This window comes from Trachemys scripta, chromosome 15 (genome assembly GCF_013100865.1).
Source record: "Trachemys scripta elegans isolate TJP31775 chromosome 15, CAS_Tse_1.0, whole genome shotgun sequence".
NCBI classification, from domain to species: Eukaryota; Metazoa; Chordata; order Testudines; family Emydidae; genus Trachemys; species Trachemys scripta.
In genome coordinates, this window is record NC_048312.1 from 22314142 (window position 1) to 22602499 (window position 288358).

General features: G+C 42.4%; 4 protein-coding genes and 1 long non-coding RNA gene across 12 annotated transcripts in view; 3 read left to right on the plus strand and 2 right to left on the minus strand.

The window, feature by feature from the left end:
- The first annotated feature begins 720 nt into the window (after window positions 1–720).
- GCN1 (GCN1 activator of EIF2AK4) lies at window positions 721–61732 on the plus strand. The gene is made up of 58 exons (XM_034790860.1): window positions 721–738; window positions 4231–4333; window positions 6666–6729; window positions 7351–7482; window positions 9144–9252; window positions 9997–10095; window positions 10184–10318; window positions 10828–10896; window positions 10982–11090; window positions 11522–11596; window positions 12243–12371; window positions 12600–12650; window positions 13140–13238; window positions 13871–14044; window positions 15442–15594; window positions 16553–16645; window positions 18515–18590; window positions 18768–18927; window positions 19980–20169; window positions 20303–20427; window positions 20894–21072; window positions 21248–21341; window positions 23199–23312; window positions 23583–23781; window positions 24664–24819; window positions 27472–27650; window positions 28881–28961; window positions 29503–29646; window positions 32360–32487; window positions 32681–32870; window positions 33192–33262; window positions 34478–34643; window positions 35808–36002; window positions 36492–36738; window positions 37446–37567; window positions 37883–37997; window positions 38415–38594; window positions 38979–39199; window positions 39927–39995; window positions 40222–40360; window positions 40478–40674; window positions 41044–41186; window positions 42028–42145; window positions 42288–42503; window positions 43167–43331; window positions 43805–43966; window positions 44460–44552; window positions 44802–44945; window positions 49198–49467; window positions 49754–49867; window positions 50356–50586; window positions 50969–51162; window positions 51704–51818; window positions 53106–53202; window positions 54311–54459; window positions 55316–55423; window positions 57671–57889; window positions 61034–61732. The coding sequence occupies exons 1-58, from the start codon at window positions 721–723 to the stop codon at window positions 61157–61159; spliced, it is 8013 nt and encodes a 2670-aa protein (XP_034646751.1). The 3' UTR covers window positions 61160–61732.
- Window positions 61733–65221: 3489 nt separating this feature from the next.
- LOC117887899 lies at window positions 65222–66264 on the minus strand. The gene is made up of 3 exons (XR_004648225.1): window positions 66019–66264; window positions 65838–65927; window positions 65222–65354 (listed from the first exon to the last, which is right to left on the minus strand). It is a non-coding gene; the product is annotated as an uncharacterized LOC117887899 (long non-coding RNA).
- An 813-nt stretch (window positions 66265–67077) lies between these two features.
- RAB35 (RAB35, member RAS oncogene family) lies at window positions 67078–85179 on the plus strand. The gene is made up of 6 exons (XM_034791176.1): window positions 67078–67284; window positions 71342–71392; window positions 72200–72323; window positions 80111–80235; window positions 80333–80457; window positions 82550–85179. The coding sequence occupies exons 1-6, from the start codon at window positions 67233–67235 to the stop codon at window positions 82676–82678; spliced, it is 606 nt and encodes a 201-aa protein (XP_034647067.1). The 5' UTR covers window positions 67078–67232; the 3' UTR covers window positions 82679–85179.
- A 2216-nt stretch (window positions 85180–87395) lies between these two features.
- BICDL1 (BICD family like cargo adaptor 1) lies at window positions 87396–163587 on the minus strand. 2 transcript variants are annotated; one of them, XM_034791477.1, is made up of 11 exons: window positions 163174–163587; window positions 157458–157673; window positions 115563–115679; window positions 114183–114194; window positions 111882–112028; window positions 109010–109189; window positions 107846–108064; window positions 106280–106423; window positions 100821–100951; window positions 98320–98440; window positions 87396–89738 (listed from the first exon to the last, which is right to left on the minus strand). In XM_034791477.1, exons 1-11 carry the CDS (start codon window positions 163585–163587, stop codon window positions 89538–89540), a joined length of 1902 nt encoding a protein of 633 aa, XP_034647368.1. In that variant the 3' UTR covers window positions 87396–89537. The 2 variants fall into 2 exon arrangements, with proteins under 2 accessions (XP_034647368.1, XP_034647369.1); XM_034791478.1 differs by lacking the exon at window positions 114183–114194.
- A 41416-nt stretch (window positions 163588–205003) lies between these two features.
- CIT (citron rho-interacting serine/threonine kinase) overlaps window positions 205004–288358 on the plus strand; it is a 92199-nt gene continuing 8844 nt past the window's right edge. For 2 of the 7 annotated variants that reach the window (XM_034791198.1, XM_034791199.1), the window contains exons 1-43: window positions 205004–205075; window positions 207670–207794; window positions 208942–209083; window positions 210378–210553; window positions 211272–211373; window positions 212063–212205; window positions 213625–213718; window positions 218158–218361; window positions 218819–218972; window positions 228245–228425; window positions 236082–236187; window positions 237043–237186; window positions 238701–238820; window positions 242826–242996; window positions 243271–243324; window positions 243847–243900; window positions 245395–245535; window positions 245920–246045; window positions 250534–250629; window positions 255100–255216; window positions 255696–255805; window positions 259245–259419; window positions 261428–261625; window positions 263879–263932; window positions 272386–272583; window positions 273039–273232; window positions 273752–273887; window positions 274322–274426; window positions 275276–275416; window positions 275649–275756; window positions 276544–276706; window positions 276951–277115; window positions 278975–279112; window positions 279726–279906; window positions 280125–280216; window positions 280547–280651; window positions 281714–281883; window positions 283027–283107; window positions 283237–283372; window positions 285018–285157; window positions 286207–286299; window positions 287347–287455; window positions 287599–287727. In XM_034791198.1, coding sequence (XP_034647089.1) covers window positions 207699–207794; window positions 208942–209083; window positions 210378–210553; window positions 211272–211373; window positions 212063–212205; window positions 213625–213718; window positions 218158–218361; window positions 218819–218972; window positions 228245–228425; window positions 236082–236187; window positions 237043–237186; window positions 238701–238820; window positions 242826–242996; window positions 243271–243324; window positions 243847–243900; window positions 245395–245535; window positions 245920–246045; window positions 250534–250629; window positions 255100–255216; window positions 255696–255805; window positions 259245–259419; window positions 261428–261625; window positions 263879–263932; window positions 272386–272583; window positions 273039–273232; window positions 273752–273887; window positions 274322–274426; window positions 275276–275416; window positions 275649–275756; window positions 276544–276706; window positions 276951–277115; window positions 278975–279112; window positions 279726–279906; window positions 280125–280216; window positions 280547–280651; window positions 281714–281883; window positions 283027–283107; window positions 283237–283372; window positions 285018–285157; window positions 286207–286299; window positions 287347–287455; window positions 287599–287727 — 5542 coding nt within the window. In that variant the 5' untranslated portion in view covers window positions 205004–205075; window positions 207670–207698. Of the gene's footprint in view, window positions 205076–207669; window positions 207795–208941; window positions 209084–210377; window positions 210554–211271; window positions 211374–212062; window positions 212206–213624; window positions 213719–218157; window positions 218362–218818; window positions 218973–228140; window positions 228426–236081; window positions 236188–236272; window positions 236905–237042; window positions 237187–238700; window positions 238821–242825; window positions 242997–243270; window positions 243325–243846; window positions 243901–245394; window positions 245536–245919; window positions 246046–250533; window positions 250630–255099; window positions 255217–255695; window positions 255806–259244; window positions 259420–261427; window positions 261626–263878; window positions 263933–272385; window positions 272584–273038; window positions 273233–273751; window positions 273888–274321; window positions 274427–275275; window positions 275417–275648; window positions 275757–276543; window positions 276707–276950; window positions 277116–278974; window positions 279113–279725; window positions 279907–280124; window positions 280217–280546; window positions 280652–281713; window positions 281884–283026; window positions 283108–283236; window positions 283373–285017; window positions 285158–286206; window positions 286300–287346; window positions 287456–287598; window positions 287728–288358 lie in introns of those variants that run through there. The other 5 variants (XM_034791200.1, XM_034791202.1, XM_034791201.1 and 2 more) reach the window with 4 other exon arrangements.

The following is a 288358-nucleotide window of genomic DNA, read 5'->3' on the forward strand; positions in this document are numbered from 1 at the left end:
ATAATTGTTTCTTAATGGCCTAACCTACAATTGCTATTTGGGAAACTGTCCATTTTCCAAGTGTTATATCATCTTGGGACTGGCTATTTCCAGCGTGGCTCCCTGTACTGTTAATGACTTGCTTTCTAATCCAAAAATCTGCCCCCCCCCCCCCAATGGTGATTTTATAAAAACATTGCAACCTTCTGCAAAAAGAGCTGACCTTCACCCAGGCGCTGTGGAAATGGGATTAAACTCTTGGAGCAGGGACTGCCTTTTATGTTAGCACCGGCAGCACCTCGCACCATGGGACGCGGATCTATTACTAGGTGCAACTCTACCCCAGCAATTGAAGAGGGCTCGTAAATATCTGCCTTTGTCAGCCTCTGAAGAGCGGTGCCCGGAGGCAAGTGACCAGCAGCATCCCCGTGGATAGTGGAGGAACCATCCAGGGCAGGGAGTGGCTCGCCCGCTTGGGCTCGTTCACAGGGCCCGGGCTGCCCTGGTCAAACCCCTGCCAGGCCGGATGCCGTGTGCCCGGCGCTGCAGCTGGGGGAGAAGGGGCTGTCTTAGGGAAATGAGCAGCTCCTGAGGCCTCGCCGCGGCAGGACCTAGCCCCGCCCACTAAGGGTCAGGCCCCGACCTCCAGGCATCTCTATAGCCACGCGCCCCACGCCCTGGCCGGGTCTGCGCGTGACCCGGAACTGAACCGGGTAGTGCTTCCGGGGTCAGACCGGCGCGATGGCGGCCGACACGCAGGTGAGTGCGGGGGGCTGGGCCCGGCAGTGGCTCAGCGAGAGCCGCTCCCGCGGGCTGGCCGTGGGGCGGGCCGGCTCCGAGGCCCGGCTCCTTAGCTTGGCCCCTCTCAGGCGGCCGCGTCACGGGGAGGCGGCGGCGGTTGCCGGGATGCGGCCCCTGTCACGGGGAGAAGGGACGTGGCAGTCGCGTCAGCCCCATCCCTCGCCGGGCGCCGACACAGAGCCTGCTCCCCCCCCCCCCCCCCGCGCTCTTCCTGAGCGGCCGGCCCGGCCCCTTCTCCGGCCCGGGACAGGCTGAGCGAGGCCGCGCTTCCCAGGCCGGCTGCGCCCGCGCCAAGCTCGCCTGCCCCAGGCAGCCTCGTGTAGTGGTGCGAGCCCGGCCCTGTCGCGGAGTCCGGCCTGGCCGCGCAGGGGGTCGGAGCAGCCGCAGCGTCTCGCCCTGCGCGGGGGATGGGTTGGGACGGGAGGTGTTTGTAGAGCGTGACTGTCGCGTCTTCTGTGTCTGGGGGACAGGAGCTGTCTGAGCCTCCGAGCCGGCGGGATGAGCCTGTCTCTCCTGCTGGGCCAGGCTCAGGCAAAGGTCGGGGCTGGCCCAGCGTTTAACATCTGTGTCCTTATCAAGTTGAAACTTACTCAGTTTCCAGAAAAAACAACCAGCTCTGGGCACCATCCCAGCCACGGAGACCCTCTGTCTGTTTTTGTGGTTCTACAGTCACGTTGTTGTATCTTTTAAACAAATCTTTTTGTTGCCCTCTAAAACCTTCACACAAACAATAGAGGAAATTGACCCCTTCTGTAAGGGAACCAGTGAAACTGACTATATGGAAAGACCTATCAAAAGTATAAAGTGAAAAAATATTGATAAATATTTTCTTTAGTTTTCCAGTTTCTCTGATCTTGAGTGCTACTTGGAATATGACTAGGTTTAAAAAAATTCAGTAAATGTCCATTTAATGGCAAAAAAGGCTGTCCTTAATTCACTGAAAACAATTACGTACAGAATAAAAATGTATTCCAATTTAATCACATAGGATATTGCAATAAAACTTGCATGCTCAGCTATTTTTAGGTGGAATTGGAACTGCTCCAGGGTGTGTCAGATCCTATTATGTCTAACAGCTGATGAAGATTTATCAAGTGGTATGGGCTTAGGCTTTAGGAGCAGGAGAGTGAGTTCTGTCCCTCATATTGCAGTGAAATTATAAATAGTTGTGATGTGCAGAAGAGTGACAGCCATACAGTTCTTAGCTGATTTGTTACAATATTTTCCTCTTTTCTCTTTATGCTTGTGGTGATGCACTTTCCACTATTTTGTGGGGGTTGCTTCAGAGAGCCCCTCCAAAGTCAGGTCTTATCTGGCTTGATATGTATATGTTTAGACTTCACTTTTTCGTGGAACTTTTCTCTTGTATAATTTACTAACACATGTATGTCTATATAAATCTTAATAAAAAGAACAAGCAGGGGTGCATGAGACCTTTGCACAATGACTCCTCATCACTGAAGTTGCATGAATGGTAAAAACTGCCCATTCCGTAGATTAGTGGATCAATTGGGAACCACTAGATTATAATGCAGATTTAAAATTATCCCAAGTGTCTGAAAACTGAGGTGTATTCATTGTAAATGGCTGTCATACCTATATATGGTCCATCAGTACTTACTAGACATCTTGGGTTTGTCTTTAACAATGGAAGGTTTTTTTTAAAACAATTTCTCACATGTTCATACCTTAACTGGTAGGCTGACAAACAGTTAATATTGATGACTACCATCTCTCGACAAATTCTGCAGGTTGCTAGCCAGATTTACCCTACCTTTTGCCCATCCTTGGAGAGAAGCACAGGGATTAGGATGGCTGAGTTGGAGGAAAGGAGAGGTAGGAATTGCCTGGAAATTCCAGTCAGCAATTTTGAGGGGTCTCATGTACACAGACAAAAGCTTCAGTGAGATCAATGGAGGCAGTTCATACTTAAGAGCAAATCCTGCCATTTCCATGCATATGAAGGGACCTTTTATTACAAAACCAGTGGAGTTCTGCTTTGGAGGAGATGGATCAGGATTTGGGGAGTCCGTGGAGGGGATGTATGTGTTCCTTGGAGTGCAGGGCACAGTTCAATTGGGCTCCCTGTGTGCCCCAATATAACCAATGTTGTAGAGACGAGGCAGGCAGTATGGAGGCTATTTCAGCTTTGAAGCTGGAGTACTGTACATGAAGCATCTGAGGACTGCGTGCTGGGGTTGGGATTTTATATTTAGGTGGTTCTCATGCATCTACTGTCTCAGGCTGTCTGCAGATGCAGGAAATTGACACTACATCAATTGTTACTTGCCACCAGATGTGCCAAGCCCTGCTGTCAGCCTGAAACAAATTTTTGTTCATACATATTTTACAAAACTTTAATATTAAATGTTCTAATACATTTAAAAATTAAGGAAACAGGTTATTACTGGGATTGGGATTTAAACATTCTCCTGCAGTGTTTTCAGTCCAGACATCACAACGTGGTGCTAGTGCATGAAAACTGAAAAGTGAAACTGATTATACACCAAAGTGAAATTGAGTTCTCTAGTTCAACTTCTGAAGCTGGGTTAGGTGTAAAAAGTAAACAGACAGCATAAATGGTGAAAATTAAATTACTGAAACAAAAAAATTAACAATCTAATCTCCACTTGTGTGGTAACACAGGAAAGAGTTTTTTATAAATAGGATGTGACTTTTTAAACCTGATAGACATTTCAGTTTAAAAGGAGACGAACCCATACAAACTCCATGAACATGTGACAGGTGTCTGTTAAGGTACAATGAGAAACCTTTCACTTGTTGTTCCTCTTACGTAATTTCAGTACGAAGTCATAAGTGAAACACTCACTATATGAAATTAAGCCTGCAGCATAGACTGTCTCATGGTGGAAGCTCCCCTTAAATGAGTGAGTGAGTGCGGTCTAGGGGCTAAAGTGCACCACTGGAAAGCAAAAGATCTGCATTCTATTCTGGTGCAAATTTTTCAACCTTTAAAGGTCACATGTACTAAGGCAATTGATTTTACTGGTTCCTTAAGTGATTCACATGAGACACATTGCATTGTAAATATAGTCTGTCCACTTTATAAAAGGGTAATTGGAGTCTAATGGTACTGTATATTACTGAGTGAGGATGCACTATCACATAAGCAGGTTGAAAATCAGAGAAAGGTCATCCTACTGTATATATGAAAGAGATTTCGAATTATCAAACAAGTAGAGGAGCTTCACCTTGTATGAGACACTGATAATTCTTTCTTTTCATGGATACAGGCAGGAGTTGTTGATTTGCGTAGTACCATGGTGTTTTGGATGACTGTGTCTAACCACACCGGTCAGTTAGTAAGAGGAGTTGGCTGTCTGCAAAAGGGCACATTCTCCCTTCCTGGTGCTTCTGTTTGTTCTGGTTGTGCAGTCCAGTCCATATGTTGATGGTGACAACTTTTTTGTGTGTGAATGGTTGTTTTAGGTTTCTGATACACTGAAGAGGTTTGCTGTAAAAGTGACCACAGCCAGTGTGAAGGAGCGAAGAGAGATACTTAATGAACTGGGAAGATGTGTCACTGGGCAAGGTACTTGTATTTCATCTATTTAAAGCATTTGTATGCTATTTCTTTCACAGAGAGTGTGGAATGGGTTTAGGCATATACTAAACCAGTGGCTCCCAAACTTGATTGGTTCATATACCACCGTCTGAAAAAATTGTGGAGTGAATGGATGAAACATCAAGTTCATGTACCATCAGTGGTCCATTTACCACAGTTTGGGAACCCCTGCAGTGTACTTCATTTTAAAAGACTGAAATCTGTGGCCCTTTTTTGAGGCCGTAGGGCTGTAGGCATTGGAGTAGGTGCTTTCCCTTATAAGCAATTCTAACAATTATTTGTCTGTGTCTGTCTGTATGTATACACAAGTACTGAGGTTCATGTCTTCTTTAGCATGGCTTGCTGGCCCTGGAGATTTTGCCCCATTTTTCTGTTCTGCCCCTCTCCTCCTCCTAAACAGTTCTAAACACCAGCAGACCTCGATGTTACTCATAAGGAAAGACCACATGCTCTGTTCAGTGGCAAAGGCGCTTGGCCAGGTTTATTGCTGACAAAGCACAGTATTAACATAGGAGCTAGAGGTACATTAACACATGTATGCCTGCCACAAGGCAGCCACTCGGCAAGTACAAAGTTGCCCCTCCTATGCCTTCCCCTTTTATACATCGCTACCAACAGGTTACATATTACATTCCATATGTTTTTCGTTACTGCCCTGTACCTTGTGCCTGCTAGTTCAAACAAAACCTCCCCAACTGTTATCTTGTCATCTCATCCTTCTCTTACGAGAGGCCTGTGTGTTCCTGTACCATCTCCTAGGAATGTGTTTACTCCATTACTTGAGAACACTGTACCATCCTCTCAGGTCAGGAATGTGCTTACTTGGTGTGCTGCTATTTTGCCAAGGCCAGGCTACTCTGGTTCATAGCCTTTGGTTCACACTGTTAATTATGCCTCGGGCTCCAGCAAAGCCTAAAACAGGCATCTCGGATGAGAAGTGAAGATGTAAAGTGGGATTCCTGCTTATTACATATTCCCATTGTAGAGGTGTACTGGTAAATTTTTGTGAGATCAAATACATTTTGCTTAGATGAAATTGCAGGAGTGATTTAAATTTAGTTTTTCCACTTTGTTTTAACATGTTGTGTGGTGGTGTTGTGTACTTTTAAACAGCTGCTGTGAACCACCCCAAAGGTGGCTGTTTTTCAGTGTTGACTGACATGTTTCCTTTTTACATGAAGTTCATTGGGATCCTTCAAGGTGAAAGGTGTTCTGTAAATGTGATGATAGTATTACTGGGCATGATAGCATACCTCTTCTGAAAGGTGAATAAATCACTTCCAAAATGCTCCTGATCTAAGAGCAAGCAACCGATAGCTGATTACTCATCTGGGTCTATCCTGTGGCATAACTCTGCCCCACTGAGTCTGACCATAGTGAAAATTTAGTCTCTACATTTGGAAAAAGGTAACTAAGAGGGTGATGAGGAAACATGCAGCAGCAATTTGAGTATCTTGTTCAGCGTAGACATAAGAAAAGAGGAGGAATGAAAATATAAAGGTTAAATCCTTCAGCAGATACTCATAAAATATTTGTGGACACTGAGAAGCGGAGGGAGCCCTGTTTGATGCTGATGTCCAGTTGGTTTCACTCAAACTAGTGTTAACATATTTCATGTAGGAGGCTGGATCTTCTATTATGCTTCTTGATTACAAAGCAAGCCTAGAATTTTTAACTTGCTCTCTACAAATGATTAAGGACCTGATCCAAAGCTCATTGAAGTTGATGGAAAGACTTCCTTTGTGTCTGTGGATTCTAGATCAGGTCCCAAGGTTGTATGTCACAGCCATGGCTTTTAGGGTTTTTTGTATAAAATCATGTTCTTTATCACCCTGGCTAGTCTTTTATTAAATAAGACTCCTCCATGAATCATTAGTGCAAATATAGCTTTATATCTGTTCAGAGTAGCAGAGTATGGGATTTTCAAATGCTCTTAAATAATTTAAAATGCATTTAATGATTAAAAATGAGTTTTTTAAAAAAAAAAGATATTTATTTGACTTTTCTCATAATCTCCTATGACATACAATTTAATATTAAAGTATTGTGTGATCTGATTTTTTCCCAACTTCTAAAAATTGAAATTCTGATCCCCATTTTTTTTTGTCATGACAGTCAATCAGCCTTGGGCCCTGATCCTGCAAACACTTACACGCATGCTTAACTTCACTGCCATGAATAGTTTCACCGGAATCAGTGGGGCTACTCACAGTAGTAAAAGGAAGCATGTGCATGTTTGTGGGATTGAGGCCTTATTGATGATTCCCAAATAAGCGCTTTGGAATCCAATTTCTTGCAGATCTGCCAGAGAGTGCGGTTAAAGGCCTTTGCAAACTATTCTGCCTCACCCTGCATCGTTACAGGTGAGTACGTGGGGCAGGGAAGTTGAACTTGACTGTAGTATCTTCCATATGGAAATAGTGTTGATGTGGAGTGTGTAGTATGTAGCGAGATTTGTCATAAAAGAGTGCTGTCCAGTAAGGTAGGCCCAACATTTAGAATCTGTAGAAAAACAAGTTTTACAACACCAAATAACAAAAATTCATCTTTTCAATTAAAAACAAATTCAGATCTTGATCCTGCAAATCACTGTGCATGAGTGCATCCCTTTGCCCTTGCAGAGCTCCATGAGTTGCAGGATCGGGCTGTAACTGAGCAAGTTTGGGTTCGATTTAAACTGTGGTCTGTAGTAAAGAAATGGTTGAAACCCCCCCTTTGGGCCTGCCAGAATGAATTGTTAATCTTGTGTCATGGGATGAGAATTGTTGTGGTGGTCCTCTGGTCAGGTCAGACTGTCTGTTGAGGTAGGGAATGGGTCATTCTGCCATGAGTGTAGATGATGTAGACCCTTCTTCACCTGTTGGAATGGTAAAGAGATAATGGCTGTTGGCCAGACTGATGGTAAGAGGAGGCAGAACCCTCTGTGTGGAATCTAGAATTTAATATCTGAAACAGTCACAGAAAATGTTTCCTTTTCCCTATAGAGATGCAGCATCCCGCAGAGCCCTGCAGTCAGCTCTCCAGCAGCTTGCAGAGTCCCAGCCAGAAGCAACAGCTAAGAACCTTCTGCAATCCCTGCAGTCTTCAGGGATCAGTGGCAAGGCTGGAGTTCCAAGGTGAGGGCTGACTATTCCCATTGCTGTGCATGAAGCCATGTCGTGAAATCCTGCCAGTCAGCCTCTTGCATCCAGAATGGAAGCTTTACCACTGAGAGGGGGTAACTCTTAGTTTTCCAAGCAGAATTAGGGAAAATTGATGGATCGTATTTTATTCTCATTGACCACGTCGACCATCTTGCCATAGAAGCAACATAATTTCCAAGAGGGTGACTCAGAAACTTCTGCTGAAGCCTGTTTTGACTCTGATTGGAGAGTACTGCAGCTAGTACTTCTTTATGCAGACCTAGCACACTGAATGCCCATTGGGAAGGGAGAGGCTTACTTCTAGTGAAATTCAGATAGCAGGGTTGGGCTGGATTACAGTTTCCTTTCAGTAGCCTTCAAATACAGGACGACTTCTTTTAAGCTGCTTTATCAAGGAATGACCAGGAAAGGGACACTTGTTCAGCTGTTTAATTTCAAGACATTATTAGCTTTGGTGTTTTAATCTGCTTTGGGTTGATTCTCTGGTGCAGGGGTAGTCAATAGGTGGACCGTGGGCCAAATCCAGACCACCAGATGCTTTACAACAGACAGCGACATCTTTTTATTTACTTATTACCAGTATTGTTATTGGTTTTGTATTATTTTTCTCTGGAGTCTGGACCTTGACCAAGAAATTTGGACCTTGAAAAAAAATAATTGGTTACCCCTGCTGTGGTGTGTTCTTGAGATTCATTTCTAAAACACTTTATTGCTGTTGTATTACAGTAGCAACCAGAGATCCCAGTTAGGGAATGGGTCCAGAAGGCCAGAAGTGACCATTATGATTGAGCATGACCTCCAGCATAACACAGACCACAGCACTTTACCCGGTGATTCCCACATCAAGCCCAGTAACTAGGGATTTGAATTGGAGTATGTCTCTTAGAAAAAATGTCCAATCTCGATTTATCCATGCAATGTAGTATTTACTCCTCTAGTTACTGTCTGGTAGCAGCTGGTTCTTAAGGGATTCTGATCCTGTTGTTGTCTGTAAGGATGTTGGCTATGACATTGTACCTTGAAGGAGAGAGAGGTCAAATGGGGGTATGATTATTAGAGCTCTGACAGGCATGTGAAAGATCCATCTTCTGCCATCACCTTGGGAGAGAGCTGAGGATTACAACAGAGATAGAAAATAGATCTGGCACAAATCAGAAATAAGTGTGTTGCGCCAAAGTGGCTGAGGGTGAATGATAAGTGAGTAGTCATTCAGAAATCTGAGACAGTGCAGTCCAGTCAGCCTGTAGAAGAGAGCAACTGATGAGAGAACTGGGTTACTTGCAGCCCAGGGATTCAACTTGCAAAATGTTTGCCTCTCCCTTCTCTACTGGCCTTAGGGATCTCCACAGATCTTAGGGATCTTTCTCATATTGTGGTTTGACATCCCCAGAAGGCAAGGGTTGGCCTTTTGATGTGGTGTTCAGAGGATTCTGAATGTTTAACATGTGCTAATTAGTGGTGCTGAGAATTGATTTAAAATCTGAGACGTCAGCTGTTTTTCTCCAGTAAAGATGCTTCACTAACAAGGTGACAGATTCCAGTTGGGGCATAATAATGGGTGTGTCCTGGGTTAAGGCGGCTGAGCAATATCTCTGGAGCTCTAGACTCACTCCCTTTTCCCCGTTCTGTGACAGTAAGAGCAGTGGATCTGCAGCTTCGCTGGCTCTCTCCTGGATTTGTTTGCTTGTGCGCATAGTCTTCCCAACACGTGACAAGAGAGAAGGAGAAACATGGAAAAAGCTGGTAGGTACCTTTGTGCTCTGGAAAGGTATCTTGCCTCTCAGGGATAAGGAAGAGGCTTTGAAGTATTGCTGTGTATTTCCAGACTAATGTGGCAATGAAGAATCCTGAATGTGACTGTGGGCTTGGTAGTGGTGATTGTAACAGCTGGTGTTACATTAAAACCCACCTTCATAGGGCCTTTCTCTTCCCTTTGTTTACCCTATACACTTTGTATAGTTTTTGGTCTCCCTTATTCTGGTAAAAGAGGCAGGAGGTATTGAGATTAATAGCCTTGGCTAGAGCCAGGCAAACTTGCTCTGTACACTTCTGTCTGGAACTGCAACAAAATTGTTGTTCTCGTCTTGGATACCCCCCCAGATCTGTTAGTAATGCAGCTGAACCCCAACCCTGCAGTATCCTGTGCTGGTCTCATCTTGGGTGTCTCCTAAGCAGGTTGCCAATTATATCACATTTGGGATGGTGTTAAGAAGCTTTTCACTTTATTTTCTCTCGATTGGTTGGTCTGTCCTGTGGACCTTATTCCTGCCATCTTGGAACACAGTACCAATTGGAGATGTGAAACTGCTGTTCTCTTTACAGTGCTCACAGGAACATTTATTTGAAATCCTGTTTAAAGTCATTTGTGGTGAGGAAGTTGCTGATGAAGATCCTAGAAGCCTTACTCAGAGTTAGAGTGAACGTTATCTATTTCTATTTCTCAAGTGTTAAGTGTGTGAATGTGTCTTTTCCTATTTCTCTTGGCAGGTGGAAGTCCAGTGTTTGCTTCTGTTAGAAGTTCTGGGAGGTTCTCACAAGCATGCAGTGGCTGGAGCTGTGAAGAAATTGAACAGGCTCTGGAAAGAGGTGACATATGGTTTGACACAGTGTGACCTAATTCACTGACTTTTCTAGTGTCACTTGAGTTAATGTATCTTATGGTTCTTCTCAACAGAACCCAGGGCTGGTGGATCAGTACCTGTCTGTCATTCTCAGTCTAGAACCAAACCAGAGCTATGCTGCAATGCTGGGGTTTCTGGTGCAATTCTGCACAAGCCAGAAAGAGATGGATGTTATTAACAGACACAAGGTAAATAAGAACACTGGCTCCTTTTTCTCCTCCATAATAATCAGAATGATTTTCCATTGGGAAGGGGTAGAAATGTTACAGCAAGGCTGGTGCTTTACATCTGTCAGTCTGATAGTAAAGCGAGATTGATCTGATTAAAGCTCAGGTATCCTGATCTGAGTTGTGCGTAGGGAGACTGTTGGCACACCCAGCTCTTCAGTGTATCTCTTGCTTTTAGGGAGATGGCCAAGACACCTCCTTTCCCTATCTCTATATCCCCATTTCAGGAATGGAGCTGAGCACTTAGCTCTCTGTAGGTTTTTTATGTTCAGGCTGGCAGATAGGGCAAAGAACCATGCTTCCTAGTGGAGCTGTGTGTGGGGGAGAGGTAAGAGAACTGAAATTCAGCTTGAATGGGGCTTAGTGTTTTGGGGGGAAACAAGACGGGGCATGATCTTTGGCTCCCTGCTGGCATTCGGGGAGTGTGAGCAGGTTGTGACATGACTGTAACAGATGTTCTGGTTGTTCAGAGTGCCCTTCTGGATTTCTACATGAAGACCATCGTGATGAGTAAGACAAAACCTCAGAAGCACTTGCTGGTGAGACACATGGCACTGTTTTTACTTTTGTCCCATGTATAATGTTTGCTGCTGTGTTGGGTGCCTGACCGTGTTCTCTCTGCAGGATAACTGTGCCCCCCTTCTCCGATATGTGACTCACTCTGAATTCAAGGACCTGATCCTACCAACTCTGCAGAAATCCCTACTGCGGAGCCCTGAGAACGTGATTGAAAGTGAGTCTTCTCTAAAGCAACATGGGGTGGGGACATGAAGGGTTGTTCCTTGGAGTTCAGGAATTGGTGTGGGTAATAAGAGAATGCCACCCATTGGACTGTGCTCAGGCAGACTCTTTGCCTGTGAGCAGAGCTAGGGGGCAGGCTGGCTGGCTCCTACAGGGTGGATGTGGAGGGGTCACACTGGTGATGTGATCCCAAGTGGCTAGGTATGTGGTATCTACTGCTTGTGGGGAACAGACTTTCAGAGCTGAATGTGTAGAATAATTCTGACTAAATTTATCCATGGGAGGCAGTTTCTGTGGTTTTCTTTCCACTTCTTATGGCAACAACTCCTCTCTAATGGTCTCTGAGAGCTTGGACTGTGTGAGGTTACTGCCAGGATAAAAGCCAGTTGTTGTTTAATACCATAACTTCTTTTCTGTCCCCAGCAATCTCCTGCTTGCTAGCATCCGTGACCCTTGATCTCAGCCAGTATGCTCTGGACATCGTGAAGGGACTGGCCAGTAAGTGCCATGACCTCTGGATGGGTTGACAGATTCTTAGCAGGACTCCCTACAACTCTGACTGTGCCTGTGTGTTTATGATTGCCATATTGTTAGTGCTATTCTTGACTATGAAGATGTCCTTGTCGTGGGCGGGAGGCGATACTGTGTTACGGAATTGAAATATTGCACATTAAACTTCTGAAAAGAATTGGGGTTTCAGTTCTAGCAATCTTGTGGCTGCCTGAAGCCTGTTGTGCAAAGTGATTTAGTACCAGGAGGACGGCTGCTTTTGGGTAAGGCATGGAACAAGGAATTAAGAGACTTGGCTTCTGTTTCCAGCCTTGCTACAGACTAGCTTTGTGATGCTGGGCAATGCACTTAATTCCATGTGCCTCAGTATCTCCATTGGTAAAATAGTGAAGTATCATTCCAATCTCAAAGAGGAGTGGAGTGTAAATTTGTTAATGTCTGTAAAATGCTGTAGAACTGCGGCATTAATAGTAACAATATTGATTATATGCCCTGCCAAGATGGAAGGGAGGAAATTCTCACTTGGCCAGAAGCTAAGGCAGGCCGCATGGATTGCACAAAGATAACTTCACACCCTGTGGAGGAAATCTGCATAGCTCTTGAGTAACTCGTAGCTTGCACATTTCATTTTTAGGTCAACTGAAATCCAACAGTCCACAGCTGATGGATGAGGCAGTGGTGGCATTAAAGAATCTGGCTCGACAATGCAGTGATCCATCGGCTGTGGAGTCACTGGGGAGACACCTGTTTGCTATTCTGGGGGGTAAGTAACTTCTGAGTCAGGGCAGATCAGCTGAAGTTTGCTAGCTTTGAGGAGTGTTCCATATTGTATGTCGGCTGTAAAAGTTGAATAGAGCCAGCATGGTCTGGATCAGATGGAAGGCTGAACAGTTTTCTGGTAAAAATAGTCTGTCTCTCTCATGGATTTAATAAATGCCCCAGTTAGATTGCTTGCTACCAACTCTCTCACCACCGTGTTTTTTGTTCTCAGGTTCTGAGGGGAAACTGACGGTTGTGGCTCAGAAGATAAGTGTCCTTTCAGGTAAGGCTACTGGCAGAAAGTAGAGAGGTTTATTCTACAGTGGAACAGATTTAGCGGAAAGATGAGTATTTGAGGTGTCAGTGTCTGGGCTGAATGCTCCCAGCCCAGTAATTCTTAACCAGCCATGGCTGGAAGGTCTTGGATGACAGTACATATTATTGCCTGCAGGCTAATGGCCTTCTGCTCTTTAAGTAGGTTGATGGCTGTTGGTGGCCATTAGAGACCCGTGGAAATTCAGAAAGCTTTAAAATGTGTAGCCAAAGGAGGAGGATTAGGTGGTTGCAGCAATGATTGAAATTTAGAGAGAGGTCCACCAGGTTCTGTAGCTGCAGGACGGCTAAATCCAGAACTGGTGCAGCGATGGAGAGAAATTTGGACAGGCAGGGATGAATGGGACTGAGCTATGAGGTGTCGGTTGTAGCCTACATTGTTTGGTTTGCAGTAACTCTTGTAGTAGGGCACCAACCAGGGAGTGTTTTGTCATTTTAGGAATTGGTAGTTTTAGTCATCATGTGGTTTCTGGATCTTCAAGTCAAGATCTGAGTGGAACCATGGCTGAACTTTTCATCCCTTTCCTGCAACAAGAAGGTGAGGACACAGTTTTCTTTGTTCTGAATCCTGCCCAGCTTCATTCAAGCCGGAGTAGGATTTTCGTGCAGAGCATATTTTGCTGAAGATAACTCTGATACACAGCTATTGAGTTACGGGATCCTTTGTGTACACTAGGGGTTCTCAAACTTCATTGCACCACAGCCCCCTTCCGATAACAAAAATCATTACACGACCCCAGGAGCGGGGACTGAAGCCTGAGCTCGCCCACCTGGGCCCCACTGCCCTGGTGCGGGGTCCAAAGCCAAAGCTCAAGGGCTTCTGCCCCAGGTGGGGAGGCCTGTAACCCTTGGGCTTGGGCTTTGGCTTTAGCTTTGGCCCTGGGTGGTGGGGCTCGGGCTTTGGCTTTGTCCTCGGGCCCCAGCAAGTCTAATGCCAGCCCTGGCGACCCCATTAAAACAGAGTCCTAACCCACAGTTTGAGAACTGCTGGTGTAGACCCTCATTCTATAGTGATAAAGCAGCCTTGTAGAGAGAATATGCTATATAAGTTCAGTTTGAAGTGTAGTGATGGATATCCTTTCCATCACTCCTCAGCATCTTCCTGCTACCTTCTCAATGCATTCATGGGTTTGAGATAGCTGTGTTGACTTTCTCTGCATTTCTTCCCAGTCCACGAAGGCACTTTGGTACATGCTGTCTCTGTCCTTGCTCTTTGGTGTAATCGGTTCACCACAGAAGTTCCCAAGAAGCTTGTAGAGTGGTTAAAGAAAGCCTTTAGCCTTAAAACCTCTACTTCAACTGTGAGACATGCCTACCTGCAATGCATGCTAGCCTCTTTCAAAGGTAAACTTTATGATCATAACTCTTAGTTATGCAGGGTAACAGAAGGGTAATTGAATCTCATGCTTCTAGGTGTAAACTGATCATTGCAGGGATATAGATAGATTCTGTGTGACAAATTGTTTCTGAAGTAAAGGTCTTCTGAAAGCCCAAACTTTTGGTACTCCTTTGAGAATTGCTTCTACTGGCCCTCATCATTGTGGACCCAAAATTTGATCCCCATACTGTAGAGTAACAGGCTCTGTAGTCTAAATAAAATATATAATAGACGTTTAAATAAATCCACTGTTACTGAGACTGTATAAACCAAAGAGGTGATCAGTGTTGGTGTGGCTGAACAGTTAATGTAAATATTACACAGATACTGTGGAACTGCCTTCATTTTCTCATTGTGAGTGACTGAATTTGGACTTTCTAAGTGAACGCTGCATTTCTGTCTACCAGGAATCTGTCTATTGTTATGAGGGCAGAAGCAAATACTTTGAGAACTAAGTTAGTGGTGAGGGCCAGGATCCTGCATTGAGACCCTTGTAGCCAGACCCCTGACGTTGTTGGGGCTTCATCGGGGTGCATGGGTCTGCTTGTGTGCAGCTGCTCATGGGATCAGGGATCAAGGCATCAGTATTACAAAAATGAAAATTACCCATTCGTCTTGCTGATCGTGCCATTGGTTTGACCTACCTGGCAAACCTTGAGAAATTTTTTCCCCCAGCAACTGATAAATATGAAGAATATAAAGATATTTGATCTAATTCTTGGATTTTTTTATGGTTAAAATACTCTTTCTTGACTGACTTTGAAATTTGGTGATGTTACATATTTGGAAACATTTCTTTTTGTTTATGGTATTTTGTGTTACATCTTGTATTGGAAATGTAAAAAAGGTAGTTTTGAATGTTAATTTAAAGGATATTTAAATTTGAAAGCCAAAGGTAGAATCCTTTGACTTTTGATTATTTGAGATGAGAGAGGTGCTCACAGACCTTCCAATGAAGTCTGCTTTGCCTTATTTCAGAAAATGTACTCTGTTCAGGAAACATTCTCTGTCAAATGCAAGGAAACTGGGTGGAAGTTGGGTGGATGAGTAATTGTGTAGCATTGGATCGGAATCTTCTTTCATTCTGAACAGAAATTCAGAGAGAAGGCAGCATGTTACTGAGGAGGGAGGAGTGGGAAAGTGCCTCTGTTTGCCGTGGGTTAAAATTTAATTACAGTGGTGATGTAAGGAACTAGACTCCTTTTGGCAGATTGTCTGTTCTGGAGATGTAGGCCCTTCTGAATGGTCTCTGTAGTTCATTTCCATAACTGGATTCGTGACAACAGATGAGCTCTTAGAATTTTTCAGTGTAGATCCACGAAGTCCACCTTCTCTTGCCTCTTATCTCTTTCTTTTTCCTCAGGTGACACATTATTACAGGCAATGGACTTATTACCAATGCTCACCCAGACAGTGGAAAAGTCTGCATCTCAAAGTACGCAGGTTTCCATGGTAACGGAAGGCGTTGCTTCTGCTTTGCTGATCTGTAGGATGTCTTTGGCTGATGCCCTAGCTGGTAAGAGCCCACAAATGAACAAGTTACCAGCACACTGACAGTGGATTTGTGATAGTCTCATATTCTTAGTCTGTCTGTTGCTTCCTCATAGAGAATCCTTGTCTGTTTGTAAGCCAGTTAAAGTATAAACCATGGTAAGATTTATCCCATGTGGAGCAAGTGCAGGCAGATCTCATGTAAGTGAGACTAAGCAGAACTGTTACGGTGCCATAGCTGTGAAAATCTCAGACTCTAGTGCCTTAGGTTGGTGCAGCACGCCTTTTTAGTGGTCTCTCTCATTACAGAAAATCTTCACTTAGGTCTTAAATTCCCATAATTTTGACTGAGGCATTGGTTAAACTAGCATTAAGAACATCCTTTTTCTTTTGCAACACTTTTTCTCTTTCTTTGGAGCGTGGTGAGATTGGAAAATTGGGAAATGACCCTCTAAAGAAGCAGTTGGGGACCCCACCATCCACTAGAGTAGCAAAGGTGATATGCTTCCAATTAAATTCCACCACCAAAGCCTCCTTCCAAGAACTGTCCAAACTCAGGTATCTGCTAGGGTAAAACTCCTCTATACAGCTTGCTCCCTGTTTACCAAACATGACGTGCAAGTTCCCTCCTCCCCTTCAATGTTTGAATCACTTGGAAGACTTGTCCTAGGAAGGTCTGGATGAGACAGAGATGCAGGTGTAAATGGGGCTTTCTAATTATTGTAATCTCTTGGTTCATAAGTAAATGTCTGTAGTAGAAAGTGCTGTTGTAACAGGGCTGTGGGTGGGTGTGTAGGTGGTATACAGTCTGAATGCGATAGCGGGAAGTTGTGGAAGCTTTGTACCTGAAGAGCAGTGAAGGTAAAGAACCCCAATTTAAGAGACAGGATTGAACTATGTTTCAATGAAAGAAATAATTGCATGGTAAATCCTGGCTTATTTTGAATTACCTTGATGGAAAAATCTCTCCCCCTCTCTCTCAGAGTCCAAGCTGAGTGGCTTCTGGCAGCTGATTCTGGATGAGAAAAAGCAAATATTCACTTCTGAGAAGTTCTTGCAGTCTGCATCAGAGGAAGGTGAGTTGTTAAATGTGATCAGAGTTCATTGATACACATCCAGTTCCTGTTTAATCCTATTATTTGGGACTTTACAAGAGCTGCTGCTGCTTATTAGCCATATTGTCTGACACTAGGGTCAGATTTCAGACTAAAGTGAACAGATTGCTCTCTCAAAGGGCCTGTCTAGTCTACTCATGATCCTCTTTTAACATGAATTCGTTGATTACTTTGAGTTATCAAACACCTTGTTAAATGCTAATCTAGACACTTCACAAATGTTGTTCCGTGACAAAAATAATTGTGGAGCATCTACAGTCAGTAGATTATCACAAGTTTTAGTCTAGAGAAACCCAAAGAGTGAGGTCTGGTGGAGGAAAGAGAAAAAGGGGAGAAGTAATGATGTGTTGGGAAAGAAAATCAATGGGAGAAATAGAGAGATTTGTGGAGGAGGAATAATGGGGGAGACAGAAAATCTGTTGTGCTATGAATTATAGTGAGTGCTGTCTCCATTTTGTCCCCTCATGTTTAAAATGAATTCAAAAGATTTAAAGGAAAAATTAACAGAACGTGTCCAGAAAAACATGACCTTTTCAATCAAAATTTTTGAAAATGAGATGATTGATTAGTTCTCAAAGTGATTTTTATCTGTGCAGAGCTTTGAAGATGTAAATCTTTCTAAATTTGAAGTAATATTATTTCTCCTTTACTCACTGTGATCACAGTTCAGAAGTCAGAGTTCTCCTTTTCTCCTGATATTAGTATTGCTGAAAGGTGCTGTACTTGTTCCTGTTAAGAGCAGAGCTATGCGCACAACAACTCTTTGAACATGGCTGTCACGAACAAGGTGCTAGTGTTGTTTCCCTGACTAGTATGGACAGGGATTTTTTCCCCAAGACAATGATAGCAAAACAGTATTATAGAGATGTGATGATAGCCAGGGCGCATGTGTTCTGTGCTGCTGCAGAATCCACCCTTTACTATAGAATTATGCTTCAGAATCTGAGCTTTCATTTAAAAGAAGAAGTTTCCTGCTCTCACTGTTGTGAAGGAAACTTTGGAAACATGAACAGAGATCCTCCTGGGTCTGCAGACAACCTGAAATAATATCCCTCAGATACTTAACAGCCACTGTTAATTGCAATTACATTTCAACTCTGGAGCCTAATGCTGACCGTGTAAGTGACCAATTGTGAAATGTTTCACTACAGATTATGTAAGCAGAAATAGCGAACAAAGTTGCCTAACAATGCCAAACCATTTCTGATGACTTTCTGGTTGCCAAAAATCCCCACTTCCCCCTATCCAAATGCCAAAACCTCCAGCTTCTCTCAGCATCATCTATCATGCAGCTATATGTTGTTGAGACAAAAACCAGGGGCATGCGGAAACAGAGAATCCGAGAATGGCATAAATTAAGTAGCACAGCCTATTGTAGCAATAGTATTATATGCTCATTTTTGAATGAAGCTGCACCAGAATGCCACAGATACTAGGGCATTGCTGCGGAATTTAGGTCCATCATGTCTCGGGGTACACAAAGTCTTGTCTATAGCCCAGTTTCTATAACCTGTTATCAGATAAAAATTGTCCCCACTCACATTGCTCGGGGGAATCATACTAGAACCCTGCTAGTAAGAGTCCTGTTCAGTTACATTTGGTACTTCCAGTATGGACAAAATCTTAGTTGCTTGTGATACTGTTACCTCTTACACAGGATCAGTAGAGGATGTGTCTTGGCAGCTATGGAAGGATTGTTTTTTCAGATATGTTGTTCTGAAGTGTCCTGTGCGCTCTTTGTCTGCTCATAGGTTAAGATCCAGCCTCTTTAAACCCACAGCAAGTAAACCCTCACACTGTTTGTCTTACATGTCTTGTGTTTCTCTACAGCCATGTGCACGGTATTGCAGCTGACAGAGCGCCTCCTCTTGGATCATGCGCATCGGCTCCCTGAAAATAAAGTTCAGTACGTAGAAATTGTCTGTTTTAATCGGATGCAGTTAACTTGCTGAAGTACTAATGCAGGCAGTGGAGACGGGGGTCCTGGGACTTTACACAGAGAGGCTGGACTTTTTGATATCTACATGTCTGAATGTTCTGCCTGACTAGCTCCCTTGCTGAACTTGTTTCTCTCTGTTTTCAGACAGTACCACCGAGCCCTTGTTGCAGTACTGTTGAGCCGGAACTGGAATGTTCGTAGGCATGCCCAGAAGACGGTTAGGAAACTCTTGTCCTCACTTGGAGGGTACAAATTGGCCTATGGGATCTTGGAGGAGCTGAAAACAGTTCTCAAGTCTCATAAGGTGAATGATCACCAGGTCTATTCCCTTGCCACTAGTTCCTGGTGTCATGCGGATTCAGCCCCTGTAATTCCCTTGCTATTAATGTTGCTGCACAACATGATGTCAAAACCAGAATTTTGGCTTTATAAAGGCTGTTGTGTTAATGATCCCACATAACACCACTCCTTCCTTACTAGACTTCCATAAGTAACTGTACAGGTGTCCGGGTCATTTACCTTTCCTTGTGACCACAGTTGTCCTCACCATCCTTCCTGTGCCTCTGTTTGGGGAGGAAGACTTCCAGCTTCTATGTGCCTGTGTTCTTTTGTCTAAGTAGTTACCTATTATTTTCTCTGTCTCCTTTGTGAGGCCAGAGTACTCTGTTCCCTTTCTCGATGTGCCGGTTAGTAGCTGCCCTTAGCTAATAGTTCAGATGCACTGTTCAGGCTGTCTTTAAAAATTATGTATAATATGCACATTTTATTGGTAATTATTTAGAAATGAAAAAATAATAAAATAAGAGACCAAATTAAACACACTATTTGCTAGGCTGTGACTGTGTGTAATTATAAAGTAGATTGATTTGCAGTATCCAACCACCATAGGTGGGTTTTGCAAAAGCACCTACATGACTGTCAGTGAGACTTCTGCTCCTAAGTCACTTAGGTACTCCCTCCCAATGTCAGATGGATCCAAGATGCTTAGCAGAAGTTTTTTTGGTAAGGACGTTGCGGGGAATTACCCATTATACAGATTGGATGTATTTATTAGAGTGAACGTCCCCAAATCCATCCTCTAGGAGCGTGACTTATTTTATCCTGCCTTTCCCCACTGGTTGAGTTCAGAATAACCTTCCTTTCTCAGAGTTTCTCTTCCCTTTACATGGTTCTTAGTTCTGTGCTTCAACCACAGCCCCAGCCTTTATCTCTTCTTTCTTCCATAGTCTGCAGGTTCGCAATATTATCCGAGGCAGTTTGTTTGTTCCAATACAATTTTTTTTGTGCTGTGGAGAGAAGTGGCAAGGCCTTCAAAAATGTGCTCTGATGTGTTAATTGCAAGTTCTGTCTGTTCAGGTGCTGCCCGTTGAGGCTCTGGTGACAGAGACTGGAGAGCTGTCTGAGCTGGGGAAAACATACATACCCCCTCGTGTGCTTCAGGAGACACTGTGTGTGATCTCAGGTGTAGCAGGGCTGGAGGTGGACCGTACTGAGACAGAAAATCTAGCCCTGGAGATGCTGTTAGTGAGCCATCATCCTTCCTTGGGTGAGTGAAGGGACAAGACCATCCTACTGGCTACTAGGTGTTGGTGAGGGCTGCCTGGGGGGTTGCTTAGATTTCTTGGCAGTCCCTGCTCTGTATTTATTATGCCTATGTATTCCCATAAACATCTTTCCAGTGGAGGTGCAGTCTGGGCTTTGGCCAGTCCTCCTTATCAAGATGAAGATAGACCCCGAAGACTTCATTACCAAACAGCTGGATAAAATTCTACCCAGAATCACCACCCAGTCACCCATAAACCAGGTGACTAGCTTTTGCTTTTCCTGAACTATCTCCAAGGACATCTCAGTGGCAAAGGGTGGAGGTGATGAGAGAGGGAGAGTGGTCCATAGGGAGGGAGCTCTGTTCTGCCATGGGTGGGAGGGAAAGAGTGCAGGAATGAAAAAACCTTTTCCATAGGAGGTTGCAAGGGAAATGATGGGGCAGTGGCTGAGCTCTAGGCCTGGGTGAGGTGTCAGGAGCACCTTAGACAAGGAGCTCTTTGCTCGGAGAAAATGGCCTAGGGGAAAAATAGTTTGAGCCAACTCAGCAGGGACATAGTCTTGTGAATAACATGGTGAGACTGTTTCAGTGAACATGCATCCGACGAAGTGGGCATTCACCCACGAAAGCTTATGCTCCAATACATCTGTTAGTCTTAAAGGTGCCACAGGACTCTCTGTTGCTTTTTACTGACCACAGTGTGGTTTTTTTTTTTTTTTCTTGGCAGTCGTCCATGAATGCAGTGGGATCGCTCTCTGTACTTTCACCTCGCCGAGTGCTCCCTCTGCTGATCAGCACTATCTCAGCTTCTATGGAGAACCCAGCTCTGCGCCATGTGACTCGAGAAGAGTTTGCCATCATGCAGACACCAGAGGGGGAGCTGTTTGATAAATCCATCATACAGAGGTAAAGGCTTTTAATTCCCTGTGTAAATTGGAATGTGGAGGTCAGTTTCCAGTGGCTTCCAGTCTTAGGGTAAAGGGCTTCAGCAGCTGCTCATAGATGGGTGTTCCTGGGTTTTTAGCAGGAACCTTCTCCGTGTGCTTCATTGTGCTGATTCCTCTAAATACCTTTTTCTCAGTGCACAACAAGACAGCATGAAAAAGGCCAACATGAAGAGGGAGAATAAGGCTTATTCCTTCAAGGAGCAGATCATTGAGCTGGAGCTGAAGGAGGTGAGGCGATAGTAGCAGGACAACCCAACGCTGAAGGTTTTAATGACCAGCCTAGCTCATCTGTTTCATTGCATGGCTCTGTTGTGTGTGGGTGTGGGTATTGGTAGAAATGTAAATTTTTGGTGTCCAAATACCAGCTGTTAAAATTGATTTAAATGCATTCATATGCTGTGCAGTTTTAGTGATGTGAACGTGATTACAATGCAACCAGTATATAGTGCATGTGCAAGGGTCTCTTCTATCCTCATCTCTTATTTCATGCATCTTGTATAACAGTCGATTAATAGGTTCTCAGTAGGCGTTAACAGGACCTTGCGTTTTGGTAACAACTAGCAGATCCATTCAGTATGTACAGAATATGCTTCATGGGGAAAAGAACAGAGTAGAAGGAATTATGTCAGATTAATCAAAGGGCTCTTTTCGGACAGGTTGCCATATGTTTGATCGATGACCTGCCCAACCCTCATAGGAACAGGATGAGTATCGGTTCTGTCTACATGTGATGTTAATGTCTGGGAGAGTGCCTTTACAAATCTGACTGATGTACACAGTACATATAAGGATCACTTTATGGATTGAAATGTGTTGGCTTTAATAGCATCCAGCAATAATCAATCAATTCAGGTGACCCTAAAAGACCCGAGGTAACCCCTTCTCAACTTGTAAGAAAAAGGGCCTTTAACATTCTAGGGCTAACATATCAGCCTTCCAGAGCCCTCTTGCAGCTATCTGGCCTGACTTTGTGACAACGGGTAGTGCTGAGCTCAGGGCTGAGGTGGGGAGAGGACATCTCCTGCAAAGATCAGCATAGAACCAGTCCACATGCAACCTAAGACCAGAGCTCACACCGCCGTTGGGACTAAATGTGATAAACTGAAATCGTAGCAAGCAAATTAACACTTCTTGTGTCTGTATGAGAGACTAATTCCCATTATAAGAACAGGAATACTTGTGGCACCTTAGAGACTAACAAATTTATTATAAGCTTTCGTGGACTACAGCCTACTTATGCATCCGAAGAAGTGGGCTGTAGTCCACGAAAGCTTATGGTCTAATAAATTTGTTAGTCTCTAAGGTGCCACAAGTACTCCTGTTCTTTTTGCGGATACAGACTAACACGGCTGCTACTCTGAAACCCATCTAATTCCCATTATTGTATGGGACAAGTGGTAAATCCTGTTTAAATTGGGTAGCCTTATTCAAGTGTGAAAGTGTAATTTGCTGGAAAAAATCCCCCAGATTTATTTGGAGGCCTCTAATTTCCCTGATCTAGTCAGTGGAAATACTGCATACAGCTGTTGCCACTGAAAGGCAGTTCATTGAATAATTCCTTGCTGAACAAACGCTCGGCAAGACTGGTGCCTTGCTGCTGATGGGATGCTCTGTTGTGTTGTGAATTCATGGAGCTTCGTTCTGCATTTTAGGGCTTGTCTAGGTTTGAAATGCTGCAGCGCTTCAGTGTAGACACTACATATGCCAAAGGGAAGTGGTTTCCCATCAGCATAGGTAATCCACCTCCCCGAGAGTCGGTAGCTAGGTTGGCGGAAGAATTCTTCTGCTAATCTAGCGTTGTCTGTTTGGGGATTTAGGACAGTTTAAATACGTTAGGATTAGGAATGTGGCGCTTTCTCACCCCTGAGTGAGGAAGCTGGGTTGATCTAATTTTCAAGTGTAGACCAGCCCTTTGAGTAGGAGTTGTATGTCTTTGGAGCAGTGTTTTGATGTTGCCTTATGAGTAGCTAATTTTGAGTTGATTGCATTTTCTCTGTCTCCACCTCCTTCCCTCCCGCCCCACAGCCTGTGTGGAGAGGATAGTGGTGATAGTTCCTAAATAATGTCAATAACTCTCTCCTACAGGAAATAAAGAAGAAGAAAGGAATAAAGGAGGAGGTGCAGCTGACTACTAAACAGAAGGAGTTGCTGCATGCACAGCTGGAGAAGGAGTCTCAGATCAGAAAGCAACTGAAGGAGGCAAGTTACTGAATTTGCCTGAAATTGGACCTCTGCTCGCTCTAGGGTGGGGACAGGGGATGGTATTCGAATACTTTTGACTCAACACACTTCTGTCACCTCTGCAAACTGACATGAACAAATCATTTCAATTAAAAGAAAAGTTAATGAAAATGCAAGAACAACCAACAACAATCCATTTGCAGTTTTTCATCAGAAACAAAAGATTAAACCTCTTCCTTGATTTGCAGATAGTCTGTGGAGTAACCATTGCAATGATTTCTCTTGCAGCTTGATGGCGAACTGGAAGCAGCTCTAGGACTCCTGGATGCTGTTCTAAAGAGAAACCCTCTTGGTCTAACCCAGTACATCCCGGTTCTCATAGGCTCCTTCTTGCCACTGTTAAAATCCCCATTGGCTGCTCCCAGAATTAAAATCGCTTTCCTTTCCTTAGCTTCCTGTGTCATGCCTCCTCGACTGAAGACTTTCGGTTAGTGTCTGCAATTTGTTGTGTGTTTGTATCAAGATTTCTTGTTCAGGGAGTGCTTCTGTTATATGGGATTGTAATTGTTTTTTTTCTGGAACTCTTAAAGTGAATATAGAGTGTGTGAAATATGTTAGCTAGATAGCTCTGAAACCGCTTTGTTTTAGCAATAGAACAGATATGTCTGTCTGTCCTGGAATGGGCGTATCTGCCCCAGTATACTTCTTTCTCCGCACGCATTCATCGTTCAGTCCTTGGCTACCTTGTTGAGCTTGCCAAGCTGGGTACCAACTAATGTCAAACTTGATGTTTGTTCATTGGATGTGGAAATGGTCCGTAACTAGCAACTCATAGCAGGCCATCAGATGGCGCTAACAACTGACCTATGGCCCTTATGTGGAGAACTCTGAGAGAAACTTTGAATGCACAAGGCTTCTTTTCTTGGATTTCCTGATGGCTCTTGCAGAAACCAGCTCATTTCTGATCAGAGAATTAAACTAAATCTTCTTGGCTTAGCCTAAAATCTGATTGAAATGCACATAGATGGAGACATCTCTCATAAGCTGGAGAGCTTGTACTCTGTTCCCCCTACTCTCATCCAGCTGGTGTGAGAGCCCTTAGCTCTCTGGGTAGCAGTTCCTTCTCTCTGGAAGTTTGGTAACGGGTGCTGGAACGAGAGGTGCTGGGAGTGCGGCAGCATCCCCTGGCTGGAAGTGGTTTCCATCATATACAGGGCTTACAACTTTATTCAGTGGCTTTCAGCACCGCCACTATAAAAATTGCTCCAACGCCACTGGTTGATAATGTTTGGGGATTTATGTTTTACCTCTGGGGATGACTTTTATTGTTGGTATTTAGTCCACTCAAAGACTGTTTTATTATATTTAGGTACTTTAGTGAGTCATGTGACCTTACGCCTGATGAAACCGGCGTGTGAATTAGATGAATCCTGGTGCCAGGAAGAGTTGTCTACTGCCATTAACAGAGTTGTTAGCTTGCTGCATGCACACACCATCCCCAGCAGGACTGGCAAGGGAGAGCCAGGTGAGAGATGCTGGGGGGGTTTCCAGATGATTCTTTTTTAGATATTTGTACAGCCTCTTGTGAGCTAAAACTTCACATTTATTTCCCCCAGGTTAGATTGAAAAGCTCCTGTACTTACCAAAACCCCCAGTCTTACTCTTTAAGATTTTTCTGGTTGCAGTAATAGCAGTAACACATGTTGTCACAGGTACAATAAGTGCAAATATAAAATTGCTATCAATTATTCCTTTTTAGTTTTTCTTTAAAAAACACAACTAAAAACCCATAATACAAACAAATAATGCTACCCCAGAGTTCATACTAAGGCCCACATCCTGCAGAGGAATCTGTAAGCATGGTTCATAAATGTGTGCAAACATAGAATAATTCTTAGTATTCAGCACTGCTTAACAGAAGTGTTGACTAAGTGGCAAATATTAGACTAAGCAAAAAGAGGGAAAAAAAGGAGTGTTCATGATATCAAGGGCCTGAGTTGCCCCAGCTTGCTTGCCGTGTGAGCTGTGGCTGATCCTGGCTTCTAGGTTGTTCACCATCTAGCTTAACCTTTCTATTCCTGTCCCATTATGACCACTGTAATATCTTGGGATACAGCCTTACAGTTCTTTAGAGGAAATCTGGGATACAGCTTTATTAATATTTTTAAAGACCTTGTTACCCCAGTGCTTATAGTCCTTCACCCACCACGGTCAGCTTTTCTGTGGTTGCAGTACACTTACTCCTTACAGTTTAGTAAGCAATGGACCATGATGCTTTCCATTTCAATACATTGTTTAACATCTCAGTGATATTGCGACTCTGCGGTATATCATCTGTTTCAACTGTACTGTCTCATTAATATTTAGATCCATTTTAAAGTTTCTTTCCTGAAAGCGGCCATTACTGGATATAACCACGATACACATTTGTCCTCCCACTCAGCAGTTATTTGAACAAATGTCTGAGAACTTGCTCATTAGTAGATTGTTGTGCAAATCCTGTTGCATTGATAAATGCTTTCCCAGCTTTTCTGTTTGGAAATTGGATTTAACTCCTTTTCCCATTAGATTGAAGATTTTTAAACGCTGCAGTGCTTTAATGTCTCTTAATATCCAAAATATTTTTAATCTTTTAAATTCAGATTAATTTCTTGGTTTACCGTGAAATTACCCCTTCAAAAGTTGATGTAATCATCTGCTTCTGAAGCATCTGGGCATATTTTTACATACTTAAATACAGTAATTGTTGTTGTCTGCAACGAATGCAAAATAGCTTTCCTCCCTGATAAAGCCCCTTCCTTCTAACTGTAAAGAAATCAAGACCCCCTCCCCCCCCTTGCTTAAACCCATAGTCAAGCCAATGCTTGATCCATGATGAGATATGCCCTGAAGTTACCGTATTTTGGCTCTAGAGGGCTGCTAGAGAGAGCAAATTCCACAGCTGTGGCTTCGTCATCCGTGCTTCTTTTGTAGTAGTGTTAAATAATTAGCAGCTTCATAAGGAAAAAGGGTCATTAATAATTCTTCCTTGGAATGCTCTGACAGCTTGTGTGTCCTACATGAGAGAAACTGGCTTATAACACTGCAGTGCTGTCTCTGCACAGCTCTTTATTCTTCCATTTGATATTAAAATCTGCATTCACTGATAGAGCAAGTAGAAGGCAATCGTTTCTTCTGGGTATTCACGCTCTCTAACTGCTATCTGTTTTTAGCAATATTTGGAAAAGGACTGTAACTATGGTCCCATGGGAGGATTCTTATGAATACTGGTCCCTACCTAACCAGTGACTCTATTCATGCTGTACCCTGCAGTAAATAACACTTGACAGTATAGCCTGAAGCTGGGGATTAGGGTTATTTATTTTGCTAGCCTTTCTAATGCTTTATATTCTAATACCTCACTGTTTTGGACTGGCTGGGAGGAGTGTGTGTTTCACACTGTTCTAAAGCTGATTCACTATGAGAGAAAAAGACTCAGCTGCCAAACAACTGGAGTTCTAAATGGTTTATTTGTCAAGCCTCAAACCAGAGTTAACAGAGTCTTGTCCCCTGGAATCCATGTGACGGCTTTGAGGGGATGGTCTGGCTAGGATGCTTGGGTACTGTGTAAAAGCAGTACAGCTATTGATGCCGAGCTCAGCATCTCATCTTTTTGCCTCTGAATTTCAGTGATTCCTCTTACTCTTTTTGTGCTTTTTCTGCACGGTCCTAAGTGTCTGACATCATTTGAGCTCCTAATGTCACTCAATGAAAAGCCCAGCACACTAATATAAAATGCACCAGCACTGAGAGCAGGCATCTCAGACTTGCCCAATACTGGGGCCTGAATGCCACTGCTGTTGAAGTGAAACTACAGTGTGACGGTGGTTAGGCAGGTGGTAAGCTGTGATTGCTGCTTTAGAATAGCTAAGAATTGTGCACACTTTGCTACGTTTCTTACCCTGTCGCCCAAGTCCACTTGTTACATCTTGTCTCTTTTAGACTGTAAGCTCTTCGGGGCATTTATTGTGTTGCCTAGCACAATGGGGCCCAACTCGGTTGTGGCCTTTAGGCGATACCACAATATAAAAGTTAAAGAATAATAAATTAATCTCTTGCATATCTACAGAGTAAATGACGGCCCAAGAGACTGCTGTGCTCACAGGATTTCTTCTTTCTCTCTCCCTACCCATTGCAGGCACTGCATCGTTATCAGCCCCAGCATTTTCCTTAGTCTTTCCTCTCTTAAAGACAGTGCTGACTGAGACGCCCAATGATAGTGAAGAGAAGGAGGCACTCATGGTCAAGATCCTGCAGATCCTTACAGTCCATGCTCAGCTGAGATCAGCAAGTGGCCAAACGTCACTGGTGGATGAGGTCAGTGTTCATCCATTCCCCAGGCCTGGGAACTGGAGGAATGTGAGGAGATCACTTTGAAGATAATGGCATTAAAGATTAGAGAGTTGCCAAGGAGTGGTTAATGGGGGCACTGATACCTTCAGCGAGAAACCCTGGGATGAAGAGTTCTGTGCAGCTACTAAGTTGTTCCTTCAGCAAAGCTTGCTATTTATTGTATGTGAAAATATCAGTGATTGTATGCAGTTGTTGTGTCAGTCCCAGGATAGTAGAGGGACAAGGTGGGTGAGGTAATATCTTTTATTGGACCAACTTCTGTGGGTGAGAGTGTGTAAGCGCGAAAGCTTGTCTGAGCTCTTCCTCAGGCCTGGGAAGAGTATTCAGAAAGTCACAGCTAAACACAAGATAGAACAGATAGTTTAGTGTAAGTAGTTAGCACGTATCTATCGGTATTTAGCTGTCATACTCTGAGTGCCTTTCCCAGACCTGAAGAAGAGCTCTGTGTAGATCGAAAGCGTGTCTGTCTCTCTCTCTCCCCAACAGAAGTTGGTCCTGTAAAAGATACTCCCTTGCCCACCTTGCGTCTCGAATATCAGTGAAGCAGTTTCCCTAGCTCCCTGCTGCTGACTTGCTCTGTATCCCCTGTTCTTAGACAATCGGTCTGAGACTTGTTGTTTTGAGAGAATTCACAAGCTGGCAAGTTGATAAGGGTTTATAGGGAGTATCTGTTTCTTTTTCACAGCCTCTTAGGCTTTATGTGGTAGACTTTAGCACACATTTGGTGCTACACAAATAATCTGATTTCTCCTTGTTCAGATACGTTTTTCATTTGATGGTAGAGGACCTAACCATCACTACTTGCAAATAGCTTAGTCACATATTACTTTCCCTTCAGAAGCCCTTCAGTGTCTCTGTCGTAGATATTTTGAAGGTGTCTATCCTCTTGGTACTGAATTGCCTAGCTAAACTCACTATCCCAGCGTCTGCCAGCTGGCTATTTTGTATATGGATTAGTTTGAATTAATCCCTAGGAGTGTTATGGATAAAGCAAATTCCTACTGTGTGTCAGATGTAATGATTCAAGATCTTTTTCTCACTGGTGTAGGAGGAGTGCAGCTGGCATTGGAGTGGGTGTCCTTCCTGCCCAGCTAAATTGCTAGCACTGGATTTTCTCTGTCTCTTACCTTTTGGGGTTACATTTGAACAAATTAGAGTGGCAAGACGTTATTTTTTTTTTCTCCCCCTTCCTAGAATGGCCCTGAGTTACTGCCTCGCACAGATATGCTGCTGTTGCTGACCAGGGTGATTGGAACAGGTTCTCCGCGGTTACAGGTGAGCTGTCCACTTGGTCTAGCAGTATAGACCCAGCCTAAGCTGCATCAACAGCTAAACCTAAGAGATATATCCATCACTTCTAAATCTCTGAGGCTGGATGTTCACGTACCACCAGTTGTTTTATATGGTGTCAGTATCTGAGGATAACAAGCCTTTGTTTCTCCTCTATTGGACCAACTAGTTCTTCCCCATTTCCCCCTGAGTTTGTCCCTTTTATTTCCTCTCTAAGGCCTTGTGTGGTGGTCCTTGTCCCTCCAGCAAAGCAGTGTAGAAGTGGCTCCCTTCAGAGTCCAACTACACTGCTCATTCTGTATTGGCCAGGATGCTGATGGGGAGGAGAGGCAGAAAAGCCTTTCCCAGCTAGAAAGCAAAGCACCAAGTCTCTTCCTGGCTGCACATTGCACTGCCACTGGACTGTCTGTTAGATTTTTTTCCTTTGTTGCGGTGTAGTCAGATCCACCTATATTTTATTTATGATGAGTGCAATGGGACAGAAGGCTAGCAATAGGATCTCTAATGCTTTGTAATCGTGTTTCAGGTTCTGGCTTCCAATACACTGACAGCTCTGTGCACCAGCAGCAGTGGAGAGGATGGCTGTGCCTATGCAGAACAGGAAGAGATTGATGTGTTACTCCAGGCCCTGCAGTCTCCATGCATGAATGTTCGAGATGCCGCTCTCAGGGTAGGTGTGAAACATTTGTTCTGACTTCCCACTTAAACTCGGAGCTCTCTAAGTCCTTTGTGCAGGCTGCCAACCTCCTGATTGGGATAGTTGCCATCATTTGTTAAGCGGGTCTTTGGGCTAAGCTCTGTAGGGGGAGACTGTGACTACTAAATGTTCCAACTATGGACAGTCAGAACGTTATTAATTGCATTAAAGGGTCTGCACTGGGTTTGTGGTTCAAATAGCAGTTTTGGCTTATCCTTGTCTCCTTCCCCATACAGCTGTGTAACGCTTTAACGTTCTGATTGCCCTTAAATAATGATAGGAGGAGCTGGTAGCTCTGCCTATAGTAAAGGTTGCCTGATGCTTCACATTGGAAGACTTTATTTCTGGTTGCTTATAACTTTGCCAAACTTTGGGCCATTTGGGCTGAAATCTTCCTTGTCTGCCTCAGGCTGAATGTTTTTAGAAAGTTTCAGCAAAAATGGGTCAGCCATTTCTGAGACTGGGATAAGGGGACAAGAGGTTGTTTTGTCCAAGTTAAAAATTCTTACTGCAGATTTGCTGAGAAGCTTAAGCACCTCCATGCTTTGGAGCAGGGACTTGAAATTTGGCAGGAAGGGGGTCCCTCTGGTATCAGACATGTCTCGCTTACTGTTCCCATTTAAAAAAAAACAACAAAACCTGTCCAAATTTTGGCCAAGTTATGAGCATGTGCAAACAGTTTCTTCCAAGCTTAATAGAGACTGGTTAGCATTTTGGCAGCTAGTTTTCTGAAGAGTCTGTTTGCATGGGGCATGCTGCATCCCTGGGCTGCAGGAGCTCAGCAGGCCTTTCCATGCAATTGCTGCTCATCATTGTAGCACCAGACACAGGAACTGAGAGCAGAGAGACTTTTGTGCTCTCAGTGCTTTCCCTGCTGGCATCTGGGCAGCGTGGAGGAGGTGGCTTCCTGACTCAAATGCAGAAAGGACAAGAGCTGGACTGGGTGTGGGATGCAAAGGGTACAGAGGGAGTAGATTGGGATGAAGAGCATGAGGAGTGGGCACAGGACTGGATCTGGGAACTGGTGCAAGGAGTGGGTGGATACTGGGATTGGTCAGCCAAGGAGACAGGGTCTGGGAGAAGAGATGGCTGAGATTAGACAACGTTGGGAAATTTGGGATGAGGAGCCAGGATTGGGGGAAGACTGGGATTTGGAGGGAAAAGGAGACTTGGACTTGGATGAGGGAGGGGCAGAAAGAGTCAGTGTCAAGCTTGAGGATGAAAAGGGCAAAAGGGTCTGTAGTCACTAGAGCCGGGGTTCTGAAACTTCATTGCACTGCGACCCCCTTCTGACAACAAACATTTCTACATGACCCCAGGAGGGAGGACTGAAGCCTGAGCCCTGCTGCCCCGGGCCGGACAGCCAAAGCCGAAGCCCAAAGGCTTCAGCCCCAGGCGGGGGGCCTGTAACCTGAGCCTCACCACCCAGGGCTGAAGCCCTCGGGTCCCAGCAAGTCTAATGCCAGCCCTGGCAAACCCATTAAAATGGGGTCACAACCCACTTTGAGGTCCCGACCCACAGTTTGAGAACCGCTGTACTAGAAAGCGCTTCTCTCCAGAACTTGAAATGTAACTCCGTATTCCTGAGTTTTTGATATTTCTTTGTTGTCAGCAAGTATCTGTGAAACTCCACTGGCAAAGTGTATGTCTCAGGTTGCACACACCATCTTAATTCTGACACCTCTGAACTTTTGAGTGCTTGACTTTGCAATCCTAACATTGTTTTAATGAGGCTTTTTTGTGTAGTTTATGTTATGCTGGTGTTTCGTTATCCAGCTCGAGAGCACAAGTGTTCTGACGGAAGAAAGTCTAGTTGCCTTAGTGCTTTTATTCCCCTTGAATCCTGACATGGACTTACTTTGAAGAATAAATTTCCTCCTAGCATAGTATAAGAGTTGTCCCCAACCCTGGAGTCCTGTCCAGTGCTAGACACCTACTAGAACTCTACTTCTTGGTGCTCTATTGTGGAAAAGCAAGTTCAGGCGAGCATCTTCCTCCGAGTGTGCACAGCATTACTCGGATAATTCTTTCCCCTTTTATGGGATTTCTCACCATGGCAACAATTGCAAATGACTGTATATTGTCCTATTCAATGTAGGTGTGATTTCTGTCTTTTATTGGGCTCCTGATCTAGGCAATTACCTAGGCCTGGACTTCTAAGCAGCTGAGCGCTATTGCTTGGCTGCTGTACCTAATTACATTGGTTTTATGTTCTCCTAATCCCTCCTTCTTAGTCCTCAGTCACTATTTTACTGGTGATTATTGAGCAACTGGATGGCAATATAACTTCCCTGTTAAATTACAAAGTGTGTTCTTCAGAAAGGTGAATGTAACACTTCTTTTGTGTGAGAATGCTGAAATGGTTCTTTAATCAAGTGTTAGTCTCTTTGCATGGCTGTGAGATGGCACTCACACAGTAAAATTGAAATAGTTTCCCTCCGCTCCCCCCACACTATCCCCTTTGCCTATCTATTACCCTGTCTCTGGCACTCATTTTGTGCAATTTGCAGCAGCTTTTGGCAAAATGAAAGAAGTGTCAAGACGTTCTTCATTAGAAAGTTAATTTAATCGATCCCTAATTTTCCTTTACATGGAAGATTTCCTGTATTATGATTGAAGGTCATCTCTGCCAAGGATGGCGGTAGAGCCCAGACATTTGCACTGAATGTCCTATCATTTCATTCAGGGACTAATGGCGCTGCAGATGGTGCTACCAACACCTGACAGTGATGAGAAGAATGGATTGAATCTGCTGCGCCGGCTCTGGGTGGTCAAGTTTGATGTGGAAGATGAGATTAGAAGACTGGCAGAGAGGTGAGAACTGTACTCTATTTAGTGGATTGTAACAGTGATGCTTATTTGCCTTCCCACATGGGGTCTTACACCGAGGATCTGTGTAGGTCTTGCCCCCAAAAGGGTGCAACTTTAGATCTGTCTGGTGTTCTGTGTTTAGGGGGATCTCTAGTTGTCTGAAGAATGATCAATCACCTCTTTGTGTTACTTGCAGGCTGTGGGAATCTATGGGTCTGGAGTTGCAGCCTGATCTCTGTTCCCTGCTGATCAAAGATATTATCTACTACGAGGAAGCAGTGCGTCAAGCTGGTGCTGAGGCTCTTTCCAAAGCGGTAGAGCAGTATCGAAACCAAGCAGCTGAAGTCATGAGTAAACTTATGGAGATTTACCAGGAGAAGCTCTATGTAAGTAGCTGCTCTTGTGTGGAGTTACAGGCACAAATCACACATGCTCAGTGTTATGTCCTTTTCTTACTCAGTCTGTGCACTTACCACATTCTTCTGTTAGCACCGTCATATATGTCCTTTATTTTTTGTTAAATGTGGCATTGCAGATGTGGGAGGCATCATGGATCTAAATTCTGTAGGCTAAAGAGAGGAAACTAGACCAAGCTGCTAATAAACTTCTGCTATAAACTTTGTTTTTTTCCCTTCATGTTTTGTGTGTGTGTGTATATATCCTTGGAAAGGCATGCTGATTAAACGTATCCATTTCCCCACTCGCAGAGGCCACCTCCAGTTTTGGATGCTCTGGGACGGGTGATATCTGAGTCTCCACCTGACCAGTGGGAAGCAAGGTACTGTCTCTCTTCAGATTCTGCTCTTCACTTCCAGTGCTTCCTAAATGAGATGCTTCAGGCTTTTGCTCATGTTATTGTAGGTGAGAGGGCAGTGTATGGTCCAGGGAAGTGTTTGAGGAGTAAACTGCATTTGTACCAACTGGTGATTGTGGTCGTCTCCCCTATTGTGGGACACTTGTCCCTCTCAGAGCAAACTGTGCAGACCAATACAGCTTTGCATATTCTTCTGGAACATTTCTAGATCCATCAGACCATGGGTGGCATGTGGATCGCTGGCTGCGGGAGGCTAGCCCCCAGCTCTGCCCCTTCCAGCTGAGGCCCTGCCGCATCTCAGAGCCTCCCACCCCAGCCACCGGCCCCTGCCCCAGGCTAGCGGCCCCAGTCCCGGAGCGCCAGGCGGGCAGGCAGTGTGGCCCCAGAGCGCCAGGCGGGCGGCCGCGGCCCCAGTGCCATCCTGAGCTGGAGCCGCTCCACAGAGGAATTGTAAAGAGCAGGAAGTAGGAGGGGGCCTGGGGGCGGAACATGGGCAGAGCCACACATAGCTGTTTGGGAAGGCACAGCCTTCCCCAGCCTATGATACCTGCCACCCATGTATCAGACTGTTGGTCTTCACAAATTTATCCCTGTCAGTCTCATAAGAACAGAATCTTTTCCTGTCAAAATGGCTCGTTTGTGGTTTATGTCAACAGATTCTCAGTCTCTGTTCCATGCTCAATCATTTGTGTCAAGAATAACAGTGCTAGCCTTAGTGAACTGGATAAATTCCAACTTGGATACTTATATTCTGCCTACTTAAACGCTTTCTGTAGTTTTAATTGGATAGAGTATTAAACGAATCTGTTCTTTAGTGCTTATGTGCACTGTTATACGCCTACTGCCTGTCAGTGGTAGATTAAGTGATCCTTGTGTTTGGGTTTGGGTAAAGTGCTTGAGATCCTTCAGCTGAAAGTTTCTGTATGAATGCCAGATTATTGTTCCTTTGGGAACTTGCAGCAGGGAGCTGAAAGTGAAATGGTGGTTGCTGCTCTGGGATAATCACTTTGGGAAAATTGGCACAGCTGCTGAACTATCTGAAATGTTACGGTTCCATGACGTTCTCTCTGTTAACTGTTGGAATTGGAAGTGTGATAGCTGCAAAAAACAAGCGCTTACAAAAGTCACTGGTCTGAATCATGGAAGTCCAATTCATACATAATACATTTTTTTATACAGATGTGGCATAGCCTTGGCCTTGAACAAACTCTCTCAGTACCTGGATAGTTCTCAGGTGAAGCCCCTTTTTCAGTTCTTTGTACCTGATGCCCTCAATGACCGGAATACTGAGGTCCGGAAGTGCATGCTAGATGCAGCTCTTTCTACACTCAATACCCATGGCAAGGTAAGCTCAAATTCTCCTTCCCTTAAAGATGGGAATAAACATGAGTGGGACTTGGATACTGCGGTGAAGCCTCTATATTAGATAAAGCCATTGGTACAAAGTAACTGTTGAAAACCTTCATCTAATGAGAATTTCTTTCTCAAACAATTTTAAAATACATTACAGTAGTGACCAGTACAGACTAACAGCCTAAGATTCTCCTCTCACTTACACTATGATAAATCAGAAGTTTAAATGTAGTTGAAGTGACTGGAATTGAAATGGTGTAAAACTGGTGCAATAAAAGCAGAATTGGACTATACTATTAAACAAAGGTAAGTAGTAATAACTGCTGTGAAGATGTGGCAGTGAGCACCATCAGAGGCTGCCTGTGTCTGACAAGATGTCACGTGTATAACTTCAATCTCATGATGCCAGCATCTGAGAACTATATATATAACCCCTTATATATATAATGTAGGAGGCCTTGCATACAAACCTTAGACCCTTTGGCATTTTAAAAATGAATCAAATAAAAAAACCCAAAGTTAAAGAAAATACATGTTTAGTGTAGTAAAAATATATGGTATTTCACATGTAGCTGGTGTATGGATCTGTCAAAAAAAGATGAGTTGTCAAACCCAAAGCACTGCGCCCTGGATGGATTTGGGAGGGGAGAGTTGGAACTCCCTCATCCAGGCTTCAAGGGGTCTCTTTGTGATCACGCCGTTCCTGCAGTCAAGAAGAACTTGAGTATTGTCACCTAGCTAGTGCTCTTAGTCGCCAGATGAGCAATATGAGGTGCACTTTCCTCTTTCGCTCCCAGCTCCTACTAATTCAGGGAACAAGAGAATGGGTGCTGAAATCCAAACCAGCTCTCCCACATGGTAATGCCCACCATTTCACTGGGCTGGCAGGTTTGTGTATCTATTTTTTTTTTTTTTAATATTTAAGAACTAACTGCTCTTTCAGAGGAAATAGCCATAGCCTGTAGGATACCACATGGTCCTAAATGCTGTAGTGTATGTGATATCTCTGTATGGAAAACGAACTGTAAATTGAGACTCTCATAATTGCATAGTTTTAGCCTCTGATAAGGATAACGAGTTCTCGCTGAGCAGAGAAAACCTTGCTCTGAGAGTGGACTTTAGTAGCAGGTGACATGTTCTACATTTTATTTTTCAGGACAATGTTAACTCTCTCTTGCCGGTGTTTGAAGAATTCCTGAAAAATGCTCCAAATGATGCCAACTACGATGCCGTCAGACAGAGTGTGGTCATTCTGATGGGCTCCCTGGCAAAACATCTAGACAAGAGTGACCCTAAAGTGAAACCAATTGTTGCGAAATTGATAGCAGCCCTGTCTACTCCATCCCAACAGGTACCTCCTTTCAAAAGTTCTCAGGAGCCAAGCAGAAGCAGGTAATTCTCTTACACTTTCAGGGAATTCATCACTCGCTGTCATCCCTGTGCCTGGAAATATGGACTCCAGGCACAACAGGAGTAGTGAGTTACAGAGCAATGGCTTTAGAGTGTTATAAAGGGAATGTGTATTCTCTAAGCCAGTGGCTTTCAGCCTGTGCTCCACGGACCTCTGATGGTCTGTAGACTGTCTAAGATTTCCAAAGAGGTCCACACCTCCATTTGAGATGTTTTAGGGATCCAAAAATGAGAAAAGGTTGAAAATCATGGGTCTGAGCAGTTACACTCTGAAGTCAAACATGGGTTCAGATTCAGAAACATGAGAAGGCAGAAACCTGTCGCGGGGGACACATACCAGTGGCTCAGCAAGGTGAGTGGTGGGGACAGGTTATAGTGTTAGTGACATACACCTTGTGATATGTTGGATAACTAGTGGGTTTTTCCGTAGGTCCAGGAGTCTGTTGCCAGCTGTTTACCACCTCTTGTGCCTGCAATTAAAGACGATGCAGGAGGAATGATACAGAAGCTAATGCAGCTGCTTTTAGAGTCTGATAAGTATGCTGAGCGCAAAGGTGCAGCGTATGGACTGGCAGGCTTGGTGAAAGGCCTTGGCATCCTTTCTCTCAAACAGCAGAAGATGATGACCACGCTGACTGATGCCATTCAGGATAAGAAGAACTTCCGCCGGCGAGAAGGTGGGTGGCAGGCCCTCTCCTCTCCATCTTTTTGAAGTTTTCTATATTTGATCTGCTGACACTTGTACCAGACATACTGATACCTGTACTTCCTCCATGTACTTGGGACTGACTGACTTGCCTAGGAAATCCTGTATCTGGTTACTCTTTTCCCCTCAATTGATACTGTTAAAGTGGGGAATGTGGGTCTCCTGAAACCTTGATTTTTCTCTCGTACAGTATATTTTAAAACAAACAAAAAACCCCACCTCACAATGGAGTAGAGGAAGGGGTCTTAGTCTCTGGAATGTGTCCTCACTTTCATCTCAGAGAAGGGTGTTGCTAGGGAGGTTCTTGCTTCACTCAGGGCAGTAAGGATAGGTGTGTAAGTTGGTCCAGAGGTGGCGATGGGTTTTTAAAACCTCTTCATTGCATTTGCTGCTGAATGTTTTCCATCCTTATTTCTCTTTCCTTCACTCTGATCCTAACTTACACTGGGACTCAGAAGGCTGCCAAGCTTCATTTTTAATGCTATCAGCCTCTGCGCCTTCTTTGGGGAGCAGAAGTCCCCAACACAATCCTTCCCTCTGGTTTAAGGAGGGAGAATGAGATGCCCTGGAGGTTTCCGGATTCAAGTTTCCCACAAAAAATTACCTCTTAGCTCCTCAGGCAAATCTGATCCCACCTAGAGTGGTGTATTATTTCCTGATTATCCTGTCTTTTTCTAGGGGCTCTGTTTGCCTTTGAGATGCTCTGCACCATGCTTGGGAAGCTCTTTGAGCCCTATGTGGTTCATGTGTTACCCCATTTGCTGCTTTGTTTTGGAGATGGAAACCAGTATGTGCGAGAGGTGAGTAAAAGGTTTCTGAGAACCAGGAATGTGAGAGGTGGTAGCAAAAACTATTCTTATTCTGAATAACTATTTAAATTAAAAAAAAAAACAACCCTTGTACAAACCACAGGCTAGTAGAACTTGGTTTCATTGATAACCAATAGCATCGTATTCCACTGGGCATTAACTCTAGGTTGGGGCTGTCTTTTAACTAGCTATACTGTTGGACAGCCACACTATTTTACCCCAGGGCCATGTTCCCACTGGCTCTTTAAAGAAGTGGGAGAAACCAGCAGTGAGGCAGATTGTAAATGTCCTCTTTCCTCCTTCGAGGCTGCAGACGACTGTGCCAAGGCAGTGATGAGCAACCTCAGCGCTCATGGCGTGAAGCTGGTGCTACCATCACTTCTGGCGGCACTTGAAGAGGAGTCTTGGAGAACCAAAGCTGGTATGGACTAGTGTTTGACTCTGCTATAGTTCAGAGGAGCTTGAAGTTCACTGAAACACCACTTGTCTGGTTTATTCTTTCATCCCAGTGAATGCTGTGAGATCTTGTTCTCTTTGTTATGCTACAGCGGAGCATGTAGCTTTTGGAATGAATGCTTCATTTATCATCTGTCTCAGAACATATTTAAGCAGCATTTTCTTGTGACTGGATTCTAAGAAACGTTCTCTTGCAGATATAGAGGTAGCTGAAGAGCAGGAATCTTGCCCTGCCGCCCCTTTTTAAAACTTCCCATTATTTAAAAACCTCAGCAATGTGTGCGTTTTCTGGACTATTGCTCTGTGCGGGGCTGAGTTTGAGTTGAACACTGCCATTGCCAGTCTCTTCCGTTGCATTAATTTTCTCTTACTCTGTGTTCAGGGTCCGTGGAGTTGCTGGGGGCTATGGCATACTGTGCCCCAAAACAGCTCTCTTCCTGCCTGCCAAATATCGTGCCAAAGCTCACTGAAGTGCTCACGGACTCCCATGTAAAAGTGCAGAAGGCAGGACAGCAGGCTCTTAGGCAAATTGGCTCTGTTATCAGGAATCCAGAGATCCTGGGTAAGAACAGTGTGTGTATCTGTTGTTTGATTGCTCGAAGCATCCTGATATGAGACTCTAGTTCATAACCATGTCCTAGAGCCAGGACCCTTTTAGTTTATGTTCACATTGAATCATATAAACTTGAAACAAAATCCACTTTTAGAAAGGTATAACCTGAAAACTGCAACCCAAGTGTCTGTTTTTTATGCTTTCTAAATGTTCTCTGAATCTTCTCAGCTAATGTCAATAGGGCTCCCTTTGCCACTTCTCACTTTGTCATTCTTTAGAAGGATTAGCACTTCTTTGGGTGGGCGCGAGGACACCTGCTGTGGCTGAAGCTGTCTCACTTGTCTGTTCCATGTACAAACATAGCATTTTTCTCTCCCATTTTGAAATGTGTAGCAATTGCTCCAGTACTGTTGGATGCACTCACTGACCCATCCAGGAAGACCCAGGAGTGCCTGCAGACCCTGCTGGATACCAAGTTTGTCCATTTCATTGATGCGCCATCTCTGGCCCTCATTATGCCCATTGTTCAGAGAGCCTTTCAAGATCGTTCCACAGACACCAGGAAAATGGCTGCCCAGATCATTGGAAACATGTACTCCCTGACTGATCAGAAGGTATAGTGCTGGGGAGATCTTCGCTTACTGTGGAGAGGAGAAATAGACTAACAGAGCAAGAGACTGGGAATTTTTTATTGGTGCCTGGGGTTTTGTTCTTGGTAAGGGTAATAAGAGAGCTCTGAACAGTTCCACTGACTAAACATGGATAATATGTGAGCAAGTGACTTCTGCAAAGATAATGAAAATCCTAGCGTAGTTGAGACCATCAGCTTATAAACTTTCTCCTTTGATCTACTGTATAACTCTGGTGCCATATACATTCCCCAAACAAGTCTTGTAGAAGAATAGGTAAATATCAGTGCTCTAAGAGAGATGCCTCCATAAATCCACTACTTCTGAATGAACAGAGATTTTCAGTGTTGGTTCACAGAAGGAAAAGTTGAAATAGTGTAGAGTGAAGATCAGTGTTTGATTCCTTGATTGCTAGTTACTCTCTAAAATTAAACCTTGCATTGAGGGGAAGAGGCTGGATTTAATTTAGGAAACAAAAATTTAATTTATGAATCAGCATGAAAGGGTTTTGAGTGACCTGCCTAATGTGATAGTGCTCTGTAAGGAATGTGTGGGAAAACTGAGTCAATTTGTGTATTATCAGTGCTGTGGAGACAGTGTATTAAGCTCCCAGGGTACAGCTGTATCCAACTGTTACCAGATAAAGATTAGATTCTGATGGCTCAGTTTTCTTTTTGAACCCAGCACTTAAACACTGGGCTTTTTGTTTCAGGATCTGTCTCCTTACCTACCCAGTGTGACCCCTGGACTGAAAACCTCTCTGTTGGACCCTGTGCCTGAGGTAAGTCTTGGTAAAACTACAGTTCTACTCAAGTGTGAAGAGTTTCTGCCTGATAAATTAGGATTAATCCTAATCTTTCCACGAACTAGTTTGTGGTTGGAATAGTGAGAGAAGCTGTGAAAAGTGATCAGGGAGGGGAATTAAGACCTCCATATCGCTCTGTCTTGATGACTTTCATTATGACTGGATATCTTGCAACTCTACACTTCTCTCTCTTGCCCGTTAGGTGCGTACAGTATCTGCGAAGGCATTAGGAGCCATGGTGAAGGGCATGGGGGAGTCGTGCTTTGAGGATTTGCTTCCATGGCTGATGGAGACACTGACGTATGAGCAGAGTTCAGTGGATCGATCTGGTGCAGCGCAAGGTGAGTATAACAGGAGCTGAGCAATCGTGTTGGAGTTCCTTAGCTTGGACGAAATAGTAGTTTGCATGTGTCGTCATTGTGTGTATACCAGTTCTGAAATCAAGTGTTGTTTTTCAGGTCTGGCTGAAGTCATGGCAGGGTTGGGGGTAGAAAAGCTTGAGAAACTTATGCCAGAAATTGTAGCTACAGCCAGCAAAGTGGACATTGCACCCCATGTCCGGGATGGTTATATCATGATGTTCAACTACCTGCCCATCACCTTTGGAGACAAGTTCACCCCCTATGTTGGGCCAATCATACCGTGCATCCTTAAGGTAGGAAGCAGATGGCAGGAAGTTCATGTAGTAGGGAAGGAAAGTTCTCAGGTATTTCTAAATGCCTAATAAAGTAATTGATATTTGCATGGCATTGTCCATAGCGGATTCTATTCCTTGCTCTTCCAAGGTCCTTGATAGCATTGTTTGCTGGGTTTTATGTGTGGCTCTTAGTAAATCCTTGACTTTGGAGATTGTGGGAAATGGGAAGAGGTCTCCACTGGGCAGTCACTGCTTTGTAACTCATTACTTTCAATGGATGAGGGGGAGGAATGCACCATCTCACTGTGTGGAAATCAAGTGCCATCTATTTGGTATTTTCCTCCACATTGAAAACCACACTTTATTGTGATTTGTCTCTTGGTCTAGGCTCTGGCAGATGAGAATGAGTTTGTGCGAGACACTGCCCTTCGTGCTGGACAGAGAATCATCAGCATGTATGCAGAAACTGCTATTGCTCTTCTCCTGCCGCAGCTTGAGCAAGGCCTCTTTGATGACCTTTGGAGAATAAGGTAGGGAATAAGTTTTTAGCCCTGCAGTAACCATCCTTCCATCATTGGAAGATTGGATGGGTTTAGAGCCTCTCGGTGTTGCTCTTTAAAGAAATGTAGGAGCTGCTTTGAAATAAGAGGCTCTCCCTTCTGCACATGGACTAAGTGTGGTGCCTTCGTAGTAGTGCTCTCGGACTCAGAATATGGAGTGGAATATGGAACATGCAGTTTCTCCCAGGTGATAGTGCAAAACACTCCTACTGGATCACTTAGCCAGGTCACAATTTTAAAATGCTTTTCCACAGCGGTTTCTCTGGTAATATTTAGCACTCACATATGCATACTGCATTTCTTTTTTCAAAGTGCTGTCTCAACAATCATTCCACCTCGTGTGGAAACATGAAGTGGAAAGAACCCTGGTCATAGCTAATAATGATGTCTAAAAATTAGTTCTATAAAATGGCTACTGATAAGTGCAGTCATGTGGCATCCCGAGTGTGTATTCATATCAACACAGAAGCCAGTGGACAGACAGTGTGCAAATGATTTTACCCACAGGCTGTTTTGCTCCTTTTCATCGTTTAGATCAAGGCTTATTTGTCATTTTGCTGTCCTAACATGGGGGCTCTCTAATCTCTGTTTTAGTTTGGATTCCCTCCATCCCATCATCTTTATAGTGCTCTTTCTCACTCAGATTGACGGAACGATCTTTATGGCATCTCATATGACAGTTCACATTGACCTGGTTCTCTTCCTCCCCATTTTCTCCCATGGTAATGTCTAGGATAACAGTCAGTTCGGACAGGTATCCCTTGTTTTCTTTTTTTTCTGCATGTAACACTGATCTTACTCCCTTTGTCAGGTTTAGTTCAGTTCAGCTCCTTGGGGATCTTCTATTCCATATCTCAGGAGTCACTGGAAAAATGACAACAGAAACTGCCTCCGAGGATGACAACTTCGGAACAGCCCAGTCAAACAAGGTAAGTGCTGTTGTATGTTGCTGTGTTCCCATTTGTGGGGAGATCCTATGGGGGTGACCTTTATGATGGCAATACCTCTTCTAAGTTTCATGTGGTGAAAAGTGCAACGTGGGCTTCACTGGTTTCCTTTTATTTATTTCAGGCCATTATTAGTGCTCTTGGTGTGGAACGGCGGAACAGAGTTCTGGCAGGTCTGTACATGGGCCGATCAGACACCCAGCTCGTAGTTCGTCAGGCATCCTTGCACGTCTGGAAAATTGTGGTCTCAAACACACCTCGCACACTGCGTGAAATTTTGCCAACCCTCTTTAGTCTTCTGTTGGGGTTCTTGGCCAGTAATTGTGCAGACAAGAGAACGGTAAGGGTTCTGCACAGGTGGTACTGTGCTAACAAAGGTTACTCTGTTCATAACTGGTGTTTGATGAATGTGGTTACTCTTTGTATAAGCCACCCCAAAGCTGCCACTAACCTAACCTTCTTAAACACACATGCGTGTCTACTCTACGCAGTCCCTTTTTATTCAGAGCAGCTATGGTGAAATAAACATTTTTTTAAACCTCCCTTTTCATAGCTGTGTTCCCATCTCCACTGATCATTAACTGTGCTATGAGCACTTGCTTATGGATAAAATATGGCATATAAGAGTACAACAAATAGAGATTTAAAAAAAAAAAATCACCTCCGCCATTAAGTTTCATGCGACTAAGAAATGGAAGTGTTGGGTTTCAGATGTTTGCATTAAAATTTTAAAAGGAAGTGAAAATATGCACATGGTTTTATACTGTCTAGAGTGGCAGTATGGACTGTATTTAATGAATGTATACGTAGCATGTATACTGTATCTAGATGCAGTCTGTATTCGTCTGAAACACTCTGATGGACTGAGGTACATAGTGCTAACTGCCTTAGATCTCTTACTAGTTAGAATGAAATGTTCCAGTTCAGCTGGGGTTGACACGTTCTAACTAGTTGCTTGTGATAGCAATTCAGAGTGACCCTGTTGTATGATTGTCGGGGACAGGTTGCAGCACGGACGCTGGGGGATCTTGTTCGAAAGTTGGGAGAGAAGATCCTTCCAGAAATCATCCCTATCCTGGAAGAGGGTTTGAGGTCAGAGAAGAGCGATGAGAGACAAGGTGTCTGCATTGGTTTGAGTGAGATCATGAAGTCCACCAGCAGGGATGCAGTAAGTTAAATTCCAGAGGGTAAATTTAAAACTTCTTAGCCTGTGTGATATTATAAAATGATGAAAATGTAGAAAACTTGCTTTATGAACTGCCATAAAAGGAACTGAATTTCAGGACTTGTAACTAGTTGGAACTGCTGTCCAGATGAAAATGTGTGTGTGTGTGTATGTATATGTATAAAATATATATATAAATTTGTGTCTGCAATTGGCAGTCTTAAAACAGCGCAATCTGTCTTCAGATTATGAGGCATAAGAGTTGAAAACTTCTTTTACATTAATCTAGCTCATTGTGGATGTTACAGATTTTCACACAAATTAATCCGTCTAAATTTTCCATTAATTAATTTCAAGTAAAGAGCAATTTATTTTCTGTTGTGTAAGTCCTGAGTTCCCAGCTGTTGTGTTCAGGTGTAGCTATACTCCAGCTGTCATGGACAGATGTCCTGTAATTATATCTATATATCTCGTAGGTGCTGTTCTTCTCAGAGTCCCTAGTTCCTACAGTGAGAAAAGCTCTGTGCGATCCTCTGGAAGAAGTCCGAGAGGCTGCAGCCAAAACATTTGAACAACTGCACTCAACAATTGGATACCAGGCTCTTGAAGACATCCTGCCATTTTTGCTGAAGCAGCTGGTAAGTGTTTCAGACATGATCCAACACATTTAAAAAAAAAAAAATCTCACTGTAGGACAAGTTTTGAGATTCTCGATACAGGCTGAAGGAGGAGTTGGTCTGTAATGCTAGGTCTTTAGGGGAGGGTCACAAGTCTAATGATTTAATTTCTTCCCTGGATTCATTTCTTCTGCAAGAGGGGAAGGGAATGGTCTTGTAGCTAAAGTATAGGACTAAGAGTTGGAACATCTGAGTAATCGGGCTCTGCTACATGTCTCCACTGTCCTTTGGGAAGTTGCTTAAACTGTGTGCCTCACTATGGAGATTCTTCCCAACCTGGTAGGGAGGTTTGATTCAGTGTCTGAAAAAGGCTTTGAGAGCCCCAGGTAGAAGGACTTATATAGGTGCTGGTTGTATGATTATCCCAAAATTGTCACTTGAAACAAGGTCTAGGTTGCTATGGCAGAGATAATCTTGTAGGCAAGCTGGCTAACTCCCTGTACTATCTTTGTAGGATACTGAAGAGACATCCGACTTTGCTCTGGACGGTCTTAAGCAAGTTATGGCTGTTAAGAGCCGTGTGGTGCTGCCTTACTTGGTGCCAAAGGTATGTTTTGAAACACATCTAAACTTTGTAGAGTGTTTTATTTCTTCTTGCTTCAAATATTGTCTGCACTGATGTTCAAAAATTGGGAGCAAAATTTGAAAGTCTTCGCAGATTACTTCCCAGAAGCACTCGTAATTTCGGTTATGATGTACCCATGTTTAAGAATTGTTCATGCCTATGTATTATGTGAGATGCCTTCTGAAAAATCTTACTGGCGTAAAATACTGTTGCTTCTCCTGTTTCCTTTAGCTAATTTCTCCCCCTGTAAACACCAGAGTGCTAGCATTCCTCTCATCTGTGGCAGGCGATGCTCTGACACGGCATCTGGGTGTAATCCTACCTGCTATGATGTCTGCCCTGAAAGAGAAGCTGGGCACCCCTGATGAGCAACTGGTAAGTGGCATAGTTCATTTTTTGGTAAGTAAGGAAGACTAGTATTTTAAGTTTAGTTATAAACAATGTTTCGGGGTTTTTAGATAAATTGATGGTAAGTTTTAATTCATAGATTCATAGATTCATAGATTATAGGACTGGAAGGGACCTCGAGAGGTCATCGAGTCCAGTCCCCTGCCCGCATGGCAGGACCAAATACTGTCTAGACCATCCCTGATAGACATTTATCTAACCTACTCTTAAATATCTCCAGAGATGGAGATTCCACAACCTCCCTAGGCAATTTATTCCAGTGTTTAACCACCCTGACAGTTAGGAACTTTTTCCTAATGTCCAACCTAGACCTCCCTTGCTGCAGTTTAAACCCATTGTTTCTGGTTCTATCCTTAGAGGCTAAGGTGAACAAGTTCTCTCCCTCCTCCTTATGACACCCTTTTAGATACCTGAAAACTGCTATCATGTCCCCTCTCAGTCTTCTCTTTTCCAAACTAAACAAACCCAGTTCTTTCAGCCTTCCTTCATAGGTCATGTTCTCAAGACCTTTAATCATTCTTGTTGCTCTTCTTTGGACCCTTTCCAATTTCTCGACATCTTTTTTAAAATGCGGCGCGCAGAACTGGACACAATACTCCAGCTGAGGCCTAACCAGAGCAGAGTAGAGCGGAAGAATGACTTCTCGTGTCTTGCTCACAACACACCTGTTAATGCATCCCAGAATCATGTTTGCTTTTTTTGCAACAGCATCACACTGTTGACTCATATTTAGCTTGTGGTCCACTATAACCCTAGATCCCTTTCTGCCATACTCCTTCCTAGACAGTCTTTTCCCATTCTGTATGTGTGAAATTGATTTTTCCTTCCTAAGTGGAGCACTTTGCATTTGTCTTTGTTAAACTTCATCCTGTTTACCTCAGCCCATTTCTCCAATTTGTCCAGATCATTTTGAATTATGACCCTGTCCTCCAAAGTAGTTGCAATCCCTCCCAGTTTGGTATCATCCGCAAACTTAATAAGCATACTTTCTATGCCAATATCTAAGTCGTTGATGAAGATATTGAACAGAGCCGGTCCCAAAACAGACCCCTGCGGAACCCCACTCGTTACGCCTTTCCAGCAGGATTGGGAACCATTAATAACAACTCTCTGAGTACGGTTATCCAGCCAGTTATGCACCCACCTTATAGTAGCCCCATCTAATTTGTATTTGCCTAGTTTATCGATAAGAATATCATGCGAGACCGTATCAAATGCCTTACTAAAGTCTAGGTATACCACATCCACCGCTTCACCCTTATCCACAAGGCTCGTTATCCTATCAAAGAAAGCTATCAGAGTGGTTTGACATGATTTGTTCTTCACAAATCCATGCTGGCTGTTCCCTATCACCTTACCACCTTCCAAGTGTTTGCAGATGATTTCCTTAATTACTTGCTCCATTATCTTCCCTGGCACAGAAGTTAAACTAACTGGTCTGTAGTTACCTGGGTTGTTTTTATTTCCCTTTTTATAGATGGGCACTATATTTGCCCTTTTCCAGTCTTCTGGAATCTCTCCCGTCTCCCATGACTTTCCAAAGATAATAGCTAGAGGCTCAGATACCTCCTCTATTAGCTCCTTGAGTATTCTAGGATGCATTTCATCAGGCCCGGGTGACTTGCAGGCATCTAACTTTTCTAAGTGATTTTTAACTTGTTCTTTTTTTATTTTATCCGCTAAACCTACCCCCTTCCCATTAGCATTCACTATGTTAGGCATTCCTTCAGACTTCTCGGTGAAGACCGAAACAAAGAAGTCATTAAGCATCTCTGCCATTTCCAAGTTTCCTGTTACTGTTTCTCCCTCTTCACTAAGCAGTGGACCTACCCTGTCTTTGGTCTTCCTCTTGCTTCTAATGTATTGATAAAAAGTCTTCTTGTTTCCTTTTATTCCCGTAGCTAGTTTGAGCTCATTTTGTGCCTTTGCCTTTCTAATCTTGCCCCTGCATTCCTGTGTTGTTTGCCTATATTCATCCTTTGTAATCTGTCCTAGTTTCCATTTTTTATACGACTCCTTTTTATTTTTTAGATCGTGCAAGATCTCGTGGTTAAGCCAAGGTGGTCTTTTGCCACATTTTCTATCTTTCCTAACCAGTGGAATAGCTTGCTTTTGGGCCCTTAATAGTGTCCCTTTGAAAAACTGCCAACTCTCCTCAGTTGTTTTTCCCCTCAGTCTTGATTCCCATGGGACTTTACCCATCAGCTCTCTGAGCTTCCCAAAATCTGCCTTCCTGAAATCCATTGTCTCTATTTTGCTGTTCTCCCTTCTACCCTTCTTTAGAATTGCAAACTCTATGATTTCATGATCACTTTCACCCAGGCTGCCTTCTACTTTCACATTCTCAACGAGTTCCTCCCTATTTGTTAAAATCAAGTCTAGAACAGCTTCCCCCCTAGTAGCTTTTTCAACCTTCTGAAATAAAAAGTTGTCCCCAATGCAGTCCAAGAATTTGTTGGATAGTCTGTGCCCCGCTGTGTTATTCTCCCAACATATATCCGGATAGTTGAAGTCCCCCATCACCACCAAATCTTGGGCTTTGGATGATTTTGTTAGTTGCTTGAAAAAAGCCTCATCCACTTCTTCCACCTGGTTAGGTGGCCTGTAGTAGACTCCTAGCAGGACATCTCCCTTGTTTTTTGCCCCTTTAAGCCTAACCCAGAGACTCTCAACACTTCCGTCTCCTATGTCCATCTCTACCTCAGTCCAAGTGTGTACATTTTTAATATATAAGGCAACACCTCCTCCCTTTTTCCCCTGTCTATCCTTCCTGAGCAAGCTGTACCCATCCACACCAACATTCCAATCATGTGTATTATCCCACCAAGTTTCAGTGATGCCAACAATGTCATAGTTGTATTTATTTATTAGCACTTCCAGTTCTTTCTGCTTATTCCCCATACTTCTCGCATTTGTATATACGCATCTAAGATACTGGTTTGATCTTTCCTCCCGGTTTTGTCCTGACTCTCCTTTCTCTCTGCCAATATAGCCCACACTCCCTCTCGTTTCCGACCCATCTCCCCGGTCTCCATGTTCCCCACTTACCTGTGGGCTTTGCTCACCTGTCCCCGTCGAACCTAGTTTAAAGCCCCTTGATTCAATGATCTTTTTGCTGGTGGTATATCAGGAGTTGGGAAATTTAGACTACCTGAATTTAAATGGGTTTGGCCAACAGTGTGTCCAATTAACGAGATCTGTTTGTAGCATTAGAAACTGGGGCATTAGATGAGAGACTAAAAATACATATACACCTCTACCCCTACATAACACGAATTTGGATATAACGCGGTAAAGCAGCGCTCCAGGGGGGCGGGGCTGCGCATTCCGGCGGATCAAAGCAAGTTCAATATAACGTGGTTTCACCTATAACGCGGTAAGATGTTTTTTTTTTGTCTCCCGAGGACAGCGTTCTATCGAGATAGAGGTATATTTTCTTACAGTTCTTACTATGAGTGTGGTTCTATTTCTACACTGTTTCTTGATATTTCAAAAATATATAATATGCAAAGTCCAGAGTGTTTCTGTCCCCAAGAGTTGATTGTTTTTGTCTGTCTGTTTAGCCCGGTGTAACTAGAAATTAAAGTGATGGATTCATTTTCCATTCTTAGATGTCTGTTAGCTGATCTTTCAGTCTCCTAGCACAGAGATTCCCATGGAACTATCTAAAGTTGTCCATAGCTGACAGTCCCTATTGTGAAACAGACCATGGAACTGCTTGGATTAAGCTGAAGTATTGTGTGCTGGGGCCTGTGATTTCTAAACCTTTGCATTGAAGATGGAGCAAAATGCAACCACACTCATTTTATGTAAATTAAGTGCAGCCCTTTGACCTTTGGGAAGCTACCTATGCAGCTTCTCAGTTGGGCAAAGTTTGGGCAATTCTTAGGTTTAGAGAGAATCTATCATGTCCTCTCCTCTCCATTCTTCAAAAATGGTGTTCCAGCTTTAGTTTATGCCCTGGATTAGTCGTTAAATAAGGACGAACTACTGTTAAAATTAGTTAATAACCAATAAGAAATTGATTTGGGCTCTAGATGGACTACAAGAACAGAAGACCTGTAGGTGATGTGACTGGTTTCCATGAACAGAAATTGTACAATTGTTAGTTCATCCTGGAGGATAATGGTCTGTAGGGCAACAACATTAAGTAAGGCTTTGAGACGTGTGGCTTTTATTCTGGTTGAAAGTTAACATAAAGTTCATTCTGACTTTGTAGGAAATGGCTAACTGCCAGGCTGTAATCCTGTCTGTGGAAGATGATGTCGGGCAGAGAATTATCATTGAAGATCTCTTAGAAGCCACTCGCAGCCCTGAGGTGGGAATGAGGCAGGCAGCAGCTGTCATTCTAAACATTTACTGCTCCAAATCCAAAGCAGACTGCACTGCCCATCTCAGGAACTTGGTCTCAGGCTTGATCCGACTTTTTAATGATACCAATCCCGTCGTTCTGAATGAAAGCTGGGATGCTCTCAATTCCATCACCAAGGTGAGCTGTGGGCCAGGGTGGCTGCAGCAATACAGACTGGGAGGGAATGGACTTGGTCAAATACTCCTCCAAGAAGACACTCGATTTTCACTGGAAATGAGGTCTTTGCAAAGGTTGTAGTATTTTAAGGACTGCACGAGACTAGTAGTATGGGTGAAAGGCCAGACATTCAGAGAGAATGGGAATAGATAGCAGTGGCTTATCTCTTGGTAAACATGAGAGGAATTCAATAATTGTGGGGATTGATGCTGTTACACAGTCTTTGCCCGTTCTGTCACTCCTGCAGAAATTAGACGCTGGGAACCAGCTTGCCCTCATTGAGGATCTGCACAGGGATATTCGTATGGTAGGGAATGAGACCAAAGGAGAACACATGCCAGGATTCTGTATTCCAAAGAAGGTAAATAAGTGTGTAGTGTGGGGCTGGGATTTACCACAGTAATACTGTTGTGTCTTTCCAGTAACCTAGTTAATGTGATTTTTGTAGCTATCAGAATATTGTATTACTGGGGCATTCCAAACTTTTAGGTGTAGAGACTTTAGGTTACTGCTGTTACTTGATACCCCAATTTGGGTGTCTGTTGTAAATAAATATTTGACAACTGTATAATGCACATGAGTCATATTAGTTGTCTTTTTGGTGGAAGTGTGAAACTGGACTTTCCTGCCAGATCTTTCAGGAATGAAACTTACTAAGCAACAAGCAGTTTAGTGAGGCATAACTGCATGAAATCAAACTGAGCAAAAGTACTTCTAATGGAAAAGAACATCAGTAGGAAGTTAAAGTATTTCCAAGTTTGCACTTCCAATGGGAAGTGGGGGGAAAGTAGGTTAGGTGGTGGTGTCTGCATCGTTGGTTCTAGTTTTCTTGTTTGATTCCTGTGACAGGGAGTGACTTCTATTCTTCCGGTGCTGCGGGAGGGAGTTCTAACTGGTAACCCAGAGCAGAAAGAGGAAGCCGCAAAGGCCTTAGGACTAGTTATTAAACTGACCTCTGCCGAAGCCCTGAAACCCTCCGTCGTGAGCATTACTGGACCACTTATTCGGATCTTGGGAGATCGGTTCAGTTGGAATGTCAAGGTGGCTTTGCTTGAAACATTAAGCCTTCTGTTGGCCAAGGTAAGATTCCAAAACCCTGGTAAACGTCTTTGTTTTTCCTTTTTGTCAAGTCTGAACTCTCAAGATCTGTTAACCTTCTCTACATAACCAAGTTGCACTGGGCTTTTGCGTACCATGTTTAGTTACAAAGAATACTCATGTCATGGGTGTGAAAACCTTCAGTGCTTATTTCTCTGCTTTCTGACAACTGAATTCAGTCCTTGCATGGTTTTCCCATTTTTTTAGGGAGATTCTTTATCTGGATGGGCAAGTGCTGATTTTATCATTATATCTAAGTGCCGTTAGAAGCTACCACACTTTTTCAGATCTTTCCTTTCTAGTTTTTGTTTCACATTTGAGTACATGTGATTCCCTCCCACCACCTAAATCTCTGCCTGTACAGGTTGGGATTGCCCTGAAACCATTCCTGCCTCAGCTACAGACTACCTTCACCAAAGCACTACAAGATTCAAACCGTGCTGTCCGCCTTAAGGCTGCTGATGCACTCGGTAAATTGATTGCCATCCATAGTAAAGTGGATCCTCTTTTTACTGAGCTGTTGAATGGAATCCGTTCCAGTGGGGATTCTAGCATCAGGTAAGCTGTGGAAAATGGGTAGGGTATGAACTACTTGGCAGCAGTGGGAAGAAAGACAAGTTTAACTTTTTTTAAAACACTCAATTAACATCAGAGATTAGTTGACTGTAGAGCAGAAGCCAAGGTTATATATATGCTATGAAAGACTCCAATAGTGTGTTTCCTATTTAGCATTTGTTTCAGTCCATATGGACTTGGTATTTTTTCCTAGTTCCAAGAATAAGTCCACCTATCAGTAAAATGTCTAGCTCCCTAAGAAATGAGCCTCCTACTGGAGAAGATTTTCCCTCTGTGAATGGTCAAAGACCCTTCCCAGCAGTAAGAATGACAATCAGGTGTGAACCAATGCAGGCATTGTTTGGTGCTGATGGTTTCCTGCCATTAGAGAAGCTCCATCTCCTTCAAATTTAGGCACACCCACCTTTGTGCTATTCATTGTGTATGTGAATCTGTTGTTGGCAGCCAGCTTCTTGTACTTCGTTGACATTCTGTTTGGAGAAAACTGCAGTCTTGAATTGTAACCTGTGGTTGTTCACTGCAGAGACACCATGCTGCAAGCTCTGCGATTTGTAACACAAGGAGCTGGTGCTAAAGTGGACGCAACCATTAGGAAGACTATCACCACAGTGCTTCTAGGAATGCTGGGACATGATGAGGTATTGCTGCAAAGGGCCCGTGGGGGATGTCTCATGCACACTGTTTGTTTTTTAATTTAAACTCTGAGCTTTCTAACAGAATTGTTTCCTAAAATAACTTCCTGGAGGAGTTACACTGGAAAGAGAGCTTATATAAAAGCAGGCTGAAGCTATGCATTGCTCACTAAACTGAATTTAATCTGTAAAACTGAAATCGCTTCAACACCTTACAGTATGTTGACTGAGAAGCAAATTTTATCCAAGAATAAAATACTTCCCTGGTCAATCTATTGTAACTCTTAAATTTTGTGAAATTAGTGTTTCCTTGGTGAGAACTGGAAGGTCAAACACACAAAGAAACCAACATATTTGTTTAGGCAGCTAAGAACTATTCACTTACCATCAGCCGAAAGTAGAAAATATACCAGCTGCATTGTAAAAGCATATGTCTCCGTCAGTATAGATAACCTCAATGTGGTAATGCATTTCCCTTTTTTTGGAGGGGTTACGTTCTTACTGACAAAGAAATTATCCAGTTTTAAAAGGCATGTTCTGCATATGGCAGATTGCAACACTGACTCTGGAACCAACATAATATTGCACCCAAGATCAAAATTCACATTCTGTAGTGACTGCCCCCTTACTCTACATCTGTAAAATACAGGTTGCTGGCATGTCAGAGATGGAAAAATTCTCATTGCAGTGTAAATATCATAGAATCATAGAATATCAGGGTTGGAAGGGACCTCAGGAGGTCATCTAGTCCAACCCCCTGCTCAAAGCAGGACCAATCCAATCAATGTGTGGAGAACTGCAATGGTAAACTCATCATTTTGGCAAGCTAAAGTAACAAACTGGTGCTAAAAGTTTTGAAGCAGGACATCTTCACTAGCAAGAGGGTATTTTGCAGGCAGACAGCAGGCACCACTGCTCCGTTTCCCAGCCTGTAAATCAAGAACTTGACCTTTCCATGTCCACAAAAGGCCCTCTTAAATGACAAAAAGGTGAAAGCAAATGTGTTTTCCATGTGTATAACTCAATGCTTATGTCCAGTCAGTACTGTAGTGCTACATTCTGCCCTGAGCTGTGGGCTTGATTTTGAATTCTACTGCAGTGTACAAGAAAACTTGGAGCTGACTGAAATCAACAAATGGTGGGAGTGGGGAGCTGGTTGTGAAATCTTCATTTTCCTTTGTGGTTTTGTTTCAGAGCTTCTTTTGTCACTTGGCCTTCTCAGTGGAAATTGTCTGTGTATCAAACTCTTCTAATCTTTGCCTTTCTCCCACCCCTCCCCCCTTTCCTTTTTAGGATGCTACCCGCATGGCGTCAGCTGGCTGTCTAGCAGAGCTGTGTGCATTTCTGTCAGAAGAGGAGCTCAGCACTCTTCTGCAGCAACACTTACTGGGTATGTCTAGCAGATAGTTAGTTATAAATGTGTTCTGAAATAAATAGGGTGTTTTATTAATTATGAAATCTTAAACTGTGGAGCAGACCCTGAGTACTATAGAATAGCACTTTCAGCCACTGGTCCCAGAGGCTTTCCTGACCTGTGTTCTAGATTCTTAATGTTGAGCTTCTATTCTAGGGCCTCTATTGCACATTCCTCTGCTAGTGTCCCATTCATTAGTGTGTACTCTCATCCGCAGTGGAGCCTTGGATTACTCCTGTAATAGAGGCAGCCAATGCTCCATTACCCAGAGGGCATGCAGAGTTGAATTGGGGATACGTAGAACATGCAGAGTTGAATGGAGAAGCTATAGGCACTAACAGATACAGCTGAGGTCTTAGTGTAACAGACTGATACAGCAGACCAAAAAGGTTAGAAACCCGTGTACTGTAAAAATACGTTTTTATAGAAAGTTTTGAAACTGCTGCCATTTTTTGTGGTGTTTGGCTGCAACATTGAAAGATCATGGACTACTAATGCCCTAAGACTTCGAACTGCTTTTGGCGAATTAACTCCGTTGTCCTGGTTTCTGGCAAAAATATTAATTCTCCAGGAACGGTTAGTGGTTTAGGGGCATTACTATAGCATTCCACTCTGAGGAGTTAAAATGGGAATCTAGTGATTGGTTGCTATGAATCTATGAATTCCGGCAAATGTGTTTATTTCATTGAAGAGATGTAGCTTCATTAGTGATGACAAGATCCTTCACATTTTTAAATTGTTACATGTCAGAGAATAATACCTGATTGAGATCATCAGAGGCAATGGGATGAGCATGGGCCTGGGAACCAGGAACTGCTAAATTTAATCACAGCTATGCCACAAACTCATTTTATAGCCTTAAAATAAGTCACTTATTTGTTCCAGTTTCCATAGCTGCAGAATGGGTTTCACATGATAATTGTTGGGTTTAATTTTAATGTTTTGCATAGAGCTCTCTAAGCAAGGTATTATTGAAGTGTTTGTTTATTTTTATGAAAACAGAGATGAACGTCAGCCTGACACAACTCATTTATATCAGGTATACTCGGTAGCAAGGCTCAATATTGCTCTCTCCCTCTTGCAGCGGATGTCTCTGGGATTGATTGGATGGTGAGGCATGGACAGAGCCTTGCACTGTCTGTGGCGATAAAGGTAGCTCCCAGCAGACTCTGTGCCCCCAAATACTATAACAGCGTTCAGGAGAGGATCCTGAGCAACGCCACAGCAGACAGGGTAAGCACTATCTGAAGGCCATCCAGAGCATTTCCCAAGAGCTCTGTCTGTTGCGCTGTAAACAGTTTAAAGCTTTGCAGACTCTCAGTGCTACCTGGTAAAACTGGGACAACCCTCAAGCACACTCTGAAGAATGTACCATGAACAGAGAGACAGTTCTGCACTTGAGCTCGGTGATTATTCTGATTCTCATCTGATTTCCACTGTCCCTGTAAGTGTGTGTGTGTGTGTTGTTGAAAGTGTTCCTGATTGTCTACATTTTAAATTTCACACTACTGCAGTTCGTTTATGTGCTGAACCCAGAGCATGTTTGGATAGCACTTCAAATACAAGCTCATTCCTCTTTCCTCCGAACATACTGGAGTGAAAGTTGTTTACATTGCTGAAGCAGTTTTCAGCATGAACACAGAACTTTCTGATTCTCCTATGATAAGTGCTCAACTTAGGGCTAGCGTTACTAGGGAATGAAGGGGCTCTCTTATTATGAAGAAGGTCTCTATGTAGGCTGACCATCATGGTGTGGCTAATTAATACTCAGGAAAGATAAAGTAATAGTTGTGCATATTTAGCTTTGAGAAGCAGTGTAATCCTTAGCGATGGGACTCCGGATATATGGTTTCTATTCTCTGCTTTTCTGCTGACCTGCTGTGTGACCTTGGGCAAGTCATTTGACCTCTCTGTGCCTCTGTTTCCCCTCCTTTCATTTATCTGTCTTGTCTGTTAGGTTGTAAGCTCGTCAAGGCAGGGACTCTTTTTTACTCTGTGCATGTACAGTACCTAGCACACTGAGGCCTCTACACACTACTGTAATAATTATAATAATAACAAAAGTGTCCTGGTTCTCTTTGTGCTGCAGATCCCCATTGCAGCTAGTGGTATCAGAGGAATGGGCTTTCTTATGAAATACCACATAGAAACAGAAGGAGGAAGTCTGCCTCCCAAACTCGCCAACCTCTTTATTAAGGTGAGCCTAGGACTGTGTCATTTAAGTTTTGTGCTACCTGAACTATTCTACAATGACCTTAACCAATGGAATGTGGCCTGTATTTGGGTCAGCTGCAGAGGGTCATTGGCCAGTTGATGGCTTGGTCAATAAAATCTCAGTACTAGTTGTAACAGAAAGTGAAAGCAGTAAACTTGGACAGCTTGTATTTTAAATCTATGAACCCTGGGGTGCTTGAGCATCTAGATTTGTCTGCAACAAAGTACAAACAAAATGTTTTTTGATATTTTTAGAAGCCTTTGTAGGTTCAGATACAGTTAACACCACAAAAAAGAAAGAGGCTTTACATTCAAACTTTAGCCTACCTGGTTATGCTTTTACTAGTGCAGATAGATAGCAGGTACATAATATACATGTTGCAATAATGGTGACTTATAAAGGAATAAGTAAAAGAAAAATTGAACTTTTTGTAATTTTTTGCTGCTGCTTGCTGTATGAGGAAGACTTGAAAGTGCTTCTCCCACCACCCTTTAAATATTTCTGCCTTTTTACCTTGAAAATATCCAGAATGTCAATTCTCTCCTTCCCTGGTTTTGCTGCAGCACTTCCCATGTTTTGCAGCTTTCGCCTAATTCTTACTAGAGAGGCTGGGAGCTAACAAAGATGTATTTTCTCCACAGTGTTAGTCACTGAAGTTAAATAAATTCTAACAGAAAAACTCAAACCAGAGTTTTAAAAAATCTAAAAATCCCTTTCACTCTGTTACTCTGGTTTCAGTTTCTTAACGTGTCACCTTTTTACCAGGATAGACAGGAGCTGACTTTCTAATGTGAAAACCAAGTAGAAGCCCTCTTGTCCCTTTTTCATTAGAAAAAAACCCTCTCAGGACTTCTTTATACAACATAAAGAAGCAAAAAATGAAAAAAAGACACAAGACCAATTGTTTTCTTTGCCAGTCACCTTTAATTGTCAATAAAAGCATTTATTTTTGTTTTCAGGGTTTATTTTTTTCTTTTAATTTAAAAACTCTGAAGCACATGATTAGGGCCCTACCAAATTCCCGGTCTATTTTGGTCAATTTCATGGTCATAGGATTTTAAAAATCATAAGTTTCATGATTTCAGCTATTTAAATCTGAAATTTCATGGTGTTGTAATTGTAGGGGTCCTGATCCAAGAAAGACTTGTCAGGGGGTCGCAAGGTTATTATAGTAGGATCGCGGTACTGCTACCCTTACTTCTGCGCTGCTGCTGGCGGGGCGCCGCCTTCAGAGCTGGACGCCTGGCCAACAGCCACCGCTCTCCGGCCAGCCAGCTCTGACGGCAGCGCAGAAGTAAAAGTGGCAATACCACAACCCGCCTAAAATAACCTTGTGACCCCCCTGCAACTCTCTTTTGGGTCAGGATCCCCAGTTTGAGAAATGCTGGTCTCTCCTGTGAAATCTGTATAGTATCGGGTAAATGCACACAGAAGACCAGATTTCACAGGGGAAGACCAGATTTCACGGTCCATGACACGTTTTTCATGGCTGTGAATTTGGTAGACCCTACACATGATACAAAGCACAGTGGCTTCAAAGCAGCTCCTGTTATGTGAAAGCATATCAGAAAGTACTAGACATCCAACATTTGTAGCCCTTACATTTAATTGGTATGACATATTACCGAGTACTGTGGTATAAATGTGCTGTTAATACACATGAATATTGTGATTAAAAGCAGTGTGGTGCACACTAAATCATAAATTGGTTAAGGTTAAAAAGAACAGAAGGGCCAAGCTCATATTAAAAATGAGAGGTTGTAAAGCTCATTTAAAAAAGGCAAAGGTGTCCCATAGCCACTGCTCTGACATGTCAGGTTTCAGCCTGTCCCAGGCTTTTACTGGAAAACGAAAACGACCAAAAAAGGACATTTAATGGAAACACTAAAACTCTCAACAGTTGCTGTGCTAGTGGTCATTGTTGTTTCCTGAAATAGCTGCAGGGAAACCACATGACCTGCAGACAACCGCAAGCTGCAAAACTTTTTTTTTTAAAAAGGTGTATTGTTGTCAAGTTACAATCCTGACTTATTCTCATTTAACAGTTTGCTTAAACTTGTTGATAGATAATGAAAAACAGAAATGTATGTGGTGAGAATGAGGAGCATCTGCAGGTCTATCAGTGCTTGTATTCGTTAGATTAGTTTCACTATCAAAAAGGTAAATTGGCACTCTGAAAATTTGCCTGTGCTGTATCTGAAATTAAGGATGTCTTTGTGTTTCATTCAGTGTCTCCAGAATCCATCCAGTGACATCAAGTTAATTGCAGAAAAGATGATCTGGTGGGCGAATAAAAATCACCTCCCATCTATGGATCCGCAGACAATTAAACCAATTCTCAAAGCACTTCTGGACAATACAAAAGACAAAAACACCAGTGTGAGGGCCTACAGTGACCAAGCCATAGTTAACCTCCTGAAGATGAGAGAGGGCGAAGAAGTGCTTCAGGTATAAACAAGAAACACTTTGCTACCTAGTGGAAGGCCATATCATGCTGTCTTGCATACGAGTAACCTTAAATATTGTTGTTGTGGGTGGAGCCTTTTATCTTTGAATATGTAAATGAGTATCTTGCAGTATAAAATATTACAAATGATGGGTTGGGGGATGGAATGGGGACCGTTTCGTGGGTTAGCATCTAATTCTTCATCCTAGATCAATATTCTCATGCAAACGTCCATATTTCTCCACTTGGCTATCTTGGGTATACATGGTTACAATGCGGTAATATGTATTACTAAAATGCATCAAGCTAACTCCCCCTCTGTAGCCAACAATTAATAGCCATATCTTCAGAATGCTATGAGCCTTTGCCATGCTGTTGATTATAATAAGGGTCCTCAGTATATGAACATATTTCTGTAATAGTTGCACTAAGGGCTGTTGTAGGGTGGATGAAATACTCCTTTGCATGTCAATGTCCAGAATTCTTTTCCAGCTCTAAGCTATTTTTATTTAGTGCTTATGTCAGAATTTGTGGAACCAGCTGAAATGCTTTGAGTGTAAGAATTTTCTTTTGTGTGTTTCTTGTTTGAAATTCATAGACTTTAAGGCCAGAAGAGATCATCATAATAATTTAGTCCAGTGGTCCCCAAACTTTTGAGGGTCACCCACACACACACCCCTCGTCGGGGCTGGGAGCTGGGCTGTGGCTGGGGGGAGGGTTGGGGGGATGCAGATGGGTAAGGGGACTGAGGCTGGTGCTGGAGCGGAGCCGTGGCCAAGGCTGTGGGTAGGAGCAGAGCTGAGGATGGGGAGTGGCTGGGTGGCGCTCCCTCCCCGCCCCCCCTCCGCCCCCCCATGGGGGCTGGCTCAGGCCCCCCTGGACGGTCCTCCATGCTCCGCTAGGGGAGGCATGCCCCACACTTTGAGGACCTCTGATCTAGTCTGAACTCCTGCACATCACAGGCCACAGAACCACCCACTCACTCCTGTAATAGACTCCCATAACCTCTGGTTGAGTTACTGAAGTCCTCAAATGTTGATTTAAAGATTTCAAGTTAGAGAATCCACCATTTACTCTAATTCAAACCAGCCAATGACCTGTGTCCGATGCTGCAGAGGAAGGCCCCAAACACCTAAAGTCTCTGCCACTATGACCTGGGAGAAAATTCCTTCCTATCCCCAAATATGATAATCAGAGCATATGGTTGAGACCCACCAGCTAGCCCCCAGGGAAAGAATTCTCTGTAGTAACTCAGAGCCCTCCCCATCTAGTGTCCCATCTCTGGCAGTTGAGGATATTTGCTACTAGCAGTCACAGATGAAACTGCCTACAATGGTACATGGTCCATCAGACCATCCCCTCCATAAACTTATCAAAAGCTCAGTCTTGAAACCAGTTAGGTTTTTTCTGTCCCCTCTTCTTGCCTTGGAAGGCTGCTCCAAAACTGCACTCCTCTGATGGTTAGAAACTTGGTCTGATTTCTAGCCTAAATTGTTGGTAGCCAGTTTATATCCATTTGTTCTTGCATCAACATTGGCACCTAACTTAAATAACTCCTCTACCTCCCTGGTGTTTATCCCTCTGCTGTAGATCTAGAGAGCCTCCCCTCAGCCTTCCTTTGGTTAAGCTAAACAAGCCCAGCTCCTTAAGTCTCTTCTTGTTAGCTAGGTTCTCCTTTCCTCTGATCATACTAGTAGCCCTTCTCTACCCCTGTTACAGTTTGAATTCATCTTTCTTAAACATGGGAGACCAGAATTGCACATAGTATTCCAGATGAGGTCTCACCAGTACCCTTGTCCAATGATACTTCCTGGAAATACATCTGATACATCCTAGGACTGCATTGGCCTTTTTCACGGCTGCATGACATTGGCAGCCTATAGTCATCCTTTGATCAACCAATACACCCAGGTCTTCCTCCTCCTCTGTCACTTCCAATGCCCCAGTTTATAGCAAAAATTCTTGTTGTTGGCCCCTAAATGCATGACTTCGCACTATTAAATTTAATCCCATTTCTATTACTCCAGTTTTCAAAGTCATCCAAATCTTCTTACATAATATTCCAGGCGTCCTCTGTATTGACAATACATCCCAACTTTTTGTCATCCGCAAATTTATTAGTGTACACCCACTTTTTGTGCCAAGGTCATTAATGAAAATGTGAAATAAGATTGGTCCAAAGACTCATCCCTGAGAATCTCCACTAGTAACCTCCCTTCAGTCTGACAATTCACCTTTCAGCATGACCCACTGTAGTCTTCTCTTTAACCAGTTCCTTACCTATCTTTTAATTCTTTTTTAATCTCCATCGTCTCCAATTTAACTAATAATTTCTCATGTGGAACTGTATCAAATGCCTTACTGAAATCCAGATAGATTAGATCTGTATTTCCTTTGTCTAGAAAAATGGTTATCTTATCAAAGAAAGAGATCAGGGTAGTCTGGCACAATCTACCTTTTGTAAAACCATGTTGAATTTTATCCCAATTTCCATTTACCTGTATGTCCTTAACTAATTTCTCTTTCAAAATTTGTTCTAAGAACTTGCATACAATTGAAGTCAAATTAATGGGCCTGTAGTTTCCCAGAGCACTTTTGTTCTTTCTTAAATTATACAATATTCAATTGCAAAGGACTTTGTGTCCAGTGGTATTCTCATCTGTTCATATTAGACTTAACCAAAAGAATTTGTGGCAATGTTGAGTATTTCCAAAACAGGTTTTATTTAGTCTGTAACCCTGAATCTTGCTCTCCATACCAAGGATATCGTTAAACTCTGAACTCTAATCCTAAAGGTAAAAAAATTAAAAATGCACACCCTGTTTAATTATAAAGAGGGTAGAACCTTGAATGCAAGAAGCTAGACAGATTAGTTATGTATGAAAAGCAAGATTTTTATGTTTGACTCATAACTGAATTTTATTCATTAGATCTGTTTGGGAGAAGAATTACAAATGTTTTCTTCAATACAGCTGTAAATCTGGATATAAATTTAGCCAGTGTTTCTCTTTATGTTCTGACACATACCCTGTAAGATACTGAATTTTTTTAATGCTTTTTTTAGCATAGAATAAAATAGATAAGGGCTAATTTAGCATTAGGAGTGAATGCTTTTATTGGTATTTATCTTCTTCCTCTTTCCACAGTCTGTCTCCAAGATCCTAGATACTGCCAGTCTGGAACTGCTGAATGAGAGCTGCAGGAGATCTCTGAAGAAGCTGGCCAGCCAGGCTGATTCTGTAGAACAGATTGATGACACTATATTGACGTGATATTTAAGATCCAGAAGAAAAGAAAACATTGAACCAACGGCTGCATCAGCATTTCAACTCAAAAACCAATGTTAAATGTTTTCATTTTTGAAAATATATTAATTCTGATGGGGGCTTATGAAAAGGGCTCCCAGAGAGTATTTTAATATCAAAAATATACCAGAATAGCCTTAATTAGACCTACATTCACTAAAAATTGAAAATTTGGTCCCCTTTTTGAAACCGAATGCGCAAGAAACCAATCCGTATCAGTTAATTGTAGCTGATTGTGAGGTGTGTCTTGAGCATCAAGCCTGTGCGTGAAACCCGTTTCCTTCTCAGAAATGTGTAAAAGCTCTAGGAAAGGAGCTAACGCTGGTCTTTTCCACAGATCTTGTGCAGAGGAAATAGAAATCTGTGAAAGTTAAAACTTAATGTTTTTGTGTACTAACTTGCGGCTTGTGATGGTTCTGAAGACTGAAAATCCCTGTAAAACTACTATTTAAAATAGCCTTAGAAATTTCAAATGCAAAAGGGGGATTAAATGCAGATTGAAGATGGCACGTTTAATAAAGGCTTTGAATTTAATCTTGATGATGAAAGCACTTTTCTTTCTACAAAACTATATTGTTTAAATGTAGAGTCATCTTATGCCAGGTATATGGGAAAAGTTTTCCTATGACGTGTTTACTTTTTGATCCATTTTTTCAAGAGATATTTGGAGTACTCATTTTTTGTGTACATAACATTGCAATGAACAAAAGACCTTTCCAATATTGAAACAAGCTGGGGGGCTTTCAACCAAGGCAAGATTAACACAATTTAAAAAAAAAAAAACCTGACAAGGATTGGTTCCAACTCAACTACATTCCCTAACTCCCACAATTCTGTTGGTCAATGGCATCTTGAACATACCATCTTCAGTTGCCCAACTGTTGAACATAACAGGCCTCCACTTTTGTGACCTTTAACACTTCGTAGTGAATTAAGATTAGTATTAGTCTTAACAAGATTGGTTTTTTTTGTCATTTTTCTGGTCATTAAGCTCTGTTGATGTCAGAGTTATTTATCTGGCAAGACCACTTCAAGGTTTTATAGTTCACCAATACTATTCGGCCCCATATACAGAGAGACATCAGAAAGCTCTGGTAGCAGGAAGCTGAGGTATTTTTTGGAAGGTAAAGTGAGATTTTTGTGTCCTCTAAGATTGTTAAACCATATCTATTTTATCAGATAAACTGGCGAAGCCTAAGAAATGCAGAACACTAATAATTTTTATTTGAAATATGAAAAGAGACTGCTTTGACTCCTCAAAAAGCAATGAAATTTATGGGCTCAAATCAGGATGAAGGGAGAAGTGTGTTTAGTCCCATACATTGAAGTTATTTATCTGAGCATACAATCTGGAGTAATCCCATGGGGTTATTAATGCTGATCTTCTGTAGCTGCCATTATGATGGGAGTAAGTAGGAAAGGGCTTGATCTGGGCCATACCAATACTGAAACTTAATCAGGAATTAAAAACAGATACTCCAAATAGAAAGAAATATCCTCTAGGGTGGCCTTTTTGGAGGGTTGGGTTTTTCTGTTCGAGTGTGTTGCTTCAAAATCTGACAAAATGATCTTACTCTCCCCTCAAGTGTCCATAATATGATTTGTGATCCTGCAGAATGAGATGTGTGCTATGTAATTTAATTATCTGACTCACCTATGGTGACTTTATTCTATATCCTGTTTCTACTTTGTTTTGGTAGAAGTTGGTGAATTGTATGTTTCTCGAATGAACAGAAATTTAATGGACAAGACTAAACATTAACATAGTCATAAAAGGGTGAAATTCACCCTAGTGCTGTGAAGGGCCTAAGTGATAAGGTCTTTTGCTGGCTCACTGCTTTAAAGTGAATTTCACCCATTATGCATGGAGTTGTATTTTGTTAGAAGATGTCATGCACTGAAACAGACTTTAAAAAGTTAATATAATCCAAAAGGTACAAAACAGCAGACAGCAAACAATGGATGTACTGAAAGTGCACCTATGTCATTCTAGTAGAGAGGCAGAAAAGGGAGGAGAATGCAGCAGATTCCTTAAGGAGGGTTGTTAGATCATTCAGTAATTGAGGGCACTGGTCCTACACACACTCTTCATGATTTATAAGTTAGTCTCCACTTGCAAAAACAACTAAAAGAAAATTATACTTATTTAAAAATTACTGTTGCCATGTGAGTAAAAGTTGGACATGGTCAATGAAGAACAGCTATGAATATTCTCATTAAGTTATAGCTTGTAAATTAAGGGATAAAATTTTTATTGGCTGAATTAAATATTAAATTGTAAAGCCACTACACACACTTTTCACCTTGTATAGTGTCAAGTGAAAAAATATGGTGAATGACTACAATCTCATTTCAGGAAAGAATATATTAATTCAATTGTATTTTTAAGAAGATTAAGTCAACTTTCAATATTCTATTTAACTGTTTAAAACAAAGTTTAAAGCTGGCTTTAGTGATCTTGATTTGTCTTTCTGACAGTGTATAATATATTGTGATGAATAAACAGATCATGTATAGTCAACCAGAAATAAAAATACTCTCAAATTTTACCATAACACACAAATTAAATCTGATCAGTGGGTAAACCTGATGCGAACTGGAAATGAGAGAACCATTTATTTCACATCCGACTTAGATGTCTTGCAAAAATCAGTCTTCAATGGAAGAGAAGATATTCCTACCACTGACTAAACTAACAGCCTTGAACTGCCAAGTTACTGTCACTTAGTGGCAGCTGAACTATATGCAGCTCAAGACAAGCACACAGGAATGTATGGGAGAGATATTTAAACTTGCAAGATACTTAATCTTTCTTCAATGGAAAAAAGAAAAAAAGTGGTGGTAGTGTGAAATCTTCAAATGTTTGGATTTCTAAATAATTGAGTCTCATTTTATGGAAAAGCTGTTCTGTAAAACTGATACTGTTGTGAAATGTCTGTGTTGCAGTAGTAATGGTATTAACAAGCCCCAAGCATTCAAAAGCATGAGGCAGGCTCTATGAGATTAAAAATAAATACATTGGGGAGGCTTTATTTGCCTCTTGGTGTTTGAGCATTTGGGATGTATGTTGGTCATGTTTTCAAGCTTTTCTCCACAACTATAAGGTCTTGAAATTTAATTTAAAAAAATTAAAGCTGAGATTCTCAAGACTCTGGGAACTGGGGCTTTACGAAAAACTCCAAATAGGGCAAAATTTGTAATTATAATCACAAGCATTGATGACACTGCTAAAGAGAAATATCTAGTGGGAGCTGTTTTTGTGTGTCAAAAACCTCCACTACTGGAGCTGCCTTTCTGGTTCTTGATGGGCATGGTTAATCCAGTAGTCCTTTCCAGAGTAATTGATTAACTGCATATCAATAGGAAAATACTGGCAGTGCCATTATAATATCTGTCTCATATAGGTGATAGGAAAAGAATCCTAAAGGTGCAATGTATAATAAAGGCAACAAGATTCTGATCCTTCATGATCTGAGCTGCTTCATACTAGTGTGATAGAATAAATTTAAACCTCTCAAGTGAGCATTTTGAGAAGCAAGCATAGAAACAGCTATATTTTCAGTAAATGTCATTTGTAGAAACATCTTATTGATCTGATTTCAGAGATATTGAAATCAGTGGGAACTGCAGGTGCTCAGCACCTCTACAACTCAGATCTTGTTTCTTTTAGGCCATTAAGTGTGGTATGGTCCTACTACAAAAAATCCTCAAAGGTAATACAATCCTGTTCCCTAAGTGACACAAGTAGAAGACTGATTCAACTATATTCTGTTTCTCACAAATGTTATGAGTCATACCATTTTTCAGTTTAATTCTCCTTGTTTGCCAGGCCCTCTAGGTCTTGTCAAGCTGTAGATACTTACAACCCATGTGTCACTGAGAGGTTTTTTTCAGTGCTAATTATACTTGTTCCAATTTTAAATAGTATACATAAGTAATGTACTTGTGAGGGTTAATAAATTGTAAACATGGGGTTAAATCCAGTAAAATCAGCTCAGTTTATTGAAATAATAACTTGTGTCAATATTTTGGCTTGAATCTGTGCTAAACAAAATTTGACATTCCTGTAATTGCTTTGAAGACGCATGCAGTACCTAGGACATTGGTTGTAGCTGTTTCTTCATCTCCTGCTAGTGCATCTTTGCAGTGTATGTCTAAAAATCTAGAAGTGAAAAAAATCTGGAATAAACGCTAAGCCAAGACACAGGCTCACAGACTTTAAGGTCTGACGGGACCATCATGATCATCTAGTCTGCCCTCTTGCACATTGCAGGCCACAGAATCTCACCCATTCACTCTTATAATAGACCCCTAACCTCTAGCTGAGTTACTGAAGTTCTCAAATCGTGATTTGAAGACTTCAGGTTATAAGGAATCCACCATTAACACTAGTTTTGGCTCGAACACCAACAAGAACAATATTTCTATAGAAAAGTAACTTGGGAAAATACTGTTAAAGCTAAGGCTTCTGTGAATAATTTTTAAATTTTTGTTAGGCTTTGTCAGTTCTCTGTCCCAGCTCTACCTGAAAGTTTTAGGGCATGTGTGAACCTTATTTTGCAAGTGCAATAGTCATGACAAGTGTGTTCATACAGAAGCCTCATTGTGAGTTACACTAGCAGAAAAGACCGAATACCCCAGTGACCTGCGTCTCTGAAAAAAGAAGGTGGCTGCAGGACAGATGGAACTCCGTCTTGTATACCTCTCCATGGAAGATGGATGACTCATTGTACAGCTGCATACAAAAAAATGACAGCTGTCAGCCTTATTGGACCATATCTCCATACAAGAGTAGGCATAGCCTTGCACTTTACCATAGGCCCCACCTGTTTAGCAAAAAAAGGAGCAGTCCCTGGCCTCCACCTGCATATTGGATTATTGCAGAGGTGGGTCTTCTTCATGCTCAGTGGATTTCAGCTGTAGATTTCAGTTGATGGAAAATGAGGTATCCGCAGGCATAGTTGCAGAGCTATGCAGGAGCCAAGCGTTGTCTCAACTGTACAGAGATGCATCTTTCTATTAAGAATGAGAACTTCATTCCAGAGCTGCCAGGGACCCCTTCACCATATGACACATGAGGGCATTCCAGAAGCTGTCGGGGGCTACGCTGCCTGAGAGAGAAGGGTAGGAGCAGGCTTTGGTGTGGCCTGCCTGGGAGGGAGGCTATTCCAGCATATGGAATGCAATGGCAGCTGCAGGGCTGCCAACTCTTTCAATAGTTGGTGTGTCTTTTCTTAAATCCTCAGCTCCTGGAGTCATGTGACTGGTACTCTCAGCCCTCATGGCTGCTTGAAAACGTGACCCTCCCCCCCCCCCCTCCCCAGGCTGGGAAGCCAGATGGCAAATAGAGCCCAACATTCAGTATTGTTAAAAATCCCACCGTTTTTTAGCCTCTCTCATGTTTGACTGGGGCCCTGTCTCAAGGCCTGGTGAGGCAGGTGGGAGCCATGGGCCTTGCCCTCTGCAACCTGTCATTGGGCAGCCCACGCATCAGAGCGGAGGGGTCCTTTGGGGTGGCTCCCTGCTCTGAGGCAAAGATGGGTAGGGGCCCTGGCACAGCAGGTCCAAGGGCTGGGGGCCTGTCTGAGGAAGACAGAGGGATTCCTGGGGGGGCGCTGTCCCCTGACTGTGAAATGGGCGCCAAAACTACTGAGGGGACTTGCGCCCCTCACTACACATGCGCAGGAACACAGCGGCGTTGGGCGTCAGAAAGCGCATGCGCCCCATAGCCCCTCGCTAGCCTCGGAGTGACACGGGCGTAAGCGCCCAGGTAGAGGGAGGAAGTGAGCGTTGGGCCCGGGGGCCGAGAGGACGGGGAGGTATTGCGCATGTGCAGTGCGATAGTCGAGCGGCTGGCGGTCTCCAGCTGCAGAGCGCGGCCGAGGCGGTGCGCGTGCGCAGTGGGAGCCCTCGGGGTGTTGCTGCCGCCGCTGTCAGTTCCGGCTGTTTGTTCGGGAAGTGGATCCGGCCCGGAGCCGCTGCCGCCGCCTGAGGAGACCCCACCTCTCCCGCCGCCCGGAGCTTCCGCTCCCCACCGGCCATGGCTAGAGACTACGATCACCTCTTCAAGCTGCTCATCATCGGCGACAGCGGTGAGGAGGGGAGCGAGGCCGGGCCTCGGGGCGGCGGGGCTAGGCCTCTCCCCGGGGCAGGAGCCCCCGCGCCCCTGCCGGCGTCTGACTGGGCGAGAGGCCTGTGGGGCCTCGCGGGGGGGGTTCGGCGGGTAGCGCCGGGCCGGGGGGCTGGTCGGTGCAGGGGCGCTGCTGCCGGGCGAGGGCACGGCCGGGGGGCGGGGAGTGGGCGGCTGGCGTGGGGGGGCCGGTCTGGCTTGTACCTGGCCGACCAGGCCGAACGCGGGGTCAGAGAGCGCCTGGGAGGGCGACGCTCATTCAGCACAGGCTTGATGCAGAAACTCCTATAGCCGGAGCGGCTGCCCGGCCGCCTCCTGATCCTGCCTGAGCTGTGCGGGGCTGCGTGTCCGCCAGCGAGCGTTAAAACACACCCTCTGGGTGGACTCCTGCAGGCTCGCCCTCACTCGGTGGGGCTCATCGCATCTCCCCACTGGCCCACGAAGCGGCCTGCTGCCGCTGGAAGGAAAGGGTCGGTTGTCTCCTTTGCTTTTAGAGTATCTGTTTAACCTGTGGAACTTGCAGTCCCAGAGTGTTGAGGCAAATAATGGAACAAGCTTCAAAAAAGGATTAAACACCTGGATAAGTAAGGATAACATCAGCATTTACACCCGCTAGGATAGACTTTACAAGGGCAATCAAACCTCATGTTTTCGGGGCATATGCTGTTATCTAGCTGGGATCAGGAAGGAATTCCCTCATAACAACATACAGTTAAGTACAGTCTAGAGGGTTTGGTCTGGGCTCAGAATGCCCTAAGGACTGTTGTTTCCAATGTGTCAATTCCTGTGTTTTTAACATTTAAAATAAAAATGTTCTTTAATATTGGTCAAGATATGCCCTGTTGAAGCTTTGTGTATGTGTTCATCAACTTAGAAATAACTTTGGGTCTTGTTTAGATCTTTAAAATGGAGGAGGAGTATGTGTTGGATGTATATGTTCCATCTACTAATCATGGATGCCCGAAATACTTAACCTGTTGGTTGAAGATAGGGAAAATGTCTGATCTTTGAATTTAAAAGGCTTTGCAGAGCTTGAAACACTTTTGAAAGGCAAATAATTGAATTTACCATCTGTCATGTCAGTTGATCTATTTTGAAGTGCACCAGAAATGCAGGTGGGGTATGTCTACTTTTATATAGGGGTCCCCAAACTTCACCTAGTCAAGTTCCATAGTCGCAACCCTTCAAGATCCTGCAACTTAATTTAAATAAAATGGAGTATATGTTATCCACCTCCTCTTTTAACAGAGGTGTGACCTGTAAAGACAGCAGGTCCCAGTATGCAATGTGGGATGACTATTTGAATATAAATGGAACGCTGCATGATCCTAGGAACTGTCATCTCAATAGGCTTGCAGCTCCCTATCAAAAGTGGTTGAATGTGTACTACACTGTGTCCCCCTCGTTGTTGCAAGAAAGATGGGGCTTGTGTTTTCGGAGTCCCTATTTTAAATAAGGTCAATTTTTTTTTTAAAAGGGAAATTATTCTAAAACCCAAGGAGAGAAGGGCACATGTGGTAGCTTACTGATCGCTTTACTAGAGTAGAGTTTAAATACTGTCTTCCTTGCCTGCCAGTAGGTTTCAAAACAATTTAGGCAAGATTGGTAATTTAGAGAGAGCCCTCTATTAGAGAGGAAGATTTTTCTTTTGATCAGTTAAATCCCTTTGCTGGCATTTCTTAACTTGGGCAAAGCCTCTAATCACTGAACAGTGTCCAGTGCGTGATCTGATTGTGAGAGGACTGGATGCCTGCAGCTTGGGGTTCTAACAGTTAAATCCACTGTAGAGCTACAAGTATTGATAGTTAATGTTTTCTCTTTAATCCCAAGAGGAAGGCTTTGTCCCAATTTCCAGAAACATTTCATTTGCATTGTTTATTGATCCTTACAGAAAAGCCCAGTGTTAGGAAATGCAATGTTGTTGGATGGATTGTTACATTTCATCTGCTTTTCCCAATATGGAATTGTGACAGTAGATTTTTCGTGTTTAAAACAGGTCATTTTGAAAAGATGATTGTAGTCTTAGCTGTCCAAGTTGTGCCAAAAATTTTAAAAATGAAATATACAGATAGTTAGTCTATCACTTGCATGCCTATGTCTGTTCTTTCATTCAGCTAGAGCTGGGCTTGTTTTGAAAGCTGTGATAGGGAAATTTATGCACTACTAGATTTCACAATTAGAAGACAAGGCAGTGCTTTTGAATTCTTACTTTTACATGAGTGGAAGAAGTTCTACTGACTCTCTGTCTCTTCTCCCTTCCCCCCGCCCCCCAAACTTAAAATGTACTTGCATAGGAGGTGGGGGCCATGGGGAGTGTGGTTTCTCTGTATATGAGCAGTGTGCTTTATAGACAGTGTTCATTCAGTGAGATCTGTCATCTGGAACAGCTAGAACTTCCTGAATTCTGGAGGCTTGGCTTCTCTTTACAAGCCTTTTGGTGATTGCCCGTGGTCAAGACATTGTCCACCACTGAAGTAGATCCTCCTGACAACATGCAAGTCATTTGCTCGCCATGGAGTTCTACAGTGTTGTTTGCAGCTGGTTTTGTCTTAAACATAGAGATGCAGTCTAACAAGACTATAAGACCCAACATGTGGTGTTGAGGCCACTTGGATCGAGATGACAAGCTGCTCGCTGGGATCTGTAGACTTAGCAAGCTGCATCTTTTTGAAAGTTGGCAGTGGTTGCAACAGCGTTGGTTATATAAATTATATGAAGCCTTTGGGCTCTTGGCATGTTGCTAGTGCAGCCCTCTCTGAAGTTTGGGCAACTGTTATCAACCACCTTCTCGGAGCTTGGGGTGTTCAGCATTTGGCTACTGTAACCTGGTTGTCAATATTGCCTTCTGTATAACACTCATCTTCTGTGAGAGGCTACCTTTTCTGCTCTTGATGTTTAGGCAAATGCTGGCTAGGCTTATGCTTTAGGCCTATGAGACATGGATTTTTGGGATGGCAGGGAAGATAGATACTCTGTTTAGTGTTATGGGAGGTTGGGGGAATCTGAAAAGACTGTGAAGAACTATAGGAACTCTGTGCAGTCATCATACAGAAATCCTTGCAGATTTGTTAATAGTGACTGTGTTAACCAGTTTCTCAATGAGCAGGCAACTTAACACGAGTAAGCGCTGACCTGACAGACCCTAGTTTTAAATGAGGAAATAACATTGGTCAGTTACTGTGATCAGGTGAGCAAACTGGAGCTAAGGGTCTCTTCTAAGAAGCAACAAAAATGACTACCTGGGGTTTCCTCATGCCAAAACCCAGTGGGTTTGTTGTGAAGGAGTCAGTTATTTGTGATGGATTTTATTGGAAGCAGGTGTGTGCAAGATGTTCCCATGAAACTGGAAATGCTGGAATGTGACTGCAGATTGTTTAAGGAAAACCTGAATGAAGTACTGTTCAAAGCATTCAAAATTGTTACATGAAACATCTCATGCAAAGGGTGCAATTTCAGCGTGATCCTGCAGTATGGAATACTTGCTGCTTCCTATTAGATGACAATATAGAGCAATGGTTCCCAACCTTCTTGAGCAATTGCACTAGTTTACCTTGGCTGTATTAGTCAGTGCTTGCTGTCTTCCATTAAATAATGCCCATTCTAACCCCAGCTTGGCAGCACCAAACCCTGATCTCAAGGCCCAAGTAGCCCAAATTTCACCGTGGGTTCAAGTGTACATGATTGAATGGGAGATAGGCAGTGGTGTTCAGGCATGGCACAAAAGCTCATAGAGATGGGATGTTTTTAGAATATCTGCTGGGGATGCCTGCTGGGTCATTATTGGTCCAAGAACTGAAAGTTGGGGGGGGGGGGGATTGCAGTGGATCCCTTGAGATCTGACCTGCAGTTCTGTTCATGCCAGTTTTCTCCTCTGAGGCTTTGGTCAGGAACTGATAGAACTAGATTATCTTCCAGAAGAAGGAATTAAATGGGATTCAGAAAATACAGTGAATGAAAGACAAAATACCACCATCTGTTACTTCTATTCCAACAGAACTCAGCATTTTTTTCTCTCTCAGGTGTTGGCAAAAGCAGTTTGCTGTTACGCTTCGCAGATAACACTTTCTCAGGTGAGTGTTCCTTTTTCTCCAGTGGTGAATTGGCCGAGGGCTTTCCTAGCACTGCCCCATTGCTACAGAACTCTCATCCTGGGAGTTCACTTAACCTGGCGCTGCTAGCCATATTAGAAATCTGTTCTCTTCCCAGCTCCATTTCTCTTGGCATGCCCACACAAAATCCTTCCATTTTGATTGTGAAAATCCCATTGTGTCTAGATCAGCATAAATCCTGTGGAAGAGTTCAATTTGTTAAATGTCTGTTGCACCATGCAAACTTCTGCCCATTGTAAAACCTCCCATTCATCCTGTGGGATTAGGATTGATGGAGGACTATAGTTAAATCATGATAATTTAATTCTTTGTAACATGATTCAGAGTTACCAGGAGGAGATTAATAGAATAGATTGTAGCCAAAGGGAAGAGAGATTCCACTAGCAGTTAAGATAAATTTTGCCCTGCAAACTCTCAAAAATAAAATATTTGTGTATTTGTTACCCCTCTTTTGATGAATTTGGTGCTTATTCTCAACCATTGGTATAGTGTTGGAATAGCTTTCTTGAAATAGATTTTTTTGCCACTGGATTTGATTTTTGGCATCAGTGGTGGAAAATAGCCTGGACTCATGAATAATTATTATTCAGATAAAAATGGGGCTTGAGATACCTGTCTAAAAGGAGTCCAAATAGATTGGGCAAAGTGACAGAGTCCTCCTGCGGCTACCGCCAGCTGCAGCCTAGACACATGTCCTAGTGAATGTCGATAAGTCTAAAGGGAACAAGGTTTGGTGTTCTCACTTGCATACACACTTCCTCTCTGTAGGCAGCTACATTACCACAATTGGAGTGGATTTTAAAATCCGGACAGTTGAGATTAATGGAGAGAAGGTGAAGCTACAGATATGGGACACAGCTGGACAAGAGCGTTTCCGGACTATCACATCAACGTGAGTATAGTTGGGCTCCTTTGAATGTGGCTCCAAGCTTAGATATTATGGGCTTCTTGGAATGTAGCTTAGCTATTATAGCACGGGAGTTTCTCAAATATGTGGTCTATCTGTGTTTGTGGGGATTCTTTTCCAAGCTTTCCCATGACAATTAGGGATAAAGGATTTATGGTTAAGGCCCAGGACTGGGAAGCAGGACTCCTGGATTCTTGGCTATGCAACAGATTTTCTGTATGATCTTGGGCAAGTCTCTTAATTCCTCTACCTCTAGTTTCCCAACTGTAAAACTGGGAATGTTTCTCTATTTTTTTATACATCAGTAAATGTAGCCTCTCAACCTTCTGCAAAATGTGCTACAGAAGTCCAACGTATTAATCCTCTATCAGTTTTGTAGTTTTAATGATTCGTTTGAGGTTTAAGAATTCAATGTCAAATATATGGATTCTTTTTGGAATTGCTAATGGTGAAGGGACATTCTGATGGTTAGATTAAAGTACATAGTGTTCTGTTGAAAGGGACACCAACAGAAGGTTAACCTTCTTCTTGGTCTGAGGTCAGTTCAAGCTCATTGTCCTTTGAACAACTGCAGTGCTTTTCCTGTTCCTGAAGAAACCACACCCTGAGCTGCAGCTGCAGCACTGAAAGCTCAGGAGAATGAAATGTTTTTGCTTTAACTGGTTACAGTGGATTTGGGGCTGCTCAGAGGGTGTTGGGGGAAGAGGAAGGAAGACATTTGGAAATGGATCCTTTGTTTCCTTTCTGTATAAAATACATTTGTACTGGGAGGACCCAAGTGCCTGTTTTCTCATACACTTTAAGGCCAGAAAGGCCTAGATTGTGATCATCTAGTCCTGTCCTCCTGCACGTTGCAGGCCACAGAACCTTGCCCACCCATTTCTGTAATAGACCCATAATCACTGGCCGAGTTACTGAAGTCCTCAAATCATGATTTAAAGACTTCCAGTTACTGAGAAGCCACCATTTACTCTAGTTTAAACCTGCAAGTGACCCATTCTGCAGAGGATGGTGAAAACCCCCCAGGGTCTCTGCCAATCTAACCTGAGGGAAAATTCCTTCTTGACCCCAAATATAGTGATCAGTTGGACCCTGAGCATATGGGTGAGACCCACCAGCCAGACACTGGGGAAAGAATTCTCTGTAGTAACGCAGAGCCCTCCCCATCTAGTGTCCCATCTCTGGTAGTTGAGGATATTTGCTATTAGCAGTTACAGATGAGCTGCATGCCATTGTAGGTAGTAGAATCATACTGTCCCCTCCACAAAACTTACCAAGCTCAGTCTTGAAGCCAATTAGATTTTTTTGCCTCCACTGCTTCCCTTGGAAGGCTGTTCAGAACTTCACTCCTGGATGGTTAGAAACCTTTGTCTCATTTCAAGCCTAAACTTGTTGATGTCCAGTTTATAGCCATTTGTTCTTGCGTCAATATTGGCACTTAACTTAAATAACTCCTCTCCCTTCCTGGTATTTATCCTTCTGATGTATTTATAGAGGGCAATCATATCGCCCCGCCTCCTTCATTTGGTTAGTCATTCATAACTGACTTCTCCTTTGGCTTCTGTCAATTAACTTAGGCAGATCATTTTTCATATAACATCAGGTAACTACCCCAAATTAAAAAGCCGAATGGGGTTGGCTGCCTTTGGGAGAGGTTTAGATGTTTAGAAATCGGTGAATAGTGCTCCATCCTTTTCCTTTGCATTTCTTCACTGATACTGCTGGAGACTTGTTTCATAAAAGCATTGCAGACTTAGTGTTCCTGTGCCTGACATCACTTCTTGTTTCAATGCTGTGGCAAGCTTCAGAAAGGAAGTGGTGAGGGGGGAGGCAGTAAGACACTGCTGAAGTTCTTATCAGCTGTGCATATGGGCCACTTGTTGTGGCTGAATTTGTGCTGAGTCAGCAAGGCACCTTCCTGTTTTCAGAATTCACAGCCACACTGCAGCTCTGAGTTAATGAGCCTTGGTTCACAAGCTGTGGGGGCTGATGCGAGCTAGATCCGAAAACCACAATGCCCAGCAATTAAAGGGGAATTCCAGGAAATGAGACTTACTTTTGAGGACAGGAATAGCTGCAGAAGTGACTGTCTAATGTAATGTGTAAACCTTCTGCTTCTCCTTCCACTCTCAATCATTTAAAAACAAGAACTTTTGAGACTCATAGAGGATCCTTTCTACATGAAGGTTTTTGGACTTCCTGATGCATGTAATGCTGCTGCTGTTACAACTTCTCTGAGAGAGCTGAAGACAAATGGTAATGTGCGGGGGAGTAACAGACCCCCATGTTTTCCCATATTGTGGAGTTTTCAGGGCAGTTACTAGCCTGCCACAGAACCTTCTGCAGAGAAGCAATAAATATGTTCAGCTTTACACGCAACTGAATGGGCATTTTTGCTTTCAGCCCCTCTGGGACATTGATGGCAAATACTTAGGGAAGAAGTGAAAAAGCTGCTCCAACGTCCTGTATTGTAGTAGAGAAACTTTTTCCTCCAGCTAGGTGGGCTGGCTGTGGCTTCTGGAGTACGCTGCTACTTCTTCTTTAGATGGCCAGTAGGCGTGAGGCAGCCTCCTCTGGCGTGGACCATATTCCATATGTAGATAATAAACTACAAGATGGTGGATTCAGAATTTTATTGTCAAGCGAGTAACTGATTTGCTTAGACCAAGACATTGAGTAGCAGATCAAATTACCAGGTTATAGAGTGTACAGAAGGGCTTGGCCAAACAAAGCGTGGGTAGGGTGCCAATACATTGTCAACGGAATGGTTGAAACTTTAGGTTGCTGTAGCAGTGATTGTTTGGATTGAAAGGGAAAAGGTGATCCTTGGCTATTGCTATAGACCAGTAAATCTTTTTTGCAGATAAAGATAGTCTACAGGTAGATGTCAAGTCAAGTATGGTAAACCAGCTTGAAGTCTGTCGTAATCGTAATGGGTTTGAAGTGCTGCTGGGAAGACTTAGAATTGCAACATGACTGAACTGAGTGCAAGTCTGTAGTAGAAAATGGGAAGACATAAGCTGCAGTAAAGTCATCTCTGTGTAAAAGCCCAACATACTTAAGTTACAGAAGCTGAATAAGACACAGAAGCTGTTGAGGAACGTAAAGGAAGCTGAGCAGGAGAATTATTTTTTATAAAGTCAGGAAAAGTAAAATAGACTGAACAAATCCTGCAGTAAATAGCAAAATGTCAAAGGCAGCAAGACTGTGTACATATGAAATAATCAGGGGTCTTGGGGTTATTGGTGTCTAGGTGGAGCAGTGACTAGTGCACTAGCCCCTTAACTTTAGAGAGCTGGGTTGACTTTCTCCTAAATCCAAACAGAATTTTAGTTTTGATCAAATAATCCCATATGTGCACATCACAAACCCTCTGGGGATATTGCAGGTCACGAATAAGATGTGAGAGTTGCATGCGCTGCATCTTTCCATGCTTGGTCTGCTCAAGTACCTTTGTGAACATAGAACAGTTTTTAACGGGGATGGTAGTTTATATCCAGTCTCCTTAAGGACAGTGTGGCCTTAACTCAAGGGTGAGGTAATTATAGAGTGATTAGCTACCATGCATTTGTAGAAGAACAGGGTGGAGAAATGTCCAAGTCAGGGATCAATTTTCCAGGGACAACAGAAGTAGAGTTATGGTGTACTGAACACCAGATATGGTTATTAAAAGGTTAGATGTACTTAGTCAACAAAATTCTGATTGCAGATGATACGCATTCGTGCATCTGACAAGAAATAAGCAAGGAAATGGCGAACTTTAACAAATGTTGAATTCACTACAGTCCGGTGAGATTCCAGAGGACTGGAAAAGGCAAACATGTAAACTATAAACCAGTGAACTTACAATATCCGCTTTAGAGATGCCATATTGGACTAGATCAACAGCCCACCTAGTTGGGTGTCCTATCTTTGACAGTGGCAAGTTTTGGATGCTAGAGGAAGGTGTTAAGCTCCAGGCTGTATCTAAGTGTATGGTACAAAACCAGCAATTAGAGAGAGGGAGATTTTTTTTTTCCTGATCTCGGGTGGTGATCCGCTTATATCCTGAAGCATGAGATCTGCTTCTGCTCGTAATATAAAACAGACTACTGTAACTGCAGGTGCTATTGATAAATGTCTAATCCCTTTCTAAAAAATGTATTAAGCTTTCTGACTCAATAGTATCCTGTAGCAGAAAGTCCCACATGCTAATTCTAAAATGTTTCCTCTTTTTATAGGCGTAGCCTTGGAAGAGATGTAGTGGGAAGGTGTAGCGGGTTGATTTAAGGATATCATTGTTTAAACAACCAGCCCTGGAGTTTTGTGAAGATTTATTACTCTGTTGTGTAATGATTCAATAATAATGTACTTACAGCTTAAGATTTTACAAAGTTTTGTAGAAAAGATCAGGGTAATGTTTATAATGCATTTGTGCAGCTGTATAAACTGCAGGATTCTCATTCTTTTATTTGAATTTCTTATGATGCAACTCCAGAATTTAAGCTTTTGTACATTTAAAGTCTCTAGTTTTGTGGTTGAAAGATAACCCAATAATCTTTGTCTGCGGACATTTTGAAATAATAATTTGGAGGTGTGAGTAGCCCCATTCATCTCAATAGGACATTAAATTGGAAAACCAGTGATGCTTTAAACATCAACAGCTATTTGATGACTGCTCTTTTTAGGAAAAACACCAAGTTACTATGCTTCTCCATTGTTGGATGTTGTGGCAGATATTGAGTTGCAGGGGGTAGCTAGTTGTCAATATTTGCAAGGATGGGGAATGAGGATTTCATTCCTCCTTCCTTCAGTTTAAAATGGCCTCTATCCTACCCAAAATAGGGGGGGGGGGGGAAGGAGATGCATCTGCTCCTTGGTATCAAAAGCCTCGACTGCCTCTTAATTGTCAAAAACACAAAACTGACTCCCACTCCTTCCCGGGTGCCAAAAGCCCCGTCTGTCCCCTACCCATCTGCCAAAGCCAACAACTTCCCCCAGGCAATTTCTATAAAGCAGTTATGTGTGTTTAGTGCAGCACATGGAAAATTGCAAGTATGACCACAGTGTAAATCAATATCAAAATGAGATCATATAGTCACAGTATGTGTTGCACTTGGGCGGCATGAGTTATGTCTGATGTGCCACTTAAGACACAAGGCCTTGGATGAGATTCATGGATAGTGTAAAGCGGGGCGACAAGCTTTATAAAAAAAAGAAAAAGAAAAGGGGAGGGGGGAGGGAATTAGTATCCGGAAGTAAAGGTAGTGATAGATTAAACTGTCAGGTTAGTCCAATGTTGAGTGAGATCTCAGACAATGAAGAAAATTGCAGTTTAGCATAGACAAATGTAACATTGCGGGGGGAGAAATGGGTCAACCAAAGAACATCTGTTACATGAAAGAGTCTTCCAGTTCAGAATCAAGAAGAGGATTTAGATCTGTCCATTGCTCAGCCCCAGCAAAACCAAACCAGATACAGTACTAGGTTTGTGAGCAGGATGAGAGAGCACAAAACGGGAGCTGCTGGGCCTATGTAAATTAGGCCCCAATCTGGAGCAGAGCTTGTCTACAAGTCACGTTTCACGTGGAAGAATATTTTTGATGTGGACTGCAGGCCCTGAGGATAAAGATGTTATGTAGTCTAAAGAATCTAAATTATAAAGGGAATTTCATATTTTTTTCTGGTTGAGGAAAAGATGAATTGGCCTAACAAGTTTCAAAATCATGAAAGGATTGGTTGAGAGAACTGGTTAAAGGGTTTAAAAGTACAGCATAATCTAGAAAAACCAGTCTGGGATTAAATATTCTTGGTCTAAGCTATTTCATGCCAAGGGACTTGAACGTATGGCATATGTTTCTGAAAAAGCAATGCAAGAAAATTATGATATGCCTGGGTTTCTTTCTGGAGAACGTAAGAGTAGAGATGGGAACACATAGATAGGCAGACAGGTTCGCATGGTGACCTTCCATACTTCTGAATTGTGATGATCCTATGCTAAAAAGTTGCTCAACATCTAGTTGCTGCCTCCACCACTACCTGGTGATGTGAAACAGAGGCTAAGACAGAGCAATTAGTGGGGAAAAGCATAGCTGAAAAGCCTTCTAGAGATAGCAGCACTTTGCACTTCAGTGGGTGAAAAGCATCATTAATTCTAGTCTTACAGATGAGGAGACTGAGGTAGCAATGTTAAGTGACTTGCTCAAGCTGTTACAGTGAGTCAGTGGCAGAGACGAAAATATAAATCGGAACTAGTCTGAAGTGTAGCCCAGTTGGTCTTGCTCAGTGTCACAGTGCACAGATGGATTGGGGTGAGTTCTGTCTGGGGAAGGATTGATTCAGCAAAGGGAGAACTAGATTCAAAGTGTTGGTCGCAGCTGTCATCTCTGATGAGCAGAGGGAGGAAGAGCCCTTGTGGAAATGCTGATAACAAGAGATTGGTCTCTGGAAATCTTGAAACCTATTTCTAAGGGAACTGCCTCAGTTTGGCTGCTGTGAACTTCTGCATTTGCATTCGTAAAAGCTAATCCTAGTCAGACATAAGAAAAGGAGGAGGAGGGGAAAGACAGGTAAACGTGAAAAGTGCATCTCGTAAAATAATTCTTGGAGTGATTCAACAAAGAAAACCATTTAAAAAACAAAAATGCCAAACCGTTGGGAGGGATCAGTGTTAATTGTCTCAATGATTTACAGAGCAAGTTTGCTCAATTCAAAAGTGAAAGGTTTCTTTCTGAACTGCCAGCCCTGCAAACTCAACTGGGATCTGAATATTAAACTGAACATAAAGGTTCTTTCCTTCATGCACATCATTGTACTAAAGATTTTGCAGGCCATAAAAGGTCTTCATTGATACCTGCACTGCTCTATTTTTTTTCCAGAGTTTGCACAGGTGGAACAAATTGGAACATAGTGAACAATTCTGATGCACAAAAAGAAACTGAATCCATCTCTTTTTCTTAGCTGTGTTGGTTCTGCAGGACTAACGAGCTTTGACTGCATTTCACTTATTTTTAATCACTAAAGGTAGCAGATATGACTCTGAATGCACATATGGAGCAGATCTGTTGAGTAGGAAGGTGCCATCAGTACACAGTTGCTTTTCAGAGTAGAATGAGACTTTAATGCAAAAGGAGTAACCGGGGGCTAAATAGCAAAGCAGACAGATCTCTGACTAGTTTATATCTGGAGAGCTGATCACAAATTAGACTTGTTCACATGTTAGACCCTAATGAGCATTTTTCACATCTCAAAACTACTGCACAGTTTGGCATGATTTAACGATCTTTGCTGGAAGGCGTATGGCTGGAATAGTGGGTGCCGTTGCCAGAGAGGAACTGGAGGCACCTAATGATGGAGAGGAGCTTGCAAAATTCCTTTCCTGACTGCAACCATTGATCGGTCTTTAATTTGTGCAGGAACCAAGATTCACATGAAATGGGCAGTGGAGGATGGCTTGCCACTGTCTGCTCCCACAGCTGGAAGCTCATGCTTATCCTTGTTTGGGTCCCAGGCAGCCCGGCAGGACCTGTAGGAGGTTTATCAATATAGAGGCTCTGAAACTTGTTCATATGGGCCAACTGAGCAGAGAACTGTGCATGTTTAGGGGCAGAGCATGAGCTGACAGTTGCACATTAAATGACTCCCAGTGGGGCGAGGGGGATGGGGACATGTTTGTTCAGGTTTGGAGATTTATATCTAAATGATCTAGAGGCCCATTCCAAAGGAAGGTGTTAGGATAAGGCCAAGCAGCCTGAAGTTTGAACTAGCATCTGTGTCCTTTTCCCACCCCATAGGTATTACAGAGGGACACATGGAGTCATTGTTGTCTATGATGTCACCAGTGCAGAATCCTTTGTGAATGTAAAGCGGTGGTTACATGAAATTAACCAAAACTGTGATGATGTCTGCCGGATACTGGGTAAGCTCCTACTCCGCGGCTGCTTGTTCTGGGAAGCCTTTGCTAGGGCAGCCTGGCCAGCGTAGGACGTGGAGCACTGACCTTTTTTCCTTTTTAGTGGGAAATAAGAATGATGACCCAGAGCGGAAAGTGGTGGAGACGGAAGATGCCTATAAATTTGCCGGGCAGATGGGGATCCAACTGTTTGAGACCAGCGCCAAAGAAAACATTAATGTGGAAGAGGTAATACCCTGAAGCAGTGGTCCCCAACCTTTTTGTGGCCAGTGGCACATTCATGTTTTCAGAAGAGTGTGGCGGGCGCCAACAATTTTTCAAGGTTTATTTTGTATTTGTACATTAAATAATACGAAAAACATCATATTTAATATTACATAATATATGAATCCGGAGAGAAGCCGCAAGGAAAGAGAACACCAGTGCCTGCAGCCCCGGAGTACTCTGTTCCCAGCAGGCGCGGGGCCTCAGGTTCTCTCCCCTGCTGGGCACTAGGTGGGCCCCGCCTCTGCCGGGGCAGGGCTGGCTCTAGGTTTTTTGCCGCCCTAAGCAAAAAAATTTTTGGCTGCCCCCCACCTCAGCCCTGGGCTCTTCCCCCTCCTCCCCGCCCCCCCAGCACCCAAATGCACGTGGAAGGCATAGGGACTAACCCTCAAACCTTGTATCCGGAAAGGGATGGGGATCTAGTAAAGAGGGTTCAGGCAGAGGAGTGGGTGTAGGGTGCTTGGGGGCTCTACACTGGCAGAGAAGTGGGGCGTGATGTCCTCGTGGAGGAGGAGAGGGGTATCAGGAGAGGTGCAGGGGAAGAGGGGAGGTGCGGGAGGAGAGGGCTGGGGGAGGGTACAAGGGGAGAGATGCAGGTGAAGGGAGAGTACAAGGGGAAGGGGTGCAGCGAAGGAGCGATGGGGGGGAGGTACAAATGAAAAACCTGCGAACTGGATGGGGGGGTGCAAGGGCTGAGAGGGGCAGGCGCTGACAGCTGCTTCCCCAGCCCCGTGCAGGCAGAGCCGAGAAGATAGACACTAACCCCCAGGTGCTAGAGCCGCGGGGGTCCCCCGGTGGGGCAGTATCCCCTGCTGCCCCGCTCGGAGCCGGGCTTTGCCTCTCCCCACCCATGCGCTGTGGGGGCCCAGGGCAAGCAGTGCGGGGCTGAGGCAGGGGAGGTACGCGGTGGGCTGGGTCCGAGGGCAGCTCCCTGGCAGCTCGAGCTGCCCAGCCACTTGCCCCATCAGCGTGCGAGCCGGGATCCGCGCCCCCTGCGCAGCCCACTCAGGCGGGGAAATGCCGCACCACCCTGGGGAGACTCAGAGCAGAGCAGTGGTGGTAGCGGTGGCGGCAGCAGGACCCATCCTCCCTCCCTGCATCCCAGGCCCCACTTCTCTCCCTCCCCGGCTCCTCACGCACTCCAGGAGCCCCTCTCGCCGCCACAGCCTGGGCTCGGCTTCAGGGGACGATGCTCTGGCTCTCCAGCGGCAGGGCTCTGGCCGGGGCCGGCTCCCGGCTTTTTGCCGCCCCAGACAGCCCTGGAGTTCTCTGTCCCCAGCAGGTGCGGGGCCGCGGCTTCTCTCCCCTGCTGGGCACTAGGCGGGTGCACATAAATGCCCCGGCGGGCGCCATGGCACCCACGGGCACCGCGTTGGGGACCACTGCCCTGAAGGGAATAAGAATATGGCTACTTTTCAGAAGTAATAGGCTAGGAATGGCAAAATATTGCATCTGTTAAAGGGAGACGCAACTTCTACTGTTAGGAGGCCACATACCAACAAAAGTAGGAGGGGTTTTCATTGCCATTAGCATTGATTCTGCCTCCGTATATGCAGACTGCAGCTGAGCAGTTGCAGTGGGAAGGAGAGAGACAGGGTCAGGTGGAGAGGTACTGCAGATAAGATGACTTTTCTTCAGTGCAATAAAGGTTAAAGCTGGAGGTGAAATTAATAAAAATGCTTCAGCCTTTAGATCTTTTCCCAACAGCTCTTTTTCCACTGGAAGTGCCAGCCTCAGTGGCAGGGAATGCTAGACCCTGAGTCATTGGCCTTGGTGGTGCTGCGGGCAAGTGAGGGTTATGCCAAAGCCTGACTTGCTGCGCTAGACCCTGACTCACTGGGTTTAGTGGGGGAGGGAAATGTGGGGCTGGAGGATGCTGGACCCCAATTCACTGGCCTTTGGAGGGGTTGGGAGAGAATTTGCTGAAATCTGACTTGCTGGTCTTAGTGGCATCATGGGCTGCTTTTGACGTTTCATCTACTTCTCTGGAGGGTACCCCCTCAGCAGCCAGCCTGCACTCCCAGATGGGCTGAACTTGATTGTGTTTCTCTTGCAGATGTTTAATTGCATTACAGAGCTGGTTCTGCGAGCAAAGAAAGAAAACTTAGCAAAGCAGCAACAGCAACAACAGAACGACGTGGTGAAGCTAACTAAGAACAGTAAAAGGAAGAAGCGGTGCTGCTAATGCCATTTCCCTATTGCAGAGACTCTGCTCTGACAGATCAGCCCCTCCTAGACTTGGGCTACTTCACTGGGGCAGGCTTGGGGAGGACTTTCTCAGTTTTGTGCCGTTATTTAAAGATTTTCTCCATGTTTTCTATCAAGAGGCGCTGGCACCTTACCATGTTAGTGCCAAGAAAGTATCGGATGGACTCTTGCCCCTTCTCTCCTCCCCTGCTCATTCCAGTGCGCCTTGTAGACAAGAAAGGACGTTGCCTACCAAGTGGACTGATTAACCCAAGAGTTTGTACATAATGTATATTGCTTTAACCATCCGCACCTCCCTCTTGTCACTTTGGCTTATGCCTTCTTAATGTCAACCAATCATGAACTGCAGTTATCTTTTTAAAGATAGAATACAAAGTTCTTAACTCGAGCAGGCTCCAGGCTGGCAGCGATTGCTGCTGGGGCCTTGGGCTTCATTTTGTTTGGGCTCCAGGCTGGCAACTGGTGCCCCTGGGGCCTTTGGCTTCACTCTGAGTTCCAGACTGTTACTGGGGCTTCAGCTTCATTTTTCTAGGTTCCAGGGTTGCTGCTGGAGCCTGGGGTTTCACTTTACCAGCCCTGGGCTAGCAGCTGGTGCTGGGTTTCACTTTGCCATACTCCAGGTTTGTGGCCAGGGCCTTGGGTTTTACATTTGCTTTGTGGTGCAGCCCAGCTGTACCTGTGCTCTTTAGTTTGTATCGAGATATTTAAAAACAAACCTGCAAAAAATGGGATTTATTTGGATTTAAACTTAAAAAAACAAACAAAATGAAACTAAACTCCTGTGACTTCTGCTTCTGGGTCTGCTGGTTGTTCCAGGCGAGGGTCCAGACACTTCTTGAGAGCAACAAAACCGTGTGAATCTGCCAAAAAAAACTCTTCATGTTGCCCTGTCCACAAGTAGATCTGAATTCAAATGTGAATGCTGGTGGCAGAGCATTGCTTTCGAGAGATGGAACATGTGGAAGTGAATCCAGCTCTTTTGGTTGGTGTCTGGATCCGACAGTTGCTGCAGGATCATTCCCAGGACTCTCCTGTCCGAGAGGAGGACTGCTCTCTCTAATGGAAAGCGATTGCTTGTATTATGTGGTGATGGTTGTGGGGAGGGGTTCTCTTTGGTAACGTACTCTGGTCTCACTATGCTGAACAAACAGCATTCCCCTGGCCTTCATTGGCTTTTGTGGGAAAATAAGGGCTCAGTTCATTAGTCCCTGAATAGATATGCTCAGGGACTGAGACTGTCGTAGCAGGAGCAGGATGTCTTTGGGCTGCTGAGTAACGTGTTCATCAACTGATTCGCTAAGTAAAAAAGAAATTCTCGTGAAATACTGACTGGAAAGGGGTGGGGGTTTTGGCTTCTGGCTTCATACTTGACCCTGAAGATGACACAGCACTTGGGTGTCAGCACATGGTCCTCCGGAATCACTGGCCTTAGGTTTGGTAGGGCATGTCCCACTGACATCCGTGAGCTTGGAATCCTCCCAATCACACCCAGGAAAGGCTAAATTGAAATCACTTATTTATTTTGCCGGCCTTTTTAGAGTCTTATGGTTTGTGGTAAAAGCCCTGATCGTACAATCACATCACAGATCAGTCTGACTTGAAAGATTTTTTTTTTTCATGCAAACCATGAATGTGTGACAGGTTTTTAACCAGTGCAAGTGTTGGGAGTGTATAGCAGCTGCCTTTTCCCATCCCCCATCTCTCTTCTGCACATATCTGTCCATGTTTCAATGGTAACCCAAGAGTAAAAATGACTGGGGATAGTGGGGTGATACTGCTAGAGTGAGCACTGCATGAATGCCAAGACGTGCATTGGTTGCTTCTGCAGGTGGCAGCAGAAATTACACCAGGCAGCCACCAGATGTGCTTCCAATGTGGAATGTAGCATATGTACCAGGAAGGAGCTCTGTCAACCTTCTCTATCCTTTCCCATTGAAATGGAGCTGGCTTGTGCCACAGTTCCCGCTCTGTGGGCTCAACTTGAATTACATTGATGGGGCTCGTGTGCTGAAGAGTTTGTAGACCTACGTAGGGGTAAAGGGTATAGGCAAAAGTAAAGGGGAAAACTGAATTTGTTGGAACTGATGCAATAAGGTGAGGAAATGGTGCACCTGATCTGGAGTGTTTTGATGTGGAAAGGTGAGTTCTCATTGAGTCCAGGTATTTGTGGCTGCAGGTGTGAGCTTTGCCAATCCAGCTGTCCAATTTCCTGGCTTGAAGTGGGATGTTTTTTTTTTAGTGCTGCCTCTACTGGCCGTAGAGGAGCAGCCGTCTACCTGCTGCTGCCACTAAAAGTATTAAACTGAAAGAGGGTGGGGGATGGGGACTGCGTCTCTAGTGGTGCTGATGTGAAGTTTCCTAATGTTAAGCGATGGGATGTCTAACTGGTTTGCTAGGATTATTTCTGTATTGACAGTTTCTAATTATGCTTTTTAAATAATTTTAAAAAACTAAAAATAAAGGTTACAAGCTGCCAAATCTTCCTTTTGAAGGTCTGTTTCCTCTGCTGTCCAGCATCTGGAGCTGGGTTCTCCCCCGACTTGCCTCCATCCTCGTTATATGTGCCACTTTTCGGGGGGGAGGGGTGTTTGGCAAGGGGCAATGGCTGCCTTCAGTCATCTTGCTGCCCTGGGATCTTTCACTCTGTTTAGTGGAGCTGTGTATTAAATCTTTCTTTATGGGTTGAAAATTGGTGATTTGCGCTTTATTCCTTCATTCCTGTCCCAAGGTAAAGCTTTGAAGACTTCATTTGCAATTACACAGGGTAGAGCTGGAGACTCCAGCAGAGTTTGGAGCTCTTTGTTAGAGGCAGGAGAGGACAAATATTAATTAATAAAATAAGAGGCTGATTTCCCTCCCCACCCCCACTGCAATTTTTTACATTGTGGGTCTGCCTCCAGTTACTGTCCATTTCCCTCTCCCCCCGCCCCCTGTAGTGACTCATGGCCATGGCTGTACTTGTTGCCCTTGGTATTTAGTTTCTCCCCGTGTAGACAGTGTTACATTGACGAGAGAGCTTCTCCCGTTGACATTGCTACCGCTCCTCGGGGAGGTGGATTAACTGTGCTGATGGGAGAAGCTCTCCCGTCAGGCTAGGAGCGTCTTAAGCACTGCAACTGCGCCAATGCACCGTTTTAAGTGTTGACCTTCCCTTAGGTTCCCAGGCAGCTGAAGGTGTGAATACTCCAAATAGATGGGTTACCACTGCTTCTCTGCCCTATTCACCTGGAAGTGTGCACGTGGCTGAATTGCTTGAGATTGTGAGAGGTACCGAGTATGCAGTCAGGGTGAGGTGGCTCTCTAGGGTCGCAGAATAATCAGGGATCAAAGCCCAGAGACAGTACTGTAGAAATGATCCATTTTATTCTGAAGAGAACTATTTACAAAAGAAGCTGTGGAGCATTGTTTTTACTAAAAATATGCCTTTATAGATTTATATAATACGTATCTTATAAAAACCATACACTTATTTACATTACTTCTACGTACAAAAATTACAGCACTGTGGTATGTACATATCTATAGATACATTCTTTCAGTTTGTCCCTGCTGTGTGCTTTTTCACTTTCAGTCTATGGGGACTGTCACTTCACTGTCTTACCCAGGCACGTCCCTTGTACCTCTAAGCTTTTGGTTAAAACAATTTGCTTTGCAGTGGTTGAAGTAGGAATGGTAAAGAGGGTTTGCTCTATGTCCAGAATCCACCATCAATCCTAGATAGGGTAAGGCCCACACACATCACCTGAAGTCCTTGTGCATGCACTGTTGCCTGTAAGCCCACTTTATTGCTGCTCTGCACAAATTGTGCCATAGACTTCACTCCTTAGTTTCTTTTCTTAAATTGATCTCATTTTCTTGTTGAATGGTACCTTGCTGATCTAAGTGTGTGTTAAGATAGTAAAGTGCTAGTGACTTGACTTGCATCTACATTTATTTGTATTTATTTTCTGTACTATGCTCGAATCTCATATATAACAGTAGGTCCCAGCTGTAGACTTTGCTAAAGGGAGCTTCCCCTTAGCTAGCAAAAAAATTTGCTTGTTTTCCCACAGCGGCAGTGAGATTGCTTTGTAATTGTCGTGCAGTTGTGTGAAATGTGCAGCCTCCATCCTTGAGCTGTGCAACTGTTGTACCAGGGGCAAGTCTCATCCCTGCCATATTGCCTGGAACTACCCCTTAAGTACTGTCGGGTGAAAATATTTTGTACTGGCGTTGACTGCTGCAGATCCAACTCCTGTGCAGTATAATCCCTGTATGCTGATGCTTGCCTGGGATACGGAATCTACTCTGCTGGGCTGCTGGGCTTCCTCCAGTTAGCGTTCTCCCTCCCCGTGACCTTTTCCAATAGGTTTGTAAGTGTCAGCTGCCCTCAGGGGAGGGGCGCTGGCATGTTGAACCCCTTATAGTGGATTAATTCCAGGCTCCTATCAGCTGTGCTGTCTTTGATGGTGAGTGCTCAATGACAGTTTGAGGCAGTGGTGGGCAACCTGTGGCCTGTAGGTTTGTTTACATTCACTGTCGGCAGGCACGGCCGCCCACAGCTCCCAGTGGCCGTGGTTTGCTGTTCCTGGCCAATGGGAGCTGTGGGAAACGTTGCGGGCTGCAGGGACATGCTGGCTGCTGCTTCCCACAGTGCCCGTTGGTCGGGAACGGCAAACCGCGGCCACTGGGAGCTGCGGGCGGCCGTGCCTGTGGACGGTCAATGTAAACAAACTGTCTCGCGGACCGCCAGTGGATTACCCTGACAGACCGCCCACGGGCCGCAGGTTTCCCACTACTGGTTTAAGGGACGACTAAACATTTAGGACACTTAAAGCACAGCATTAACGACGTGACATTTTGGGAACGTCTTGCTGCGAGATTGTCCTGAGACACTGCTTTATGTATCTGGTGTTAAGGTAGTTTTGTTGCAGTTGAGCAACAGCAGCTCAGCACAAGGACAGTTTCCTCTGACCTGGTCCCTGGTTCACAAGCTCTGTTCTGCACATTTTGTGGGCTGAATAGCTCCCATGCCCAGATGGAGTTGCACTTTAAGTCCAAGAGAACTATATCCCAACTGTCAGCTCGAAATACGCTTGCTTTCCTTTCCCAACAGCTATCAACCTTCCCCCTGAAAAAGATATTGCAAAGAGTTTAAGGACTTGCTCCTTCCTTAAATGAAGAGACTTGTGAATTTCAATTACTGGCCTACACAGCTGTGACTCACGTCCACTCTCCCAGCAAACATGCAACAAAAGGCACCTTTCTTATCACTGCATCTTCATTGCATAACTTAAGCCCCTTTCCTTAGGATGGCATATATACACTACATCATGGCTATAGGTTTCCCCTCCTCACCCACACATGTGCTGGGTATGCAGCTTGGAGAGGACTGTAGGAGACTGGCAGTTGGGAAATGAAAAGGTGACAGCAGCATAAAACCCTTCTAGAACAGGCTGTTGCTTAAACATGCCAGCGGCCGCTTTCTCTAAAGGGGAAATGCTTATTTTATTGGTGGTAAAGTAGTTGTAAAGGAAGAGCTCTAAGTGGTAGTAATATGGCCTGCAGAAGGTACCAACCCTACTAATAATCTCATACGTACTGCAGGACTTCTAGCACCAAAGTGTGTGCGTATATGTAGAGCAGCAGCATGTCCATACTCCTCACCCCAAGGGGAGGGGTCTACCACCACACTGAGCATAAGGGGATCCGACCTTCTACCATCAAGGCCTGAGTAGCAGAAAACATATACACAGGAGCTATGGGTTGGCCCTGAAGATCAGCCCTATAACTAAAGCTACTGCAGCAATGCTGAGCAGTGGAAGAGCTACACCTAGGACCTGATTTTCAGACACACAACAACCCATTTCTATTAAAATCCATCCGTTTTAGGTGCTCAGGACTTCGAGATGGCAGGTCATCGGAGCCCAGTCCTTAGTCCCATTGAAGCGACTTAGATTTTTGGCTATTGATTTCACGAGGAAGATGCACAAGGCCTTTGGCCCTAAGGCTGAGCTACACTGAACTTCCACAGCTAGGCGAAGGGAAGAGTCGGTACCTGAGGAGCACTGAACATTCACAACTCCCATTCCCTGCAAGTTGAGTTGTTGTGCTCAGGCTCCCCGAGGATCAAATCCTCAATATTCCGGGGTCTGAAACTGACCAACGGGGACCTATATTCACCTCCTAGCATTAGCAGATTTATAACGGTACTGAGCTGGAAGGGATCTGGATTCCTGATGCGGTATGAGTAGCTATGGAGAGCACCGGGGGAACAAAGACTTCCAGTCGTAAGCAGAGGACAATAAGGACTTCCCCCACAGAGTAAGCTACAGCCATGTAAACATGTTACGTTCCCAGGACCAGTGCAACTACAGCCTGTGTGATCTGCAGGACAGCCCAGCTGCCAGGACTGGAGGTTGTATGAAGGCCACAACTTACCCCTACTCTTACTGTGACACTAGTAGTCAGTCCCCTGTATTGCCTTGTCCTGGGGTTGCTTATTTCCTTCTCCAGCATGAGAGAATGAGTTTAAGACAATTGGATTATTCTTCATAGCAGAAACTGAGTGGCCTGTGTCAAAGCGCCTAAAACGTACCCTGAAGTTTATCACTTTGCTTAAGGAATAAGAAAAGTTGCTCTCAGTTGGTATCACATTGTCAAACTGCAAATCTCCAGTTCATGTAAACTTTTTGTTCAGACCAGGTGGATTGTAAATAGTGCAGTCTCAAGGGTTAACTCCTTCACCCTTTGGGTTTTTCCTTTTGGATCAGATTCGGGTCCATTAGGAAGCTGGACAGTTGCCCCCAGCTTCTCAGCTCTAAGCAGGAATCATTGGAAAGATTTCTCCTTTCACATTAATTTTTCTTGAAAAAGGAAAAGAGACGGTTCCTTTCTGCCCCAATGGGCTCATCCCCCTGCTGCTCCGGCCTGAACACGGGGGAGGGTCTTGCAGACCGCTTTGCTCTGTAGCCATTGGAGAAGGAATAAGCAGGCTGGCTCCATTCCTTCAGATGTTTGTCCATCAGCTGCTGGTCAATGACCCTGTGCATGTCGTCCTGTAACAGAAGGGGAAAAGGATGTTCAGTCAGAAGCACAGCCAGCGTGTCAGCAGAGTTTACTCATGGACATGGCTAAAATGGGATTATAGAATGGCCATGATGAAAGGAGGAAGGGTACAAGGACCTCATTTAGCCACACAGCACGGGCCTTCATCAGCATCACTCCTCAAACACCAGGCCCTTAAAGAGACAACGCCCCACCATTATTCAAATGGAAATCAGGCCATTCACAGTTTAATATAGTTTAAGGGGTGGCTGTTTTCCAAGGTTTTTGCTGATGCCTGTGAAATGGAGCATCGCTTCTGGTACCCTTCTCCCAGGTCCCTGGCTAGTCTTTTCAGAGCTGGCTTGCTGCCATCTCCCCTCTCTCTGTCCAGGAAGCCGCACAGATGAGGCATGTGACTGAAGCAGAGGCCAGGAAGGGACAGGACTGTAGTACTGAACCTAGAGTAGCTCTGTACTGAAGAGTAGGCAGGCCAGATGGCAGAGAGAAGGTGAGGGTGGCCACACACATGAGAACCTCTTCAAGAGGGAACTAAGGAGGTAAGGCTTCTATTCATAATCAAAGAGAAACTACTGTCCTGGGTTGTGCTATGGATGAGTTATGCGGCATTAGTACAATTTAGTGAGGAGTATTACGGTGTCTTTCTTTCCGATCAGTTTTCAAATAACATGGCACAGACCATCTGCAGCTGCCTGATCAGCAGGAGATCATAATTCGCCACTGGATCATCCAGCACTTTTAAAGGATAAGAAACCTTCCTTCCCCCAAGTAACGTTCACAGCATTGTAGCCAACAGGACTGCCATATGCAAAAGGATTCAAGTCAACCGCCAACTCTGACATCATCCAGCAAGACATGACATGACAACAGGGAAATCGTAAGTTTAATAACCCCAAACCCAGTTCTGCTGCAATTGGCCCTAATGTCGTATACAAGCAGGAGGCCATCTTGTACATGTTTTACAACAAAACAGGATCAGAATTATCTTGTTTGAAATTTTAAGTATGTCAAATCCGCCCAACTGGCTGAGGCTCCTTGCCTCTCAAAGGGGTTGCTCACCCTTGCAATGTCCACGGGGGTCAATAGAACTTGAGGCTCTGACTAGTTAAACACAGCACTACAAATACACAGCACTTCTGATGCACAGCTCTTCGAACAAACACTAGTTCCTCAGATAGACACCCTGCTGGAGGCAGGTGCAATCAGAATCCCCAGTTCACGGCTGGGGAAATGGAGGCTGTGTGGTGATGTGGCCTGCCAATCTCAGAGCAAATATTCTGTTCATGCCTGTCTCCTACTGCACATCAGCTGACTCAGCCCCCACATCCTTCAGAATTCAAAACCAAACACAAACAGCTACCCATCACTCATGGGAATGACGGTCTGAAAAGCCAGGACAGTCAGGGTTGAGCTTTCACATCTGGCCTCTGTTCAGCCTACTGTGTCCAGGCATCGGGGGCTCTGTCTTCTGATAGCTGCTCTCACTCCAGCCTGCTGTCTGATGGTCTCTGCCAGCAGCAGGCAGCATTAGGCGTCCTCACGCTAAAAGTCCTATTTTTGCGACACACCTGAATTCAGGCTCTGCTGGGTTAATCCCGGAATGAGGTAATGTGGCGGCTGACGACCTCACGGCCCTCAAAGCCTACTGTTTAGAGGAAGCCCACTGAGTGGTGGGGTCTGATTATGCAGAATGACTTATTAGCCAGATGGCTACATAGTTTAACAAAGATTCGGCACTAGTCAGACTCAGGGTTGCGTAAATCCAGAAGATGACAATTTCCAACCCACACACATTCTATGCAGCATAACACTCTAATGGGGGTTGGTTGCTATGGGCGACCATCAAATGCCAGTGGACACAGATGGCACATGCTCCATCACCCACCATCACAGCAGGTGCAAGTGCCAGCTCTGATTTGGGATGTTCAGGCAGTTCATGGCTCCGGAGATGTGTAACGTGGTCAGTGATTCAGTGAAGGCACTGGGCTCCTCAGACTCAGGTAAACAGCCTGCAGACACTTAGGGCGCCATTCACTTTTACAGTGTCTTAAAATAAGCCCATTATTTCCAGGATAATAGGCGGTGATGTCCCACTTTACAAGGTGATCTAGTTGGTTGCCTGCTAGGTAAGCAGGAGTGGGTACGTTCAATAATTTAGCCTGAAGCGATTAGCTTGTTTTCAGGAGGGAAAATACCTGCCTTTCTAACTATTCTAGTTCATGTAATATAGCAATGTTCATTTTAAATTCCTTCTGACCCCAAAATATTCCCCCGCCACCTCTTCCTAACTCTTTTCAGGCCAGTTTTAGAAATATAAATTAACCTAGGATGTGCCGTACACGAACCCGCTGCAGTTCCAGTTAGTCCACTAGGTTGCCTCTGCCCTACATATCTGATGGGTTTAGAGGCAGATGATCAACTTCCAACCAACACACAAAACAACACACCTGGGAATCTGCAATGCTAGCTCCTGGTGTGTGGGAGAAGGGGGAGGATTGCCCCTTGTGGTCTATTCACCCAATATCTGGAGGTGGATGGACTGATATCCCTTGTGATGTACTTACCCAAAGCCCAGCCCTGTTATCTGCGCTCTTTAGGAAGCAGATGCAGTGAGCTGGAAGTAGCAGGAAGAGTGACAGGGCTGTTAGGGGGCCTGAAGCAAGGTTAGACTGCAGAGTTCATATTTTTTTAAATTAGGGCTGAAAAAAAGGAGGCTGTGATGGAAGAAAGTGAAGGGCAAAGGGGTCAAGATGAACTTCAGTATTAACTAAAACAGACTCCAGCACCTTAACATACTTTAGGTTTATATACCCAGCTTTTCAAAGGGCATCTTCCCCCGAGCAGATGAGAAAGGCACTTAGCCATCTCACTGGCAGATCTGTGCCCTCCTTTAACTGGGGGGTACCATTATATATAATGCAGCGCAAAGGATAAAAATAGGGCAGCTGGCTAAAGAGCCCTTTAAAAGTCTGTCCCAGGAGACTTTACATCTTGAGGTCGCTGACTAGACAATACGGTAGGTCAGAGGTTAGAAGTTCAGTGACTTGCCCAGGCTCTCACAGAGAGGCCATGTCTGCGCTGGCATTAGAAGTCAGGAATCTGTGGCTCCTAGTAGTTTGCAGCAAGGGATACACAGGGATGGAGGGAGTGGAGAAACTGGGTGAAGGGAGCGGTGATGTATCAGTTTCATTCAGTAAACCAGAGAATACAGAGATAATTTGACAGTGCTTGTGTATTCTGATTGGCTGAGCGGGAGCCTCCATTTTTAGAGTACACTGTTACAAAGAAGATGTATCGTTTGGGGCGTGATGTCTATGGACTAGAACACTGCGCCAGGACAATATCCCACTGCTAGAGACAAGCCCCAGGGAAAGCACACGCATTTATCAAAGCTGACCAGCAAACCTAGTTAGACTCCCTATTATCCAGACAATCTATTCCATTGACTAGCTCTCATGTACAGATGATTAATGGCATTTGCCTAGTGCAGTCGTGACAGTTGTTCACCACAGCATTGTTGGACAGCTGCATTTGGATGTCTTAGAGCTCATGAGGCTGATTCTTTGCTGCCTTTCACCTAGTGGAGTCACTTACATCTGTGCAAAGTGGCTGTAACATGCTACTCTAGCAGAGTTTTGCTCTCCCTCCTGCCAGCTGTAACATTTCAGCGCCAGCTTGCAGGGGAGTAAAAGCCTTCACACGGTGCAAGGCACCAGAGAATCAGGCCCCGGCTTTCTTTCAGCCCAGGTGTTGTGGGCTTCTCCTACTCTACTGGGGTTTCATGCAGCTTGCCAACAGCCAGGCATGTCTTATTTAATAGTGAAAGTTAAAGGGAAGCTGTTGCATCTCTATTTGAATAAGCAACACAAAAGCCCCTTTCATTATCTAAATTTTTCCCCATTTGCTTTTGGGGGCACCACTGCTGCTCCTTATTCAGATAATGGTAGGCACGGGTAAAATCAGTGACAATATCTAGTGACCCATAGAGTAAGAAATGGCACTTATTCTCACCAATGTCATATTTTCCCATGATATGTGTTCAGTGGCAGGTCCTGGGCTCTCCCGTGCAGAGATGTATGAATAAAAGACCAACTGGAGCGTTTAATTCCACTAAGATCTGCTGTTTCCATCCCCAAACTGAGATGAGAATGGTTTACCTTGATTGCATGCATGTGTCTGTATAAATGCACATACCGTAAATAAGCTATCCCCAGCACTAGGAAGCTATGACATATGGCTATTTTTGTTGAGGGCCATTGATTAAAATGGAGACTACGAGAGCAAACATGTAGTTTGGACCCCTCACCAGCACCAAGATACAATTATGAATTAAACACAGCTAGAGTAGTGGGAGAGTTAATTTAATTTTCTAAAAATACTTGGGGTCTTGGAGGAAAAAACCCCAACCCCCTCCCAATACTTAAACTTCATTTATATTAGATGGTTATCAGACATAAATGACTTTTTTTAAAATCTTTCAGTAAATCAGGCGGCTTGGCAAAAACTTACTGCAGTATAGGAATATATATTTTTTTAAAATGTGGAGTTCCATTTCTGATATAACCTTCTGTAGTGGGCCGCATTCTGCTGCCATTAAAGTCAATGGGAGCAGGATTGGTCCCGCTATATTTCTGCTGTTTGACATTATATACTATAAAATATAAAAGAGCAAATGCCTGTTTATAAAACTACAATTTAGCAAAGTACTACACATGGTAACTAAGAGTGGTTGACAACATCAGTCCAAGTTCCAGTAGAAACCAGGGATGTCCATATAAGCCTTATCTGCAGCCTTTGATATCTGTTGGACTGTCAGCAGTCAAAAGATAAGACTACAAATTAAAAAAAACAATTTTTATTTCAATTACTCTTCTAGGTATGCGAATGAGACTGAACGCATTTTTAGCTATTAGCGGCAAGAATTTCTAGTGTGGGCATACGAGGTCAGAGTCCCACTGCCTTCCACTTTTTGAAGTCACATGCATGCAGAGTGGGTACAAAACGCTACCCAATTGGAAATCTCCACTCACAGGGGTGGTGGAGCTTAATATTCGCTTTGCACCAATTTAAATGACTGCACAATGGGAGAATGGGCTCATGGTCCTTACCAGAGGCAGGGACACCTTGAATAGTCCAGTTTTTCCATGTAGCTTTTGAAAGATTCCTATCCACTAGTGTGCGGAGTTTAAGTTCACTTGATATAGGGCATGTCTTCAGCTTTAACATGGCTGTGTAGTCACGGCCAACCTCCACAAGGGGCACAGCTCCCACTGTCTACACTGGCACTTTACAGCGCTGAAACTTGCAGTGCTCAGGAGGGTGTTTTTTCACACCCCTGAGCGAGAAAGTTGCAGTGCTGTAAAGTGCCAATGTAGACAAGCCCTAAGGGGTTTAGTCTTTGTGAGTTTGGGTCTGTACCTAGGGGGCGTCTCAGTTCTCAGTGAAAAGCAGCAATTTTTTTTACTCCCAGGTCAGTAGCTGTTCTCATCTAGAGCCCGTTTGGTGGTCCGTGTAAAGTAAGTCTCCGTCCAGGCTTTACTGGGTAGATACCCCAGCGCTAAACCAACCACCACCTTGACCATTTTAGAGATGACAAGGACTGAATGGATCACGGAGACTGAACTCCCTTCAACCCTAGAGAGGATCCCTCTAGGGCAGGATTGGGATGCACTGATCGGGCAGCGTCCAGGAGTTTGCTCTATCCAAGCCTGTGCTACCTGCTCTGTGAATAGCCAGAAGTTTTCAGTTGCAAGAGCTATCAATGCAGCATCCTCCACTACTAAAAACAGAGGTAAGTTATCTACTGTGTCATCCCATCTAGGCAAGATTCCCTGGTAACATCCATGGAATAGGAATTTTTTTTTAAACTAACTAAATTTGGGATTTTTTTAATGTATCTTCTAAATTTTGTGTATGCAATTGGAGGAGTGTGATGTGTGTTCTCAGCCTAGAAGGAGAGAAAAGCAGTTTCCTTCATTCTCAGGCTTGGTCTACACTTCAAAATTTATATCTGCAGAGCTGTGAATGCTGACTAAACTCCCAGTGTAGCCACAGCTATGCCAACAGAAGAGGACTTCTGAGAGCACACGTAATGTTGTTTGGAGAGGTCATGTTCCTACACTGGCAGAAAAACCCCTGTTGGTGTCGGTTGTGTCTACACTAAGGGGCTGTCAACATTGCTATGGCGGCATAAGCTTTGTAGTGTAGACACAGCCTGAGTGGGTCGTGTTATGGCTTTAAAGGTTGAGTCCTTGCCCAGCTGTCACTAACTTTGGATTGGCTTCCCAAATGACTGCTTCAATGTCAGATGGGCAAGTGTTGTAGTGGCTTGGAAAGCTAGTTCTAGATGTTCTGATCAGGAAGAGAGAGGGCAATGCCTGCAATGGCTTTTCTTGCCAAAAAGTTTTACACGCTAAGGGCCAAATTGTGCTCAGTTACACTACTGTAAGTCTCTATGGAGCAGTTCTGGGTTGACTCTGGCATAACCAAGAGCAAAGTTGGCCCTACGATGTAAAAAGGTTTTGCTTTAACTTTAAAACCCCTACCATGAAGCAATGTTTTGGCTTTACAAAGTTTTTCAAAAGGCTGTTTGTTCTCGTTCATTATTATTCTACAAAATTAACTCAGTTTTATAGGCCAAATTCATGCCTGCTGTAACTCCTGAAATCAATGAAGTTACACCAGGAGTTACAATAATTCTGATTATTTAAAATGGTAATTACCTGCTATGTTTTCTTGTTCACAGCCAGTTGTCCTAACACACATCAAACTCAGTGAAGTTTTCAAAGCAAAAGGACGTCAGGATTGGACAAATGACAACATACTATTCAGAAAAGACTATTTCCTGGACAGACTCTATTAGCTTCACGAAAATAGACCCTTTCCATTCATAGAGCTGTTCACATCCTCAGAAAGGAACAGCTCATTTCACCTGTTTAATAAGATTTGTGCACATGCCAAGAGACATTTGTCATCAGTTTACCTGTGCAACCTCACTGAAGTCAATGGGTTGTGCAGGTGTAAGTGAAGGTAGAATTTTACCTTTATAGACCTGTTCTTGCTCCTGTTAAAGCCAATGACAAGACTCCCACTAGCTTCAGTGGATAATCATACCCTAGCTTTGGAGAGGAAAACCGGTGTTAAAAGGAAACAGCTATAGGAGACAGACAGTGGATTCCAATGGGCACCTTGCACTGTGTGGAAATGATCATGGAGGACGCCATGTGTAATGAAAGTAGTGAATGGAACAGAGGCTAGTGTAGTCTGTGAGACACACTTTCCTTCAGCAGAGAATGAAACACCACTGGACTTGGATGTGATGGGAGAGTGAATGAGGTGGGTGGGATGGAGCGTGGGAGCTCACCTCAAAGGCAGGAGGGGTGTACGACAAAAGCTGTTGGTACGGGAACTGAGAAAGGCCACTAGATCAGAAACCAAAGGAGCCAGATAGTAAAAAGCCCTGAGGAAGCAAACTGTAAGCAGGAGAAAAAAGAGAAACGAGAACACAATGGAGTTGAAATAGGAGAAAGGTTGCATGGGAGAGGTTTCTACTGGTCAGGTTGGATAGTCAGTGCAGTCATCATCGTACTAGTTCTGTAACAACCTACAACAAACCAGGGATCCATCAATCTCTGCCTTGAGCTTTGTCTCTCCTTCCATTTGTTTGTATCTTTTTTCACACATCCCTCCCTCCATATTATTTGTCCAAATAACTACTGTATCTTATTTCTCTCAAGCGATCTCTGGCTTTGTGTGACTTTGGTGCTAGTGGCTCCCAAACTGGAAGAACCCAGGTTAGCCATTTTACCCATAATTTGGAGTGGGACTGAGTTTTCACCTTTCCATCTAGCTAGATTTTCTGATGAAAAAGAAAGCATTTACATCTGTGTCCTGAAATGGTAGAGCCCAAATGATAAGTAATGGCTTCATTGCCTCTGTTCCCTATCTGAAAAGGAGGCACAGGAGACTGACTGAAGTTTTTAGAAGATTTAGTGCTGCTACATGTGGGTGTCTTCAGTCAGTATGTTACTCGGATAGTAATCTGATCTGAGATGGTCAATGTCTCTGATCTATGGACATAGGAAATCTAGAGAAAGGAACCTTTGTCCCGCCACAGCAAAACTTTTCCACGTCCACATCCCAGAGACTGAGCCAGGTCGCAGCTGTTAGAAAGAAGGAGCTGAGTTTTGAAAAGGAGGTGTCCCTGTCACCAGGGCTATGTGCAGCTGTGAAATTACAGTTGGTTCCTTTAGTTGCTCTGTCCCCATATTAAATAGTTTTTTCTTTATAGTACACTGTCTGCAAGGGTCCAAGTCCAGAGATCACTCCCCTGCTTTAACCCTGGGGCTCTCTGTGGCTTGTGCCCTTCACACTAGTGTTTTATTACTTGAGAAACAACAACTTTTGTATTCCAGATATATTCCAGCTTCATGTGTGATATGAGCTTACAGACAAGAAGGAGTCAACCTGTGGAACTTTCCCTTCCTCAACCAGTATACCCCTTGCCTTGAGCCCATGATCTGTAAGTGCTTCCCACCAATGCTCCACTTTGCACCGATGTTGGGCATCACCTACCTGCCATGCCTCAAGCTGCTGTGAGAGGTTCAGTTTCTGTTGAATAGCATCCAGCAGCTGACTGTTCAGAGACATCATGTCGATCTTGCACTTGGCTAGTTCCATTTCCACGGCATTCTTCCTGGGGGGAAAAAGAGAGACATGGACAATCTCAGAGCACAATTCAATTTTATCTAGATCAATTCCTGCAGGTCTTCAAAACCACCTCACCGGTGTTCACTGATTTCCATTGAGCAAAATCAGGATATGGAACCTGAGATCAGATCTGCCAAAGGACTCTGAATATTGAGTGGGTGACTAGCTCCAGCTTCTACTGGGACAATGAAAAGGAGATGTATCCTGCCACCAGGTGAGCAGAGCCCTTATCATATGGAGAATACTTCTCTGTAGAGGGGGGATGGAAAGCGGGACATACTCTGATAAATTGTTGTGTAGGCTTCCACTGTTAAGACCCTGCCCAAACAATTTACACTTGTAAGTCTTTATTCAACCATTTCCTGTGCCTCATATGCTCAAGAAATAATATAAACTGGTAGGGAATATCCTGGCTGCTAATTTTAGCTGCAAGTTTGTTCTGATATTTGTATTAACCATATCTGATTCATCCGCTACCCTGCAATAACAACTTTCCCCTGCTTTTCTGCAGAAGAGTGGTCTAGGAATTAGTTTTTATGTTATAGGCAGAGCTAGTTGCACCGCCTACGTTTAATGATGCTCAACACCTCTCATTAAAACACTGTTCTCAGTTGCTTATAACTTTGCCAAATTAACTGTTCAGGCTGAAATTTTCCATGCGGGGTGTCTGCCTGAGGCTGAATTGTTTTGGAAAGTTTCAGCAAAAATGGCTTGAGATAGGAGGGAAATACATTTTGCCCATGTTAATAATAATCTTGCAACTGCTCCTCTGAGACGGTCCAATACCTCCAGTCTTTGGAGCAGGGTTTTGCAGTTTGGCAGGGGATGTCACCCTGGTGCTTGGGATGTGCCTTTTACTGTTTTTTATATCTGTCTGTGCGCGCACAAACACTCTTACCTAAAGCACCATCCCACCCTTCCCTTGTCTGCAATCAGTCACAGTCACTGTATACCCTCTCTCCAGTAATAGGTCACACACCCAGTTCCACAAACCATAAATATTAATGGCTTGTCCCACGTGAACTACTAAGGTCACCTGAACAGCAAAAAATCTGCAGATCTCCAGTGAAAGGCCCCAGGTCTGAGTGTTTCAGAAAAATATGCTTCTATTGTAAAACAGCCCATCACTGCTAGATATTAACAGTGGAATTTATGTATCCCCCGAGTGGCATAGTTGCCATAGAGACAGCAGAACTGGCAACCCATACTGCTATTAAATGTCAAAGCAAGCCTTTTGCACCAAACATCAGTAGCAGGGATATTCCCTACTTCTGCCAACAGATGGAGCTGTTACAATGGCATTCTGAAGGGATTTGGTACCTTTTGGGACACTGTAAAGAACACTTGACAGATCATGTAATTAAAAAAAAAAATTGAGCCGTTGTGTATGCCTGCTTATCTGCCCTCCCTCCTCATATGCATGCATGATTTGATGTGCTCTGCTCCTCTTGCCAACCCAGCAAGGATTAGGCGTTGCTGTAAGGAAGTGGGCTGCATTGTGTTCTGTCCTGTCTCACTTCACCGGAGGTCAGAGAGTCTCCTCTGATCTAGAGTAAGCAGAATATAAGTGCTTTTGCCCTTCTCCCCTTCCTCCAGAGCCTGGTGTCCTGCACTTCATGTTCCTCCTCAGGCTGCCTAAAACTGAGCCCGCAACGATGGGGAGGGAAGGGGCAGACTGGGAAGGTAAAAAAATGAAAAAATGTGGCATAAAGACTGGATCGAAGTCATGGGAGGGGAAGGACAGAGGGATGTGGTAAGAGGGTTGCACAGAGAAAGTAAAGCAGGAGAAAGGGAGAGCAGAGGGAAGGTGGAGCACAGAGGCTAAGGGCAGAGGAACAGGATAGAGAAGCATAATTGAAGGACCAGAGGATTGCAATAACAGAGATTCACAGAGGCACCAGAGCAAAATGGAAGAGGGGGGCTGGAAGAGCTATGGAACAGGTTAGAGAAGGTGCAGTAGCAGAGATACGCAGAGGAACTGGAAGGGAGGCTAGAAGAGCAAAAGAAAATAGGAGGAGGAGGAAGGGACCAGTTCCAATATTTGTATTCCCTTCCCAAATGGGGCAATAGCCATCCCTTGGCTTGATGAAAAGATCTGTCCCCCAGAGTTGCTAAAAATAGACTGTATGGAGTTTCTTTTAAATGAGAGCAGAACTGCTGGTTCCAGCAACTTCCCGGGATCAGGACCCCTGTCACAGGCACTTAGCAGGACTCCTCAGCACTCAGAAGTGGGAAGATCTATCACTTTACTGGCAGCAGCCTGGCAAGAAAGCTGCCCCCAAAGTGTCTGCTTTGAACAAACTGATGGGTAAATTCTGAGACCACAACCCAAACCCATCTCTGTTTTTCAATAGAATTCTAGTTACTTGGCAATGGCCTCATCTCGATCCCTGATGGCCTTCAGAAGCTGTTCATTTGTCTCCTTATCTTCAGCTGACCCTCGGAGCCTGTCCCTTTCTTCTTTCAGCGCAGTCATCTCCACACTCAGCAGCGTCACCTGTCAGGAACAGGAAGAGCACTGACAAACATTTCTCCTCTCAGGGTAATAATTAGTACTGGTGGAAGGTGCCCGACTGGCAGCCTTGAAGAGAGAAGTCCTCTAATCAGAGCACTTAGCATGAGCAGTGACTGGCTACCACTGGACATGTGCCTCAGCTCTCATCTGAATGAACCACCTTGTAAGGGTGAGAGTTTCCAGTCTCCGGGCCCATCAAACCTTGACCTTTACAGAGGCTGCCAACAATGGTGATAACTGAAGTGGTGGCTCCTACCTGCAAGGCCTAAGCTTTGCCAACTCACTTGTCATGGGCTGCCAAACAGCCATCAGATGGCAATGACTCCATTCCATTCCATTTAATGATCACCATGGATAATGTTAAAGGCCATTTTAAAGGCTCCACTGCAGCCCCTATGATCCACCATAAAGGAGATGAGTTGTGATCCCGCTATCTCAGCTACATTACAGCCACTGAAGGTTCACTGTCAAAATGTTACTTCCTCACCAAGAGACAGTCCTCTATTGATCCAATGTCCTTTCAGTCTGCACTCTGGTCTCTGATCTTTCCTTGACATCACTTGGGTTCATAAATTTTCAAGTGCCTCCCACCCCACCTCAATAAGTTTAAAAAACTAAAAAAAAATAAAAAAACTCATTTTCCTGACTGTCTTTTCTTTAGAAGTAGTGAGCCGTTAAAAACAAACCTATGCAAGAGTGATGATGTGAAAAAGGCCACTCAGCTCTAAGGTTACTGGCACTCATCAGAATTTTAATTAGACTTTAAAATACATGTAAAATATTTAATAATCTGAGAATCTACTTACCCTTTATCCCAGTCCAAAGTGAATTAATAGCTTATGAAATCATGAGGGACTCACTCTATCACAGCTCTGCAAACCTCCATAGGTATTTGGTGTCTAGGTCTGCTATATGCAGGAATTCCATTACCAACATACTGCACTACCACCTTGGAAATCTTTCTGAGATGCAACAAACTGCCCTTCTCTAAATCTCACTGGTGGTGGGAAGACAGCTAAGAAGTTATCCACCACATCGATATTTCCAGTGACAGGAGAAAAGTATCTGCCATGGATCTGCTTCTGGGCATGGACCGATTGTGGGAGATGAATGTACACAGAGAAACTGCTTTTGAAGATGGAGTTCTGATGCCAGGTTAAAATACAGTACTGGCTGGCAAGTCTTTCTGGGAGGCTGAAGGAGAGGGTGAGATATGTTCACTAGGCTGAAGTTCTACACAGCATTGGACTCTCCGTGTCCAAGTAAAAAATACAGAACCATAGAAATGTAGGGTTGAAAGGGACCTCAAGAGGTCATCTAGTCCACCCCGTATGCTGTGGCAGAACCAAGTAAACTTAGACCATCCCTGACAAGTGTTTGTCTGACCTGTTCTCAAAAACTTCCAATGGTGGGGATTTCCAAAACCTCCCATGGAAGACTATTCCAGAGCTTAACTACCCTTATAGTTAGAATTTTTTCCTAATATCTGACCTACATTTCCCTGGCTGCAGATTAAGCTGATTACTACTTGTCCTACCTATCATTTTTGCTGCTCTCCTATGGATTCTCCCCCATTTTATCCACATCTTTCTTGCAGCATGGCACTCAGAACTGTGTGGCACCCAGAACTGGATACAGTACTCCAGCTGAGGCCTCACCAATGCTGATCAGAGTGTGACAATTACCTCCCAGCTTTGAGAGGTGAGGTAGTGGGTTGTAATGGAATTAACTGCAAGAAGCTACCCAATACTTTGTTTGAAGTATTGCTGGGAGCATCTCTAGGAAAGGCTCTGGCTTTAACTTGAATCTTCTCCGTGTTAGCATATTCCTAAGAACGAAAGAGCTGTTCCCTGTGAGATTGCCACACAAGCACTAGGGATCCCTTCGAAGATATTTCTGTGTATTAATCATTCATACAGCTCCTCATTTGTGTTTGTTCAACTGGCCCTGATTGGGAAAGCCACCACGCTTATTCCCAGGAAGGGGAGGGTTATACAGTCCCAATACCTTCCTCCAAGTGGCAGTGGTCAGAAGTCCTAAATGAGCTGTAAGACACTGCATTAGTTGTTCTCCCCCTCACCCCCCATAGGAGCGGAACACAGTTCAGAGCAGGTGGCTGGGGAGTCCACGCTATTTCATCCATCTAAAGCAGATGAGCTTCCAAGCAGAGGTTTGAACAGTCTTTCAGCAAGGGACAGTCTATAAGAATTGATTGGTTTCTTTGCTCACAGATTGCACTGCATGGCAAGCCCTGTAAATATGCCAGTTAAACATATCCAGAGGTGTGTTAGAAGGCACTGTGCTGTAATAATATCTATAGCTGTGGATGTACAGAGGGGTGTACAGCATAAAATACACCACTTGGTGGGAGTAGAATGGAGCAGTCATTCCCCTGCCCGGCAATTTTTTTTAGCATTAAACAAGATTTTCTGATTGTTTCTCCCATGTGGTTACTTACCCTGTGGGAACTGTGGTTCTTTGAGTAGTCAATGTGGACCCACTCTAGATGTGTGCATGGGCCTGATCAGTGAGAGAGTGGATTTATTTTTTAATAGCAGTGTTCACTGGGCAACATATTCATGCTGTGCTGCCTCATGCTCCCATATGGGGGCACAAAGAGTGGGGTGGCTGTGACGCCTCTCAGTTCCTGTGTTGCTGAGGATTCTGAAAAGCGGTGACAGAGGATGGGTTGTGGGATCGGCACTGACAACAACAGCATCCTGAAGAACCACAGTTACTATAGAATGGTGACTTAGTCTTTCTTCTTTGAGGTTGTCAGTGTGGATCCCACTGTAGGTGACCGGCCACCACTACCCTCCCTGAATGGTGGGAGTGAGGGTTTTAACTGTATCAGTCAAACAATGATTGAAGTACCGCTCTCCTGAATTTGGCATCCGACCAGGCTTCCTTATCAAGTGCATGAAGTTAGTGGGTTGCTCTGTGTAGCCTTATAGATTTCAGAGATCACCATGTTCCTGAAGCAGGTGGAAGATGCCGGCTGTATTCTGGAGAAGTGTGCTTTAATGTCTGGAGGGAGATGCTTGCCAACAATGTGCTAGCAGGTGGATCCCGTGTGATGAGATAGCTTACCCTTTTGATGTGCTGGATATGGCCTGAAAGCCTTGCTTCTGGTGAGGTAATAGATAGAACAACGCACTAGAGAGATCTAAGTAGGCTCTTCCTTTCTCCTGGCACTGAGCGTGGCTTTGGGAAGAAGGCTAGTCAAGCAATCCATTGGTTTAGGTGGAATTCTGAGACCACCGTAGGGATGAACTTGGGATATAGTATCAGTACCACCTTGTCCCTATGAAAGGGTGTGTAAGGCAGTCTGGCCATAAGGGCTCGGAGTTCATTAACTCTCTGTGCTGAGATAATGGCCACACCAAAGATGATGTTAAGGTGGTAATCAAAGCACTCGGACAGTGATTCAAAGGGGGGATCCAAGCTTTAGAAGGAGGCATTGAGGTCCCAGATGGGAGTTGGGTCTTTGACTGGAAGGCAAGCCCTGTAAGGGAGGCCTTTGAGGAATTTTGATACTGTAGGGCATGCGAAGACCAGCTATGAGTGTACTGGAGTGCGACAAGCAGATATTGCAGCAAGATGAACCCTGGGAGAGTTGAATCCTAACTCTGCATGATCTTGGATATTATTCAGGGGATCAAGTCATGCCAAGACCACGTGCCTTGCATCTGCAGGTGGTTCAGGTGGGTGCCCCAGCTTGTCCTTAAAGCGTCCGTAATAAGTGTTATCAGGAGGGAAAGGACAGAAAATGGCACCCCTTTTCTTATGTTCACTAGGTCTAGCCACCAAGTGAACTCTTGCATGACCTGAGGCACTGAACAGCTTTCTGAGATGTCTGGACAGGAAGTATACAGATGTCAGCCACAACTGTAAGGGCTATACGTGAAGTCTGGCAAGTGGCATATGCATGGACACTGACATGTAGTCTAAAAGTCTCAGACACGTATGCACTGTCTGAGGTAGGTTCTTGCCAATCTGGAGTCAATTAAAGCTCCTCTGAACTCATCTGCAGTGGCTTGAGAAACAATGTCTCATAGTTCATAAGGAGTCCTATTTAAGAGAATAGGGAAAGGAAGTATTCCAAGACTTAGAAATCTCATGTTGGAACATGCCTCAGCCAGTCATCCAGGAATTGGTGGACATGGATTCCCTACCTCCTTAAATGCTCTCCCACCACTGCTAGGCATTTGGTTAATATTCTTGGTGTTGTGGAGAGTCCAAAGGGCAGAACCTTGCATTTTTAATGGTTGGGCCCCACTGTGAATAAGCCATACATCTGTCCCACAAGAAGTACGCATCCTACAAGTTGAGAGCTGTGAGCCAGTCTTAAGCGTAGAACGAAGGAATGATGGAGGCATGCTGAACCAAAGACAACATATGTATTTGTTGAGTTTCCTCAGATCTAGGATAGGCCAAGACCCCCTTTCTTTTTCAGAATGAGGAAATACTGGGAGTAGAAGCCTCTTGCCTTAAGATCTGGTGGAACCCGCTTCATCTAGGAGCCACAGAGGAAAGAGGCCACTTCTGTTAGTAGTTGGCTGTCGTGAGAAGGATCCCTGAAGAGCAAGGCAGAGGGCAAAGAGTGGAACTCAGTGGGGTGGCTATGGGACCAGTGACTTGATCTCCAAAGTCTCGGCAATCCTCACAAGGAACTCCTAGAATGTTTTAGTCATCCTTTGCAGGTGCCGTTGCCGTTGGATACCACTTCATCTAGCAGCGAAGAGTGAAGACCATTTAGTGGTGAGATGAGGCACTGACATTGCTCAGCTCCTGGATCTGTCTCTTCCTAGTATTCACGCATCAGTGGTTTGGCTGGGGATGCTTCTGGGGAGAGAGATCTCTTCCTTTTCCTCAGTTCTGGAAGGCTTTGAAGAAGTGTTTAGGTTGAGCTGAAAATTAGTGTGTTGGATACTTGCCGGGTTCTGTCTTGCTGCCACGGCCAGTAAGAGGGAATCAAGACAAAGTTGCAGCCATCCCACCTTTATGCTCTCGGATGAGGCCGCACAGGGTGCATACATGGATCCTGCCACTCCAGTTCCAATCTTGCATGTGCCTGAGGCACATGCACACCTACAGAGGGATCCACACTGAGATATACTTGAAGAACATTGTGTTAGCAAAAATGGACTCATACAGGACTCTGAAAGGTGTTGCCAACAGGTCTTCTCAGGATATGACTAGATGACCTCTTCCAAATAAGCAGAGCGCCTTGTGGGAATGTGCCACAATCCTGTCTTACAAAGCAACATGCATTTCAGAAGGTCCAGGGAATCTGCATGGATTGCTCACCTGGCTGTGAAGTCTCTGCAGTTCCTCCAGGCTCTGCCTCAGTTTCCCTCTTTCTCCCTCCATTAACTCCCTCAGGGCCCTTGAGTCCTCACTTGTTTGCCTGATCTGTTCTTCTAAGGCATCATCATCACTTCTCCGAGAACTCTGGCAGCAAGAGAGAAACATCTTGCTCAGCTTTCATTTATACGTTACAGTTTGCATTAATTTTGTACTGATTTGGGGCCAGCTCTAAGAAAGTACGAGCAAAGTGGGAATGTCACTCTGCAAGAGCTCTGATGTTACAGTACACGTTCACATACATTTATAGTGTCCAGGGGGCTCACAAAGCAGCCAGTCACAAATACATCAACTAAGACGAACACACACACAGCCCCTAAGCCTGGGTAGAAAGAACACACACAGGTTACTTACCTTAGCAGAAAGAGATACAGACACGCTCCCCACTCTGTAATACTCTACCCGCATCTCTGACTACAACCCAGCTCTGATATTACCTCTTCATACACTTATTCCTAACCAGCTTTTCATGTTTAGGCCTTTATATGTTATCTCCATTCTCCCTTGAACAAATACAATCTTGTATTCTTTCTCAACCTTTTATGATTCAATCCCAACTCCTACAGGCATTGAAACTGGTTGGGTCAGGGTTCCCATTCATGTCTGAGGTTTGCAGGTACACATAGCCTGCTGGCTTATTTCTGGAGGTGCCATTCCAGAATGGAGCTGCCTTCAGGTTGGCTGTTTCCTTGTGGGGAACACACAAGTCTTGAGGATGAAGCAAATGGAGGGCCAAGATGTGACTTTTGAGTCTTTGTGAAAGGCTACACATTTCCCCACTACTTTACTCTGTCATGGAGGTTGTCCCAGTTCTCCAAAGAGAGGATCTGCAGGTCACCTCCAGAATGATTCTATTCAATCACCTATTATGTTAAGTTTCTGAGCTTTGCTTCTATCCTCAGTACTCCAAGGCAAAAATACGTGATATGTTGCTGCAGGAGATTCTCTCTCCCATGCATAGGGGCCACCTCTGGTGGCTTATCACAGGAGGGTTTGTGTCTATACTCTATAGGACCCCAATTCTCATGATAACTCTTACCTTGCTTTTCACTCTCGCTGATCTCTTTATATCACTGCAGTTTAAAACAGGGTTGGGAGACTTTAATCAGAAATGATGGTGAAAGAACCAAAATACCATGAGAAAGTTTGCAATATTTTCAAGCTGGCTGAAACTAACACTAACTAGAACTCTTGCATGAAACCCTGATGAGTTCTCCAGAGTGATTTCCAGACTGGAGAGATTTGGATAAGTATCTGAACAGAACCTTGATACCTTTTGAGGTCATAAGCTTAAATCCCTTGGGTTGGCATGTCTAAATACTGGCCTACTTGTGATATGTGAGATTGCTGGAAATGGGTTGTGCACCCTGATGTCCCATCTTCAAAGCCACAAAAGAATTCTGAAAGCCCACAGAATTAAGGATCTAAAATAACTCATCCATACCAGACTCTTCCTTGCCTAGCACCAACACTGACACCAAAAATCCTTCTCTGTGTCCAGCTACCTACCGGGGAGTCCGTGCCATCTAGAACACTTTGTATCAACCTCTTCAGCTCATTGAGACCGGCACGTAGACTGCCAGCGGGGACATCTTTGGCTGATGAGGTTTCTGAAGACTCATCCATGGAGGAGTCTGTGGAGACTGCAGAGTCTGCGCTGTCATTTCCTCTGAGATGAGAGCAGAGATATCTGACTTGGCAATAGGCCTCCCAGAGCTGCAGTCTCAGCTGGAACAAGACAGCATTATATTAGTCCGTGGCTTCAGGGACCCATGAGATTCTATTGCCTGTAGACTTCCAGGATGTGACCATGCCCTGTTAGCTAGAAAAGTCCTTTGATGCACCCTATCCTAGATATAATATTAATGAAAAACAAAAAGTACTTATATAGTGCTTTTCATCTAGAGGTCTCAAAGTATCATTACCTGCATTGCATATATAGGGAAACTGACACAGAGAGGTTACTTGGTTTGCCTAATGCTACATGGTGAGTCAGCGTGGGAAATTGAGATAGATTTCCTGACTTACAGCCCAGTGCCATGTCCACTGGATCATACTGTCTCCTTGAACAACCAGGACTTGTGTGGCCCTTGCTCTTTTCATCTGTGTGCACGCGCACATGGATTTTAAGTGTACTTTACAATATTGTCTCGTTAGACTGACCTCACACTTGGTAAGGCAACTCCCATCCTTTCATGTATTTATACCTGCTCCTGCATCTGATGAAGTGGGTTCTAGCCCACGAAAGCTTATGCCCAAATAAATTTGTTAGTCTATAAGGTGCCACAAGGACTCCTCCTTGTTTTTGCTGATACAGACTAACACAGCTACCACTCTGAAACCTTTACAATATGTGTTAGCAGTGCAGCCCTTTCTCTCTCTCCTAACTGGTGTGGTTTTGTACCCCTAGGTAAGTTCACACCAGCATGTGCACATGTATTAATGCAGTGCTATATCAGATAAAAAAAAGTGTTGGATGACTACGGTGTGGTTTGCAATAGACTGTGACTGTGGGTTTCTTAACTGATATCAATAGCAGCTTTGTGGAATGTGTGGTGTGATTCATTGCTGTTTGCACTAGTCTGCTATGCTTTCCTAGTCTGCTGTGTGCGTTCATATGGTGCACATTTACAAAGGTTCATACACTTCCCCAGTGTGCAAGGATGATCATACCTGCTCTCTCTCTTGTTCCAGTTCTTCTGCCTCCATGCTCTGCTCAATCTCAGATAGCAGGGATGTGCTGGTTGTGTTGAAACTTTGGAGACTTCTCTCCTCGCTAAGCTCTTCTACCTTTCCCTGGAGCTGCCGACAGGACAGCCGAACCTCCTGGAGCTCCAGCTGACTTTGATGCAGCTTCCAAAGGAAATCAAAGGAAAAAACAAAACTAGTGAATATGACTGAAGACTAGATGAATCTCTCAGCTCATGAAGGACCTTGGTGGGAGCCCTGAAAAGAGGGTTTCCCCGCATGTGGGAGGAACGGTCTTTGCTGCTTGTCTAATTTCTAAAGCTTAACAGTCTAAGACATTATTACCAAAACTTTACTTGCAGCTAAAACTAGACATGGGCTGGGATCTAAAATATGTTGAAGACTCAAAATCACTAGGTTAGTTATGGCTAAGATGTATTTTGAAGAATTCCAGAAGGAGCTAAGGAAAAATTAGCTAATTGGACAACAAAGCAACAACTGAATTAAAAAAAATCACACAACCATTTGTGTTTCAAAGAGATGTAGTTAAACCCTGGTCATTCAAACCCCAGTTAACCAAGATTCACATATCCACCGCATCTAAAATTCACAGAGAACCATTTCATTAATTTGAAACTCCAGTTATCTGAATGTTTCAGATATCCCTCAAGGCATTTAAATCAGGGCAGCATATCTGTAGTGAGAGGGTACACAACTGAGTAAATGATTATTTACAAAAATATATGTGACGATATACTTGTAAGTGATGTAAACGGAAAGTAACACAAATATATTAGGTCTCTTGTTACACTGCTGGTACAAAGTCAAAGCAGTAAACCCTAGTATTGGGTGCAATCACTTTCTTCACAAATAACAGGCAGACCAAAATTCAGTGGACACAAGATAATGGGGAGATAATGTACATGAAAAGGAACAGTTTAATCCATCTGTTTACACTGGCAGGTTCTGAATTAGTGATAGCCTCTAAGGAAAAAGATCTAGGCATCATTGTGGATGGCTTCGTGTACAGAGGTGTTCAAAAAATCTAAGATGCTAGTGTGTACTAAGTAGGGAATAGAGAGAAGTATGAAAAAAATACTATGACACAACGATGGTAAGTCCTCACCTTGAATACCGCATTCTGCAATGGTTCCCTCATCTTAAGAAAGACAGCAGAAAAGGTCCAGTGGAGGGCACCAAAATTAGTTAGAGGCATGCTGTGGTGGGGGCGGGGTCCAGATGTGGCAAGATGAAAAAAGACTAGGAGTATGTAGTTTGGAAAGGAGAAGAGTTCTGATAGATATTTTTATAAATACTGTATACTACAAAAAAAGCAGTTGGGAGCTCCTATTTAACTCTCTCCCATTACATGAGAACTAGAGGACACTTGCTGAAATTAAGAAGTGGAAAAATAAATGAATAAAGGAAATATTTTAATGCAATGTACAATTAGTCTATGAAACTTACTTGTGCAAATTGAGGCACATAGCTTAGTAAATTTTAAAATCTGATTAGAATAAATTACATTAATTAGAATAAAATTATAGAGGCTGGTGAAATGGACAGCTCAGGATGTTAGTAATGGCAGAAAAAGTCTTTCACTTCTAGGTCACCAGTTCAAATCCACACCAGGCTGGTAGCAGATTACTGAGTAGGGCTCAGATTGTAATGACTTTCATCTGCATAAAATGAATTGGTGGGTTTCAGTCCAGTTCCCGGTGGACAGGTGTCCAAGTCAAAAACCCACCCTCACAGCTCACATTAACTGGCCCCCAAAATGGCAGTCTCACAGCAGAGAGGCCAAGGAGACTGAGCTCCCGGGATGGAGTTCCTCCAAGCCCGGATTGAGGAACAGTGGTAGGGCAGAGTGAGAAACTTTCAGTTTCCAGGACTGTTGACCCTGAGTTCAGGAAGAAATTCTTCCCCTAATCTACTATGGTAAATCAGGATTCTAGTTAAGTGCATTATAGGGGATTTTGCACCTCCTGCTGAAGGAGCAGCCAAAGTCAGACAGAAAATACCAGTCTGTTTGTGTAGCAGTTCCTATATTCTTGTATTCCACAGACTGGCAGAGAAAACAGGGAGCTAATTGCCAAAGAATAAAATAGTCGGTAGAGCCACAAACCTGCATTGGGTAGGGTGAATTGAGAAAAGAAACCATAACAGATCACTCACCACCCAGAAACAGGCCCTATAACACTGACATAGCAACTTGTTCAACATCATTCCAGGAGTAATGTTTACTAAGGTGAGCATTGGCCTGCTAAACTCAGGGTTGTGAGTTCAATCCTTGAGGGGGCTAGTTGGGGATTGGTCCTGCTTTGAGCAGGGGGTGGGACTAGATGACCTCCTGAGGTCCCTTCCAACCCTGATATTCTATCAAGAGATGCTGAGAACTCCATGGGTGTGTCATGAACCTTTTGAATAGTGACAGATCTGAGGCTGGCTACCATGCTCTGGACCTCTGGCCAAAATAACCATAAGCGGACCTTATTGGAGTTAGTCCCAGTAAGAAATCAGCAGATATGCAACCAGATTCCTCAACCTCCATTGAAGTACCTGTTTTCCTTGATCAAATGTTCTCACTCCTTGTTCTAATAGTTCATTTTCTCTTCCTTTAGTCTCCTCTGTGAGAGTTCCCATTCTCTGCAGGCCATATCTAGGCTCTACCCACTCTGTTGTTCCTCTGTCATCATAAGAGTCATTTTACTCTTCCCTTTGGTCTCCTATCTCCAAATTCCCATTCTCTTAATTGTAGGTCCTATCCCAGAACCCCTCCTTTATCCCTTCTTAGCTTTCAGAGTTCCATTTTCTCTTTCATTTGAGACTCTCTCTCTCCACCTCCTGTTCTCCTCACCTGCAGATCCTTATCATGGCTTTGTCTTTCCAGGACCAGCACTCGCTCCTGCAGTTCCTCCACGGTTCCCTGAAGCAGATCGTTTTCCTCCATCATGGCACTAAGGCGACACTCCAGCTCCCGCTTCCTATCTGTAAGCATCTTAATCTGAAAGGGAAAGAGAGCTCGAGGTGGGCTCCAGGCTTTGGGAATTTTTTTTTCTTTTACAATGTGGTAAGAGAAAAGCAGCAGGAACCAGAGAACGTCTGTGTCTGCACCTGTATGAGAGAGACTGTGCCTCTTTATGCAACTCAGAGCTTAGGAAGAGGCTGAAAGAAAACGCCTCCCACCAGAAAACTCTGTGGAGCAGAGTGGGAGTGCAGCTCCTGAGACGCTGGAATGTGCGTTGCCAGGCAAACGTAGAGGGAGGGAAGGGGAGAAAACATTGTGTACCTTGGAATTTCCTAAGAGCTACAGTAAAGCATGACCCTGCCCTACCCCCCTCCTAAGGATTCACCCAGACCATAAAATCTGCAAGAATGTGAAAAGCTAGTTACTCAGCCCAGCTTTATTATGACTCTGTTCCTGGTGTGAGCAAATGTTGGAGTTCCCAGGAAGGGAACTCTCCTGCGTTTTTACAGGGCCACTTACTGGAATCCCCAGGAGAGAAGGGTGTGTGTGTGTGTGTGTGTGTGTGTGTGTGTGTGTGTGGCGTTGTGATCGTACACCTTGTTCTTTGCTTATGTTTGGTTTGATGATTTCTCAACACGATATAATTTTATGCTTTAAAAAACAGCCTGATAGTTTTATGCAACAATTACTGATATCTCCCCAACAATTACTTGCTTTAAAATAGATTCAGGCCTTTCAATTGTCCAGTGCAGCAAGCGCAGGTGATGAGGGGCAATGTGCCAAGTCCATTCCCTTAGCAAGAAGCTGTATATAGGATGATTCAGCACTAATAAAGGCCACTCTTTATTTAACCAGGAAAGAGAATACATTTTCCCATCTAGCTATCTATCCAGGTTCTTCTACGGTGCCTACCACTATGATACCTGAGTGCTGAGGGGTATGTTTTGTACACTGTCCAATGCCATCAGCTGTTCTTCAACTATGCTCACAGACCTTTGATGCTCCCAGTACTTCCTGGTCAGTTCCTACACCATCTCACATGGCTTGGTCCAGCAACTCATGTTCCCTAGGCCTATCTGATACCCACTCTCTTAGCTGCTCCCTAGTAGTGTCCGGGGTCCTTTCAGACCTCTCCGATAGCTTGGGGAATATGCGCAAAGGTCTCTTCAAATCTCTTTTGCAGCTCCTTGAATAACCTGCTGGTTCTCTCCAGGTTGCCCTCCCACCTGTTCTGGATGCACTCCTAGCCCCCATTAACACATGCCCTAGATGCCTTAAACCATCTCAGATATTGGTCTAGCCATTCTATGGTTGCCTTCTAGACTCTCCTCTAATCCCCTCTGCCTTACTGTTCTCTAGGTCTTCTCCAGTACACCCATGTTAGTTGCTAACTGTCCTCCAGGCTGTCTCTGATATTCTTCCACCTGGCTGCCTTCCAAGCCCTATGTTTATGGTTATGTACCTAGTGTACAGATGGTACCTGGACACAGATTAACTAGACAGTCAGCTGTCCTGGAGAAAGGGGGAATGCTGTATTCATCCAGGGGAATCAAGTGTTTGGAAAGATGATATAATAATAATAATTAATTATTATTAATGGAGATATCCTATCTCTTAGAACTGGAAGGGACCTTGAAAGGTCATCGAGTCCAGCCCCTTGCCTTCACTAGCAGGACCAAGTACTGATTTTGCCCCAGATCCCCAAGTGGCCCCCTCAAGGACTGAACTCACAACCCTGGGTTTAGTAGGCCAATGCTCAAACCACTGAGCTATCCCTCCCCCCATAAGGAATATTATGTCAATTTTGTATATCTGCATTTCTCTATTTATAGAACACCTCCTGTACATATTAGGACATTATTCTTCTATGAGTAATGATTGCTGAGAAGTCTCTTCCCCTACAAGCATGACTTCAATGTAATGGAGAGAAGGGATGCAATAGAGAGAAACACAGAACAAACAGAAGGACTGCATTTTACATTAGTACTTGTTATAAAACTCAGTAATGAACACCCTGTGAATAAGTAAAAAAACAACCCACAACTGTCCTGCAGGCCTTGGGCCAAGGCAAGGGGGTGAGGGGAAAAAATGGGCTGAAAGCGCAAGACAGGAAGGACCTTAACAGGTGGGGCATGCACAGTGATGGTAACAGACATGCATTCAAAACTCAATCAAAGCATCTGTACTTACTTCAAGGACCTGCTGCTCCACACCAAGGGGAAGAGGACAGGAAGGGAAAAGGAAAAAAGGGGGTAGGGAGGGGAAGAGAAGCAGAAATTTAGGAAAAACTCTTCTAATCAGTTAAAAAGTAGTAGGATTGTACAATAGGGTTTTTCCCCACTCCTCCAGGTCCTTCATATTCAAATCTCCCATCCTCCCCAGATCACAGAAGGAAAAGGAAACAAACAACATACTGGCCAAGATATCCAGAGCTAAAATAAATATAAAGGACGGCCTCATGTTTCCACATCCATCTCAAATGCAGGAGAGGATTTCTGCTTTCTTCTCAGCCATTCAGAACAGCTCCCTCCTCAGAAGTGGAGTGTGTGTTTGGATGTGGCCCACTGGAACATACCCACATTTTGTCTCTAAAAGCTCCCCCTTGCTGTCTCCCCTGCTTTACATCTTCCTGACAGGATTATCTTTTAGACAGGGGCTAAAACAAACTGAAACAGGATGAGGCGCTCTCACTGCACCAGTCAGGAAGAAGGAGCTCTGTATATACCCCTGCCTTTACAACATTATCCATACTCAGAGTTGAATGGCAGGGAATGTCTTCCACTGAGCTCTCAGAGAGACTCATAGACTCATAGACTTTAAGGTCAGAAGGGACCATTATGGTCTGCTTCTTCCAAAACATTCTTTCATGACAGTAGCTGTGCCTGTATGACAGTCACCACCTTAAAGAGGGTAAACTTAAAGGCCTTTAGGTGACTAACACACTTTTGTACATGCAGTGTTGTTGTAGCTATGTCAGTCCCAGGATATTAGAGAGACAAGGTGGGTGAGGTAATATCTTCTATTGAACCCACTTCTGTTGGTGAGAGACGCACGCTTTTGAGCTTACACAGAGCTCTTCTTCAGGTGACCTGAACATACCCACGTTTTGGCTCCTCAGAGATCCACCTCACTGTCTCCCCTGCTTTCCATCTTCCTGATAGGATTAAGTGACCTGAAGAAGAGCTCTGCGTCAGCTCAAAAAGCGTGTCTCTCTCACCCACAGAAGTTGATCCAATAAAAGGTATTACTTCACCTACCGGGTCACACTTGGGTACACTAACTCAGGCTGTTTTCAAAACAGGGGACAACTCTGCTACTTATATACAGGAGTCCTGTTGGTGTGAACGAGGAGCATCAGTTGAGAGAGAAACACAGGTGGCCAACTAAATTAATTAGCTCCTTCTGCCCTCTAGCTAGCATCCCTTTTTCTTGCTGGCACAAACTATCACGATTAGGAATTTGGTTTTGTTTACCCAGTTCAGAGGGGTTCATTACATAAGATTAAAATATCACTGAGTACCTTGAGAGACGTATCAAACCTTAAACCACCATGATCAGAAGGCCACTTACCTCAGCCTGGAGACTTTCGAGTCGTACTATATGTTGACTGGTTGATGAGTTCTTCTCCCGGAAGTCCTCTCGAAGGGTATGGACCTGCATTGAGAGTTGTCTCTCCACCTCTGATGCCTGCAGATAGGAGGCCACACACAATTACCTCGAAATGAGAAACAGGGGCAGGAAAAAGTCCAGAAAGTGATTAGCTTCTCCCACCCAAGGTGGATTTTATAAATGTGAAGGAAACCCCTAAATTGATGTTATTTCCCAACAAAGTCTGGAATCACTAAAAATTCAGAAAAGGGGAGGCACACTGTGAGCTGGCTAACCCTCCATACACAGCTGCTGAAGATGCTTGAGTTGCATAGGGTTATAAATCAGTGCAGAAGTCTTCCCACCCAGCCTCCTAGAACCACTGCAATTAGCAACCAGCTCAAGGATGGGGACAACCGAAGAACACAGCCCACAGCTTTCCTCCATTTCACTTCGCACACTCCTACGGCATCCAGGGGCTGTGCTGAGCCTCAGCATTAGTAGACCAAATTTACCTCATTTGCATCTATTTATCTATGGCACGAGAAGAGGAATAACTTGACAGTGAGGGTAGCCGGAAGTTGATTTCTCTGGGTCAATCATGTTGTTTCATTAAAAGATTTAAAGTGATCTCCGGCACCCCACACTAAGCCCTGGGCCATCTCTCTACTGGTATGGTTCTAATAATCTTTGCCTTAGGTCTATGGCCTGATAAAGGGGGAGATGCTTCAGGTGCATCTCTGAATGGGGTTTGTTATGCTCTTCCCTTTGGTTTTGTCAGCAAAGATGGCTCCCAGGTTGGTATGATGAGGCTTGAGAATAGTTCCAGAACATTCAACCAGCCATTCCTCAGAGACTACTGCAGACTTTCAGCTGTAGTAATAGCCACAGAACAACCCTACTGCCACTCAGAAATTCAAAACGATCCCTGAACATAGCCTACTAAAATCATTAACGAGGAAAAAGAGCAAAGCCACTTTTTCCAGATTGGAAAAAAATGGTGGTAAATCGGAAAAAGCTGGTTTAATTGGTTCTCTCAGGATTTCCTGCCTCCCTGTATGTCAAACCTAATTCAAAGAAGCCACTCCCTGACCCCTATTAATAAGAACCATAGCACCCAAAGGTCATGCCTATATCTGTCAATAAAAAAAGCTCTGTTGTGGGCTACTAACTGATTTTAGCGTCCATCCTGGTCCATTTCCAGCTTGGAAAAGAGGAGACTAAGGGGGGATATGATAGAGGTATATAAAATCATGAGTGATGTGGAGAAAGTGGATAAGGAAAAGTTATTTACTTATTCCCATAATACAAGAACTAGGGGTCACCAAATGAAATTAATAGGCAGCAGGTTTAAAACAAATACAAGGAAGTTCTTCTTCACGCAGCACACAGTCAACTTGTGGAACTCCTTACCTGAGGAGGTTGTGACGGCTAAGACTATAACAGCATTTAAAAGAGAACTGGATAATTTCATGGTGGTTAAGTCCATTAATGGCTATTAGCCAGGATGGGTAAGGAATGGTGTCCCTAGCCTCTGTTTGTCAGAGGATGGAGATGGATGGCAGGAGAGAGATCACTTGATCATGGCTTGTTGGTACACTCCCTCTGGGGCACCTGGCATTGGCCAGTTGGTAGACAGGATACTGGGCTAGATGGACTTTTGGTCTGACCCAGTATGGCCGTTCTTATGTTCTTATCCTACCCTGTACCAATATATTGTGTTTCTGGCTCTTGCTTCAATTGTCACTCCTGAATGACACTGCAAATCCCCCATTTTATTTGTCTTTAACCATTGTTGTTACAGGTGCAGCACGTACCCACTACAATAAAAACATAGCGATATGGAAGACAGCTTTAAGAAGCAGATGCAATGATCTCAGCATCTTGATCAGTTATCAGATTAACCCTAAACAGGGTCAATGAATTGCAGGTTTTGTATATGATTAATTAGCCTTGTAAAGATGCTTTGGAATACTTCAACATGAAACACCGTATACATATAAGACAACCATCCTCCTCAGATGAAGGATGCTATAAAGGTCTTTTTCTGTGAGTATGACACACTCAACTTCCACTGATGTCAACAGGAATTGAAGAGACTAATAGGTACAATTGGTGCTACACAGGATGGGGCTTTAAAAGAGCAATATATTATGATGCTGTTATCTGAGGGCCAACAATAGTATTAAGCAATGTAAACTCAAGTTGTGCATAGAGATAATTAATTCAACATTAACTCAGTCTGATTTTCCATGCGTATCAGCTGACTCAAGACATGGTTTTGTATGTGTGTATGCAGGTACCCACACCCAAGTTATGCAAGCACTCAGAACTCCAGGAACAACAGTGTTTCAGAAGATATGCATAGGACTTGATGTTGCAGAGTCTAGTCTAGCTGTAGGATGATGAACTATACAGAAAAATAACCTGGTACTAATACAGAGAAGAAGAAATAATGCAGGAAAAAGTAATTCAGGTAAGAAAAAAAGAACTTGTTGCAATACACACAGCTGGTTTGGGTAAACCCATTAGAGACCTCAGGAGTCCACACATTTTAATTACCTTTACATCATGAACTTGTAAAAATTTGAAATGCAATAAAAAATGCTTTGGCATGAGCCCCTTCGCCATGCTGTTTCCTAGAAAATAATGTTTGATTTCCAGCAAGTGATTTTTGTTAACGAGAAACAAATCTCTATGCCATTCAGCTATGCAGATGTCATCTCAACCAGGAATCTTTTATTACTTATTATTATTATTTTTAAAAATTTAATATGGAATATTATGTGATGAGTGATGGTTTAGCATGAAATCTACATGGAAAATGGCAAAGTTTTTTGTTTTTCTCAAAACAGAAGACAAGTTGTCTTGCTGAAAAACCTGATGGATGAAGTGTTCTGCTTTAGCAGATAGTTATGATTGAAGTGGGGTTGTGGTTGACTCAATTTTACATTTCAAGGAGGGAGGTGAGAAAAGTGGTTCTTGGGATTGTGTGATTTCAGTGGCTACAATTTAAAGGGGAGTTTACTGCACCGCAAATATTACTAGCATAGTATGCTTTCCCCTCCACCCACCCCATCCCAGAACAAGTTCCACCAGGACTCATGCATCCGATGAAGTGGGTTTTAGCCCACGAAAGCTTATGCCCAAATAAATGTTAGTCTCTAAGGTGCCACAAGTACTCCTCGTTCTTTCTGCTGATACAGACTACACAGCTACCACTCTGAAACCTGTCACCAGGACTTTGTGATTCTTTTAGCTTTGTGGTAAGCTTGGACGTGGAAAAGAAAAGCATATCCACTTTGACTATCTGCTCAGTGGTAAATTATGTCTCTACCACTATTCTTTGAAAATGTAAAAGGTAAGGCAGAGTAGGCTATTTATCTGCTGAGGCCTCAAGCTGGCTGATATGCTTGACTGGGCTGAATCATCAGTGCAACACAATCCAACACTTACACAACAGAGACACAGACTGATATATGCCACGTTGGGCTTTTTGGGGGGTTAATATGATTACTATATTAACATAGCTCACAAGACTGAAACATAGTTTTAAATCACCTGCTAAGAATTTTTTTTTTTTACTACTTTGTGATGAGAGAGAACACAAATTCACTGTTGTCATGGGGCATGTCTACACTAGTAAAAACAGGTGTATTTGTACAATGTGATAGCTAACACACAAAATCTTAATGTAGACATGGCAAGTTGTAGTTTTAGCTCGATTCACCTGACTAAGGTCATCTCGTGGAGGTGAGTAAAATAACACCTTCCTGAGCCACATAAAGTGTGGGAAACGTAATCACCCACCAATAGCCTAGTGGAGATAAAAAGCAAGTGACCACATCACATGTTTCTTTATTTCTCTCCTCAACAGCATGGAGAGAAATGGTTCCAATCCAGAGTCACCCTTAGCTAATCAAATAATTTATTTTTACATTCCCAAATTTTCCAGCATTCACAGATCCAAGAAGATCACTTCTCAGCTGGTCGCTGTGTATTGAGATCCACTTGTCACTGTTGAATTTTCGTGCCAGCTTGGTTCTGGAGGTTATTAATGCTGCTGCCAAATTCACTTCTCCAGATATGGATTGAAAAGGACTGAATTTTCCTCCTACATTTAAATTATTTTATAGAAAAAAATCTCAATAGAATCAAATGCTCTAAAGGTTACAGAGCAACACAAGTTTCAGTTAAACAATAAGTAGAATCAGAAAACCTAAATATTTATTATTTTGATGTATAAAGTCCCCAAATTGCTCAGCTCATGTTCTGCCTAACATTTAACAATGTCTGATTTTAATATGTCCATTTACCTTTAGTGTTCTCAAAGATCTTGTCTTTGCTCTACCTTTTCCTTCAGAGGTGGATTAAGGTTTCCTGGGGCCCTGGGCCAGAGTAAGTGGGGGGCCTCCCCCACCCCTTCCATCTGTGGCCTCACACCTGTTCCGCCCCTTCCGCCTGTGGTCCTGCCCACAGCCCCACCCCTTTCTGTCCCTTCCACCCAGGGTCCCCTGCTCACTGCAGCCCTTTTGCTCCTTTCTGCCCACCCCGCCACTGTGGCCCCAAGACCAGAGAAGCTCTGTCCCTGTACCATGGCCCCGTGATGTGCAGTGGGGAGTGAGAGCTCCTCCAGTCCCAGGGCTGCAGCAGGGGTCCAGGTGCTAGAGTTTTCCCCTGCTGCCCCCAGTGCTTCTGCAGGGGATCAGGGTCAGGGCGCTGGGGCTTCTTGCGTCCCACCTGCCCAGTGCTTCTGCCGGACAGCGGGGTCAGGCATGGCGGCTTCCCCTGCCTCCCTGTGGCTTCTGCTGGGGATGGGTGGAGGTGCTGCGGCTTCCCCCGCCCAGGGAATTCTGCCGGGGATGGGGTCAGGGGCTGCTGGGGGAGGGGCTTCCTCTGTTCCACCCACCCAGCACTGCTGTCGCAGAGTGGGCTTGGGGTATGGGGGCTTCCCCGCCCGGCACTGCTGCTGGAGAGCGGATCATTCTGAGATCTGTTAGCAGGAGTGTTGTAAGCAAGACACAAGAAGTAATTCTTCCACTCTACTCAGGACTGATAAGTCCTCAGTTGGAGTGTCCAGTTCTGGGCCATCATACTTTGGGAAAGATGTGGACAAACTGGAGAAAGTCCAGAGGACAGCAACAAAAATGATTAAAGGTCTAGAAAACCTGACCTATGGGGGAAGAGTGAAAAAACTGGGTTTGTTTCAGCTGGAAAAGAGAAGATTGAGGGGGGACATCAGCTGGAAAAGAGAAGATTGAGGGGGGACATAACAGTCTTCAAGTATGTAAAATATTGTTATAAAGAGGAGGTGATACATTATTTTCCTTAACCACAAAGACAGGACAAGAAATAATGGGCTTAAATTGCAGCAAGGGAGATTTAGGTTAGACATTAGGAAAAACTTCCTAACTGTAAAGGTAGCTAAGCACTGGAACAACTGGGAGGTTTTTAAAAACAGGTTAGAAAACACCTGTCAAGGGATGGTCTACATAACACTTAGTCCTGCCTCACTGAGGGGACTGTACTAGGCGATCTACTGAGGTCCCTTTCAGTCCTATATTTCTATGATTTTGGCCTCAAGTGTTTAAGTAAAGACTTCCTTTTTTTGCTAGATGCTTTCTACTGGAGCCCTGATGAATGTCTCCGTTTTTTTCTTTTTAACTGCTAAGAAATAAAACCAAGCAGATAATGTAGCAGAAAAATGTGGTTTATGAGATAAAATAATCCCAAGAGCTTTAATATTGGAATTTATGAGAACTGCCAGGCTCAGAGGAAGATACAAACTTTCCTAATGTTTGGGGAAATTTTGGATCAAATTTTCAAAGGACCATTTCTGAAAATAAGTCCTATATAGAAAGCTAACAAGACTGTAAGAAGCCAGCCTCTCTACCTAATGTACTTTTATAAGGAAGACAATATAAATTTAATGAAGACTATTCAAGACAAATGTTAGTTTACTAAATCATATATAAAAGGAGAGACAGCTCTTAATTAATGGCAAAGCGAAAAAAAAATGGAAGTGACTGAGTTACTCATTTACTAATTTGCCAATAGCTGAGTTCAAGAGCTCTCCTTTCCTCTGTCACTGCTCCTGGATCATTAACACTTACAGTTCAGCAGTTTCATGCACTGCCTCCATGGCTTTAAGGTACCTGCAATATCTCCAATTTTTAAAGGGGACGGCAGAGGAACCATGAATGTGGGTCTTGAAAGGTAAGTAGAAAAGGAAATTATTAAATATTTTGTTTTAAAATATATTTCTCCATAATAATAAAGTTTTTAATATATGTCCAGTTATTGCTTTGGGAGCTTAAAAATTTTTACCAATGCTTCCAATTCATGTCAATTCATTTATTCAGGTCCACTCTGAACAGTGACTCTAAGAGCAATATCATGGAGTTCCTTGTTTATGGCCTCTCAATAACTCCAGATTAAATGTGCTCATTTTATAAGTGAAATGAAGCCTTTCCTAATTGCCAGCCACTGCAACTCAAACTGTTAACAACTGCGTTGACTAGTTAGCAGTTATGACTTTGAACACACAAAGAGAAACCTTTCCACGCTTTCTCTGTAGCACCTGTTATCGTAGTTTCTAAGTGCTATATAGTTAATTTAGAGCTGTGAAGTGTTTCTTATCAGAATCCTTGCGTGGATTCTGTCCTTTGCCTCTCCAAGGGTACTTCTACACTACCTGCCGAATCGGTGGGCAGCGATCGATCCAGCGGGGATCGATTTTATCGCGTCTAGTCTAGACGCGATAAATCAACCCCTGAGTGCTCTCCCGTCGACTCCTGTACTCCAGCTCGGCGAGAGGCAAAGGCGGAGTCGACGGGTGAGCGTCAGCCGTCGACTTACTGCAGTGAAGACACCGTGGTAAGTAGATCTAAGTATGTCGACTTCAGCTACGTTATTCACATAGCTGAAGTTGCTTAACTTAGATCGATCCCCGCCCCCGCTAGTGTAGACCAGGGCCAAGATTACAGAATTCAGGGGCCAGATCAGCTCTTTCTCCCCCCCTGCCCCCATAGTAAGAAAGTGCCATTTCTACATAGAGAACACGGTGGGTGAGGTAATATCTTTTATTGGACCAACATCTGTTGGTGAGAGAGACGACCTTTTGAGCTTACACAGAGCTCATAATTATCTCTCTCACCCACAGAAGTTAGTCCAATAAAAGACCACCATTTCTACATAGTCACTTTGCAGTGCAAAACCACCATGAGTAAAAGGTTAATCTCTATTACATAGTTCAATATAAATTATACACTATCTTGTGCTAGATATTGTGGCTTTCTATGTTAAAAAAATTACACTGGAAAAATTAGAACTTCTGTCTGTATCACATGATGGAAGCAAAAAAATTCCTAACACTATTTGAAAACTCTTCTATGGTAAAGGCTTTAAGAAGGGATTTTTTCACACAGTTGAAGGGCTGTTAGCATTGCATAGCAGGTTTAATATCCTAGGATATTTTTAGAACATTGGCATTTTCAGTGTCCGTGAAAGTGTATGTTTGTCTTTCTATCCACAGTTGGGTTGTTGCACTGTTGCAGGTATATTTCATACAGGAGCAATGGGTGAATATGCCCTATCTGCTTAGCTAATGTGTGGAAGTATTTCATTTTCTGAAAGAGGTTTCTTTCTACCCAGTATCAACTCCCTTAATGTCTGCAAGCAACGCCTGCAAATACGGAGCATCACCCACTCACCTACAGCTGCTCTTTCCTCACCTGCAATTTGAGTCAAGCTGACAGGTTCAGGACTCCTCTAGCCTGGCAGGGAGTCTTAAATCTTGAAGTTCTGTCTTCTGGTCTATGGGTATGATCAGAAGCCAAGTACTTAACCTAGACAGACCTAAGGGAAGCCCAATTGACAGAAGTTCCAGAAAGAATAGCCGTGGATCCTGTGCTTGGAGACAGAGGCACTTGGTAAGTGGTGTGTTTAGTCCATCTGTTTGCTTTGTTTTCCAAGAGGGTCATGTGACTGGGCTGTGGGCTCTGAATAAGCCAGGTAAGACAGGTTTGTTTGTTTATGTCTTCGTGAGAACCATGTGGCTGTCATCCTGGGGTCTTTGATCAGCTCCAGTGTCTGAAGTATGAGTGAGTAATTCCTCCCTGTTATTTAGGGGGTGGGTTTAAGTAGTGAGGTTTAGTATATGTCAGTTACCTGGCAAACAGGAGCAGCAAATGGGAGTTTCAGCGGGAGTTTAGACAGGGAATATGCTAGGCTTTCATTCTATATGAAGTTCTATGCTCAGTAGCGTGATGGAACAGTGCTGACCTGCAACAGATATACCACGTTTTCTTTCCTGCCTGAAACCAGAATGAACTTCCTCTGTATGAAGTGTGAAATTATGACTGGGTTGGAAGAAAAAGAACACACACTGGATCATCAGAGAGGGTGAGGAGATTTTGGATAATCTGATTTGGGAAATATCACCACACCAGATTCAAGAAAGAAAGGCGCTGACCGCCAAGGAGCCAGAGTGTGTGGAAACCAGAAAGGAGGCTGGGCAGTTTGTAACCATCAGAGACAAGAGGACCAGGCAGCATTCTATATGTGTGGCGACAGATGAGGATGGGCAGGCTGTGACTATGAGAAAAGAGGACCAGGAGGACTTACTCATAGCGAGAAGTATTTAATCGTTGTGTTCTTAGCATGGAAACTGCAGAAAATATCTCTGAAGATCCAGTTGGTTGAGTGGAATGCAGAGATGTATGGGACACTCCTGTGGATGGCTACTCAGCCTAACTCACAAGACAATCAAGCAAGTCTGCAAAGAGATCTCCAACTATCAAAGGAGATTCTATACGAAGGAGATTGAAAGAAAGTTCTGTAACGGACAGGTGGGCATCAGATGGTGTGCTCTGTTCCTGGAGGCAAGACGTGAGATCTCACTGAAGATTTGATAGGCTTCTGAAGTCAGCGGACAATGATCCACTGGTGGATATCCAGTGCATATCTGCACTAATGACATTGTTTCATGGGATACTTCACAGACTTCAGGAACTCTGTAGGGTGCTAAAGGAGAAGAATGTCCTTGTGATTTTTTTGGAGATACTTCCTGTCCAATGAACAAAGGAAGATAGAAGGCGGAAGATTCTGGAAATGAATCACTGGCTAGGTAAGTAGTGTTAGGATTGAGAGTTTTCATTTTGAGGAACGTAGGTCCAGCTTCTATGAGTAGAGGGGGCTGTACAGTTTGGATGGCCTCCTCCTCAGTAGAATGGGAACCAATCTTCTAGGGAACAGACTGGCTAGACTAGTCATGAGGGCTTTAATCTAACAACAAAAAAGTAAAGATGAAAATTGGAAACAAATGAGCATTCATTTAGCACAAAATCAAGATGTTGAAAACAAAATTAATCAGGCATCAAGGGTCATGAGGAGAAGAAATTCTTTAATTGCCTATATGTCAATGCTGGGAGCCCAAGTAATAAACAAGAGGAATTAGCATTGCTCATTTATGAGAATAAATTTGACCTAGTTGGTATTATTGAAACCTGGTGGGAAAATTCACATGACTGGAATTTTAAAATATACGGTTATAGGGAAGGGATGAATGGGCAAAAGATAGGGGAGTGGCATTCTATATAAAAATGGCATTAATGGTTTTTGAGTCACGGACACCTCAAAAGCAAATCATTTTCAATGTTTATGGATCAATATTCTAACAGATGCATAAGATAAAGCACTAGTTGGTGTCTGTTACAGGTCACCAAATCGCTCGAGAGAATATGATAACCGGCTTTTAAAGCACCTGGATACAATGTGTGTATGTGTGGGGGAAAACTGCCTTACCATGGGAGATTTCAATCTGAGTGATATATGCTGGAGACCTCCTGCTGCCAGTGCTAAAATGTCCTTGGAATTTCTAAAAACCTAGATGACAATTTCCTAACTGAAAAAGTGCTGCATCCAATGTGGGGGAATTCTATATTAAACCTCATCCTGACAGATAAAGAGGAATTGATCACAGAACTAATAATTAGTGGATGCCTATGTACAAGTGATCATGACTTGATTACATTTGTTATGTGCAAACAGAATAAAGTCCAAAACAGTAATATAGTTAAATGTGATGATTTAAAGGGGCCAATTTCACAAAGCTGAAAACAATTATTTGCCAAATCAGGTGGAAGAAGGAATTTAAACTGAAAATTGAGAATGATAATTAGGATCCGTTTAAGAACATTTTATTAGATGCCCAAAAAGACACAATCAAGAAAGAAGATTACACTGATTAAAAATCCAACCTAGCTTAGCGGGAAGTGAAAGCAGCTATAAAAAAAAATGGAAAAAAGAGAAGTTGATAGCAATGAATATAAACTGGATGCTATGAAATGTAGAAAATTGATAAGGGAAGCAGAAGGACACAAGGTGAACTCTTTGGCCAACGGAGACAAGGACAATAAGACGGAGTTAAGTATATTACCAAGAAAAGGAATCCTAATAATGTTGTTGGTCCATTACTAGATGGAAATGGTAGGACTGTCAACAATAATACAGAAAAGGCAGAAGAGATCAATGAATACTTCTGTTCTATATTTGGGAAAAGGTTGGATAAAGTAGTGCTATCCAGTGATGATAAAACACTTTCCATTCTAACAGTAATTCAGGAGGATGTTGAACAGCAGCTACTAAAGTTAGACATTTTAAAATCAGTAGGTCTGGATAACTAGCATCCAAGAGTTTTGAAAGAGCTGGTTGAGGAGCTCTCTGGACCATTAATATAGATTTTCAATATGTCTTGAAACACTGGAAAAGTTACAGGGTACTTGAAGGAAGCTAATATTGGGACAATATTTAAAAAGAATAAATGGGATGACCTGAGTAATTATAGGCCTGTCAGCCTGACATAGATCCAGAGCAAAATAAAGGAATGGCTGATACAGGACTCTATAAATAAAGAATTAAAGGAGAGTAATACAATTAATGTCTAATGAGTTTATGGAAAATAGATCTTGTCAAACTCGATACCTTTTTTGATGAGATTACAAGTTTGGTTGATAAAGGTAACAGTGTTGATGTAATATTCTTAGACTTCTACAAGGCATTTGAGTTGGTACCAGATGACATTTTGATTAAGAAACTAGAGAAATACAAAATCAAGGTCACACACATTAAATGGATTAAAAGCTGGCTAAATGATAGGTCTCAAAATGTAATAATCATCTGGTTGGAGTGTTTCTAGAGGGGTCCCACCAGGGTTAGTTCTTGGCCCTAGTATTCAGTCATATAGGTTTAAAAGCAACAAATGCAACTACAACAAAATACAACACATCAGTACTTGCTAATGTGCTCTTGTGTATGACCTTTTTAATAGTAATGATGGATTTTCCCTGTGCCACTAAACACTACAACATTGGAGAATGGATGGGTTAGGAAATCAGTAATAAGGGGGAGGCTAGGGGAATTAAAAACAAAAAGTGTTTTGATCTTCTCAGGCCTTTCACCTTTTCTTTGGACTCTACAAAGCGTCCATAATTTTCTTTGTAAAGGTGAGACACATGCAAGGACTAGTTTGCAAGGCAAATCTCTGCATTTTTTTAAGTGAACTCTCAGAAACCAGATGCAAAGCAGCAGCCTTCATCTTGTGCAAAACTGCATTAAAGAGGGCCCAAATCCTTCTCCTATTAAAATCAATACCCCCATTTTGGACCTACAATAGGTTGACATTAGAAGTCCAGATAGAGGACAAAAATATGATAAGAAACAAAGCACTGTAGTGCTTGGAGGATATCCAAAACTACTTAGTGCACAGTATTGCACGTTTTGCTCTTGTTCTGCATGCATAGGTTCCACTCATGAAAGAAATGCAGAAAATCAAATATAGGGCTCAAGGGCAGCAAACTTATTCCCGGTTATTAGAAAGGAATAAGACTCTACTACTGTTATACTTTAACTATATTAAAGATTATTTTAATTGACTTGACAGCATTGTCAGTCTTCATATGTGACCTTGCGCAAGTCATTTAATTTCTCCTTGCCTCATAACTCTACCTGTAAAATGGGAATGGATACCACCAACCGCACAGGAGGATTGAGAGGCTGAATTCATTAAAGGTCAGGTCTAGTTTCACTGAAGTCAATGGGAGCTGATTTCAACGGGACCAGAATTTGGCACCAATTGTTTGTAAAGAACTTTGGGATCCTTAGCTAGAACGTGTATTATATCTTACTGCAAGGATGTCAAAGATAGATCCCAAATGTCCTCAGCTTTATCATCTGGGCTTGACTTTAAATGAAATACCTGAATGATACACACCAAGTCAGTAGAGGTCAAGTTCATTGTTAAAAGATCAGTGTGCAGTGTTTTATACTATGGAAAAATGAGCCTCTCTCTAACAAGGAAGGCAAATCTGTACCTTTCCAAGGAATGAGAAATCTGGGAAAGGAGACTATCATAAACCTAATATTTCAAACTCTAGGATAAGTGGAATTTTAACATTTAAAGCTTCTACAAATAACTACTGTTTCCCCAAATAGGGGCACGCTTGGAGTTCTTAAAATGGACTGTGGCAAAAATCAGCTTGTATGTGGCCTCTCTAGTGTAAAATCCAAAAGTCAAAGACATTCCTTATAGCAGAACCACGAATAAATCATGAGCATAGACCAAAAGATACTCTAACGGAAATACACAACATTTGAACTCCTTTTTAGGGTACCTCTACGCTGCAATAAAAAAACCTCATGGCAGTGAGTCTCAGAGCCCAGGTCAATCAACTCAGGCTTGCGGGGCTAAAAACAGCAGTGTAGATATTTGGGCTGGAGCCTGGGATCTGAGACCCTCCCGCAAGGTGTCAGAGCCCAAGGCTCCAGCCCAAGCCTGAATATCTACACTGTTATTTTCAGCCCCGGAGCCTGAGTCCCGTGAGCCCAAAAGCTGTGCTGTGGGTCTTTTACTGCTGTGTTGATGTACCCTAGTGACTAGCTGGGGACATAGGACCTTCCAAATATCTTCAAGAGTGTTTATTTTTAAATGAGGAATAGATATCAGTGTGGGCACAAACATGAAATACTTCTTCAGAAAGAGAGAGGCTCCAAGCTCCTAGCTGGCAATTGGAACCCAGGGGACTCCAGCCTCTATTCTCAAAGTCAGTACTGAAGGAAGTATCTTAGGCTGAAGTCTAGCTGAGAGACTGGCCATCCAGGTTCAAAAATATGATTTCTATCCTCTCTCTTAAGATGTATCTATGCCTAAAAGTGGGTCACAATGAGAGGCCCAAAATGCGGGACTGCTGGAAGCTTAAAATGATTTGACATCCATTTCTTTAACATAAATAATAAAGGGGAGAACACACCAGAGTTATTTGGGTCACATTTAATGTGTGACAATCAAGGCAGAGTTGTGAAGGATGGGAAATGAATTCTAACATTTTCACGCATAAAGTGCAGAGATGCAATTTCTACGTTTAAGGTAAACTCTATTCTAGATCTTAACATGCATTAATCAGAAAACAAAAGGAAATCCATTAGATGGCCCAAGCTTTCAAAAGCGTTTTTACACCATGTTTAAATTTGTGCCTGCAAACAGACTGTTGACCTCCATCTATATGATCTGTAGGTGTTAATATGTCAGTGCTTGCAAACTGAATAGGTGGATGTCAAAAGTATATTCTTTGCACCTGCAAATAGATGTGTGCCAAGAAATGCAAACACAAATTCAGTGGCTGTTTTAGAAAACTTGGCCCATAACTTTTAAGAAACTGGCAAGTAAAATCTGAAAAAACTCCTCCTCACCCCACCCCCAACTGAAGAGAGAACAGTCTCTAAAACAGAAAAGGGAAGGAAGAAAATAACTTTTTCTTAGTTTGCAGAACAAATCAATATATCTAAACAAAGGATCAGGAAGGAATTTTCCTCCAAGCCAAACTGTGGTATGACCTTGGTTTTATTTTTCCCTCCTCTGCAGTATGTGGTGCAGGTCACATACCAGGATTATCTGAGTATATCTCACTTAATCAATTCCCTGCCTTTGCAGAGGCCTCAGGCATTGGTGCATGTCGGTCCCTCCTGTTCTCTGCCTGTGGCACATAATAGTTTAGTCTCCTGTGGGTGTAATACTTTGGTGGTCTAATTTTGTTTGTTGGGTTTAGCGTGCAGGTGCTGGGTGGTGTTGGTGGCTTGTGCTATACAGGAGGTCATACTTGATGATCTGATGGTCCCTTCTGGCTTTAAACTCTACATATGACTCTCTGAGACAGATTTAAATCAGATCTTAGGGTTACTAAGCCAACCATTCATTAGGCTCAATTTCTGTCTTGTCACTTACATCACAGTTCAGTTCTAGAATAAAATGTTCAGTTGACACTCATGCTGATTTTGTTAGCTTCTCAAGTGTTTTTTTTCTCAAATCTTGAAGCCCCAGAGCTGATGAAATTTTCCTTGGACTTGAGCACAGACTGTTGCTGGATAGTGAACAAAGTCTCCACCCCAATCACTGTAAAAGTTCACTTTAGTAGCAGGAGTTTCATTTTAACTCCCACAATAAAACTAATTTTTGGCTGCATACATAACAAGCCGTGGTCATAAACTTAAAATTAATACTTTGGCACAGGGAATCCAACTCGGGACTATGCACTCAATAAATACACAAACTCCTCTTTGGGCTAATGGGGAATCTCTGCCCACTGACAGTCACATGAGGACAGAATGTTTTTGTAGGCCAGCCACTAAAAGGTGAAAATCCTAAAAACAGCTCCGATTCCATCACACGAAGAAGTGCAGTAGTACACACACCAGTACAGTACAATTGTAGGTTCACGTTAAAAAAAACACCCACCCCCCCAAAAAAAAGTGTCTCTCCTTTGAAGGAAAGCATCATCATGCTTTCTAACTGTGCTGGTGGACAAGCCTTTGCCTACCAGCAATACTCCCTGGTCAGTCAGTGTCCTTTTTATTCTCCCAACAACCTAGAATATTGCTGACCATAGAACTGGGCTGTTAGACATCCAGATGAAAAGCTTTTAGATGTCTATTAGGTCTGTCTCCTCCATGCATGTAACCTAGCATCCGAATACTTTTCCTTCTATATTTTCATCAGCCTCCAGACACAATCCTAAACTGTTGTTCTCCTTCATGATAGCAAAAAATGGTCTGTCTGTCTTTTAGATTGGAAGCTCCTTGGGGCAGGGTCTGTGATGTCTCCGTTTTTGGTTGGTTAGTTGGTTTTTTAAATGATTAACTCTAAAGGTGAGTGCATTATGGAGATCCTGGAGGCTGCATCATCATGTCTTTTCCTTTATCCTCCCCACCCAACCTCCTTTCTATGTCGTCTCCCCCTGTGCTTGACTTAACTTAGCGTTGAACACTGCGAACATTTTACAGTAATGCATAATTTTACACAGGTGCATAGTCCCATTGATGTACGTGTTTACAGGATCCGGCTCTTAGACTGTAAGCTCTTCAGGGCAGGGACTTGGCCTTTGTTTTTTGAAGTGCCATGCATCGCTATAGCGTCATTTAAGTAATTAACAAAGAAATAATAGCAGCAATAAACTCTAATTGTGGCTAAAGCTGCTGCATTTGACTGCATTAGGTTACTCTATAATGAAGACTCTCTTAATAGCTACTTATACAACTTAGGGTACGCCTACACAGCAAAAAAGACTGGTAGCAACAAGTCTCAGAGCCTGGGTGAACTGACTTGGGCTTGTGCAGCAGAGCTAAAAATAGCAGTGCAGACATTTGGGTTTGGGTTTGGGCTGGAGACCTGGCTCTGAAACTCAGCGAAGAGGGAAGGGTCTCAGAGCCCGGGCTCCAGCCAAGCTTGAACGTCTACACTGATATTTTTAGCCCTGCAGCACGAGCCCCGCAAACCTGAGTCAGTTGACACAGGGTCCGAGATTCACTGCGGTGGATTTTTGTGTGCGCACGCTATATAGACATACCCTCTGAGTCTAATGGGCCAGATTTTTGAAAGTGCTCAGCACCCAGGACTGGGGCTGCTGAGTGATGAACACTTTTGAAAATCTGGTTGCTTATTTAGGTGCCAATGTGAGAGGAGTTGGGTGAGGAACTGTTTTGAAAATCTGGCCTTAGTGTTCCTATGACTGGGTTGAGCTCATCAGGTTTTTAGTCAATTTTCTTGAGACGCAATTGCATAAATTCTTCAGAAGATGTGGGAGACTGGAGGCAAGAGCATGGAACCTTTTTTGGAAGCTTGTCCTCCCACAATGCGATTTTAAACAGTTTCTTAGAGCAATTATTTTTAAAAATCAGCTTTCGGCATATTTTCCTGTGTTTCTGCTCTCAAGCTATGTCCTACAAAAATATGTGCTTGGAAAGACCAAAAATAAAATCAGTAAATTAGCAGAAAGGACAATGTGTATGAAAAATAAAAAGAACAAAGCTTATTTTAAAGGTGCACCATCCCACGATGTTTTTACTCACAGTCTGAAATCATACACACGTTTCAGAGCATGTGATCACTGCTTGAAAAGAGGTTTTTACTCATTTTTTCAATTTAGGTTACAGGATGTTGGGCACCAAATTAGGGACATCCCTTCATATGCTGCATGAGTGGTCACCTGTGCTGGAACAAACCACTTTCGGGTCATATACAGATAATTGAAGCTTTTGTTGGAGGAGTGGGGAGGGAAATAAAATTCTGGCAGGAGAAAAGAAAGGGCTACTGAGGTGATGTCACTGCCAAAGGTTGGGGATAGTGTAACTACATGTGTAAATCAGAATGCACTGAAAGGATATTGTAATCACAGACATTTTTGTGCCTAGCTTTGTACTCTGAATTTGGGGCACCAATGTCCTAATTAGATTTATGAGGGCAGCCACGGTTTTGAAAATGTAGGTCAGCCTCTGTTATTGTTTAATGTAAAAACCTCCCCGGAATGGTTCAGTAGGAGCAGAGATCTGCTCTAGAAGGATACATTGTAATTGTTTTTAAACTGTTTTTTCTTTGGCACTAAATTTGCTGCTTCTTGACAACACTGAGCGCAGACATATTGAGTGTTTTCAGTAGTCACAGACCAAACAGGTTCAGTTTGGAGTGGGTGAAAGCGGCACAAATGCTCAAAGCAGCATGACCGTCACCTGCACTCTAGCTTTCTGTGTAATTATCAGCAGTGAAGTCATTCCTATCAAGGCAAATCCAAGTCAATTGGGTAGAGAGGAAGCTGAGGACACTGTCCAGATCTCAGATTAAAAATATTACCAACCCAAGCACAGTGGGGATTATACACAGAGGCGTCTCTGTTTTATGTCACCCTATCTGCCCACTTCAAAAAGGATGGTCTCCATCACTCTATTGCTGCTAACATACTGTCCTTTCCCAGCAGATGAAGATTTGATAGCACGTGCTCCAGTCCCTGACCAAGACAGCTTCCTGGCACAGCTGGCAAGATCAGACTGAGGAATATGATTTATATTCCAAGAGCTCCACCTACTTGGACTCTGTCCTGAGGTGGGGACCTCAGAGTACATCTACCCTTTGAGCTGGGGGTGTAATTCCCAGTTTGAGGTCTGATTGAGCTAGTGTACTAAAGGTAGGGTAGTTGTGGTGCTGCAAGTGATTGGAGGGCTAGTCGCCTCAGGTATGGGCTTGTAGGCTACAGAATTTTTAGCACACTGAGTCAGAGCTTGCATGGGAATTTCTCCTCCCACTGGGAATTACACTCCAGTGCAAAGTGTAGAGATACCCTATGAGTGCCACTCAGGCGAGAGTTTTTATTGATGCTGTCACTACCAAAGCCTTGTGGAAGGGAGTAAGAGTAAACATATAAACACCCTCTCCTGCACCTGATACAGCTGGTCTGTCCATTTGGAGATGGGAGTGGAGTTAGTTAAGCAGAGGTCCTGTTGAGTGAGGTCCCTTCTAGTGTTTATAGGGATGGCATGTTGGTGATCTATATCGGCTCCCCGTGGATTTCTGGGAGGATTTTAAGATATTAAGTTTGACTTACAAAGCCCTAAATGGCTTGGGATCTGCCTATCTGAGAGACCACCTCTCTGCCTGAGCCATACTGCTGCTGTTGAGATTAGCAAAGGCACCTGAGCTAGAATTCCCTCCGTATAAAAGAGCAGGAATGGCTGGCAGGTAACGCACTCTTCCCCTTGGTCTGAAGTAGTTCAGTCCTGTTGCTCTCCAGGGCATACTGCAAGGTTCCTCATTCCATGGTGGCTTTTGGGGAGTAGGATGTTGTTCAAGGGGCATTGGGTATTTAGAGGGAGTATGGGGCATTTTCCTCATTTATTCCTTTGCTGCAAGGTTTAACCGTTTGCTGTTGTAGATAAAATCAGCAGCAGCTTCCTCTATCTTTGTGTAGTTGTGCTTTTAAAGAATTGTCAAGGCTGCCTGGAGCTTAGGATAGGCACCTCGTGCCTGTTTCTACAAATCAAAATAAATAAAAAGAAATATTTCAAGAGGACAACAACTGAAATGAGCGCTGAATAAAACAGACAAAGTAATTGTGTGGCTGTGTCAGCTCCTCTTAACTGGGAGCAGGGAGATTTCATGCTCACATACAGTTAGAATCAGATTTAGTTTTGGGAAGTTTTTTTTTTTTTTTAATTCTGGCAATTTGCATTTTCTTTGTCTCCTTTTCCAGGCAAGTTCATTTATGGTTACTATTTTTATTTAAATGGAGAAACAAGGCTAACCTCATAGGGGAGCATGCAGATTATTCCACGTTTTGAGAGCACACTGATCCAGTACAGTAATTCTTAAGAAACTACAACAGGCTTTTAAACTGGGATCTGACATAGCAATGCTGCATTTAAATTAATATTTTTCTTTTCCTCTCATACTGTATATCTCCTGTTAGTGAAAAGCAAGATTAATGTGATCAGTGTCAGAAGAGAAAACTTTATTCTGCATCCCAGGCTGGGATGTGGCTGATATTTCTCTTGTACATGCATGAGTTTTTGGTAGGAAGAATAAGTGTATCGTAGCACTGCGTGCCCAAATATGGGGTTGAATGAAGGAATGCATCTAAGATGGTGTAACTTACTCTTTCTTCCAGCCCTTCAGCATGCTGGTTACAACAATATAGGCCCAAGCTACATTAACAATTCTAAAAGCACCAGTGTGTAGTTGTTTGTCACAGTTAGGTGCATCCATGTTCTAGCACAGCTGATTTTTGGAGTGTGAACGGGACAACAGGCTTATAGAACCACGCTAGGAAATAGAATTACAGCTCCCTTACACTCAGACTCAGCCTCTTTTATGCCTACTCACATGTCCCACTTATCAATATGCTGCTTACGTCACATTACACGGCAGCCCCATGGTTCTGGCCCCTGACTGGACTGTTTTTCTGGCCTGGGGCAAACCTGGAGTCCTCTCTCTCACTAGCTCAGAAATTTGCTCTTGGGGGAGATTTAAATGGGCATAGGCTTCCCTTACCATGGCCATCCAGGCATATCTGTGTAATGTGTGGCTATGTATAACCTTGCTACCTAAGGGGAGGCTTATTTTTAACAAACCATATTACTCCTAGAAAACTGGAGTAAATAATAGGTCTCAGTGTATAGACTCTCTGTTATGGTACTTCTTTATGGGTACAATCTGTATTTTCAAAACTTTGTCTGGTTTCAGTTGCTTTAACTCTTCTCTATGTTCCCTCACACACTTTGGTTTCTCCGCTCTGTTCCTCCCTCTTTTTTTTTTTTTTTTGCCTTCCTCCCCGTTTAATTCTTTTTTATCCCTATCCCCTCAGATAATCCTCTTTCTGATCTCCTAGTTTTCACAGGCATTTCAGGTGCCATCATTCCATCTATTTTCATTCTCTTTAATTTTAAAGGAACAGCACCAACACCACTTTTTTGGGCCCAGTACAACCAAGCTGCATTCAATGAATAGGGTGACCAGATGTTCCGATTTTATAGGGACAGTCCCGATATTTGGGTCTTTCTGTTATATAGGCTCCTATTACCACCCACCCCCTGTGCCGATTTTTCACACTTGCAGTCTGGTCACCCTATCAATGAAGGACCTGAGGTGGAGGCAGAAAGGTAGCTTTATGCCCCTTTTGCATTTCCTGGGACAACCAGGCCTGGTTTGGCCCCTACTGCAAGTTTCAGAGCTGCTTTATCTTACATTGCCATTAATGGCTGAGGATTGCTTTCGCACAGCATGCGCCAGTGATGCCCCCTATGTCATGGGCATGATAGTGGCAGACAGACAGCTACTCCAACTTAACACCACCCAAAGATTCCCCCAGGCTGGGGAAGACCCTGACCATGGTAGCGTTCTGGTCCTTTTGTGCCACCAGACCTGTGGGAAGCGTCTGCATGGGGGTCAAGTATATGGTCTATTTTGTTTATCTAGGTTTTTACATGACTCATCATCTTGGGAGCTGAAGAGCAAGAGAAGGAAAAGGAATATTATCCATACTATAGTTCTTTATAGGAAGATAGATACTGACTAGACAGACCATGGGTCTGATTTGGTATGGGAATGCCTATCTCCAACATTGGCCAGTACCATATACTTGAAAGGAAGGTGCAAGAAAACCTGCAATAGGCAATTACGGTATTACTTGCTGTGATGGGGTGCCTACTGCACACAGGTGGTGAAAGAGTTAATATGGGCTGGAGAGGCCAATTAACTCACTCGGTTGCACCCGGAGGGTTGGCCAGACCTAATTAATGATGAAACAGAGCTGCTGAGAAGCTGGGTGGTTACTATAAAGAGAGAAAATGTGGCACAGATTGGGGTAATAGGGAGAATCTTTGCAGTCAGCTTCCTGGTAGGGAATAGGAAAGCTCTTGCAGGGTGAGGAGAAAGGCGTGATAGGTAGATGTCCAGCGAGGTGGCAGCAAGGAGTCTGCTGGAGTGAACCTGGGCTGCCTGTGCTAGGGTTCCTGAGCTGCAATCTAGTGTTGTAAGTGGGCCTGGGTTCCTACCAGCCAGCAGTATGGTGGCGTGAGCCCCCTTAGAAAGGACTATAGACTACTGGAAGCTCTGAGAAAAGCATGTACAGACCCCTGGGTCCAGAACTGAGGGTGGCAGACCAGTGGAGAAATTAGAAATTTGTTTTTGTTGAACTTTTAGATATCCCTGGACTAAATGTGACCTGGCTGGAGGACTGAGTCATGAGAGGAGACAGACCAATGCAGGACCAGAGTGACTGTTGGCCGAGGGTGCCAAACAGGAAAGAGTTGCTATGCCCAGCTGTGAGGGGTATACTAGCAGTGAGTTCCCCCTTCTATATTTGCCCACAGAGACCGTTTCTAAGCCGCATCGGTTAGAGGCTGGTTTATGGCCTTAGAGGTGAGGGCTTACATCCTTTTCTAAGTACTGAAGAAAAAAATCTTTCCTATTGTAACTTTGGACATTTGAATCATCAGTATCAAAGTCCAATTCTCTTTAGAATCCTGGTAAACTCTGGCCCTCAAAGATATCTGGGTGGCAATAAGTTCCATAGGCCAACTATGCATTGAATGAAAAAGTAATTCCTTTTTATTAGTTTTAATGTTAGGGCCTCTCATTGTCATTGGTGGTTTCCTTTTTCCTGTATATGGAAGTGTGTGTACTCCCACCAGGGCAAGTGTGTAAGAGGTCTCACATTGAAGGGGTGTGTGGGAGAAACCTCTCACTCCTCCTTCAGCTATGGACCTTTGTACCCATGAAGACCAAAGCTTTACCCTGAAGAATATCAAACCCTGTCTTTCTTTCCTTTCCCCCTGCTCCACCCATAGTAGATCGCTTAGAAGTTAGAACATTGTGTCTGGTCTCAGGGTCAAGATGGGTGATGTTAAAATAAAATCACCCTGATAATAAAGTGTGCATACAACAGCACTTTAACTTTTCAAAGTGTTGTCCTACTTTAATTCCCTCTCACCTGGGAGGCTGACTAGATATTATGGCCATTTTACAGATTAGAGAACAGACAGAGGTTAAGGGACCATGAGACTTTAGTGGAGAGGGAAGCATTACAAGATCTTCCACACACACACACACCCGTTCCCTGGAGTGTTCCAGCAGGTCACTCTAGGGCAGTAGTTGGAGACAGCAAGCAGCTGGCTGGGATTAGTTAGGCTATTCCTAGAAGATGATTTCATTGCCATGATGGCCTGGGCATGGGCACCAGGTTTGTATAATTTTTGGTAGTGCCCAGAATAGTCCAAGCAGAATCGTCCCGTCCATAGGACGGACCAGGGTAACTTCCCCAGGCCCCGTGCTTTGGGGGGCCCACGCTTCACGGGGACGCTGGGTCCAGGGTGGTCTGGAGGGTTAGCTGGGGGCCTGGCCTCAGCCCGCCCCACTCTGCTCTGCCCTCCTGGCTCCCGGCATCGCTTGGGGGAGGGGATGTAAGTCAGAAAGAGGTGGGGCAGGGACTTGGGGTAAGGGGTGGAATGGGACGGGGAGGGGTCAGAGCAGGGGAGGGAAGAGGTGGGGTGGGGGCGGAACAGGGGCCAGGATGCTCGCTGCTGCTGGCACCAGGTACCCTGCTAACCCCTCAGGCCGCCCTGGACCCCGTGTCCCCCTGAAGCACGGGGCCCCCCAAAGTTCAGGGCCTGGGTCGGCTGCCTTGGTCCATCCTATGGACGGGATGGCTCTGAAAATATAAGCCCAAATATTGGTGGAGCCAGTCTCACGGTCCTGAATATTGTGGAGCACAGGCATCACGGGCCCATATAACTCACCACCCATGGGTCTGGGGTCCAGGCAATGAATCTCAACAAAGTCTAAGGCTGTCTGCAGCAACTCTGCTGAAATCAGAACATGAATAGCACATTGCTACTCTTGTGCTTAGACTTAACATTTAAACCACTTAATGCAGGAAGTGCCAGAGAGGTCCTTCACTGTGAATGAGGGACCTTTCAATATATGTTTCTTGGATATTATTAGCTGGATCTGAACCATCCTAAAACCAAACACCCCAGAAATATAGTTCAATCACTGAACAAACAAAAACGTCATCGGTTCCTGTTGTTGCAATAAAGCCATCCCTGCCCAGGGCCAACTCAGAAATGCACTCTTCTATTGTCAAGGATACTAAGTACACTTCTACCCCAATATAATGCAGCCCGATATAACACGAATTCGGATATAACGCGGTAAAGCAGTGCTCCGGGGGGGTGGGGCTGCACGCTCCGGCGGATCAAAGCAAGTTCAATATAACATGGTTTCACCTATAACGCGGTAAGATTTTTTGGCTCCTGAGGACAGCGTTATATCGGGGTAGAGGTGTATGTCCAGAAAAGGAGAACAAAGACACATATGCCACGTAGGAAGACATGTCTGTCTGGTGGAGTTGAGCACTCCACAGTTATCTTGAGGGATGTCCCAGAAACGTGCTTCTTCAATATGGGACATAGTATTGGAAACTCACTTTGTTCCATTATTTTAAAATGGTTTAGAACACGAAGTGCCAAATAGCAGCAACAGACAATGGTTTAAAGAGCCTCTCACTTCTAGGTCAGGTCAAATGGTCACCAATAATATAGAGTTATTGTTGTCTAGCTGTTTGATGCCCTATATGAAATTAGTTTGGTGGTTTCAGTCCAGTACCCAATGGCCAAGTGTTCACATGTTTCTACCATAAATTGTCCAACATTGTTGGTAATGTCAGCAGAGAGAGACTGATGAGGCTACAGAAACTGAACAACATACTCTCAGACTTAAAGCTGGTCCATTCAGGTCAGGATTTATGAATGTTGGTAAAACAGTGGGGGAGGAGGAAGGGAAACTTGCACTGCTACTGCCCGTTCTATTGATAAACGGGGGCTAGCCATTTCCAGCAATGTCAATCCAGCATCAAATTCCCATGTGCGAACAAAGCTACATAGGAACTCCTCAACTGGTGCTTAAATTATAAAGACACTTCTTTTAACATTGCCAAGGGAAAGTATTTTTGATGAAACCAAGGTGTTCTTTCACTTGTCCTTGTTCAAAGAGTTTGTAGTTATGTCAAATTATAGTGAATATCTCCAAGCTGAAACATTACAAATGAAGACACAAATAATACTGAACAAAAGGGGAATAGATTGTGAAGAGGAGACAACTAGTTTAAATACTTGTGCACCACAAGCCATGTTTGCTGTCACATTATGTATTTAATAAAGGCTGAGATGCCTATATAATATTTTAATTCTTGGTTTGCTTACCAAGCTGTTTTTCCAATAAGAAAAATTCAAGAGCTTCATATTTGAGCAATGTTAACCTACAGTATGTATACTAGAGGTGTGTGGAAAGCGGACTCTTGGCTGAATTCACTGGTCTGCTAAAGTCACTTTGCTCTACTTATTATGCATCTCAAAGAGTCCTTGAAACTGGCTGGTCATAGCCAATGAAGAAATCCTCCTAGGCACAGGAACTCTCTGCTGGTGCAAAGCTGGCAGAGGAAGTTCTGTCATCTTCTGTACCAGCCCCTCCCTTCCTTGGTGTAAGGAAAAGGAGGGGGCACATCAGGAAGGGGTCGTTGTGGAGTGGAACTCTGCTATGCCTGATCTTCCACTGGTGTAAGGTCCCAGAAGGACTTTACACAAATAGTATCAGTCAAGGCTGCTCCTGTGCGCGTATTACCGAGGAGTGATCCAAACCCAGACTGAACAGTATTCAGAAATTAACAGGTTAAGGGGGGAGGTGGGGAGAAAGGCGCATCCGTTCATTAAGCCCTTGTTGTGGGGATTTGGAACTTCCCAGCATGATACCCATTGGCACCAAGGGACTAAGGAGATAAAGATATTAAAGTCCAACTTTTCAGCACAAGCCTTTTGTAAAGTGCTGGTTCAAAATACACCTTTACCAGTCAAGCTGTGAGGCACTAAGTATATCCACACAGCTCGAGCCTGATAACTTGGAGGGCAGGTGCAAACCCTAGTTTTTGGAAACAGAATACTGGCTTTCCCCTCTTTCATTAAGTTTACAGAGCTTTGGAGTTGGTGGTAGTAATAATCTCACTGCAGCATTTTTTAACATAACCTGGTGTAGTGAGGAGACACGGCCTCCCACCCTGTCAGAAGGGGAAAAACCTGAGATCGCCCCCTAGTGGGCAGAACCAGGCCACCTGTGGCCACCCCACCGGAAGCAGAGGGGCGGGACAGGAAGCTGGACTATAAAAGGCCAGCCTTCTAGCTCACTAAGAGAGGGCTGCCAGAAGAGCAGGATGTCCTTTCCTTGCTGCCGGGGCCACGAGCTAAAGGAGCTAGCTGCCTGACCAGAGGAGTTACCTGAATTGCTGAAGACCAGCATTGCCGATAGACTGCTGGGGCTGCCATTGGCTGTTTATCCCGGAGAGACTGAGGATGACCCTGGAACCCAGGTGCCCCAAACTGGGGAGGGTAGAAAGGAGCCCAGGGATACTGAATAGGGTTTGGCTGTGGAATTATTGTGAACTGGCCAGCATGTTGTGGGTGGATCCTCTGCTGACCTAGTGGTGAACTACCCTGCCACTAACAGGGCCCTGGGCTGGGATGCAGTGGAGTAGGAGGGCCTGTGTCCCCCTACCCTGGGCACCCCACCAGTGGAGGGTGGCCACTTCCCCACTTGGAGGCCTGAATGGGTTAGGCACCTGCATGAGCTAGGACACGAGGCACACTTGCTGTTGCTCCCAGTTGAGAGCTAATTTCCCCACCCTGAACTGCTGGGCTGTATTGCTCGGACTTAGCCTGAGCTATAAACTGTGAATTGCCCGGACTGGGGTGGAAAGACTAATTAAGGCCTGGGCTGATTGTTGGCCAGGCCCACTAACTGATCACTGCCCTGATTGGGCAGAGGGATTAACTGCTACTTGGATTAATTGCCAGTGGACTCACCAGCTGGGAGCTGCCTCCTGCTTGAGAAACGAGGAGGCATGGCCTCCTGCCCTGTCAAAAGGGGAGAGAGATGTGTCCCTCCTTACACCTGGTCAATGCTCTTCTTTTCCAGTAACTTCACAGAGCAGGAATTTACACCAGGTTATAAGGCTCATTGGGGCTAATCCCTGCTAGTATTACACTTGTGTCCATGGTAACTGTCAGATGAGGCATAATCTTAGTGTGATGAGATGTGAGAAGGGTATTTATGGATAGTTGCCTGATGATGCTGGTTTAAATATACCCCAAATAGATGATGTGAACAGCTTTTACTTAGATGTCTCTCCTCCATGGTGAATTTTGGAAGGTGTATTTCAGATTGAGTCCAAATCACTCATCTGCCATGTAAAACAGCAGCTAGTTGGGGGGAAACCATCCCTGTCATTTCCAAGTTGCCCTTCGTTGCCTTATCCACTGTAATGCAGCTTGGGGGGGACAAAGCATCGGTGTCATGAGATCAGTGACCATCTGTTTGCTCTTTGTATAGTACCGAGAGAGAGTTTGTGTGTGTGTGCACCTATGTAAACATATACACACAGCTAAATTAAATCAGGCATAGCACTGACATGGATTTTTATTAAATCCATCTACCATATGTACCTGCATATTTTATGAGAAAGTGTGGCCACTGTTTCAAGGCAGGTTTTTTTGGGGTGGGGAGTGCATATGAATGTTGGTTTGGAATCTCTTTAGGAAGCAGTTTATCAGCTACTATATTTCTCCCACCTACCTGTGAGCTGGGCAGCTCTGGGCACTAACTTTGCAATTTCCCCCCACCAAGGTATGTGGGAGGAGTTAACTTTTATAATGGGTGGGTGGCTTGCATGCAAGTATGTCCAGTCAAACTAAGCTACCCACTCTCCTGACTTGAATAGTCTCTACTAGCACAAAGCTCACTATGGCTATAAAGTGAGCCAGTCCCCAGGCTGGTAGTTGGTGGGAGTGCCCAGGAGACAGAGCTTTCAGGCTCCGGCAAGACAAGAATGCATCCTGTCAGGCAAATGCAATTTCTCTGGTTGATTAAGGAGAAATGCTGGTGAACAACAAAGAATTCACTTGTTTTCCTCAGCCCGTGATAGAGGGCCTTGAGTATGGATTGTAAAGCAGGAAAGAAATAGGGAGGGGATTCCCCAAGTTTAAGACTCGATACAAATTACTCTCCTGGAAGGGGGTGGCGGGTAGGAGGAATGTGTCACTAGCAGCTGGTCCATCACAGACAATCTCTCTGTCACTGCTAATCTCAGTAAGCAGCAGTGATGAGCTGGTGGGCTGGATAACACCTTCTATTGTGGGAGGCTTCAAAGTAAATCAGCTGGTTTATCCCTGTACTTGGGTTAGGAGGAGCTTTTCAGAAGGCTCATAGCAGCAGCTGCTAATCTCAGTTCCACGGTCTACAGCTGCCCCCTCACTCCTTCCATTTTAAGGGGGTTCAAACAAGGGGGCTAGACCCAAAGTCCGCTTTACACAGTAGTTTAAACACTAGGCAGTGTCACTGGACTCAGCTGACATTGAGCAGGGTTCCCATCTATTCCTCAATTCTTCTTTCACGTCCTAGAAAACAAGTCCTTTTCCGTTCACCTCTTTGGAATTCATGTCCAATAAAGGTCCATTATTCTGAACAAACAATGCATCCCTTGGATGCATCACCTTTTGTGAAGGGCCATAAAATCTGATCCACAATGTGGAGGCAAGAGTGAAGGGTCTTGAGGTAGGTTATTTTGAATCTTTAACTTCAGATATTTAATCTCAGCCGGTGTGCCTAGAAGCTGGCTTCTAAAGGTTGAAAAACATAATTTTCCTTTTGTGTGTGTGGGCATCCTTTTAGCCAAAATGTCTCTCAGCATCTCTGGTGCAGGCTTTATGGGCACCCATTGCGTCAGCTACAAGTGCCCTAAAGATGGATAGGTTTTTTTTTTTTGCTCTGAAACTGAATGAGGAAAAGAAGCCAGAGTTGCAGATGGAGAGTCTAGCAATAGACCTTACTGGGTCTAGAAGGAGCTTCAAAACAACAAGCAGGCAGAATCTGTTTTGCATCTCTTCCAAAAGATCTACTTAAAGTAGATATGTCCCCATTGTGAGGTGCTCAGATCCTCTGATAATCTTGAATATATTATCCTTTCAACACTCCCTTGAGGCAGGGCAGTGCTATTATCCCCATTTTACAAATGGGCAACAGAGGTGCAAGAAAGACTAAATGACTCACCCATGGTTATATAGGAAGTTGGTGGCAAAGCAAGGACTTGAACCCAGGTCTCTCAAGTCCTAGGTTAGTGACCTAACCATTGGACTAGCCTCCCTCAAAAAGCTTGAGGGTTTTTTATTTTTAAATCTCACTTACCACTTCCTAAGAGGTCCCAAGGAGGGGTGGTACAGCTGCAACAATCATTTTCTTTAGTAACCAGCCTCCATAAACTAATATCTCAAACCTATAAAGCCAAGGACAGCTAATCTGGTATTTAAATCAGAACCATTTAGCTAACTGTTTATTTTTTTGGCCATCCATGCTAAGGGGAAGAGAAGACGGGAGTGTGTGACAGGCAGCAAGGAACAAACACTTAGCCCATGAAGTACAACAGTCAATAGAAATCTACATTTTTCTAGACAAAGGCAGACTGACACTATTGACTGCAGTGAATGTAGTAACACTCTGCACCTTTATAAAAGGTCAATGAAAGCTACTTAATAAACATTGTGTTAAAGAGAATCAACCTGTTAACTTTTAGAATAACTGCCATTTTAGGAACATTTTTCTTGTCGCTTCATGTAAATGAGTCAGAAGCAAAATGAAGCTGCTACAGAGGGCTTATAATATTCCTCAAGAGCTGGTGGAACAATCTGCCTTGGAACCTTTCCCTGCGTTTCCATTCACTTTTACATCCCAGGAAAGAGATGCTTTATGCCTGCGTACTTTAGTCTCAGCTTGGCTGGACAAAATATTTCCAAAGCGCATGTCCTTTTAAAGGAATAGAGTTGTGTGTGGATTAAAATTTTTTTTTTTAAAGGTGTCTTTATGACAGGGCTGATTGGTTTTTTGTTTCCACCCCGCTACCCCGATTTCTTTTTGTATCTTGGAACTTTCTGGAATGTCAACTCTGGCGATCTGTGGTTTTGCTGAAGGATCAGATTGATATTTCAGATGAAGTCTATTGTTAAGCTTTCACAAGATGACTAATGGAACAAGGGGGTTGTATCTTTGACAATGGACCGCCTTTCTCCAAAATGTTAGTTGTAATTAACTACATGTTCACAAAACAAAGAATTTTGTCTAAAGGCCATCCTCAATTACTAGTCTTTCATGCACAATTCTTGTGAGGTCATTTCACTAGTTCTCCACTCATCACAGAATCTTCCAAGGTAAAAGGACCTGAGTTTCAAATAAAGAAAACAAACCTTGTTTTGAAGAAATATCCCAATATCTTTTAGACCCTATGGTATGTTATGAAACAAAAGGGCACAATTGCAATGCCCTTTCTTTTCAGGGCACTTTTAGACAGATTCTGCTGGTCCAAAGAATACTAAACTTATCACAATGTCCATGTTGTATATAAAAATACTAGTTTCTTTGTGACTTCATTAAGAGATGTCTGTCTTAGTCTATAGGCTGTCTCTTCATTGCACCCTGTGTAATATCTTTGGTGTAAAGGTTTAAAAAAAAAAAAATCTTCCTCCTGGATTGGCCGGCATGCCTGGAGGTGTACCCTGGAGCTATGCGCCTGGTTTTCTAATATCTCTGATTTAAAGGCAAGGGTGTCATTAATAGTTGTATGTTAAAAATCCAGCAAGATGTGTAACTTCTGTGTTCTTTAATCCTATTACTAACTCAATCACAAACCTAGGCCAAGTTGTCCCTGTAATTTCCCACTGCAATAATGATGGGTGTCAGTCTATGCATAAATCATCTTTGTATTGTGTTCTTCCATTAATTCTTCAATACTGTCTTGAAGCTACACTGATCAGGAAGGGTGATGGGTCACTAGGTTTTCTAAACTGAAGTTTCAAAATGGCTTATCCATAGCCTTTTCTCCTAGTGTTCATAGGTTAAGGAATTTATGTGTGTTTTTATATATCTATCTATCCAGGAGATCAAGAGGAGAATTTAAAAAATTGTTTGAAACCAATACTTCCTCTTGGTCTCCCAATGCATCATCTTATTGGTGTTGTACTAGGATCTATATAAGATTCTAATCTATGGCAAAATGTATCAAGTACTTATAAGGCCCTCATCGGATGAGTATATGACCCCATTACCAAAGTATCCGAGCACCTCACAACCTTAAAATATATTAATCTTGTGAGATAGGGAAGTGCTATTATCCCCATCGGAGTTTGTGGGCTACCACCCTTAGGTGGTGGTGCATTTTGGAAAAGAATAGGCAAACAACTTAAACTAAATATGGTGCTAAACAAAACCAGTTTCCTGAAAGTGGCTGCCCCTAATAACCTACAAAAATGGATATGAATTTTGGAAGGAGATTCATGCTGGGAAAACTTTCCCTGACTAAAATGACTGACACATGGGGCCAAACTCTCCCCTCAATTGCACCCTGAAATCTGATGTCCACCTCACTGACTCAGCCAGGTCACACCAAAGTAAATGAGTAGAGAACATGGTCTTCTGTCTGATTACGGATAAACAAATCAGTTAGGTAAGGTTAATTAACAATCAGCCCCAGGCTAATATAATCTAATTCTGAAATTAGCCATTTTGGGAGGGGAAAACTGAGGTGGTTTTGGGCATACTGGGGAAAAATAAGCCTTTGAGGGGCAAGAGAAAAATGCATAGCACCTTGAATGTTCAGAATAGCTGAGTCCAGAATAGGTTTTAGAGAACTTGGATGAAAGTGATAAGGTAGGAAGGGATGTATGTCCAGGACAAGAAGATTATGTAATGGCTAGGAAGCTAAGGGCAACCAGTGATTGGCTCACAACACCTGCTTCAGAGCAAACTACCGTACTACTGTTAGTGATCTTCCAAATGGATCCACTAATTGCTATATGAAGGGCAAGTTCAGATGTGAATGGCACATTTTAAGTGCCTGTTTATTGGGGGAGAAAATTCCTGCACCAGATGTATAAACAGTTTTCTTGTGACTTCTCTTCATATACATCATGATCTGTGCAAAAGATGGAAAATTCCATAATTTTTTCTTAAATGTTTAAATGAAAAACATTTAAGATAGACAATTAGTGTTTTAGGGAGTAGTTACCAAAGCATTAGAACTTTGCTCCCACTGGGGGTTCTCCTCCTAGTTTTGATCTCTTCCATCCCCCTTCTCTGGACCTTGCATCATGGCAATCCTCCTAGCCATCAAGGAGGGCTGGATGCAACTCCCACCAGAGTTAGTACATGAAGCTCATGTCAGCAGCACTTCCACATGGAGGTGAGCAAAACTGCCTTTGCAACATTTTCTACTGGCTGGGTTGTGAGCTCTGGTATCATAAAGAAATTGCACCAGGTCAGTTTTTGTCATTAGCTTGAAAAGTTCTCTTTTCTATATTCAGATTCCAGGGCTGGTTCTAGGCACCAGCAAACCAAGCACGTGTTTGGGGTGGCACAAGTTCAGGGGTGGCATTCTGGCCACCATTTTTATTTATTTATTTATTTGTTTGCTTCTGCAGTTGCGCTCCCAGAGGGGTGTGTGTGTTGTTTGTTTGTTTGGTTTTTTGTTTTGGTTTTTTTTGCTTGGGGCAGCAAAAGACCTAGAGCCGGCCCTGCCAGATTCTACTCCTATGCCACCACAATCCATGCAAGTTACTTGTGTCCCCACGCATTTCATTTTGTTCTATAAAATCTGTGTCTGACTCCTTTCCCACCCCATCTTCCTCTGCATGCAGTTAGTCTCTCAGATGCACAATAGAAACCTGTCAGATTGCAATACTAGTAACACCTAAAGAAAAATTAGCCTCACAACCCACCCATTCCCAAATTGCACCACTCAAAAGTGACAGCGCCTTGCACTTTCAGTCAAGTGTACGCTGGCAGTCTTATCCAGCAACTGTCTGGTCTTATTGGCAACACTAATTGTGGCACAGAATGTTGGTCTAACTGAGCTCAATCCAGTTCTATAGTTAAATAGTTGTGGAACATGTATCAAAGGTCTGAAAGAAGCTCCAGTTAATCCTATAAGAGTGTTTCAAATAAGCTGTATTGCTAAACATGATTCTATACAAACGATTGATTAAAGGTTTGGTCTTCGTGCAAGACGACTCTCTTGTTTCATAAGTAACTAGAACACTAGAAGTGCACTCAATAAAGCCAATGGAAAGGAGACCTCACTCTACTCTTGAACTTTTGTGTAGTAAGCTATTTTAAAAATTACTTTTTTATTAAACTAGCCATTTAAAAGGCCTTTACTCTCTATATAGGCTCTTTTAAGAGGTCAAATGCTTTAAGTAGGCTCTTCCATAGAGCTGTTGGCAAAGAGGAGTTTTGAATAGCCCTGGTTTCAGCTCAACACGGTCAGTTTTCTAGAATCTGCTGGAGCAGATTTACAGCTGCAAGTGTGAATAAGCAAAAATAATATTTTAAAGATTTCCTTTCCTACCCACATCTGATATGCTGCACAAGACAATCCCTATAAACATTAAAATTAGACACTGATTCAAATGAGAACTGCTGAATTGGTTTGGAATGAGAAGGCCAGTAGGAAATTATTTCAGGTCAAAAACCAATTCAATTTTGGTACCAGGTCAGATTCCAAAAGGGCCTATTTTCCAGATGTGTCTCAAGGGGGTAGAAATCTGAAAGCCAGCTCATCCTATGCAACTTCCATCATATTGGGGCAAAAACTCACAAAAACTAGCTGAGATTTCAGCACTAAACCCAAACTCTAAGCCCAGATCCAGATTTAGCCTCTCCAAACACTATCTAAAGTATAAGAAAGGTCAGTGAGCTCCAGTTACGGCCATTTATCAGTGAACTACCATACAAATTATGTATGTGATATATCTGCTACTTTGGAAACTAGCACTCAGATGGGGCATACCCCAAAAGAGGCAATGGCTGTGCTCAAGGCAGGGGAGTGGGAATCAGGAGTCCTAGGTCCATCACCAGTTCTGAAAATGTTGTGCTGTGACAGTGAGGGCAAGTCCCTGTCACCATTTTGTGTCTTGGTTTTCCCCAATCTACAAAATAGGGAATATAGAAATGCTGTGAGGCTTGTTGGCTCAGCACTGATTCTTGGAGCAAAGGCACTTATATATAAGTGAGATACGAGACCAAATTCAGCCTGATATAACCAGGTGCAGCTGTCACTTAAGTGAAAGAATTTGCACCTTCTTATCCCAGGCTTAATAGATTTATTATATATAAACAGAAATTCACCACCTTCTTTGTTGTGGGTGGGGAAAAATGCACTTTATCAACGTATTTCAGTAAGGTGAGCCTTGCTAAATTCTACTTGGCCACTTGCCTGGAGCAAATAATTATTTTTGACAGGTGAATAAATTTTTTTCCCCCCATCACCTGTTACAATAAGGTATGGGCTTTCGATCTTGGGATGGTAAATCTCCATGACAATTTTTGGAAGCCGAAAGCAAATCAAGGAGAACCTGTTTTCAGATGCAGCCCTACAACATGCACACATCTAATTCAGGAGAGGGGGATGTGCCACTTCCCTGCAGTTATTCATTTAATAGGGATGTCAGACAGTTCCTGACTGACCAGCTTAGACGTCACAACTGCGTCTTCCATGCACTTGCAGCCTGACCGCAGCGGACTCACAAGTGGAATAACAACCTTGTCACCATGGCAACATCACCAGACTGGGACAATGTAATATGCTGTAGCCTAGCAACTGGTGACGGGGCTGCTGTGAGCAGCTCTGGAAATGGCAAATAGACAGCGTAGAGTGAGATTGATCATCCCTAGGCAAAAGCTGGGATGACGCGGAGCTGAGTACCCTCTCACCCCCGTAAAGCCTTGCTGCAGGAATCCGATGGGAAAACACCAACATTCCCCCACCCCGCTGGTGCCCAGTGGAGGGTTGAGGATGGAAAACACACCTACTACAATCAGCAAACACTCAACACTCCTCCCCTTAGAATGTCATCCTGTAAAATCTGCCGATCTCCCTCTCCTTTGCCACAAGGCAGGGTGCAGCATTTGCCTAGTTACTATCATGCCTAGGGATTATCATGAAAATAATAGCACCTTATAGTTACATAGGCTGAAAGGTACTGAAACACTTCACCCAACCTCAAGCCATACATGCTATACCCCTGAAATTCAGCTACAGCTGGGATGAAGGGAGTAGCTATCTGTGCACACAGGCCAGGGAGGACTGCTCCTCCTACCCCCTGTTAAATTTGTTAACAAAATAATTTCTCCACTCTGACATTGAGCGCTTTCCCCAAGTATATTTCAATGGAGTTAAAAGATGTGCCCCTGGGGGCTCCGAGAGAGAAAAATCACTCGTTGCTGACAAATATGGAGGCAAGTAACACTTTGATTAAGAAAACTAGGACAAAACCATAAATTTACATCAAGGGCCATGGGATCCTGAATGCCCAGAATGAACAGACAGGACCTCACTTTAAAGGTCTGAGCTGAAATTCATCCTATGCAGTTTACTGAATTTATTTATTTACCTCAAAACAGAGGGCTAACCTGACCCTCCTGGAATTCAAACCTGTGGTTGCAAGCAGTCTCAATACTTCAAACTAGAAGTTAAGATAATTAAGCCATCCCCCATGTAACCAACAGCAAGCCTTTGTTAAGCACACCAATAGGGAGAGATCTACAGTGATCTTAAAAAGAACAGGAGTACTTGTGGCACTTTAAAGACTAACATTTATTTGAGCATAAGTCTCTAAAGTGCCACAAGTACTCCTGTTCTTTTTGCGGATACAGACTAACACGGCTGCTACTCTGAAAAGTGATCTTAAAGTGTCATTAAAGCAGTTTATAACCTTAAAACTTCTCTGCATCTCTCTATGAACACCATTGACTTTCTGGACAGACAAGTGCACAATTTTCACTTACAAATGATTTGAATGTTTCTTAGCATCCATCTATGGCACTGAATCAGCTTGGGGAAGGGCTTTCCAGGAAAGCACACAACTGTGGCAATGTCCCCCAGTTACAGCTTTAGTATAGACAAGTCCCAATAGTCTGGTCATGATCTGGCATGAAGCTGGATTATTATCTTGGAGTCTTTGCCATGGTGTTAATCAGAAGCCTTTCCTGGCATGGTGAATTCTGCAGAAAATTCCATGTGCATGGAATAAATAGGGTCCTGTAAATGATGTGGGGATTTTTAGCTATTGGGGAATAGTGGGGCAGCCAAACAGTCCCATACAATTCATAAAGGGCTCGAGCCAAAGCTCAATGAAGTCAATGGGAGTCTCAGTGGCCTTGGATCAGGCCCTTTGACAATGAATATTTTTACTTTTGCAATCTTACCTCCGCCCCCATGTCTAGGCAGAAGTGTGTCCCTTATTGCATATGCAGTATATCAGAACAAGACTTGTCAAGATACACTGACTCAGGTCAGGTGACCTTCAGCCTCTGAACCCAACTTCACATCAATTACAGGCAATGTATACCTGTAGATCAGAGGTGGGCAAACTTTTGGGCCCGAGGGCCACATCTGGGTATGGAAATTGTATGGCGGGCCATAAATGCTCACGAAATTGGGGGTTGGGGTGTGGAAGGTGGTGAGGGTTCTAGGTTGGGGTGCAGGTTCTGGAGTGGGGCCAGACATGAGGAGTTGGGGGGTGCAGGAGGGTTCTCTGGACTGAGGGGTTCAACAGGTGGGAGAGAGAATCGGGGCAGGGGATTAGGATGCAGCATGGGGTCAGGGGTGCAGACTCCAGGTGACGCTTACCTCAATCAGCTCCAGAAGCAGCGGCATATCCCCCCTCTGGCTTCTAGGCAGAGGTGCAGCCAGGCAGCTCTGTGCACTGCCCTGTCCACAGGCACTGCCCCTGCAGCTCCTATTGGCCACAGTTCCCAGCCAATGGGAGCTGCGGTGGTGTTGCTTGGGGCGGGGGCAGCATGCAGAGCCTAATGGCTGCCTCTACACATAGGAGACGGAGTGGCAACATGCCACTGCTTCTGGGAGCCGAGTGGGGCAAGTCCCCAACCCCACTCCCTGTTTACAGCTCGAGGGCCACATTAAAACGTCTAGAGGGCTGGATGTGGCCCCCGAGCCATAGTTTGCCCACCCCGGCTGTAGCGCTTCCTGTGCGAAGATTCAATACAAAATCTTCAGTAGCAGGCAGCTGATTACTGCTTCATTAAAACAATTCTAGCCACAACAAAATTAAAATGGTTCTTTAAAAAACAAATCAATGATTAACTTGCAAGCCCCAGGATGCAGAACTGGTAATTCACAGGAAGATCCTTCCAGGGCTGAGGCAACAGAAGTTTGCTCTCCTGTTTTCAAAAAGCTGTGCTAGTCTGAGCTGCCTTACTAACAGAGGGTAGGTGCCACATCTCCAGATATGTTCTGTCAGGTGATTTGAAACAACTTCAAACACAAGACCTAAGAGGCTTCTATTAAACATGTGTTTATGGAATAAATCATTAGAACACTATGGATCAAATTCATTCCTGGTGTAATGTCTCCATAACTTAATGGAGTTACACCAGGCCCAACCTGTTTCCCCTAATAATTAGCAACAATGCCAAAAAATGGAAATGCACTCCACAAAGCCAACTTAATATGTATACATGAACCTAGATGAATTACCTAAAACTTGTATAGTTCCTATACTGCCAGAACCAATAGAAACAAACATTTAAAAAACCCTTCAGCTTACTAAGTGCAAACAGAAAACTCCATGCTGCTCTGAGTAGGGCAAGGGTAGCCAGAAAAGGTACTCAACGTTATCCTTTCTCAACCGCTTCTATTATCTGGCCTGCAACTCTGGAATAAAAGCATTTCGCTCCAAGCAAAGGGAAGGCAAAGGGCAAGAAGAGACCTTCACTTCTACTCAAAGATGAAAGTGGGCTGGTACAGACCGGTGCAGTGTACCGGTAAGAAGTGACCGCCGGTACGGGCCCGTACACTGCCAATGATAAAGACTGCCACGGCAGTGCTTTAACACTGCTGCCCCTTTTGCCCCCCAGCTGCCCCGGAGCCCTGCAATTTAAAAGGTCCTGGGACTCCTGGCTGCTGCCGTCGCTACCATGGCAGCGGCCGGAGCCCTGGCTCTTTTAAATCGCAGCCAGAGCCCTGGGCAGCACGGGCCGGGCAGCACTAGCTGGGGGAGGCTGACCCCCCCCCAGCCCCGCCCCTTCTGCCAGAGGTTCCGCCCCTTTCGGGGGCCTGGAGCCAGGCCTCCGTACCGGTAAGACTTAAGTTACTTTCACCCCTGCTTCCACTCTTATGAAGCTTCCATCTCTTAATACAGAATCTGAAGAGGAAACACCCATTTAAAAATTGAGACAGATTAGTCACCGAAAGGATGGCATGTGGCTAGTAACTAAAACCTCCTCTGGAGACTTGTACCTGAAGCTGATCTTTCCCAAGTTTTTTCTCTCTACCCTAGAGGGATTGATTGAAATAGCTCATTCATTATAACACCATGTCAGCAGCAAATGTTGTCAGAATATAAAAGCTACAGTGACTCTACTGAAGAACTATCCTAGAGGGAAACCAAGGCAACTTAAGACTTAGCTTTCAGTGTTTAGAGAAAGTGATTCCAGCAACACAAGATAATACACGCTTCTTCCTGCCCCAGAGAACAGATTTTCATTGCAAAAACTACTGGAGCTTGATGTTGTTAAATTACTACTTAATGCTCCGTGTACTGTAAAAGAAGCTTAACTAAACTGGGAATGATGCATCCTCATCCAAACTGTAGATGCAGCAACAGGCTACAGCAGTCCATTGCTTGGTAGCAGGAAGTATGTGGGAAAGCCATCTGGTAAAATCTATTTCCGAAACAACACAAAGATTCCTTCAATCACTTCCTGACAGAGGAAGAAGCTAATACTTTCATTCTAAGTAGAAGGTCCTTTTATTATTATTTATATTACAGAAGCAATTACAGGCCTGAGCAGAGATTGGGGTCTGTGTGTTGTTTGCTTTAGATGCACATAGGAAGAGATAGCCTACCGTCTGAATAGACAAGATAGGAAGTGGAGGAGAAAGGAATCTGTTCACAGATAGGGAACTGAGAGCGATTAAGCACCTTCCCCAAGATCACAGAGAGAACCTGCAGTGGACCTGAACTTGGATGTAATGAGCCTGTACCTTAACCATAAGACCATCCTTTGTCTCCTACACTTCATATTTAAACAAACAAATGTTATAATGAATTTCTGAGTCATATTTATGCATACCACTCCCCTGCATTTAGGCAGAATCAGAACTAATCAACTATGTGTCAGACATTTTACTCCTAACAGATATTCTCCTTTACCTCATGTTGGGGCCTGTACCAGATGTATTTCACACATATAAAGTATTATTGTATTAATCCAACATACAACTGAGATTTTAATCCCAAATCAGGAAATTCAGAGGCAAGGTTGCTGTGAAAACCTTAAACTTTCACTTTTTTAATGTATGTATCACAATAGTCTTTCATTATGATCTCAATACTGCCCACCTAAATTCTCCATGAATTTCAAATGGATACAATATGCTTTTTCATTTCCCATTTTAAGCTGCTGAGTAGTGTTGCTCTGTTTTGTAACAAACAGCTACGGCATCCCCCAAGGAGCTACATTTCAAGGGTAGGTTAAGTGCCCGTAATATAATAATATTAACTGTTATTAGTAGAACTTTACACACCTATACCACTTTCTCATCTGAATATCTCAGATCACTTTACAAACATTAATTTACCCTCTCATCACCCCTGTGAGGAAAGAAAATATTTTCTTTAGTTTTACAGATGCGGGAAAACTGATGTACAGAGAGCTAAAGTCTACAGCAAAACTACGAACAGATCTTCTGACTTGCAGTCCTGTGTTTTAGCCATAAGACCATCCTTCCTATGTCCTTTAGCTACTCCAGAGTCAGTGTAAGACTCAGTTAATGTTGAAATCTCAGGATAAAAGCAATACAAAGTAATGTAATGCTTGGCACCAAGATGCTATTTAGTAAATGAAATATATAATCTTTCATTCCTATATCTTTAGATGCACATAAAATATGTACAATTTTGTATTGCAATGCAACATTTTATTTTGTTATTTTCTAATTAAAGACCCTAATGGGATAGAAATAGTCAAGGGGGCAGAGTTAAGGCTTCTGTGGAAAACTTTGCTCTGAATTTCCTGATTATTATGCAATTAAAGATTCCACCTTATTGTTGCATTAACATTCTTGTATACGAATCTCTTTTGGACGAAGAAATTATTAAACACACAGAATAAAAAGGCATGTGAAAACCTACAACCAGCCCTGCAGTAAGACTTTATATAGTACTTGCGCTCAAGATCGCAAAGGACACACCTCTTCCTAGAATCTTTTTTCACTGGATGTCTTCCAGTTGACCAGACCTAAGCTTGCTTGGCTCATGAGAGCCCATAGCACTATGGCTCCTGCAGGCTAGTGTTTTTTTGTTATAGTCACTGAAAGCCTAGGAAATAACATGAACAGGAATCAAAACCAGGTCACTCACAACACTGCAAAGCACTTCTCCCAGGTCAGATATCAGATAGATAGATTATCTATCTATCTATCTTCAGAATAAGAGACAGGATCATTAAGAGCAACAGTTAGATTACAAAGGAACAACAAATGTAGAACACTAAGCATTCTTAGGTAGTCACTCATCCCTATACTAATCAGGCTTAGATTAAAAAACAGAAATTGGATAAGATGAGAAACAATCTGATTTCAGGCTATTAGACCCTGGCACTTCAACTGCAATTTACCAAGACTCCCATGGCTTCATCCCAGTAAAAACTTATAACAAAAGATGATGATCTAAGATGTATATTAAATGTCAGGAACCGTTGCACAGGTGCCAAACTGAAATGCTGAGAACTACATTGCTTATTAATATCTGAAGTTCACCCAATAAGTTCTCCCCATAAATCCACATTCTTTATCTCTAAGAAGGGGGCTGATTGTCACTGCATATGTGAAGTTCAGCACCAAGACTGACATTCTAAAGAGATGAGTGGCCCCTCCTCTTCCAGTGTCTTTGTGGGACACACAGGTTCTGTAGAAATGGGTAAGGAGGGACACCGAGCATAGATCTCTGGAAGTAGCAGGGATTTAAAGGACCAAAAAGACCAGTTAGGACTTGGATGGTGGTGGAACACTGTGACCCTTTAGGAAAGGAACTGCCATATGCTATGTTTGTACAGTGCAATGGGGCCCTGACGTAGTGGAGGCCTCTAGGTGTTCCTATGCTATAAATGCTATATAATTATCATCCTGTGTGGCCCAAAGCCCAAGGAAAAGATTTGTCCTTTCCTGAATTGTCTTTCAGCTTGTTTTGATGCCTGCAAGTTACAATCCTTTATGTAATTGTCTTAATGACTGGCTGTGAAAAGAGCATGGCAGTGGAAAAGTGATCCTGAAGCTGACAGAAATCTGATTGGGACTAAGTTGACAGCCTGACTCATGTGAAGTCCTAAGCCTCTACCCCCTGCAATATCAAACCTACCCTCCAGAATGTCTCTCTAGTCCTAGATGAAGATCTCAGCCATGGATTCATACCTCTCCTTGACAGAACTGTTAGTGTATGAGCTACAAAGAGCAGATTCTAGATCACTAGGTTCTTCTATAGCCCTATCAGTGTGATATGAGAGTACTTCACAAACATGAATGAATTTCTCCCCTACACCCAAGGAGCTAGGGAAGGATTATTATACCAATTAAAAATAAACACCACAGACGGGGAAATCAAACCGATTAAGTGACTTGCCCAATGCCACACAGAATCTGTGGCAGAGCTGGGAACAAAACCCATAATTTCCCATGTTGCAATCCAATGCCTTAACCACAAGCTCATCTTTTCTCTCGTACAGAGACCTTGCAGAAGCTACATACACAAAAAGACAAAGTAAATGCACAGCTGCAGCCGGAGCCCCTGTGTGCAGCTACTGATATTCTCCTGGTGCCAGCGCTGTGGCTCATGCCTTATTTTTCCCTTTACCAACTACTGTGTTCCTATCAGATCTAGACAACGACATCCTGGTCCAAGCCTACACTTTGAGCTGCTGCTTCCCTACTGACCCCAGTTCTGGATCTTTAGCCTGAATCTACACAGTACACTGTACTGCTCCAAGTACTGCACTTGATATGCTGGAGTAATTTATCACATTCACATGAGACATTCTTGCAAGGGTACTACCATACAGACTATTAGATTTCTATTGGTTCTCTGGGAGTACCATGGAATAAAGGAGGACAAAAGATACAGATTCTTAATTTTCTAAGACAGGTTAGTTTTTGGGCCTGACAACCTTAATCATCCTTTAAATTATTGAAGGTATGCATTCAATCTAGAAAAATTTCTCATCCTAGTTTTCAATTTTCAATCCTCCTTCATGCAGCGGGCCAAATTATGTATTTAGTAAAAATCATGCAACCCCAATGATGTTAGGAGGGTTTTGTATGTTTACCCCTGGACAGAATTTGCCTCAGTGAGGGCATGATCTCAGGGTGACCAATTCTGCCCTCAGTTCTAACAGTATAGATACCATTTAGCTCAATAACTGTCACACCTGGATAACTGGAGGCAGGATTGGGCCTTTGGTGTCATCATTAAATTGACAGTAGATTAGTCTTGCCCGGCATATAGTAAAATATTAATGACACTTCAAGCTGATAGCTGTTTAGAAGTCTGATTTAAGTTCCTGGAGAGGAAAAGAGAAGTTGGATGAAAAATATCCATAAAATAAATAGAAAACAGCCTTGATTGCACAACTAACAATATGTGATTGTGTTGTGGATCACCTTGAAGAGCCCATTTTCAGGGTATGAAGTGCAGTTTAAGGACAGTACATCTTGTTAGGGGCACTGATGTAATTTGACTAGAGACATGGAATAGATTTTTTTTTTTTTTAAGGGAAGGGTCTCACTCATTTGTGTAAAAGGTTGATTACAGAAGAGTTCAAGACTTTTCTGAATGACAGAGTTGACTAACGATGTGGGGACTTCCACCTCCCCTGCCCCTGTCCCTGCTAGAAGGCCTCACCTTGCTGAGCTGATCCAAGAGTCTTTGGTTCTGTTCAGATAATTCCTGGACGGCTCGTGTTTTCTCTCGATCTGCTTCACGAAGGTGAACCTGCTGCTTCTCCAACTCATCCTGTAGCTGTTTCACATCGCTCTCCAACTCAGACACCCTTCCTTCCCATTCCCCTTCTCTGTTCTCAAACCGTCGCCTTAATTCGTGTTTCTCTTGCTCTAGATGCTAGGTAATAGAAAGAAAGAAAAAGATTATGAAAGCAGAAAAAAAATCAAAGGATGCTGCATGTTCCTACCAGATTCTCCATTCCCAGATATCCCTCATGTTTTCATCAGCTCCTCCCTGTACGTTCATGCAGCAAACACAATATAAGAATTTGCTACTTCTATATGACTTGCAAATCTATATTAGAGTCAAGAAACAGGTACTGAAATCTCTCCCTATTCCAATAATAAATCTGTCCATGTGCTTTGTGGATAAATGGAGGAAGTCAAAAATGCCAAATTTTGTTTTGAGTACAAAGAAACAGCAAAGCAGACTCTGAATGTCAATAAGCAGAAAATTTAGGTCACACAGACCAATTAATAATTTAGACAAACATGAGTCAACTCAAACAATTTTTTTGGGGGGGTCAATCTAGTACCATCCTGTCATTCTTATTCTGCTCTCACAATCAGAGATCTTTAAAACCAGTTCTTTAGGCACCCTGCAGTAAAATATGCTTTGTGTCAAGTGGCTCTTACTGTCCTAACTAGGTACATAGTATTACTGCGTGCTGTAAAACAGCTATTGTTTTCCACACCAAGGGGGGCGGGGTGGGTGGGTGGTGTATCAGTGGCTGGTGATGTGACTTCTGTACCTAATATATGTATACATATATTTAGGACTAGATTTTCAGAAATTGACTTGACATTTGCAGGCACAATTTTGCATCCACAATTAACTGTTTGTAAAAATCAGGTAGTTAGAAGTCTATTAGAATTTGGACGTTTTGCAGTGCCAGTTAACTGAAGGTCTAAAAATGGAAGCTCAGCTAAAGTAGAGCTGAAAATTAGGTCAAACTCCTTCCATAGTATACCCTTTTGCAGAAAAATCCAGGAGGGCTAAAGTTGCTTGGAAAACTCAAGTTCTGAGTGTTTCTGGGGTAACAGAGGCCACATTTGCTTGCCTGCAGACTGGTTCACAGAGTGAAGCCCTTTCCTTTTGATGCTCCAAGATTCTTGGGGAAATCTTGGGTATCCTGAAGAGTGACAGCCTCTTCTTGCTACTCCCTGGGTCCCTTTGTCCCACATGGCAAGCTGGCTCCATCAGAAGCCATGTTGCCAATGCCTCCTCTCCTGAATGTGGTCCTCCTTTCAAGAAAATGTGACAGCATGGGACAAGAGGCCACTGGGATTAATACAGACAGCAATTCCCCATTTTTCCCAGGACACAATCCCACAGCGAACAGGTCACTATCGCCCCATCCCTTCATGTCCATACACCTATGGGGAGAAAAATCACACAGTATATATGTGGAGTGGCTTCTTTGGTGTCTTTAATTCTTTCATTATCTGTACCATGTTAGCACCTGAGTCTCAGTCATGGATCAGCCCCATTGTTCCAGGAACTGTACAACCGAATAAAGAAAGACAGTCCCTGCTCTGAAGGCTGCCATCTCGATTTTAGAAAAATCTCATGAGGAAAAGTGTTTCCGACTATTTTAACGGTGCTACAGTTGCTGCAGTCTATGGGATATATTCTAATTTTAGCAGGTGAGGGGGAGTTATGCATATATATACCCACACATCAAGCCAAAAATATCCTCCTTTATAGTTCAATATCTCATTCATTGCTAAGCACTGTTCAGAAGGATATGGGTGTGTGTGTTGTGGATAGAAGACTGAACCTCAGCATGGTGAGTATAAGTAGTGCAAACAGATTACAATCAAAATTCTCAGGTGTATAAAGAAAGATATTGAACATAATTCAGAAGCAAACTGTAAGCCTATATACAGGACCAAAATGACTATTTTAAAATATTGTGCTGATTTGCTACAAAAAGATTAAATAAATGGAAGAGGTGTACAGCAAATGGGAATCATATTGATTCGGGGAAGGTAGTTAGTAGGAAGACCTAATAGCTCTAGCCTAGTTGTCTGGTGAAGGAGATACAATAAAAGGTATTGTGGGATACCACTGCAGAGTCAAAAGAGTGGAATCCACCAAGATGGGCTGATTAGATTTGTGTTTGCCCCTATCATTTTTTTTTTTCATTTTTTTTGTCTCAATAACAGGCTCTTCCTCTAATCAATCCTTCCCCAAACCTGGAGTCCTGTAAGTTGGATGGAGATCTCCAGTGCATTTCCATGCTATTTTGTACTGACAGGAGTGAAAGAACAGACTGTTCTAATTGATATTTCTTTTCTAGCATTTATTTCTACTCAGAACTGAATTCTAGAAGACATTCTATTCTGAAAGTGTGCTTCCTCATCCAATTAACTGAGTTGGGTCTGTCCTGACTTAAAAAGACAGGAGTAAGTGTGGGGGTTGCCTTATTGACAATGAGTAGCTGCACTGCAAAATGCTGGAAAAAGGACACAGAACAGGAACAGAGGCATTAATTAATTGTTTTAACCCCTTGCAGAGGATAACAATGAGATTCAGAGAACATCCCAACTATAAGAAGATCTGGATTCCATATTTGGAAATGAATGTAAACTCTGACTCAGCACTGAGGTCTGTCAAAGTAGGTGTGCTTGGTACCAAATGCAGAACCTTAGTAAACTAGGCCATCAAACACACAGAGAACACTTTGTTATCTCCAAAAGAGCTAATTGTGCATTGTGTGTGTGTGTGTGTGTGTTTTCAGAGAAAAACAAACGTATGAATCTGTAAAGAATCGAGAGAGAGAGAGCGTATATAGATTTATAGCTGTTTTGGTGACGCCAGAAGAGCAGACCAGTGCATTGTTAGCTGGGAAATGGATACACTTGAGAAACTGCACTAAATTCTCAGCATTAGCTCTAAACAGTTAACTTGGGAGGAAAGGAGGAAATGTTTCTTGAAACTTGCTATTTAACAGCAGTAAATCTGGGTGAAATTTAACTAGGGTGATTCAGCTAACAGCTCAGTTTCAAAAGCAGCAATAATAAATTCTACAAAGGGAGAGAGAAAATGCAATATAGGGAAATGGATAAAATAAGCACAGATCTTTTCCTTTCCCTGCCCCCCAGTCTGCTCCTGCTCCCATTGAAGCGAATGGAAGTTTTTCAATAGACTAACTTTTAGCTTGATGAACACAGGATTATCAATGTTTTTTGCAGTATTGTGTAGCCACGTTGGTCCCAGGATATGACATAGTCAAGATATTACCTCAAAATACCCTGTCTCTCAGGTTAAAACAAAAGCAAATCTAACTATTAAACAATGCACTGGGAGTGAAAAGGGCTAAATATTAAAAACACGTACTTGGGGGAACATGAAAGTAATAAATAGTGTAATTAAACAACATTTTGAACAAATGTCACCTTCACTACTGTTGCTATCAGAAGAGTAAAATTACTGAAGTTTTACTATGGAGATAAAGTTATTGGCTATAGTAAAGTATTGGGTTTAATAACAAAAAGACAGATATCCCTTTAGGATGAAAAAGCTCACAGAACAAAGGACTTTGGTACTTACAGTAAATTCACAAATCCTCTTGAATTTGCAAAGATATATGACTCCACAAGGAAGACAGGAATGTGCTGAAGTGTACACACAGGGTCAGGGGCGGGTAATGGTTTAAATTAGAATGTTGATCTGTCACTGTTCAAACTAGCTCTAAAATGGTGTTCCCTGGGTTTAGTATTTTCAACAATATTCACTGGTGGAATTAGAAACTTCTAGTGTAAATCTCTAAGCAAAGAACTGGTGTAATAGTAATACTTTATAGAGTTGTGTAATAGAATTGGTCCAAGAGCAGCTGCCGGCACAAGCCCTTTCATTTATAATCACTCCATTTCAACCTAAAAATCAATACATAGCTCAATCCACTGAGTTCCTAGCAAACAGCTTTTCCCAGCTATTTATAGGTATTTTCAAAGCAGACAGTTCACACACACATATACCATTAAGGTTATCTGCTGGCATACGTTATCCATAATAGCCAATTGCTAAGGCACAAAGATTATGTACACAGTACCTTCTACTTTAAGTTTCAATTCTGAAATATTCCTGAATCTAGACTTAAAAAAAAAAAAAAAAGTGTGTGTGTCCACAGTTAAAATGTACCTACTGTTCTACCTCCTTATGCAGGGTCAGCACCTACTTCACAGACCTTTAAGCACATTATGTTGTAGTCTGAATTGGTACAAATTATTCAAAGTTCTACACCATAAACAAAATTGAAAGGAGGACTAATTTTCCCTTTATTGCATAATTAATTTTTTCCCAAATAGGTTTTTTCCTATCATCAGCATGGGGGATTTTCAGTTGATGCCTTGTTGAAGGCCTTTCCAGGTCTGTCTTGGGTTCTCCCTATATAATAACCATGTGCCTCATCTCCAGTAAACACAAGAAAGGAAGGTACCCATATAAAGAATTACTGTTTCCTAGAAGACCAACTACACCAGAGAAATGTTTTAAAGACAGCAGGTGGGCATAATTTGTAACTGAAATGCCTTCATGCAGTTCCATATGTTCCAGTAGACTATCCAGGTGTTCAATTAGATACAGGTTATACAAAACCGCTACAAAATTAACCTCAGATGATTTCATTTCCATTAACTATAGTTCCCATGTCAGGTTCTGGTAGGGCTGTAGACGGATTTTTGCAATGCTGTATACCTTATCTTTAGGCAATCAAAGGTTTTCATGGTTTCCTCCCATCCTCCATAGCCCTAAGACAGGAGGTCAAAGCCAGAGCATCTCTAGGTTTCAATATAGAAATCTTCTTTTAGAAATAACTAACCCTTGTACTATAGAGTTTATATGTATACATATTCTACACACTAACAGCACAGTACATGTTCAAAGTAAATTAGATAAAAAGGACTTGTGCCTGAAACCTACAACCAAGTCCCCAAAGTTACCTTTAAAGAAAAAGTAATCTGGGTGAAGATGGAAAAGGGAGGACGTTCTTTACTTGTGCCTTTACAATACAATAATCTAGCGGTGCCCCTGAATTTAGCATTGCCAGCTTGTGGCCAATGAGCAGCTGAGACACACAAAAACTTGCTGCGAAGAAAGGCCTCCTCCATGCTTTTTAAAGGAGCTCAAGTCTCCCTGCTCCTCCTACCTCCCGCTGTCTCTCTCTCTCTAGTCCTTGGAGCCGGGGTACTTCCCACCCCGAGTGCCAATGCATCTCCTTCCTTTCACCAGCCAGGGCCTGCAACTTAGGTGAAACGCTCGTCGTTATCCCTGGAACCCAGGTTTCTCCCCCTCCCGCCTCCTCTTACAGAGTCCCTCAAGGGCAGGTTTCCAGAACCAAGTTCTCACTTGCTCCCACATTACTGTCACTGGAGACTAGGGCTTCTCGCCCCACCCGGCACGCGGCTCCGAAGCTCACATCTTCTGCCCACCCCCACCCTAGACAGTCAGTGAGGCTGGAGTCACCCCAGCTCACCCCCCTGCTTGTCCCTGGAGCACAGCTCGCCACCTACCCTGCCTTGTCCCGCATGCGAGTGTCCCTGAGGCCGGCTCTTCCCCTAGCCCAGCTCGTCCAGCGCCCAGGTCCTGCTCCCCCCCGGTCCCAGCCCCTCACCTCCAGCTTGTCGGTGAGCTCCTGGTGCATCCGCTCGTACTGCCGGCTGATGTCCTGGTTCCTCTCCAGCAGCGCCTTCCCGAGCCGGGCGGCCAGCACCAAGTCCTTCTCCTTCTGCCTGATCAGCGAGAGCAGCTCGGGCTGCTGCCCGGCCGGGGCAGGCCCCGCGTCCTGCTCTCCGGCTTGCTGCTGCTGCCGTTGCTCCCCGGCGGCGGCCAGGAGAGCCAGCTCCTCCTCCAGCGCCAGCTCCAGCTCCCCCGGGCCGCCCTGGAGCGGAGCTAAGGCGGCCGCGGCGGCTGCGGGGCTCCGGGCGGCTCCTGCTCCCGCGGCCCCCTGCAGCTCCATGCAGCAGGCGCTGTCCAGCTCCGCTGGTGCTGAAGCGGCGCCCGCCAAGCCCAGGCAGTACGCGGCCATGGCCCGCCCCTCGTGCGCTCCAGGCTGCGGGGGCAGGCGAGCCCGGCCCCCGCCGCTGGGGCTGCCTCTGCCCCTTCTCCTCCCGCACGCTGGGCTGCGCCAGGAGCCTGCCCCGCGCTCCGTGCCCGCGCCGAGCCGCCGCCGCGCCGCGCGCGCCGCCTCCCGGGAGGACGCGGGGAGCCGCCTTAGCCGCCCTGCTGCCGGAGCCGGGCTGTCTCAGCGCGCGCGGGGCGCCCCGCTGCTGCTGCTGCTGCCGCCGGCCGCGCTCCGCAGCGCCGCTGCCCGCGCCCCATCTCCGCCGCGGCGCCTGCAAAACATCGCGCTGCAGCAGCGGCTGCAGGAGCCTCGGAAGCCGGCGGCGCGGCCACCCCCCTCCCAACCCCGAGCCCTGACGACAGCAAACACCTGTTCTCCGAGGGGCTCTGATTCGCCGAGCCGGGTAGCTCCATAGGCCGGCACCCAGGTGCTGCCCTGATTAACCCCTCCGTGCCCCGAGCCTCGCCGCACTGCTCAGCACATTCCCTCCCGCAGACACACGCAGGCGCCGGGGCCCCTTCCAGACAGCCCACCTTGGACTGACACCCAGGCACAGGCTGCCCTCGGGGTGGGGCCGGAGTACTCGGCCCTTACCCTGTATTTAGTGCGCTAGGTCTTCTCCAGCCAGCCCATAACGAACAGCACAGCACAGCCCTATGATGGGGCCCCCTAGCGCCCCTCGCAGTGCCCGGGGCTGTGCTGTCTCACTGCAGGGCCTTCAGCTCCGGAGTGCCTAGGGGAAGAGATGAGGCTGAGCCTAAACCTGCCACTTCATACTACATAGGAAGCTATTAGTGAGCAAAAACAGACAAAAGCAAAGAGTTCAAGCCAGCCCAAGGCAAACCTTACTGGCAGTATTTGCCATCTAAGATGCCATGACGTCAGGTGCCCTCAAAATTACCTCAGATTAGTCTTTAAAATGCCCTACAGATATTTCTTTATAATAATGCTACTCACTTTAACAGGGGTAACATCTCCAAAGCACTTTACCAATGTTACCTAATCCTAATACTCTGTATTTACATAGCAGCTTCCATCTGAGGACTCAAAGCACTATATTACCATTGGTAAATTAAACCTCACAGGCCCCCTGGCCTAAATGTTATTCCCATTTTACAGACAATGAAACAGGCAGAAAGCATTTAATTTACTTGCCCAATACCACACAGCAAGTCTAAAACAGAGTCAAAATTCGTTCTCAAGGAGTACTTCACTCCCAGGCTTGCTCAGTCCACTAAACACCACTACTTCTATTGTTATAAACCACAATCCTCTTAAAACCTGCCAGATTCCAATAACAGCCCTAATGTTGAATTTCATCCTGCCTAAGATTGGTTCCTGAAAATAAGAATCTTTATGGTTCTCAAATCATTCAGAACTCATCTTTGGATGAATCATAATCTAAAATATTTTTCTTAGACATGGTTCTTAAAGCTCAGGCAGTATGGTTTACTGGTCAAAGCAGGGGACTGGGATTCAGCAGGACTCCTGGGTTCTATTTCCAATTTACCAGTGACTTGCTCGTTATGCTGAAGCAAACTACAGAGGTCCTCATTTTCAAAAGTGGCCTCTAGTTTTGGATTCCCAACTTTGGACAGATACGGCTCAACTGGAATTGTACCTACTCAGCCTTCCAAAAAAACACATTTTATGTGTCTAAAGTTGAGCAACAAAAAGCGAGGCACCTAAAGCTAGAGGCTACGTTTGAAAATGTGGCGCTTATTCTCTCAGTTTATCATTGTATTGATCTGGAAAATGAATGACTTAACAATGTCTACTTTGTAGGCATGTTGTGAGAATTACTGTAAGAGTGTCTCTGATTTAGGATACTAATGACACAATCAAAACACTAATCTGTTAGTAGAACTGCTGTGATGGGGCATCTGCCCCACACTGGCATGGAAGGGGTTAATAGACCCCTAAGGAGGCTGTGCAGGAAGCAGCCAATAGGGAGAGGCTGTGAGAAGTAGCCAATCAGGGCCCAGCAAGCCCATATAAAAATAGGGCAGGGCAGAGTAGAATTAGTTACTCTCTAGGGCCTGGTCTACACTAGGCGTTTATGTCGAAGTTAGCGCCGTTACATCGAATTAACCCTGCACCCGTCCACACCGCGAAGGTATTTAGTTCGACATAGAGGTCTCTTAAATTCGACTTCTGTACTCCTCCCCGACGAGGGGAGTAGCGCTAAATTCGACATGGCCATGTCGAATTAGGCTAGGTGTGGATGGAAATCGACGCTAATAGCTCCAGGAGCTATCCCACAGTGCACCACTCTGTTGACGCTCTGGACAGCAGTAAGAGCTCGGATGTTCTGAACTGCCACACAGGAAAAGCCCCGGGAAAATTTGAATTTGAATTCCTTTTCCTGTCTGGCCAGTTTGAATCTCATTTCCTGTCTGGACATCGTGGCGAGCTCAGCAGCACTGGCAACGATGCAGAGCTCTCCAGCACTGATGGCAGTGCAATCTCAGAATAGAAAGGGGGCCCCAGCATGGACTGATCGGGAAGTCTTGGATCTCATCGCTGTGTGGGGCGATGAGTCCGTGCTTTCCGAGCTGCGATCCAAAAGACGGAATGCAAAGATCTATGAGAAGATCTCTAAAGACATGGCAGAGAGAGGATACAGCCGGGATGTAACGCAGTGCCGCGTGAAAATCAAGGAGCTGAGGCAAGGCTACCAGAAGACCAAAGAGGCAAACGGACGCTCCGGATCCCATCCCCAGACATCCCGTTTCTACGAGGCACTGCATTCCATCCTCGGTGCGGCCGCCACCACTACCCCACCACTGACTGTGGACTCTGAGGATGGGATAGTGTCCACGGCCGGATCCTCGGACATGTTAGCGGACGGGGAAGATGAGGAAGGAGATGAGGAGGACGAGGCAGTCGACAGCGCTCACAACGCTGATTTCCCCGACAGCCAGGATCTCTTCATCACCCTTACAGAGATCCCCTACCAACCCTCCCCAGCCGTTACCCCGGACACAGAATCTGGTGAAGGATCATCCAGTAAGTGTTGTAAACATCTAAACATTTATTTGTAACAGAACATGATTATTAACAATTTAAAAAATGGGTTTCTCATGATTAGTTTGATTAACTTAACGGTTCAGTCATGGGCAGTGCAACTATTTGAAAAAAATCTAGCAATGTCCGGTTTTGCATGATTGTCCTGCCCAAGCCGCTCTACTGTTTAGTCCCTGCTACTGCAGCTACAGTAAGATGCGGTCTATATGTCCGGGGATGGAGCAGAAATCCTCCTGGGACATCTCAAGGAAGCTCTCCTGCAGGTAATTTGAAATCCGCTGCATTAGGTTCTTGGGGAGAGCGGCCTTATTGGGTCCTCCGTAGTAGGACACGTTGCCGCGCCACGAGACTAGCAAGTACTCCGGAATCATTGCTTGGCACAGCATGGCGGCATACGGCCCTGGTCTTTGAAGGCTTTCCCGGAGCATTCTCTGTCTGTCGCTCTCAGAGATCCTCATGAGGGTGATGTCGCTCATGATGACCTGCTTTGAATGAGGTAGGGGAATGTTAGTGTTGGGACTGCTTTACCGTTCCTTTACAGAACTGTAACCGCTGGTTTGCAGCCACGCGGTGGAGGCGGGAGAGGGTCAGCCGAAAGGGATCGTTCCCGGGGACAGCCGCGAGGGTGTGGGACAGGAGCAGACTTCCTGCTTGCCGGATTGCTGGCAGCAGGGACCGACATTGATTTCAATGTGAAATGAGGCCATTGCTAATATTAAAGTTTTAAGCTGCCACGAATCTACGGCTTACCATGTCTGCGTGCAAGAGCAATTCCGTTGTCCTGACAGGGTTCTCAAAAGTGCTCTGCAAAACCCCAGACACTGAATGCGAAGGCCGAGAATTCGACCTTGTGCTGAGTGCGCATGTGATAGGTGCTGTGCATGGTCCTGTTCACAGAGAAAGACTATGTTCTTTGTTCACAACTACATTTATCTTTCTGAGGAATTCACTCCCTTTTTCCCATTCCCACAGCCCCATCTGCGACTGTCTCACAACCTAGCCTGTCATCACACTCCCAGAGGCTAGGGAGGATTAGGCATAAGAAGAAGAGGACACGGGAGGACATGTTCTCAGAGCTTATAGCCTGCTCCCGAGCCCAGGCAGCACAGCAGACCCAGTGGCGGGAGAACTTGTCCCAAATGCACCAAGCCAACATGGATCGGGAGGAGAGGTGGCGTCAGGAAGACCAGCAGGCGACTCAAACCCTGCTTGGACTACTGAGGGAGCAAACGGACACGCTCCGGCGCCTTGTGGATGTTCTGCAGGAACGGAGGCAGGAGGACAGAGCCCCGCTGCAGTCCATCTCTAACCGCCCTCCCCCGCCACCAAGTCCCATACTCCCTTCACCCAAAGTGCACAGAAGGAGAGGCGGCAGAGTCCCTGCTAACTCTCACTCCACCCCTGCAGAGAGCTCGAGCAGCAGAAGGCTCTCATTCCCCAAAGTTTGACAAGTTCTTTCCTTCCCGCCTGACACAAGCCCCCGTCCAAGTTTCACTTCCCAGTCCCATGTGTAGTTGATAATAAAAAATATGTTTCTGTTAACTACTGTTTCCATCATGTTCTTTTGGAGGAGGGGGGGGAAAGGGGGTTGGTAATTGGACAGGACAGTCACCTTTGGCAGGGTACATAGTCGGGGGCAGGCACAGCAGCAGGGCACATACATAGTGCAGTGATGCAGTGACTACTTACCCTGGTTAGTCTGGGAGGTTCTTTTCATGTTATGTGGTGGGGGGTGGGTTGCTCTGTGACTTTGTGTCAGGGGAGGGCAGTTAGAGATCTTAAGCGGCGGTCCTTAGGCAGGATCACAGAGCCACACAGCAGGGGATCTGTAACCGTCCCACCCCTGCCACAAACTCACATAGACCCCCCATACACACAGTCCGTATCAGGAGGGGTGACAGGCTCCGTTGAAAGAACCATCCCACCGCAGCGGAGCCTGTCAGTCCTTGAGTTTAGAAGCTGCATTCGCGCGACTACACTACACCCGCTCCGCACCACAGTCTGCGTCCCAGTTTTAAAAAATTCCCGCGAAAACAGTATTAAAGAAAACGGTGTGCTTTAACAAAGTAGAACTATTTTTATTTTGAAACGTGTGTTGGAAGTGGGGTGAAGGCTTCTCTGTACACAAAATTTGAAAGTCACAGGTTACCCTGCTCACTCAGGAACTTTGCTTTCAAAGCCTCCCGGATGCACAGCGCTTCCCGCTGGTCTCTTCTAATCGCCCGGCTGTCTGGCTGTGAGTAATCAGCAGCCAGGCTAATTTCCTCAACCTCCCACCCCGCCATAAAGGTCTCCCCCTTGCTCTCACAGAGATTGTGGAGCACACAGCAAGCTGCTATAACAATGGGGATATTGGTTTCGCTGAGATCACAGCGAGTCAGCAAGCTTCTCCATCTCCCCTTGAGACGTCCAAAAGCACACTCCACCACCATTCTGCACTTGCTCAGCCGGTAGTTGAAGAGTTCTTTTTCAGTGTCCAGGGCACCTGTATAGGGCTTCATGAGCCAGGGCATTAGCGGGTAGGCTGGGTCCCCGAGGATGACTATAGGCATCTCCACATCCCCAACAGTTATTTTGTGGTCCGGGAAGTAAATACCTTGCTGCAGCCGTCTAAACAGACCAGAGTTCCTGAAAACACGAGCGTCATGAACCTTGCCCGGCCATCCGACATTGATGTTGGTAAAACGTCCCCTGTGGTCCACCAGTGCTTGCAGCACCATGGAAAAGTAGCCCTTTCTGTTAATGTACTGGCTGGCCTGGTGGTCCGGTGCCAGGATAGGGATGTGAGTTCCATCTATGGCCCCACCGCAGTTTGGGAATCCCATCGCTGCGAAGCCATCTATGATCGCCTCCAAGTTTCCCAGGGTCACTACCTTTGGCAGCAGTACATCAACGATTGCCTTGGCTACTTGCATCACAACAACCCCCACGGTAGATTTGCCCACCCCAAACTGGCTCGCGACTGACCGGTAGCTGTCAGGCGTTGCAAGCTTCCAGAGGGCTATGGCCACTCGCTTCTGGACAGTCAGGGCTGGTCGCATCCGGGTGTCATTGCGCTTCAGGGCAGGGGACAGCAACTCACAAAGTTCAAGGAAAGTTCCCTTCCGCATGCGGAAGTTTCGCAGCCACTGTGATTCATCCCAGACCTGCAGCACTATGCGGTCCCACCACTCAGTGCTTGTTTCCCGTGCCCAGAATCGCCGTTTCACAGCATCAACATGACCCATTGCCACCGTGATGTCCTCGGCGCTGGGTCCCCTGCTTTCTGAGAGGTCTGTGCTACTCTCAGACTTCAGGCCATCACCGCGTTGACGTAGCCTCCTCGCCTGACTTTTCTGCATCTGCCTCAGGGCAACCTGTATGATAAGCTGCGAGGCGTTGAGAGCGGCCACAACTGCAGCGATGGTTGCAGCGGGCTCCATGCTCATAGTGCTGTGGCGTCCGCGCTGTCAATGACTTGAAAAGTGCGCGAAATGATTTCCCGCCGGCGCTTTCAGGGAGGGAGGGAGGGCGGGAGTGATGGACGGATGACGACAGTTACCCAAAAGCACCCTGGCCCCTTTTTTTTTTACCCAGAAGGCATTTGCGGCTCCACCCAGAATTCCAATGGGCGGCGGGGACTCCGGGAACTGTGGGATAGCTGCCCTCAGTGCACCGCTTCCAATGTCGACGCTTTCCCCGTTAGTGTGGACTCACAAAGTCGAATTACTGTCCTTAGTGTGGACACACACGTTCGACTTTGCAATATCGATTCCAAATATTCGATTTAAGTAAAATCGAACTACTCTCGTAGTGTAGACAAGGCCTAGATCTCCAGGAGGGAGGATTGGGGGCCTTGTTTGAGTGAGCATGTAATCCGGACAGAGTAGTGCTAGGCAGGAACAGGGGAGTGGGAGGGAGCTCCTGCCTGCTAGGAGTGGTATGCTGTGCCCCTGGAGTAAGGGTGAAGAAGATGCTGGTGCTATGGGGGAAGTGGCCCAGGAAAATGTACTGAGGAGTTGGAGGGGATGTGACATGTGGCTGCTGTCTACAGGGTCCTTAGGTGGGCCTGGGACCTGCCACTCACCACTGGGGAAGTGGCAGGACAATTGACTGCACTTGCCACTGGTGAAGTGGCTGGACAGTTGACTGCAGGGCCCCTGGAAGGGGGGAAGCACAGATTGTGATGTGGCTGGAGGGCTGTGTCATGAAGAGGACACTGCAGTCCTGGGAGTGACATGGATCCAAGAGCAGATGTGATGGTGGGCCAGGCACCATTGGGTGAGGGTGTACTGACTGGCAGAGCTAATCCCCAAGATGGCCAGCAGGCAGCACCAGCATGGTGAGTGAAGCCCTGCCACAATTGCCTTTAATGAATTAGGGGTGAGAAAGGCATTTCAAAAAAGCTTCTAATTGTAAAATATAACATTCATTAACTGAATACTAGAATTTCTTTAAAGAATTAAAACAAATGTTTGGAGAATCCCATTTCATCATCTTAATAAGTGTGTGTGAAAAACTAACACTATTGGCTAAACCAGTGGGGCATCACACATGTACAAATTCACCAAAATGTGGTTGACATTCATTTTTTAATGCTGAAAGGAAGAGTTCACAAGTAGAAACAGACTTTTTTACACCCACAAATCCTCTTCCATATCTGGCATAAAACTGAGATCTGATCCTTGTAGGTCCCCAAGCCAAGGAAAATACCATCCTACCCAAATATCTCTAAGAGAGCCTTGCACCCCTTAGAGTGCCATTATGTTATCCTAAGCCCTTTTGGAGGCCTTGGTTAGGCTTGCTAGGCTAATGAGGTGCCCCTCAGCATCTTTATGGCCAGCAGTTTAGTTTGGATACCTGACTACAACTCCCAACAGCCACTGGGGCTTGCTATCAATTGAAGATTATTACTTTTGTACTAGGATAAAGTTCATTTTAAAGGCAGCCTCAGTGACTGCTGGGAGTAGTAGTCAACTCTAGGATTAAGTTTCCTCTCTGGAAGGAGACACCGCAGAGGAGTCGGGAACCATCAAATAGCCAAACACCCTAATAAAGATCTCAAGGGAATTTTGCTAAGGGCCCAGGCCTCACCCTTTTTGGTGGGGGAGGGGAAGAAGGAAAGTGGTGCTGAGATTTCAAATTATCACCATTTAAAAAAATGGTGTCATTTTAGCTGTGGTTGAATTGAGACCCCTTTAAGGAAGACTACACTCCTGTAGGAAACAGGAATTTTACACAGCTTTATCCCGTTAAAGGTTGCCTCTAAATTCCCAACCCCTCCAGGGGACTCACTTGAATTCAGTCTATCTCTATACATAACTGCATATATATGAATACTAGGACATAGAATTAGCCCCACCCTCCAACTAATTACATCTCACAATTGAGCTATATCTCTTCCTAGTGCTCATGAAGGTGTCAGATTGGGAGCCCTAAAAATCTTCTGTTTATCCACAGATAGGATATAGCATGAGTTGTGGAAATGCAAACTTCCCTCTAGCTTTCTGCCAATGGCCCTTAACTCTGCATTAGGAGAGTAACTTTGAAGGTAACTTACCCAGCATGCCTACTCAGTCCTTGGGCTTTTTCCTAACAATGTCAGTTAATGTGAACTGTGGTGGAGTTTGTGATATGAATACCTGTTCACTAAGAACTAGACTGAGATGCTTTAATTCATTTCATACAGGCCGCCAAGAGCCATCAAATGGTATTAACTGTTGGTCATTATTACCCAGAACTATATTCGAACCAGTAATTTAGAGGTGAAAGGCTCTGTATCCCATTATCAATTTTCAGTCATCCAGTTCCTAAGACCTGTTTTTTAATCAACAGAAGTTTGATTGGCAACCAGGGCTCACTTTACTGCAAAATGATCCTGTACAATATTATATTCCTTAAAAGAACCTCTCCCCAGAACAGAAACCATACCATTACTAGGTAGGCTAGGTTTCTTCTTAACTAGGGGAGGTAATTTAAAATCCAAACCGATGATGTGCGCCTTCTGCTGGAATAGCCTATTATAACAAAGCAAGCCTTCTGGTGTGGTTAATGAAATCCATTGTGGCATTCGTTTTCATCTCTAATGCCTCCTTCAGTGTATAAAATAAAGAGATTATACTGAGAAGATATTAATCCCCCCAAAAAGCCTCAAACAAAACTCTTAGCTCTAGCAGTTGGATGCGTGGGAGAGATGACTGCCTGGGAGGAGAAATAGACACACCTAAACAGCATTTATTACAGATAGGTTAACGCCATACTCGTACATCCTAGTTCAACATGCTCAGCTTTCATTTGTGCCCAGCTAACCGCACAATGTTCTATGTAATACATTTGACTCAGTTTATATTAATGCTTTAACTGCTTGGCTATCTATTAATCTCCATGTCAGAAAATCCATCACTGCCCTCAGAATTTAATTATTGATTGCCATTATTAGAAGTAGATTACTGAATTGCTTGAACTCCTTTATTCATTACCCTTCCTTTATTGTATCATGCACACTGTTTTAATGGAGTAAAAATATTTACATAAAAAGCAGTTAAAGATAATTTATCTTATATTGTTATAGTGGCTTTCATCCAGAAGGATACCAAAGTACTTAACAATCTAGAGCTGGGATTTTTCAAAAGTCTATGGGAGTTAGGCACTCAACTCCCACTGACATTCAAAGGGAGTTGGTCCCTAACATTCTTAGTTCCTCTGAAAAATCCTAGCCTAGAAAAACAAGAAGCATTTAATGGAAGCAAGTAAAAACATTTTGGGAGCCATCAATGCCCATGTAGTGAGAATTCAAGAAAATTGGTAAACTGGAGATTTTGATCCAAGGATTTCTTCAGTGTCCAGAAGAAACATGAAGTGTGCCTGCACATAAAAATGCAAATATTTTTAAACATGGACATTATTACACGGGTGCTAGTAGCAGGCAGCCACGTTCCCTGAAGAGACAGAATGGGTTGGCCCATTTAACTATGCAGAGTTGATGCCAAAGAGAGAAAGGGGAAATTATTTGCCAGTTAATTTTGTCTGCTGTAAATGACATCTTCCTCATCATACAGCTATATAATTTTTTTTGGTCCAGAGAGTAGTAAGTCTCAACCTATGGTATAAGTAAACAAGGATGAAAATATGACATCTGTCAGTTGGTGTGTAAGCAACAGGATATTCACATCCTTCTTAGTCAGAAACTTCCACTGGTGTAAAATTGGAACAAGCAACAAGGTAGGCTAACCTGGAGGGGGTGGGGGAGAAGAGAACCACAAACATGGTTAGTAATCAGGAATTTCATCTCCTTTTCTCCCTGGGATAGATATTGCAACCCCATGCAGTGTCTTTTGAGACCACTGCATTACATTTATTAATGTTTTCTGTATGATCCAGGAACTGAAAATAGTAGGGGGTGGGGAGGGTTGATTATCCCTGGAGTTCTTTACAATCCCAGAGAAGCACCACCCCCTGTGGTGGTTTGCATATAGTGGTTCAGACTGGATTTTTCCAGAGACTAGGAAACAAAGGGTTTTTGATATAAAAGAATAAGTATTAGAGTGTATAAAAAAGTGTACTACCCCCTTCAGGGATAGGCTGGAGCCTGCAGCCTTGGGATAGTCAAGGAGGAGATCCCTGTGCCCTGCCCTAGGGGCTGAGCCATAAAAACAGAAATGGGAAGTAGAGCAGTGGATGGGAAGGGGGAGTAGAAGTTGAGTTTCCTGAAGCAGGTGGTAGTTGTGCTTGCCTGTATTAGGAGACAAACTGAACCTGACACAGGGACTTTGGTGTAGACTGTAAGTTTGAGAGCCCCGTATTGGAGTCCTGATGAACTGTTTGTTGCCAGGATTTCTGTTCTGAAACCTGATTATTATATGTTAATGTGTTGGCTTTTCCTTGCCCTGGGTGGTTAAAGTGAATCCACTGTTGCTCCACATGGGGAAGCAAAGGTGAGGCACACCTGAAGTGCCACACTGTTAGGCAGAGGTCTGATTAGCAGTTGTCTACGTCTTTCCACTGAGCTTCAACTGACTCGTGAGTCTTCCTGTTGAGTCCCACAATGGACAAGCCTGCGGGTCCTAGGGGGAAGACCACAACCTTTGCTGAAGGGTTGGAAAGACTGGCACATCCTACTCCTCTGTGCTGGAGTTGGGAGTGACCTCTGGTAAACTTTCAGTAAACATATTGGAACTTGTGTTGTCTTTTGTTTTCTTGGTTTTTTTTTTGTTTTTTTAAAATAAATGTACTCTGTCGAGAGCTGTGGGATCACTGGTAAAAATGCTCTTTGTCCATGGAGAGAGATCACAGATGGGCTGTAGGAAGCCTGGCTTGATGGAAACATTTAAACCTCTCTCACTCTTCAGAAGGAGTGGGATGAGGGTCCACAGCCAGAGACGAGTGGTGGCTGAAGACCTGAGGAAACCCCTTGAGTGAAAATATATGTACAATTACCCTGAAACTGTGATACTCCATCCTACAGTAATACAATTCTGTAATTAAATGGGACGTTTAGGGAGCATGGGGGGCGGGGGGCTTAGGGCTGGGAGTCTTTCTGGCTGGGCTGATGCTGAAACTCACTTCTGACAGCCACTTCTGAAGGAAGCAAATCTGGAAGTGGGCAACCTAGCCTAGGACACTGGTATATAACAATGTTCTCTAGAGGGGTCAAGGAGAAATAAACTCCAAGCCACAGAGGCTCTTGAAGGCTGATGTCAACCCTTCCATTAAGGCATGTTTTGAAATTAATATTGTCCTGCCCTATTCACAGGAGAAATGAAGTGGTAGAGTGATCCTACACCCAATTTATTAAATAGTGAAGCAAGCAGAAAGGGTTCTGGCTTACCTAGTATCTGACACGCTTCTTTGCCTCTCTACTTCCTAGCAGCTAGATCACAGCTTTCTGTATACAGGATTGTATGATTCAGAAGGGGTCAAGACAGACCTACTAAAAACAAGTATCAGAGGGGTAGCCGTGTTAGTCTGGATCTGTAAAAAGCAAGAGTCCTGTGGTACCTTTAAGACTAACAGAAGTATTGGAGCATAAGCTTTTGTGGGTGTATCCGACGAAGTGGGTATTCACCCACGAAAGCTTATGCTCCAATACATCTGTTAATCTTAAAGGTGTCCCAGGACTCTCTGTTGCTTTATACTAAAAAAACAGTCTCACTGTTCTAAATTTTTAACCAGGACATTTATCTTTACTATTAAAACAAGCACTCGTACGTGTCAACCTGAAGTGAATGGGTAAAATATTCTTTAAACATCAAGAAAAAACTGAAAATTCAGTAGGCACTTTTGCTTCAGTCAATACCTCCTCCTCAGACATAAGAGGACAACACTCAGAAATTAAAACTATAAGTGAACACCTCCTCTCCTCCAGAGGAAGAAAGGACACGTGGGAGTCTAGAATCTAGAAAGCCTTAGCCACATCAGTGAAAATGTACTTTTGTTCCATAATTTGAACTTTAATGTCACTGGGATGAAAGGAAAATTTTCTTAGCAACCCTCAGCCTCCTTTTAATATGGTGAAAAAGCCCTGCTGTGGGGGTAGCAGACTTCTGTTGCAGCTCTGCCTCTGGTCTTCTAAAAATGTTAATTGCTGTATTTTTTTCATCCACTTATCACATTTTAGAATTTCTGCTTCTAATATGCCTCAGAGCAAAGCTGAACTGGTATAATATGCCACTCTTCTCCTGAAGGTGGAGAGACTAAGGTAGAGGTGGTCAAGTGCAGGTCCTTGAGTTCAACGTGGCTGCTCAAAAGACCAATTCAAGCATATGAGTTTCCTTTACATACTGGGCCTTAGCTGTGAGGACCAAGGTTCAATGTGTTCTCCCTCACAACTGTTCCAAATTTCTATGCTCTTCCAGTTGCAGATATGTGTGTATTGCTATTGGATGGGAGAAGTAGGTAGTATACACATTAGGAATGTATATTTATGAAGGCAGGTAGGGGAATAGAGGATGGAGAATTCCTATTAAACAGGAGGCATCTGCTATATGCCCCAGCCAAAGCTAAAATAAAAAGGCAGACAATCCAGATTCTCCACAAGGCTCAAATGATCACCACAGTGATCTTTGCAAGCAAGGAGAAGCTCGTAGTCCACACTGCACAGCCCAGAAGCATAAAACAAACATGATGTCAACACTGGTGAGTACTTTGCAGCTACTTGTTTGCAGCATTGTCTGAAGTGGCCTTGGTGGCCCACTGTTACCCTCATTTAATACACAAGTTATAGGTCCCAGCATGCTTGAATCAAGATGTAGCTACCATTGCCTGTAGTTTCTGCAGGCTGTACTGCCATGTTGAAGATGAGGATCAGTGATGATCTATTCTACTCCATTTTATGCAAATAAGGTGTGATGGGCTTTGGACCAGTTATCAATAGAGCTGGGCAAAGTTTGGGCATCCCTGATCTAGGCATAGTTCCCCATCAGAATGGTGGCTAGCATCTCTTCAGTGAGTTGAGAGTCCATGATGGTCAAGACTGGCCTTTGGTTGTCCAGGTCCCTATGTTGAATAATATACAGGGCCTCTTGGGCATCTCTTAGGTTATGCCAGACCATGGGAGAATTAAAAATGGATCCAGCTCCACGATTTAAAAAGCACAGGTCCCTTGATGCAGGATTTCCAAGGCTTTATAGATGATCCATTAGGAGGGGTGATTGTTACTTCAATTTGGCATATATGCTGACTGTGGGGACCCAAAAGTCTTGGGCGTCTCCAGACTTGACTAGAGGCAGCCACACCTGTTGCCCCTGCATAGAGACAGCTCTAAAAGCTTTGGCCTAGTAAAAAAGGAACTGGATTTTTCTGCAAAATGCATTGATAGAAATAATTAAATGGATATCTTTAGGTGCAAGGCCCTGAAATAGAAATTGTGCAACAACATGCTTGCTACATCAGCAATGTTACCATTGTTAACCTAAGAATAGCCACACTGCATCAGACCAATAGTCCATCTAGCCCAGTATCCTGTTTTTTGACCTGTGCCAGATGCTTCAGAGGGAATGAACAGATAGGGCAATTATTGAGTGATCTGTCCTCTGTCAGCCAGTCACACTTCTAGCAGTCAGAGGGCTAGGGGCACCCGGAGCATGGGTTGTGTCCCTGATCATCTTGGCTACTAACGATATCTTCCATGAACTTATCTAATTCTTCTTTGAACCCAGTTATGTGTCTGGCCTTCATAACATCCCCTGGCAATAAGTTGCACATGTTGATTGTGCATTGTGTGAAGAAGTACTTCCTTATATTAGTTTAAACCTGCTGCCTATTAATTTCATTGGGTGACCCTGGGTTCTTGTGTTATGTGAAGGGGTAAATAACAGTTTCCCTATTCCCTTTCTGATAGCTGTCTCTTTTCTAAGCTGAACAGTCCCAGTTTTTTAATCCCTCCTCATATGGAAGCTATTCCATACCCCTGATCATTTTTGTTGCCCTTCTCTGTACCTTTTCCAATTCTAATATATCTTTATATAAAATGGGGTGACGAGAACTGCAAGCAGTATTCAAGGTGTGCGCATGGATTTATATGGTGCCATTATGATATTTTCTGTTATACTATATATCCCTTTCCTAACATTTGCTAACATTCTGTTTGCTTTTTTGACTGCTGCTGCACACTAAGCAGATGTTTTCAGAGAACTATCCACGATTCCATGATCTTTCTTGAGTGGTAACAGCTAATTTAGAACCCATCACTAAGTATAATTGGGATTATTATTTCCAATGTGCATTACTTTGTACTTATCAACACTAAATTTCATCAGCCATTTTGTTGCTTAATCACCCAGTTTTGTGAAATCCCTTTGTAATTCTTCCCAGTCAGTTTTGGACTTAAATATCTTGAGTAATTTAGTATCGTCTGCAAACTTTGTCACCTCACTGTTTAAACCCTTTACAACTCATGTATGAATATGTTGAACAGTACAGATTGCAGTGTAGATCCTTGGGGGCAGGAGCGGCGCCAGGGTTTTTGGCGCCCTAGGCGGGGGTCCTTCCGCGCTGCCGGTTGTCGTCGGCAATTCTGCGGCGGGGGGTCCTTCCGTGCTCCCGGTCTTCGGGGCACTTCGGCAGTGGGTCCCGGAGTGAGTGAAGGACCCGCCGCAGAATTGCCGCCGAAGACCTGGAGTGCGGAAGGACCCACGCTGCTGAATTGTCGCCCCCCCAAATCCTGGTGCCCTAGGCAATCGCCTAGGTCGCCTAAATGGAAGCGCCGGCCCTGCTTGGGGGACCCCTCTATTTACCTCTTTCCATTGTGAAAACTGATAATTTATTCCTACCCTTTGTTTCCTATCTTTTAAAATCCTTTATTAAAAATAAGCACTATTAAAATCCTTTATTAAAAATAAGCACTAATCCATAAAGCAGATGAAACAGAAATCTGAGAAAAGGTAAAAATGTCTAGACAGTTGGCTTTACATATGGTCTGAACTGGGTAACTCAGCAATGTTTTTCATAAGTGGCTCTCAGGTATCCTGAATTTCTGACCCTGATATTAGAATGCTCTTAGCCCATTGACTAAATCCAGCTCTGAAAAACAAGTGATGAAAGTGGAAAGGATATTATGTTAATGATTACAAATAAGACATAGAATATCACGGTTGGAAGGGACCACAGCAGGTCATCTAGTCCAACCCCCTGCTCAAAGCAGGACCAATCCCCAACTAAATCATCCCAGCCAGGGCTTTGTCAAGCCTGACCTTAAAAACCTCTAAGGAAGGAGATTCCACCACCTCCCTAGGTAACCCATTCCAGTGCTTCACCACCCTCCTAGTGAAAAAGTTTTTCCTAATATCCAACCTAAACCTCCACCACTGCAACTTGAGACCATTACTCCTTGTTCTGTCATCTGGTAACACTGAGAACAGTCTAGATCCATCCTCTCTGGAACCCCCTTTCAGGTAGTTGAAAGCAGCTATCAAATCCCCCCTCATTCTTCTCTTCCGTAGACTAAACAATCCCAGTTCCCTCAGCCTCTCCTCATAAGTCATGTGCTCCAACCCCCTAATAATTTTTGTTGCCCTCTGCTGAACTCTTCCCAATTTTCCCACATCCTTCTTGTAGTGTGGGGCCCAAAACTGGACACAGTACTCCAGATCCCTCACCAATGCCAAATAGAGGGGAATGATCATGTCCCTCGATCTGCTGGCAATGCCCCTACTTATAGAGCCCAAAATGCCATTAGCCTTCTTGGGAACAAGGACACACTATTGATCATATCCAGCTTCTCGTCCACTGTAACCCCTAGGTCCTTTTCTGCAGAACTGCTGCCTAGCCACTCGGTCCCTAGTCTGTAGCAGTGCATGGGATTCTTCCATCCTAAGTGCAGGACTCTGCACTTATCCTTGTTGAACCTCATCAGATTTCTTTTGGCCGAATCCTCTAATTAATCTACTGAGCGTGTTCATCCTATTTATCAGAGGGGTAGCCGTGTTAGTCTGAATCTGTAAAAAGCAACAGAGGGTCCTGTGGCACCTTTGAGACTAACAGAAGTATTGGGAGCATAAGCTTTCGTGGGTAAGAACCTCTTGCATCTGAAGAAGTGAGGTTCTTACCCACGAAAGCTTATGCTTCCAATACTTCTGTTAGTCTCAAAGGTGCCACAGGACCCTCTGTTGCTTTTTACAGATTCAGACTAACACGGCTACCCCTCTGATAAATAGGATGAACACGCTCAGTAGATTAATTAGAGGATTCGGCCAAAAGAAATCTGATGAGGTTCNCCAATACTTCTGTTAGTCTCAAAGGTGCCACAGGACCCTCTGTTGCTTTCATCCTATTTGTATGTATGTATCATTCTTGTATCTGAAGCTAGAAATATGAAGTATAACTTAAGTCCTATTGTAATTATGCAAAGTGTGGGCCATTAATGATGGTTCGGAAGCTTGATGGCTCCCATTGACTAGGACAATTGGTTGTAAATGGCTCTGTTTACTTGCAAACCACCCTGGGTACGTGTGGGCCAGCTCTGGAAGAAAGAAGAATGAGGTCTCACAGGACATGTGACCATGTTGCTTGATGCTGAAATCCATCTTAAATCTGTTACTTTTCCATTTAGAAGGAGGGGTAGGGACCCAGAGAGACAAAAGACTCCTGCCTTAGGCCAGAGCTATAAAAAGGGGTGGAACAGAACAAAGGGGGCTGCCAATCATGATAAATCCCCTGGCTATCACCTGAGCTGGAACTAACAAGGACTGTACCCGTGGAAAGGATTGGGCCCAGACTAGGAAGGAGTGTAGTCTGTGAAAAACGCTTATTGGAACATCTTTGAGGGTAAGATTTATCTGTAAACAGTTTCTTAATGTATTAGGCTTAGATGTGCGTGTTTTGTTTTACTTTGCTTCGTAACTTACTTTGTTCTGTCTGGTTTCAGAGTAGCAGCCATGTTAGTCTGTATCCGCAAAAAGAACAGGAATACTTGTGGCACCTTAGAGACTAACAAATTTATTAGAGCATAAGCTTTCGTGGACTACAGCCCACTTCTTCGGATGCATATAGAGTGAAACATATATTGAGGAGATATATATACACACATACAGAGAGCATGAACAGGTGGGAGTTGTCTTACCAACTCTGAGAGGCCAATTAAGTAAGAGAGGAAAAAAAAAAACTTTTGAAGTGATAATCAAGATAGCCCAGTACAGACAGTTTGATAAGAAGTGTGAGAATACTTACAAGGGGAGATAGATTCAATGTTTGTAATGGCTCAGCCATTCCCAGTCCTTATTCAATCCTGAGTTGATTGTATCTAGTTTGCATATCAATTCCAGCTCAGCAGTCTCTCGTTGGAGTCTGTTTTTGAAGTTTTTCTGTTGTAAGATAGCCACCCGCAGGTCTGTCATTGAATGGCCAGAGAGGTTAAAGTGTTCTCCCACTGTTTTTTGAGTATTATGATTCCTGATGTCAGATTTGTGTCCATTAATTCTTTTGCGTAGAGACTGTCCGGTTTGGCCAATGTACATGGCAGAGGGGCATTGCTGGCACATGATGGCATATTGGTAGATGTGCAAGTGAACGAGCCCCTGATGGTATGGCTGATGTGATTAGGTCCTATGATGATGTCACTTGAATAGATATGTGGACAGAGTTAGCATGAGAATGCATAATGAGACTCAGTGGAATAAGCATTCTAAAAATGTAGTCCATTCTCTCTCAGAACTTTTTGTTATGTGGTCAAGTGGAAGACAGAGCAAGTAGCATTTTCTTCTGTCTTGTGGTTTATTTATATGAAACAGTTATGCCCTAACTTTCTGGGCTGCTGTATTAACCTGGTTAGAATTGTTCTGCGGTCATTAAATGCCGAGACATGACTTTATGCGTTGTTGTGGGGGAGGGAGAAGGAGGAGAAAAGTTTTGTTTTTAGTGTCTGTCTGCTTGCTTATGCATATACTGCAATTTGTAATCACACACTGCTGTTGCTACTGTGAGTCATCTATCATTATTGTGTTATAAGTGACCATGCTGACATGAAGCAATCTTGATTTTTATTGCAGCTCCTTCAGGAAGGACCACTATTGAGGTCAATTATTTCATGATAATGGCAACTCTGCCAGGTATTTGTGCTTCATTGAACAATCATGTTGTTATGGCAACTAGGGTTCTATAAATTATCTGAAAACCAGCCTGATTCACAAGTGTTGGGTGCAGCAAGTGGAAAATACTGTTTTTCTTTTTAAAATTTCATTTGTATTCACAAATTGCAGCCATATTCACTTGCACAGTAACTGCTCTTTGGGGCAAATCCTCTTTGCTATTGATCACAAGTACACAGGCTTGACACTGGAGGCCCAACAGAAGGGAGAAGGGATCCTCCTTGAGTGGCAGCTGAGCTACATTGGCCATTATTTTAGCTTCATCAGCGTTTGGTCAGTTGGTACCCCATCTTCTGAAGCGATATATGACCAGTACTTCAAGATCCACTGGCTCCTGCCTTTCGCTTCCTTGAGGCCCCATCCGTAGCCATGCACTGGTAATTCCGAGGCAGCTGAGCTCTGCAACATGCGGGCATCATACACCAGGCTCCTAAACTCTTGTCCTGTCTATGCAATTGAACCAGACTGGCTGTGCTGTGGGCCAAGGCTGTCTGTGGCTGTGGAGAAGCAGGAAGGATGTGCTCCTTTAATGTTGAGAGATGGGGGACTGGAGAGCTCAAGGGATTGGTTATAAGGTACAGAACGTTTCTCTTCTACATAGCTAGTTAAAATCATGGTGGCCTTTGTGAAATGAATTGATAGCCTTGATTTTTTTTGTCCACAGTACAAAAGCACCTTCACCTGCTGGCTTGAGGAGACTTTACACCATCAGTACATCTTTCGATACTATCTCTGTGGGTTAGAAGTTCATTTATTCACTGCCTCTCCCAGATAAACTCCTCTAGGAAAGGATATAAAACATATACAAGCCCTTTAACCCTCAGATGCTCTGCTTATTAACCAGCTCATAGGAAATAACATGCTTTGGGCTAAAATCAGTTTTCAAAAGTTACTGAATATTATTCAAAGCTGAGAACTCAACTTAGTCTCTGAATAGAATAGGGAAAAGGGGTTTAAAATAGTCTTTTGTCTGAGCAGTGTCAACTTCAAAAAGTCAGATCAGACAGTCTTGGGCTTAAAGGGTCAGTATACAGCCAACTACTGCTGGCTTTAGGATCAGAAAGCTCTCAGTATTTTTCGTGTATTAAAACTACTTTTGAAATAATATGTTTAACCTGATATCTTGTGCAAACTATGGAACTGAAACACTATATATTGCTTAATATGCTATCTTTTAAAAATAGAAAGAATAGTCCCTTTATGCAAAAGTGTAATACTATTGAATAAATTGAATCCATGATGGTTTTAAGCAATTTTGAATGCTAAAGGTAGTTGGCCTGATTTATTTATATATAAATACAGTTAGATATGTCTGTAATGGCTCAGTCCTGCTCTTATTGACGTCAACAGCAAAATCCCCTATTATTTTTAATGGGGTAGAACATGGGCCTTTAAAGTCATAGAGGCTGGGGCCAGCCAACTTTAGTTACTAAGTAGGCACACCTGAGCAAGGATCAGGTGATTCCCCTATAAACAGCAGCAGATATCTGCTGAGTTAGAGTCCCAAAAGTTCCAACCTGTCACATGTTCCAGGGGCCAGAAATCCTCTATACAATCCACAAAATGCCCACCACAGGGATCACCTCTTAACACTGAATGCTGTTTAGTCCCCAAGGTATTGAACACTGGGGGATGAACTAGTGTCCTTTGGGGATAAGACATCACTGTTAAGAATGTAGTCCTGATATGTAGCCTACTTTTTTCGTTTGTTCAGCGCCTTCCTATTGTCCCATTATACCCTTTTGTACAATTCTAAATTGTTCCCCTCTCTACTGTGGAACCACCTATAGGAACTTGAAGAAAGTCAATCATGCTCACCTGCCCCCTGGCCTTCATTTAGACAAGCCATATGTATTTGGTTCTTTTAATCTTTCCTTGGAAGCAAAAACCCTCCATGTCATTCTTGTTGCTCTTCCCTTAATTCCTCCAATTTATCAACACCTTTCTGGTTTCATCAAATGAATAGTTGCCACTGGCAACTTTCCAGGCTGTTGGATCATATTCCTTGGGCCTGATGCCTGAATCACAGTCCCTGTGGCTTTATCAGAGTCAAAATACCCAGCTTTTAGGGGAGCAATCCGCTTCTGCCCAAGGTAAAAGTATATTGTTTATTAAAAAATAAATTGGAGAGCAACAAGAGGATGTTTCACCATAAAATAAGATTTATAATTGTCTTCAGTTTAAGCCAATATTTACATATATAAAAGTTTGTAGGGAGAAAACCAAGTATTGCTAAATAATGCATTACAGGGACATTGCCAACTTAATTTCATTGGGTTTGCTGGTGTTTACTATCCATTGTTTGTAATATTCTCTTAGAGATGTGAACACACAAGATTTTTACACTATGATTCTGGCTCTTCCATTTGGCAAAGGTTGCTTTTTTGGGGACAAGGCAAAAACCTGAATATATAATGATTGAAATAAACCTACATTTTCCTTGACACCTTTACTCTTTATTTAGGTACCAGCATGACTAATAACATCAGCACAACCTGGAAAGATTTGTTTGTGATATTGCTGCAGAACTAGGTAAAGGAGAACAAGGGAAAACTATTAATTTGTGTAGAATCTACCCAGTGACTATTCTTTTATAAAATGTTTCGGTTAGACCAGAACTTTTCATGAAGAGATACAACTGTAAGATTTCAGTTAAAGATTTTTTTAATCACAAAATTGGTGTTTTGTGAGCAGCCCTATTCAGTTGTCTCAGACCAATTCAGTACATTGCTGTATAGCAAAGTCATAAAACAAATATTTGTTATAAAATATGCTGTGTTCTCTTAAGGCCTGAACTTGTCAAGTGCTAAGTTGATGGTGCTCAGCACCTCATCTGATCAAGCCCAGTGAGATTTGAGGGCACTTGGCATGGTGCAATACAGGCAATAGTCATACATGATCTTATACCATTTTTAAATTAATGACCCCAAATAAGCACAACACTGAAGCATTCAAGTGGGGAGGTATTTAATTATCTTTAGATGTCAATTTGAAAATGAATTTTCTATCATGCAGCCTAGATTTTCAAAGTGTTATATGCTAATCAGGACTTTAGGTAGAGCATCTGCACTAAAAGAACAGGAGTACTTGTGGCACCTTAGAGACTAACAAATTTATTAGAGCATAAGCGTATGCATCCGAAGAAGTGGGCTGTAGTCCACGAAAGCTTATGCTCTAATAAATTTGTTAGTCTCTAAGGTGCCACAAGTACTCCTGTTCTTTTTGCGGATACAGACTAACACGGCTGCTACTCTGAAACCATCTGCACTAAGCACTCTTTCCCGCAGGTAGTTCCCCACAATGGGTACTTCAAATGATCACTCCCCTTCAGATGGAAGTCTATTGAAAATGAATGTTGGAAATGGGAGTGCAAATAGGTACTGCAAAAATGAGGCATATCCTACATTTTATGAGACCACCTCAGAAGTAGAAAGACAATATTTCAAGACTGCCACTGCCTCAAATGATACAGATATGAGGGGGATTGTTTTCTCTGACTGCAATGGGTGCCTTTAAGACAGGTAAATTGGAGTCATCTAGGCTTTTGCTAGAATGGGGAAACTTTCATACCAAGCCCCAAACTGATTATTCCTGCCTGATTTCATTTCCCCCAACCCAATCTTCTGCTCTAATGATTAGAACACACTTTCTCTTCAAGTCAAGTAGCTGTAAGGGACAAAATACTTATTGTTTGCTTCCTCCTATTAGAAATATTAGACTTTTGAGACTGCATATTAAAGGTTAAAGCATAATTATTCTATACTATTTCATAGCTGACACAGATGGATACAGGTTATCCTATAAAAGCCTGAAGAGAACAGAAGGACACTGACTCAGCTTCAAAGAGCTTGCAATCAAAATTTAAGACAAATCACAAAAAGTGTGCTAAATAGCAAGAAAGAGAGAGGAAGGACAAAGGTTATAGTAATCTTACCTGGTGAGATTTTAAAATTTAAGAGCCAAATCTGCTCTCCATTGGAAATGGGGACATACCAACTTTTTTTTTTTTTTTTTTTTTAAAGTCCAAAGTCTTTCTTTGCTCAGGTTAGGTGGATCCAGTCCAGAAAAATTGGCTATAAATATGGCAGCTTAGTAGGGAAAATACATGTCTGTTGCAAGACACTCTCAGAATATCAACTCCTCCTGTACTACTAATTCAGTGATGGATCATAATAGATCAAATTTACTGGCCATGTTACATAAAAACAAAATCAGAGAAAAAGTATGGTATTCTGGGATAATGAAATCTTTGTTCTAGGACAGGTTTGTTGGAGTTGTTCTGTATAAAGTTCATACTTTCTTTCAAAAAATGACAAAAAATAAATCTTAAGATAAAAAGCTCCCTTTGTTTTTCTGCCTCTCCTACTAACCCTTAATACTGCATTGTACACTTCTAGATATTTTAGGAAATGTGCAGACCATATTTGTCATTAATATATTCTGTCTCAATTATCTACTTGCACACAGCTCCTGCGTGGGTGAATTTCAGATTCAAGACTTTCCTCAGTAAAGTAGATTCTGCCCTTGTTGCCCTCTTTAAATTCACTTTAATTATTCTGTATAAAAAGTGGCAGGCTCTCTCTCATACCAAATGAGGGTTATGAGAAAACTGCTGCAGTCTTCTATACTATGTATAGTATAGCCAGCAGGTAGTATTCATTGCAGCATCTTTTTGTTTATACCTAGCCGACTAACCTCCACATAAATAATGGAAACAGCTATGTGTTTGCACTACGGTATTGTTTATTTCGGATTTCAGAAGTGACTTTGCAGCAAAAAAGACAGTGTCTAACCTAACTAGTGAGAGTCTGCAATCTGCATTGGCAATGCTGTTGTACCACCTTGAAGCTTATTCCTGCATTTCTCATGCCCTGAAAAGCACCCATGGATGTCCTCATGGGAGTTGTGTGTGCATGTGAAAAGTAGGGTTGGACCCTTGTGATTTTCATTACCTTGGCACATGCTTCTGTATATGTTGTTTACCCAGAGCTGCACTGCTCTCTCCTGGTGACTTACTGCCTCAATGAAAAGGTACAGTCGAAACAAACCACAGTACTCTAAAACATGGAAGTGATGAGACTTTCATAGGTATATTAATTAAATAAGCCTAAATCTATGCTCATTTTGTGCTGATCTTTAGATGAGATCATTCATATCTATTGAGGGTAACCTCAGTGGTTTCCAACCCTTTTATTGTGGGCATTCTACGTCTGTCTACTTATTTTTCCATCTCTAGAAATCAATGAAGCATTTTCTTTATATCGTGTTAGAGGACTATTCTATCAACACGTGAGGATTTATGGAAGCTATTAACTGCTGTCAATGGGAGTTATGTATATGAAATGCCTCAAGTTTGGATTTTTGGGGAAAAAGACCCCTCAATTTCTGACTCCAAAGATTGTAAAGGGCATGATTTACAGGTCATATGTGAAAAGCAACAGCGGGTCCGGTCCTGTGGCACCTTTAAGACTAACAGAAGTATTGGGAGCATAAGTTTTCGTGGGTAAGAACCTCACTTCTTCAGATGCAAGGTCATATGTGAACACTGAAAGCCTATCAAAGTGTATTATATTGAATCTTGGCATAAGTTCTTTGCTTCTCAGGTCAGAAATGGTTGAAGTATTGTGGATATGGCTTGCTCAGTTCTAGATGGAAGAGAGGATGGAGTGCATTGTGCCACTCCAATGGTACCCTGTACTAGATAACTTGTGTACAAAAGGGCAGTATGAAGGAGGTCTGGATTCTTTACTTGCCAGCAAGACACTGCTATAGGTTGGCTTGGTTCAAGGGAAAATCCTCCAGGGAGAACACAATAATATCATCTTATCTATGGTCATAGAACCCATAAGATTATTTTTCCTTCTTCTGGGTTTTGTCAAAAACTTCTGTTGGTCCTGGCCACCTCCAGGTTCTCTCTTTTTTGTTTGTTTTGTTTTTTGTTTTGTTATAAAGGTAAGTAATGGTCACTGGCACAACTTGCTTGCTTGTCTTTTAGAATTGGTTCATAAAATTGGAAGGAGCATGTATAATAGAGGAATCCTTTGACACTGTCAGAAAAGTAAATATCTCCATCTACATTTCAAATAGTTCTCTTAAAAATCAAACCACTTCATATTCATATATTTGATTAGATCTCAAGTAATGGTATATGTACCAGAAATGATGGTTCAAGCTTTTGTTGCTAGTAGTCTGAGCTGTCCCTACTTTAAGGACTGCTTTTGCAACTTTAGTTATATTGACTAGCATGCATTTATGCACACTGTTACTGGAGAATTAACTGAATAAGTGCATTTTAACTTGACTAATGGTTGCAGAATTGGGTCTTTAATGATCAGCTGCTGTGGAGAACACAAGTACCCTACCAATGCCTGTTTCCTGTCCTATCCAGTTATGAAGTTGGATACTCTTACATGTCATCGAGCTTGGATGACATGTAAGACACAGGAGCAGCCCAAGCTGCATCTCAAGTCAAAGCATGTTAAAGCAAATAGGTAGAATAAGCACTGTTTTGCACAGCTGAGGTCTTAGTCTGGTAAGCTGGTTGTATAACTTCCAACTTTCTGGAGCACTAGAGTTGCACCAAAAGGTTGGGATACGCTGTATTGGATATAAACACGTTTATCCAACAAAACATTGATGGCTTGTCAGCATGAAGGAAAAAACTCCTTTATTTATCCAAATACTTATATTGTCATCACTGTAGCATCTGAGCTCATCCGTAGGGATTCTGTTCAGCATGATTGTCATTCAGCAGACCCCAAAGGAACACATCACAGCAGACTTCCAGACCAAATTAAATTGCACGAACAATACAGAAGACTTGCAGTCTGTCTGAGCAATAACAATCCTGCATCCATACTTTCATTTTGTTTTTCTAATATATTTTTCTTCTGACAGCCCATCAACATTTAAAAACTATTACACTGTTACTGATGCTTGAGCCATTTGACAGCCACTTGAAAGAACCCCAGCAGATTTTGCTTCTTATTTTATTTGACCTGACTTAACTAGTTTCCTCTGTTGAAATATCATAGCTCAATTTGTAACTCCCAACATAGACTATGTCAGGAAGCACAGTATGTGCGGTGTAGGCGAGTGCGGGTACTTAAGCTGTCAAGGGGAATCAATTATAGGAATTCTTGAATTGCGCATTGGATAAAAAACAGATGACATCGCTTTACACGTGCAAGTGTGATGTAAGCTTTTTAATTTAAATCCAAAAATTTCCATAATCACAACGAACATTTGACACTAAATACTATAAATTGTCTAGGCATAGTGATTTTTGTACATTTGAAGTACTGCAGTCTCCTCTTTATTTTGGTGTGGAAAAGATGTGCAAATAAAAAAGTGAAACATTCCCATTCTGCAAACATTGCGTCCTCTGCATAGAACTCATGCAGATGTGGTCCCTTACGAGAGAAAGAGAGGTTAAGGAAAAAGATTAGTTACCAGTTACTGGTGTTCTCCTAAAGTATTGCTTTTGCTGTACACAGTGGGTGTTGTGTGCCCTGCCATGTGACCACAGGAGCCATGGTAGTAAGGCAATTATCCATTAGAGGGGTGCCACTGATCTGGCACTGAGCAGGAATAAATTTAAGAAATACTGAATGTTGATGTGTTTTCTGTATGACTACAGTGGTTTATCTCCACAGAAGTCTCCACAGGAAACATTCAAGAAGGAAAAAAATGGCTTAAGATAAGCTAGCCCTCAGCAAACACTTGAGAGTTGTTCCTGTCTTGATCTCTTGCAGGACTGGTTTTCACCAGAAGGGTCAAAGCCTGGGGGAAGAGAAGAACTATGGCAAAGTTTAAAGTTCATGTTCGTTCTCTCTCAGCAGTTGTTGTTCAGGCACCTGCAGTGGGGGTCTCTAAATTAGGCCTGCCTAGGTTACTAAACTTTGGGTAAAACACCTGTGTGTGTAGATTGTTTTAAAATCCTTTTTTTCTTTTGCTTTTTTCCAACTGTTAAAATAAGTGATACTTTTAAGAAGGCTGTCTGGTCACTGTAAGCTACTAGTCATAGTAGGAAGAATCACAGGGGCCTGAACTTGGTTGGAGCTGCAGGGTATGCACAGTGGATACACAGGATTCTATAGCCCAGGGCCCTATCAAAGAATGGAAGAATTGTGAAATTCCACACTGAGATAGGTAAAGGCACTAAAACCTGAGGTGGGTATACTCAGGGTACATCTACACAGGGATTAAAACACTTGTGGCTAGCCTGAGTCCACTGACTTGGGCTTGAGGGGCTCAGGCTCCAGTGCTGAACAACTGATGTATAGACATTCTGGCTTAGGCTGGAGCCCGAGCTCTAGGACCTTGCGAGAGTGGAGGGTCCCAGAGCTCATCTACACAGCAATCTTTAGCCCCACATCCTGAGTCAGGTGGCCCAGGCCAGCCGTGACTGTGTGGCAGGTCTTTTATCCCTGTGTAGACATACCTTCTGAGATCAGAAAAGGGACAGAAGTGCAGCTAGCTCTGTAACTATGAAAGGGTGCATGCCTCTGTCCCTCAAATCCGGTATTCTAAATCCAAGAGTATAAAAGCCCTGCCTCCTATTGATCCCTGCCTTCATCTCTTTATGATGGCTCAAACTGACAGAGAACCCAGTTCTCTGCACTGGTGTTTTTATTTTTAAATGACGGCTAGTGTTCTCTTTCAGAAAAGTTGCTAGTTAATAGTGAAGTTTACATAGTTAGTATAAATTTCCAACTGTTGGCATTTAAGTTTGACCATTACAACCTGATGTGAACAAAAATGCAAATAGTTAGCTAATTTGTTTAATGTTTAGAAAATGTAGGTCTATTGTATTACTGGCCAAGCTTGTGAAGCCCCAAAAATACGTACCTTCAGCTGGTATGCCACTCTGGGTAAAATCAAGCAAGAGATCATTTTAGACAGGGGGCGGCTCCAGGCACCAGCGCAGCAAGCACGTGCCTGGGGTGGCAAGCCGCGGGGGCGACCTGCTGGTCACTGTGAGAGCGGCAGACAGGCAGTCTTCGGCGGCATGCCTGCGGGAGGTCTGCCGGTCCCGTGGCTTCGGTGGTGGGTACGCCGAAGGCGCGGGACCAACAAATCACCCGCAGAAACGCCGTCAAATCCGCGTGACCAGCGGACTGCTCGCAGACGTGCCGCCGAAGGCCGCCTGATTGCTGTGCTTGGGGCGGCAAAAAACATAGAGCCATCCCTGATTTTAGACATGTGTCCATGAGCTTCTAAAGGAGAGGGGTCACATGCTTCATTGCATATATAGGCCAAGTTGTATTTCCAGCCAATAACTCTTGAATGCTGGATCTGATCAATTCCAAATTTCCGGGAATGTTCTAGGCCTCAATGGACAGAACCCTACTGATTTTAGGGAAAATCAGAAGAGGGAAATTGGGAGAATCAACGTAATAAGGATGGGAGAAGTGGGTAGGTATAGAGCTCCTGGCAAGAGGAAGAGGGGAAGGTTCCAGAACTAGAAGGGGATGGGAGAGTAGCACACAGGGAGCATGGAGGGCTGCAAGGAGCCTCCGTGTGTACAAAGAGCTTGGCCTAAAGAAGCAATGAAATATGCTGATTTATTATATTATAGTTGATAGGCAAATCATTAAGAGTAATGTCAAGGATCTTAGTTTGTCTCCCAATATCCCTTAGTGTTCTCAAAACACAAAAAAAGGCAAAGAAAATGTATGTATTTTATTTTCAAAAGCTCCAAATGAAGATCTCATTGCAATTCTGAAAGTGGGGCCTGTGGACACATGAAAGAATCTTTGAGCCAACTGCAGCCTTTGTAAGTGAAAAGATGAGCAAATTGCCACTGTCCCTTCCCCTCCAGTCATAATTTGACAACTGTACCTAAAAACAGAGAAGATTTGAAGGCAAATGTCTTTGGGTGTGGTTCTCCAACTGGAGCTCTGAATTCTATATATTATCTCTTTCAACGTAACTAAACAGCAAGCTCAAACCATCGATTACAGTATAAAATCACATATACACAAATAAAATTCCTGTCAAATAAGATTAAAATTCAGGATGAGGAAGCCCAGATCCATCACTTTAAGAACCAACACTAATAAAAATAGCCTTTTTTAAAGGGAACGTTTTCTACAGAGGAACTCCCTTGCCTAGTGCATTCCCTCTTTCAAGGCCTGATATTTTAGTTACCTTCCTTTGGCTGAAAGGGGTTAAACATGATTCCTCTGAGGACCATCAGTGGTGCTCTGTGACCATAGAGCAGGGTTGTTGCAGTGACACAAGATGCTTTCTCTACCCCAGAAAAGGAGTATGCTGCTTCTGGAGGTCTTCTAGTCCAAGTAGCAAGGGAAGAGGTTGGTGTTTTGGTTGGGAAAAGGGATGTTAAATTATTTTATGTTTAGTTCTTTCTTACAATGTCAGGAGTGTTCAGAAAGGGCAGTAGTATCCCAAAAGTTCAAAAATTATATTTTGGTCTTGCAATGGCCTAAGGGCCAGCAAACAATTTTGGTCAAATTCAACCCATTTTTACTGCTGAAGTTAATTCATTTCATTTGCCATTGTTGTCTTGGTCATATAAAGCATATTTTAAAAATATTCAAACACAAATTAACATGAATAACTGATTTTAGACTCAAGCGATAGCTCTTGCAAAATACTGAATATTTCTTGGCCTAATTTGACAAACCAAATAGGACACAACTGCTAATTCAGAAAGAATTAAATAAAGTAACATGTAGGATGTCACTGAGTTCTCCAAGACAGGAATAACCACACCCACTCAGAAAAAGAACATCTTAAATATATAAAGTACCAAAATCGTGATTCTGAATAAAAAGGCAGCTAATAATATCTAAACTTCTTGTACAGTCTTTTGCAAGATTCCTTGTACATAATCTGTCACTGCTCATCGTGATGGTTTTACCTACATTGTGAACAAAGCACCAATATTGTTCGTTTGTTCTTTTCATGCTTGCCATCACATACAGCAGGTTATAGTGTAGAGATAATTATGCTTGTTGGAATTTTTGGATTAATTCTCTAAAGAGGTTCCAGCTTCTTTCTTTTAAAGTAATCAGTCATGTTAAGCTATGATTTTGCTTTTGTACTCTGTCATAAACACCAGCAAATAAAACAGACTATTATGTATAAGTTCTTAGAAAAATGATTTGCCAGTGCCAGACTACATAATTAAAAACAAAAAGGCTTATCTCCTTTAGTACTTATTTTACATAAGAATCATGCTCCTTCTGGCTTGCAGTATTTTTGTTGCTAACTTGTAAGTGTAATCCAGCATCTTCATTTTTGTTTCATATGACAAAACTCAGGCCTATTCATTACATTTTATCCATAACACCCATTTACAAATTCCAATAACGCTTACATGGTAGAAAGCCAAAGAAATGCCTGGGAAGTGGAGACTTGACATAAATGAGCTCTTTTATCTTTTGATCCACAACTCTGAAATCCTTATTTTCAGATCTTACATATCCATCTGTAGATGTGTGATCAATTTTAAAAGAGAAAGAATAAATTACATAATGTAATTTATTCTGTGTTCCTCAGCCACTCTTTAAAACTGACCTATTTTTAAAAAATCATCTACATTTGAAGGGGAGATGAGAGTATTTCCCAATCCGTTAGAAACTTGGTTTCAGTGATGCTTCTTCTTCAGCCTTTTCTCCAAAAACATTATCAACTTGTTGTTTTGGCCCAGCCTAGTCCCGAAATAACTACTTCCATTTTGCTATATAATGCAGTTTAGACACCACACAATTTACATCTAATTCCAGAAACATCTAACCAACAAACAGACTTGGACTCCAAAAAGTCACATCAATGTAGCAACATATATGTAAGCTGTAACACCATCTAGCTAACTCCCAAATTAATTCACATCACTGCACCTTTCTGGAGGTCAGCCAAAGAGAGATGTGCGTATGTCTCTCTATAACTCATCAATATTAGAAGAAGATATGAATTGTTTGGCAGATCTTTCTGTGTCTGGCTGATGTCCGAGACAGATTAATCAGGGAAGAACACATCATCTACATTAAGACATTTGGGGGATTTTCTGAGCATCCCCCTTGATGTCAATTAAGTGGATGGGACAAAGTCTATCTCCTGCATTAGAAGCAGGATATAGCCAGCAAAAAGTATGGAAAGTTTACAGGTTCCCCTATGGATCAAAATTGGCATCTATGCAAAGTCCAGAAGAGCTTCCCCCAAGCTACTGGCCAAGGAGGCCAATTATTGTTAAATTGAGCTCTAACAAAGTGTTTTCTCTGTAGTATTTTGGTTTGAAGCAAGGAAAGGATCTGAATAGCTAACAAAACACCCATTAGCTTGCAGACTGCATTTGTTCTAGGAAAACAAAAGTGCCAGTTAGAATTAAAACTCTACCAATCAGTTTTAATTGTGATGGCATTTAACATCTGTCTGTTTCAGTCTAACGATGTACTGCCTGGTAAAATCCTTCTGTTTAAATACTCTAAAAAGAACTTTACAATTGGTATCTTCACTTAAAACTTGCAACTAAAATAACTGGATTTAGCCATCTTTTAAACCATTAATATAGCTAAATACTGGAATAGCTGTACTTTTGAAGGCTTTGTACATTTCTAGATAAAAGTAAACTACAATTATTTTTATCAAGTAGTGCAAGTTCACACTTCTACATACTAGTTTTGCCTTTCAATAAGTTGTTTTTAATATTCCCCTCCTTTCCATGCATGTTTTCTCTGCCAAGCAGTCCTTTCTTCACGCTTTCCCTTTTGTAAAATAAAGCTGTTTTGTCTTAAAACCCTCTGATACCTTGTCAATTTTGCTTTAATTAAGCCTTCTGTCATTTGTTGAACTGCAACATATGATTCTCATTGTATCATGACAGATCTAGTATTCAGCTGTTACACAGGATGTCAATGTGAACACATCAATATTCACGTCTCTTGATAGATCGTGAAGCTTAATAAATCACTTTTGCAAAGTCAGTGGTGTTCCTGTCAGAGCATAAAACAAGCTAGAGGATGAGGTATGTAAAATGTAGGGGGTTTTTTCATCTGGTTTTTATTCCAGACATAAATAAGATATTCGTCTAGTAACAGTGAACTACTTGTTTTATTGTAAATATTAGGAAAATAAATCATTATTCTTACATTTCAGTAGTTATGGGGCTACCTGCACCTCTATGTCTTTCCGGTCCCTGAGTGCACCCAATTCAGGTGTTTGGCCTCTTGTTGTTACCTGTGTCCGACAACTTGTGATTCTTAGAGCAGGACCCAGGTACGTTACTCTCTGTATACCAATCACTTGACCTGCAGGCTCTCTCTTTAGAAACCTGTGACCAGTGATATTGACCAGCAACCTTTATAAAACACAGTATTTTTATTTAGCAGTTAGAACAAAGCATACGAGAGCAGATTTAAAAAAAAAACAAGTAGCCTATACACTTTTAATCTAATTTTATGCTTCACTACAAGCTGTTAGGTAGGCTTTCCTCTTACGTCACAGGAATGGAACTGAACCAATTTACAGTTTCATAGCCAACTCAAATCTTGTTGGTCTGTAGGTCTCTGTCTGATAAGGTGACCAGACAGCAAATGTGAAAAATCCGGACGGGGGTGGGGGGTAATAGGAGCCTATATAAGAAAAAGACCCCAAAATTGGGACTGTCCCTATAAAATCGGGACATCTGGTCACCCTATCTGACTCATCCTGTTCAAACTGGGTTGGGTGCTCCCCATAAGAGCAGGCTAGAGCCATTAAGGCTATTCTCTCTGCAACTGTCACTTAACAACCCTTATGTGTAATTAGTTAGATGACTATTAGAAAGGGCTTTTCCTCTTTGTTTCTCTAGGCAGGTAGGCTCTGCTATCCAGACAAACTTCTAGGCTGAAATATCCACTCCCAGTTATGGGACAAACACACCATGCTAATGACAAATACAGATACAGTATTAAAATCAAAGAGTACCCCCATACTTGTCAGGAGGTGAATGACATTTATTGTGATGGGGTGACACTTCATCATAGGCTAGAAATGATTAAAGGGAAAGTCAGACACCTTCAGTTCACCTGTGTGGTAATTAGTTACTTTTCAGCCAGAGAGGGTGGGACTAAGAAGGATCTGGTAATCACCCAGACACTAAGGCAGGGGTCAGCAACCTTTCAGAAGTGGTGTGCCGAGTCTTCATTTATTCACTCTAATTTAAGGTTTCACGTGCCAGTAATACATGTTAATGTTTTTAGAAGGTCTCTTTCTATAAGTCTATCATATATAACTAAACTGTTGTATGTAAAGTAAATAAAGTTTTTGAAATGTTTAAGAAGCTTCATTTAAAATTAAATTAAAATGCAGAGCCCCCCAGACTGGCCAGGACCCGGGCACTGTGAGTGCCACTGAAAATCAGCTCGCGTGCCGCCTTTGGTTGCCTACCCCTGCACTGAGGCCTCATAAATGGGCTAAGAGTTCAGTCTGGGGAAAGTAGGCCTTTCACACAAATCTGCTCTCTGGCTTAAGACTGTTAGAAGCTAGAGGCCTCCCAAAGACTTAGGCTGAATAGGGACAGTACTCAATACCAAAGTGGAGAAAAGGACTCCAGTGAAATCCCAGGAAGGGCTTGAGAACAGGGCCCAGAAGCTAGGCTGATTCTTTGGGACTTTGGACTACACTTTGATATTTTGTCACCCTGGAAGAGGTTGGAATTAGGTAACTTCCAAGCTGGATGGCAGATAGCTTGCAGGGGGTGCTAGGTAAGAATGCTTGCAACCAGAAGCCATGACAATTGGGGTACTATAGCAATGAGTACAACCATTTACATTTATACACAAATAGGTTAAAATATTAAGTGGCCAAGATTAATTCTTATGGCAGTAAATTTAAGGTTGTAAATCCATCTCTGATGTATCTCAGTATACAGCTTGTATGATATTTCAAGATCATCCACTACTGGCCAAAAGACTGTGTCCCCTCCTATCACGTATGCTTCCAGCAATAGCAATGCATACACTTGCAACCTTCTGGCTTCATTACTGCAATTCATATCTAGAAATGAAAGCACATATGCAGAAAGAATGCTATTTATGGCAAAACTCAATAGGCAATCTATCTGCCTACACTCATCTCTTTGTATTCCTCAATGTTGCACTCCTCTCTTATGTACTGGCTGTGTTGAATGCAAAGTCCAAATCAAAGTCTTGGGTCAATCCCATTGTGGGCTTTGAATATTAGAACAAAGTTACCCAAAAGATCACCTTTCTTTCCCTTCCCTCTGACAGCCTAGAATAGCTATGCTAAATTCAACGATGGCCACTTTATTTCAAATGAGAGCGTCCATATGGGGATTTAACGTGCTGTAATGAATATGTATGATCTTAACACCTTAGTTAATTTGTCTTAACTTTCTTGAGTATCCCCATATACACAAGCCCTGAAACAAGTGAAACTTGGCCAACTGGGAGAAGTTTGTGAATACAGGGGGGAGAACTTTCATGGGAACTGTACCAATAGAACTCACTCCTAGAAGGGATAAGAAAGACCACAGACTTTAACAGCATTCAAAAACAAATGGAAAACCCATTTCTTCTTCCCCTCAATAGTTCTTAACACACTTAATCAAAGTCACTGTCATTTAACAAAATTCAACTACTCTGTGTGATGAAGAAGACATTTATCTTTAATTACTTGAGGCATTCATATTATGGTGATAAGGGCATAAGTATCTAGGTAGCTTTCACTACCACTGTTCACACTGCATCTGTTCTTTGGAAAAACTGAGCATCAGTCTTTGATCTACATAAAAGTTTCCCATGAATTGTTCCTCTTCCCTTAAAACCTTCATCTCTGTCTAAGATCTTAGATACAGAGCACTGTGGAGCAAGGAGCATCCTTTTGTGTCTGTCTGAAAAGAGCCTACTACATTTTCCGGGCCAACATAAACAAATATAAATAATCCTCCCCCTGGGATTCTAGCACTTCTGTTCACACACAAAAAGAATTGTTAATAATTCACTCAATTTACCTTTTGCCACGTGGACAGACTCTTGCTTTGGTGATGTCAGGAATTCAGTGTACAAGATTTCAGCATAAACAAAAATTCAGCAACCAAGGGGCTGTAACTTTGGGGGAGCCTGATAACAAAGACACATATTCATTATAAGAAGTGTGCTCAAATGCGAGTTTCTCAGGACAGGGGTAGTGTCTGATTTGTCTGAGGAATACTATGTGCACTCACAGTGTGTTCTATAAGCAAAAATATGGATGGAGTTTCAGAATGTTTTCCTTAAATTTTACTTGTGCAAATAAATATAAAGGGTAAGAATTATAATAAAAGTGAGTGAACATGAAACAATTTTTCATAATACTAGGGGAGTGCACTGTTTATGTGAAAAGCAAGGTCCATGTTTTCTTTGTATGAAAAGAAACTTGGGGGAAGTTTTCAAAGGCTGGTAAGTACCTAACTCACAATGAAAGATTATATAAATTGGGTGCCTGAACAGCTATTTGCACCTTTTGAAAATGTCTGAACCCCCTTACCGTTTCTTTCCAGAGCTAAGGAGTTATCTATAAAGTCTAGGTAAGCATGCATCAAAAAATACCATAGGAGATGTTCTCCCTAAAAGTTAGTTCTAATCTCTTTTTAAGGATTTTTTTTTCTTCTTCAAATCTCTCCTTTGAAATCACTTTTGTTTTTTTTCCCAACACTGATTCCCACATGAGCCAGCTTGACAAAAAAATGTAAATACCTCTTCTCTTCCCCCCCCCCCTTTCCCCTCCCCTCCCCAAAAAATGCTGTAATGGGGTTCTTACTTCTCTGGTGGTGATGGCTTAGTTTATAACTGTGGCTGCATCTCTTGTTGGCCCACCATCTCCCTCTGGTGAAGGGATGGCTTTGTGAAAAGAACAAGGAGTACTTGTGGTACCTTAGGCCTGGTCTACACTGGGGGGGATTGATCTAAGATACGCAACTTCAGCTACGAGAATAGCGTAGCTGAAGTCGACGTATCTTAGATCGACTTACTTTGCATCCTCACGGCGCGGGATCGATGGCCATCACTCCCCCGTCAACTCCACTTCCGCCTCTCGCCTTGGTGGAGTTCCAGAGTCGACGGGGAGTGCGTTCAGGGATTGATGTATCGCGTCTAGACAAGATGATATCTCCTTACATATAAGTCAGACTTTACATTGTAATAAATCTGCGGTTACCTAGGATTTCAGACATGCGCCTATAGAGTACATCATGGCCATTCAAAAATTAATAACAGTGCAGTTGGAGTGCCTGTTCTAAAACTTAGTAAGAGCTAATTATTTATTTATTATTAAAAGCACTAGCACCCACTACCTGATCCACAAAGGAAAATATCCTATAGTTTTAAGCTGTATAGGGCTTACATCACAATTCAGATTCCATGTAGAATGCAAAGATACATGTACATACCAACCCACTGATTACAATACATATTGAGCAGAGTTGTAAGGGCTCTTCATAGCAGACAAACTAAGAGTAAAAATTAAAAATCCATTCAGTATTCTCAGAATGTATGGTAATTTACATTTTGCACATAAGCAGTTATTTTTTACTGCTGAACTTTAGTGAAACTATCATTAATTTATATTGACTCAGTACTCTACATTCTAAAAGATCCTGAAGTGCACCACAGTTATAGCCACATAGAACATTTGGAATGCAGCCATCTCAGCACATTACCTAACAGCATGAGGAAGGAAAATGTTGGCCAAGGAAAACCTCTACTCTTATAACAAGAAGTGCTAAACAGATGGTAATCAATCCAGTGCATGGTGAGATGTCAAACAAGTGAAGCTGTGTATCAGGATCTGGTGCAGAAGAAAAACTAAGAGCTATTTATTCTGTTAAGTCTTTGATTGACCTCTTAATTAATTTAATAGTAGGGAATGAGTATTTTGTTCTGTATACGTGCAGGGGTTCTGCTGGTGAGCCTTTAAATTGAATGAGACTAGTCACACATTAGTAAGCATTCACCAATCTGGCTCTTAAGAAGGGAAGGAATCAGTCTACTATGGCTGCCTTTGAAACGTAATTTAAACCATTGTAGAAGTATGAAGGAATCAACCCTTTAGCTCTGAGAATTTACAGTGATACCAACTTAAATAACAAAAAAAAACACACTTTAGTCTGAAGCTTCTTACCTACTATTGTCACAAGAAACTGCTAGGATTACTATAACAAAGAGAATAAAGAAATGTTTTTCTCAATTTTTCAGTTTCTTGGTGCATTTGATAGCAGTGTGTGTATTATCAGTTTCATTTGTCAGTTTCTCCTGTACTTGTTTGTCTCTTGTTTGTTTGGGTCTTTCACAGAGCAAGGCAGCAGGGGAAAAAACTACAAATGTAACACTACTTTCAGGTGGCTAATGGCAGCAAAAAGGGCCAGATTCAATACATCTATGGTCCCTCTTGAAATAATGAAACCAGTTCAGAACCCTGGGAAAACTAAATACGCCTGCGCTGCGTGCCCTTAATAGGAAGAACTTCCCCATGTGCAAGCACTGCAAGACCATGTACAAATAATGGAAATCTTTATTAGGGAAAGGGAATACAATCATAAACTTGGAAAACACAGCAACAGAATATATATAATATTAGTTGCAGCTAACTCACGTGATTAACTAAAAAAAAATTAATCACGCTTAATCGCAGATTCAATCTCACTGTTAAATAGAATACCAATTGAAATTTATTAACTATTTTGGATGTTTTTCTATATTTTCACATATTGATTTCAATTACAACACAGAATAAAAAATGTGTATTTTTATTACAAATATTTGCACTGTAAAAATGATAAAATAAATAGTATTTTTCAATTTACCTCATACAATACTGTAGTGCAATCTTTGTTGTGAAAGTGCAACAACAAATTTAGATTGTTTTGTTTTGAGGGCAGTTATGTAACAGAAAAAAGTAAAACTTTAGAGCCTGCAAGTCCACTCAGTCCTACTTCTTGTTCAGCCAATCCGTAAGACAAACAAGTTTGTTTACATTTACAGGAGATAATGCTGCCCTCTTCTTATTTACGTAATCAGAAAGCGAAAACAAGCATTTGTCTAGCACTTTTATAGCTGACATTACAAGGTATTTATGTGCCAGATATGCTAAACATTCGCATGCCCCTTCATGCTTCAGCCACCATTCCAGAGGACATGCTTCCATGCTGATGATGCTCATTAAAAAAATGCATTAATTAAATTTGTGACTGAACTCCTTGGGGAGAATTGGATGCCCCCTGCTCTGTTTTATCCACATTCTGCCATATATTTCATTTTATAGCAGCCTCAGATGATGACCCAGCACGTTGTTCATTTTAAGACTACTTTTACTGCAGATTTGACAAACCGCAAAGAAGGTACCAACGTGACAGATCTAAAGATAGCTACAGCACTTGACCCAAGATTTAAGAATCTGAAGTGCCTTCCAAAATCTGAGAGGGATGAGGTGTGGAGCATGCTTTCAGAAGTCTTAAAAGAGCAACACACTGATGCGGAAACTACATAACCCGAACCACCAAAAAAGAAATCAACCTTCTACTGATGGCATCTGACTCAGATGATGAAAATGATCGTGTGTCGTTCCTCACTGCTTTGGAGTGTTATCGAGCAGAACCCATCATCAGCATGGCTGCATGTCTTGTGCAATGGTGGTTGAAGCATGAAGGGACATATGAATCTTTAGTGCATCTGGCATGTCAATATCTTGTGACACTGGCTACAACAGTGCCATGAGAATGCCTGTTCTCACTTTCGGCTGACATTGTAAACAAGAAGCAAGGACAGCATTATCTCCTGCAAATGTAAACCAACTTGTTTGTCTGAGCGATTGGCTGAGCAAGAAGTAGGACTGAGTGGACTTCCAGGCTCTAAAATTTTACATTGTTTTATTTTTGAATGCAGTTATTTTTGTACATAATTCTACATTTGTAAGTTCAACTTTCATGATAAAGAGATTGTACTATAGTACTTGTAAACAGTATTTTTCAATTCACCTAATACAAGTATTTACACTGTAAAAAAAAATCACAAATAAAATGAGCACTGTACACTTTGTATTGTTGTAATGGAAATCAATATATTTGAAAATGTAGAAAATATCCAAAAATATTTAAATAAATGGTATTCTATTAACAGAGCAATTAATCATGATTTTTTTTTATCGTTTCACTGCCCATATATATAATATATATATGTGTGTGTGTGTATGTGCAAGTAAAGTCATCCTCTTTCTAATAAGTTTGTCAACAATGCCTCTAATTCCTTCCCACCAGCTGGTGAGAATCTGTGAGGGGTAACAGTCCCTTGGCTTGACCACTCAGCCATCCACCAAACCACTAGTCAGTTTGGATCAGTAACAAGTTGTAATCCCAGCATCTCTTTGCAGGTCTGTCTCCAGTCCCAAGGAGTCTTATCTGGTCCAGCCTGGAGGACCACCAGTGATTAAAGTGGTCTGTGTGGGGTTTTGTTCTCTCTCTCTCTCCCCACACCCCAAAGAGAGGGCTGGAGAGGTCTATCATTACATGGGAGCAGCAGCTTTGATAAGACCATGCTTAAAGTGCATCACTCAACTACCCAATTTGATCTATATAGACAGAGATTTTTGCTAGGTCTGTGACCTCCACTTTAAGGACTAGCCATAAGGGTTACACAAATATAGGAACATGCAGCTATAAGCATTATAAGATTTAACTTTATATTGTCCCTTTAAATTAAACAATGCTGGCTGTCAGTTATTTTTAGTTTTTGCCCTAAAACACATTTTCTTTACAGGTAGCTTTTGAGTGTGCAAGAGCTGTCTACAACAATTTCAATAAACAGATTTTTGAGATTTAAATATTCCCTTGTAGGGTTATGCATACAAAAACCACAACAGTATGGTAATGCATGAGATCTGGAAAGTAGAACTGACCAGTTTAGGATCATTGTTCAAACTGAGTGAAATACAAATAAATCAGAAGTGAAAATGGTGGAAAGTAAATTAGATTTTAAGACTTTCAGTTTTAGTATCTTGAAGTGAACCTAGATATAGAATTATAATATTTGTGGTATGATTACCTTAACGGTGTCCTCTTAAGTCTCCCTGGGGGGAGGAGGGGAGTAAATCACTAGAGGAACTATATAAAATTCATAATAAAATATGATAGAGCAATTTTTCTGTTTAGGATAGATCTTAGTATTTATATAGACCCCTTAATCTAGGGAAGTCAAACTGATTTACAAAAAATTAGCCCCACATCATCCTGAGGTAGATAGGGATGATACCTATCTTACAAAAAGAGAGATGGACGTATGTAAAGGTAAAGTGACTTGCACATAGTCATGCAACAAACCATTAGTCCCATATTTTGCTGGCTTGGTACCAAGACAATGTTACCATAACTGCAATGATTGATGGATGGTAAGACAGTAACAAGTTGCTTTGTGAGACTCTACACTACAATGTGATTATTTTAGGGTTGGGCAGCTGAACGATCTGATGACTGGCCAATTGACCAGTTAAATAATATCAAAATAATCCTCTTTTTTAAAGCATTAATTTATTGCAGTAGTAATAGAAGAGAAAGACTTTATGATCTCCAACAGGCTTAGTCTTAGCTATAGACAGATACTTAGGCCTAATTACAATAAACAAGTTACTTAACTGAGTTATTTTAATTCAGAAATTGTGAAACAAGTTCTAAAAAGGATGGAACGGTACCATGATTCAATCAAAAAGGCAGTCTGCTGCCTACATCATGGCATCCTTGCTGGAATATTTGACTATGGTCAACTAATAGGTGGTCAACTGACAGAATTTCACTGGTCAACTCACCCAGTTGTCAAGCCCAGATTGTTTTTAAGGAATGTCACCACATTGCATCCTGCCCCGAAGCTACTGGACCAATAACCCCCTCATATCGCATAATAAACCCGTGGACGTTTTCAAAGTGTCCTGTCACTTTGGCAGGGCAGCCTCACGGCTTCACACCCCTCCCCCAGCTCCCACGGCCGTGCAGCAACCTCTTCACAGGCGGCTGGCGCCCTGGGCAGAGCACCCCGGTGATGCTTGGGAGGGCCCACGCTGCACTTCAGCATTTCCACGCCACCGAGCCAGTGACATTTTTGCATGATAATGCCTGCCTCTGTAATTTTCACTCCATGCATCTGAAGAAGTGGGGGTTTTACCCACGAAAGCTTATGCCCAAATAAATCTGTTAGTCTCTAAGGTGCCACAGGACCCTCTGTTGCTTTTTACAGATTCAGACTAACACGGCTACCCCTCTGATACTTGATACCAGACTCCTTGTTGTTTTTGTAGCTACAGACTAACACGGCTACCCCCTGATACTTGATTTTTGCATGAGGCTCACGCCACGTTGCTGGGGTGTGCTACCACGTACCCTCCTCTCGCCCACCCCGGCATTTCGTCTATGCGCCACCCTCCCTGGGAGGCCTATTCTCAGTGCTCCCCCCTCTTGCCTACATTGTGGTCCCGGGCAGGCCTCAGACGGTGGGGTGAGTGGCAGAGCGAGGCGCTGTACGCGGGCTGCCTCTTCTGGCGAGACCGAGCCCAGCCTCAGCCTCCAGGAAAGCCCAGTCTCGCTTTCCCTCAGGGGGGGAATGAGGAGAGGGAAACGCGACGGTTAGAACCGTTAACCATCCCCCCCCTGCGCGCGAGCACCGGCCTCAGAGCTGACTGACTCCTCCCACAACGATTTTCCGCCGGGGAGGGGCTGGGTGGACGCACGAACGTGCTCTGGGCGGAGCGTTCACGTCACCAGCAGGAACATTGGGCGATTGGCTAAGGCTGACGTCTGCCTCGCGTCACCGGAAATGACGGTGAGGGGGCCACTGCCCCCTGCTCCGTTCAAACCTGGATGGCGGCAAAGCAGAGCGGCGGTGGGTAGAAAGGCCCTGGGCGTGGGGGCGGCTGGGAACGTACGAGGTCTCGGAGAGCTACTTTGTGTGTCTGTTTGTAGGGGAGCCCGGCCCCTCCGTGGAGCGAGGGGACTCTTCCTTCCCCGCCGACTTTCCTGGGCTCCCCCTGGACCTAGGGAACGCTCCCCTTTCCCGTCATTGGGGGAGGGGCTCAGCCCCCCCCCCAACTAGTCTCCTCTCGTTAGCGGTTGGGGGTCTTTCGGGAGGGAGGGAGCCCCTTCCCCAGCTCTTGTTAGGGACTTGGGGTCGAGCCCCCATCCCTTCCCTTGGAGGGAGCTGAGCTCTCTCTGCAGGGAGGGGTCAGCCTACCCCCACTCCCCTCTCTTTCCTTGGAGAGATGGGGGTGTCAAGCCCTCCCAGTTCCCATCTCATTAGGCATTGAGATCTTCTTGGGAGCTGGGCTCTTCCTGCAGGGATGGTCGAGCCCCATAGGCCCCTTAAGTCCCCTCTCTTGGAGGGAGGGGGTCAAGCCCTCTTATTCTCCTCTCATTGGGGGCCTGCCCGTCCCTTCAGGCAGGGAGTTGCCAGCGCCCTCTCCTCCCCCCCAACCCCCAACACACATTGAGAGGCATCGCTTGGGTCGGGGCAGCTCTCAGCCTGTCCTTTGGGAGTAGAAGGCTTGGTGGTGACAGCTATACTAGGGCTCTCCTTCCTAGGTGGGATGAATGGCCCTTAAACCATTTGGTTATGAAATGTTGCAGTGAGGTGTCTTTTCCCTATGAGTTGAGTGCACTAGGCTAGCTGACAGGCCTCCTGCTTGGTTATAAAGCAGGTACAGTAGAACCTCAACGTTACGAACACCAGAGTTACAACTGACCAGTCAACCACAGACCTCATTTGGAACTGGAAGTATACAATGAGGCAGCAGCAGAGACAAAAGAAAAAAAAACAAATACAGTAGAGTACTGTGTTAAATGTAAACTACCAAAAAAAGTTAAAGCAGCATTTTTCTTTTGAATAGTAAAGTTTCAAAGCTGTATTACGTCAGTGTTGGCAGCTGTAAACTTTTAAAAGAATAGCCATAACTTTTTGTCCAGAGTTATGAACATTTCAGAGTTACGAACAACCTCCATTCCCCAGGTGTTCATAACTCTGGGGTTCTACTGTACTGTTAACCAACAAGTTTCATAGTCTCACCTCACAGCAGTGACAGAGGCATTCTAAGCTGTCTCAAGGATTTAGATCCACAGTTCCCATAAGTTTAGTGGGAGTTGTGCATCTAACTTTCCTAAACAGCTTTGAAAATCTCCCCTCGTGATTAAAGTTACGGTGTGAGTTTACAAAAACAACAAGGAGTCTGGTGGCACCTTAAAGACTAACAGATTTATTTGGGCATAAGCTTTCGTGAGTAAAAACCTCACGGATGTGAGTTTACAGATCCTGCTTGTGTATGAAGCCATAATCCTTCCTATAGTTACAAGTAACCTTTAGATTAACTGTGGCTGAGAGGGATTCTCTTTTCTCAATTATTAGGGGGTAGCTGTGTTAGTCTGTATCCACAGAAACAACGAGAAGTCCGGTGGCACTTTAAAGACTTAACAGATTTATTTGGGCATAAGCTTTTGTGGGTAAAAAAACCTCACTTCTTCAGATGCATGGAGTGAAAGTTACATATGCAGGCATTATATAATGACACATGAAGAGAAGGGAGTACCTCACAAGCGAAGAACCAGTGTTGACAGAGCCAATTCGATGTCTCAATGTCTTTATCTCAATTCTCAATGTCTTTATTTTGCATGTTTGGCAGCACTTTGTAGGATCTTGTTTGCTATTTCTCCTCTAAAGCATATGAGGCATGGTCCATGCCTTAAAATTAGATCGACCTAGTTTACATCACTCAGGGTTGTGAAAAATTTTGCACCCTGTGTGATGTAGTTAGGTCAACCAAACCTCTGTGAGGAGGTGGATTAACAACAAATTCTTTTAACTGAAATTTGATAAAATCACAAACATTTCTGTTGACCTTATGCATCCTGGTGTTAGTGCTGGGTGAATTTGTTTTGGCAAATAGTTTATTCACCAAAAAATGCAATTCTGGATTGACTGAACCTGTTCACGAATTCAGGTCAAATTTAGCAAATAGTTTCAGTCAAAAATGAGGGAATAATTTCCAAAAAAGTTGAAACATTTCTTTTTTGACACTTTGGAAATGAGACATTTTGATTTTTTTTTTTAAATGACATTTCGTTTATACATTTAGCTAGATTTAATTAGCTTCCCTTCCCGCAAAAAATGTTTAGTTTTGGGTCCAACCTGAAATGAAACTTTTTCAGTTTTTTATGTAGACAAGAAAAAAACAAAATATTATTGGTTCAGGTCACCCCACTGAACTGAAAAAACAATTATTCGCCCTGCCCTATGTAGGACTCTGTACTGTTACCCGTAGCTCAGAGCCTTCCACACGAAATATATTAGCAATAATGAGGTCCCTAGTGGACTTCATGGAGTCTTTTTCCCTAATTAGTTTTTAAAGCTTAAATTATCCGAGATTTCTTTTAAAATTTCCCCCTATTCAGAATATCTCCACTTGACAGCCCTTCCAACTTTCTTTTTAGGATGTATATTTCTGGGGTAAACTGTGAAGATGTTGAAGTTTAAATATGCTGTGCGGAGTCCGACGGAGCCAGCTTCCATGGAGACCATAGCTAGCCGTGCTTCTCGGCTGAACCTGCTCTTTCAGGTATAGGGAAGCGGGCATCAGACCTGATGAACTGCATCTTGTTTTCATCTATGTTCACTGTATAAAAATGTCTTGGGTTGTGTGGGCTACCAACTTTTGCCCAACTGATTTTTTGGAGGATGATAGAGAGGCTTCTTGCTAGAAGCTCAAAGTCTGCACCTAATTTGCATAAAGTATAGATGATTGCTGCTGACTATCTTTTAATATGGAGCTGTTGCTCACATACTATACATTTCAGATTAAGATGGAGCATTTGATGCTAAGTGGACTCTTCTGAGATGAAGATGGAACATTGCATGCTGGGACCTGTAGTCTTTGCAGGCTTCTCACTTGCACTTGAAGATGAGGGTAGTCATAAGCATCATTTGACTAACTAGCTGCACTTCAAGCATCTTTTTTTCAATTAGTGTCCAGGATTTAAACAGCCTTTTACTTCAAGTAAGAGTTGCTATGGTGATTGCCTAGATCAGGGGTTCTCAAACTTCATTGCACTGTGACCCACTTCTGACAACAAAAATTACTTCACGACCCCAGGAGGGGGACTGAAGCCTGAGCCCATCCAAGCCCCACCTCCCGGGGAGGGGAGGACAAAGCCCAAGGCAGGGGGCCGGTAATCTGAGCCCCGCCACCCAGGACTGAAGCCCTTGGGCTTTGGCTTCAGCCCCGGATGGTGGGGCTTGGGGTTGGCCCCGGGCCCCAGCAAGTTTAATGCCAGCACTGGTGACCCCATTAAAATGAGGTCGTGACCCACTTTGGGGTCCCGACCCACAGTTTGAGAACTGCTGGCCTAGATATTCCTGAAGCACATGGCAAAATCCATGGGCTAGTATAAAAATAGGACAACTTAAATCAGAAGCATTCTAAGGACCTAGAAAAAGAACAGGAATGATGTGATTTGGCCTTTTAGCTGCCTTTTTTGAGTTTTCTTCAAGGGAAAAAAGTAAAACGTTTGTACTAGTTGTGTACATCATTAATCACTATCTGATGTATTTAAAACAAACCTCTAAAATATTATTTGTTTAATTTCTGAAGCAGTGATTTTTTTTTTTTGTTATGGATAATATATAATCTGTTCCTATACATATGTTATTGATTTGAGGCTTTTCATTATTGTCTGAGACTCCATCTGCTGTTGCTTTTTTTTCAGGGGAAGCCACCCTTTGTGACTCAACAGCAGATGTCTCCTCTCTCCCGGGAAGGCATCCTTGATTCCCTATTCGTTCTTTTTGAAGAATGCAGCAATCCTGCTTTAATGAAAATTAAACATGTAGGCAACTTTGTAAAAAAGTGTAAGTTTTCTGAGACTAATTCTAGAACTAATTTGATGGATAGTAGTTAAAAGTATGGGCATTTAAATAACAAACTTAAATGCATAAAGCGTTAATATTGCTGTCTTTGATTTGCTTCTGTAACTGACTTTGTATGGGAACCTCCTGCATTTATGTGGAACTCCCCTGAACTTATTGGAGCTCTGTACATATGCAAAGGTCCACCTGCACAGTCAGCTGAAGGATTTAAAGTGCATCTTTTCTAATGTGATTTTGTAGTTATGATATAGTTCTGGTTCAGGAGGCACTTCTATTTTAAGCCCCTCAGAGTACTGCATACAGAATTGTTCTGGCTATAAACCATTGACAGATATGAACAAATTGGAAGGAATTTGGAGAATATGAGAATAATTAAAGGCTTGGCAGGACTGATTTAAGAAGGAAGATAAATATTTAATTATTTTAGCCTGGTGTAATATTTTAGATACCATGTATTATGCATGGTGTTTTGTGTATGTGAGCGGGTTGGTGGATATATCCTGTAAGCAGTAGGTTGGCACCTAAGAATTTTTTTCAGAGTAAACCCATTTTACTAGTGATATGCTGAGATTCTAAAGAGAACTGCATTATAATCAACTAGCATTTTTGCTAAGATCTAATTGCACAACATTTAGTTAAACAGAGTTTATAAGACTATCTATAATAGTTCCATCTAGTGACTTCCAATTATTACATATAGAGTGAAACTACTAGTGTTTGAAGACTAAAATAATGGAGAGAGAGGAATTGATTATCATGATCCAAGGAAGTATAACAAGGAACAATAGGATAAACTGAGCAAAGGAAAATTTAGGCTGAATATCAAGAAAAAATTGCTAGTAATTTCTGTTAGATTATAGAATAGTCTCTCTCAAGGGAAGTTGTGAGTAAGTGGTGAAAACCCTGCCATTGACTTCTAAAACTAGACTGGACAAAGTACTCTGACACAGTATGGAGTCTAATCTTGTATTGGCAGAGAATGATTGAGATGGTCTAATAGGTCTCCTTTATTTCTGATTTCTCTGATGCTATGAAAGGGGCTGAGTTACGGATGCTGTGCAAACTATCTTTGAATTTCCTGACTCTAAAATCACAGTCATAACTTTGCATTTGCATTTTTTAATAATTAATTATGCTTGATGTAGGTAATCAAATTATAAAGTGATTTAATATTTATTGAGGGCTTGGAACTAAAGGAATATTTCTTCCTTTGCTAAAACTGTAATCATCACAAAATGTCACTTGTCTAATGTAAAATAACTTCCATTTTATGCAGATTCAGAGACTGTAGCTGAGTTACGGGAACTGCTGCCCAGCGTGAAGGATTTTGAAGTAAAAAGTGTGGTGGGAAGTGGTCATTTTGCAGAAGTACAGGTGGTGAGAGAGAAGGTGACTGGTGATGTCTATGCTATGAAGGTGATGAACAAGGAGTCCTTGTTGGCACGAGAACATGTATGTGCATTCATTTATGGTATATTCTTTTAATTATGTCAGTAAACCTGCACAGTAGGCAGTGAGCATTTTCTGTCCTCTATTATTAAACTTTGATTAAAAACTTTGATGGGAAAGATGGTTCTAACTTGGAGTAAAATGATATAATAAAGAATTACACTAATATTTCATCAATAAATTCCACCTCATGGTGTTTAAGGTGATTTGGGATTATTGAATGAATTGCATTTAAGGTAGCATTATAATTTAATGTTTCACTATGTATTTATTGCAGAATTGGTCGTAGGATGCTCGGTCCTAATTGTGCTAGCATGGGTTCTTGTTCTTGTCTGATTTTCTTTTTCCTCAATTGGCGGTGATGGTATTATTTACTATTTTTATTATGGAAGTGTCTAAAAAGTGCCAAATGAGATTGGGGATCCATTATATTAAATATTGTGCAAACGTGTAATGAGAGATGGTGTTACCCTGGAGAGTTTCCTATCTAAACAAACAAGGCAATGAAGCGTGGGAAGGGAAATAGAGGTACAGAGAGGTGAAATGACTTTCCCAGATCACACAGCAGGTTAGTGGCAGATGATGGTTTGTAAGTAATTTTTGAATAAATGGCACATTATAAGCTTATGGCAATGATGGATGTTCCTCTGGAGCTAGGGAATTCTAATCCATTCTGCTACTTTTTATTAGGATTAAAACTAATCCATTTTTTGTTTTGTAGGTTTCGTTTTTTGAGGCAGAACTGAATATATTATCTAGGAGTAGCGGTACCTGGATCCCACAGTTACACTATGCATTTCAGGACAAAAAAAATCTGTACTTGGTAAGTGTAGATTTTTTTTCTCTTCTGTGGTGTTTAAGGTTGAACTTTTCTATGTTTGTATTAAACAGCATTGTGGTGGCTGGAAGTTGAACCTTTCCTTCTGTAAATTCTCCTACACTATAATTAGGCTTGGCAGAATTTTTGATTTTTTTTTTTTAACAATTTCAATGGATAATATTGATTTTTTTTTTTAATTTATTGTAAGCATTTTTTCTATTTTATCAATGTAACTTTTCAGAGTTGTGCAAAATTATAGGTCCTAAGCGCTTTTTTTTTTTTTTTTTTTTTTTTTCTCTCCTCGCAGTTTTGGGAAATTAATCAGAGTCAGACAATGAGGTGTGTGTCAGACAATAATTATTTAATGACAGACACTAAGATTCAAAAAGTTAAAGCTTTATAAATGTTAAAACAAGAAACTGTCAACATTGTATGTCAAAATTTTAGCCTTAAACTCTAATAAGCAACATTTTTCTTTCTTAGCCTATCTGTAAATTTCTATCATCAATAGATATAGTTTTCAATCAATTTGTGTATGTACAGTGAAATTGATGTTTATCTACATTTACTGATAAAATACAATCCTTCCAAGCCTAACTATAAGATTATCTGGCCTATGTAGTATTTAAGGGCTTAATGGGATGTCTTTTTGTGTGTCTGAACTACAGCCATGTCTCTAAAATTTCATTCAGGTTATGGAGTATCAACCTGGAGGAGACTTATTGTCACTCTTAAACCGATATGAAGACCAACTAGATGAAAGTATGGTGCAGTTTTATTTAGCAGAGCTGGTTTTGGCCATTCACAGTGTGCACCAGATGGGCTATGTACACCGGTAGGTGGGCATCTCTTTGAAATACACTTATGATTTTATCATTATAATTCTGGAATGAGTATTGGAGTGGTGAACTCCAAATCTCATATGACATCTATTCCAAGGTCTGTCTTTCGTACATGTTAGGAAAAAAATTAGAAAACAAATTATACTCCAGCTGCAGTTGTAGCTGAAGGCATTAAGTTTGGTGTAAACTCTGAAACTAATATGAAAGGATGGTGACAGATATGTTTGGAAGCTCAGTTACATTGTTTTGTACTATAGAAATATGAAGACATTTTACAACACTTGAGTTTGGATGTTTTTGGCACCAAATAATAAAATAAATTATTTGAACTGTTAAAGATTATTGAGGTGAGATGAGTGCTTTGGTAAAACAAAGCCAATATAGTATGAGGAGAGGCTGAGGGAACTGGGATTGTTTAGTCTGCAGAAGAGAAGAATGAGGGGGGATTTGATAGCTGCTTTCAACTACCTGAAAGGGGGTTCCAAAGAGGATGGATCTAGACTGTTCTCAGTGGTACCAGGTGACAGAACAAGGAATAATGGTCTCAAGTTGCAGTGGGATAGGTTTAGGTTGGATATTAGGAAAAACTTTTTCACTAGGAGGGTGGTGAAGCACTGGAATGGGTTACCTAGGGAGGTGGTGGAATCTCCTTCCTTAGAGGTTTTTAAGGTCAGGCTTGACAAAGCCCTGGCTGGGATGATTTAGTTGGGGATTAGGTCCTGCTTTGAGCAGGGGGTTGGACTAGATGACCTCCTGAGGTCCCTTCCAACCCTGATATTCTATGATTCTATGTTAGAGTATTTGGGTGCATGTATGCATTACAAGAATTTCTAAGGAACCCATCACCCTGGTACATGGATGTTCATTACAATCTGATACTCACCCCAAGTGTTCAGTCGTATGGACAGACAACACATATGTTCCAACCAACAGCAGCTGCTGCATGTAGGGCAGCAGGACACAGACTTTTAACAACTAGAAGACTACTTGGCTTTGAATGGAGTTTGAAAGAACAACAAAATAAGCTGGTTATAAGGACTTGGGTTGAGAACCATGTGATGTTGCATTGTCATTCAAGTTCAGCACATTGATGTGTCATGAAATAGCAATGCAACACCAGCTCCTCTCTTCTCTTTTCTTTCTGGTGGAAGAAATACATTTGTTATTAATTGTTGGTTCCTCCACGCTCCAGTGGGGAAAACTCAGTAGCTGACTGCCTAAAACCAAAGTTGTGAGTGGAGCAACAACTGGAAGTCTGGACCCCACAGAATCCCTATGTAGGGTTATGAAGAACAGCATGCAATTGAGGTGACACAGATTGAGTAGTAAGGAGATGTTATGTAGAAGTGACAGCAAGGAACAGCTACTGACTGGCATAGAGAGATTACTGATTGTATTGTGCTTACTTACAGAGATATCAAACCAGAGAATGTTCTCATTGACCGACTAGGACACATTAAACTGGTGGACTTTGGGTCAGCTGCCAAAATGACAGCGAACAAAACGGTAATAAAGTGTATATAAACTTTGTCTATGTCTTGTTTGGATACTTCAGTCAAAAATGAAAACCGATTTCATGTCCGTTCCTGACTGTTGCTACTTTATTCTTTTGTCTTTCCCATCTAATATGGAGTATTAATGATAATACTTAATGCTTTTCATCTTTTGAAGTATCTTCCATTGCTGTAGGTAGATCTGTAAACAGATTAGCTTATACAGGTTTTCGGTTGTGGATAGGGAAAGGACAAATCTTTTACAGTGCTTCCCTCCTCATGGCACTAAGGCTGTATTACAATGTGAATTCATACTTTAAAAGATCTTTGTAGCTGTTGATTTTCCTTTATTTTTCTCTAAAAGGTATTTTGCATTGGTATCACAAGAGTTCCCACTAAAACATTTGAGTGGACAGTACTACTTGTACACACACTTTTCAGAAATCCAAGTTAAAAAATCACATGAAAGGGTCTAAGGGCTTTTTCTCAGGAAGGCCCTGACTCATTAACATACTTAAACATGTGGAGAACTTAAGCACTTGTGTAGTCCAGTGAAATCCATTGGAACTATTTATGTAGTAAAAATGAAGTCAAATGAAGTAAAAATCTTAAATGAACCAAACTGTACTATAGAATTTATATGGATAGTAATTCCATGCTCTAATAATAATAATATAGCAGTAAGGATATACTACCGACCATCTGACCAGGGTGGTGATAGTGACTGTGAAATGCTCAGGGAGATTAAAATAAAAAACTCAGTAATAATGGGGGATTTCAACTATCCCCGTATTCACTGGGTATATGTCACCTCAGGGTGGGATGCAGAGATAAAGTTTCTTGACACCTTAAATGACTGCTTCTTGGAGCAGCTAGTCTGGGAACTCACAAGAGGAGAAGCAATTCTTTAGTTCTAAGTGGAGCACAGGATCTGGTCCAAGAGGTGAATATAGCCGGACTTCTTGGTAATAGTGACCATAATAAATTAAATTTAACATCCCTGTGGCGGGGAAGAAGCCCAACACTATAGCATTTAATTTCAGAAAGGGGGACTTAACAAAAATGAAGTTAGTTAAACAGAAATTAAAAGGTACAGCGCAAAAAGTGAAATCCCTGCAAGCTGCATGGAAACTTTTTAAAGACACCATAATAGAGACTCAACTTAAATGTATACCCCAAATTAAAAAAACAGAGAACCAAAAACATGTCCCGTGGCTAAACAACAAATTAAAAGAAGCAGTAAGAGGCAAAAGGGCACCCTTTAAAAAGTGGAAGTTAAATCATATTGAGGAAAATAGAAAGGAGCATAAACTCTGGCAAATGAAGTGTAAAAATATAATTAGGAAGGCCAAAAAAGAATTTGAAGAACAGCTAGCCAAAGACTCAAAAAGTAATAGCAAAAATTTTTTAAGTATATCAGAAACAGGAAGCCTCCTAAACAACCAGTGGGGCCACTGGACGATCCAGATGCTAAAGGAGCACTCAAGGACGATAAGGCCATTGCAGAGAAACTAAATGAGTTCTTTGCATCAGTCTTCACGGCTGAGGATGTGAGGGAGATTCCCAAATCTGAGCCATTCTTTTTAGGTAACAAATCTGAGGAACTGTCCCAGATTGAGGTGTCATCAGAGGAGGTGTTGGAACAAATTGATAAACTAAACAGTAATAGGTCACCAGGACCAGATGGTATTCACTCAAGAGTTCTGAAGGAACTCAAATGTGAAATTGCAGAACTACTAACTGTAGTCTGTAACCTCTCACTTAAATCAGCTCCTGTACCAAATGACTTGAGGATAGCTAATGTGATGCCAATTTTTAAAAAGGGCTCCAGAGGTGATCCCACCCCTTACAGGTCAGTAAGCCTGACTTCAGTACTGGGCAAACTGATTGAAACTATAGCAAAGAACAAAATGATCAGACATACAGATGAACATAATTTGTTGGGGAAGAGTCAACATGGTTTTTGTAAAGGGAAATCATGCCTTACCAATCTACTAGAATTCTTTGAGGGGGTCAACAAGCATGTGGACAAGGGGGATCTAGTGGATATAGTGTACTTATATTTTCAGAAAGCCTTTGACAAGGTCCCTTACCTCTCTCTTAAGCAAGGTAAGCTGTCATGGGATAACAGGGAAGGTAATCTTATGGATTGGTAACTGGTTAAAAGATAGGAAACAAAGGGTAGAAATAAATGGTCAGTTTTCAGAATGGAGAGAGGTAAATAGTGGTGTCCCCCAGGAGTCTGTACTGGGCCCAGTCCTATTCAACGTATTCACAAAAGATCTGGAAAAAGGGGTAAACAGTGAGGTGGCAAAATTTGCAGACGATACAAAACTACTTAAGATAGTTAAGTCCGAGGCAGACTGCGAAGAGCTACAAAAGGATCTCTCAAAACTGGGTGACTGAGCAACAAAATGGCAGATGAAATTCACTGTTGATAAATGCAAAGTAATGCACATTGGAAAACATAATTCCAACTATACATATAAAATGATGGAGTCTAAATTAGCTGTTACCACTTGAAAAAGAGATATTGGAGTCATTGTAGATAGTTCTCTGAAAACATCTGCTCAGTATATAGCAGCAGTCAAAAAAGCAAACAGAATGTTGGGAATCATTAAGAAAGGGATAGATAAAACAGAAAATATCATATTGCCTCTATATAAATCCATGGTATGCCCATGTCTTGAATACTGCATGCAGATGTGGTTGCCCCATCTCAAAAAAGATGTATTGGAATTGGAAAATTTTCAGAAAAGGGCAACAAAAATGATTAGGGGTATGGAATGGCTGTCATATGAGGAGAGATTAATAAGACTGAGACTTTTCAGCTTGGAAAAGAGACGACTAAGGGGGGATATAATAGAGGTTTATAAAATTGTGACTGGTGTGGAAAAAGTAAATAAGGAAGCGTTATTTACTCCTCATAACAGTAACTAGGGGTCACCAAATGAAATTAATAAGCAGCAGATTTAAAACACACAAAAAGAAGTATTTTTTCACACAACACAGTCAACCTGTGGAACTCCTTGCCAGAGGATATTGTGAAGGCCAAGACACTAACAGGGTTCAAAAAAAGAACTAGATAAGTTCATGGAGGATAGGTCCATCAATGGCTATTAGTCAGGATGGATAGGAATGGTATCCCTAGCTTCTGTTTGCCAGAAGTTGGGAATGGGTGACGGGATGGATAACTTGATGGTTACCTGTTCTGTTCATTCCCTCTGGGGCACCTGGCATTGGCCACTGTCGGAAGACAGGATACTGGGCTAGATGGACCTTTGGTCTTACCCAGTATGGTTGTTCTTATGTACTTATAAGTCTTGGTGAATCATGGCTAAATGTATTCAAAGTGTGGATGAAGGTGGCATATCTTGAACTCTATTGATACTCCAGTTTTAAAAGAGTCATTGGAGTTAGATTCTGAACACATTGCTTTCTAAATGAATAAAACCTTATTTAGGTTAAGGTTTTTTTCCAAGCTGTTTCTAAATTTAAAATATTACATACATTTTAAGAAGTGAGAATTTGAAATTAAAATATTTAGAAGCTCTATTTATAAATAGAATATACATTTCTAGTCTAGAGTCTGCTTTTGTTGTGTATATTTGGAATTTATATAAAGAGCCTTTCTTTATTGTGATCTTCCCTTGTATACTGTACTTTTATATCATCCAAATCTTTCTTTTATCAGAGCCCCCGTACCTTCTTATTACCTTTCACGTTCACTCTTTTCTCCCTTTTTTCATGTCTTCTATTTCTTCAACCTCCTGGCTATTGCGTTGCTCTCCCCTGCTGTTTTGTTTCATCCTATGCCAGTAGCAGTGTGAAAATGACTGTAATTTTGATGCCTGAAGAACCTGTTCAGAGCACTTCAGAGACCAGGATTCCAGTAAATTTTAGTTTCTGGTGGCATACGCAGAATGGAATGGTAGGGGAGAATGATGGATGAAATGTAGGGCCAGGAAGTCATGCTGAGAAATGTTGATCCCTAAATTTCACTTGTGTATGAGAATTTAGCTATATACTCCCATTAATGTCAGTGAAAGTTGCATCACTGGGCTATGCATACCACTTAAAACATCAGAGGTTAGTGCATGTGGTACCTCATGCTCTTTAGAATGCAACATTCTAAGTCTTGGTTACTTCAGTTGTATGTGGTTTGTAGAAACAATTAGCTCTTTTAATCTGTGTTAACTCACTTCATGTGGTGAATAGTTTTATCGGAAGTTATTAATTTTCAGTTTCCCTAACACTGTAACTAACTCTATATTAATTATCTTGCTCTCTGATTCTTTTCTAGGAAAGCTCCTACTTATAAATTTACTTGTAAACAGTGATGTAAAACCAGTTGCTTCTGTTCTTTATAAGCATGATGAAAAATTAATTTCAGTGCCAGGAAAATAATCAAGGGCAAGACTGCAACTTCACATGCAATGTCTTTATTTCCAGGTGAATGCCAGGCTGCCTGTTGGCACCCCAGACTACATGGCACCAGAGATGCTAACTGTTTTGAATGGGGATGGTAAAGCTTCACATGGCCCAGAGTGTGATTGGTGGTCTTTGGGAATCATTGCTTATGATATGATTTATGGAAAATCTCCATTCACTGAAGGGACCGCAACAAAAACCTTTAATAACATCATGAACTTCCAGGTAGAGAGGCCTTTCCTATATTTCAGGATAAAGAAGACTAGAACTAAAAATTCCTTTTTTTCTACAGCTGGAAAAAGGAGGTTCTAGATGTCTGTTATTTTGTCACATTTTAAGAGTTCTGTGAAACGTATTGAAAATGTTTCCCATATTCTCCTTGAATGTATGTCAATCATTTGACTATCTCAAGTTACTTCACTAATTATTATAAGAATTGTCTAAAAATAAGTCTGTGCAATTCATCAGTTAAGAAAGATTTCTCTGTGTCATGCCGTAGTATTGGTAAGATCTTCTTTGATGCACTGCAAAATTGGCACAAAGTATCTATTAGCAAAATACTTTCATTCCCATCTTGAACCTTAAAGTTTCTGGCATATCTCAGGTTAATGAAGATTTGAACCTAACAGCTTCAGATTCTGTTTTCCTACTGAGCAAAGAAATATTTTTATTTCAAATGCAGAGGTTCCTGAAGTTCCCAGAAGATGTGAAAGTCAGTAATGAATTTCTTGATCTGGTCCAGAGTCTGCTATGTGGGCTGAAGGAGAGGCTAGATTATGAGGGTCTCTGTTGCCATCCATTCTTCTCTAAAATTGACTGGAAAAACATCCGTAATAGTAAGCAGAACAATATTGTATTAAATATAGGTCCTTGATAACATGTGGGTATGAGTAAAATGAGTATTTGCTGAGTGTTTGAACTGATTGATCATTAAAAAAAGAAGCAGTACTGCATTATGGCAGCAGAAATGTTTTGAGGAATGATTGATTTATTCTGTTTTATGGCTAGGATGTGTTAATATACTGTATGTTATAACCTCACAGGTGAAAATTTAAGTAAAGAATGATATAAAATACAAGTGTATTCCTGCAACTCTTCCCCACTCCAGTCTGCCTACACCTTTATTTTGTTTTTGTTTTGTAGTTTATTCATCTTATTTCCTCTTACCACCTCATGATTCAATTTGTTATATGTGAATCATGCTCCTTTTACCTTCTGTTTGTAGTGACCTATGTCAGGGATGCTATAGGTATGGAGTTTGTGCTACTAGAAATTACAATAGAACAGGGATTTCCAAACTTTTTCATAGTATGGATCACGTCTAAATAGAGATTTTCTTGTGGACACGCCTGTTCACAATTGTGCAGGCCACCTTCTCCCCTGGTGACAAACAGCCGTGTGGCAAATACTTTTCCTTGTAAACAATGCCTGTAATATTAGGAAAGTAATGCAATTTAGCTGCTGGAAATACTGAGGTGCCAGCACCACATGTGAAGCCAAGTACTCCATTCACCAGTGGTCCTTGAACCTCTGATTTTAGAATACTATTCAGTTATTTAAACTGTGAGATCCTTGGGGCAAAGACCATGTCTTCCTTACATTTGGTACAGAGCTAAACAGATTGGCTACTCTGATTATTAAGCATCATAAGAGTAGTCTAGATTCTATGATTACTATTCGGCTGAGACTGCCAGCCTCAGATGACTATTTGTCCTCTTACTTTGGGGATTCTCGGGTTGAATATTGACACTCTCCTTCTTTTCAGCTTCAAGAATCCTAAACTTTTAGAACAGCTATTCTATCAAAACTGTTGGTTGTTACCTTTATAATATCATTGAGTTTTGATTGAGAAGTTTCTTATTATTTCAGCATGTCTGGTGCAGATTGCAGCTCATGCTTCATCTTTCTCTTGAGCCATCTCTTAGTTCACCAGTTTTTGTTCTCGAGGTTCCTATATTGATTGAGTTTAGACCTTAATCTTTTCAAAGGTACCTTGGATGCTGTGGAAAATGGTGAATTGGAATCCATTCCAGTGCCACCTCGGCAATCTGCTTGTCTGGCATTCTGGAAACTGCCCAAGTTAGTTGGTGTTGCCTTGCCATTTCACAGAACAATGATGCTGACTGACTATTCAATTATTAGGCATTCTTGGGGTTCTTTTGAATGTCCAAATAGCCATGCAAGCAAAAAGAAAACCCTCCAAACCTATTTCCATCTGTAACTGACCTGAAGATTGTGCCCTAGTCTGTTAGATACAGACCTAGCCATGGTGAGATCAATACAGTTGTGACCTATAGGCTAAATTATTATGACTCATGTAGGAATGAAGCCATACCCCATGAAAAAGTTGTAATTGGTACAAAACACAGCAGTACTTCTTTAGCAACAGAATAAATACATCACCCTGGAGCTTTGCTCTCTTTACTTGTTCCCCATTAACTAAGTTTGTCCAGGTCAATGTCTGTCCTATTCAGAGCTGTCAGGAGTTAGCTTCCAGAAAGATTGCTGCTCTCTCCATCAGCTTGACTTCTCTTGACAGTTATGTTCAACTGCAGCAATGAAACTGTCAACCAGTAGTGGGATACTTGTGAGAGCAGGAAGTGGAACTTTCACAGGAGCTAGACATAGGCTATGGAGCTCGCTCCCATGAGTTGATGATCATGGACCTAACCACTTTCAGAATAAAATGTAAAACTTATTCCTTTGACATGTCTTTCACTAAATAAGTTCTATATGCGCGCACACACACAGAAACTCACCTATAAAACAATCCAAGTTATTTCTCTTTCAGGATGAGAAGGAAGAAAGCAATAGTGTTACTTGTAAGTATTTGGGAGGTACTCCATCACTGTTGTAACTGGGGCTATGTAGGCACCTAGATAATCAGCCTAACTCTACCCCTTTCAGCTGAAAATTTGTGCTGTTAATACTGACAAAAACAGCCTTTAACTTTTTGTTGTTATGGGAACTTATAAACCAATTATTGGTTTTGCATTTAAACCGTATCTTCTCTTCCCCTGAGATAGGCACTTCTATAAAGCTTCCAACCTCCATGGGTTCAGGCAGCAGGAATCTGAAGTCGGCTCCTAAATGTAGAAGTAGAATGCAGCACTAAGTCCCCCCAGGGCAGCCAGCTGAATCTGCTCCAGTAGGTGTTTGAAACAGCTTTTTGTTGTTAGTTTGCACCTTACTAGACGCATACTAGTAAAACCTAATATAGGCTCTCTGCCCTGTATTTATTTACTTTTGCTGTTTACTGAAGTTTATTATTACAGAACATTCACTTCCTAAAGATTGCATGTTGATTTACTTGACATAATGTACTGCAAAAGGTTTGGATTGTGTATTTAGTATTTTACATAGAGTAAAAATTATATTGGTAGCCAGAATAATTATACTTATCTGTCAGTTAAATAATAATCAGGGTTTAGACTGGAAAATTGAGAACATTGCTCTTAAAGTATGTTAAAAGAATCCAGAATAAGAGAGACGGAGGAAACTGGGTATGATGTGCTGCTTGCTTACTGGCCAGAAGATTTCAAGCTATCCAATAAGCTTTTCATAACTGTAGTTTCATGTTTTATTGTTTTTTAAAATCAGTAAATTACATTAGCCATTTAATTTGAATCTAAAATTACAAAAGTAATCTTATGAAGTACAGTTGAGAAGTGGTCAGGAGGATTTTTACTTTAATCTAAATACAAAACACACAGGGCAAGGACAGTATTTCCTTTGGGGATTGTCCTGTAGTTGCTCTTTGGCAAAGTCCAAAGGAAAATGGTAGCAGTCATAGCAGTAACTAACAGCGCAGCAAGTAACAGAAGATCTTAAAGGGCAGGGCAGAATATTGACCTGTATGAAATTAATCCAAAGTTATCTGAGAAGAAAGGAAGGAACTTTACATCTTGGTGCAAAGGAAGGTGTGTGATAGAGAGATGGAGACTACCTCTGGAGAAATGTCTTCATAAAAAAAAAAAAAATCCACTGTATTCATTCTTCCCAATCTGAGACGCCTGAGGTAGTGTCATGACAGAGGAGAGATCCAAGTGAACCCGGTGGTGCTGAAGCATTTCTTCTTCTCTGACTTGGCCTGAGGAATGATCTCATGGCTTTGGGAAGAACACTCTTCTTGTAAATGGCAGTGGACAATGTAGCTAAATACATAGTGATATTTCCCCCCCACCCCATTATTGCTCTTTCATACAGCAAGCCAAATGCTTTGGCTATGTACCCCTCTTAGCAGAGAAAGGGAAAGAGTGCTCATATCAGAGGATTCCATAAAGGTTGGAGTAGCATTTGAATATGGGAAACTGAAAAGCAAAGGAAACTGAAGCAATTACTTGAGACTTTCAGAAGTACCCTTCTGATGAAAGATGATAGTTTAATAAGCAGGATAAAATGTTTAAGAATAGCAAGCAGAAAGTGAGTTGTAGAAAAGGTTAGTGGACAGGAGGAAACAGAACCAGGGAGAATATAGCAGAGAGATAAATGTGAAAACTACTTGAAAGGACAAATATCTTCCTGTTTCTCTTTGCATGGAGTTTGTATGATATTCAGGTATTTATGTAATGTAATTTTTTTGAGAAATGGGGGTCAGTTTACCAGTATAAGTGACTCCAAATCATGCATCCTTACAATATGATAGTGTATTCCAGGGGTAGGCAACCTATAGCACACGTGCCAAAGGCGGCACGCGAGCTGATTTCAGTGGCACTCTCACTGCCCGGGTCCGGACCACCAGTCCGGGGGGGGTCTGCATTTTAATTTAATTTTAAATAAAGCTTCTTGCACATTTTAAAAACATTGTTTACTTTATATACAACAATAGTTTAGTTATATATTATAGACTTATAGGAAGAGACTTTCTAAAAACATTAAAATGTATTACTGGCACGTGAAACCTTAAATTACAGTGACTAAGTGAAGACTCGGCACACCACTTCTGAAAAGTTGCTGACCCCTGGTCTATTCTGCAAGACATACATTGTGGGAATGTCTCCCACAAATTAAATGTGGATAGCTGAATGTCAGGAAATTGTCGAACATGTAAGGCTTTTAAAGTTCGCTTCAAATACTCCAGTATTGAGATCATCTCATTTTTGAGCCCTCATATCTCCCAAATGCCTTTCACAAGGGTCCATAAGAATTTAGCTCATGGAATGCCTGCTTACTATCTGCATCCCTTTTCTGCATAGTCTCCCAGAGAAAAGATGGCTTTTTCACATCTAAAAGCAGAAAGACCCTGCTGAAATGTTTCTAGTATGACCTGAATTCTATTTGTCTGCTGCTGTATTGATGAGGGAGAAAAAACTTGTGTGTGAATGGGCTTAAGGAAAAATTGTTTTAGAATGGGCTTAAGGAAAAATTAGGGCTTTTTGCCATCTACTATAGTGTCTTATAGCTTATAAATTTACTCACTTTTTGTCACATGGCACATAGTTCTCAAATTACTTATTTGCCTTGTTTTTATATTATATGGTGATAACTATTACATTTTGTATTTTTTCACTAAGATATTGTTGGTCTTCAATAATAAAAAATACATGGTTTGTTTTTTTCTTTTTATTAATCACCAGTTTGGTAGGCAGTAACTGAAGCCAACACAGATTTGGAGGGGCACTGCTGTTAACTGAAATAAGAATATATCTTGGGAAGATAATTGCCTTCAAACAATGGAAAAGATTCAAAAGTAGCTTCTTGTACAGTTGGTGAATATTGTTTATAGCTGGGATAGGCCTATTGTATATTAGTACTCATTGGCTACACTGATACTGACTTGGTGTGCCCGAACCCACTTATCCACTGATACTTTAAAAACTCTTGCACCCCCATCTGGGTCTATGCTGGTTATGTGATATGTATGCATCTCTTCACCTTTGCAACTGATACCTGTAATCCCTCATAAATCAAGCCTGATCCCAGATGCACAGTACCTTCCCTCTTAACTGTATATTTAATTTTTAAACATTAATTTTAATAACATATTTATAACCTTTTGCAGTTAGGCGGTTCTAGATCAAATATTCTTAAAGATATAATTCAGAGCTGATGCTGTCCTTTGTTGGGTTTTCCATAAATATTACTGAAAGTACAAGATACTAATGCTCAATCTACTTGCCATTGGAAACGCAGTATACGTTTTTGACAACGGGAAGAATAGGTTATATCATAGAACAAGACAAGATACATTTCTATTCTGTAGTTCCTCCAAATCCCCTAGTCCAGTAAGGTCTGTCTTTGACCTAGAAGAGGGGAATCCCAGGGAAATGCAGTATCCAATCTCTAAAGTTACATAGAAATAATTTGAAATTATGGAGTTGATTGTATTATTCCTTGAACTAGGCATAAATACACATATTAACACAGTTCAAAAACAGTTTTTCATTTAGTATAATTATAAAGATGATGATAAACTGGGTAATTACTGCAGTGCTATTTTTTTAATTTATCAGCATATGACACCCCCTTACCTCCAGAAGTCATTCTTTAGAACAGATGGATGAGGGTTATATACCTCCTCCATAAGAGGGGTATCTGAGTAAGCAATTGATTCTAATGTAATGTGCAGTTCTCTAGAAGGCATTTAAATAATAAACAGCACATGTGGTCATTTGCAGCATATTACAGGCAGAAAATGATCCATGTATCAATCAGTTTTTATAAGATTGAAGTATCAGGATTAGAATATCCTGTTTGTAGCATAGTTTTGTCTCCTTTTGAATAAACCTGGAGAGGGAGAAAATGTGAATCTTCTGAGCAAATCTCTAGTTTTGCCAGATACAATGGCATGTATTTGCTATTCAGTTCCCAGAGTCTTACTATGATCTCTTTTAAGTGGTTCTTTTTTTTTTTTTTTTTTTTTTAAGAAGCACTTGAGAATAGCCTCAATATGAACACGCTTACATCTTTGTATTCGCTAGTCTTCATCTTGTTATTTTGAGGCTACCATAATTATAGAGGAATGAGAATTCTCTGGTTTTAAACAAGAAATAATTGGCCAGTTCTGGTTACCCAAGGACCCTTTCATAGACATGCATTTAAACCTTGTTAACCAACCAAATTGCTCCCTTTTCTCAGCCTGTTATATAAGCTGCACCAATTATTTTACAGGCAGTTTCAAGAGACAAGCAGGGGAATGCCTCAATCTCAGGAATAAAGGAGTCTAAAGACATTACCAAGTAATTAGTAAAACCAACCAAGCAAAGCAGATCTAGCATATCTCTTTCCAAGTGTGTCCCTTTTCACTCCTGTGAGTTTGTTCTCATTCAAAGTGGTCTGAAACTTACCTCTGAAGAAATTCATTTTTCCCCTTTCAGTCACTGTCAGCAGTTCTGATCCACTTGCAGCCAGCGGTGTGTTTGTTGAATGACTTTTTTTTTTCCCTTGCCATTGTTTCTTGATAGTAATATGGTAACAAGGTTAGAAAGAAGAGCTTCTCAACTGTGTTAGGTTGGTAATAGCTCTTCTCACATGCATGCCTCTCCAGGAGATGCAAAGCAAAGGGCAAATTCAGGTTTCTTCCCTTTCAGCTAGCGTTCTCTGTGTCTCTCTCCTTTGTGCAGAGCTTTTATTAAACATCAGAAGAAATTGCAGTAGAAAATGATGTGATATTAAAATTAGCTTTCTCTTTCTAGAAGTCCTATTTCCTTTCCATCTTTAGCTTTCTTCAACCATATGAAGATGTTGCTATTGGGTATTGTGATGTATCTTGTTCCTCCTTGCTTCCGTTGTTCTTCCATTGAGTGCTATTTATCTTTTATTGCTATACTTATTTTAAGCATATTTAAATTAGCTCTACCACTGTAGTCTGAGAGGGGACTTTTAGAAGATACTTATTAATGGTGAGAGGAAAGTTTCTTGCCTTTAATTGTAGTTGCCTGAGAATGGTTCCTCTGTAGATTCCCACTACTTTCTGATGAAAGGTGAGATTCTATCTCTCTCTTTATTTCTAACTTGAACAAATCTGTTAAATATTAAATGATACGGTCTTATATAGAGTTATAATATACACCTTCCTTTTCTGTTAAGGTATGTTTTTGGCTACTCTTACAAGAGGGGTTCTAGACTTTACCATATCAACTAGATAGTCTTCTCCTTCCTTTATTGCTCTGTCTCATCAATCCAATCTCTTTTTAAATCTTAGATGGGGGCAGGGGCAATAAACCTTTTAAAGGGTGCCCATAGGCCTTTTCATTCTGGATGCTGAAAATAAAATGTATTACCTATATTTCTTCCCTTTGCCACTCTTTAACTCTTAACTTTGCAAAGCATTTTGGGGTGCTATTTGTATGAAAAACGTTATAGCTAATGAAGTTGTATTGTAATCTATTGCTCCTGTGTTTGTGTGAGTGAGAGTGCTAGACAGAAGAGCTATAACTAGATGTCCTATTAAGAGAATTCAATCTGTAATACAGTTCTCATCCTATTAAACATTTGCAATTTTTTTAAACCAATAAAGTATCAGAACCTATTTGTTTGATATTGACAAAGAAGATTTGAATGCTCCAGAGACTGTTTGAAAAGTAATATAATTTCCTTATTAATTTTTCATTCATCCTACTCCAATGTTCTTGAAACTATGGTATGTGAGCAGTAGCTTCCCAGCTTGGTGGACCTTCCTTCCTTTTCCCGATTTGGAAGCTGTGTCAGCATGGCTCCCTGGAGAGCCACTAATAGAGCATGCATGTATTGTTGCAATTTACTGATTTAAACAGGCAGATTTTTGCCTATGAATGCTGGTCTGGTGGTAGCTTGGTGTTGGTCTGCTGTTAGCTTATACACAAATTAGTGTAGAAAATTAAGAGTTAAAAATTGAGCTGTGAAAGGATTTGGCAACCTAGAGGGAGCTAGCAAGCTCCAGCAGTGACTCATTCTGCTTGTGTCAGTCAGATAAGCATCAGCATCTGTCACGAATACAGGCAGGTAGGGTTAAACTTAGAGCATGCACAGAGTGAGGAGCAGGGAGCCTGCACTGCAGGGGCTGTAATGTTTGTTCCCGGTTCTTCAATTCTCATCAGCCCTTCAGCTACAGGAGATCTATACTGGATCCATGGTAACGGTTTTAGCACACAACACTTCCATCAGTTTGTAACAATGGGCTGTGTTCTAGTTGCGGACTGAAGAGCTGTCTGCTTCATAGAGCAAAAAAGAGCTTAGTAGATTTGCAGGGAGTGAAGACCTGAATGATGAAATTAAAAAAAAAAAAAAATCTTGGGAGGAAACATGCTTTTATGAGGTAGGAATTGCACAGCAAGCTTTTACATTCATTCTTTTCACACATGCAGCCAAACCAGCAGGGACCTGGGGTGCTGCACATCATTTAAAAGAACTTATCCTTTTGTTTTGTTGCGTTAATTAAACTGCAGCAAATGTTAGAAGATGGGCTGAAATTAAACAACTGGTTAACAAGTTAAGATATTTTGATTTAAAAATTAGAGTAAGAAATAGATTATAATTCCTGCCATCGATACCTCTATTCAGATTGTATCGGAGCCAGACTGCAGTGGTGTCCCACCAAGAGTTCCAAATCCTAAGCAAGCTGTCTTGGGGAAGCAAATCTTTATTTCTTTTTCTCCCTCCTCCTAGACCTATTTGGGTTTAGTAGCTGCAGCATGTTGAAATCTTCCAGGAACAAGATACGTTTACTGATGGTAACAAGAACCAGAAATCTGGACTGGGGAGGCTGCTGGTAGAGGTGATAGGCAGAAATTATTCCTTAGCTGGCTAGCAAGGTAGCTGACTCTATTCTCATGAAGTAGTTTACTCCACTAATTCGGTGGCTTAGAGACATCTTTGTTTTTCTAGAAAAATCAGGAAGAAATAACCTGTAAATATGAGTCCAAAGCTTTTCTTAGCCTGGTGCCTTTGACTCAAAAGACCAGTTTAACCAGCATGGGAGACACTGTGCCTGCAGAATGGTAGCCATGTTGGTAGCTGAAGGGTTAATCTCTTGTTGCTGTAATACGATTTGAGAGCAGCAGCTCAGTCTGCTTGTGTTAGCAAGATTAAAAGCAGGAGCTGCAGTGCCATTGCAAGCATTGAATGAATGGGACCGTTGCAGAGCAAACTGTAGCTGAAATTTGTCTTTTCTCCTTGTTTTTTCCACCAGCTCCTCCCCCCTTCGTTCCTACCCTCAGGTCTGATGATGACACCTCAAATTTTGATGAACCAGAGAAGAATTCGCGGGTTTTATCCTCTCCGCGGCAGTTGAACCCAGCCGGCTTCTCGGGTGAAGATTTGCCGTTTGTGGGGTTTTCCTTCATCAAGGCTCTGGGGATCCTCAGATCAGAGTAAGTGGGAATTACTGTCTAAGTGAACAGGATCAGTACAAGAAAATCAGGGCTTGTACTGGGGAGGGGGTGGGGGAGGGGGAAAGCTGCTTTTAACTGGCCTGCGCTCTGCTGTAGGGAAGCTGACCGCTTTAGGCTCTATCTGTTGCTGCCGTGGGTTTGTATATTTAATATTGTTCTCTGGTTTTGTGTGGAAATTAAGGCTGGTTCTGAAACTGACATTGCTAAAATTGTGATTTGGTTACTTTGCATTAGTTGTGTTTGCTGTTCCCTGGAGAGGAGTGGGCAGTCTGATTTCTTTTTTTTCCCAGGTCTCTGGAAGAAGGAAAATCCTATGGAGTTCAGAGGCTGAAGTGGGGGTATGTTCTGTTAGGTCAGAAATGCAGAGACTGGTTGTCACGAAACTAGGGGTGGGTGTGAGGCTGAATCAGTGATCCACAGAGATGGAGCTCCACTAATCCAGAAGTGTGTGTTGATGGGTCAGTGAACCAGAGATAGAGCTTCACTGAGCTGGCGGTGTGTACTGCTCGATCAAGTTAAACACTGAGACTGGGCATTGCTGTATATTGGATGTGTTATGGGGTCAGAGAGCCACAGACAGTGCAGGGGGTGAGGAACTGAGATCCATAAAAACTGGTCTTCATTTGGGAAGGAATTAGGGTTTCAGAGAGAGAACTGAGACAGGAAAAAGAAGCACGTAAATGGCATGGTGTAAACCTCTTTGACCTGGTGAGTCCTTGGTTCCTGGTGTTAGAGCTAATGAGAAAAGCATTCGTGCAGCACATCAAATTGAGGAATCCTTATTCCAGTACCAGAAGGCCACTCAGAAATGCAATTCCTTTAGCTGGCTTGGTGACTCAACATGCTAAGGTATCATCTTTTAGTTTCAACCGTTTTCTTTCATCACTGAGATAGTCCCCATCAGGGACTTGACCCAGGTTTCATGCCTTTGTCATATTGGCTGTGATAGTTGCTTTTGGTGTTGAGTAAGTTGTTCGAGAGAGAAGCGTGGAACCAAATTTGGTGGTATTCTTGGCTGTTGCCTATATTTTGAGTCAAGGTTATATGATGTATAGGTCGGTGATCAGAAGGGGAGACTCCGACTGTCTTTAGTGACTGTCCTTCCTCACAGGTGTTGCCTTCATGGTTGGGAGGGAGAAGAAGGAGGTTATAATAATGGTTGAAAGATATGTTGGCTTTTAGTGAGATGTCAGTGGAAGTAGTTTTGGAGTTGGTAAATTTCAACTGTGGATACTTGGGGTTAAAATCTACCTTGAATTATAAGTGAAATGACTTATGGTGTCATCCTACTCCCTAGTGGACTGTTCTCCACATAACAAAACCAGAATGCCATTTGTGTAACTGTCAGTAGAGGCCCAGAACTTGATCTAGGTGTATTGCTAGAACTCTGTATGTATTGGGGTCCTGGTACTGAAAGTGTGGAGAGGGTTTATGGTTAAGTCTCAGGTGCACTGGCATATCTGTGTGATATTGGTTAAAGGCTGATCATAATGAGGGTGTTGCAGGTTGATATAGGTATGCACTGTCAAAGCTATGTTGGAACTGATTAGTGGGAGGTGGTGCATATAACAGTTAAGGATAACTGTTGAAGTTTTGTTTGGGTTCTAGTAGTGGAATAGCAAAGATATAGCAAAAGAGGGTCAAGATTAATATGTATTGGAGGAATTATGGGTAAAGTTGTGTAGAACTGCCTGATGCAGCCTGGTCTCCTGTATGTTTCTTCCAAAAGGAACCTAAGAAGATTTTGCTTATATTATAGGCTGAACTTTTATATTAGAACTAGATTTTCATAAATTCGTTCCTGGATTTACCTTTGGGAGTAAAGAACTGCATTTTGTTTTGAGGAGCAGCTGCTAAATATTGCAAGGAGTGGAGGGAGATTAGGATACATCAGTATTTAAACTAGTGCAGTGACTAGTGATCTCCTGAATCCCACTGCTAGGTTGGGGAATGAGGAAGATTTCTTTATAATTTATAAAGTGTCCACTGTGTGCTAGGTTCTTTTTTGAACAAATAAGACACATTACCTGCCCTGGGAAGCTTAACAATCTAATTTTAGACAGGAGGCAGTAAATGAGAACAACAAACAGAGAGTAAGGCTTAAAAAATCATTTGTAAACTTGCTAGTAGTAAGGGGGTGCTTCCTCTAACAAGTGTGAGGTACTAACTCACCAGTGCAGAACTTACTGTCATCTAAAAACGAATTATAATTCTTATGGTTGCTAAGTGATGTCAGGCTGGTTTCCTGTGTTTGCAAACTGATAGCTCCAGTGCCTTTGTTGCTGCTCACAGTTTTTTGTGCAGCAGCAGTAGATGGTAATTAACAAGGTCCCTGTTACTTTCACTACATCTGGGATGTATCAGCTTAGGTATTTTCAGTACCCATAGGGAAGTATTAATGCCATTGTACAAGGCACTGGTAAGACCTCATCTGGAATATTGTGTACTGATCTGGTCACTCATGTTCAAGACAAATGAATTCAGATTGGAATGGGTGCATAGAACGACTGCTAGAATGGTTAGGAGAATGGAGAGCCGGTCTTACCAGAGGAAACTAAAAGAGCTGGGCTTGTTTAGACTAGCAAAATGAAGGCCGAGAGGGGATATGTTTACTCTCTGTAAATACATTGGGAGGTAAATGCCAGGCAGGGAGTAGAGCTATTTAAGCTAAAGGACACAAGAACAAACGTATATAAACTCACCATGGATAAACTTAGGCTGGCAATTTAGAAGAAAGTTTCTAAACATCAGAGGATTGATTCTGGCACACCTTTCCAATAGGACTAGCTAGTTTAATATGGAGCATGATAAGTTTATGAATAGGATTATATGCAATAGTAGGGACAGGGCTTGATGACCCAGGAGGTCCCTTCCAGTCCTATGTTCCAGTCAGAATCTAGTGGGCCGTAGCCAAACTGCCAAGAATCATGTTACTTTCACATTGCTGCCGCTGGTTGGCAAAGCCTTGAGAAGCAACAGCGCAGATAGGCACTTGCATGATTCATGGGTAAGGAGGACTCCCAAAAAAGGAAGGACTAGGGGGTAGAGCAGACCTCTCTTCATTCTCTTTTGCCCCAATTCTTACCCTCCTTAAGCCAATAAGAGACTGGAGAAGTGTGAAGAGAAACTTGTTCTTCCAATTTATCAGACACTTACTAGCTAGAGGTAAGGCTGATATTAAAATGAGGAATTCTCATGTTTGGTGCAGGTAAGCATCTTCCCCTTCCCCAGCAACTGAGGTTGGGAGAGGAGCTGACCTTGTCCACCAGTATTTTACCCCAGAGTTTGCTGGTGAGGATTTCTTCCTCTGTTGTTTTTTGTATTGACCTCTCTGGCCGGTAAGTTGAATCTAACAGCTGGTAGGTTTCTGTTCCAGCCTTTGTGAAGGGAGAAAAAAGGAAAGGGAGAACAAGATTTTGATGATAATCTGCTGTTTCAGTTCACTGCATTCACATCTTGATGGTATCATTGTTTGGTTTTTGCTGTGTTTTAGGATGGAGGAGGCATTTGAGAGGGAGCAGAAAATGGAAAGCCTGGAGGAGTGGAAGGGTAGAGATGGAAATGAAGTTAGAGAATAGAGCATGAGTAAGGATATGATTTGGTCACGGATTCTGTGACTTTAATTGATCTCCATGACTTCTTCGACTTCAGCTTCAGCCCCGTGCATGGCAGGACTTGGGCTTCCGTGATGTATTGTTTATTGCCTGCGTCCTGTCCATGACTTTTACTAAAAATACCTGTGACACAATCTTAGCCTTAAGCATGAGGCATGGGAAGGGGGAGTATGGATATGTGTAGGGGCCAGGATTAGGACAGATGGTACCAGCAGCTATGAGAAGGAAGAAGCACAGGTGAGTTGGAGGCTTATGAGATTGGGATAAAAAGATGAAGTAAGAAGATAGGAACATATGTAAAGATACAGTGCATGATAGAGGATGAGCTGTGAACTTGCCATTCCCTTTTGGTTAACCTCTAGCTTTTTCTGTAGCAATTCTTACTTGGAAAGATTAGGACAGGAGGAGCCCTCTGATATCCAGCACTTCTGCACCATTCCCTACAGTCCTTCTGGGAGAGGTTCTGGCTCTACTCTCTATGAATTACTAGGTAATCAGCATTAAGCCAATTCATTTAAATGATAACTCAAGGAGGTAATTTTCCTCTTGAAAATAGATTAGCACAGCTAGTGTGGTTAGCGTTTTCTACTGTAGATTTGACCAAGACTTGAGGTTTTTTTATATCCCCCTTCATTCCTGTTTTTTATTTACATGAGTCGATTCCCTTTTTTGTTGTTCATTTCTTCACACCTTAGAGGAAATTGCAGACACTGAGAAAAGTGACCCTTGGTTTAATGGTTAATTTAATTAAATATTCTGAAATGGTACCAGTTGAGTGATATGTTTGCATGGTAGCTTTTGCTGTCAGATTGAATGTGTTTAACTTCTGAGATAACTCTGAATGAGGGGGTATGTAACAATGACACTACAGCACACATCTCACATCTTGTCATAAAATCCTTTGGGAGTTTGGATCTCCGTGATAAGACTTCTGATGGATTTTAAGCATCCCCATTCTCTTGATGACTCTCTCTTCTTGAGACTTAAAAAGGAGGTAGGGGTACTTATGAAGCAGCCTTAGTAGAGTTTGCATGAAAGGAGGAATTAGCTGAAGTGGACACTGCCAAACTCTTATGTGTGCCTAATGCAAATCCACTATACGGAGACCAGCTCGCTTTGGGGTTGAGACGTACTGATTTTCATAGCAAGAAAAAATTGCCATAGTTAGCGCGCACAGTTTTTTAAGGGATCTTTTTTATTTTGAATGGGAGGGAAAGATTGCAATGTATTTCTTCCCACACATCACACCTGAGCAGCAGCTATCTCCAGAGCCAGTTAATGACATTCCAAACTTTGGCTGGGGGATCATTTCAGAGTAGCAATACACCCCGTTCCATCCCACCACTCCATTGCTGTGTGGTGTGCTTTCTCCCTGGGTCCCATACTGTTGTTCCCTGTGTTGCAGTGCAGCTAGATGGTTTGTTGGCTCTCCAGGCAAAATGTTTGAATTGCAAAATGGTGTGTACAGTATTATGAGCCTGTTCCCTTCAAAAAACAAAAAATGCACGCCAGGATGAAACAGGAACATTTATAATGAACCAGTGGGGCAAGTGTCCTCTTTCCTATCAGAACTAGCTAGAATCTGCTGAGCAGTGCCTGTGGGATGAGCAGAAAACTAAAGTGCGATGATTAATATTGTGGAACTATGATTATTTTTAAAAAATGGCTTGCTGAGCTAATTTAGAGATCTTAGAAGTTAACATTTTAATATAAAAAACTTATCAAAATTATCATTACACATTTGCAGTTATTTTTATATTGATACGAATTACATTTTGAAGCAGATTCCTTTGCATCTTTTTTAGTTAATGTGATCTTTTAATTTTTATTTCTAGGACTGTTTTTTCTCACCTATCCATTTTTAGCCTTGTTTGTACGCCTGTCTGTGATGGGATTTAATAAGTATTTTTCTCTGATGGCTGCTTGTTCTCTGGAGGAGTATAGTGATGTTTTGATATATTGACTTTTAAAAACCATAATCTGGGGGATAGGGTTGATTAGACCAGTTCACCAATTTGAGTGTTTAACCACTGCATTCAATTTTAAGATTTATTCTTCTAATAAATCCTCATTATATCTTGTCATTTTATATGTGGGTTTCATTCTTCTAATAGGCTTGTTTCTTTGTTAGATTTAAAAAAAAATGATTTCATTATATTAGATATTTCTACGCAGGTTGGGAGTGGTGGGCTCTGCTATACTTAGGTTAATATCAGGATTGCATTCCAAATGGCTTTAGAAGGTGGCACTCATTAAAATCTGTTGTTCCATACATGCTGCTGCAGCACAGTTTTATAAAGTCCATTTCTTTTCATGTGTGTGACTAATACCCTCTCTGTGTATTTGGACTTGGGAGTGCATTTTCTCAGAAAATGGTGGTGGTAAAATCAAACTTTCCTTGGTGTAAGAAGAGACAGTGCTGCTGTGTGTGGGTGTGTAGCTATGTGCAAAGGGCTGCTCGAAGCTCATTTCTCTCCGTGGGGATAACTGGCTGCATACCAAAGCTGTGGCCAGGAGAAGCCGGCAAGCAATGTGTGGGCAGACTGCATGTTCTTTTATTAGCACCTTCATTGTACTTTTAAAATCTCAACTAACAATGAGCTCTAGGCTTCTTCTGTTAAAACTGGTTCCCTCTTTAACTGTTTAACTACTTAGTGGGAATCACATTTTGCTACAGGGAATTGTTTCTGTTGAATGTGATTTTTGTCTTTTAATTTTTTTGTATAATTTGAGATGCATATTTAAGCAGGTAATAGTTAAAACATCTGGTTTAAGAGTGCAAAACACTAACATATGCTCCAAATCACAAATAGTCACTTCTAATGCTTTTCTAGAATCAGTTTAAGCCAAGGGTTCTCAACCTTTTTTTTTTTTTTTTTGCTGGGACCCCCTTTGTAAATATTTCAGGTTTTGATGACTGCCCCCCCCCCCCCCAAAAAAAAAGTGATGACAACCCACCCTTATCATGCCATCATTACTTCTGCGCTGCTGCTGGATGCGGCATTGACTCTGAAGGCAGCACTGTCGCCAGCAGCAGTGCAGAAGTAAGGGTGGCATAGTATGGTATTGCCCCCTTTACTTCTTCACTCCTGCTGGTGGTAGCAATGCCTTCAGAGCTGGGCGCCCAGCCAATAGCCGCCACTCTCCAGCTGCCCAGCTCTGAAAGCAGGTCAGAAGTAAAGGTGACAATACCATGACCTCCCCTACAATAGGTTGCAACCCCCTTTGGGGTCGAGACCCCCAGTTTGAGATGTGCTGGTTTAAACCAACGTAAATGGTTAACTTTATGGGGGGTAAAGAACCCAATCAGAGAGAGTGCTAAAAAAAATCTAAATGCGTTCCTCAATTTCCTGGAGTCAAATTTCAATGAATGCTACGGTTAAGTAGATTTTTCTCGGGAGACGCAGCTTATTGGTGGAACTTTGAGATCTAGAAATGTGGCTAATTGTGTCAGTGTGGATGAAATAGAGAAGGAGTGTAGAGCTGGACTGGGAATGTTTCAGTAAAATCCTGGGATAGCAGAGACCAAGTTAATGAGCAGGTGCTTCAGCTCACGGTTGTTCAGAGTTTGGCACCTTTGAGTTTTCAGTTGCTTTTCTAGTACTGTCTGCTTTTGTTTTTGAAATCTGTTTAACAGTAACAAAATATAACAGGCAATGAATTTTCAGCGAATTATTTAACTTCTTGAGTGGTTAAAACCAATTTGACATTTGGCTTTTTAACACCTGCAAGGAGCATCCAGAAATGCTTTCTGTGTCACATTGTTTGAGATGTATTTAAAACTTACTGTGTAAATGAAAGTACTAATCTTGTAACCAGTAGAGGACCTGACATGGTGTTTACTAATGACACACAATGTTGATTGACCTAACCTAGTAGCTATTACACCATATAGTTTGCCTCATCTTTCCTCCTAGTTTAGCCCAGGATAACTACCCAATGATCTGACCAAAGTTGGTTAAGTGGAGAGTCCTGTACTATTTTGCCTATATTTATGTATTATTTGGCTTTGTTCTTTTAGGTCTGTTGTCTCGGGGTTGGACTCTCCAGCTAAGATCAGCTCCATGGAAAAGAAACTCCTTCTAAAGAGCAAAGAGCTGCAGGACACCCAGGACAAGTGTCACAAGGTATTTATTTATGTGAGTGGCCTCCCTCATTGCTCCAGGAATCTACAACCAATGTATGCCAAGGGATCTGTCAGATGCTGCTGATCGTCCAGATCTGTGATGGGCAAAGTTCTTTTCCTTCAGTGAAGTGGCTTCCTGATCAGTACAGAAGAAGATGAATTTAGGCCATGCCTTTGCTGTAGATATGTTAAACTTAACAAGAGGAGGCTCTGGATTTTAAAAAGCCCTTTTCTCACCATGACACAGATGACTGCTTCTTCCACCAGGCAGCATTTACTTCTCATCGGTTGCAGAGTTGCTGCATTTCTGTTCTGAGTGATACAAAGTCTCTTTTCCTAGTCCTTCAGCTTCTACTTGTGTAACTGTTGCCATTTCATTGATTATGGTGAACATCTTTTAACAGTTGCTGTTTCTTAGTAAAGAGAACTCATTGGAGTCTATAAAAACTCAAGTGTTGTTTGAGACTTTTATGAGAGTGCAATTATTTGTCTCCCTGTCTTGTGCTGGATTTGACCATTTCTTCCTGCAAGGAGATGGGGGAGACCCATCCTCTGGTCCAACATGGATTTAGGATAAAGCTAAAGTGACCCATCTCTGCAAAACCAGAGATGACTGAAGAATGACTGAATATGAACAAGCAGCTTGAATGAATGGGGTGACTTAGACTTACTACCTGTCCTTGTGAAGAACTGTGCATTCCCAGGAGCAGAGACAATGGTATTGGAATTTAAATAGCATCTGGAGAATTATAATTAGGAGTCTCTTAGAGACTGAAATTCATCACATGTGGTGCGTTGAAATTAGCAACTGACAGAGCTTTGGAAATGCTTTTTAACCTTTCAATGTTTGTTACAGATGGAGCAGGAAATGACACGATTGCACCGGAGGGTGTCAGAGGTGGAGGCTGTACTTAGCCAAAAGGAGGTGGAACTGAAAGCCTCTGAGACCCAGCGATCCCTCCTGGAGCAGGACCTGGCAACCTACATCACAGAATGCAGTGTGAGCCTTTACCCTAGTCCTTTTCCCTCTGAAGGTGCAATTTCTGATGGTCTTTAGCTTTCTGTTCCATGATGGTCTTGGTGGTACATATACAGTAAAGAAAGAAGATAATGTGGAAGAGGAATGGTTGTCTATTGAAATCGGAGCAGTAAATTGTTTGCAGAGTATTGAAGGCTTGGTAGATATGGGTTTGTTCAAACTTTATTCCTTGGCCTATGTGCTTACAACATCATTCAGTAGTAATGGTAAAGGAGCTAAAACTGTTGTCTTGCTCACAATGAACTACACCCTGGTTCTCTTCTTGTCTTAGTAGTAATACTGTACCGCTTTTGGGTTCTGATCTTGAGAGACTTCAGAATGAAAGCAAGGTGGGGCCTATTCAATACTTAAAGGAAAACCTCAAAGGACAACAAAGGTGTTTCAGAACATGATGGTGTTGACTCAATGTGACATTCTGAGTTTGTACTGCTCCAATTCCCCAGGGTAGTGATAGCAATGTGTTTGTGGCAAGTGCTGTTTTTCAGATGGGATATAAAAATGAGGCCCTTAAAGATATGTATTTAAGATCCTTTGTCATTTTTACAGGAGTGGGGATGTCTGCCCTGTTGTCTTGGCAAAATTCCAATGAGGATGTTTACACTCTGCCTACTTAAATAGTGTTTATATTTTCAATTGGATGTGGTATTTTTCTGTCCTCCTTCCCCTTTCTCACCAAAACCCAAAACTCTGTCTATGTAGCATGCCAAGACAGCACTCTATCAGTGGCTGCTTTTCAGTGGAGTGTGAAGCATTTCCTATAGAGTGTAACTTCATTTATCCAAATAGAATGGGGAACATGAATTTATCCGGATAAACGGGAGGCTTTCAATGCAATAATGCACAGCAGGAGGTGCATCTGAAGCTGGGTTGAACCATCTGGATATACTATTTTCTATTGTATGAACAACATTAAAAAGTTTTGGATCCTTCTGTATGAAAAATGATGTACTCATTAAGTAGGTGACATGAGCATTTGTCTAACTTGAAGTTTGTAAGCAAAGGTTTTGCCGAAACCTTGAAACAATAGTGCTGCCCTTTTCTCTTTAAAGTTTAAAAAAGAGTAAAGGACATAACTGAGTTCAACAGTGGGGAGAAAAATAGCAAGTCATGGTAGTAATATAGCATCAGCTGAGTGCCAGTGCTAGAGATGTGAATAGATAGTGCTAAAGGATGGATAATTAATGTTGCTAAGAAGTTTCACTCATTGTGTGTGTTCTTTGACTCCACACCTGGCCTACAAGAGTAGGGTTTGAACTAACATCTCTGTGCAATAGATGGTATTTGTAAGTGTATTGCTTTTCTCCAGCTGGAAAAATTGAAGTTCAGTAGCAGTGAATTTGCAAGTTTCCGTAATTGGTGTCTTAATTTATGTTGTCTCATAGTATTTGAGGAGAAGCTTTGTGTTCCTTTGACTGAGGATATTTCTTAGAGTAATGTGCAAAGGGTCTATGCATTGAACATTTTGCTTTCTGCAGAGCTTAAAGCGAAGCCTGGAACAGGCACGGATGGAGGTGTCTCAGGAGGATGACAAGGCGCTACAACTTCTTCATGATATCAGAGAGCAGAGCCGAAAACTGCAGGAGATCAAAGAACAGGTACAACTGCTTCTTGGGAGCAGAATAGTAGAACTCACTGCATGTACTACCCGCTTCTGATGCCAGGAATGTGTTTTATATTGGTGGGATGCCATGTGTGTGTGTGTGAGAGAGAGAGAGAGAGAGAAAGAGAGTGTGTGTGGGGGGGGATGGGGAGCAGGAGGGAAGAGTTCCTTCAGGGCCGGCTCTAACTTTTTTGCTGCCCCAAGCAAAAAAGAGTGCTGCCCTCCATAGCGCCGCCATAAGACACCCCCTCAGCAACGTGCTGCCACCCCCCCCAACGCGGAGCGCTGCGCCGCCCAGCCCCTCGTGGAGAGCCGCCGAACCACCTCCCCGGGCGGAGCGCCGCGCCACCGAACCCTCCCGCCGCCACACACACCTCCCGCGGAGCACTGCTAAATACCCCCACCGCCGAGCCGCGCTGCCGAACACCCTCCCTCCCCCACGGAGCGCCCCGCCGCGCTGCCACACCCCCCCCGAGCGCTGCTGCCGAATCTCCCCCCCCCCGCAGCCGCCAAAACAAAAACAACCCACCCCACCCCCAGCGCCACCCGACCGAACCCCCCCCCAAACCCTGAGCGCCCCCCACCACCCTAAGATTGGCCGCCCCTTAGCAGGTGCCACCCCAAGCATGTGCTTGGTCATCTGTTGCCTGGAGCCGGCCCTGAGTTCCTTAAACAAAGTAAGAACAAATTTGTGTGTGTGTTGTGTGTGTTTGCAAACATGCATGGTCTCGAGCCTTCCTATATTTTTTTTTTTTTTGCAATCCATCAAGCTGATCAAATGAAATCTTTGCCTAAAAAACCAAATTAGGAGAAAGTTGCAATATTTTGTGAAACTGACATGTTGGAAAAATCCATTTTAAGCAATCAAGTTACACAAGTTAACAAAGGTTAATATTGCTTTCACCTAAATCCTCACATGGGAATTCTGAATTGGGGGAGAAGCACATTAACCCATATCTTGTTTTAATTTGACCATTTTCAGTGTCTAATCAGCTTTGAATGGGGCTGTTTTTCAAAATACTGCCTATGTCGCTGAACTGTTCTTTTTCCAACTTTAGCTTTTTTTGCAGAGAAGGTGTTTGTTCAGATAATTTTTTTCCTTCAGAAAAGTGGTAAAAAAATCATTCTGTGAACTTTGTTTTACTGGGGGTGGAGAGAGAGAGCTTAAATGAAAAATACAACAAATAATGTTGGGTAATTTTAAGATTAAAAATAGTCTACCACACAGAACCCATTACATTCTGTGGTGTAATGGAAACACATTATATTGAGAAAAATAAATTGTAATTTCTCTGCAGTTCAAACAATAGTTGGCAATCATCTACTGCTTTTCATCTTCAAAGCACTTTACAAATATTAACTGACTAATGTCTTTGTGTGTAAGACTCGTATGCACAGAACCCTTGGTAATAGCTCTTGTCTGGAGACTTACCTTATGCAAAATTTAATGAAGTGCAGATAAAACCCTCAGGATGTGGCAGAACCATATATACAGCTTAAGTATTCGTTTTGCTGGTTGTTTTGGAGAATGACAGTGTTCTAAGGCTAGCTACTTTGAGTGCTGTTGCTGCTTTAGTAGAGTTGTTTTAAATATTTGTTATATGTAGAATGTTTTTGGATGATAATTAGGTTGTGAAAATGGACAAACTTATTTGTCAGAGAGGAAAAATAAAAATGTTAATAAAACTTGCATCCCAACATGATTTGAACTCAATATCTTTTAATGTAGATTTTGGCTAAGATTCATGAGAATGTTAAGGTGCTGTTTAGGTCACCAGAGGAAATTGTGCCTTAAGAACCTACTACAGGGTTCTTCTGAGTTATTGTAAGCTCAGGTGCTAGAATGCTGCATAAACATGCTGTGTAGTATCTGCTCACTCATACTAGCTGGTCATCTTGGCAAATAAGAGGGCTTGGAGCATTTCTTTCAGGAAAAGGAAATTAGGGTCTGAGACAGAGGATGGAGATGCTGGGGGGGAAAACCCTAAGAAAAGCCATGCTTGGGGAGAATCCTGTTGAGGTGGTGATACTTAAGTTACCAACAATGGCAAATCCCACAAGGAGAATAAGTTCAAGTATTTGATATTTCAGGGTAATGCCATAAATTCAACATCAATTTGGGTACAGTGTATAGGAGAGCATTACTATTTCTGACTTGGCTTCTAGACATAACTTTACTTAGTATATTTTTATCTGACAGTTTTTAATCTCTGGTTAGTTTTCACTTCAGCTTTTCTGTGTTCAGTTGCCCAATGTTGGATGCCTTAGGTTAAGATGTGCAAGTAGAAGTGTTGTGTGTTTGAGTTGTGTAGCATTTTCTTCTGATCTTAGTATATGATGTGCTTAAAGAAACAGCCTGGATAATATCAAGAAGCAAGAAAAACTGAAATTTTATTTAACTATTCCCAAATTCATTAACTTTCTCAATGGCATGTGAGGCCTTGCTTACAATTCCTTTGTCAAGTGATTGTTGCTCTAGAAATTGAGTATTCTTGGAAGTGCTGATCCAAATTGTGATCTTTGAGCAGAACACACTTCTTCCAAGCATTCTGCGTCTTTCTTTGCACAAATCCATTGGTGTGAAAGGATATTTTGAGCTAATGCATGTTTGCCTCACCTATGGTATAAAAGCTTCAGCCCCGTCCAGGGAGAAAATACTTGGACCGCAACAGTTGGACTTGGTGGGAGGATGGGCCAGCTAGGTCCCCTGTTGGTATTATGAAACAGCGAGTCACTCTAAGGCAGAAGGCTGCTAGTGGCAACCTCCAGCCATATGTGGCAGAAAGTGGAGAGCAGAGAATTAACTGATAAATATGAATTTGAACACAGGAGAAAGTAAAAGTAGTGGGTGAATGGGCCAGGTTTGGTAGGGAGAATTGAATAATAGTGTGTGTATATGGACTCTAAGAAAATAACATGGAAAGCAAGATCTGTTTATGTCCTTTCTCCCATTCCTTTGTCTGTGTTGTGTACTTGCCTAGCGTACGCCTGGTGCGCATGCTCCCCACCCACCAGATAGACAGATATAAAATCAAGCTCTTTAGGAAAGGGACAATATTTGTTTTCTTGTAAGCACTTGTGTATTTAAAGGACTATACAAATGCGTACTATGTAATAACAATCAACACTTAGATTCCTCTACTGAAGATTTCATTGGTCACCTCAGGATCTATCTACACCCACTTCTCACCTTGCATGCTTGCCCTAATTGGAACAGTCATTCCAAATGTTCTTTCTGTTCTTTGATTTTTAGGCATTGCACTTTTCCAAAATTTTTATTCCAAATCCTTTATTGTAGTTTAATGGAGGAGTGGACTACATAGAATAGTGGCCTTTGGGGGGAAAATGTGACTCCTAGAGGGTTATCCTCCAAAGGTAACATTTGATACTAGATTACCGCTACTCCCATCAAGAATGATAGAGGACTTTTACTTTAGGTTTAATATGTTTCTTTCCTGAGCTATCAAAAGAAACCAATAAACTGATGGTTGGAGGCCACACACATTTTTTTTTCTCCTTTTCACCCACCCCGACCATCCAGGTTTGTAGTAATTCTCATGTTATCAGTCTGAATAACTTTGAGAGAATATATCTGGGTGTTTGACAGAGGCACAAAACTCAGAAGCATATGTCTATATAGACCACTAACCTTCAGGGAGAGAAATAACATGTAAGTACTTTACCATTTGTTTCAAAAACCATGAATGTGTTTCTGCAGTTGAATCCCCTCAAAATAGATTTTTTTTGGTTACATTTCATATCTTCTCTGAGGTAATGGCTTGGAAATGACTTATTGACTCTGTCATGAAAGACACAAGCCAGAAAGGAATGGATATTGTATTCTGCCTGGCTCTCTCACCCTTTTATTTTATGTTTTTGTCCTCTCTTTATATACTTTGTCTGCTTTCTGCCTATTCCATATAGGTACTATCGTATTGTTTGCCACTCTCTGTCTTTCCTCTGTGCTTTCCAAAATGTAACGTCCCTTTTCTTCCCACAGGAGTATCAAGCCCAGGTGGAAGAGATGAGGTTGATGATGAATCAGTTAGAAGAGGATCTTATTTCAGCTCGTAGACGTAGTGATCTCTATGAATCGGAGTTGAGAGAGTCACGATTGGCAGCTGAAGAATTCAAACGTAAAGCTACTGAATGTCACAACAAACTACAGAAGGTAGTGAAGGCTCCCTGGGAAAGGTGTTGTTACACTCCTAGTTTCTAGTGTGTGTTGGCTGGGATTTATAAATGAGTTGCATTCAAGTCCTTGGAAACTTGGTACAGGTTGTACAGTTGGAAGCCATTTTGTATTACCAGTATAGTTGGAACAATTTCATTTATTCCCTGTAAAGCTTTTTACATTTAAACTGCCTGAGTTTATGATTCTGGGTGAAGTCCAATATCCTAAAACTTTTCTTCAGAGTTATACATTTTATATTTTTAAATTACAGGCTAAAGACCATGGGAAAACTGAAGTAGGAGAGCTGTATTCCAAACTGGAGAAGGTATGCTTCCTTAGTGTCAGTAGAGTTTACTGCCCAAGTATATTATCACTATCAGAAACCCAGAACATCCATGGATAGTCAGTGGCATGAATAGACTTCCATCCTATCTCTCTGTGGGACGGACTGTTCTGTGTGATTTGATTTAAAGCTGGCTTGGTCAGTCCTGTTGTCAACTGAACTTGTAGAGTAGCTATGCCAAGACAAACCTGTTATGAGTAATCTGTGCTGGAGGTGGGTTAAAAGAAAAACCCTGTACGTATGATTATGAATGAAGAATGTCACATGGAAAATATGATTATTCTGAAAAATAAATTTATTTAGTTCTGCATGCTGGGTCAAAGTGATTTATTTAGTGACAGAAATATGGCAAATGGTCTAGAGGAAATCAGGAGCAGGAATGCATTGGATCATCTGGCAGGTTGGAATTATAGAGAGAAACAAAGATTCTGGGAAGCAAGTCTAAAATAAATAAATCACAAGTACGGCAGACATTCATTTTTTCTCCCTTGCATTTAACTGTAGATCAATACAGAGCAGCAGACCAAAATCCAGGAGCTGCAGGACAAGCTGGCAAAGGTAAAGTCAGGGGTGGGGTTGGTGAATTTTTCACAAGGCTTTCCAGCAAAACCCTAATGCAGGGGAGATGTGCACTGTTTCATAGTCAAAAATAGAATTAGTCACAGCAAGAGGGGATGTCAGAGGGAGAAAGTGGGGGTGGGAGCCGGTATCTGAAATCAGAATTCTCAATATGCTTTCTGCTCTTGAAATGTGTCAACAGTGTTTATTTTTACAAATGAAGCTGAGTCACAACAGGAATAGTGCGTAGAAATTCTAATTTAAAAGGCCAGCATGGGCGTACAGCATCTAACACGCTATCCTAACCTTTTATTTCTGGAGACTTGGGTTCATGTCTTGCTAGTTCAGCAGTGAAATGTATTTTGGTCTTGGTTTACTCTCCCAGCATGCTTTGGTATTAATCATAAAATCACTTCTCAATTAGCAATCTCTACTCTGTTGATAGGTCAAACAGTAGAATGCAGGGGACTGGACTAGATGACCCATCCCTGGTCCCTTCCAGTCCTATGAGCCTGTGATAAGGGTTCATGACAGGATTAGGATACATTAGCATCTAGAGGAAGTATACACAGTACCTACCTTGCTGTAATCAGTGCTATCAGTCTCACTTTAATGGGCGCTGAAATTCCAGTGCACCCAAAAGGGCTATGTGTGAGAAAACACTATACCAGCTAATACATTTCTAATGGTGGTTCTTTTTGGGGCGAGGAGAGAGCTAGCTGCTTCATATCCATCTGGGAGCATCTCATACCCCTCCCCACTACTAGTCTGCTGGCTGTTTTGGCTTTCCAGAAATGGCTTTCCTTAAGGATAATGAATCTGTAGTGTAAACATTGAGGTCAAAACAGTATGAGGCTGTCACTTTCATCTCAGTCCTTCAAGCAGGCCACCAGTTTGCACCATTACTATCTCATTTGTTCCAAGAAATGATGTGGCTCAACACAATGTTCTCTCAGAACAGAAATATATCTGTGAAACTTGTCTCAAGGGATTAGACTGAGTTTGTGGACTAGGCTTGAGCTCCAGTGCAAGTAGAGCAGTAGAAGCTACTGTACAACAAGACAGACCTGTAGTAGTTCTTCCCTCATGCTCTTTCCAACATTTGCAACAGCTGAAGTGAAGTTTGGAGCAGAAGTTTGAACCTGGATTCATAGAGTTTAAAGGCAGAAGGGATTACCATATCATCTAGTCTGATCGCCATCACAGGCCACTAAACACCAACCAGCCAGCCTAACACCAGATGTCAACCAGAATTAGACCAAAGTATTACAGCCCTCAGGAGACTAAGTGAAATATTCCTTCACATGGTTGGATGTTGTGCTAATTCTAGGCTGCCAGACCAGGCTTTTATAAATGTTTTATTCAGAATGCTGAACATCTGAGGTTGCCATCATACTGTACATGCATCTGTTACTATGAAGACTTTTTGTGTGTGTGTCTTTGTACTAAAATTTACTGATTTTTTTTTTTTTTTTTTTTTCCCTCTTGGTTTAGGCTGTGAAAGCCAGCTCTGAGGCAACTGAACTTCTTCAGAATATCCGTCAGGCAAAGGAGAGAGCAGAGAAAGAGTTGGAGAAATTGCAGAATCGGGAAGACTCTAATGAAGGCATGAAAAAGAAACTGCTTGAAGCAGAGGTGAGCAGAGAATTTCTGGCTACACTGGACTAGTCAATAGGATGTAACTGGGCTTAGAAACCCCTACTTGTAGAACACTGAATGGCCAGGATCCCTGTAACAGCTTGTCAGAGGAGAGAGATTAGAAAATAGCAGTTGATTATTCATTCTTTTATAAATTTATTTCTCTGAAGAATACTTACTGGGAGGCTTTTTGGTGGTGTTTTCCATCTGGATTCAATATGAACATGTGACTAGGTTAAGTCTTTGGGAGTGGGGATGATTTTGGATGTAGAAGAGGACCACATACTGATGGCTTCAGTTGACTTTTCCCAGTGCCTGCTCACTGCTGTTTGATAATCAAAACTTGTTTAGCTTAAATGGCAGTTCATAATTGCTCTGCAGGAACGGCGCCATTCTCTGGAGAATCAAGTGAAGAGATTAGAGACTGTGGAACGCAGAGAAAACCGACTAAAGGAAGATATTCAAACTAAATCTCAGCAGATTCAACAGATGGCAGACAAAATTTTGGTGAGCAGGGATGAAAATGAAAGATAAAGGGAAAGAGTATGCCACAGTGGAGTGGGAAGAGAGGACATAGAACTACATAAAATCGGGTGGGGGTTGTTGAATAAGGGAATTGGATGTTGTATAAATTTTATGTTGGAAATAACTTCAGTGCACAAATTCTGCTGCCTGCAGTGTTAGTTATAAACTAACTCCTAGGTATCTATGATCTCTTACCAAATTACTTTTTAAAAATCCCTGTTGTCCCAATAGGAAACTTTCCAACTCAATTGTATTAACTCACTAGAATGCAATTCATTTCCTAATGTCTATTTCAAAAGCATAACTTTCTTAATGGTCAGTGCTGGGTTGTGTAACAATGACATCTTTAGTATTTAACTTTGAAATCCCTTGCAATTTAGTCTGACTTCTAATCTATCCCAAATTCTTGCATTTTGCAGAAGAACAAAATGAATCATCAAAACTGTTTTTCTCTTAAAATATTTGTCAGAGATCCATTCTCACCCACATACCTTCCCCACTATAGTTGGCAATTTCTTGTTTTTCTTGTTATTAGATCTGTTAAGTCTTTTTTGGTTAATTTAGTCTAAAGGGAACCAAACAGAGGGTACTGCTGGTACATATACCTCCCTGGGGGAAGAAGCCATTGTCTTGTGATGAGGCAGATAAATAAATGTGTGCTTCTCTGATGAGTTCTCTTCTACAAATACCCATTCAAACAGTGGGTTTCCTTCTGCAGCATAGAATGTAGGATCTAGACCTGTCAGTCACAGGGAAGTGATTTACTGTGCCCTTGGGAACACTCCCCACCCGTAGTGAGACTGCTTCCAGAGACAAAATATATGTTACATATATCTTTCCTGGTAGTTGAGTTTATCAACTATCTATCTTTCATTAAATTACCTTTCTACAGTGCTTGAAGGAGACCCAAAAGATAAATTGAAAATTAAAAATGATCCCCTACTAAAGGAGGGGTGGAATGGCAAACCTGACTCATTTTTGAAGAAGAGAGATCAGGATAGTACATATTTAGCTTCCCCTTAATAGCTAGGTTCATCATTCCAGCAGTAAGTTTATAACAGCAATGCTACTCTGCAGGAGGGCTAATTAAAAATGTGGTGGTGAAGGAAAAAGGTCACATATTTGGTGTCAGTTGTTGCTTTTAGCTTGACTGGAGGTCAGATGAGACTGTAATCTAGAAAAGGGATCGATATGGATTCTACGCCCATCCCCCACTCTTTTTCTCTTGGCGTTACTACCAGGAAAACTAACATGTTAAACACCCTTGAACAGGTGGTCGTAGTCCTGACTGCAGGAGAACCGGAGACATACCATGTGTGAAGGCCCAGTGGGAATGTATAAATAGCCTTAACTGAAGTTGATAGGTGATCCATAATTGTTCTGAGAAATAGCTGCATAAATGGATTTCAAGATCAGAACCCTTGAGGCAGCATAAAGAAGGTAGAATAAGGCCCTTGGCATTGTTCTGTCTTTCAGCATCAGGGCATGATAAGTGAAAGACCACTGCTTGCACGGGTACAAAGCCAGCTTTGTATTCAGAGACCATGTAACACATCGAGGCTTGTTGCATAAGTCTCTTGTGTGTATTTGGGCATTTTTGTTTGAGTTTTATTATTTTCCATAAAAAATGGAAGGGAATGCAGAAATATAATTTCACTGTTCTATGGGTCTTGTTTTGGATCTGCAGTTTTCTCCATGTTTACATAGAATGTTGGGGACCCATAATGCGCTTATATAACGCTAAGACAAGCAGGTCTGGAGTTTCAGGGGTCTCTTCCTTAGGTCCTGCCAGTTCTGACTTGGAGAGTTAGCCCTCTTTGGAGGGCAAAAGAGAAAATGAAGTTGTTTTTTGCTGATTGCAGTTAGAAGGATTCTTTTTATGGTGTCTAAAGTTTTTGCTCTACAGTTTGGTGAGATCTGGACTTCTGTGAGGAAGTGTTTTTTTTATTGATTTTTTTTTTCTTTAACCTTAAATGCCTTATGTTTCTCCTGGTGACAAGACAACTGGCAAAAGACCTGAGTCTGAAGATAGGTCAGATGTGGACTTTTGTTCTGTTGGCATGTCCCTGTAGCAGAGAGGGACCTTTTCTGTGATTTTTTGCTACAGTGGCACAGTATGTGGAGTGGTGGGCTGAGTCAGATATACATACCTCTGTCTGAAGACTCCTTAATCCCATGAGGCAGTTGGTGTTGGGCATTTTTTACAGGGGACTCTGATAAACTGTTTTTGGGAGTGATGGGGAGAAGAGGATGGGTGGAGATGTAGGAACAGGTATGGCCTCTGTTTCTTTTAGTTTTGAGGGAAGAGAGGAAGGGAGCCAGGTGGTGAGCCTTCAGAAGAAATGGATGATGGTTTTCTCTGAAGGAATGATCTCTTCCGGTTGTACTTGATAAGCCCTGCTGGCCTGTCTGTAGATGAAGAGAGCCACAGGAAGGAAATGCCAAGTTCTGAATCATAAAAAATAAAGGGCAATTTATTCTTTGCTGCTTGGGAGTAGAGATGGCTGTTCTCAGTGGCTATGGTGAATAAAAGGAAGGGGTTGGGTGAGGGGAGTTGAATATGAACTGCTGGAGAAGATTATCTAGAATATTAGGGTTGGAAGGGACCTCAGGAGGTCATCTAGTCCAACCCCCTGCTCAAAGCAGGACCAATCCCTAGACAGATTTTTGCCCCAGATCCCTAAATGGCTCCCTCAAGGATTGAACCCTGGGTTTACCAGGTCAATGCTCTAACCACTGAGCTATCCCTCCCCCCTGAAATAAGAGACTACATTTCTATGCCTACACTGCAGAGGGCCACTTCAGGAGCTGGCAGAGCTTCTACTCTAGCATGAGCAACCTCGTGGTGGTAACTCTGAAGCTGCTGCTGACCTGATTGTGTGATTCACTATTTGGACCTATACTGTGTGGGCCTGTGTGAAAGCTGAATTGACTTCTTGGTACTAGAAGACATTTTCCAACTGAAGATAACAATAATGCCCCTTCCAGGATACCAAATGCTGCTGGCTCCTTCTAGATGACTACTTGTTGGCAGGCTTTCACTCCATTTTTGTAGCCCATGTGGTAGAGGGTTGATGCTGTGACTGGATCAAAGGAACCTTTGTGTGCGCCCAAGATTGGTTTCCTGAGATAAGAGAAAGGAAGATCAGGGGATAGAAAATGCCTGTGTGTCAACTAGAGAAATGTCATGGAATCAACCCATTTTCCAGGGCTTGTCAGGTCTGGATCTGCCTCCTGTGCTGCAGAAACTGCTGGAATGGCAAACCTGGCCATGAGGGAGAATAATGTTCTCTGAAGTCTCAACTCTTGAGAGTAAGCCTCAAGAAAGGAGACTCTCTAGCGCTGCCTTAAAGACCAACTTCATGAACAAAAATGCCCCCCCTCTACCAAACTGGTTTACCTGTGAGACACAGGGCTATTTAACTTATTCAAGGCTGTATTTTGTGTGACTTACGTTCCTTCACCCTTGTGAGCCACTGAGGATAAAAATATTTTTTGCACCTAATATATAACTTGTAAAGCACTTTTCATCTTCAAAGCAATTTATAAATATCCATCCTGGCAACAACCATGTAGGGAGGACAGAAAGGATTATCTCCACTCCAATCTACAAATGGAGAATCTGAAGCATAAAAATTAAGGCACCACTGCACTGAGAACTACACTGATGCAGAGGTTTACCTGCATGATCCTCAGTGCAGAATCAAGGTGTAAGTGGATGGATCACTTGATGACTACCTGCTCTGTTCATTCTCTCTGGGGCACCTGGCATTGGCCACTGTTGGAAGACAGGATACTGGGTTAGATGGACCTTTGGTCTGACCCAGTATGGCCATTCTTATGTTCTAAGTGATTTGCCCAAGGCTAGAGAGAGTCTCATTATCAGAAATGAGACTAAACACTCAGGAATTCCCTGTCCTGTATTCAAAGCACTCTACCACATGTCTTGCCCTTGTTGTTAAATATCCATCCATATATTTGAAACCTTCACCAGCCAATCTGATGCAAAGGAATTTAAAGTTAACTGCAAGATGATTGGGTTTTTTTGGTTTATGGTTTCAGAATCCCAGCACACATCTGTGAGCTGTTCATAACTGCTCATTATCACAAACCATTCTGGCTCCATTTTGGGGAATACCTTAATTGTTTTTGGAAGCAGATCAGAAGGGGCAGTACTGGCTCAGGAGGCAGCTCTTGGTGGAGGTGGAATCTACTTCTTTTTTAAACACCTCTTTACCCTTTTTATTATACTACCTACACTAAAATAGGATAACTGATATATCTATCTGTCTATTTATAAGGTTTAATGCTGGTGATATGTACTTTCATAATGGTATCTCATGCAGCTGAGCTCCCAGGCCTCATAGATTTATATTAGCCCTAAAACCAGAGGGAATGAGGGTTTTGTACATGTACTGTATATGTATTATATTTCTATATATGTCTGACATAAATCTTTGCTATGTTCAGGAGCTGGAGGAAAAGCACCGTGAGGCTCAGCTGTCAGCACAGCATCTGGAATTGCAGCTGAAACAGAAAGAGCAGTTCTATGATGAAAAAATCAAAGTAAATATCCCTTTTCATTACCTTCATACTCTCTTTTATAGGTCCATTGGGCTCTGGATTATCCCCAAACAGCTGCTTTTGGACTCTGATCCCTTGTCCTCTGCTTCCTTCTTCACTTCTTCTGAGGGTTGAATGAAAACTGAATAATTCTGTCCTTCTAACCTGTGCCCATCATGCGCTCACCTTTTGTGTGAGGCTGCATTATCCGTGTAGGCTTTGTGAGAGCTATACGAATCTAACTGTTAACGGACCATTCCTTTAGAACAGGTGATTCTTATTCAGTGCTTGTGGGAAATCAGTCTTTCAAAAAGGCTTTTAATTCTGTCTGATGATCTTGCTTTGATCTGAAGAGCATTAACACTAGCATCCCTAGAAGCTTTAAATTTAGTAAACACAAAAGCACTTTTGAAATTCCACCTCCTTGGAGCTGTAACATCTGCCAGTGAGTCCAGGGATCCACCCACTCTGAATTTTTTCTCTTCTCTAGGATATTTTAAGAATTGTAACAAACAGTTGAAAACATGATTATAGACACCACCTAAAATTAGGGAAACCATAGAGAGAGAGACAGGATTATGTAGTAGAGTTCAGAATTTATCTAAAAAACCTATAGTTTGTCATTCAGCAAAAGTATTCTTTAAGGCTCTCTGTCTCTTCCAAGTGTGATCTTTCCCCCACTCTTTGTCATTATGATTTATTACATTTATATAGCACTATAAATTTACACAGCATTTACAAATGTAAAGACGTGTTCACTGGCCCAAAGAGCTTAGTCTGAATAAGTTTAGACTTCAAACAACTGTCCAGGAGAGAGAGAGAGACTACGATGATGATGATAAAAGAGAGGAGGAATTTCTTGAAAGAAAATACTGAGTAGTGGAGAGTGCATGGCAAATTGGAACAAGCATACTTTTCAAGGCAGGAAGTCAAGAGTTGGATGTTAGAAAAGAGACCAAAGAAGTGGTAAGGTGAAAGGATTGAAAAGGGTGTAAAGAATGGGGGGGAGCAGTAGAAGGAAATGAGAGCCAGGGTATAAATGGGGCAAGATTATGTGGGCTTTGGTAAATGAGATGAGATGACACTGAAGGGATTTAGGAGGTGGGAAGCCTGTATTTGGAGCAGAAATAATAGTAATGGGAGGAAAAGCTATAATGAGAACCTGGATTTGGGAGAGGAAGAGCGAGAAAGGTCGAAGATTATGAGCATGGGAGGCACTAAAGATAGTGGCGTTAACAGTGGAGCTAGTGAATGGAGTAAGATTAGGAAGAGACTAGACGGAGGGACAAATTCAGTTTTGGAGAGGGGGAGAGTAAGTTTGAAATGGTGGTTCTTCCAAGAGGAGATGTCTGAGAAACATTGGAGTTGTAACAGGACAGAAGAATTAGAATGGAATCAAAATGTCAGTTGGCTCTTTGAGTCCAACCATCGCTACAACAGTAGTCCATCAAGTCCAGTCCTCCTAGTCCTTTCATGGCTAGGTTACTGATTTGAATTCAGATCTATAGTCACTGAAACTTATAATATTATAAAATAATATTACGTACCTCTTAACTTATAATATTATGAAATAATATTATGTACCTCTTATGTATTTATTTTAGGGCTGTCAAGTGATTAAAAAAATTAATCGCGATTTAAAAAAAAAATCGCGATTAATCACGCTGTTAAACAATAACAGAATACCATTTATTTAAATGTTTTCTACATTTTCAAATATATTGATTTCAATTACAATACCGAATACAAAGTGTACGGTGCTAACTTTATATTTATTTTTTATTACAAATATTTGCACTGTAAAAAACAGAAGAAATAGCATTTTTCAGTTCACCTAATACAAGTTCTGTAGTGCAGTCTCTTTATCATGAAAGTTGAAATTACAAATGTAGAATTATGTAACAAACCAACAACAACAACTGTGTTCAAAAATAAAACAATGTAAGACTTTAGAACTTACAAGTCCACTCAGTCCTACTTCAGCAAATTGCTCAGACAAACAAGTTTGGTAACAGTTTTCAGGAGATAATGCTGCCCACTTTTTGTTTACAGTGTCACCTGAAAGTGAGAACAGGCGTTCGCGTGGCACTATTGTAGCCGGTGTCGCAAGATATTTATGTGCCAGATGCGCTAAAGATTCATATGTCCCTTCATGCTTCAACCACCATTCTAGAGAACATGCGTCCATGGTCATGATGGGTTCTGCTCGATAATGATCGAAAGCAGAGCGGATGGATGCATGTTCGTTTTCATCATCTGAGTCAGATGCCACCAGCAGAAGGTTGATTTTCTTTTCTGGTGGTTCAGGTTCTGTAGTTTCTGCATCGGAGTGATCTTCTTTTAAGACTTCTGAAAGTATGCTCCACACCTCATCCCTCTCAAATTTTGGACGGCACTTTGGGTTCTTAAACCTTGGATCGAGTGCTGTAGCTATTTTTAGAAATCTCACATTGGTACCCTCTTTGCATTTTATCAAATCTGCTGTGGAAATGTTCTTAAAATGAACATGTGCTGGGTCATCATCCGAGATTGTTATAACATTAACTATATGGCAGAATGCGGGTAAAACAGAACAGGAGACAGAGTTCTCCCCCAAGGAGTTTAGTCACAAATTTAATTAATGCATTATTTTTTTAATGAGCATCATCAGCATGGAAGCATGTCCTCTGGAATGGTGGCTGAAGCATGAAGGGGCATACGAATGTTTATCATATCTGGCACGTAAATACCTTGCAACACTGGCTACAAAAGTGCTATGCGAACACCTGTTCTCACTTTCAGGTAACATTGTAAATTAAAGAACAGGAGTACTTGTGGCACCTTAGAGACTAACAAATTTATTAGAGCATAAGCTTTCGTGGACTACAGCCCACTTCTTCGGATGCATATAGAATGGAACATATATTGAGGAGCTATATATACACAATATATATATATATTGAGATATAAGATATATCTCCTCAATATATGTTCCACTCTATATGCATCCGAAGAAGTGGGCTGTAGTCCACGAAAGCTTATGCTCTAATAAATTTGTTAGTCTCTAAGGTGCCACAAGTACTCCTGTTCTTTTTGCGGATACAGACTAACACGGCTGCTACTCTGATAATTGTAAATTAAAAGCAGGCATCATTATCTCCCATAAATGTAAACAACCTTGGCTGAACAAGAAGTAGGATTGAGTGGACTTGTGGGCTCTAAAGTTTTACATTTGTTTTTTTGTGTGTGTGCAGTTATGTAACAAAAAATGTACATTTGCAAGTTACACTTTCAGAATAAAATGATTGCACTATAGTACTTGTATGAGGTGAATTGAAAAATACTATTTTATTTTTACAGTGCAAATATTTGTAATAAAAAAAATAAAGTGAGCACTGTACACTTTGTATTCTGTGTTGTAATAGAAATCAATATCTTTGAAAATGTTGAAAAACATCTAAATATATTTAATACATTTGAATTGGTATTCTGTTTAACAGTGCGATTAATTTTTTTAATTGTGATTAATTTTTTTGAGTTAATCGCATGAATTAACTGCGATTAATAGACAGCCCTAATTAATTTTTTTATTTCAATTTATTTAAAATCCAAAGCTGTGGACATATGTGCAGAGTATTAATAATAATAATAATAAAAAAAAATCTATGCAACAGCCAAAAGGAGTTGTTTTAGTTCACTTTCTAGTGAACAAGTGTTGGTATCTCTCAAGTCGCCACCTTACTTGGCACCCTTGTTATATGTCTCAGCAGAGAGGCAAAGGATTAAAGTAGTCCTGGAGGCTGAATTACTCTCTCATACCTACATGTGGTTCTTACAGGTCAACGTTGAGGCACATCAGTGAGGTAATGAAAAGGAGCTTTCATTGCCACTTTTCTGCGCCATACTTCCTCTGTGAATGGAGGAATTAATTTTCCATGTATGTCAAACTGGCATATTTCATGAGCACAAATTATGAAAGACTGTTTAAAAAACAATAACAGCCCATAGCCTTTCCAATAACTCCTTTTACTCATTAAACTCAACCTTTTCAGACAGCTGAGTAGTTCCCTCAAAGCTTGCTTTCCCGGGCATTTCCTGCCATCCCATCTAGTTTTCCTTAGGATATGGTCAAGCCCCTTTGTCGATTGTAACCCGTCCCTGGTGGCTTTCTTTCTGACTGCCCTTTGACTAATGAAACAGGTTCAAAAACAGAACAAGGTCTCAAGTTGCAGTGGGGGAGATTTAGGTTGGATATTAGGAAAACTTTTTCACTAGGAGGGTGGTGAAGCACTGGAATGGGTTACCTAGGGAGGTGGTGGAATCTCCTTCCTTAGAGGTTTTTAAGTTCAGGCTTAACAAAGCCCTGGCTGCGATGATTTAGTTGGGAATTGGTCCTGCTTTGAGCGGGGGTTTGGACTAGATGACCCCCTGAGGTCCCTTCCAACCCTGATATTCTATGATTCAAAGTGAGGAAATTTGTTTTGTTTACTTCAGGTGCTAGATGCTCAGATGAAGAAAGATCTTGCTGATAAGGAAGCACTTGAGAATATCCTGCGAAGACATGAAGAAGAAGCACATGAGAAATGCAAAATTCTGGCTGAGCAGAAGGCGGTAGGTGTAACTGAATCAGAAACAGAAACATTTTAAGAGTAGCCATATTAAGGCTCTTACCCAGTGATGTTCCTAAAATAAAGGGTCTTGTTGCTGGAGGCTTCTTGGGGGTAGGGAAGAGGGGTGTGTGTTTGTGTGGTGGTTTGTTTTGTTTTGATAGCTGTCCTTTTAATTCATGATGTCTGCAAGAACATTCCCTTTCAAGAAAGTCATCCATGCCTAGTATGTTACTACCTGGCAGTCCAGCACATGGTTCACATGGGAGCTACTTGCTCTTGATCTGGAAGAGGCTGGAAAGCAGTTATAGATTGATGTAACAGATGTAACATCTGAATATGTGATTGCTTCTTTGTTTTCTTGTCCACTCAGTCTGATATCTTGTTTCTGAATGAAGTTTCTAGAATTGATTTTTAAATGCCCCCTTGCTGTAGTCACTAACTTCCGTCACATGATCTCAAAGGCAGACTGCTCTGTTTCAGATGATCAATGCCATGGATTCGAAGATAAGGTCATTGGAGCAGAGAATAGTCGAATTGTCTGAGGCTAATAAACTGGCAGCAAATAGCAGCCTTTTTACACAGAGAAACATGTAAGTAAAGGAACTGCTACAGCACTCTTGCATTTACAAGCCCCGGTGTGAGCTCAGTAAGACCTGTTCTGCAAATATATTATTTCTCTAACGAGAAACTATAGTTTGCTTAGTATTTTGTTTCCCTTATCATAGCTGTTCAGTTTTATTGGTCTGTATTGTTGCATTTGTTTTGGATCATTTCGTGAGGCTGTTGTTGTCCCTTTTTTTGCTGCATGTAATTTTTCGAAATATATATATTTAAATGTCTGAAACACTTCCTGAGAAGCAGCAATTTCAATACTGTTCCAGCTGTGGAGATGTATAACAATTAGTATTCCTTTTGCTTCTGGTGTTTAAGACTTGATCACATCTGCTTCTTGTGGCCATTACTCATTGAAACTCAAAGCCTTATTATAATTATTTGACACTCAAAGATGAGAAGAAAATGTTAAATGTCCTTTCTTCACAAAGCTTCCATCCTGCTCCCAACAGCTGTCAAGACATCTAAGAAAATTGGATATTGGTTTAGGAATTTTCCTTCATGTTTTTAAATGTTGATTATAAATATGAGGTATTGGTGTTATCTTTGCCTGTTTCAGTTTATAAAAAAAAGAGGGCCCGAGCCCTAGAGTCAAAGTGATTCTTTAATCCTGATTCCTTATTTCTGATCCTGAAAGTATTTGGGTACAGTATCCACCACAATGATTCTATATGGTTTTTAGTTTCAGATCTTCTCATCAATGGCCAGTCTAGCTCTCAGTTTAGCCATTTAGGGACCTTACTTCCCCCACCACACACACACACACCCCGCCCCATGACAGCTCCCTCAGGGTATTCAATTGAGACCTACAGTCCTTTTCAGTCATTGCAGCATCAGCAGCTGTGCTAGAGGCAAATCCTTATTTTAAAAAATGAATAATAAAATACTGGGTCTCTTGTTGCTATTGTCTCAAATCTTTGATTCCATCTCAGAACCAGATTTTGGTTCAGATTTTAACTTAGATGCCTTATCTTCCCATGAAGATAATTGTTTTCCCTTATTTTTTTCCTAAATGGTTTTAAGCTCTTTTAAAGCGATGTTCTGTGTCACATGAGATTCTACTTTCATGTGCAGGAAAGAGCATAAGCTACTTAATATCCTGTAAGTAGGAAAAAATAGGGCTTGAGTGGTGCCTATCAGTGAGATATTAGTCATATTAAAGTTTGGCTGTCTGGAGAAATATGTGCAGACCATCAGCTGCATAGTGGAATGCTGGGTAGCATCTCTGTGGACAGCAGTTGGTTAGATCCATTTGTGAAGTCAAGCAAGCATGAGTTTTGGCAAAGAATTTCTGAACTCTTCTTTTAGCAGTGATTGATTGTACCAACAGAGACGTAATAAAAATTCCTGGCTTTACATTTCAAGCTCTTCAACCTGAGCAGACTGAAATCTTCCACAAAAGTAACTGTTAAAGTTATACATGAGTTGCTTTATGCAGATGATTATACTATTGTTATATGCACTCGAAGTAATCTACCAGCTCATACATGGGAAAGCATAGATAATACTTAGCATCAGTCAGTGGTCTTGAACTCAATGTGGTAATAGATTTCATTTCCCTTGAAATGCTGTTCTTGCTGACTAAAGAAATGTTTACCAGAATCAAAAAGGGGTATTCTACCAGTTGAAATATTAACTTTGGAACCAGCATGGTTGGCGCATGTGAGACCAAAGTTCCATGTTCACCATGCTGTAATGATTTCTTTCTTGGTCTATGGCTATGAAAAATGGAGACATTTGCCAGCATATAAGAGTTGGAGAAACTTAATCAAGACACTTTGGAACTCTTATGGATATTAAATCATAAGATAGACTGGTGGCTGGATGCTATAAGGATGGGGTATTGTAATAATTTAATAAAATTACAAATAATGCAATTCTGCAAAGAGGTTGCATAAACAGCTTTGGAAGTCTACTACTGAAAGCACCATTTAGCTGGACTAGATCCATCCTCTGGAAGGAGGACACTAAACTAAAGTCAAAAGGCAGAGGAAGAAATATAATGATGCCTAAAAAAAGAATTCTACCCATTGTGACTTATGTTAAATATTCACATTTTGGGAGGGAGTGGCAAACAAATTGCTTTGGCACGTCAGTAATCATGCAGCAAATTTAGAATGAGTCATGTTAGTCATTAAGAGAAGTGAGTTCTTTTTGAGCAGAGACTGTAGATCTTATAGATATAACTAGCAAATCCTACTGGATTACTCTGACCTGTGAAAAGGCATGTAAATCTGTAATTGAACTGTATTTGAATCCACAAAAGCTATTGCTAAACTGAGCGTTATCGATATGGACAGTTAGCAATTAGAGCCTTCAAAGAATTGTGGAATCCAACTAGCCTTTGTTCTATCAGTAACAAAAAAAAAAACCCTAATGATTGGCTCTGAAGGAGGCGGAGTCATTTCTCATTCTACTGTTGCCCAGGCTATTTGGACAATTCTGGCTGTCAATAATTAGGTTAAAAAAGTGGAGGAAGGATGATTTTGTTCTTATCAAAGCACAGGACTGTGACTCAGAAGACCTGGGTTCTATTTCTAGCTCTGCTATGTGATCCTGGGTAATCCATGTAATTTCTCTGGGAGAGGGATAATAATACTTATTTCGCAGTATTTTTCTGCATATGAGTTCATTAATATTTGTAAGCTCTGTGAAGAACCTGAATGGAAAACACTATACAAGTGCAAAGTTTTCAAATGTATTATAATATGATTGTAGGAAGCTACCACTAATTCAGAAAGAGCTTTTCTGCTCTTTTTCAATTAGGGTATCTAATTATCAAGCCTTCATGGTAACAAAAACAGATCATTGGCTGTAGCAGAAGTTACCAGCTTCTGAATTTCTTGGGAGCACAGGTAATTGTGTGTTCAGTACATACATCAGGGTTTCAGTCAGGACAAAAGTTTGCTAAAGTGTTGGCCAGATTGGGCTCCTAGCAAGTTTCCAAAGTCCAGAACTAATCTGTATGCAATGAAGCCAGTTGCAGTTCATCTGATCTGGACGTCTAATGTATGAAAGTTCCTGCTCCCAGCATTCATTGAACCATTTTTTTTCCAAATCCAAAAACAAATGACAAGGAAAAGGTTGACAGCTTAGAATGAGTTGTAGATCAGGCATTCTTGTAGATTTCCAAGGTTTAGTGTTCACCTTTCTCCATGTACAAACAGATGCACAACCTGCAAAACCATGATATCTGAGCTACTCGAGGCACATACTTGGTTTAATCACCGATGTGGGAATCTGTGCAGAAGCCGACATAAGAGACCTTATTTTTTCCATAAAGGGGATGTGAAATTTAAAATAGGAAGAGCTCATTTTGATGTGATCACATTCTGCTTACCAGGAAACTTTTATACCAATGAAACTACATGATCAAAATATATCTTGATTATGTCTTGTTGTGTATTTTCCTATCAGGAAAGCCCAGGAGGAGATGATCTCAGAGCTCAGACAGCAGAAGTTCTACCTGGAAACACAGGCTGGGAAGTTAGAGGCCCAGAACCAAAAACTAGAAGAGCAATTGGAGAAGATCAGTCTTCAGGACCATACTGACAAGAACCGTCTGTTGGAGTTAGAGACTAGACTGCGAGAGGTGAAAATTTAATCCTTTGCAGATTGATATACTTGGGTGTATCCTATTTCAAGGAGTACAGTGAGAATTAAAATTAAGTAGTTTTAGTTTTCAGCACTGCAGGATAATGACTTGAGCTGAATGACCCAATTTTTACTCCATTTCTGTAACAGTGGAAATGTATTGCTTGCTGGAAGGAGTTGAGCATGACTATTTTGGGTTTTTGTTTCTTAGACTAGTCGAGTCTGAGTTTCTAGATCAGCTTGCTTTCTTAGAACCAAATTGATTTGCATCCTTTTGTACAACATCCTTTAATAGTGCCCAGATATAATGGTGATGGGCACAGTATATATGCTTAGCTGGATAATTCATTTATTTTCAGTTGCAGACTTGAAAAATCAAGTTTTTATATTATTTTCGAATAAAAAGGACAGACAGGCAGAAATAGGTTGGAACCACCTCATGTTCTAGAGAAGAGTAACAAAAATGATTAAAGGTCTAGAAAACATGACCTATGAGGGAAGATTGAAAAAATGGGGTTTGCTTAGTCTGGAAAAAGGAAGACTGAGAGGAGACATAACAGTTTTCAAGTACATAAAAGATTGTTACAAGGAGGCGGGAGAAAAATTGTTCTTCTTAACCTCTGAGGATACGACAAGAAGCAATGGACTTAAATTGCAGCAAGGGAGGTTTAGGTTGGATATTGGGGGGAGGGATAGCTCAGTGGTTTGAGCATTGGCCTGCTAAACCCAGGGTTGTGAGTTCAATCCTTAAGGGGGCCACTTAGTGATCTGGGGCAAAAATCAGTACTTGGTCCTGCTAGTGAAGGCAGGGGGCTGGACTCGATGACCTTTCAAGGTCCCTTCCAGTTCTAGGAGATAGGATATCTCCATTAATTTAATTTAATTTAATTAGGAAAAACTTCCTGTCAGGGTGGTTAAGCACTGGAATAAATTGCCTAGGGAGATTGTGGAATCTCCATCATTGGGGATTTTTAAGAGCAGGTTAGACAAACACCTGTCAGGGATGGTCTAGATAATACTTAGTCCTGCCATGAGTGTAGGGGACTGGACTAGATGACCTCTTGAGGTCCCTTCAAGTTCTATGATTCCCTGGATAATCTCCTATTTCCTTCCTTGCTGTCCCTCCTCTAATTCTCAACAAAGACTGAGAGTTCTATTCTGGCTAAGAGGTTTGGGATGTCCAATGTCATTCCTTTAATTAACCAGTTGTTGCTAGACATCAGTGCAAGGTCTTCTGGCAGGCCTATTTTTCACACATCTGCAATATTATGGGCAGATTCACTTGCAATAAGATAAGGAGTCAGGCATCTTAAAGTATTTTAGCTTGAAAATGATCTTTTTCCCAGGGGAATATTTGGAGGAGGGCATGTAAGTGAACCAGCAGCAGGAAGCTAAATTGGAACTTTTTCTTGAAACTGTTTTCTCCACTCTGCCATGGTAAATGGGATCTGCCAAGATGTTGCATCAGTGCAGGGATAGAGCTGTCTGTAACAAGAATCTGAAGGGAAGTTTAAATATGAAAGTAATTGAACAGTATATAAAGACACTTCTTATCTATTCAAAGTAATATTGATAGTTTCTTCTTACAGAGCCTCAAATGCAGTATACTAACTTGCAGCTATAGACGATAATCACACAAATTATACTTGAACTTTCATATTGTCACAATTATTTATATCAACATTTGTTATGTATTTACAACATAGCTGGCATTACTCTTATATCCTAGTTTTCATTTCAGAACACCATATAGTTTTATTTTTGAACCTTTTCAAACTAAATGAGCGTTTTTCAAGTGATGGATGAAGAAGCATCCTGGGGATAGTTACCTTCAGGTCTGATTTTTAACCAATCCATCCAAATCTGATATTAGCCTGGAGTGTTGCCATGCAATCCCAGAGTGCAATTCTAGGGCAGGCCTCTAGTTTAAAATGAACAAATATAGCAGCAGTAATCTCCATTTCCTTATTAGTAACTTATATTCAGCTGCTGTTGTTTCTCTCCAGGTTAGCTTAGAGCATGAAGAACAAAAGCTGGAATTGAAACGACAGTTAACAGAATTGCAGCTGACCCTCCAGGAAAGAGAATCTCAGATTTCAGGGCTTCAAGCTGCACGTTCAGCCCTAGAGAATCAGCTCCGTGAGGCTAAAACTGAACTAGAGGAGACTACAGCTGAGGCAGAGGAGGAGATTCAAGCTCTGACGGTGAGTCCTATACTTCTGGATTGGTATTGCGAACTATACCAGCAGATCTGACAGAATGTTGATGCACACTTCATAATAAGTGTCCTAACTTATTAGTTTTGAGGTTGTCCTAACTTAAATTTTGTATGTTTAATTTTGCAATGCAACATATGAAATGTGCCTTGGATTGAGGAAGGCACAGGGACGGCTAAAATGTCAGAGTTCTTTGTCTCTCAAAACATACATTTGCTTGTTGTTTGTTGTCCACTTGTGCGAAAACTGATTGGCTATTAGTGAAAACATCATCAGTTTACTTGATAAGCTAAAAGCCCCAGACTACATTACTCCTGTAGGACTTTGACTTTCTGCTGTTTTTTTTTTTTTCTTTCTATATTCATGGATGACCTTTGAAAGTAGTGCTTTTTCAAAAGGAATGTGATCACAAATGTTCTAGTATTTTCTCTATAATAAGTTAGCCAACTCTGCTATCCTTTTAAAAAAAAAATCAGACAAACGTTGTTACTTCTCTAATTTTACTCCAAAGGCTGTTCCATAAAGAATTGCTTCTTTTAGATCTTGCAGTCTCTTGTGAGGTGTGTGAAATACACAAACTTCAGCAGGGGTTGGGGTGGGGGAAAGATTTTTCCCTGCCCAATGAACGGAACACTTAATTATATGCTGCTGGTTGCTACTTTGAGTACAAAAAGATGCTTTTAAACTGTTGGATTTTAAATAATGTTTGCTTTGCAAAGGCTTGCTAATGCTGTGGGAGGCAAAGAAATAACTGACCTCCTACTTGAGTTGCCAGCTATCACTCATCGAAGCATCAGTCTTCATTGACCTTCAAATCCAGTTATTTTAGAGTACTGGAAATAGTCTATTGCCCCAATGGAATCTCCTTGAGTCCTTATTCCTGCCATTACCACCATTCAGATTGAATGGGGGTTCAGCTGAAGACTGTGCGTGTGTGTCTGCCAATGCTGTTGGATATCCCAGGTGTGAGGAGGGAGATCATTCACTCAGAATTGTTCTAAACTGGTATATACTGGGTAATATATGCTAGGAAAATGCAACAGTAACTGAATAGGGCATGGCAGCAGTTCATCTCAAATACAAAGCAGTTCTTTCTGCTCAAAAGTGAGATGGTCCCACTGAAATTTGAAAATTTGGCAGAGTTGTTAGCTGCCATGTGAACAGAATGATGACGTGTTTGATATTTCTTCCTACCACACCAACACAACAGATGAACATGTGTGATCTGTGCTTGCTCAGGCAGATATTATCACAACTGTTCTAATGAAATGGTAGTGCTTTTGTACCAGCTATTGTAAGATTCCAATCTGGCACCTCCATGTCACTTTACTCCAGTTTAATGGGTTGGGATATTTTTTGTTTTGAGGGTCTTTTTTGCATTGCCTGTTTGGTAAGATAACTTCTTAGTTATTGCATTGGACTTCTGCTGAACAACTTTTCCTATTGAGTCTCTTGGCTGTAAGGAAAATGTCTTGAATAAAAGTGATCGGATGTGCTAGTGCACTCGCCTTTTATCTGTTAAGGCCTTAATTTGCATATGCTATTAGTCACAACTTAAATCAGTTTGACAGTCTGAGTGAATCTTGAGAGAGGCCATGAGGCTGAAACATGAACTTTGCTTTATCATGCTTTGCTTGTTAATAAGGAAGTAAAACGATGCATGCATTATTTCATTCTTTAAAAATGCTTTGCAGCTTTTAATACTTTGGTTTCCATCTTCCAAAGAAATCATTATTTAGTTTAGTCACGGTTTGGGAGAGTTCCTCAGGGTAGGGTTGAGGTAGATTGGCAGAGCAGTTTGCGGAAGCGTCATTGTGCTTCATTGTAGACTTTTCTTTGCAATCATTAAAATATATGTAGTATTAAAAACATGTTACATACATTATTAATCCAAACGTGGAAGTAAAAACAAACTACTCAAATTATCGTAAGTGAAGAAGGTACACACTTAACATTAAATGGTCACTTACCTTGGAGACCACTTAAGATGGAATGTTTTGCATCATCCAGTTTGTTGTACATTTTGCTAAAGTAGCTCAGAATTGGAGCATGTGCGCACTTTGATTAAGTAGGATGTGACTTAATCAGTTCTTTGCCACTACAGAGTGCTTTCATAGCCTGCAACATCTGTCTTCCAAACTTTGCTTGCTGATAGATTGTTCTGAAGTTTATTTAGCAACAGCTGTTGGATTCTAATTCTAATGTATGAAAAATTGATGATTAACTTCTTACCTCCTTTAGGCACATAGAGATGAAATCCAGCGTAAATTTGAAGCCCTTCGTAATAGCTGCACAGTGAGTATTAAATACAGATCATTGAATTATTTTGAAATTAAGGATAAGGAAGGAAACAAACTCATTTACTCCTTGATGGCAATTGTTCCTGACATTGGCTTCTGGCTTCAAGGAGTTAGCCGGAGTTAGCCTGATTGGATCTGATTTCTTTTAGGCCTCAAATAAACCTCAGTTTAGAGGTTTTATTCTGATTTAAAATTGACACTGTCCTTCATCTTTTTGGAGAAGGAAGTCAATTCAAATATCTCATTGCAGTGCAGCTAGTAAGAATGGTGTAGCAGCTGCAAAAATTATGTGGGATATAGATTTTTTCCTTTTATAAGGGAAGGGAAAAGTCTCCCTGTCCAAATTCTGAGCTATAGTCTAGATCTAGGCCAGAGTGAAGGCGCTATCTTGCCACTCTGGGTTTTAAGGAGGGCTTTAACTCTGTCTGAAGGGAAAAGAAGTCCTGTGCTTCTGAATAATATATTGTTACATAGTCTCTTGTTCAAAGAGAACTAATTTAGGTTCTTAACTTGTACATTCTGTTACTCGAGAGATCTTTTGATATGTTTTTTCATTCATTTAATTCATACGGGACAGATGTCCTAGATTTTGTGTTCCTTATCATTAGATGTTTTCCCAGATCTGCACTCTTTTTGTTTATTTCTTTATGGTGCTGTATGGACCATGATGACATCGATCTTTCAATGAAACACACATTCTAGAAGCGTCAAACACTGACCACTACCTTCTGTGTAATAATTGGAGGCAGGTCTCTTCAGTCTTTCTAATCCCTCCTCCATTAGCTGGATCTAATCGCGCCTTACCTCTGTAATGGGTATTCCTCTCCCATACTCAGTGGCCTCTCCACAAAGTTAATTGTCCACCATGCTTTGATTGCATAGTCATAGGTGCTGTAGGAAAACCCCAGGTAGAAAGAAAATGCCTTTTTTCAAGAACATCTTTCAGAATTTTTTTTTTTTTTTTTTACTTTCCAAATCTGTAGTCCTTGTTCCTCAGGCCCAGGAAATATTTTTACTCTGTTTCCAGTATACACTGATTTGAAAAAATGAGTAATTAAGTAAGGCCTAGTCTTAATTTGCTGTGGCTTAACCTCTTCCAAAATAAATTCAGACTATCTGTACCTTCTGTCCTCTCCGTCAAGGAGGTAGAGGGTCCACATGTGTACTTCTATCTATCAGTGCTTATTCCCACAGTTGCTTTTTCTACTTCAGTAGTAGATACTCCTTTTCATTCCCTTGTTCTCTGTCTTGCTGTCAGCACAGAATAGCAGCTTTCTGTGCAAGTGACTGATGCAGATGATTGGATTTGGCCAGCTTCAAAGATCACTTAATCTGTGGATATTACCATAAATTCTCTTGTCTGCCTAGCAAGCTAACTTAAAGAAGTCAAAATTCATTATTTGGCTGATCTATAACTTTGTAAGAATGGGCAATAATCTCCAACAGTGAGGACTGGCACAAGGAGATGCCAAACATGCCAGGTGGTTTCAAGAACAGTGTGAACTTTGGAGATGCCACGTTAAAAGATTTGCAAGTGTAATGTTCATCTTAGGTCCTTTAGAAGGATGGTTCATACAACAGCCAATCCCCATCAATAAGAACTTAATCAAATAGCAAATGAATGAATAGCAAATGAATGAAAATTCCAACACCACATTCAGTTTGCAACCCAAGAGAATGAAAAGTATAGTTCTCAAGACTTCTCTCAATAGTCCATAGGCATAAACTCTCATTTCATGTCATAAGATGTCTAACAGCCTACCCTCTTCTCTTCATAAGAATTGAGGAAATGACAGTACAATCTTGTATTGATCAAGGAGAGATCAGTGCATTCTTGTCATGCTTCTTTCTCTGATGCTTCAACCCCGTGTTCGTTCAGTAATGGCCATTATGATGCAGCCGTAACTTTTTAGTGGACATCCAAGGCTATGCCACAGTGGTTCAGGGGTGCTGGAACAATTTTTATAGTGGGGGTGATGAGAGCCATTGAACCAAACTCTAAACCCTGTGTATGATGGAAACCACTTCAAACCTGGGGGTGCGGTAGCACCCCTAGTTCCAGCACCTATGCATGGTTCAGAATTTGTGCTGAACTAAAAACAAGAAGATCCATCAGGGTTGTAATTCAAACACATTCCTTTTTAGTCAACCTAGGAAGGATTAGTGGCCTCTACTCATGAGGGATGTTACTTCAAGATGAACATCAAGAGTGAATTTCCTTGAAGCACTGTGCTGTCAAACTTTATAATGGCCATTGCATTTGTTTTACTTTTACTTACAAGTTCAAATCAATATAAGTATGAAAATAAAATGAATTATACAGAAAATGCATTACTGAAGACTGAATGATTTTGATAATGTAGAATGAGAAGTTGCTGTACAGAATGATAGGTAAAGATACTTACAATCTACTTTCTTTGATATCTCCTAGTTGTTTAACTCTTTAGAGGTCTGGGTGTCTGGACACAGAGCAAGCTTACACTTCTAATGTATGTTCTGGTTTATTTATACCCTCAGTCCACTCATGTCCCTCCAACCAAGTCAGGTTACTGTCAGACTCTTCTGAGTGTGTACTTTAAAATTACTATGATTTGGGATTCATGCATAGAGAATGTTGTTGTGTGATTGTATTGCAAGCCTTTTGTTCTTGCTGGAAGTGCCCATGCTTTGTGCGTGAACTACATATTCAATTGCTCTCTGATAGATTCAGGCTTGAGTTAATCGGTTTACTTCAGTATATCATTCTATTCCTATCAGGAACAAAAACAAATCTTAGCCTTTGCTCTTAGTCTTATAAGAAATAACATAATTACAGTAAAAATTGCTTTACTTCTCTCATATCTTATCACATCCGTAGCTTATCCAGCAAGTCTGCTGAGAGGGAAAGTCTAATTCTGTGCTTCCAAAGATTCAGTACATCAAAAATGCATAACTTGACTTTTGAAATCACATTTCATGACAAATATTTTCAAGACAGTCAGAAGGATTCTACTAATAAAATGCATTTAATTAAATAGGGAAGTTTATATTTTTGCCACCTTGCTCTTATTTATGGTTTACTGATGGATTTAATAATTTTAGACAACAACAACAGTTATGTTGGCTTCAGCAGTAATGTAAGCATTTCATAAATATAAATTTCAGTAAAGAGACAGTAAAAATATCTGTGAAAACTTAGGGAAAAAATTAGATTCTTAAATAAATTACTTTGTAGTTCATAAAATCCTGTACATTCTTCATAAAAATCAACATCTGAACCTTCGGGCTCTTTGAATTACAAGCTATTCTTAGTTATTACTTTGGCAAGGAGAATGGAAGATCTTGATATATTAATTGGGTGCAGTATCTCCATTTAGCCAGAGAATAATCTAATAAAACCAGATCCACCTTCTTCTCTCCAAAATGGTACCTACACTTTTTTGTCATCACCTCCTATTGTTATCTTTAGCCTTATCAGGGCTTGATCCTGTAAACACATGTGAACGGATTGGACTCTGAGACACAGATCCTGCAAACCCTTTAGGCACATGCATAACTTTATTCACGTGTGTAGTCCTGTTGACTTCAACCAGATGTCCTGATTCTGAACTGACTTCAGTGAGACTATGCACATGAGTGAATTTACCTCTTCGGTGCTATATACAGTAACATTCATTCCATAGCATGGAAACCTTGCCTGTCAAAAGATGAGACTGTAACATGAGGCTAATGCCCAGGCAAAAACTTTGGTATGACTGAGTTAAACGCATAAAAAAATATCTCAGTTGCTTGGCTGTATTGTAACCTATCTCTCATTTTGTAAAAAGTTATGGGAAAGTGTCAGTTGTGTAGCCCAAGTTGGACCTTTACAGTTTTGTAAAAACATGTTTGGAGGACTTTTTAGGGTCTCTGGGAGCTGCTGCCCTGAAGGAGAAGGCTCCTTCTTGGATATCATCTTTAGAGGATGAGGCTCATGGTTGGGGGGGGGGGTGCAGCCCAATTGCTGGGGATTGGATAAGCACAAGGAACACTCTATACAAGTAGTGCAAAGAGGGGAATTATCAAGCATGATCTCCCCCCTTCTTCCCCGTTCTTCCTCCCCCCTCCCCCCCCAAGAAGAAGAAAAACAAAACAAAAAAATTGCTTAATATGGGGAGGAAAGAAACACAGGCACCGGCATATCATACTATCTGAGACCCATGGCATTATCCCAACCCCAAGATAAGCAGTAGGTGATTTTCCAGGAGGTGGGGGGAAAACAACCCCTGTTCCTAAAGTGTGCCTCAGTCATAGCAGAGGCGACCGGAGAAAGGGGAGGGAGGTGGGCAGCAGCATCTTTTTCTCAGCCACTGAAACCACTTGTCAGGGCTGAGATCTATCACATTCTACTACTATGTGCTATAGGACCCCTGGCACTTCTGTCTGCCCTACTGGGAGGGCCTTACTCGGTGTGGGAAGGGGGTGGCTCTCGGGTCCAAGGCTGTGTCTATTTGTGTGTATTGGGGGGTGATCCTGGTGCTTGTCTTGCCTCCCCATTAATCTAGGATTTGGGGGGATGCTTTGTTCTCCTGCCATGCATCCTTTCTTGCTAGCTACAAGGTGATTGTAAGGAGAAAGATGAGTAGAGCGGAACTTTAAGGGGAAAAGCCACACACGTTAGTCTGGAAATTCCAAGTTAAGATTGCACTTAAGATCTTTACCACCCCCAAAGAGTAGCTGTACTGATGTGCTGCTGAGGTCACCCAAAATATCTTAATTCTTTCTTTCTGCATCCAACCTCCTCCCTCCACACCTGTTTGGAGCTTCTGTGAATGGCTGAGACATCTTGATGGAGGTTTGAAGAAGTTTGCAGTCTGCAGTGAAGACCATCCTAAATCTGCTGTCTTGGCATACTTTGCCTGTAGTGTTGAACTGTGGAGAATGTGTCTTGAGTTTTGTATGGCTGTCTCAGATATGTAAATCTAAACACCACTATCCTGAGCCCAAGACCTCTAAGCTACCTAATTTTTGATCCATCCCTGGAGAAATGTATAGGCCCAGATATGGCAGCTATGAGTCTATGTGAAATATCACAGCATGGCAGCACTTTGCATTTGAAGCTGTATGTTTTGGTGGGAATTGTCCTGAATGTGGTCACTTACATAGAAGAGATGCCTTTTTCTGGTTACTCTGTATGGTATTATAAAGGTAGGTGTAGTTCATTGTAGCAATATAAAGACAATGAGGCATTCAGTTGAAATACTGCAGTAGTGTACAGCCAGTCTCAACAAGATTAACATGGTCCAGTTAAATCCTGTCTTAATTTTCAGAATTACAGATGTGGTGATGATGTGCATTGTCTGAGGATAGAATTGGTTCTTTGCTTTCAGATGTTCTGTGGATGGTGATAGTGGCACAGCTAAGTTTGGTGGCTTGGAAGTGCATTTTCATGCTTTCTAGTATTAATGAAATAGAGAAATGTTAACTTTGAATTTTGAAGTTTTCTATTGCATTTGAGTTTTTAAAGGACACTACTATGTACTCCTAAGTGCGCTTCCCTTAATTGCTGTTTGCAAATTTAACTCTAGTGTAACATATTTTTTTGCCTGGGAATTTCCTTAATTTTACAATCACTTCGAGAATTTTCTCAGTTACAAGACTTCAGTGGAAGTTGCAAGTTTTATGGACTCGGACCTCCCTTATCAGACTGTGCCTCCAGTGTCTCCACACATAGAATCATAGAATTGTACCGACTGGAAGGGACCTCGAGAGATCATCTAGTCCAGTTCCCTGCACTTACAGCAATACTAAGTATTATCTAGACCATTCCTGACACGTGTTTGTCTAACCTGCTCTTAAAAATCTCCAATGATGTATGTCCGCAACCTCCCTGAACAATGTATTCCAGTGCTTAACTGCCCTGACAGAAAGTTTTTCCTAATGTCCAACCTAAACTGCCCTTGCTGCATGATTGCCTTCTTCCTGGTTTCCAGGCGAGACAGCTCCCTCACAACTGGCTGCCACCTTCCTGTGTGGCTGTCTCTCATCTACTGTTCCAAATCTGGGCTCTGCTCCATGTGGGTGCCCTCATGCTGCTGCTCCCATTGTGACTTTCTTAGCTATATAGAATTTATAAACTCCATATTGGGGCCATAATGTACATGGAAGCTGATTTTAATAATTAAATCTGTCAGCAAATCTCCCCTTCCTCCATATCATCTGCGGAAAGAAAAACCCTAGTCCGAGAGATCATTCCTTGCAAAAGTCAACCGATTAAAATAAATTTGAAATTTGTAGGCCAAGCCATTTTGGAGTTAGGATGAGCCAAAATAATGTTCAAGAAATGAGATCACATCATTTCTTCCATTTTTGAACCCTTCATCTCTCAAGTACTTCATCTGATTTGCCTCAAACTTTCTAGAAATGTTCTGCTTTGGAATAAGATCACCAAGTTCAGGCAGATTGGTTTAGTTTTGGTGAGGCTGAGGGAAGTGAGTCAAAATTACGCTTAAGGCTAGATTTCACCCTGAAGGGATGATGCTATCATCTTGAAATTTAGTCAGTTTGAACTAAAATGAATTAAGTTGTTTCAAGTGCTACTCCAACCACTGAGTTGTCCTGCCAATTTTTGCAGTTTTACACTTGCTCTTTCCTGTATTTTTAAAAACTATAAGTGAAACTGATTGTATAAGGGAGGTGATGAAACTGATAAGACTGGTGGTGCTGTCAAATATATAAAGAAAAAATAAACTGGAAATAGAAGAAAAAGTGTGTCTGGTCTGAAACGTAACAGAAATCTCAGTTACATTTTCAGACAGAAGTGTTTTTTGTTTTTTATTTTTTTATTTCTTAGTTGGTGTCCCTTTTAACAATGTAGAGCCTGACATGTCCTCATGGTGCAATCATGGTACCTAAATAACTTATATGATATATACCAGGACAAAATATTTAATTTCAATAGAGCATTAGGAGTGTTAAAATAACAGTCACACTACTGAAAATATAAATCAGTGATGTTGCATTTTTAGGGTATGAATCACCTTATGAGTTGGCCCTAAACAAATGGTTGACAGAACCCCCCTTCACCCTGTAGGGAGTAGTTTAAGTCCGTCTTTTTTGCCAACAGTTTAAAAGGCAAGTACTGTTGGTTTAGATCTAGGAGAGGCATGGTGAAAGCCTGCCATGGGTATGCTTTAGAGAGCCTGTAATCAAAAAGAAATGGTTGCATTCCCCTCAGAAATGCCGAAAGGAGGTGTACTCTCTACTACAGATATTGAGGTCCTTGACTGTTACATGGGAAACCAGAACATTTAAGTCTAAACATGTAACCAGATAATGTTCTGGGATCTTAAGTTTTGCTTTTAATAAGGCGTTTTATTACCTTGACCTACACTAGCATTTGTACATATGTGCTGAAATGCCTCTTGAACCTGTTTGGGGTATTTTAACACAAACTGTGCTAAATGATGTTCTGTGGTTCTTTTTGTTAAGCTGTTTTCAGATTAGATGTATGAGGTATTTCCCTTCCTCTGTCCCCCCAATTGCATTGGTCTTATAGTACAGGTAGTTGCAGAATTTTTTCTACTTATCTCCCCTTGAGCTTTTCATACGGGTTTCCTCTCACAGAAACTGGAGGGTTGTATGAAAATACTCCATTTTTATTATTAATTTTTTAAAATTTTGGGATAGTTTTAAAAACCAAACTTTGCCTAATGAGATGTCAATCTAGTTTAATAAATGGGCAGTCCTGGTTCATAAAGGCAAGGCGTTGTCAACCTGGTTGAATCCTTGTTTTTCATTGATGGCAGTACTGAATTTTCTACTATAATCTGTGGTGCTGCCAAGCTTTTTCTGTCGTCATATTCGTCATGTTGCCATCTATAACTCTATTGTCTTGATACTATCTGTTCCTTCATAAATTATAACTTTTCATGGCTACTTATGATTTTAGTTACAGTAAATTAAGCAAATTTCTAGGCAGCAGCTTTCCAAATAGTATCACCTATAGCACCTCTCATTTAATGATCTTAAAGATTACGTTTTACAAAACCTCTGAGAAGTATTATCCTCATTTCAGAGATAAGGAAACTGAGGTATCGAGGTGAAGTGCCTTGTATAAGGCACACTGCAAGTCAGCGGAAGACCTGGGAAGAGAACCCAGCTCTCCTGGCTCTCAAGCTGATGTTCTAACCTTTAGGATGTGCCACCAAATTAATTGCAAAATTAATTGCAAAATATTTATACCTTTTTAGGCTAAATCAGAATTAAAGTATCTCAAGTTGCTTTCCTTAAGAAGCAAGAAAGACTGCCCATGCTAAGCTCATGCCCATTCATAAGATCTGCAATTACAATTGTGCTTCTGTTTGAATTGGACAAAAATGCTACAATCTGTCTATTTGCTTGGCAAGGTGTGGCTGTAGGAGTGGAGAACGTCCTTTCACAGAACTCTACTCACTGACCTGTAACCCAAACTTCTTTTGCTCTTTTTAGGTGATTACAGACTTGGAAGAACAGCTGAACCAGCTGAGTGAGGACAATGCAGAACTGAACAATCAGAATTTCTTCCTGTCAAAGCAGCTTGATGAGGCCTCTGGGGCCAGTGATGAGATAGTACAGCTGCGAAGTGAGGTTGATCACCTCCGTCGAGAGATCACTGAGAGGGAGATGCAGCTCACCAGTCAGAAACAAGTGAGCGTTTCGAAATTCTGTTTAAAATCTCTTCATGACACTTATCTTCTTGCCAGACTCTGACTAGCTAAAAATTCTTTCTAATTTGGAGAAATAATGGAGAGTGTTTATAACTTTTATAGCAACTTGACCCTACAGTGACCGCTCTGGGAGGGAGTGTAAGAATGCACTGAGATCTTTAGTATGTCCCTTTGTGGCTCACTGCAACATTGGCAAAGAATGGTGCTTCCTAGTTGTTCGTTTTTGCTTGTGGCTAAAGCCATCATGAGGTATTGCTGAGATTAAAGGCAACTATGGTTAAATGCGTAAAGATACAGGCCTTGAAATAAATGAGATGTGACTTACCAGTTGATGCTGTGGATTTGCATGTACTGTAATTGAAATGGTGAAGCTGTATCTTAAAAAGTGCATGTTTGATGTGGGAAGTGAGAATTAATGGGGGGATTTATTTTTAGACAATGGAGGCCTTGAAGACAACATGCACAATGCTGGAAGAGCAGGTGATGGACTTGGAGGCCCTGAATGATGAACTGCTAGAGAAGGAACGTCAGTGGGAAGCATGGAGAAGCGTTCTAGGGGATGAGAAGTCCCAGTTTGAATGTCGGGTGCGAGAATTACAGAGAATGTTGGACACAGAGAAACAGAGCCGGTATGGCTTTTCTCTTCATTAATCTTTGTGTAAAAGTTCTCTGTGGAATATAGTTCAATATATACATATAGAATGTGAGACACTAATTTGCACCCAATATTCATTTATATGAGATAAATCTGGAAGATGGATATTTAAACTGATACATGTGACTCTCCAGTGATGTGTTCCCCTTCATTCCTGTGCAAGGGCACTGAATTCAGAAAATAGTTTTTCTAACTGTAACTTGCAAGCTATCTTTCAAACTAAACCTGGACTTGTACCATGATATGGTAAACTCATCTTTGATTCTCATTCCTTGTTCTGGTGACTTTGAATTCCCAAGCAGTAGTTCCAGCAGGGGCTGAGAACAGGATTGTGTAATGTGGAAGCATCACAATAAGATGACTGGCTACATAAACCAACATTTTGAGTTTGAGGCAAGCCTCTGAAAGTGGCTATTGATGTCCTGGCATCCTAGGAAGAGGTCAGTCCCAGAGAGGAAATCATCAGGTAACATTTTTTCCATTTTTAATACAGAGTGCGAGCAGATCAGCGTATTACTGAATCCCGCCAGGTGGTAGAACTAGCTGTTAAAGAACACAAAGCGGAGATTCTTGCTCTCCAGCAAGCACTGAAGGAGCAAAAACTCAAAGCTGAGAGTCTTTCTGACAAGGTCAGTATCTTTTTACCTTAATCTTCTATATATTCACTAAAGAAAAATGTGTCAACTCAGGTGTTTGTGATAAAAATGTAGTTTTGAGCTGAACAGTCTTTCACTTGGAGGGGTAAATTTTACAAAAAGACTGAAGCCTCTCTTGTTGAGGACGCAATTCTGAAGGCCAAGAGCCTAGCTTTCCCATCAGTTAAATTTAACCCAAAGGGCTGATCCTGACATCATGGGTGTTAATGAAATCTCTAACTGATGTGAGATCCACATTTGCGCAGCAACAGCCAAACCCCTTGGGGAAAAAAAAAAAAAACAAGCAATAGGTAATATTTTTTCATTCTAGCCTTTTATGTTTGGTGAATTTGGATTTTAAGATCTTTGCGTCTTATATTTGTTCACATCTATGACTATTTATATATATGTCTGTCCCAACTGCCTAGCTCAATGATTTGGAGAAGAAGCATGCAATGCTGGAGATGAATGCACGCAGTTTACAACAGAAGCTTGAGACAGAACGTGAGCTCAAACAGAGGCTTCTGGAAGAGGTAAGGGATACCCTGTGAGGGAATTTCATGTTATAAAAATTTATATGGAAAGATCCACAATGTGAACCCACAAAAATAGTTGTTCTAGGTTTCAATGAAGCTAGAAAATTCAGAATTAATGCCAAAGATCCAGGTTGCTACTCTATCCTTCCTTAATGTTGCTGTGGAGAATAGAAAGTAAATCAAAATGGTATGTTAGTTTTCTCTTTGGAGAAGGGTGGTTATCCCAGAGATGATGTCTCATCACCTATCGCAATTAAGGTGGTTTTGGTTTTGCCTCATCATAGCCTTGGAGTTTTGGTGGCTCTGTATGCTTTGGTTGGTTGTGCAGAAAGATAGCTTCTTCTGCCACAGGTCGGGAGCAGAGACCTGAGCACTTGTAATAAATTTAATCTCACAGATCAACCAAATATGCAGATGCTTGACCTTGTTTCTAAGAAAGGTCTTTCTTAGAGAGAAATGTTGAGGTAGCTTTTGGTGTCTGTGTGAAAGGCTTGGAAAACTGGCATCCAGAAATTCTTGATGTTGCTGTCTCCCTCACTAGTTTAGCTAGCAGATATAGAATTTCCAAAAACCAAACAAAGCAAATTACTTCACCGCTTTATTTATTTGTGTGGGTGGGTGTGTAAAAATATATTAAAAAGGCAGCATTGCTATGAACTCATGCAAATCACTGGTATTAAAAATAATAATATGGCACTTTGGGAAGAAGGAAAGATTCTGGGATTTTATAAATAGGGTAAATTAATATTTGAGCTATAAAATAAATAGATGCTTAATTTTAAGTTCTAGGAAGATAAGGGTGCTGCAAGAAACATTAACATTTGGCCCTTGTTTTCCCACTAATAGCAGGCAAAGCTGCAGCAGCAAATGGATCTGCAAAAAAACCACATCTTCCGCCTGACTCAAGGCCTGCAAGAAGCTCTGGATCGAGCAGATCTTTTGAAGACTGAAAGGAGTGACTTGGAGTACCAACTGGAAAACATTCAGGTGAGGGTCAGTAAGAGGAAAGCAAAAAGGATACTGTAACACATATCAAATATGAGGTTTTCAGTACATGGCCTGTCATTGTTATGTGCCATTTCCTACTACTGGATGAAGTCAGCTCTGCTTGAGTGTTTGACTTCCTGCTTGGTCTTCCATACTATCTCATCTCTGATTGTTATGCTGCTGTTTTTCTATTGCTGAGGTTTAATTTTCTTTTTTCGTGTGTGGTTCACAGGTTCTCTATTCCCATGAAAAGGTGAAAATGGAGGGCACTATTTCTCAGCAAACCAAACTCATTGACTTCCTGCAAGCAAAGATGGACCAGCCAGCCAAAAAGAAAAAGGTGGGTTAAAGGTTTGGGTGGCAGAATTCAGGAAACTAGCCATGGAGTCTATGACTGAAATCTTCATGATTTAGTTATTTACTGTGTGTTCAAAATATTTTTTATTTTTTATCCTTACTGCATAACACAAACACATTCCAGTTTAAGGAACATTATAAATGACTGAAAAAAGCTTTATCAGGCAACATGTCCGCCTTGTGGCCTGTCAGTATTTCTGTTTCCACAATGAGTCAAATTGCAGCCCACTAAAAACACCTCTGCAGCAACTAGGGAAATATGAACCTTCCTGTTTTTTTTAACGAAAATGTACAAACAAGTTTTAAAAATGGTAAGTATATGTGAATGTATTAGAATCAGGAAGGGTTGATCTTTTAGTTAAATCATAGGGTAGGTAGTCAGGAGTCCTATTTCTAGCTTTGCCACAGACCTCAGTGTGACCCTGAATTAAGCAATTTAATCTATACCAGCTTGTGAAATGGATATAATGTTAATCTGTCAGGGGCGTTGAAGCTCAATTCACTAGTGTTAACACTCATCGAGATCCTCTGTTAGGTGCTATAGGAAATGCCAGGTATTGGTGGTATTATACAGGCAATGTACATTGCTTATTTAAATTAAAATAAACAAAGTTCTCAACATTTTTCTCCAACTCCAATTAAAAGCCTATCCTTTTGTACATCATAATTACCACTAGGCCCTCTGGCCTGCAGTTAGTTAGTTTCCCTTTGCCTAGTTTAAATCATCTCTTACTAGGAGTTAGGAGTTGTCTGTGTGTTTCTGTTGCTAGGGCCTGTTTAGTCGGCGGAAAGAGGACCCTTCTTTACCCACACAGGTTCCCCTGCAATACAATGAGCTGAAAGTGGCACTGGAGAAGGAGAAGGCCCGTTCTGCTGAGCTGGAGGAGGCTCTACAGAAAACACGCATTGAACTCAGATCTGCTCGAGAAGAAGGTAGGGGGGGTAACAGAAAAGTTGAATCTGGAGAAGAGAGACATTTTGGCCCCAAAACTTGCCTTAAATTGTGCGTCTCTATAACAGTAAAATTACTGTCTAATTCCTACTTTGTCTGCTGCTTTGAAGATGCATTAGGGCTACATGTTTTCTGCACATTGTAACCCTTGAATGGTTACATAGAACCATGGCTGGAAACTAGCCTCATACTGGATGAGTTAACAAGTTGTATTTGTCTCTGTAGCTGCCCATCGGAAAATAACAGACCACCCTCATCCATCCACTCCTGCCACAGCCAGACAGCAGATCATCATGTCTGCCATAGTCCGCTCCCCAGAGCATCAGCCAACTCCCATCAGCCTACTTGCTCCACCCTCAAGTCGCAGAAAGGAGTCCTCCACACCAGAGGGTAAGTCTCAAGGAGAATATGAAATGCCTGTTCCTATTCAGAATATCCACCCCCCTTTTCAAAACCATCTTTTTTCTTTTCATGCAGGTGTGTATAATGACATGTGCACAAGTATTGGTGAGCTCTAGGTAGCAGACTTGGAAAGTAACGTGAGGGGAATTGGAGCCTAGTTTGTATGAGGGAAAGGGGTTGTGTTACCTATTGTGAGGAATGAATTTTTGTAAAAACTCCTATCATAATAGAAGTCTTGGATCATCCCTTCTTGCTCTTGTTCTGCAGTCTAAATCTCTGCTTGAATGAAATTTCAACACTGCTTATTTTATAAAACTTCAGTTAAAGGCTTTCTGTCTATTTGAGTTTTTTTTAATTGATTGATTAAAAGAAATCTAGTTTTTGATAGAGAATCCTTTAAATAGTGTGTCTGGAATTAAACTTTTTTCTAATGGTTTTTTCTGCTCCCTTGTTGATGTTTAGCAGGTGTTTTTCAGCAAGGAATAAATTCTCTGGGAGATAGTGAAGCTGGCTAGACTCAAAGAGCTGTGAAATGCATGAAGTAAACATACTGGGGGGAAAAAAAGGTTTTTTTGCTAACCTCTGTGTCTCTTAAGTCTCAGTAAAGACTGACAATGAAAAGTGCCAACAAAATCCATTCCACTCTTACTGTTGTTCCATATTGTGCCGCTTCAAAGTCACAATGGTCTTTGTAAAACAGGGACTCGTACAGAGGCTACGCTGCCCTGCATCAGCACAAAACAGGGCTGTTGTAGGCTTTGCTCTTCAGACTGCACTTTACTTTCTCAACTACAATTCTGCATTGATCAAAAGGGTGTGTGGATGTTTCCTCCCTGGTTGGCATATCTTTACTTGTCTAAGCGGCAACTTCATTCAGCTGAGCAGAGAATGCTCTATAAAGGGGAAGGAAGGGCAGTAGGCATGAGGAGACGCATGAAGTGTGCATGGAAAGGGCAGGTACTGGGTGAGAGGAGAAGTTGGATCCTTATGAGTAAGGAATGAAGGAAGAGATGCATGCTGTCGAAAATATGGGGCGAGACTCATCAGCAAGAAGGATGCAATTGAAAATTAAGAGGCTATACTCACATGTATATGAGAGAATTGGTATTAGGTGTCTGGATGGTCCCTGGGTGGGTCATAACAATGGGGGTTGAACCCCAGACCTCTGAATCTAAAACCATAAGCCTCTACTGCCTGAGCTGAAAGACCCAGGTCTGTTAGCCCAAGGATTGTCATACACTCAGAAACTCATATGTCAATGGAGGTGGAAAGAGAGCCATGCTTTGTAAGCATGGATTACATAGACTTAAGGAGAGATGTCCTCAATCATGGGTAAGGGATGGGTATGGGTAGCGTGGGAAGACGTATGCAGCAGGGAAAAGACTTGATATGAGGGATAAGATTTGTTCACTGCCAATCAAATGTATTGGCAGGTGTTGAGATTTGCTCATTGATCAGCCCTGAAAGTTGGGGTATGAAGTTGGTATGGGGAAAGCATGCTCAGTATCTAGCATAGGTAAAGTGAGAGAAGCTGTGGTGAAAGGCTTGTTTGTTGGCAGCACAGTCCTTTGTGACATCTAGTCTGACCTCCTCTATAACATAGGCCATAGAACTTTCCCAAAATAATTCCTATATCTCTTAGAAAAAGATCCGATCTTGATTTAAAAACTGTCAGTGATGCAGAATCCACCATGACCTCGGTAAGTTGTTCCAATGGTTCATTACCCTCATTGTTAAAATGTACACTCTATTTCCACCAATTTCCAAAACTGTTTCGTTTCAACCTCCAGCCATTGGATCACGTTTTACCTTTTGTCTATCCCTGTGACACTTTTCCCCCCTTCCAGAGTTCAGTCGGCGTCTGAAAGAGCGAATGCATCACAATATCCCTCACCGTTTCAATGTGGGGCTAAATATGAGGGCAACAAAATGTGCAGTGTGTCTGGATACTGTGCACTTTGGACGTCAAGCATCTAAATGTCTTGGTAAGAGCAGGGTGTGTGAGTGAATGGAGGGCAATTGAATGCTAGAATGGAGGGTTAACACTTCAAGTCATTCAGAATAGTCTCTCATGTCCTTGTTCAGTGAAGACGGTGAGCTTCTCCACCAACAGCCTTAATTACACTTTTTAGGTGTCCGTGGAAAGAGACTGTTCTCTTTATTTGGGAAAGCAGGTGACTGATTCCCTCTCCTAGCTATCATATGGTTATTTTGCCCATATTGCCTTGCTAAAAACAGCCAGGAACTGGGACAGTGTGTGACTACCAGGAACTCCTCACCAGGGAAAGTACGTTGTTTTCTGGACCAGCACTGCCTCTGAGAGCTGGAGAAATCACTCCAACTTCTTTCTCGTTCCATGGGAGTATTTGGTAACATATTCTGCGCCATCAGAGACTTCACCATCCAGTTCTTTCTCCCCGCAAAGAAAGATTGACAGTGCCCAATTATGAAGACCTGTAGAGTAACAGGAGGGTATACTCCATATTTGAAAACATCAGATGATATATTGAACAGGGGGAGGTGGGGGTGTCTCTGAGTGGCTGAATGGACTGGGCCATGTTTTCTGGTGTATGTCCTTATAAAGTTTTACTCTCCCAGAATGCCAAGTGATGTGTCACCCAAAGTGCTCAACATGCTTGCCAGCTACGTGTGGACTTCCTGCGGAATATGCCACACACTTTTCTGAAGCCTTCTGTCGGGACAAATTGAACTCTCCAGGACTGCAGCTGAAGGAGCCAAGCAGCAGTTTACGTCTGGAAGGATGGATGAAGGTGCCAAGGTATAAACATGAGTCTTTGTGCCAGAGCAGGTGGTGACACATATGGAGCTGTGCTGTAATTATCCCAGATCGTGAGGCAATTTCGCTGAATTCTCTCAATATTTGCAATTGCAATCTTGTGTTACCAATGAAATTTATCCCCCAAGGATTTGCTTGCCACTCCAATTCAGAAACTTGGTGGAAATTCTGATGTTCTTTTGTGCTTGCTGTGTTTTCAGGAATAATAAGCGTGGACAGCAGGGCTGGGACAGGAAATTCATTGTCCTGGAAGGAACTAAAGTGCTAATTTATGATGCTGAAGCAAGAGAAGGTAACTTCACACCTTCAACAAACAAGATTTGCCTTTTCTGTTTTCTGACATTATTCATTGTATTGAAGGGTCTAATGAATATGTTAACATTAGCTATTGCTAATTTGAACTGACGTGTCTAATAAGGCAGAATTGTTTTTTTCCCCCCCTTTAGGATTTTATTAACCTTACATGGTTTAAATATTGGAAGTAACCTTGTGCTCCAGCTATGAAAAACCCAATGTGCTACCCACTTCCTTCCTCCAGTTCTTCATTATTTTCTCACTACTTTCTTGTTTCTTTGGGGCTTGTTCTCATTCATCTTCATGTCCCTTCCCCTTCTCCTGAAAGCTGGACAGCGGCCTGTGGAGGAGTTTGAGCTGTGCCTTCCTGATGGAGATGTAACTGTTCATGGGGCTGTAGGAGCTACTGAACTTGCAAATACAGCAAAGACAGGTGAGAATCAGTGCAGCTGAGGTAGAATGGATTTCGACTGATCCATGAATATGGCTTGGCATCCACCAGCAGTTAACTATGGTAGAACAGATCTCATTCTGCAGTTAACCTTTTAAACTGCTGTTCCGTAATATCATAAATCTTTCTGAGGTTACCTCTATTTCAATTAGGTATGCCTTGTGAATAGTTCAGACATCTAGCGTTGGATCCACAAAGTTGATTTCTTCTCTCCCGATGGTTGAACTGTGAATGAGGTACTCTTTCATTCAAATAGAGGTAAACCTTAGAATGGCTTTATAAAGTTATTATAAAGCACTTTTAAACATAGTTCATATAAACTTCATCCTTCAGTGCCCTCCGCCAATCTGAATTTTCAAAGTGTATGTTCTAGCAGTAAACCATTAACCTGAAATAATATGAGGCATATGGAATCAGTTATTCTCTAAGAAGAAGTAATATTTGTATTGTACTGATTGTGTATATATGGAATTGAACTGATTTAAAGATAATATATCTCTTGGGTTTAATATTGTAGGTTAGAGAGTTCAGCTATCAAAAGTAGGAACATTATTGTTTCTTAAAACAGGTTATTGAACAACAATTAAAAAAAGGAAACTGTCGTCTTGTGTTGCATAAGCCAGTGTTACAGACATGGAAGAGACTACTTAGTGACTTGCTTTTAGAAAGCGTACACTGTGTAACAGAGCAGAGAAAACTATCAGGGATCGCTTCAGTCATAGGGCTTTTTTTTAAAAAGGAACTTCTATGTTATAGCTGACACTTCTCTTCCTCTCTGAATAAAGGCTGATAGTTAATCTTTACTTAGCAGATAGAAAGATGGAAACCATACACACAATGCTATCAATTTTTTTTTTAGCTTTAATAGCTAATTTGCAGCACCTGGGATGGAAAAGCCCATCTTTACTGATAGTATAAATTGTAGCAGTAAACATCTTGTTATGGTGACGTCCTCTCTGACAAAGATGAAGGATGCTAATTTAAGCCAAGTGAAAATATGCCAAGTGCTAATCCCGATTTTGTTCTCTTTGTGCAACACCTTAGATGTGCCATATATACTAAAGGTGGAGTCTCATCCACACACCACATGCTGGCCTGGGAGGACACTCTACTTACTAGCACCGACTTTCCCTGATAAGCAGCGCTGGGTCACTGCTTTGGAGGCAATAGTGGCAGGAGGGAGAGTTTCCAGGGAAAAAGCTGAGGCTGATGCTGTAAGTACAAATAATAATAATTTAATTATTTATTTAAATAATAATTTATTCTAATAATAAAATATTCTTGGAGGGAACCATTTTGAAATTTTCTTTCTTAGTATCTGCCATGCTGAGTTTGAAATGAAGTTAAACTAGTTAATATTATTTCTGTCTTTAATATCATGCAATAGGAATACAATGAGCCATGGTTTACAAGGAGATTGATGCCTCACAGTATCACACCTTCTTTCAGATCCGAAAAATAGCAAATCTCAGAAGGCGGCTTATTTTTTTCCCCTCCTTTGTGATTTGTTAGCTGTTTATTCCTGACAAAAATGGCAAGTTAAGTGGTCTCACTGCTGTTTCATTTAGAACAGCCCTTTTCATCGCTATAACTTTCCTGATGCAAGGAGATTGTGCTTTTTGGCATTGCATATTCAAATTTTGGCTACTGAGTCAATGGAAATCTGACTAGCAGGAGTAGTCCAGGATGTTAATTAGAACTCTCTTGATTTTCTTCCCAACTATTACACTGTTTGGCAGTCTCTCTTTTAAACGTTTCTGTTTAGTTTTTCTAACCACTTTGTGGGTGTTGAGACACATCAGGATTTCCTAAGTTGTATCCCTTCTCAAATGTTCCCTGTTCAGGTAAGTGTTGGGATGTGTATGTGTCTTGAAGGAACCTCAATGCCACTCTGTAAGAAACTAGTATATGAATCTTCTGCTAACTTCTGTGTTATTAATAGACTGATGTGACTGTCTTAAAGCCTCCTTTCTGCTTGGGTTCAAATAGAGAGACATGCATGCTTGTTTCCTCACTTTCCTAATAATTGTGCCTTGTTAAGTGGCAGCTTATGAACCCTTTGCAGATAGAGTCCCTACAGCTTTGACACACATTTTGTGTGACAGAAGAACTCTGCTTTTCCACAGCTGAATGCTGTGCATGGGCAGATGGTTGCAGTTCAGATAATGATCCATTGTTTAGTGTTTGCTACAACCAATGTAGCACGAGTCTGGAGGCAATAATTTACGTTAAAGTTTTGAGACGTGATTGTACATGCTGGCTCTTCAGATTGCTGTGAGTCAGTGCTAAGTGTTGTCTAAGAGTTTGATTTGTGTTTCCTAGTTAATCATACTGTGTTTTCTTTTTGTCACTTACAGAAGCTGCTTGGAAACTCCCTGTTGAAGCTTGAGGGGGAAGACCGTCTGGATATAAATTGCACAATGCCCTTCAGTGACCAGGTGATGACATCAGTGTACAACACTCAACCTGGTCACTGTATACCTTGCGTGAAAGGAGTATGTGTATCCAGACTTGCATTTCTGTGATATTCTTATACAGTGCTGACTGTTCAATTTTTGTCTTTATAGGTAGTACTCGTTGGTACAGAGGAAGGTCTCTATGCCCTGAATGTGTTGAAAAATTCCTTAACACACATTCCAGGACTTGGTGCTGTTTTCCAAATTCACCTCATAAAGGATCTGGATAAACTGCTCATGATAGCAGGTATGATGGTAGGAAGATGGCAGATTTTTGTTTTTGTAGAAGTGTTCTGATAAACGTTCTAGATTGTGAAGGTTAAGGGGACACTCCCTACAGCACAGTGTCAGTGGAACTTGCTTTCCCTGGGTTCCTCTCTACTTTTTATGTATGGCTTTTCTGTGGTGCTCATCACAGAATCACCTCAGATTCTCATGTACGCTAACGAATGAAGTAATGCTCACAATATCCCTGCACAAAGGGAGTGAGCTCTCTGTTTTTTACAGATGGGGGACTGAATAACAGAGGCCAACATTTTCAAACCTGAGTTTCTAAGTTAGGCTTCTTAATCTATATTTAGCACCTAAATAAGTGTTCTGGTTATCAGAGGTGCTGAACACTCCGTGCTGTGATTGAAGTCAGCCATAAACGTTTGTTGATTCCCAAACCTCTCCTGGACTACTTTGGCTGTCTGTATAGTGGAGAGGAACCGTTCTTTGCGAAGAGCTCTCTCAGGCAGAGCCAGTCAAGACCCCGTCCTGCTGTTTCTGTATCATTCCCACAGGTTAGAAGGGAAGCAGGCAATGGAACAGTGAGAGCAGCTCTTTCCCTTCCCCTCCCATGCAGCAGCACAGATCTGCTGACAGCCCCCCGCCCCCCCCAGCGCACAATGGAGTTGCTCTGGAGGCTGCCAGGGAAGTGGTGGGTGACAATTATGGGGGGTGGTGTCCCCTATTGCCTCTTTGAAGTAGTGGGGCTGTTGCAAGGCCTAACTTGGAATACATTTTCAATTTTTAATCAGCTACACTCCTTTTTCTTTGTTTTTAACAGTCGCCCTGAAGGGCCACAGATTGGGCACCACTGTCCTAGGATCTGCAGCACCATGACTCTCTAATGCTCTAACAGAGGGTCCCACAACCCTTGCCCATGTAATATAACTAGGGCTGCTTTCATCTTCTGCTTTTTATGTCCCTCAGTCTGAATGCGAATTGGAGCAATATACTTTCCCAATGGTGCTTAGCTCTCCGTCCTGCTCTTTGCCTAGAAGGACTAGATAGATACCACAATTTAATATCGAAACCTCCTATATAATGTTTGTAGGGAATCAACAAAAAAGCTTCACAAATTTGCTGTATAATATTAAGATGCCCTAGCATTTATACAGTATTTCAAGTTTGTAGGAAAGAAAGTAATTGTAGACAAAAGTCACACCCAATGTGATATTTGAAAAGGTGATATTCCTGAAAGCTCAGGGTTCCAACATGGGTCAAAGTGATCCTTAACTGTAGCACCATGAGGCTCTACTGCAAACTTGTGTGGGCAGAAATGATAAAGCACCTTTCACTTGAAAAGGAGGGGTCTCCTTGGCTAATCTAGGCAGTGCCTTCATGGGGCCATGTACTAATGTCTTTCAGCTAGAACCAGCAACTATAACAATCCAAGGAGACAGTGCTTGTTTTCCCGGGTGTATTTATTACTCCTTTTTTAAAGTTCTTTTTCACATGGAATTATTTTTTACATGTACTGTGTTCTGTAGGTGTTACCACAGTAACAACCCATAATGAGAAGCTGCTGCTTATGTAACAGAATAGGCTCTTGCAGTGAAGAGTGAAATTCTCTCCTTGCTTGACTATATCTTACATTGAAAAAATATAACTGTTTCTGTCCTCAGGAGAAGAGAGGGCTCTGTGTCTTGTTGATGTAAAGAAAGTTAAGCAGTCTCTAGCCCAATCTCACCTCCCAGCCCAGCCTGATATCTCACCAAACATCTTTGAGGCTGTCAAAGGATGTCATCTTTTTGCTGCTGGCAAGGTAGGATATAGATCTTTTGTGCCCTGGGCTGTACTTTAGTTTATCTATTGATCCCAGGCCCAGTGAGACAGTAGAAGGGATTGATTGCTAGGTTTAATCTTCATCAAATCAGCAACTTTATTTCTTGTCATAATCAGCACATCCAGGAGCTACATACTTGGTTTTTTGTATTTTTCTCCAAATAAAATGAGTAAAGGGGGGAGGAGTGGGGAGGGGAAGGAGCTTGAAGGGTCTATTGCAAATATAAACAAGCACAGACAACCAATACATGGAATATGCTAACCTGTTATATGATACAGACTGTGAGATAAACCTAACCTAACTGACTGAAGAAGAGCTTTGTATGAGTTGAAAGCTATTCTTTCACCAACAAAAGTTGGTCTAATAAAAAATATTACTTCCTCCACCTTGTCTCTCTGACTGTAGACATTCACTCTCCGTTTTTAGACTCTTATGATTAGTACATTTCTTATTCCTCTGTCTTTGCTCTTGAACACAGAGTGATGCTTACCCAGGTAGTGAATTTGCTCATGCAGTTGTATCATTCTGCAACGTTCAGTGTATTTGCCAATTTCAATGTGAAACTCTTGGCCACTGCGGAAGTTTTCAGCAGGAACTGCTTATGCAGATTAATCAGATCCTTGACAAGTTGAACATAATTCATTTCAAAGCATTGTTTAAGATACAAGTTCAAGAGGTTAAAGATCTAACCTGCCTGGGTTAATCCGGGTTCGTTATCCCTCTTAATAGGAACATCATTCTATTAAAAGCTTCCTGTTCTTTTAATTAACTTGCTTCAACTACAAAAGAAATCGCAGAAGCAGTCTGGATGTGTGCTGTCCTTTAGGAGTGTGAAAAGGCTTTTCATTCTTTCACTAATCTGCAGTTACGCCCCACTGTCCTATTACAAATATTACTCACTCATCTCTGCCAACATTGCGGTACCTTTCACCAAAGAGAACTGTTTCATGTGTTCAGAATATTTTCCACCGCTTTAGTGTGAACGTCTCTATTGCCATCTCTAACCATATTTTTAACCTGCTCTGTAGGTTGAGAACGGACTCTGTATCTGTGCAGCCATGCCCAGCAAAGTGGTGGTTTTGCGCTATAACGAGAGCCTCAGCAAGTTCTGCATCAGGAAGGCAAGTTTACTGATTTCTCTCCGTAGTTCACGTATTCATAACAATCCAGCGTGAGACTCCACTCTGCTGAGGAGCAAGGGCCTAAACCTAGGTTGCTCATACCGATTTTGCTTGCTAGCTAAAATGACAGTAAATTGTAACCTGCTCCAGTTAAAATTAGAGCTGATAGCTATTTTGGGTATGTCTGCATTGCAATTAAAAACCCGGGTTTGCTTCTTCCACCAATAGCTGAATCGGGCGTGAGCTAAGGGGCTGTTTAATTGCAAGTGTCCAAGCCACTTGAGTCTTGAGAACCCAACCGGTTCTTTTGTAACCAACTTTGTTAAAAATAAAAATTCTTCATTCTCTCATTTAAAGTCTGTTCAAAAAATAAATTTGATTGGCAGCATTCCTCCTCCCTCCCCCCCATGCAACTCTTGCCTTTAAGACCTGGAGGTGCCCAATTTTATAGTGCCTCAACCTAGTTGACTGTTAATATGTAACACTGTGTATAACTAAGGATCACTGCTTTACTCTGACTCTACTTCTCAAATCTCTCCTACATCCTCTCCACCCCCATAATGGGGCCGTACAGTGAACACCACAGCATGCGATTTAGAGTATTTGTCTAATTTGTAGCTGACAAAGGTGTAGATGACCGTTGCATGGTCTGTCTGAAAGAAACAAATGCAATCGCTTGGCTTTTCACAGATGCAAAAGCTGATCTGGCTGTAACTGTTGCTGCCTGCACTTCTAATGGTAGCTGGAGTTCAACCAGATTCATGGTGTGCACACCTGCCTTCTAAAGAGCCAGTAAAACCCCCGTAGAGAAGGAAACTAATGGATTAGCAGGCACATTAATGCTAGTTCTGCCAGCAAGAAAACTTCTCCACCCGCTGGAGATTGCAGGCTCGCAGTCTGCAGCTGTTAAACACCTTTTACAGAGGGAAATATTGCCACTCAGAATCCTATGTAATAAGAGAAATGTTTAAACAAATACAGGGGAACTAATGGAACAGAAAAGTTGAATAAGGATCATCTAGGCCTGTCCTTGTCCTTCTCTTCCAGGAGATTGAAACTTCAGAGCCATGTAGCTGTATCCATTTGACCAATTACAGCATCATCATCGGAACCAACAAGTTCTATGAAATTGAGATGAAGCAGTATACCCTGGAGGGTAGGAGTCATTTCCTGTCATAAATAAACAGCTCTGTGAATGTTCCTTTGGGATAGATACTTGTCTACCTACATGGGAGCAAGGGGTATGAACTTACAGAAAGGCTGGTGCTGACATTGCTGTTCCTTTCTACCCCTTTACAGAGTTTCTCGATAAGAATGACCACTCCTTAGCCTCTGCTGTGTTTGCTTCTTCCACCAATAGCTTCCCAATCAGTATCATACAGGTGAACCCTACAGGACAGAGGGAGGAGTACCTGCTTTGTTTCCATGGTAAGTGTATCATGTGGCTGCTGGACTAGCTTGCTCATCTGCACAGCATTTGTCACAAGATACCTGGGAACTGTAGTGATGGGAGGCTAGCCATTGGGTGGGCATGATCATATTGGATAACGTTATTGCTGGAAATGGCATGTTAGATTGTAGGTCATATTGTGCAATAGAAAATATTGTTAAAATATGTTGGTCATATTCCTTCTGGGTTACGTTAAGATCTCGGTGCCTGTCAGTCAGCTCTTCTTTGAGTGTCCTCTGCATATTCCCACTCGTGTGACGCTCCAACCAGTGCAGCGTGAACTGGTGAGAACTCTAACTAGCAGTAGTCATTGGAGCACTCCTGCGCCTCCCTGGCCCATCCCCTCAGTGAACGTTGAACATTCCAGGGCAAAAGTGTAAAAGGGGGTGTGGCACTCCAGCCACCTAAATTACTTACAGCTACAAGCAGCTGAATGCATGAGGAACTGCTTTGGGGTGCTCCTGGATCCATAGCTTATTAGCTAGTTAACAATTTTATAATTAGATTTAGTTAGCAGTTAGATCGTTAACTAGTTTAGTATTAGGTGAAGTTAGTTGTAAGTCTGCAGTTCAGAAATGGCAGAACTGAAGAATGAAAAGCCCTATTTTA

What these genes read in the sequence shown, in the direction of transcription:
- BICDL1 (XM_034791477.1), bottom strand. Translation starts at nt 163,587, where the DNA reads ATGGCCGCGTACTGCCTGGGCTTGGCGGGCGCCGCTTCAGCACCAGCG. An exon ending in TCTTGGATCAGCTCAGCAAG is followed by an intron (nt 115,680 to 157,457) that starts GTGAGGCCTTCT and finishes TCCTATCTGCAG; the next exon opens with GCATCAGAGGTGGAGAGACA. An exon ending in AGCAGCTTGAGGCATGGCAG is followed by an intron (nt 89,739 to 98,319) that starts GTAGGTGATGCC and finishes CTTCTGTTACAG; the next exon opens with GACGACATGCACAGGGTCAT.
- GCN1 (XM_034790860.1), top strand. An exon ending in TGAACAGGCTCTGGAAAGAG is followed by an intron (nt 10,096 to 10,183) that starts GTGACATATGGT and finishes TCTTCTCAACAG; the next exon opens with AACCCAGGGCTGGTGGATCA. An exon ending in TCGCCAACCTCTTTATTAAG is followed by an intron (nt 55,424 to 57,670) that starts GTGAGCCTAGGA and finishes TGTTTCATTCAG; the next exon opens with TGTCTCCAGAATCCATCCAG.
- RAB35 (XM_034791176.1), top strand. Translation starts at nt 67,233, where the DNA reads ATGGCTAGAGACTACGATCACCTCTTCAAGCTGCTCATCATCGGCGAC. An exon ending in CGCAGATAACACTTTCTCAG is followed by an intron (nt 71,393 to 72,199) that starts GTGAGTGTTCCT and finishes TCCTCTCTGTAG; the next exon opens with GCAGCTACATTACCACAATT. An exon ending in TGATGTCTGCCGGATACTGG is followed by an intron (nt 80,236 to 80,332) that starts GTAAGCTCCTAC and finishes TTTCCTTTTTAG; the next exon opens with TGGGAAATAAGAATGATGAC.